The 263,151-nt window shown below is 34.7% G+C and overlaps 3 protein-coding genes across 22 annotated transcripts in view; all 3 read left to right on the top strand.

Annotated features, from left to right (window-relative positions):
* The window catches only part of LOC118268363 (uncharacterized), a 222,818-nt gene extending 214,314 nt beyond the window's left edge, over positions 1–8,504 (top strand). For 8 of the 10 annotated variants that reach the window (XM_050706211.1, XM_050706213.1, XM_035582819.2 and 5 more), the window contains 2 exons: positions 5,946–6,105; positions 7,164–8,504. In XM_050706211.1, coding sequence (XP_050562168.1) covers positions 5,946–6,105; positions 7,164–7,328 — 325 coding nt within the window. In that variant the 3' untranslated portion in view covers positions 7,329–8,504. Of the gene's footprint in view, positions 1–1,389; positions 1,772–5,945; positions 6,106–7,163 lie in introns of those variants that run through there. The other 2 variants (XM_050706216.1, XM_050706212.1) reach the window with 2 other exon arrangements.
* A 29,466-nt stretch (positions 8,505–37,970) lies between these two features.
* LOC118268505 (serine protease 27) lies at positions 37,971–42,902 on the top strand. 2 transcript variants are annotated; one of them, XM_035583029.2, is made up of 7 exons: positions 37,971–38,247; positions 38,526–38,714; positions 39,288–39,516; positions 39,938–40,053; positions 40,401–40,562; positions 40,873–41,032; positions 42,207–42,902. In XM_035583029.2, exons 1-7 carry the CDS (start codon positions 38,014–38,016, stop codon positions 42,446–42,448), a joined length of 1,332 nt encoding a protein of 443 aa, XP_035438922.2. In that variant the 5' UTR covers positions 37,971–38,013; the 3' UTR covers positions 42,449–42,902. The 2 variants fall into 2 exon arrangements, with proteins under 2 accessions (XP_035438922.2, XP_050562315.1); XM_050706358.1 differs by lacking the exon at positions 42,207–42,902 and adding an exon at positions 41,170–42,111.
* A 29,579-nt stretch (positions 42,903–72,481) lies between these two features.
* Positions 72,482–175,067, top strand: LOC118268218 (uncharacterized). 10 transcript variants are annotated; one of them, XM_035582598.2, is made up of 13 exons: positions 72,482–73,057; positions 149,838–150,089; positions 151,437–151,597; positions 158,863–158,909; positions 160,096–160,253; positions 166,652–166,810; positions 167,862–167,918; positions 169,407–169,473; positions 170,307–170,830; positions 170,962–171,154; positions 171,452–171,624; positions 171,704–172,073; positions 172,160–175,067. In XM_035582598.2, exons 1-13 carry the CDS (start codon positions 72,608–72,610, stop codon positions 172,618–172,620), a joined length of 3,072 nt encoding a protein of 1,023 aa, XP_035438491.1. In that variant the 5' UTR covers positions 72,482–72,607; the 3' UTR covers positions 172,621–175,067. The 10 variants fall into 10 exon arrangements, with proteins under 10 accessions (XP_035438491.1, XP_050562320.1, XP_050562318.1 ...); XM_050706361.1 differs by having other exon boundaries at positions 72,556–73,057; positions 149,838–150,011; XM_035582599.2 differs by having other exon boundaries at positions 72,556–73,057; positions 160,111–160,253.
* Positions 175,068–263,151: the final 88,084 nt, after the last annotated feature.

Genomic DNA, 263,151 nt, shown 5'->3' with positions numbered 1-263,151 from the left:
GAATTTGATGAGTTACAGACACTGTTTGTCTATTTTCAAACCACTATGTGGGCAGTACACATATGAACCACTAAAATATTTTTTGCATTTGAGTTTATTAAGAAACTCTTTGTCTCAATTTTATAACTGAAGTGGATATGTTTTTGTTTCTATCTTTATTGTTTTTGTATATTGTTTGTTGTTGAAATTCAGTTGCATCTAACGTGCAAATAGCTTTAGCATCTGTTGTAACCTCAACAGTTCCATTGAACAGTACTATTCTGATGTTAACCACGCCAGTCAGAACGAGGTCAGCTATTGTGGCCATCTACCATGGCTAACTTGTCAGGGCATGGCGTTCCCACGACGAGGACATGAATGCATGGATTGATCATTAGCATTTGAAATATACCTACTGCCCTACCAATGTAGTGTACTGTGACCTCACACATGAGTGCCTTAATTAACATTATTGTGTATTGGGTAATACGGCGACGGGTAAAATAAAAAACTTCGAATGATTTTTTAAAATTTATTACAACTACCAGATCATAAAAATTGTGTACGGATTTATATGATTCACTTTAGGCCCCTCATAATTTTAGGCAGTTAAGTCAATTATGTCGAAAGTTTGTTTATCTAATCGATTCGACATAACAATACTATTAGTGTAGCAATAACATTATCAACTTACTTAGCATAACAGAAAGCTGTGTAAGCTCTGACGTCAATGTTTGATCGAATACTCTCTAATGCTTCAACTCAACGGATTGTTTTGGTCTTTATTTCTTCTTATCGAATTGATTTGTTTATATCTAATCCATCTGCTAGTCAATCATCACCCTTATCGATATGCAAGTGCTTTTGACACAAATAGTTTTTTAGAAATCATCATACATGTTCCTACTTACTATGTAAACTAAAATATTCAGAGTTGTTACATTTACAATTCTTGTTCGATTGTCTTGTCTCCTACAGGCCACGCTATTTGTTATGTATGAATGCGGTACACGGGGACCGACATCCGTTGACGTCCAAGTGTTTTCAGTTAAGCCACGACGAGCGTATAACAAAGCCGTCTTCGAAGAGATAATTTGAATTTGAAAGAGTGTTCAACTGGAGAAAACAATGTGTTAATTTGTTATACTTATCGAGTTCGTATATGTCAATGTTGTGCTCAAGTGTGTGTCCAATGTTATCGGTGTCTGCAAATGACAGGATAATGGAGCGCGCACGTCTGGGACTCGGCCATCGTTCGCATTGTAAATGTGGAGTTTCCTGAATATGGAAATAGGTGGAAATGAATGCAAATTACAGTAACGCGACGGACTATTACGAAGGGCTTTCGCAGCGCGGGGTCGGTCCCCATAACATCGCAATAAGGTAACGGGAGAGGTGCGTGTTCAGTCGCCACCCACCGCTGCGCGAGGCGTGGTGGCCGGCGCCACGAACGCCGCTCAGCCAGTCAAATAGTCACCGTCGGCACGGCCGTGTGTATTGAAACCGCACTGGCGCTGGCTGCCAGTTTGCGCCAAAACGCCCGTTCACGCGGCTTACGTTGGCGATTTGCCTCAACTATCTCTTACACGTATCCTTAAAACCTGTGTCTGTAAAGTGTCTGTGCACGCGTTTCGATGCTCTTCTCTCCTATCGCCGTCGAGGCGATGAAGTGCAAAGAGGAAAACTGCGAAGTCGGCGTGGTGCTAGAACACAACTCCTTGATCGTGCTGTCTGTTGACAAGACCATCGTCTGCCTATGCGGAAGGGATCGGAACAATCCCTTCGAGCGCGGGTAATTCTCATCGTTCTGCATTCTGGTACGACGCTAACTGGTTACCACGACCTTACTCCAGTGTACTAACAACTGGTAATAGGATACAACAGTTACCCAACTTCAGTGGTAATGCCTGGTACTTAACAGACAGCTGGTTGAATTCCCTATCACAACTTTAATACAGACATAATCCCTCAAGTATGATTATAGCTTAAAATTTTGCCAGCGGTTATTTTTTGTTCTTAAATACGAAACCAGTTTGCTATCATTTCATTATGCCCGAAGGTTGTCGTCAATATGGTCAAGGCAAATTCCTTCCTTGCAGTTGGCCACACTCCAGTCTATATATTATTCGAATATATACGTTGTAAAAGTACCGATACTAAAATAACTGGACATTTTAATTTTGTGCCGTTCTGAGATTTCCGTGTTCAGCGATTGGCTATTTTATTCAACGAACACCGTTCTATTTAGAAACTAACAATTCTATTGAGTGAGTCACAATATTGTTACCGGTGAGTGACAAAAACTAGATACTGGAACTATACCTACTTAGTATGTAATGCTATGTTTGGTAAGAATAGAATGATGACCGAAAGAAACGTACAAGGTCGTGGCCAAACGTACAATGGCTTCTGTCGAACACACCTCAAACGAACTAAATAACGAAATGCTCATTAATATTCATGTAGAATAATTAATTTGTTCAGCCAAGACGCTGAAAAACAGATGCCTATTTGGAGATCATTACGTCGACTTCACTATCAATATTGAGTCCCAAGGTACAATACTACAATGATTTACGATTGTCCGGGCGAGAGGAAGTAGCTGCCGAGGTATGCGGAAACGAATGACAAGTAGATAAAACGGAACACATAAATAGTGTCCGTAGAAAACTAATTAGTAATCACGCTACGTCGTTACAAAAAAGGTTATTCAGAGCGGAGGTTGAGCTGTAGAGCATGATAGCCTTACCTGCGATCTATATCGGTAACATGTTAACCTACACTGACTAGGCAGGTGCAAGAATACAGGTGTTACGACTTTCTTCAAACACTAGAGTAAACTCTATGTGTATCAATACGTAAACCCGGACATGTACCTCGTAAACAAAACATTGCCAAGAAATATTCAAGATCAGAGAAACATTACCGATATCAAGGTTAGATTATACACGCTATGAATTGTTTTAATATTCTCAAAATACAGACTGTATAGACTGCCTCGTTAGCCTAGCGATTATTCATGACACAACCTTCTAGGTTTGTTTCAAAAGCAACTAGTTGTGTAGGTAGTCAATGTATATGGGGTTAGATAAATAACACGTGACAATTACTACCTGGCAATAAATACCATTTGTGGTATTTATTTCACCTTACGTGGTGTTTAGTCCTGGGGGAAAAGAAAGGCGGCCAATGTTTTATGAAATAAGAAAGTTGTTGAAAGTTGAAAACAATCGATTAGTGATGCTAAAAATTTTGTGGACATTGTATACGTCGTCGACCCCATTTTATTTAAGGGGAGACAATAATGGGACGAAGCTTTCGATTGAATTAATGATTCTTAACTTGATTAATACCATGCAATTTATTCTAATTAGTTCTCATAATTCGTTCTAGATAATTCCGTTGTTTGTTAGTTCACGTCTTATTAAAAATGTACCCCTGTTGACTCCCATCATAAGGTTTGACGTCAATACTAACAATCGGACGCTGCTAATAACCATTTTATCAATACAATATTGAATGGCTGTTATTGTTCGGCAATCAACTAACTTTAAATGAGCATGGGACTGAGAATAAGATGGATATCAATTCCCTCAGAAAAACAACATTTTATGTTAATATATTCCAAACTACGTAACTGATGGAAAAAACATCGTAAGGAAAATAACAATTTCATAATCATCAGGTGGAAAGGTTATGACGCCAGTCTGTAATATTGTTTAGCCTTAAAACGATGGCACGATCACTACAGATAGCCTCTGATTGACGCAACAAGAGGTCACAAAAAATATTTGGTTACTAAGTAGGTAATTGTCACTATGACTCCATAGTTAACCACTTATAAACATCGTGGTTGATATGGTTTTGATAATAAATCTGCGTAAACAGAGTCAAAAGACGTTGTCGCCAACTGAAATATAAGTCGGATCAATTGAAAAATATCAATTTATCTCGCCGTGAAGAAGTATATTATAGTCGTTGTATCAATATTGAAAACGACATATATCGGTCATTTTAATATGAAAGTATTTTAAAGGTCTGCTTACGCTCTCAATGAGATATTGACATCCGCCGGGGCCTTCTGAAGTTAAAGGAACACTTGAATAAGCAACTACAGTTCTGTTCGTACTAACCACCTGATAATGAAACAAATGACATAGCATGTTGTAGAGTAGACGAAACAGAGGTTGGCACATCGTATGTTATTATTTACGTTTCAATGTCAAACAATCATGCACCGTACGCACTACCATTTAAATCTCTAAGTTAAATACAGTCACAGTCTTTGTCAGCACGATAAACAAAAACTTCGATTCATTCATGCAAGCGATTATGTTAGGCTGACTATAATGAAATCAATGTTATGTATAATGCATAATGCCGTATTCGTTGCATATCCGTTTTGTCTAAAACAAGATTCTTCAAAGGCGGTTACCTGCCTAGCAACAGATGTTGAATTTGTAACTTGATCATTTTGGCCGTCTTCTAGATTGTATTTGTATCACAAAATAATCCGCCATCTTTTGTTCTTTGATGAAACTATCGTATTTTTTTCTGTTTTATAACAATATCCTCTAGACGTATCTCAAGGGTAACGACTTATAATGGCTCACTACCTGTGTTTTTTATCCCGCCAGGCACTATTCAAGTCAAAGGCCCGTAGCTTTACTTAAGTTAGTCGTTGCTAAGGGCATTGCACCTTCACGCTCTCCCTTGCCCTGCAGCCCTACTTTAACTTTTGGAGTCGAAAACTCTCACAGAGAACCTCCCTTACTATCGAGTGAGTGCAAGTGTTGGTTGGAAAGAGATGCAACGTCAGCGTTTACTGCGTCTACTTTATCCACAAGCCCAGCTGTGCGTAAAGTATTAGCTATACTTTACTATGCATATTTATATTGTGGACTTTGAACTCGTTTAATGGTGAAATGCAGAACTCCCTCTGATTTATTATTATCATTGGAATCGATATGAACATGTTCGATTACTTTTATATCTAAAGCAGTTTTAATGAGGGCGTGTTCAGTGTTTACTTACTCCTTGACTATTATCAGTAACTAGCTGGAAGCGAATACTTGTATTGTGTACTGTTTAGTACATACTCTTGTAATTCTTGTTGTATATACAATAAAAATAACTATGATTATTAAATTGCATTATGTAACCACTTTATTGAAAACGTTAAAATATATTTTATAAACATGAAACAGGTCCAGAAAGACGCAAGAAAAATTAATCACCACAAACTCATAATTGCCACTTTTTACTCACAGTCGTCGTAAATATTGTGCGGTTTTACCCGTATTTCTTTAGATTAAATATTGTTATGTATATTTTATTCACAATCGGATGTCGTTAATCGGGACAAACCAACGGTCGGGCCTTCTGGTGCGTCATAACCACTACGATACGATAGCGTCGGGCGCCGCCACGCCACCATTCGTAGTTTTTCGCGGAAAACGGTCATATCGTCAACCGTCCCCCACCTCACCCTTCTGCCCGCGCTGGCGCCGCGTCATGCACGCGTCTATAAAACCCATGCGCGCCCCTCCACTTCAACTCAGACGCATGGAGTACTCCGTAGAGGTCGTTTGGCACGAGCGAGCGCTTTGCTAGGCACCTGCCGGCCACACTTCACGATAATAATTCTAGTCACCAACCGCGCAGCTGAAGCTCGCGTAACGCGGTCTGCCGCGCGTTCCTACGAACAGTGATATGTGCAATAGCCTAATTACAACAAAATAATTGTGATAATTTATTTAAAATTAGTTTTAGTAATACGCGTCAATTAGACCGCGATACGGCTGTGAGTTGAGTGAAAACTGTGAAATTGAAATGTTGTGACTGCCCGACTGGAACTTGTTACCTGTGATCCAACCCAGTGTGATTAGTTATTCTTGCGTCGAAGGACCATTTGCTACAATGGTTGGAAACAACGGTACTATGATGGCGATTCGCATCGTCCACAGCAAGCTACGCAAGCGAGAGGAGCATTCGGCTTCGGTGCACCCAGCTGAAGTCCTTCAGGCTGCGCCTGCAACTCAGCCGGAGCCACTCGCCTTCCGCCAGCAACCGCTGTGGCAGTTCCCGCCGCCGCTGCCCCCGCCTTACGTCTATCCTCACGATCAGGTATGTACAACTTTACTACTTCATCACAAACAATAACACACTCATGCCAACTAACTATTTCAAGAATCGAAACCAGTTCCAGCCGTTATACTTGACCCCAATACTGATTTAACGAGCTTCAATGTCCAGCTGCAATGCATTCCAATTTATTCACAAAACTTTGTTCGCCTCGACAACAAACAAACAATATTGAAAGTTGCAAGTTGGGAAAGAAACGTTACATTATAATACGAAAGAAATCGTGACTGGTTCGACCCTCCCCGCCACTGAGAGAGAGTTGGTAGAACTCCGTAGACACGATATCTAAGTGCGAAATAAATTTAAATGTCGGGACACGCTCGTTGAATAGAAAGCTGCACAAGGCGAGCATGTCGTAACGACTCCGACCTTCTTTCTTGCTGTCTGACGAACAAAAGAGGCTAATGCAAACGTCTGTATTAAATTTTAACTTGTTAAAACACTGACCCCAATATCATGCTCTGATAACTATTTCCCGAGGCGAGCCTTACCTGCGAAACGGCCCATTGATTTGTTATATCGAATCGTACACTATGTTTGTACAACGTCTGCATGACCACATATCAACGAGACGGCACACCAGGAAGTAGATAATGCTAATGTGTCTTTGAATAGTGTATTCAAGGCTTGCCTCATTCTTGTTCGGCCTCAACATTACTTCTACTTTGAAATATTAGCTTCCTAGTCATGCAGCAGAACTTATTCTTAACTTAGCAAACTTGAACAAACCTAGATCATCGATCTACCTTTAAATAAACTAAGAAAATATCTTTAATCTTCACAAAAACGTTTCCTGCAAAACATAATAGAACAAGCTTCTTTTATTTTCGCGCCTGACAACAGTTAAAAATAGCGGCAGAGTAGTTGTATAACGTCTAAAGTTATTTCATGCGGGGCAAAATAAATGTGGTTGAATGCATTGGGGTCGGTAACGGAACAGAATACTGGTAACGACTTTAGGGTCACAAACCTTTTCGAAGTACCGAACGTGTCTCGACTTTGTTCTACTGAGACTCATGGTTATTTTCTATTGTTTACAGGACAACCTAATGCAGCCGCACGGTAATGAGCGTGCGAGTTTCCGCAGTCTTCGCAAGAACATCGGTGGTCGTTGGAAGCGACTAGTGAAAAAGAAGCCTGAACAGGAAGTTTACACGATCCCGCCAGAGCTCAAGCCACAGCTCAAACAAATATACGTGTATTAAGCACACGGACTAGTAATTATAGCTGAAGCAGGATACTTCGTGGCGTTGATCTAAAGGCGATGACATCAACCTCAACTCGACGGTTGTAAAACATCAAGTTATATCATTACTCGAATATCAAAATTGTAAACCTGCACGGCTCGACAGCCTCTATTTCTGAACATATCCTTTCGACCAATTAATTCTAATGACCAATGTTACTAAAATATTTTCTTTTCATTCACCACTTCATTGTGATTTTAAAGCCTAGAAATTGTATTATTAAGTATTAGAATTTGATGTTTGTGAGTGTTGTTCCGTTGCAGATCGTATGAGAGTGATAGTCAAATGAATTTAGTTTAATTAATTTAAAGCTATGAATGTGAATTAGGAAGATGCGGTCGCGCATACTAGTGACGAAAATCCAATAATTATGAATAAACAATTATGATGCCTTGTTAAATGTAATTTTTGACTAAGTAGGGCATTTCGTAGTTCATTAACTTATTGTAGACATGATCGTATTCGTAAGTGAACTCCGATCAAAATAGTTTATGAACTTATACATAACTACTGTATGTATATTGTGTGAGAGCTGAGGTTTAAACATCTTATTGTTTGATGCAGTATTTTTAGATCATTCATTTTGTGTTGCGAGTGAGACTGAATAATGGTACAATTTTAAGTGTAACGTGACATTGAAATTTTCGAATAAAATACAAATATTTTCTGATATTATTGACTATAAGTATCAAATATCAAACAATATCACGATGGAATATCAAATGACCTAGTTGTTGAATGTTGAGTTGCTCGAATTGCTTTTGTAGTATAATTATTCAGATTTTCGCCCGGTCCTTACTGTGATATAAGTAATTAAAATGAAGGAATAAAGAAGTTATTGACAGAATGATGTAGTTTTAACTTGATTGCCTTAATACCTTGTCAATTAAAGTCTAGCAAGGGCCGACGGTCGAGAATTTTGATAGCTCATATTGAGCCTGATATTTTGATGAAGTAAGTTGATAGTTAATAGGTAGAATTGAGCCATGAATATATTTTCTTTCATTAAATTAACAGTTGCTGTAGAAGAACCATGTTATAATTGTAATTTTAACATCGTGAGAAGTTTTTTGTTTTGAAAAAATGTAATCTTTCGTTGAAATATTGGAAAATAAATTCCATCATTATACTGAACTTTTGTTTCCTTATTTACCACCTTCCTCGTTTATTATGATTACTGCCAAAGTATGTCTCATAATCTTGCAATACCTATGCTCCTGATGAAATTGAGGTTATGTTTGTACATACAAATTGAAGTTTCTTTGGCTTTCTGAATAAAAACAAATATTATTATGTTTACAAACAGTTAAATTAGAATTGATTTCTTACAACATGATACTATAATCATCGTTTACAGTGAAATAATAACATTGCAACATGAGAATTAATATTTTGAGGTTATATTGGTTAAGAAGCTATTTACCCGCCATCTAAGAAAGATACGAAAAAGTTATTGTTACAGCGCCATCTGTTTCATAGTTGGTTACAATTTTAAAAGCGCCATCTAGTAAAAAACCGGGGAAGTATTTAGTCAGCTACATATTGAAAGTTGTATATTATTTAGTAACAGCGTGTTTAGTGTGTGAGCAAGTAGTGTATGTAAATGGCAACAGATGGCGGTTTTCTCAAATAAGTAATATTTTTTGTAAATACATTGTTGTAGTTTATGTTTTAAAATAAAAATTCTGAAATGTGATGCGGATCATTGGAATAACAACAATATGGCAACCTGTCCTTGCTGTGGTAATCAGCTGTCAAGCAAAACAAGAAATGAAAACTTAGCACATGACATCTCAGTATCATCAGGTACCTACGCTAAATCTTCATTTAAATAGTTTCTTTAAACATTAATAACACAAAGCTTGTTTAACAAAAGGTTTAAATAATAAAAACGGATGACTTAGAAAGTTAGATTAACCCGTGGTATGCTGGAGTGCAGATCTGTGTGAGACACAATGTATTTTCTATTGTGTCTCATATAGATACCCGCAGACGAAAAGTTACTCGCTGAATTAAAGTTTTGATGAGATAAAATGTACAATTGAAATGTATCTATTGAGAAAAAAAAGTAAAAATGCGTAAGTAGTTTAGGAACATTCATAATAAAATTCCGTTAATAGTAAATTGCTTTCATTTGGATCAGGATGAAAATTAAACAGATTTTTGACTGTTCTCGTCACCCTGTCAAGGAGAACCTGAGTCACTGCCAGTGACATAACGCTCGTAGTAGTCACACATGCCCTTGAGGTAGAACACGGAAGATGACATTTCACTCCACCGTACACATTACGAACATAAGTCTGAGAGTTTCATATCAGTTTCATATCTCAGGGCAAATAGGTTTTCCAAGAAAGAAGAAGGGTGAAAGCCCTGAAGACAAAAAACATAAAAAAACATAACGTTCTTTATACTCCGGAGGAATGGATCAATGTAATACGGACTTATCAAAATAAGTCCCATGTTAATCGAAAACAAGCCAGTTACATAGGTTAAATATGAAACGGAAATTAATATTATTATTTTAAAACTATCAGTTTTAAACCAAACAATGATTTATATCTGAATGCACTTTGATAATATATTGGATAGGTATATCACAATACCCTGTGAGAGTTTTTTTTTTAATGTGAAACATAGAGTTAACAACTATTTGACTGACTGCACGGTTGGTGCGGTGGCTGGGCAACTGGCAGCCGCGCAACGGGTAGCGGGTTCGATTCCCGCACGGAGCAACTCATTGTGTGATCCACAAATTGTTGTTTCGGGTCTGGGTGTCATGTGTATGTGAACTTGTATGTTTGTAAACGCACCCACGACACAGGAGAAAATCCTAATGTGGGGCAACGTTTTTTATATAAAAAAAAAGAAAAAAAAAAATTAAATGGTGATAATTAATAAAATTAATTGATACCTTTTTGCATTATACTTATTAGAATAATACGACTAAAATTACACACATGAAATACTAGATAAGCAGTGCACACAAACCTACCGCAGCTAGCTAATTACAATTTTGAAGCAGCCAAATGTAGCCTACTTAAACATAAATGAGTGAGTAGGTGCACCTTCCCTTTTCGACACTAAAAGGCTTTGTAAATAATTAACCCGTTCGGTTAAAATGGAGCCGAGACCAACGCCCGCATGATGTCGGTCTCGACCCTAAACCGCTAACCTTTGAGAGATTAGTTTGTATAGGAAATTATCTTCTTTGTGTCATTATGAGGAGATGAAGGCATTCTGTACGAATGTTACAACTATTATAGCACCAACGGTTGATAACATGGACTCTGATAATTCTGTTGTTGTTACTTTATCAGATGTTTCCTAGCTTTTATACCCATCGGACCTGTCTACAGTCGGAAGACTTAATTAAACCTGTGTTAATGTAATATGAAAATACGAAGCGAGTTCAACTGTGAAGGGAAAATATTCGAAGACAAAATAATAGTACGTCTAAAAAAAAGAAATCACAATCAATACCCACGACACGATCGTGATCTAAACCAACTAAACAACTGATCATCAAAGTTAAACGCCCTCACAAAACCAATGCTGATAACGCACCGTTGCGGACCTAATACACCGGAAAAATGCTAAGATAAAAAGAATACTTACCTATAAAACAGACCCTTCGTTCCCGAAATTAAATTCCGCATCTTCCAAACACGAAATCTTAAAACTCCATTACTAACGATCTATCGGCAGTGGATGCGATTATGGACGTCTAGCGGACCTCTCGACGCCGACGGTTGGTTGCCGGAGGGCATCACGTGACGTCGTCCTTTGTTGTTACTTAAATAAGCCTCATTGTGTGTAAGAGGGCCGCACGCCCTCATTATAACTGGAGAGAGACGTGCCAATCTATCGGACTAGATTTTGAAAGCTGGAGCGTGATTTGGACCATATCTGCGGTTAAGCGGAAGTTTGTACTTATTGGGGCCTTTTTGTTGTGGATCGTATTTTTGGATTTGTTTGTCTGAGAATCAGGATTTCTTAGGTATTTTAACAGAGTAAGATTCTTTAATCCTTCAAGTTGAGTTGTAGATAGTCCAAATATACACAATTTTAATACTCTACATGTCAAATTTAAAGGTTTGGTTCGTTAGTTGAACTCTGATCCAGCAAAAATCTTAAAAATGTTTCGGTCCCTCACAGTTCTATTTTCCTTCATCTTGCCTCGATTCCATCAAAACATAACCTTCGTTTTACAGTCAATATCTTCCATATTTTCCATTTTCCATACATTGTTGCCGCACATTTACAAAATACTTTGTAAAAATTGTATTTCAAGAAGTCTTAAAAATATTGCTGAATATATATTGCCATTTGGTTTTTACGGTCATCGTGGTAATTGATCTGCTGTGAAATGTCATCCGATACTTTCATGAAAATTATGCGTAAAATGACGTAAGGATATCAATTCCTCGATCCGATTACTCTGTTCTTTATTTGATACATTGTTTTTATACTTCTCGAGTGCGGAAGTTCAGTGAAGAGGACGCATCACTTTTAGCGTGTGCCATCTTTTGTCTCAAACATCAAACGGCTTGCAGAATTTTGATCCTTTTTGTGGTGCTAAAATTTTAAACAAAGATTTTTTCTTTACCCATGCTATCATATCCGAAAAAAGCCAGAGTAAGATCTTAATGCAAAAGTAAAATACTTTCAACGAGGCAAAGCTCATTATACAAACACTTAACCATCAACAGAGTGCGGTAACAGGAAAAAGACTTGTTTTTCTTTTCACAAAAAGTCAAATCAATAAAACCATTGACTGAAGTCCAGCATTTAATTTGGATTTGATTAGTTCCCACCCCAGGAAAAACCAACAAAAATTCATGAATAAATATGAAAGGCCGTTATCACAAGTAAACAACGGTTGGGCGGAAACCTTAACAAAAACGAATTTCTTTGAGAGCCGCTACTAAAACGAAGCGACCTAATTTCTCTTAACAAGTTTGTTTTAATCCATTTACTAGAGTACTAAATTGTGGGGACAATCAAATGTAAAAGTTGACTAATGTATAGTTTGGCAAGTCAAATTGATTTAGTGTAAGTGATGAATGTTTTATTGATTTTGTCGAATGTAACTGGTGGACTTAGTTAAGGATATAAGTTGGATAACTATGTCCTTGAACCAATATTCAAGGTTAGTTTAATTAAACAGATTAGTCTTCTAAGGATTCAAAAAGATTCAAAACATGAATGTATATGTCATTTACAGATGAATTTATAATATAATTGACATGACAATAGTAGTACCCGTACATGCACCACTTTGTGTTAAAAAATGATTTACACTTACACAGAATTTTAACTATCCACAAACGATTCACACTAACTATAATCCAAAAGCAACGTAGAATGCTATTCAGGTGTTAAAATTAAAAGCATAAATCCACGTGAGACGTTGAAGTACAGTATAATTATAGTAGCTATTTGTAATTCATGGGCAGGCTGGCCTCCTGAGCCATTACGTGAGTCCCCTCTACCGCACAATGAGTACAAGTATGCGGTAACATATTATGCTGATGTAAGTACCTACGTGATACTGGATACGGCATTCAACATGACCCGCATGTAAGACCAGAGATCAATCAGTGCAGCGATTGTTTTCCAGTTATTTACTCATCATCATGACTGCCTCAAGATGTCAACCGTTGGAGACAGACTCAAATTATGTTTTAAGTATTTGGAATTATAGTTCTGGAAGTAGTATCACTAAATCTGGATTTAGTAATAACCTACTACTATTTAGTCGTTTGCGCTTAGTGATCATAAAATTAAATTTTATTAAGGACTGAAGAAACAAGAACTCTACTTTTGTATCAATTCTAAAAGCTATTTACGTCACTGGCTAGGAGATAAATGCAACAAAATAAAAAAATAACCTAAAAATAAACATACCCATAGTTCTCAATAGATTCCCAAATCTTGCTGACCAAGACATATTCAGGATTACCTCAAACTAATTCCACGTTCAAAAGTGCGGCACGGCTAACAATCGTCGTATAAATGAACAAGGGAATTTCAGAAGCCTCTTTAGTACGAATTAAGTAGGTTTAAGTGTACAGGATAGTGCAAATTGAACGTGACTACAGGAGGACGGAAGGTATTTTCACTTATATTCTATATGTAGTTAGTGTTACTTTGTTTATGTAGTTCCAGGTAGAGCTTTGTTAGTTTGAGCTCGGTTTTATGTTTATTGTGTGGGAGATTTGAAGTAGGTTAAGGTGTGTAATAAAGTTAGTGACTGGTGCGAAGATTAATATTTCACTCGGATTTTAGTGGGTATAAAAAGGGTTTGTTATAATTATCAGGGTATTATGCTGAAATAATTTTATATGAGTTAAACCACATCACTGTTTTATTTCTGGGTATAAACTGACTACTAGAATGCGACCTACAACCTACACTAAACTAGACCCACATGATAGGTTTAAGGGGAAACGTTTAGAAAAAGTGATTATTCCTTTAACAATTAAGTATCTCTTGTTACTACATCAAACCTAGTGGTCTAAACGGATTTTTCTCTCTTTCCAAAACTTTTAAATTACAAGTCGTGCTTCTCGCATTAAAACTTTAGTTAAGCTCATTGGTAGTCGATACAGCTGCCTTTGTAACCATGTCACCTTGTAGTTCACAAACTTTGCCTGGTCTAACATTATAAACTGTTTTCATTTCCACTTTACGAAGTAGATCAATTTCCTTCACAAGATGGATTTTGTTCACCTTCTTTTTTATTAAACTGGCTAAAGTAAGACCTAACTTTATGTTTATTTTAGGAAAAGTATGTTTGCAGACAAGATCTCTGATACCAGTATCAACCCCGTCTTAAACTTTGTCGGAATATTGAAATTTTGACTATCTGCAAACATTTTTCAAGAGTAAACATTCTCAATACGCGTTTTATGGGATCTTATCGGCTTTCATACAGTATTGAAGTTGTAAAAAGTTTAGCCTCTTTTCATGTAACATTTGCTTGTATAACCAAATTATCGATACATGTCAAAAATTTCGATTCAACTTTAAGTTTAGGGAGATAAGATTTACATTCGTTTGACGTGTGTTCTTGAAGGGTAAATGTAGAAGTAAGTGGAAGTTCGTCTCATATCTCGTCATAACATTTTACTGTCACAATACGTATACATATAGGACGTCTCTAAGTATGGCAATGTACTACGGAAATTGGCTGCGTTGTAATCTGTACTAAACTTTGTATCTTCGTCGAGATATGTTACTCTTGGCATACATTTTGTTAGTTAAGTTTGTTATTAAATTCTATTTAGAAGCGCTTTGATGTTATAAGACTTCTGTGACAGATTTTATTCCTTTGAATGTAGAACTTGGTTTTAATAAGATTCCGGAGTCTTGTTAGCGGATAATATTTCTGATAACAAGCCTTAACAAACATGTTAGTATTAGTTGCAAGTTTTCGATATTCCGTACATTTGAAATATATATTTGAGTTATATGTATATTTACAAAGAGATTGTTAGGCCTGAGCCGCCCTGACCTACTTAAAATTATTTCTTCAATCCTTCTTAAAACCTACAAAAAGAGTAATTTTTAAAAGAACTCTTGTAAGTCCCCTAATGTTATGAGTAGTTTATAGGCGGCGTCAATCGCCTACTATGATCGGGCTTTCTTTTGAATCCAATTCCGATCGATCGACATTGACATTATGAAATTTCGTACTCTGTTCTTGAGATGCAACACTAGCGCCCATTGCATTCGTATTGCACGGATATTAAATGAACTAAATGCTAAAAGTGTGGCTTTATATTCTGGATTCTGAATACCATTTTAACAACTACGATTGGGGTTGTATAGATTTTGACATTGAATAATTGAAATAGAATTGAGACTAGTTTCTAGAGCAAGAGCCGTGGTGATCTAGCCGCTCATTTGCTCTCTATCCCATTAAAGTAGATAACAAGGTAACATATTCATAACTGAACTATACATATTACGTCTTTTCAATTTCTCTTAGAGTATGAGACTCCATTATAATAATGTGTAACCTAAATGCAACTTATCGAAGTGATCAATGCAAAGCCTGTCAGATAGTGCAGGTATTTAGTATGCAAATTAATTACAACATTATTAAGTCGGTGCGGTTCCTCACTAAATAGGTCACAGCATCTCATCCCGTGTGTGCCGTTGGAACCTATTAAGTGATTGTGATGGCACTTGAGGTAGGTAGAATATTGCTCGCACTAGAACAAAGTTGGGAATATCTCCGTATGTTAATGAAATGCCACGTTGTTTATCACTAAGTACATTACAATAATAATATGCTTACAGAATTATATCAAAATCTATAAGAGACGAAGAGTATTTATTAATAATTAAATCGTTTAGTCTTGGTTGTTCAACCAACTATGATAGCAATGATATTTTGTCAAAAAATAATATGAAAACAGAAAGCAATTATAAAAAAGAAATAACAATTGGCATATTATACCTGTAACTAATAGTTAAATGTTACACAACAAATTCGTTGGTTCAAACCCACCCCATTCCACTACATACCACATAACCAACCTTCTTTCATTACAATAACAATTTCCTTCCCCGATCCAACGATACACGAAGAATCCAATTAATAATGAACCACGCCTAAAACATTGTACTTGCAAAGCAGATGCCTCTCAATTTTCTTAACAAACCAAGCGAAAAAATAATATTCCGTACATGGAGTTATCTGTGTGTTACAAAAGGATAAGTTTCCGATTGACTAGAGAATATTAAAGGGCGAGGCATTAACGCAATGAGGGCTCGTATTTATACCAGTGGGGTACAACTGCATGTGGAGTAAAGTACACACACAAGTATTTTTATATGGGATTGATTCTGTGAAGGAATTTATTGAGTAGCGTTTAGATTTTTGTGTCCCCTAGTGTGTGAGGACTTTCTTTCTAATGTCAATAATTTTATTTTTGTTACTACGTATATGAGGTTGTTTTATGTAATTAACCCTTAAATTGGCACTGTACTCCACTAATACCATAAACTTTAAAAAAATCTAGTGACCCAAATATTTAAAAAAACCTAATTTTTTATATTAAATAAGTAGCAATAATTGTCAATCTTGGTAGAAATTTATTGTAAATTGTGATAAAATCGAAAAAAAATTGTCAAATTCAATTTTTTTTCGAAACGGTCTGGTGTCTCTGCGACCCGGGTAAGGTTTTTATTGTTTTCTTTACTTTTTCATTTGGGAGTTCTGGGTTTTTGGCTTTGAGGCACAAGGGGGCCTAACAAGTAACATAAAATATTCGATATTATTGCTCTAATTTACGTAATAACAATATTATAAGCTAGAATCAAAGTATGTACTCCGTGAATACCGTTGCCAGATCAGTACGAAATAGACTTTGGTATACACGAAGTACATTGCCAAATGAATAGTGTTAATCAATATGTATTTTATTTCCATATTTTATATATTATAATAACAAAAGTTGAGTTTTTTTTTTACGTTTGATGGGTTGACGTTTGGCTGCTATCTCACCTGTTCGTACGTGATGATGCGGCCTACAATGGAGCACGTCTGCCCATAAGCAACCTATTCACTCGGACTTTGAAGACACCCAGGTTATACCCATCAGGAAACACAGATTCCAGCAAAGAATTTCACTCTCTAGCAGTTCGCATAAGGAAGCTTGAAACAAAGCGCTTGGTGCGAGTGGATAGGATATCAACCATGAAGCGGTGGCGCTTCGCAGATTGTCTTGTGATTCGATGATTTAAAGGACTAGGGGGAATCAAGTTGTCTAATTCCACCTCGCACTCTCCGAAATAATCTTGCAGAGTATGAACGTGACTGATGACGTCAATTTCATACTAAATAATATTTGTTTGTTATGATTTTTTTGTAAATAAAGTAATAAATTAACAAAATGAGTATTAGTGATATATTGGCAGTGTGCTACACGTAGTACAAACGTAGTTTACACTATAATTGGCAATGTACTCTCTGAAGTACACAGGTTTTCGCGAAAACTGTAATATACAGATTTTTTCCATAATTTTTTTCACTCCTCTGGGATCATAATAAATACAAAAATTACATTAAAATTACAAATTTAAGAAATAAAAGTGCTTGCCAGTTTAAGGGTTAAATCGAAATACATAACTTTCGTACAAGTATTTTTAAACTACTCAGAAAATACTCAATAATTTCAATTTCCCTAAATGGGTAAAACAATCATAGAACGACAATAAAAGCTGGTGGAAAACCGAATGGAAGTTAATAATAATCAATTAATTTATAAGATTGTCAGAAAACCTCAGAAACGACCGAATAAATTTTGTAACCCTGATAAAATTTCAATTTCTCCCTTTGTTCGTTCATTGAAAATCTTGAAAACACTTTTAATTTCTTCCATTACTTAAAACATTCCCTATCGAAGACTTTTCATTTGTGATGTTTAACCAACGGATTGACTTTTCGATTGACTTGAGCAGTTCAAAAGGGCGGGGGCCCGAAATTAACGCAATGTAGGGTGTGCAATGAAGGAGTCATCGCTTCAAAGGGAATCTGATTTCCTATTTTCTTTGTAAAATATATGTATTTTTGCAAGTAAATTGGCGCTTGTGTGGTAGAATAATTATTTTAATACAGTATATTTCTACATACTTTTTTTGAGATGGAAAAATGTTGTGTATTATTTATTTTGTCGTAAAATTTTGTAAAGTTATACAGTCAGTCATTACATGCTAATCATAATACCTAAGTACTCATTACTTACGTTGGCTTTAAATATTATTGTAATTTATAATTTAACTAGAAAAAATAAAGATTTAGTGGACAATCTCAACTAGGTTCTTTGTCTTTATACAACTGATACTACACTGCTACCTAAACTAACATAATCTGCGTCGATCAACTTAACAAATTCAAGTACGCAGACGTCTGCAATTTTAGCAATACTTTGTATAATTCCAACTTGCAATCTGCTCATTGCTATTTACATTTCTTTTACACCGAAGCATCGAAGCAGACAAGAAAAAACTCATATTTCACGCAACACTAAACTCGATGATTCCTAGCAATTAGTCAAGTCAGGGTCCTTAATATTTAGCAGTTGCTAATTGAGCGCATCACAATGCACCCGATGAAATAGCACGGTTCCACTTGGACGCGCATCGTTCACGATCCAATGAATAAATAAATAGCTTTTGGTTCCAGACGACTGTTAAGTGTTGGAGTGATTTTTGTTAACGCTGTTTTTTTAATCCTGCGAGGCTAAAAAGCGTCTGCGATTGGTATTTAAGGCTGAGTGATTGGGTTTTTAAGGCGGGTTAGGTCTTTTTACGGGCTTATTTAATTTAAACATGTTTTTTTATATAAGTAGCCTTTTTTATTGATGAGTAATGACTATGTGGCACGCACGATTTTTAATTACATTTAAATGTATTGTAACCTTTTTCAAAGACAATAATTTCTTGTAACATTAGTCTCATCCCTTACAATAGGGAATAAATGACGTAACCATAGCTATTCTTACATCGCACTATAAAACAAACGAAAAGAAAACTGAAATACTTGTATTTCCTAAATACTTTACTATTAAAATAGACATAACGAGGACAAAATAGCTGAAATAGATGTTTATTTTTGGATCACGAAATTGGCGTGGAAATGTTAGTAGGAAAACTTCTTAGGATTAGTGAGTAGCACACAGATCTAACGGTAGACACATTAAGCCAGAACGTCTCGGAAAAAAGCGTTGAAGGCACATTCCGAAGCTAAGTCAGACTACTTAGCAACTTGCCAAATGGAATCCATTACAACAGTTTGGGTTATCGACGTGAGCTGAGAGCGTGAAGGCAGTTACTTCTTTCGTACCTTCGTCAGTAATCGGCTTTTTTCGTAATATTTTCATGTCATCTACGTTATAATAGTGATACATCATATTTTGTTCTATTATTCGCCAATTCAGTCACAACATACCCTATCCTCATAAATTGCAATGGGTTAACAACGCATATGAAAATAAAAATAACAATTTTTAAACCCATAACCAGAGGTGCCATACAATTTTCAGTCATAACCCCTTGTTATAAGTGCTAAAAGTATATCAATTATATTATTACATAATATGATAATAAAAGGAAGATTTACACGAATGTCAGTGCACTAAAACCCGTTTTATAGGTTGTTTCGTACTATAAAAATGTTATGGCAGCGTTTTGTTATAAAAAACAAGGTAGAAAATATAAAATTGACAGGCCAAGTTTTATGTTGTCGTCAATAGTAAGCCGATTCGAAACGATTCATTAGGTATTTATGTAAATGTTGGGTTTATGACACGAAGTATTTATATAGAGTTTGCTCTAATACCGAGTACCAGGCGACGGTTGTAAAACGACTAAGCGTTTTGAATTTACTGCTAACATTAAGTGATCACGATGTAGTGCTAGTACGCGAAGTCGGTTTAAATATTGTCAAAGTAAAAATATAGCGCGGTCTACAACGATCGGTGCAGATGATACAGTTTCGTTTTATGTGGCATAATGTTCAATAATTCATTTTAGTACAATATTATAACTAAAAATTAGTGGAGGTTCTCATTTTTTTTAAACCACTTGAAATACCAGCAGATGCGTTACGAGTGCTTTACCTTTTGGGGGTTAGGAATTTAAGGGTTGTTTGGGAATCGGGGATTGGGAAGCGTGGTTTCACGTCGGTTTACTGTAGACATTATTCTCGTATTTGCGATGAAAATTAATATTACATTTTTTTTTTATTTGGAACAAATTACAAGAACTTCAATCTCGACCTCTTTAGAAAGTTCATGTTTGCAAACAAAATAACTTGTGGACGGTTCAAATATAAACTTCCAAGTTTAGTTGAGTTTCAATTCGGAAAGGCTAAATGAGGTCAAATGCTTACAGGTTACCGAAAACCTTTATTATTAGATTACTTTATGAAGACTGAAACTAACCTGAAATACAGTTATGTAATGACCTTTTAAGTTCTGTTGGTTTATAAGTTTGTTAATACTTTCTAAAGTCTAAAAGTGTCCTAGGACTAACTTGTAGGCATGTTCTATGCCTTGCTTTTCTATTGCATTATATTGATCAAACAATTTCACATAAGATGATTCTTATGTGAAATTCTTCCTTCAATTTTAGATTTTTTAAGTAAATATTTGTACAATTAGAGATCATAAAACTAAGTGATACTAAAATATGACAAGCAATTAATAAAAATATATTTTTATTTATATTTTCATCTGAATACCTAGTTCATATTTTTCCATTTTCATAAACTTAAACACATATGCCATTAAATAAAATGTAAACTAGTCGTTTTCCAATACTTATAAAATAGTTTTCTCAGGTCGCGTAGTCGTAGAACCAACGCGCAACGTCGTAGAACTCGCTACGAACGTAGCAGCGTAGCACCGTAGCTGTTGCTACGTACGATCTCGGTATAAATATTTCAGTACAGGAAATTATGCTTTTACTGATACTGTAGCCGTGCAAGGTTTTGAATGGAAAAGCGAATCTTCGACTACTAAACTGGAATGGAGTTTGAATTATGTATTTCGGATCTGTTTTATTGATAATTCAGAGGAAGTTTTTCCTTTAAACGTTAAAGTGCGAAGTAATGGTTTCTTTGCAATTTTATTTTAACACGAAATAAAGTGAATATCAGTCAGTATAAAATACTATTCAAAGGAAATATAGCAATAATTGTTCCACAAATGTATTATTATGTACCGTTTCATTACCGGCCTCATTGAATATTTATACAAACGCATAACAATTTACAAGTAAGTACTAATACTATCCATGTATACGGACTGATGTATTATTTATTTACGCCTCGTTGATACGGAAATTGCAGTTTTGTAATATTCACGAGAAACAGCGTTGGATTAAATTCTAAGTCATAATTTATAAGCGCGCAGCGTTTTTCGGTGATAAGATATCTGCTTGCTTAGTAGCATTAAATTTAACATTTTTAAGAACTCGATTATAACATTACACTTTATCATTAAAGAAATAAGAATTAACTTTATATTTACGTGATGTCATCTCGGGAATGATATAGGATTATAATTATTATCATACACTGCAAACCAACTCAGACTCTATGTTATTACGAAGAATTTCACAGACCTAAAATTCTAAAATTCACAAGTTACGATAAAAAATTTAAGTATGATCTCATGGAAATACCAGTGACACCAGAAATTAATTTTTGAAGCGCATAACAGAAACAATATACTTATACTATAAGTAATATTAATAGTATTAAGGACTTCTTTATCCTACCTACTACGAATGAGTTTTTTTTGTACCATACGTCATCGGGGTGCAGCAAACCCAGGGGAGAGTGTTAGTGAGTTCGTTTGAATGATTCGACACCTCCCTGGAGTATCAACCCTTTCAACAACTCAGGGGTGCAATTTTACATAATAATAAGCTGATTTTTACTTGTGGATACAATATCTTTGGCAATTTATGGCCGATGTGCAAATTGCTTTGAAATTATAATACGAATTTTCATTCTTTTCATTCCACAAAATATGAAGTTTCAATCAATGTTCTAGATAATTAACAGGTCGATTATAATTGAAGAATTATAGTTTTAAGTCTATAACAAAATAATAGTATGTCTGTCATTAATTCACATTTTAATGTCAATTTGTTTCGTCAAAAACTAGGTCTCATCGAACTCTTCATCAACATTCCTCGGACAACTACACCGAACATTTCACACGAAACTTTTAAAGAAAGTGTCAAAAACTCAAGTGATACTTTTCATACGTTGAAAAGGTAAGTACGTGTCGTGGATTCAAAGCCACGGCCCTCGAGCAACGTCTGACACTTTCAAGCTATTCCAATCAAAGCCGGCCCTTAAATATTAAAAGCTCGTTACACTAATGAATCGTATCTGATTTTGCCGTCGTCTGCGAACCTTCAATGTCTTTTGGCCTTCTTTACACCAGTTTCTTAAGAAATCTTTTGTTGGTGCCTGGTTATTTCTTGCCTGTGCCTTAGTTGTTGTTATTATTTTTTTACAAAGAAAAATTGCTTCATTGATCTTGTGGTCATAAGTTGGGTTTATTGAACGAAGAAGTTTTAATAAGAGTTACAATAAAAAAACAACATCTCATAAAGTCAATTTTCATGGTTCATTCAATTCCATTAGTAACAATTTAAAAGAAAAAGATACTGCAGCTATTTCTTAAAATAACTTTGTACACTGAAATCTTTAAAGAAAGAAAAATCTCGACCATTAAAACAAAAACTACAAAACGTCTGTCATTTCGTCACAAATTAATGTCACAATCCAAATAAATGAACGAAACAACACACCGACAACAGAGAACAAAGAAATGCAACTAACGATCGTCATTTATCACAACAGAATCACATTTAAAGTCCGTCCAAAAGAATCAATGTTTTGTACCAAACATTTCTATCCGTATTCTGTTTTAAGGAAAATCCATTGGAACTGTAACAGTTACAATACATTTTACTTATAGTGCAGAGCTGCACACCTCGGTGTTTCACGTCGATTGATCGAGAATAGGGATGCTGATCGAGTAGGCGACACGGAGCGTAAAATGAGTTGTTCGCATCGCCGCTTCGGCCGTCTGCCAACACCGTTCGCCAGTAAACATCTATTGTCTTGCTCGTAAAACGTACAAAGATTTTGTTCGGAAATTGCAAACGTCTTAGATACCCTCCCCCGAACCATGGTAGTAAAGTCGCTTTCATTACATCAACTTATTGGATGGATTCCAATATTTTTCAGGCGACTGCATTCGATTGCATATTGCGTACGGTATGATTACCGACAATTTATTTCATGCGTTCGATTCTGCATATTTTAGTATTCGTTTCGATTTTCTCGATTGCGGAGCGGCTGATATGATTTTCAGGTAGGTATTAATAAATTCTCCGTCTTCTTGGAAATGTTATAATATTAAATATCGTCTAGCGAAATTACACAGTTTAATTAATAAGATAACTTAGCACTTACATTATGTTTACATAATTATAGTAAAAGTGTACTGGGTAATATTATTATTTTAAAAGTATTACAATATGTTAAAATTTGTCGTCGTTTCAATTCTCATTTTTAAAAAGTTTTACTAATAACTATAATCTAAAGTAACATACATTACTAATTAAATAATTTAGCAGTTGGTCAACGTAAAAATACACACGTAGACATATTTGGCATTTGATAAAAAAAAATAGCAAAAGTGTAATTATAGTTAAAGTAATGTTAATTAAAATTAAATTAATGTTAAGAAAACATCAAATACAGACTGTTTATCAGCCGTTGTTAATACTTGACTGGCTAATAGAGTTGTTTACAGAACGGCATTGATTTTCCTTGTGTAATTGCCAATCGGAATAAAGATTGTTTTTCACAATTTTTGTTTTACCTTGCTACGATTTTAGTGGAAATTCAATTTTGTTTTGATTCAAGAGAGTGGATTCAGTTGGCTTGCTTGCTTACTTACTTAACGGTATGGAATAAAGAAATATCTGTAAAAATATTTTGTTTTCGCTCGAAGTGGAAGGCAATGAAGCAAATTTATGATTAGTCAATGTGAATCTTCTGTTCAGTTTTGATAATTGTAACAGTTTTGTAAGCATCATTTGTAAGGATGACGCATTTGTGTCTGCAACTATAATGATTATTTATAGAATGTATGCAAACTTATTTGTAGAATGTAGTGCAGTCTTTTCTCCTTGCACCTGCTTATGTCACAAACTATACTTAGCCGTGTTGGTACGTATGGGACTAATGGGGAAAATTTTCTAGTTACAAACAAACACAATTACAAACTGCCTTATTAAAACAAAATATTCCGTATGTTCAAAAATTAAAGTTTCTTCTACAGCGTTTGGGCCGTGCGCAGCATAACTTGGCTGCTTTAGTTTACACTTAGTTGTGTGCGAGGCATTATCTCAGAAACACAGGCAAAGTAGTGTAAGAACGACGGGCACACGACACGTTCTTGCTTATAGCAATAACTGTTTGTCAACGTAACACGAAGTTTTATTTTTGTTGTTCTATGTTTTATCGTAATTTTTGTTACCATATAACTGTGAAAGTTCTTCACAGTTGAACAAATATATTTGCTGGTATGTTGACACAAATACCTAAGAATTTATGTATTCAGTCAGCTGGGTTACGACTTATTTTTCAGGACTAGTCTCTAACAAATAGACTGTATAAAATTCAGTTGATATCAATACCACTCAGATCGAACGAAAATCAATCTAGAATATTTATAAAAGTCTTTCAGTCAAAAGGAAAATCTCACAAAATATAGCCACAGGGGACCCAGTTTCATTCCATCTATGTCGCTATGAAATGAATTATAAGTAGCGACTTGATACACTCTCTTCGCCCGTATCGAGCCATCGTCTAGAGGATTATATCCATTACTTGTTCGGTACAGAAAAGCTCTTTGGTAGTATTTTACTAATCCAGCAATGTACGGAATTCACTCGACTTGGCCAGCCAACTTGTAGATGCAGGGATATATTTCATAACTGCAACGGACGCTATCTATGCATGCAAATTGCGTTTTACCTTGTGCAAGAATGAAAATGTTTTATAAAGAGTTTTTAAAACATTTTTCTTACTTACCTGATGCTATCATTTCTTCCAAATTAGTTTTTTGTGTAACAGTCCACACATTAACATGAAAACCGTAATATATTACAATTTTAAATAAAGTAAACCAGAAGTATGTGATATTTAGATTTTCTTCAAAAAAGCCATATCACCATTCCTGCGCTTTCAGAAAAAGTAATGGAAAAATTTCATGTTATATGTATGGTGTAATAATATAATTCAGAAAGGAACGCAGCCATTGTTAATTATTTCAAAAACTCGAACCGTATTTTAGAGAAAAAAAAGGAATGTTCCCTTTGACACGGCATTTAATTATAAAAAATACACCGCAGAAAACAATTGTCACTTTTCAAGGGAAGTTAATTTTTCTTTCAACGGAGCCTGAATAAGCAGATTAATTAGTGGCAACAAGGCGACTTTATATGCTTCCATTCTCCATTGTGGTGTTGTGAAAACTGAGGACACCTTATTGTTATACGATCATTGTTGAGCTCGGCTTATGAATAGACGCACACGTGAAGGATTTTCTTGTAGAAACCCGTAATAGTTTTCTCGGATGAATAATGAAATATCTACTTAGACTGGTCTAGAATTAGATTTTGTTTTACTCTTTTTAGCGTAGATGAAAAGGTTTGTTTAGCTTATAAACTCGTTTCATTTTTACTCTTTACTTTTAACTTTACAGTCTTATCTTCCTAGAAATTATAAACACTGTTATGAGTCTTTAAATATAACTTTAATTTTCAACGTAACTTTTGATTTGGGTCCAGAATAAAATTCATTAAAGGTTAAAATTATACTTATTCGGAACAGACAAAGTGACATTTTAATAAAGATAGACGTGGCCTTTGGTCCTTCTTAACAACTAAATAAAACGTCTAGTTCTCCTTCAAGTTAAAAACAATTATAAAGAAATAACAATGTAGTAACTAGTAGACCGATATCTTCGAGCGGCAACTTGTAACAAACTTGCTAAAGAAAATGTATTTTTAAATCGTCGCCGTCGCGTCTTCTCACTGAATTCACTCAATTAGTAACAGGCTAGGAGTCATTAATTATAGCGTCCCAGACACCGCTGTGTGTACTTCTTTTGTATGTATGAATAACTAGTTTATAGAGGGGTGCATTATTTACGTTGACAAAGAAAACAGTCTGCTGTTAACATCGATAGAAGTATAATTTCGTACCTCGGGAAATATGTTAGTAAACCTAATGTACAAAGAAAATTTTTTACTTAATATGTTTAAGCCATTGCTTATGTAACTATTTTACGAGGTAACTTGACTAGTTTCAAGATACGCTTGGGGCTCATATTCATGAACAAATTAAGTGGGACATGATGCCGTGGTTGAAGTCGCGCAGTTAAATGAAGAAAGCCGACAAAGATTATTAATTTAACACGTTAACAAATAGTAGGTAGCACTAAAATCAATACGAAACATACTTGATAAAATGTTGCCAAAACTTTATGTTAGCGTGATTAATACTCGATATTGTTGATATCCAGAAAATTTATTTCCAATTTTTCAGAAAATGTATTGGAAAAATAGGTAACAATGGATTACAATAAATCCTGATCTGTGTATGATAGGATAAAAATGTGTTATCCAATTCAAGAATCGAGCGTCATGAATATTATTTTCTACTCATTTGATTCTTGTTGAGTTTTTATTCGTCGTGTGGGATTGATACATTTTTTTTCTAAGAAGGTTTAAAAACGCTGAAAACTTACTGTTACACGAAGCATGTGTGTAGCGGAATGTTGATCAAAATTAGCATTCTCATTTGAGGCATGATTTACGAATCGATAGGTGATATTTTTTCTTAACTATTGAATAAAAAAGATTTTTGTGTCAAGCGAATATCACCCTTAAAGCTTAGCTAATTCTGAAGTTACTACTAACAGTAAACAACTAACAAACATAAAGATTATATTGGCACTTTATGTTCTTTGTAGAAAATTTAGATTAGTAGCAAAGAAAATTCTCAACTTACATCACCTTTATGTTAGCCTAACATTTAGTTGCTAAGAACTTTAACAATCTAAAATATGAAAGTATGAGTAAATATTTTTGAACCGTGTTAACCTTGATTGCTTTTAAACTTCGATCAATATTGGTTAGGGGTTTTCTAACTTTATATAATTCCTCTTGAGAGTTCAAATTCGGAAATAGAATTTTTACATAAATATATTATAGTAATAGCACTACTTCAGTTTTCATCAATGAGTGGCTTCGTTTATTTTTTGTACAATAAAATATATATACTCGTGCTTATATTTTCTCTTAATTATGTTTATATTAAAATACGCATTCATTATTAAATTAAATTGTATCTAAAAGGAATCTACTAATACAACTATACAGTCGTTTATCTACTTAACAGTATTAAGTTCCTTCGCTTATTTTATTACCTTCTTAGAATGAACTAGGTTAAGACAAAGTTGAGCACTTGAATTGCTAGAAGTAGCATTTGCGATTTGTAAGGAAACTGGTTGTAGAGGCGCTGGTAAACGCATGACTCACTTGAGAAACTTAGTCCACTAAGGTCTTAATTGTGAATCGGATTTGGTGAGTTTTTCAGTGGTAAATAAATTATAGCCAATTCTTTAATGGTTTTCTGAAGCTGTGAATGCATGTTTGCTCATTTGTGGTATCATAAATACCTATTATGTTACAGTTTATTAACATTAAATTATTATTAAAATAAAATAAAATAAAAATTAGATAAATCACTCAATTCTTTCTGAGTTATATGAATAGATATGTTGGTACAATCACTATCTTTGTCAAATATGTATCTTTGGGATGACATTGGACAATAGACTATTGGTATGGAGGCCACATTTACAAAGCGAAATAAGGCTAGTACTTGTAAAAAGTTCAAAGACACTTAAAGCTCCTATTTTTGACGGCTTTGATTAATGTTATACGTGATCTAAGTCAAAGAAGGATAGTGCAAAAAATTATAATAGGTTTTCCCTTCCAACACATATGTACGCATTTTTTTACTGCAGTCGGTCAAACTTTGAAGCTTCAAAGTACATTAACACACCTTGATTCTATCAGTACATCGACATTAAGTAGAACGCTAAGACAATAATATTCAGTCATATCACGAAACATCTCAATCAAGACAAACGGCTTGGAACTAAATACCGACATGTGATGTAAAGTACGAGAATGTTAATTAAGTCTGAAGCAAATAGAGTCAATCAAATGGTAAACAGATTTAATTAATAGCACGACTGTCTGGAGTTAACAGGCTCCTGTTGTACGCAAATAATGAAATGTACGCTGTGCCTGGTATTTAGTTCTAAGAGCCTTGCTCCAGTTAATATTTTCTCCTCCTTTTCGAGTGAATGTGGCTAACAATATTGTATTGGGTTGAGTCATCTTTGGCCTGACGTACGAAGAAAGATATTTTCATTAGCTCAGGCGAAATATTACTCGGCTTCGGATCACGTAAGCCACTTCGATTTCAAATTAGATATTTTGTTTCGAAATGTGGTAATGTATTATTAAAGTTAGCTGTATATATATTTAGGTTACTAAAGTTGTGTTTCATAACTTTTCACGAAACTATTTATGAGGTAACAAACGACTACAAAAAACAAAAGAACTCACTAACTAAAATGTTTCAATCAAGCAAAGTGGCTAAAGAGCAGTTATTTAAGAGTTTCCCCTTCAAGCACCGCCAATTTCCCCCTTCTTTCGGCAATCGTTCAAGTGTGAAATAACAAAAACTAATATCGAAGTTTTACTACTGTTAGTGTTCTCAAAGAAAATCCTTTCATTACCTCAAACGCAGTAAATTCCTCGAATTTCTTAATGCTTTTCTTCCTCATTTTGTTTTATCTCACTCCTCAATATGTGCTCACATACTGATGAGTCAAGCTAGAAAATCGATGAGTTTTTCTTAAGGAAAAATAAACTTATGCTCGGAAAAAGGATTGAGTAAAAGTTTCCTTGTTATAAGGAAAAGCTACTTACCCACGCATTGGCATCGCACCTGTATACCTTGCATAATTTATCTTATTATGTTTGCAGCAGTTCCACACACACGTACTTAAATTTTGTGTATAAAGTGTACATGCATTATGCATTAAAAAAACAAAATCTTATATACACTCAATACAGAACAAAAAGTAAGCCACTACGTCTTAACAAAACACTCTTTGAAAACAAATTCCCAATTTATTTACTAAAAAGGCAAAACATCTAGACTACTAAACTGTATACTTACGTACCCTAAAACCATAGGTCTGGCATAAAGTTTCGTTGCCAAGTATCGAGCAGACAGGTGGCAGACGCTTTCTGCCAAGCCAATAAATCACTGAGCTACTTGGTATTGCCCAGGATGCTCCGATACGCCGAGCAACTCCTGATTAATGTGCCTGATTTGACCGCTGCCCGGATTTATAGAAAAAATATATTGTTTATATGTATTTTTCGTAGCTCCAAGAGTGGTCTGGTAGATAGGTTTAGTTGTCCCATAAAGTAAATAAGTTTTGTATAAAGAAACAGATTATAGTAATAGTTGAGTGACTTAACCTTTTTAGGCTAAAAAATCTAGATCTTTGCAAAAAAATTAGTCTGAGTACTCTTACTTCTTAGGTACTTATTTTAGTGAAGAAGAATGTTTTTCCATCTTAATTAAATGCGAAAATTCTTTTGTGTTTACAAAAAAAAAACTAAAAGCATTTTGCTCTTAAAATTTTAGCGTTCTATCATTTTTATCATGAATTTTCATCATGCCTCAAAGGTATAAAAATATTTTGCGTACAAAATAAGGCGACTTAACAATTCCTATGAGCACGGCGTATATGGTGAAACTAAGAATATACGAACACCCCTTTTCGACAAAGGAAAAGTTTTCAGTTCAAGCGTCTGAAAAATATTACCCAAGTTAAGTTTAATCTCTTGAAAACGCTCAAGGAAACAATTGTAAATAGGAACTCTTCGTTTAAACAACGACGATGTTTGCCGAGTCTGTATGGAGTTGTAACGACATGAATGAAAATATTTTCAAACACTGTGACAAAGATGCGTGTAGATACTTCTGAGAATATACTGATACAATTGAAAGAATCAACTTATAGGTACTTTATTAAAGGGCAAAGTATGTACATTGTGTATCGTATCAGGATCATATAAGTTTCAATACTGTTTTTAATAGATAAAGTTTTTTAAATAGTATAAGCCGGTAAACGAGTTGATGGATCACCTGATGGTAAGCAATCGCTGCCGCCATAGACAATCAAAACACCAGAGGCGTTACAAGTGCGTTGCCGGCCTTATAAGTGATAGGAATTTACAGGTTGTTGTAGAATGGGGATTGGACCTCCGGTAACCTCATTTGTACAACGCAAGCGTTGTTTCACGTCGGTTTTCAGTGAGGCTGTGGTATCACTCTGGTTGAGCCGGCCCATTTGTGTCAAAGCATGGCTCTCTAAAATCAAGAGTTATTTGTGATATCCTCATCATTTAATATGTGTATTTGTGTACATTGATGTATTTATTGTTTTCAACGTTTAAAGTTTCCATATAAAAGTTACCGAACAAAAAAGAACTTTGACACAGTTTAGCACAATTTAGTGTTTTATTTGCTCGAACAAAACATACATAATTCAAACAGACTTGTCAGTTGTAAAAATAATGTCAAAATAAAGCCACGGAAAACTTTTTACTGTTATAACTGTAGTTACGAATAAATTGTTCCGACAGTCAGATAGCTCCGTTTATTGGACGTAGAGGTTATAATTTTCCGTGCAACTTGGGGAAAAACAAATAATTCATAAACACACAGCGGCGTAGGTGAACACAAAATGGGTGACATTTACACAGATGTGTATTTAAATAGGGTAATATTTATAAAAATATGATTCTCAACAAAATAATTGATAAGTTGTTAATTATTTATATCGAACTAAAACTTACGAATTAGCATCTTCACAGTCGATAAGGTCTAAATATTTCTAAAACAAGTTCGCTCAAGTTCAAGTGAAGTTTTGGGACACTTCTCAGAAAATACATGTAACAGCTGTTTATAAGAAATAGCTTTCATTACTTTAATAACGGCAAATAAACTCAGTCCTTTGTTCCAATCTTTTTAGCAAAGTATACAGCTGTCAGTTTCACAAATTGCTGTCAGTCTATCGCCTAAAACTTTTAAGGAGGACTACACACCGAAAACTTTATAAGTACGTCTAGTTATTATTTGTGAGATAGGCCAAAAAATACTGGACGATGATAGTGAGAAAAGACGTGTAAAATAATTGGATTCATTGAATGAAAGTGTTTGTGTTACAAACTCTTGTAGAGAGAAGAAAAATTTAAAGTTAGAGAGTGATTATTTTCCAAACTTGAAATTCGTGCAAACTATTTGATTTGTGATTGTAAAAATGTAACAATTTTTGCTACGCTTTACTTTAAGAAAAAAAGTTGAATTACGGTATAGAATATTGTAAAAAAGGAAGTGGTACTTTTTTACGTCTTTTTTTATTGTCCTTATTTTTTGTTCAGAATATAACCAACAAACAAAAATCTGATATAAATTTGAAATGTAATGAACACAGAATGTAATTATTTGATAGACCTTACACTTCGGTGTGAGTGCAAGCATTTTTAATAAGTTTATTACCGGACAGCCACTAACGAACGGTCGCAGGCCGGGGCACAAATTGACAATAAATAACAAATGGCTAGGTGAAGCCACCCTTTGTCTGTAAATTTACTCTCTATATCTTTGTGGGTGTCCATATTTTATAGAACCGGGTACCAATTAAGAATGTCAATATCAATCAAAGCTAAAATGAAATAGACTGTTAAGTGGCTTCCGAGTTACAATTGTAGGTGATCGTTTTAGTCAAACTGTTGTAATTATTTTATTTGTTGATTTATTTATTAAAACTTCCAAGTATTTTAATCGTAATTTGTCTCTTAATATTTTCTACTATGAATTTAAATTGATAGTAATTAATGTTTAAATGGACATTTTAACGTGGCTGGAGCGGTATTTCTTAACGATTTAGGAAAATAGTATAACTGGATAAGGTTTCCCTCTAAAGTAATGTTATGTAGAGAACCATGATGTTCTCCATAAACCATCTGATTAGGTAAGTAACTACTAATTTATTAAATATACCTATCTGATACTGTTACTATGATAATTTGTTTAATTTCGCAGAATGCATTATTTGGAATTTGGTAACTGCCTATCTAATATTGTAACAAAAATGTTTTGAAGTATTTGCGCAGTGCTTGAGCATATTGTCACGGGTTCGCTTTCAGCATGAAATTAGTATAGAAATGACCGATGGTAGATAAAGGCAGATGAAACCAGTATTCGAAATACCTTAAAAATCTCTAAATTCTCCTCTACAAAGCCAAATAATACGTATTTTCCACATGAATCGCCATATTTATCTCTATAACAAACGGAATAACAAAACCACAAATCCTAATTTAACATTCATGCAATATAAAACAACCACAAGCCTCAGTTATCAATTAAAATATCCATATTATGTCAACAAGTTGGTCCATTGCTATTTGCAGACATATTTAAATAGTGCTCCATTGTGTAACTATGTGACTTTTGTTTGGCAAATAAAGCTTTGTATTTTTGTTTGACTGTCTATCATTGATTGGCAATGAAAAACTTTTTTGTGGGTATAAAAAAAATTGCACACGAGATTTTATTAATAGATGGTATTCATTGCCCAAGTGGTTACAACAATAGCAGTGAAAACAAAGTTGTAATATATTCCCTCCCCCCAAAAAATTTAGACTAATTTCGTTATATTCCCCAGTTCATAGACATTTCTTTCTTAATTATTGATAATGAAATTGACTACAAGAAATTGTTACTAATTTGTTTTTTATTACATTAGACTAATTAAATAACATATTATGTAAGCAGCAAAAAGTTGGCGATAATTCTATTTTAATATAGGAACATAAAACGTAGTTTGAATCAAACCAAAAATGTTTACCAAATCAACTAAAGAAACAACAACAACCCACAAAACATACATGGGTATACTCAAACCAGAAACTGAACACGGATCCCACACGTATTAATTAAAAACCGCCATTACACGCGTACCGTGTGTCAACTGCCAATTAAGATCTATTAAACATTATATCACTTGTTTCTCCATCGTAGCAATACACATAAAGTATTTGTTAAGGACTTTCTCGACGCCTCGAGTTAATCAAGATACACGGATGTTTGTCTCTACTAGATAAAACTATTATTGCTATCTCCTTTGTAATTAGTAGGGCATTATAGTCTTCTGTGTGTGAAAGAGAATGATGTCATGAGAATCAGATTTGGATGTGAAATTATGTGTACTAAAGAGTAGAATGTGCCTAAGATATTTCCACTTTATTCAATTTGTGATTAGTGTAAAAGTGAGTTCAATGCGTTTACATCATCGCATGTTAATATTTTCTTTCAATTACTAATTCATTTCGATTTAATTACACATATTCCGGAATAACATAGCAATTCGGTGCCTAAACGTTACTCAGAATGACTGACATTAATTATATCCTTCATCTTGAAACTGTAGGTATAGCTACAAGTACAAATAGTGAGCCATAAAAAACCTTATGTAATGTAACATAAACCTGAATTTATAGTACCACTCCAAGGGCTAATGCTATCTAGATTACATTTTACTGCGAGCCCATTACACCGTTTTCTAAAATCCTATAGTCTGAACAATCAAAGCGATGTAAATGGCTCTTCCAGTACGCAATAAAAGGAGTGTAACTGTATCGTTCCCCGGCACTTATTGAGACTTATGTCTTCAAGAAAGGGTGCTCCGCTACCGATTACTGGATTATTATTTCATTAGAACGACACCCTGTTAATTGGCTTGCGTTCGTTTCGTTTTATAAATAATCTTGTTTACAAATATTTTGCCTTTGAAGTGTTATTAAGGTATTTGGTAATGGTTTAGTTTGCCATTTAGCAAATTCAATCTGCAATCTTCATTGTTGTAAAGATTGGGTGTTTCGTGACTAGACTACTAATTGGTATTTATGCAAACATATTTTTTAACAATGTAATTAGCTCAGAATAAAATAAATGTCAGATGAAAAGTCAAGATATCCATACCAACAATAAACTCATACTTACATAGCATTAATAACTCGAAATGAATCGCAATCGTGTAAAGTAATCACAGTTGAAATTAAAAGAGCATTCAGCGAGACGTCGCGACGTCTTAAGATTAAAGTTTACACAACAGAAATATTTCTGAAACGTCGACTTGGAAAAGTTTCGTCTTTGTCATGTAAGAAAATACGGAGGAGTGGGATCGTTTGTCTTCGGCGAGTGAAGCACTAAACTCAAGAGTTTTGCATCCCCAGCAATAAATATTCGTGAGAATGTAAAAGCAGATACGAAGAGGAATTAAAACGATGGATCTAGATTTGTAAAGGCTTTTTCATTTGATAGATGTTTTTGTAAATCTTTCGCGAGTATAACTTCTGAGAAATGGCTCCAGACATTTTATATGGATTCTTTGCCAGTCGAGGGATTACGTAAATACGTCGAGGGATTACGTGATTATGGATTCTTTGCCAGTCGAGGGATTACGTAAATACAATAATGCTTGTCTTTTCAAAATAAAACAAGGATTGTTAGTTATTGTTGCTATACTTTGGTAGATACTTAAAGCATTTTACTTAAATGAGAATATGTAGGTATACGTATAAAATGTGACGTTTTAAAGAAAGCGTTCACGATAAATAGTTGGTATATAATAGAATGTAAAAGTTTCTATACAATTATATGGACATTGTACACAGCCAGACAACATTCCAATAAATAAAATACGAGCAATAAGTCGCAACAATTAGTCAAATTGATTCAATCACTAATTGAGTGCTTCACAATGCAGTTGATGACATACGTTTCCACTTGAACGCGTTTCGTTCACGATTCAATGAATAAATAAATAGCTTTCGGCTCCAGACGATAGTTTTTTTTTTTTTTTAGGGTGGAAAATCATCCAATGACTTCTCCCGCCTTGGGCGAGGCGAGAGGGAGTGTCAGACTCTTACTGACTAAAAACCACCCCGTTCCTACTCCTGCCGGAGCCCCGGTAAACCCGCTAGGTTGTCCGCAGCTCCGGATTAGGCATCAGCCCTACTGGGCCCCATCTGTGGTGGTCTGATGGCTCTTTGAGGCGCGCGCAGAACGCGACGCGCCGCACGCACGGGTCTGGTTCTGGTCGGGCGGCGAGCTACCCTTGCTCGTCGTCCGCAGACCCGCACTTACGGTGGCCGGAGATCGTCGCGCGATCCCCGACGCCCGGAGTGTCTCTCGCGACGGCTGGGGCGTGAAGAGGTTCTTTCTCACGCGCCCCGCCTCCTCCTTAGCTAGCATGACTGCTTCGCAGAAGGAGGAGACGGCATCCCAGTCCCCCTCGCTCCGCACCATGGCTTGTATCAGTGCCGGACGCGAGAGGGCGCCGTCGCCGACCACATCCCTGAGGACACGGCGGTGCTCAGCCCACGCAGGGCAGACCGCAAGCGTATGTTCCACCGTGTCCTCCGGGCGGTCTTCGCAGTGATGACACCCGGGCGTTTCCTCCCGCCCAATCAGAAACAGGAACCTACCGAAGCTTCCATGTCCGGTAAGCACCTGCGTCAGGCGGTAGGTGAGGACGCCGTGGCGCCTCTCTAGCCACTCCTCAAAGAGGGGACTTACCGCTGCAATGACAGCGAGCCCAGCCCTCGGTTGCGACAGTCGCTGTTGCCATTCCGCCATGAGATCGCGCCGGAGCTCGTCCCGCCACGCACTAATCTGGCGCGGCAGTGGAGTTTCGCCCCGGCGACGCGCGTCGGCGCGCAAACTAAAGACGCGCGCGAGCACCTTCGCCTCCAAATCCCACGGCGGGCTCCAGACGATAGTTAAGTATAATTTTTATATTTGGTTCATACAAATTAAATTCTTGACTAGAAAGATTAATATTCACAGAAATTACCACGTATCTATAACGCGAGGTAAATTTTTTGCTTGTTTTTCTATAGATAAGGAACAGACAAAACACACAATAATCAGAAATATTTACCTACTGTTCAAACTGTAAAAGTTTTAGTAATTCTTTCATAATAAAAGCACAGATGTGTCTTAAAGTAATATAACACCTAGGTATTAAAGTTAAAATAACATCTCGGTTCCATTTCAAAATTTTCACGGAATAAGTATTTATCATGAGATACATGTCTACCTCCACTGACATATTCTAAGACTTACATTTTACATATTCTACTAAATAAGATATTTCTAGGAACTCATTACGATGCCAAAATTATAAAATTTATATGAATGAAGTTAAGTAATATAAATTATTTTCCTTAAATGAAGTTATAGACGTACTTAATTTTGTACAGACAAACTTAAGTATAATTTCTATACATCACAAAATTTCCATTATTTATTTGTCAAATCTTATAGGTCCATGTCGCAAATGATTTGGGTCTGATAGGGTCCAGTGCCCATATCACATTTCAATCCTTCGTGAAAAATATTACTACCCGGCTAGCTCATAAGCTTTTCATATATTTGTGCCAAATGATGGATAAAATAAAAGATTTTGAACAATACATGCTAGTTTCGTTTTTCGACAGTGTTTTTTCGATTTGATGTGAATATATATAACCGAATAAATATAATTAAATATCAAAACTATAATAAATGAAGTTTATATACAGAACTTCATATTTTTATAAAAACTATCATACAAAGTTTGAAATTCCTAGTAGGAAGTAGGATATAATAGCAATACCCAAGCAGTTGCAAGTTTGACAGCAAAATTAATAAATATTTGCAGGGTTGTCAAAACTTAGATCATTACATTCAAAAATATGTTATGACTATGCCTATGGGTTTGTCAAAAGCTTTATGAAAGCAAATTTTATGCATACTTGCAACCCTTAAAAGTGTTGTGTTCATTTCACCCTCAAAATGGAGCGGTTGGTATGCTTTGACGTGCTCCGCATAAGTTACAGACTTTCTGTACTTATAATTATATCGAATTATTGCAATTTTTGGTATAATTAAATTAAATTAATTCTACGTATCCTGTTTGACGTTCCCTATAATGAAGTTGCAAAGAGTTTTTACGCAGAAGTAACTAAAAAGTAAACATGAGTGTCAAACGCTTGGGAATATGTATTTTATGTATGAATACTAATATGTTTTGAATTAATATTGTTTTGAATTTGAGTCATTATTCCCGGAGATTTCCGGGAGTAGTTAGTATGTCATAATTTACCTTAAAGAAAATTGCTATACTAAAAATTGCTCTCAATATCAAAGAATGAGGTCATGTGAGTCAATGTTCAGATAAACCCTGTGGGTCAGTTTCATTTATAATACACAGTATGTTCCAAAATTACTACATTTCTAATTACACCAAAACAGCTACGTTCTTGCTTTTTTTTTGTACATCAAAGATGATTCATTTGAACATACAATCAACATTAATTTCACTTCAATTTATTTTTTTAAACTTATTTGTATACAGGAATGACAAAATCTTAGTTTTTAAAAACGATTCTTAGGGTTCCGTAGCCAAATGGCAAAAAAAACGGAACCCTTATAGATTCGTCATGTCTGTCTGTCTGTCCGTCTGTCCGTCCGTCCGTCCGTCCGTATGTCACAGCCATTTATTTCCGAAACTGTTAGGCCTACATAGTTGAAACTCTGTAGGTTGATGTATTTCAATAACCGCTATTCGAATATTGAATAAAAATTAATAAATTTAAAAATTAATTCCATACTTACATTCCATACTGCAAGCGCCATGATCACGGATGAACTGGAGTGATTGCGGCTGGAAGTTTAAAAAGTTATAAAATAGTAGATAATATCGAAAAACATTCCATTTTCAAACATTCTGTATGTTGTAGACTTGTGATAAGTTTATTTATTATTCTGTCTATATAAGAGACAGTGTGTTCCGAATCATTTTACGAATCACACGCAAATATGTGGGACAAAGTATTATTCTTGTGTTGTGTAACAACAATTTTAAGAGAAACGGGTTCCGTGTATCTGAAAAATGTCGTGTCTACGCAAAAATATGTTCCCTGCAATTTGGGGTTGTTGCATTTCGATAGAGTTCGTGAAAATTACTGGAAGTGTACAGTCAATTTTGGACTTTATGACATGAACGACGCTGTTATGTCGATCGTTTTTAAGAACAAAATCAATGTTGATACTGTAAGTATTTGTAGTTATTACATACCTATTTATACTTTTTTACACCATATTCAAAGGTTCAACTTCTCAAAGGTTTTGTTAATATTTAATGTCTTCTATTAGTAATTATAAATTAATTATAACTTTGGATAATGGTGATCGCTATCCAAAGTTACCAATTGTGTTTTACTAGATGTATTTTTTCATGTTTATAATTATTTTAAACCTATGATACAATTTTAAAATATTCCATAAATTAATTTTACATAGAGTTCCTAATACTAGTTAATTATTTACAGTATCCGAACAACTTGTTCACGGTACGAAAAACAAACAAATATAGTCTAGTGGTATCATCAAAACAACTTCTACTGAATAAATTCGTCTTTAATGTGACTACAGAAAATTTGAAGAAAAATGATAGTGATGTTCCTGTCGTCAATACATTGATTTTAAACAATATTCCTCTATGTAATGAGAGAATTAAGGTATGTGTGTAAATTACCATTATTACTTTTAAGACTTTTTTAAATAGGGGTAAATGAGTAGACGTTACTATGACTGTGGCTGCTCTTGGACACCCGTAATACTTTCTTGAAGGTTTAATCTTACAATTATTATACAAATATTTGTGTGTGTGTGTGTGTGTGTTACTCAATCACATCAAAACGGCTGAAGGGATTAAGATAAAATTTAGAATACAGGCAGATCATGGTCATCAGGATGGAATTCAGAACGGAATTAGATTATGGTTTGGAATAATACATAGGCTATTTGATATCCTCCAGAAACGCGGGCGAAGCCGCTGACAGAAGCTACTTGTTCATAAAAATGTTGGTCATGTTGATGTTCGATAAAAAAAGCAACATCGTGTTGCTTTTTTACTATCTTATCTTACCATCTTTATGTACATTTCTTTAATAACAACCTTTTCAAAGGTTTATAATTAGGTCATTCTTAAAAATAAAGAATACCGAAAATGAATCATTTTCAAACATCATGTTAACAGATTTGCATTTACTTTTAAATAGTTATGTCTAGGATTATACTTTTTTTTTTAGGCAGCGCTGAGAGATATACCAGTGAACGTAAATCATAGTCATTCAGGCAAACGGCATGCCCATGTGTGTGGTAGAAGGCCCATTAACCATACAGAACTGGTTTCAGTGAGAACTGACGCTCAACAAGGTGACTGGCCCTGGCACGTAGCTATTTTCCTAAAGGATAGTCGAAATAAAATGGATTATAATTGCGGTGGCAATATCATTTCTAGAACGGCGATTTTAACTGGTGAGTTTTCTCAAAAGGTTGGCACAATATGTAGTAATAATAACTGTATAGTTATTGTAAGTGGGAGAGCCATGCTTGGCTTTTTAAGGGGGGAGGGATCATCCAATGACAATTCTTGCCTTGAGTGAGGCGAGAGGGAGTGTCAGACTCTTACTGACTAAAAACCGCCCAGGTAGAGCCATGCTTGGCTACGACGGCAGTGAGACTACGTCAGATACCACTAAAGTGAAATAACGCTTGCGCTGTTTTTCCGCGTGTAAGTGAGGTTCTCTTTAGGGCAATGATCCCCAATCCTCAAATCCATGATTCCCAAAAGCTATGGATGGTGGCGATTACTTTATAGACACTTTAACACATTATTTACTTTGAAGTCATAAATAATATTTTACGTTTCACAAATTATTAAAATGTTGTTTTCCAGCTGCCCACTGTGTTTCAAATAACGGTATTTTAAGAAATCTTAGCACACTCGCCGTAGTTGCTGGAGTAGTCAGTAACTTAACAAACACCAATCAACCTGGGAGGCAAACGCCTATTGTAAGTAACATAAATATTTAAGTTTTGTTAGTCCAATAGTATAAAATGTGACAAAAATGAGAAACCACCATATGAAATAAAAGTAAAGTCGACTTTAGCTGACGCTGAGTTGAGACTGGGGTTCAACCGATTGTTGTAGTTTTTACCCAATAAGTTAAAAAGAAAATGTCGTCTGCCGCGTGTTTGTGTAGTGGTTGCAGGTTTCCTTCCTGGTTCGCGCAGTGGGATATTGATCATTTTCCGCTTTTCGAAAAGTTCTTAGTTTGGGAATCATTATGCCTATATCTTCAGATATTAAAACAAAAAGCATTGAATAAAAAAAGTAATTTAACAGGTAATATTTTCAGATACAACAAATAATCATGCACCCAGCTTACAAAATTGATGACGCCACATCAGATTTAGCAATCATCAAAGTGATAAACATCGATTTTACGAATTATGTGCAGCCTATATGCGTTTGGGGGCCCGTGTTTGATAAACATAAATTTTATTATAAAGAAGCTACGGTAAGTTTTCATTTATCACTTATTTGCACAATTTTTATAATTATGATTTTAAAAAATACCATATTCATAAAAATCACGTTACTCACGTAACTGTTTGACGAGGAACTCGACTAGTTTCCAGCCATGGTAGAGGCTCATATTCATAAGCAGCATTTCGCGATACACGAACCGGCGATTGTCGCACTGCTGCTTGATTTTTTACACGTTAAGATTATGTGTTATCTGTTAACAAAATTCTATTTTTTAGTACCTTTCACGTCACTAAAATGATTTGTTAATTTTTTTAAAAGTTGTGTTATTTTTTTTTCAGATGGTAGGCTTCGGTCGCACAGAACGCAATATGGCATCCAACATCTTAAGGTCAACACACGTTAAAGTGCAAAACGATTCAACCTGTACCGCTTTTATGGAGAAATACAGAAAATTTTTAAATGATTATACTATTTGCGCAGGAAACGGTCCTAACATAAGTAAGTATAATGTGTGTATAATGAGTAAATATGTTTATAAAAAAAACACCTAATACATAAATATAATAAATGATATAAATAATAGTGACTCCTACCCGTCCTATCTTGTGCCTCAAAGAGCCATCTGACCACCACAGATGGGGCCCAGTAGGGCTGATGCCTGATCCGGAGCTGCGGACTACCTAGCAGGTTTACCGGGGCTCCAGCTCGAAAAGCAGGAGTAGGAACGAGATGGTTTTTAGTCAGTAAGAGTCTGACACTCTCTCTCGCTTTGCCCAAGGCGGGAGAAGTAAATGGATGATTTTCCCCCCTCAAAAAAAACCCGTCCTATCTTCAATAGGGTAGATGACTAATTTTCATTTGATTGCCTGTCTTTTAGATTGTATTAAAATATTAGACACGTATTTTTTATTTTCTTAGGGAAACAAATACTTTCGCAGATAAATTGATTTCGCAATTATCCCAAAATCGATCTATAAGGAATATAGGTACATTATTATGTACATTATACATTATTGCAACAGTGAATTACTCCCTCTTCAGTCCAGTATTCACTAAGACTCAAACAGATGAACTTGACTAAATATTATCCTTTGAATAATGCAACTGAAGGTGCATGAACTGTACAATACTAACTAAGATTAAATTGATCAGTGGCTCGTAACTGATAGGGCTACCTGCTGCAGTTATGGACTATAGACCCATTAAATTGAATAGATTACTGCTTCGTATTGATCAATAACAAACATATAAAGGAAATGTGTTTTTCTTGAAAATCAATTGATTGTAATGTAATGTACCGAAGTCGATCGCAAATAGAACTTAATTATTGCCGCTTTTCTTTTATATGATAATGAAAATTTACGAGGAAAATATTTAGTCTAGGACATTGGTAGTTAACATTAGTGTTAGATTAGAATAAATCTATTTTCTTGGGTCACCAAAATTAAGTGGGATAAATCTCTTTAGTTGTAATCATTTTATTGAAAATCGATAACTTAATCAAGAAAGAGCAACGGTGTGAAGCACAAAGAAACATTGTAACATTTATTTCGATAAATATATCCGTGTCGTGCAGAAAAAATAACTCGATTAACCGATAAATGAGATGCACTTCAGGTTATTCCTATTTTTTACGTTCAAAGGTTGTAATAGTTTATATTTTTCTTTTCAGCTGCAAATCCTCTGAATGGTGATAGCGGAGGCGGACTGGTGTTTAGTACCATGCAACCTGACCATAAGATCAGTTGGTTCTTACGTGGAGTTTTGTCAAAATGCTTTGGTCCTCCTGGTGCTACTGTCTGTGATGCAAGATACTATGTAGTGTATACTGATGTAGGGCCATACTATGGGTGGATTTATTACCATGCTGATTTAGATTTCAGTGACAATGTTATGGTATCATACATTAACTAATCATCATCTATAGCTTATAAAAGTCCACTTCTGGACTATGGATCTCGTCTGCAAAAGAGGAGTGTGCCATTATCTACAAACTTGGCAGGCCGGTTGGAAATTTCAGTTTAAAAGCATCACGTTATCAGAGAGCGCTGCTGCCCGGTTTCCATAAAACTACTTATTAATTTTAGAAGAAAGGATAACTTATAATATGCTGTTCAAAAAAACTAAACATGCAAAAACTCCTTTTATCTTCTAAGATGCAACCTTTTATCTCAAAAAATCGGAAATATATTAAAATTTTCTTAAAGCAACATCACCGGGCGCCGCTCTTGCATAATTTATTAGATTCTTATTAAAAAGTGTCAGCGAAAGAAAAAGGAGAGGTCCGTATTATAAAAGTCTCCATTATGTCGTCCAAGTAAGTTGTTTTGTGAAAAAAATAAATAATTATGTTCCCTTTGTTTTCAGACTTCATTGTTAATTTTTATCTTGTAATAAACAACTTTTTAATGAGCTTTTATTGATGGGGCATCGAAGTGGGTCAGTGCTTTTTGAATTTTAAATATTGTCAGGTAACACAGGTGCTTACATCAATGAGGAATAAAACGTCACACTACGATCAATAGGAATCAAGCAGTATCAATGAATTGCCAGTATGCCAAAATTTACATTATAGTCCGGTCAAATTAGACCAAAAAATCAGTAAACCCACGACAAATTCACACCTAGCTGAAAATTAGTATAAATGTTCTAATCACAATTATGAACATTGTGTCAACCTCTAAAGGAAATAATTTTAGCGGGGTAAGAAGGTTAAAAAATGGGTTTTTCGCGATTTTCTAAAAAACGGTAAGTTTTATTGCAAAATTACCTTAGACAAAATTTGTAGATCAGGAAATTTCCTATAGAAAAGGTATCAATAATTTTTATCAATAAGTTAGAGGGGTTTTTATCAATAAGTTACACACTAATTTTTCCACTTTGGAAGCGTCTAACTTTTAAACGATTGATTTTAACGGAAAAATTGTTTTAGAAATCTTAATGTCTTTTTTAAAGTCCTATCCATAAACACCCATCACGGATATGTTAGAAGAAAAAAAAAATATTAATCAGTTCCATTCCTTTATTTTTTTAATTTTTATTCAAAATTCGATTAGCGGTAATACATTAATTTACAAAGTTTCAACTATGCCCAACGTTTCGGAAATAAATGGCTGTGACATACAGACGGATATTTTTTTTACTATTATTCTGTATAGATCTGTAGGTATTTAAATTTGTGATAATTTTAATAGGTAGACATTTTTATGTGTTATTTTATATAAAGATAATTTGAAGATTTATTAAGTTTATTTTGTTAATTTTCTTTTGGTTTTTTACTTCCATGGCAGTGTGGATGTGAATACAGTCACAATTTTTTTCGCATAGGGTGGCAAATGAGTAGCTACCGGCTATGGCGTATGGCGGTTTAGGGAGTGGGAATTTGGGGATGGTTGCTTGTTGAAGAAGTCCTTGCAACACCAACATTCAAGGTCAATCAAGAAAATCAAGGGACCGGAAAATCAATGAAGTGGAGAGCAGGCGATTTTGTATCATATTGATTGATATGCACTTAAATACTGATAAATACAGATAACAAACAAAGGTATTTACGTAAAATCCGTCGCATGTTTGTTCTTTTTTCATTTCTGTTCTCGATCAATATGAGCTTATTGTATATTAACTTGTTGCACTTGTATCTGTTTGTTTTGTACAAAATAGTTCGAAATCATTTTCCGTCAAAAGCGAACCCATAATAAAAACTAGTATTTGTGCGAAATCGTTTTTATTCATCCATAAAACAGTAACGACTTAGTCAAACGATTAATTAAGAGATAAGAGTTACATGTGCATACAGTCAACGTTCTCTCAGTACGCAGGCGTTTTTAAGTACAGATATGATACATTTAAGATATTTTGTGGTAGTTCTTTTAAGTTTTAAAGCCGTGGAAAGTTCCAAAACTAAATTGGTGGTCGAAGGTAGGAAAGCTAACATAACAAAATTTCCTCACTCTGTGTTTCTTAGAGCTAAATGTTATGTAAATGATGACATTGCGGGCTATTGGATCTGCGGCGGTTCCGTTTTAAACCAAAAAATAATATTGACGGCAGCGCACTGCATCTACGGGTGTTATCCTCATAGCACTTTTGACGTTAATATGGGACATGTCCACAGGGATAAAGGCTTTTCAAGCATGGTGAAAAATTTCATTCTACACCAGGCTTTTAGACCTCTCAGTGGTGCTAATGACATAGGTTTGGTGTTGATTAATGATATTATAAAATTTAATTTAAACATTAAACGAATTAGTATCATGAAACGTCCACCATATTTTGAAAGAGCGAGAATAGCTGGTTGGGGTCTCATTAATGTAAGTTTTTTTTTATTAACGTATACAAATGAGTTTAAAATATATATTGTATTGGGTAGAAACATGTATATTTGATTAAATTATTGCTTCATATATTAGTACAGCACCCGGGTACCCGGTACAGGACCCGGGTACGTCCTAAAACTGCGACCAGCCACCGAGGAATGGGCAGCAGCATTCTCAAAATTTATCGGTGACCTAACTGCGATCCCCAAGCCGCCTGCCAAGCGTGGGGATTATGGCAACCCCCCCTTTCACTATGAGCGACAACAAAATTACACGGCCCCCAGTCCCCGGCAGCTCCGCTATTCCTGATCTAGGTAGCGGATCAGGTAACGGCGGAGCAGGGGGTGCTAAGAATCCCCGGCAGAGAAAGCGCTACCACCCCCGACGAACTTTGGCCCTGGCAACGCACAACATCCGCACACTGCGGACTGATGAGAAGATTGTCGAGCTGGAGGAAGAATTGAGCAAAATGCGGTGGGACATCTTGGGACTATCTGAAATCCGAAGAGAGGGTCAGGATACGATAATCCTAGATTCCGGCAACTTGCTCTTCTTCCGGGAAGGAGACCGTAAATCCCAGGGTGGTGTCGGATTTCTCGTCCGCAAGTCTCTCGTCAACAGCGTGTGTGAGGTCGACAGTGTGTCGAACAGGGTAGCGTACCTTATACTCAGAATATCTAACCGGTATTCGCTGAAGGTCATACAGGTATATGCGCCGACCTCGACACATTGTGACGACGAAGTAGAGGCTCTGTATGAGGAAATTTCAAAAGCCATACACTCCTCCGAAACACACTTCACCGTTGTGATGGGGGATTTCAATGCAAAGGTGGGCACACGGAATAGCGATGAGTTGAGAATAGGGCCATTTGGATATGGGCAGCGAAACCATCGGGGCCAGCGGCTGGTCGACTTTATGGAGAGGGAGAGCCTCTATTTGATGAACTCCTTCTTCCAGAAGCGACCGGCCAAGAAGTGGACATGGATAAGCCCTGATGGTTCTACCAAAAATGAGATCGACTTCATCATGGCGACCGAAAGACGTATATTCAGTGATGTCTCTGTGATAGCGAAGGTGAAAACCGGTAGCGATCACCGTATTGTCAGGGGCACACTGAACATCAATGTAAAACTAGAGCGGTCACGCCTGGTGAAGTCCACGCTCCGCCCTGGACGTGCCCAGATCCAAAACCCCGAGCAGTTCCAACTCCAACTGCAAAATCGCTTCCAGTGTCTAGCTGATTGTGGAAACGTGGACGAGATAAATAATGGGTTGGTGGAAACTGTCCGAGCAGTGGGGTCAGACTTCTTCAAGACCCCCGCCGAAACAGGCCCCAAAAGCTCTCCGACGGAACCTTAAAACTTCTTAAGGATCGTAGCGAGATGAGGCTGCAGTCTTCAGACGATATGTCTGAATACGGCAAGCTCAATAGACGAATCTCGAAATACATGCGACGTGACCTGCGGGCCTATAACGCCGCAAGAGTCAGAGACTTAATTGAGCGAAACAAGGGCTCAAAAGTCTTCGCAAAGAATTCGTCTGTTGGGCAAAGCCAAATGACGAGGCTGAAGACCGAGGATGGCAGCGTCATCTCGTCGAAGTCCGAGATCCTCGGAGAGCTCGAGAGGTTTTACGGACAGTTATACACCTCAACACGGCAACCCATCGTCGGTACAGCTCGGGACCCAAGAGCTAAACTGACGCGGCACTACACTGAGGATATCCCAGACATCAGCCTGTACGAGATTAGGATGGCTCTCAAACAGCTTAAAAACAACAAGGCGCCGGGCGATGACGGAATCACGTCGGAACTTCTGCGAGCGGGTGGAAAACCGATACTTTTAGTCCTCCAGAAGCTATTCAATTCCGTCATACTCGAGGGAACCACGCCGGTAGCATGGCAACGGAGTGTGGTGGTTCTGTTCTTTAAAAAAGGCGACAACTGTCTGCTAAAGAACTACAGACCTATCTCACTTCTGAGCCATGTGTATAAGCTGTTTTCGAGGGTCATCACGAACCGTCTCGAACGCAGGCTTGATGACTTCCAGCCTCCCGAACAAGCCGGATTCCGAAAAGGTTTCAGTACCATAGACCACATTCATACGCTGCGGCAGATTATACAGAAGACCGAGGAGTATAACTTGCCACTATGCTTGGCGTTTGTGGACTATGAGAAAGCCTTCGATTCAATCGAAACCTGGGCGGTGCTGCAGTCTCTCCAGCGGTGCCACATCGACTATAGATACATCGAGGTTTTGAAGTGTTTGTATAACAACGCCACCATGCGCATCCGACTCCAGGAAGAGACTACGAGGCCAATCCAGTTGCGGAAGGGCGTGAGACAGGGAGACGTTATATCTACGAAACTGTTCACGAACGCACTGGAGGACGTTTTTAAGCTCTTGGACTGGAGCGGACGCGGCATCAACATTAATGGCGAATACATCACTCATCTCCGTTTCGCCGATGACATAGTCGTAATGGCAGAGTCGCTGGAAGAGCTGAACACCATGCTCAGCGACCTCAATACCGTTTCCCAACAGGTGGGCCTTAAAATGAACATGGACAAGACGAAAATCATGTCAAATGTCCATGTTGCACCTATACCGGTTGTCGTTGGGAACGATATACTCGAAGTTGTAGACCACTACACATACCTGGGTCAGATCATCCAGCTAGGTGGGTCCAACTTCGAGAAAGAGGTCGCTCGAAGAATCCAACTCGGATGGGCAGCATTTGGGAAGTTGCATGAAGTCTTCTCGTCAAAAATCCCGCAGTGTCTGAAGACCAGGATGTACAACCAGTGTGTGTTGCCAGTGATGACGTACGGTACCGAGACATGGTCCCTAACTGCTGGCCTTTTAGAAAGGCTCAGAGTCGCCCAGCGCGCGATGGAGAGAGCTATGCTCGGAGTATCTTTGCGCGACAAAATCCGAAATATGGAAATTCGCCAAAGAACAAGAGTTACAGACATAGCTCTCAAAATATGCAGGCTGAAGTGGCAATGGGCAGGCCACGTCGCTCGGAGGACTGATGGCCGCTGGGCCAGGAAGGTGACTGAGTGGCGACCGCGGACCGGAAGACGCAGCGTGGGCAGACCTCCCACTAGGTGGACCGACGACATCGTCAGAGTGGCGGGGAGCCAGTGGATGCAGGTGGCGGCTTGTCGTTCTACGTGGAGGACCAAGGGGAGGCCTTTGTTCAGCAGTGGACGTCTCTCGGCTGATGATGATGATGATGATATTAGTACAGCAACTAAACCTACTCCAATCTGTGACAAAACACCTAAAAATGTTATATTTTTTGTTAGGAAATGAAACCTAAGATTGACAATAATCTTTGGTACACAACTCAATATGTTTTGAAGAAAGAAGAATGTGCAAAATTACTCAAAGTACCTCGTGGTTGTATCTGTGCAACAAGTAAGAAAGTTAAATCATATGCTAGTAGGTAAGAAGATATTCCACTAATTTCACGTGTGAGAACCATTTATGAATAAGGTTTAGATAATCGATGCCAGCGTGATAATCCTTTTTTCTTTCTTTAATTTTTTTGAGGGAAGAAATTCATCCAATGACTTATCCCGCCTTGGGCGAGGCGAGGGGGAGTATCAGACTCTTTCTGACTAAAAACCACCCCGTTCCTACACCTGTCCTTCGAGTCGGAGCCCTGGTAAATCCGCTGGGTAGTCTTCAGCTCCGGATCAAACATCAGTCCTACTGGGCCTCGTCTTTTGTGCTCTTTGAGGCGCACGCAGAACGCGATGCGGCGCACGTACGATTCTTGCGGTGAGCTACCCTCGAGGCAAAGAGTCTCCAAAAAGATAACGACGTTTATTAAACTATCGTTCATGACATCAATATAATTAAGTAGACCAAACAACGTATAATATCATATATGCTACCAGTGTGAAGCCGGGGCGGGTCAATGGTATTTAATAATATTGAAAAATCTAAATAATATATTTTTTTATGTGAGCGAAATACTCAATTATAAAATTGTCATAACGTTTGGCGTGACTATCGTTTATCAAGAAAAAAATGGATTGACAGATCTCAAAATAAAAGCCACAGATAAGTTATTAGTTTAAATCTGTATGCTGTTGCTATTGCAGTTGCATTAAATGTTAGATATTATTGCGTTGATCGCATTAGATTTATTGTTTTGTAATAATTGTTCTTATTTAAGTGTAGTACGTTAGCAATAATTTTGACATAATTATTGCCAACGTTACCAAGCTAATAAAATACGCTTCACCTGATTTAATACCGCAAGGCTGTAATTGATTTTCAGATCATAGTTCGTTCATAAAATTGTCATAAAAATGTTATTTAAGAGAAATTTAATCGAGTAATACTTACTTAATGCACTATATAGATACGCGGTAGTGAGATAACAGTTTGCAGTCAGCATGAAAAATCTATCCGTAAAGTAACCACATCACAAAAATCTTTTCAAACTAACAAAATCTAAATCTTGAAGGACATAATTGTGAATAGAGAACCAGAGGCTGATTAAAACTAGAGCTGCGGACTACCTTGCGGGTTTACCGGGGCTCCGGCTCGAAAAGCAGGAGCGAGGTGGTTTTTAGTCAGTAAGAGTCTGACAATCTCTATCGCCTTGCCCAAGGTGGAAGAAGTCATTGGATGATTATCCCCCCTCAAAAGGCAAGAATATAATGTGGAATAGATGCCTAAATTTTTGTTGGCGTCGCCGTCACTCCGTGGGCTCTCTCCACTCCCCCTGTAACCTGACGCCCAAAGCACTTGCCTAGTTTGCCTAAAGGATAATACGAGTCATTACAAAAAAAAATACATACATATCGTCACGCCTATAATCCCCGAAGAGGTGGGCAGAGGTGCACATTATGACACGTAATGCCATATCCCGGGCACTATTCTAGACTCCGTGCTACTACTGAGACATTTTCGAAAAACCGAAAAATGCCCAGTAATACTTCGCCCGACCCGGGAATCGAACCCGAAACCCCTTGCCCGGCAGTCGCACTTGCTAGTACTAGGCCAACGAGGCAGTCATTACAAAAAAAAGTGTGTATTAATTCGTTATTTTTGTTCCAGGGGTGACTCTGGTAGCGCCCTGGTAGTAAAAGATTACATACAGATCGGAATCGTATCGTGGAAGGAGCCATCAATATCAAGGAGTGTCGTGGTCTACACAGACACCGGCTACTTCTACCAATGGATCAAAGAACATGCAATGATACTTTATTGTCGTGAAATGATGAAAAATAATCTTACATATGTGTGTGCGTAACACCAGAGGCCACCGATGATCGTTGCCGGCCCTTTTAAAAGAAATACATTCTATCCTTGAAGATTTGATTGTCGATGATGATGTTAGGTGAAAAAACAAGAGGATGTCTTGCCATCTTTACCTATAAAATAAAATTATATTAGTGACAAATTTTCAGAGTTTTGAAAACTAAATGTACCGTAATTTTGAAGAATATACAACCTCGGTTATTTCTGTGGCCCTAGTGAAAAGGGGTATAAGTCCGATTTTGGCGAAAATGAGTTAAGTACACCAAAGTGTTCAGAAAAAAATGCTCTATCGATTGGTGAAAACGGATCTAACCTATCTCTAAAAATAAAGAAGTTACTGTGTGCAAAAGGGTTTAACTCAAACAAAAAAAAATGGAAAGTTCGGGTATAAGTATATTCAAATTTCTTTATACAGAACTATGACATCTTTACTTTGTGAGTAGGAATTTAACTAATTATAGATTTCCAGCGTTACGTTTTATTTGGCGTAAAACGGCTTAAGTGTACTTGTTCTTTAAAAAATGTTTAGTGAATAATGGTTTTACTAGACATAAATCTCTTTTCACCTACATAAAACAGAAAAATCAAAAACAAGTCTGTTGACATCTGTTTTCACGTTTTTAATATTGAAATTAATCAATTTAAATCGATTTAACTGTATTTATATCCTACGAGTATGTTTCATTTTACGTAAAAAAAGTTACGAATGGACGATTCGGGGTACAGTGCGGGTGGGTGGGGAGCGCGCTGCAACTCGATTTACTCGATGCTTTTTTTGCTAAACCAAAGCTGTTATTGTTTTTCCGTTTATTGATTAATATTTTTGAAAATCGATAATTACGCGAGTGAGTTGTATCCTTTTCCACTTATTTTAGTCGATTATTTCAATGTTATCATAAAATTGTATGGATTTTAGTCAACATGTACCCTTTTACACTGAGTTTCTAGTCTCTGTTCTAATAATATTTCCTACAATAATAAAATTAAATACGAATGATAAGTGTTTATTCCTGTAAAGAGTCGTAACTTGTTGACATAGGTTATTTTACTTATTAAGGTCTCAGCACACATATGGGATCGGAAAGGGATCGTAACCGTAACGCCTTTCGCCTTGCTGTCAACCAGGCGTCAACCTACCGTATGCACGTAACGAAAGCGTATCAGCAGCGCCTGTACGTCAACTCGGCTACGGCTAGGCGACACCGACTAGACTAAAGGTCTCAGCACACATATGGGATCGGAAAGGGATCGTAACCGTAACGCCTTTTGCCTCGCTGTCAACCAGGCGTCAACCTACCGTATGCACGTAACGAAAGCGTATCAGCAGCGCCTGAACGTCAACTCGGCTACGGCTAGGCGACACCGACTAGACTAACACGATAGTTAGTCGGTACGGAGAGACGTAAGCGCGGGGACGGAGAAACGTAAGCGTGGGGACGATGAGCCGTAAGCGCGGGAATTCAAGTTCGGAGCCTGTTCCGAGGCGAGGCGATTACGTTATTATTCCGATTAGTGTGCGTTGCAATAGGGAGTTTAATACAAACCATTCTGAACGGCTCGAGGCGATACGGTGACGATCCCTTTCCGATCCCATATGTGTGCTGAGACCCATACTCGGTGCTTTTTTTGTTATTCCGTTTATTAATTGTTACTATTTTATTTTTGTTCTTTTCCTATTTCGGGACCACAGGGTCCCGGACCTTTAGAAGGCATACGAGGAGCCGAAGCCAACTCGCGGAAGTCGTAAATTTTAATCTAAATGTAATGGGACATCAACCGGCGATTATCCCTGTATGCACTATGGAAATACACCAAAGGACAATCCCCGGTTGATGCAGGACTATTGTGAGATATGGTAAAAAGAAATGATAGGGATATGGGTGTGGGTGGCTGTGGAATAGTTAACCGGTTAACTATGGGATACTAAGGCCCCTGCCCCTGACCAATATTGATACATACGGATAAACAGGCAGGGGGTGACTCTCAAACTCAATTATTGGGTCCCCGAAAACGGCTAGCATGTAGCGACAAGGGGGCAACATACGTTGAGCTACTTGAGGAAGGAGAGGCATCCCACGGCTATTAGAGCAATCCCGGAAGTATGGTCAAGACCCCTACCAGCATCTTACTGGGATACATCCTTCCCCGAGTTGGAGTTGAAGGCAACTCCACTCTTGCGAATCTCCACTCAAACCAGCCGGTTAAGGCAAGAATGAGGTAGGAGAGGCCTCTCCGGTTAGTCGCAGGTACTAACCGGAGTCTAAGGCCAGCCGTACACGGACGGCTTCAAGCAGTTATAACCGACTGCTTGAAGCCGCGACTGCGCGATGAACTATAGCTATTCATTCGCTGCCGTACACACGACTGCTCGAGCAGTCGCGACCGCTTCAAGCCGTCAACTGCACGATGAAATTCCATCGTGCCGTCGACGGCTCGCGAGCAGTTGCGAGGCATACACGGACGGCTCGAGCCGTTGACTGCTCTAGAGCAGTCGACAGCTCTCCGACTTCCCTCCCCCCGCCCTTTGCGGCCTCGCGGCGTCTGCTGAAAAAAACAAAAGAAAATCAACTGCTCGAGCAGTTGGGTAGCGTGTACCCAACTGCTCGAGCAGTCAACAACCGACGGCTCGAGCAGTCGACGCCGACCGCTCGAGCCGTCCGTGTATGTCGCTCAGCCGCTAACTGCTCGAGCAGTCCGTGTACGGCCGCCCTAAAAATAGGGCCTCTCCCGGGAGTCAGGTCCGTGGGGTCGCCACTGCCCAACAGCTCGCCACAAGCTGCCTTGCGGACCTATTTTATGTTATTATTGTTATCACTAAGTATTAGGCGTCTTTCCCGCTCGTCCGCACTGCGGACGACTGGGAATGTTGCGTTCTGTTCATCTACTCTGTGGACGTATAGAACGCATTGTTCCTAGTCGTCCGCACCCCGTCATCTCACGTGTAGTCTAAGAGTTAATCAAGAAAATATGACAAATTACTTTACAGACAGGGTGTTGACGAGCGGGAATGACTCAGTATTAGTTGTATAAGTAGACCAATTTTCCGATCCACTTTATACGCCAAAGGTTTTTGCAGCGTTTCCCAGGGGTATTTTTTTAAAGTAAATAATATTTCGTTTTTGAATGGCTGGTTTATTAGTTTTACTTGTGTTAAAAAAACACTATAAAGTATTTTTTTAGTTTTACTTGTGTTCAAAATTAGATATAAGTTACACAAAATGATTCGTATAAGTCTTTATGTCCCCTTTAACTTGTCTGTTATCAATGTGAAAAAGGGAATAAGTAACTATTTTTCATATTTTTATAAATTTTAATCATGTTGATGGTAAGTTTATAACAAATACACGTGTTTCTGATAGTTAATCACTTATTATTCCATTGAATTACTTAGTTATCATAAAAAATATTCCAAATGCGTATCCTTTTTCACTTGTGTAAATAAACTTTTGATTTAAATGTAAAGGGGTATAACTTATTTTATACCCTTAAGGCATTCATTTTGTGGTTGGTATAAGTCACTATTTCGGAAACTATTAAGTTTATGTAAAAAATGACTCCATAATAGCAAAGAGCATAAAAAGTTTACCTATAAAACACATCACATGTATTTAATTCGGCAGCAGTTTGACCGCTACAAATTTTGAAACATCGCGCGAAGCGTTTTTTGCGTCTCCTGTAAAGTTGCATTTTTAGACTTACATCCCTTTTCACTAGAGCCACAGAGTTATTGTTTTCTAATTCATTGTGTGTTCAGATTAGCATTTCCTTTTAAACATAATTATAGCTATACCTGTGATTTTATTGTAACTTTCGTGAGACATACTAAATTAATTATTATGTTATCGGCTTACTCACGTACTGTTTTGACGATTAACTCGACTAGTTTCAAGCCATGTTTATACAAATGTTCCAGTAGATGAGGCAATAAATATTATCACCACAACATTGAACGGGACAGATTTACCTACTGGATACATTGACAGTGTAAGCCATTGCCTGACAACAGGTTATTTCTTGTGGAGAGGGGATTATTACCAGCAAGTGAACGGGGTTGCTATGGGTTCGCCACTAGCGCCAGTGGTTGCTAATATGTACATGGAGTGGTTTGAGGGTCAAGCCTTAACATCCGCCCCGGTGCGACCGCGATACTGGTGGAGATATGTTGATGACGTATTTGCTGTCATCAACCGGGAACATGTGGCGGAATTCGTGGGACACCTAAACTCGGTGCACGGTAGCATTCAGTTCACGACTGAGGAGGAGAAAGAAGGAATGCTGCCGTTCTTAGACGTGCTCGTGAGGCGTGAAACAGACGGCCGCCTGACACACACGGTTTACCGTAAACCAACACACACGGACCGGTACCTACGAGCCGACTCACACCATCATCCCTCCCACCTTGCCTCTGTTCCCCGTACTTTAATCAACCGGGCACTGAACCTGTGTGATCCCCAGTACATTGACGCGGAACTTGATCACCTTCGACGGGTACTGGAAACTAATGGGTACAACTGGCGTCAATGTACTCGACTGGCGAGCTCATCGTGTAAAAGACGACCGGCAGTTGCGGAGCGGACTCCAGCATTTTTACCCTATGTGAAAGGAGTAACCGACACCATCGGACACCTGTTACGCCGAAGATACAGCATCAGGACGATCTTCCGCCCACCCGGTCAATTACGAAACTTATTACGCTCGCCTAAGGACAAGGATCCACTGGCAGTTCCCGGGGTATACATGATACCGTGCGACTGTGGCTCGAGTTACATCGGGGAAACTCGCCGCAACATCACAACCAGACTAAAGGAACACATACGCAGTGTGAAGAACATGGACACCCATACATCTGCAGTAGCCGAGCATGCTTGTAGCGCGGGCACGACTCACTTCCTCCGTTTCGACAAGGTCTCCGTACTAGCGAGGGAGAAATACTTCGTACCGCGGAAAGTACGTGAGGCCATCGAAATAAGTCGTCGTCCCAACTTCAACAGAGACGGTGGCTGGGCATTACCTCCTGCCTGGAAGCCAAGTCTACAATCTGCGTCAGCCTACAATGTTGCGGGTCTGGAGTGTGACACAGTGAGCGCGGTATGCAGCACCGTCTTTGCGTCGACCCGAGAATCGAACCCAACACCTACGCAGCCGCCGGCGAACGAGTCTAACGAGCCAACAACGTCGCACGCGCCGTATAGTACGCGCGATTCCAGGCAGAGGGCGCGATGGGCGCGAAACTCGAGTCGTCAGTAGCATCGTGACAATCGCCGCGTCGTGTGTCGCGAAATGCTCCTCATGAATATGAGCCTCTTGCATGGCTTGAAACTAGTCGAGTTAATCGTCAAAACAGTACGTGAGTAAGCCGATAACATAATAATTAGTATAGCTATACCTACTGCAATAATCTCATTATGTAATTACACTTAAAATTCACATACACAAAACCATTACAATGAGCAAAAGAATTAAAGATGCAAGTGCATTGTGGCTGTGAACTAACGAAGCTTTGCGACTAGACCACCCGTGCATGCCTGTGCATTAAATTAGTCGGTAAACATGCTCAAACCACGGCTTATGTTATGATAATAATACCTACTCTATTGTATTTGTTAGTCCAATGAACTGTGATGTAGTGTTAAGCAGCACTAGTTGATGCCCAATCAACGATGACATCAATCATGTTCTTCACAATTTTGTTACAATAATATTATCTTGCATCCCACTTACAGTGTAATTCGTGAAGTTTTAACTTTTAACTTCTTCGAAAATCACTCTATTCAGGGTTTTTAGTTAGTTAAAAATTCTTTGTAATATGAAAAGGAATCGAGTTCTACAATTGTGTCTGGTGACAGTATTCCCATTCCTAATTATTAACATGGAATTTATAACATGACTGCTATAATGTGTGTTACGTTACGTAACAGTATAACTTCTGTCTACCTACCCCTTCAGTGATCAAAAATCGTTATTTAGGAAATCAATAGATGAAACATAAATATTCTATCAATTTCCTTTGAATAAATAACTAAATGAGTCTGAATGAAAAATCTGAGTACCTAAAAGATATTTATAAAATTATATTTTTATGAATTAGACCGTAAGAATAGGCCAAGGTCGAATGAACTCGAAAAAAATTTGACGCTTGAATAAATAATAGGCTTTACCTCAATAGATTTTAATCTAAGAAACTAAGGCTTTACATTTCTTTGAAATGCTGGCCTGAATAATTGATCACATCGATCTGGATATAGTTTGCTTTGAAGTGAATAGGTACATGATTTTGGTTAAACTGGTAACTAAACTAGTTAAGTTGGGTACCAGTCAGCGTCGTACATATCAGATGGAAAATGAACTTAGGTACCTTTATACTATGGTTTTAAGTTAAGTATAGTAAGTCATTAATCAAGTTAATACACGCAGGTTACTAAACAACTTTTTAACTAGAAGGAATTTGAGCAATTAGTCAAAACATAAAAAGATACCGGCCACCAAATTCTACTCCATACCTTCAACATAACCCAAAGGCCGGGAAGGGTAAGTAAGGAAGTAATTTAATTAAGTAATTAACTACAGAAACGTGGTAATCGCATGTAACACAGCCGTTTCACTGACTGCCTTTATAAAAATAGAGGTAACTACTAAAAAGACGACAACTTTTACATAAATTCTTCTACACCCTTATTACAATAACAGTAAGAATGAAAATTCTATGAATTCCTTCCAAAAAGGCGCAAAATGGTTATGGCTATTTGGTAATGTTTCCTTTTTTGTAGGTACTAAAGTTAGCGTCAAGTAATCCTCTGCTTTCCATGTAAAAGCATTCCACACCTGGGATCCTTACGTGACACTACGCAATAAAGGCGTTTGTGTTGCAAAGTTGTAACTGCAAGTAAAGTTAACGTTTGTGTTAACGGCTATAAGGTTGATTTTGCAAAGTCTTTATAAAATTAGAGGAACAAAAACGAGGTCAATGGAGCAAGAAGCTGAATGCGTTTGATAACTTCGAGTAAAAGACTAGAATACTAGAAGAGTTCAACTACAATGCAGATACACAATTTAAAAGAATCAGACTTGTGAATTTAAATATTTGCAGCTGCTACTTTTAATTAATTTTTAACGTACATTGATTCTTCGTGCTTATAAAAAAAATTAAGTTGACCGAATGCTGATGTGTTTAATTTTAAAAACATGGGATTTAAAAGAAACGTTTTTTTAATAGAAAATATTTATTTTCGGATTACGGATCACCTGATGGTAAGCAATCGCCGCCATCCATGAACACTTGAAATACCAGAGGAGTTACAAATGCGTTACCGGCTTTTTGGGGATTAGGAATTTAAGGGTTGTTGCGGAATCTGGGATTGGGAAGAAAATATTAATTGATTCCAACTTAAAATTACCAAATTCGATAATAATTTGAAATTATCATTTGAGAAAAATATTTACATAATATACAACTAAGTAATTAAAGATAAAATATTTTTAATGTCGTCTATTCCATACTTTCATATAATCAAAGGTATGCATGCTATTATCACAAAAACTTGGCAACACGCATTGCGTGTCTAAAAGGTGTTGCTATTGCGACTGTCGTGGGAACTATGTGTTACATTTGTTATTTTTTATAACAAACTTATTTTAATTTTTAGGAAAAAATCTACATCTAACGAAATATAGACACGATTTAGTTTTCTTCAAATATTATTAAGTTTTAAGTATGTACTCCATGATATCACAATCTGCTCACAATTTAAAATTAAATTAATAATCACAATTCACGATCTAAGAAATCTTTACAAAAATTTATACTAAAACCAAAAAAGAACTAGGCAGAGAAAGTGAACCTCTAAATTCTCTGATAACTTAATGATATAAAATTTATCTAACGTTCCCCCCCTATCTCTTAAGAAAGTGGCATAATGATACTGACAAAGGGGGAATTTATTCTGTAGCGATAACAAGAACACTTTTTTATATCAAAATCAAAGCGTTGTTCGAGTTTCTTTGATGTGCCACAATTCCTTTTCAACTGGGAATCGAATTCGAAGCACGTAAAGTTATAATCATGTCGGAGTCCTCCAATGTTTGATAAAGTCTCGTGTGTTAGAGAAATGGCGTGCAATTTGTGAGCTTAAAATATACCTACTAAGTGTTTGATACTTAAACATTTTTCAAAATCTCAGACGATTTTTTACTTAACGTAAAATGTACGGTTGATTTTTTAAGTAAAATATACGTAGTTAGGTAACTGCGAATATTAATCTCTGTAGCTTCATCATTTACTAAGCTTTAAATTGCGTAATATTCTGCTGTATTTCATAGAACGATAATACTTTGAAATTAAAGATAAATAAACAGCGTCGCATTTTAATTTCGCGTTTCGGCTCACTAACATTGACATTCTCGTAATTAAAACCTAAGTTTCGAGTATTTCAAAGGCTTGTATTTATTCTGGCAACTGGAACAGTTGGGCCGGCCGGGCCTTGTGTCCGATTGGCCGGGATTTAGTCGAAAATTGCCCAAATGAAAGCTCAATGAACGTGTCACGGCGAGTCGCCGGGCACATTTGTCCACGTCCCGAATTGTCCGCATTGCCGTACACTAGAGGTGGCGGGTGTCGATAAATGCGACATGTCCGAAAATAGAATTTATTTTAATGGTATAAATATAAAATTGGATGAATTTTATAGTATTCGCAACAATTGGCTAATTCTTTTTTTATACAGTATATACCTATTGACGTTTTAAATTTGATACGATACTAATAGACAAAAATAATATTTCAATTTTCAAAGTAAAGTGGATACTAATTGATAAAATATAAACATGGCTTCGATTTTGTAATTTAAATGAAACTTGATTTTGTAATATTTTTGTAACTTTTTGGTATCTACTGAATTTAAAGCATATCAATAACACTGTTTAAAGTAATAGGACTTTGAAATTATGCCTTTGGCTTTGGTAAGTAAAATTAAGTTCACCTTGCATTACCTAATTATGGGAATCAAATACAACATTTTCTGGACTTGAAAGCCGTGCATGAATGCAAACTAAAGCGCTACAAAAATCTTTATTTATTTTTTTACCACTAAATACAATCACTACTACGACAAAGACGTTGCAACATCGACACATTGTAAGTGACAGGTTACATCACTAGGCGACACTAGCTGCCCTAGGGGTCGGACGTCGGGTCATCACAGGGAGTGATCCGCCTACCGTGTCTATGACACAACGCGCTGTCATTTATCCGCTTGCAAAAATAGCTTGCATAGTAATGAATGACAAAATACTGCGATCGCTTCATTAGACTGCGCCTGTGAGTGAAGGGTTTTTGTGGTTTGATTTCAAGGGTAACTTTGTGTTATTTTTTTGTTTTTTGGTTACGTTTTATTTTGTTTTTTTCTGTAGCTAAAGATTGGATAGACATAACGAATTGATAGCAGTAGATATGCACATAGTTATTATTTTTACGTTATTAAATTAATCGCAAAGGTTTTTTGATATCTGCGGAAATTAAGGCTAGGATATACTAGGTTTTTCGAATTCGTCGTCAAATCTTCTATGTGGGTCGCCACAATGTGTTTATAAACACATGTAAGTTCTTTCATATGCACATAAGACTCAAGCTAGAATTTTTTTTAATGATTAGTCTGTATGGTTAGTGCAAGTTATTAGTATAACATAGTTAGGAAGAAAAAACGTTATAATAATGATTTCGAATCGCAATAATGCAGTAATGAAAAGATATTAGAGATGGGTTGTAACAGGTTAAACACTATATCTGTTATAACTGTTACTGTTACATAAAAATAACAGATCCAAATATCTGTTACTAAATAACAGCCTGTTATTATTGTACGGACGATAAAACGTCCTCTTTATCTAGTACTCTTTAAAACCGAAAATCGTATAGAAAATAGATATAAAAGAGCATTTTTATTAAAAAACAAAATTTTCAAATAAAAAAAAAAAAAAATTATAAATTGTAATTATTTTGAAACAACAAAATTTTCTCTATGGCAGTTTTAACTGAAATTGCCATAGAGAAAATAAAATAAATTATACGTATTTTTTAAAATGGTCACTGGTCAGGCCTTATAACACTTGACAGGTAATGCAACTAAATATAGAAGTCACTTTTTCCTTACTATTTGTTCTTGCAAGACCACCGACTATATTTTAGGACTAATAAATACTAGGTGCTTCTCTTTTTAGCGTCGTTTAATCGCTTTAGTAAGAGTGAGAAGTAAACATGTTCCGAAATAAATAATAGGTGTGTCTCTTTTCGCAAAGGTCATTCATTAATGAGGAAAAGAGAGAGATTGAATACGCATGTACAACAAAGTAACAGCCGTACGTAGTAACCTATGGTATTGGTAACAACTAACAGTCGGTTTGTGTAAGGACTGTTACAATGAATAATAGTAATAGCCGTGGTAACAGGATTTGAGGGTCTGTTATTAAATTAACAGATAAAATATGTTGGCAGTAACAGTTGTTGTTACTTATTTGTAGATATCTGTTACTTTTATCGGTTACGATAAATATGCCTCACTCCTAAAAGATATGATTGTGTGGTTTTAAAGCCTCTATTATAAAGTTTGAAACAATTAAAGAGTTATTTCAGATCTACAAAGTAGCAATAATTTGAGTTAGCCGAAGTTAACTGACGCGGAGCATTCTAATTTTGTACTGTAACAGTAATTTTGTAACGAATAACTTTTCAAAGAAACTCCAAATGGCGCTAAGAACTTAGTCGACAACGATTTCCGTCGAAGAGAGTCCATGTTACCTTTATAATATTTTATTTTTATGAAGAAGTTTGTTCAGTTGCCGCCGGAGAAGATATAATTGCCCTACATAAACATTGCAAAACAAAATAATAAATAGAACATCTAAAGAAAAGCAATTTCTGGGAACCCTTTGCATTGTGCAAGTTCTAACTAGTCCTTAAAGTTGCAGTTGTGAATGACAAGTGATATCAAAGACGCACTCAATACTAAGAAACGAACACTTTGTAGGAGAAATAGTATATATAAGGTTATTTTCTCTACGTAATTATATTATGTATTTTTAACGTAAAACTGTGAATAAACGTATTAATAATATCAATGAAATCTAATTGTATGAAACGCATAACAACATAATTAGAGAGGAGACTGCGCCTAGCAATTAGCGGAGCATGGATCAATGATCCATTAATTGGCCAGTGTAGTCTCTGATTATAATACAAGTCCACAGAGGATTCAGTTTGTTAGTTGCTATTTCGAAGTTCATAGACGTAGATAAGTATGAAATTAAATTAAAAACCCACGTTGTAACTTCTACGAGTACATTCACACTTCTATTATGTTATGTTGAAGGATAAAAGGTTTATGTGCGGTGTAAATCGTATTCAGGATAAATCACATCATAACTATGAAACAAAAATTTACTGTAAGATCGAAACTCGCCGTACAGCCAGTATTATACCCATTCTACTACAAAAGGATCAGGCTATAGCAAAAAAAAAGTATAAGAAAACAGAGCCTTCGCTATCCTACTAAACATTGAGTAAAGTAATATTTTTTTACGAATACCCTCATCAGCTCGCGCTCGTATGAGTGTCGAGACTACGGGAGGCCCTTTAGGCCCTCCCGAAAACATCGAAACTAGTGAAATGGACACGAATAGTGCAATTGTGAATAACAAAAAGTACAGTGACTATAAATTAACTTGTGTAAGTGAACTTTCGCCGAATAATGAAGGACAATACGCAGTCATTTGTTGGTATTGCGAAGGAACTAACGTAATAAAAAAAATTCTATGAGTGGCAGGGACTGCAAACTAAGATCAAACAATTAACTTGTAAATTATGTAACAAGAGAAGTGCCGTGAAGTATTTTATAAAAACTTCTGCAAATATTTCAAACGGACACCTGTTGAACAGTGTAAACGAAATTAATATATACTCGTGTAATATAAATTTCTGCAAAATAAATAAAAGAAACTGCCACAAGTGTAACGGACAGTTAAATGTTAAGTATATGCCAATTATAGGACTCGAATGCGAAGAAAACGTGACCTGTGAATGTGGAACAGTGAACAAGATAGTGTCAAAATTTAAAGAGGTACCCAAGACCCAAAGTTTAAGGTCTGACCTATCGCAGTGGGAATCGGGCCGCTCCGCTCGCCGGACTCCGCGTCACGTCTTTGGAAACGCGACTACTGCGAAGGTGCCTGGGGGCGTGACTGCTAGCGCCGCGCGAACAAAAACAAATGAAACCTTCGCTCTTGCGCCGGCTCGCAATGGCGCAGCCGATACTTGCGCGTGCGAAGACATGACCTCGACGCTTCTGCGCGCGGATTCCGCGACTCAGCACGGCGACGCGACAATGCAAGTGCGCACCACAGCACGCCCACCGATCACCAATCCAGACGTCGCTTTACCACGACATCACAATATAACAACAAGTAACCGCTTCTCCTTGCTCTCTACAGAAGAGGAGCACAAAAACCAAGTAGAAAGGGAAAAAGACTACGCAAACGCGCCTTTTACCTCACCCAAACCTAAGAAGAGAAAGAGAGTGGCTGTCACTCCTAACTCGGCGGCGACTCAACGACAACCAAGACTGATCACATCTTCCACTCACATTCCTGACATAATCATAACAGACGTCAAGAAAATCAACGATCCTGAATACCTCAACAAAATCAGAAAAATTATTGAAGAGCATGAAGCAAGATACGCCATGGCAAATAACAAAAGAACCGTCACGATCCGCGTATACACCGCGGACATGAGGAAAATAATTATAGAAGAGTTGAGGAAACTTGACGACAAGCTCTGCTTTGTGGCACGCGTTCCCAAAGCCCAGCAGACTCATCAAACGAAGGTTGTGCTCGTCACAAACATCTATGACGAGACGAATGACGCATGCCTTGAGGAAATGGAGAGGTGCATCGGGGTGAGACCGATCAAAATGAGAACGATTAAAGGTAACCTACAATTATTTATCTTCGATGGTGCCCACTCATACGATGAAATTGCGACGCTTATGAAGACAACAAAGCATGCGTACTTCGGGGCATTCAGCATGAAAACACAAGAATACAAAGTTGACCCCAGGAGAGTAGTGCAATGTAAAAAATGTTTTCTCTTCACGCATGCGACATCAGCGTGTCACGGTAAAGAGAAAAAACCCACCTTTATAAGTCAAAATGACGAAGGCATAGATATCGAAATATGCACAGCATGCAAAAAACCCGGCCATGGGGCCAACCAAGCCAAATGTGAAAAGTTTCAGAAGGCAGTGGACCGTCAACTGGCACAAAACGAAGAAAAAGAAAGGAAAAAGAGAGAAACAGCTGAACGCAGACACGCAGCCCTAAAATACCGACGGGAAAACACCTCGTACGCGAACATAACCTCCACTTCACAATTTCCACCGTTGCTCAAAGAAGCACCACAATCACAATCACAGCACCAGCCACCATTGCAACTAAATGAACCTACAACAAACAAACAATACAGAGTGGAACCCCTAGGACAGGAGCTACAAATAACCATGAAACAAATATTATACCAACTACAGTTACAACACGAAATTCTCATTAAAATTCTCAACAAATAATCCAAGGAATCAATTTCATAAGTTACGCATACTACACCTCAATGCGCAAAGATTAAAAGGTAAATTCCTTGAGCTAAAATCTTTAGCCGACCGTTACAAACCGCAAATAATCGTAGTCAACGAGTGCAGGGTTGACTTTTCCAAAATCCGCATGAATCTCCTGAACTACGACAAAATTACGCACTCGATCGCGTCGCATTTAACTACAGCTATGTATGTAATGCGAGGAATACGCTGGAGTCAGACCGACGTATCCCCAGGTATTGAAGAAAGAGACCGCCTCATTGAAGGCGTCGCTATCAACCTTACTTATGATCATCTGACCGGAGATTCCCTAAAAATTAAGGGGATATACATACCGCACAGATCAGGGAATTTTGACACCGCAGCGCTTAACGATGAACTAGAAGACATTTTAATCGAAGCACCAAACATCACCATTGGGGACCTTAACCTTAAAATGACCGCGCTCAACCAAACGAGAGATGAAGGGGCTGGAATACTTGTACGCGACCTCTGTAACTCGGACGTTTGCACCATACACCACACGGGTCTACCTTCGCGACCTAATAGTGCAGGTTATGGAATCCTCGACGCAGCCATTTTTTCGCATGATGCGCAAACTTTTGACACCATAACATATCGACAAATAACATCCGTTGGCTCAGATCCTTGGCTGCTAGACCTAAGCATATTGGTGGACAGAGAGAAAACATTAGTGAGGAATACCCGCGCTATTGCAAACAACGATGAAGTCAAACAACAATACCAACAAACCTTATGGGATAAAACCATGCACCTACCAAAGAAAATCACAACCGACGTAGAATGCGAAGAATATATATTTCAACTGGAAAAAGCCTGCAAAGAAACCTTGGATAAGTATGCCCCACTACATGAAAACAACAGAAGAGATGAACTCCCTGAAGAGATTAATAAATTGATTGACAAAAGAAATCAAGCAAAAGCTACAGCGTGGCGACTACGTTTCAACCAGGACAGAATAGCGGAACAAAGAAGAGTTTACAATCATCTGAAACGCCAAGTCCAACAAGCACTCGTGCAATATAGCAACGAAAAGTGGACCCGAATAATAAATGATCCACAGAACAATAGAGCCCAAATGTGGAGAATTCAACGCAACCTAAAAGCTCCAATACAGAGGCTCCCCCAAACTGAGGGTTGTAATACCGAAAAAGAAACCATTGATGCCCTGGTCGATGCAGCGATAGTTACAGAAGCCGAGATAAACGACGAAGACAAAAGCACAGAGAAGACTACACCGTTCCAGCCTCTTGACCCCACCTCTTTAGAGGAAATCAAATTCTCCCTAAGACGCTTTAAAAATAAGAAGGCGCCAGGCCCAGACAAAATTAAAGCAGATGCCCTCAAACTTGGAGGCGTCCCCTTTCTTATCAGATACAAAGTGATAGCTGACTATTTGTTACTAACAGGTTATTATCCCAAGAGATGGAAAATCGGAGAGTGCATTTTCCTGCATAAAGCAGGCAAGAATTACAGGGACGTTAAATCTTATAGACCCATCACGCTCCTGAACATCATGGGAAAACTATACGAACGCCTGCTCTTATCACGCTTGCAAGAAACGGCCGATAGACTCCAACCGCCATTCCAACATGGTTTTACTAAGAACAGAGGAACAGGCACACAGATCCTCCGGACCGGCAAGTTTATCACGGATGCACTGGAAGCAAAGGAAAGTGTCGGTATGGTCCTGACTGATTTGTCGAAGGCGTTCGATTCAATAAACCATGAAGGTCTGACGAAGAAGCTTCAAACAGCTAACGTCCCAAATAACATCATCCAAGTGATAGAGAACTACCTGAGCGGTCGTAAGATCTATGGACGCTTCAGAACCACCAATGGTGACGAAAAACCGGTGCCACACGGAGTGCCTCAAGGCTCCATCTTGGGTCCGATTATATTCAATCTGTACGTACATGACGTTTGGGACCAACGAGATTACATCCGTGGACTCAAGCTCTCCCAGTATGCCGATGACCTGTGCATCCTTAACAGATCCCCCGATCCAGACAGTGCGACACAACGCGTGGCCTGGGCTGCTGACACCGTCATCGACTACTATCATCGTTGGGGGCTAAAATGCAATGTAGACAAAACGGAGTGTGCCATGTTTACTCATAAGAGAAACTACCGCAGAACTATTCACATCAAAGACGAGGTAATCAAATATAAAGATAGCATAAAATATCTGGGCGTACATTTAGACAAGACCATGACAATGGGTAAACAAACGGATTACGTCGTGCAGAAGGCACGACTAGCACGAGGTGCGCTTGCCCCTATTATAGGTTGGCACGCCAAGACTGATATAAAAGTGAAACTTGCTGTCATTCAGGCCTGCCTACTGCCTATATTGGATTATGGCGTGGTTCAACTACTCTCGCGTTTCAGCAAGAGCAACCTGCTAAAAATTGAACGCCAATATCGAATGGGTCTCAAGATCAGCGGACAATTCCCAAGACGCTTAGAAACATCCGTACTGTGGGAGATGCTAGACTGGGATCCATGGCACCTTCGTGCCCAAGACTTAAACGAGGACATGCTGCGCCGACTCCGTGAAATGCACATCGAAGACTTAGAGACACCTGGTGACGCTTACCATGAATACGGACAGCACAATCCTTTATTAACTAACATTAGACTAGGTGACATTGACTATGTACCAAGAAAAGACAGGAGTCGGCTGCTCAGTAAGCGAACAACCGTTCCACGTCCCCATAGATTGTAATTAGCCATAAGTAGGATAGGGCAATATAGAAAAACATTATAAATTTATATAAATTTATAACTGTACACACTAACAAGCACACAGCACACACTACACGACACTTATACAGATCTCTCAAGAGACAAACATAGACTGTAAGTAGCTGACACACCCACAGGCCGAACACACCACGGGCCTGTGGACATATATGTAACATATGAACTAGGGAAATAAACATAATTCTATTCTATTCTATTCCTACTAAACATAGGATATGTTTCAAGATTCCTCATAATATCCGGTGTAAAACTAAACCCCTCGGACTACGCTGCCTGGCCCATTAAATTAAATGTGCAGGCTTTAAGGTAACGGCTACTTATGCTCCCACGTAGCTTGGATATTATTTTGATCCAACCTCTTTTACCTGGAGATTTTAGTCCCGGAAGACATTGCGTTTTTTGCTGGCTTTTGTGTTGATATTTCAGCTTTTTTTGAGAGGAATGGAGACGAGATGGAAATTGCAGTAAGCACGTACGACAGTTGTTTAAAATCCCATGAAGGTGATGTTATTGTAAGCTTCAGAGTGATGAACTATGAACTACTTACGTAGGGACTGTAAGAGATTTTAAGTGTGGGAGGGAGATACTTCGGCACGAATGGACCGGCTCGACCGGAGTGATATGGCTTTACAGAAAACTGACGTGAAACAACGCTTGCGTTATATTTCGCCCAATTACTCCTCTTCCCAATCTTCCTAATCCCCGATTCGCCAACAACCCTTAAATTCCTTATCCCCAAAAGGCCGGCAACACACTTGTAACGCCTCTACTGTTTCGGGTGTCCATGGGCAGCAGCGATTGCTTACCATCAGGTGATCCGTCTGCTCGTTTATCACAAAAAAAGATTTATACCACTTTTTATGCTTTTTTTGCAATAAACTATACTAACAGGGACATCTTTGACACGGCCGTACTCTCTTTAATCGACCACAATATAATGAAAATTCAATGTTTCTGTTGCACACGTAAGTTATGTTAATAACAAATAATCGTATATTGGCTCAACTGTGGTCTGATTGGTCAACATTGCTCCGTTGGTGTTTGATCAATAACATTAATCAGTAATGTTTATTTGGCAACATGAATTTTGTTTGTTATTTTAACGATGTTAAAATAATTTATAATATGGTATGGACAGGTGATGCTTAAACTATAAGATTGTCTCTCCCTTGCTGAAAATGCTTGATTTAAAGCTCAAAAAAGTAAAGGCTATTCACTAACTTCATTTACAGAATGTTCAATCAGTAAAAAGTTTTTGCGTTCTTGATTCCAATTTTATTTAAGCACAGCTCGTTCACATGCACCAACAAAACGCTTCCATTCACTATAAAACAAAAATCATGGAAAATCGACGATTGCGGGTACGTTAAACAAGCCATTCACACACTGCAAACCTCAATAAAATGACGTAATATTCCTGACTCAAAGCAAAAAAGCTTTCTAACGTATGCTGGGACCGAGAAATATGCACAAAGCCGTCGAAGCCCAATTGACCTAAATGGACACAAAAATAGTAAAGGGAAGGCCCATACGAGGTCATTATTCGCTCCGCAGTCCAGCAAAAGTGTCAGGCCGAAGGAAGACGGACATTTATCTACATCCTAAGGGCACCAGTGATTTTAGGAAGGATGTATTAGTCCGTAATAGGGTTTTTCGTGAAATCAACGCGGCTTTGAATTATTTAGCTGTTATATTGGTTGAAGTTCTCCGAAAGGAATGGAGTGGACTTCGTAAGTTTGTTGTGTACCGTGGCATTCGGATTCCTAGGAACAATGTTGTATTGTAATCGTATTTTATGACCTGGAAGTTTCTCATTATTGCTTTAATTGTCACAAAGTGTTTGTTAGTTTAGGTACGCACGTTTGTATATTTATGTTCTATGATTCCCTTCAAAGTAAAAATAAAATAAAGTGTTTTGTACTCAACACACCTAAGCTAGAATGAAAATAAACACATTTTTACCATGGTATTCAACACTGAAAAAAATTATAGATACGTAATCAAACAAGGGACTGAGAAAATAGCACGCGTCCAACATTGATAGCTACTGGAAAAAGTATAATTACTTTGTAAAAAGTAAAGAAGATTCAGTATGATCCACTCACAGAAAAAATGTCCCATCAAAAGATACGGGATGCTCCAAAGGAAACTAGTTATACTTTAAAAAACCTTTTCGTAGGCCGGGCAGGAGCAATCTTTTGGTCCATTAAATTGTTCACGCTCACCGAATATGGAAATTGGACGTAAAACGAAATAATGTATAGTAAGGAAATAGTTCACTGAGATTTGTAGCGTCGTTACCAACTAGTTGGGACATCTGCGTTTAGCTAATGTTGTTTGTGTTTGGTATTACTGTGACTGCTTTATTTGTTTTTGTTTTTTTTTTTTTGTAACAAAAATGCAATGACGGCACATTTTATTTTATGTTCGCGTATTACGTTTTTATTTTGATTTGTAGGATTTTCCTTTTCTGAGAACATAATATGCAAATATGTACATGAACATTTTTGTAACACAACTAATTATTATGTATGTTACGAGGAAGTTATACTGTTATGGGAATAAGTGTACATTAATAAAATAATCCTTATTTTGTTATACTTAGCATTAAATAAAAATCTTAACTTTTTTGATGTCGTGGGTGCGTTTACAAAACATACAAGTTCACATACTTAAACACCCAGAACCGAAACAACGATTTATGGAACACACAAAAAATTGCTCCGCGCGGGAGTCGAACCCGGTACACGTTGCACGGCAGCCAGTTGCCCAGCCACCGCGGCAACCGTGCAGTCAGTCAGTCAACATTAATCCAATAATAAAATATTATTACAATCACAATGCTTTCCAAACTATAAAATACTACAATTATAAGTTATAAAACAAACAATAACACAATAAAATTAAACGTTCCTTGATTGTAGATATTTGTAATAACACTACTAACTCTATTCGCATGAATAGCAACGTAATAGGCAAACCTTATTATTGCTACGTTATGAACGCAAAATACAATTGGAAGTTATATTAAGCAATTATAACGGATTTTATGAACGAACCTACAATGCAATATCGAAGTGCAGATTCTAACATAATTTCATGGACCACTTCATTCCTGTTAAATCATAACAGTTGTTATAATACTGGAAGGGGTAATTTAGCTACGAACGACATATAAAAAATCCTAAAAAATGTACTACTCTTGACTTTTACTTGTGTCTACTGAACTTATCTTCTACATGATAAAAATAAATCTCCTAAATATATTACTTCTTCTTGCTATGTGAAGAAAGTTTGTGTGAAGTGAAAAATTAACTTCGTCACTAAAAATATCAGTCTTCAGCACTAGAACAACAAATCAAAATAAAAATAAAAACCAGATTAAAAGGAATTTCAATATTGCTTTTTCCACCATGTCCATTTAGCCCTCCGCATCCGCACACTCACAGGCTAAGTAATTCCAATTTTATAAACTAGATGGCGTTACTGTCACGACCAATGTTGGTAAACAAACAACTTATACGCAAGACATCAACACAATTTTATAGCTTTTCAATACGGTTTATTCTAAATAATACTTTAAATAAGTACACATAAATATGCAAATATCTTTTTTGTTTCATGCTGTTATGGTAATCAACATTGAACTTAAAATCGGTCAAAATTGTAAACATACAGATTGTGGAAATTATAGTACATAACCTACCTTACAAAACGTCGAGAGATCTTAAAAAACAAAGAGAACTATAATTAAAAACTTTATATTAAACAAACAAGAAACTATCGAATTAAAAAAAAATGAAACTGTGCATTATAACATAATACATAACAAAGAATTTAAACACAAGTTTTAAAAGGCTCTTCTATTATTTCGGTATCCGTAAGCTTGCTCGCGGAAAACTAGGTTGGAATAATCTAGTTTATCTGCCGAGTTAGCGAATATCATGATAAGCCAGCTATGTTATTAATTTTCATTTTAAATCTGAATAAAAATTTCATTCGTTTTCATGTTGTATTCAGTAAGTATACATAGTCGAGATTTGTATGCTACATTTTATTTAAGGCACTTTTAGGTGTATGATCATATTAATTTTGTCCTCAGTGCAGCCCAAAATCAACTTTATGTCCTTCATATGCTCGTACATAGATATGCACATATTTGTTTGAAACTAACTAAGTAGTACAATATTACTTCGGTCATGTCTCGTCACTCGCGGTGGATTCTGACGTTCTGTGTAACCGCATTAAGTTAGTTCGAACTATAACTCGAATACTACAACAGTATTGCTTTCCCCGAAACTACAAATAAACCTTTAATTTATTATTAAATTCAAGTCACATTGAGGATTGTTTAGAATTTTGATTAAATATCCTAGGTCCGCAAACCTTTGTGCTAAGACTGCTTGATAAATTCCTTTATTAATTAAGAAAACCGTAGTTTCTGTGCTGTTCCGTAGGCTAGGTTCATTTAAATAAAGTAAATGTAATTAGGCCGGCTGTCTCTTTAGTTTGATTGTGGTTGTTGAATACAAGATATACGAGATTTGGTGTATTGAGTTAGTGGAATAAGTTAAATAAATTTTCAGTTTATCAATACTACTAATTTTGAGCCAATTAATTCGTACCAGATGTGTCGTTGTTGGTCTCTTTTAAGGGGCATTGTTTATTCATTTTAAACTATCTTACAAGCAAAGGGAAAAGAGGAGGGATTCATTTATGTTTTATTAGCAACTTATAACTAAAGTTACATAACATCACACGATAAGAAAAAAATAAATGTCATTTACTCTTGTGTCTATTCTTTTTCTATGCTTCTTCTATCTTCTCTAAAAAAATAATAAATAAAAATAATTTAGGGTATCTGTTCGTAACATTCATATATTATGAATATACATGATACATACACCAAATTTATATTGTTTATTACATTTTTTTGTCTGTCTTAGGCTACTTTTATTACACAACATAGGTAATCCACACGAACGAAGCTGTGAACATCAGCTAGTCAAGTTTATAAAACTTTCATGAGTATAATTGTTTCCGTTAATTAACAATCTCAAAACATTAGTAATAATTAAAATAGACAAATAATATTAATTCAAAATGGTTGATTTGAATCTAAAATCCTCATTATTTAACTCTAAACTTAACATAAACACTGATGAAATATTTAAACAGTGAAGACAATAAACAAAATAGGGAACTATCTTCAGCCCGCATCGTTGACTTTATGCAAACTTATATAAAGCAAGTTCGTTCATTTAGTTGCAGCTTCCGAAATGAGATAAAACAGGTCAAGTAGTTTAATGAATAACAGCTTTGGTAAAAGTAAACTTCGACCCACTTCACAGTTTGTGGTTAATTAGCTTTATAAAGTAAACAGAAGGGACGATCCCAAGAGATTTATATTTTGTTACCTAATTACATACATTCGCGATGTATATGGAAATTGATAAATAAATCACTTTTCAACAAACATTAAAAGACACAGTGGACAATAAAATTAAAATAACACGTAAAGGCAATATCGTAAAAGTCTATTAATAGAAATACCTACTCCTATTTGAATACAAAATGAGGGCACAATCAAATTAAATGTAGTTCAATATACAAAATAGAGGCGCTTCAGAGATTAATAAATAAAACTACACATATATCATTCCACACAGCGACCACCCGCTGTTTCATATTATATTGACTTTGTGACCCTATTTTTTCCCATTAATCCAAAGTTTAGTTACGTAAACAAATATTAGATATCTTTAAAAAATGCTACAAGTTTATAAGACAGCAACTAACGACAAATGTCGTATCGGATATCATAATGGCATTTGAAAGATTAATTCGGAATATCACGTGGTGCGACGCGCACCTCTCCATGAAACGAAACGATTAAGCTACAAAATGTCAAAAAGCAAAAGCACCAAGTACTAGGGGCGGCGACCGCGGCTTATAGAGGGGAGAGGGGGGCAAAGGGGAGCGTGGCCGCCAGTTTCTCGCCGACCACCGCGCCGCGAGCACGCCTTGTAATGCTCACAGTATTTTGACGCGACATGGCCTCGTCTGCGAGCGGCAACATCGTCGTCGAGTGGTTGCGATCGCTCCACTTGGGCCAATACGCGGAAAGTTTTATTGATAACGGATATGATGACTTAGAAATATGCAAACAAGTAGGGGAACCAGATCTGGATGCTATTGGCGTCCTGAACCCTGCTCATCGTCAGCGATTGCTTCATTCAGTCAGATCTTTGAGAGAGGAAGGAGCGGCGGCTGTTTATTTTACTTTGGAGGAGGCAGCCGCCGCTCGGGACTCTTGTAGATGTGAAGAAGAAGCAAGGAAAGAGCAGGCGACAGCAGCAGTGGAACCAGCAAAATATGTTGACGAATATGAGGAAGGGAAAGCAGAGTTAGTGAAGATACCTCGGATGCAACTGAAGCGTTTACTTCGAGAACGCCTTGCTCAGGATGGGATCCGTCTGAGTCTGCAGCCATATTCCACCACGGTCAGTGATTATTAGCCCTAAATAGTGGGCAGTGCTTCTAGCGGTTATGACCCGTGATCTGTGAAAGTGAGAGGCTATCTCTGAATGTATGTTATTTGTGTCTGGAGTGAGTCGTGAATATAGTTGGCCGTATGTTTACATGAGCCGACCGCGTAGAGACACTGCCTGCATCTTGTTATTTCTTTTGAATTAGTCTGTGTGTGGTGCGGCCCGTCTTCGACCGCCCCGAGCGAATCGCTCCTCGGGACGTGTTGCCATAAAGTTTGTTGCGTGCGTGATTTCCCTCGAGATGAGGAGTTTGCGCGCCTTCCTGTCGTGAGAAGATTGTAATCGCGTGCCTGCTGGCTCTAAATTGGGTTTTACGATAAATCGCGAAACCTGTTTTAGCTCCCTAAGGCGTTAATTAGTAATACGGCTTGTTCTGACATGATACAAAGATCTCATTCCCATATAAATATCTGATGGAACTTTAATTTGGTGTAATGCATTTCGTGACTCGATAAAGATATTCGTAAATGTCGTGATACCTTTTCTGAGTATGTGGAAAGAATCAACGAAATCACTTAAAAAAAAAGAAAAGAAAAACAATTTACAGTAAATCACGAATCATTAACCAGAGTACAATTTTGATTAGATGCTCTAACGACAAACTAATAAACAATCTTCTAAAAATAAAAGACATTCAGATACTAATAAACAAGAGAGCCCAACAGCCTATAATAAAACAACGACAAACAAGAGAGAATCATAAAAAATAAACGATTAAAATAAAGTAACAGTTAATGGGTCATTATAAGAAAATAATAACATGTTATTGTACAGAAGTAGGTGCATATATAAGTTTCACGAATTATTATCTTTATCATATGGGCGGAAGCGCTTAGTTGATATTTTAATTGAGGTGTTATTAATTATTCCAGTGGGTAGTGATTAAGAGGGTGGAATATTGCTTGGAGGGCCCGCCTTTCTGTGTAGTGTAAATTATACCCAACATTTGTCAGCGACTTGACATGCACGTCATGTTCTTATCGTTCATTGATATTTCAGTATCAACGTAAATATGCTCCGATTTGATAACGCTGATTACTTTGGGCTCATTTCCATATGACTGCTAATGCGGATACAAATATTTAATTTGACTACCTTTTGTGTGCGTTTGGACATTAATAAACATAATATTAATCAACCAGCCACAAAATGTGCACAAAGTCCGATAGTAAAACCAATTTTCAATATTACTTCTTCGGCTTATAACCCAACACAAAGTTCGTAAATAGCTTTCTACGTATTCCTTACTTTTTACTACCTACTTGCAGAATTTCTTTGTTTCCAACTTGGCTTACAATGCATTGTTTCTAATAATTTCGCTAACAAGTGGTTGGAAAATGGCACGCTACAATGGACAGTTGCTGCCTAACTATAGTAAAACCTTGTGCAATTCAAACAAATTAGGTACCTGCAAAATAACAGTCTCTGTAAAAAAATCATTTCTTCTAATTAGTACTTACCTAGCAAGAAAAAAACAGTAAAATGGTTACTTTTTATGATTACGTTTTGGATTTTGATATAGTTTCTACATTGAATTGTGAAGCGATGAGCCTACCGTAATTACCTGTGATGATTTTTTTACCGGTTTTCGGTCTCCATGTTGAAACCTGTTCGGTCTCAAGTGCGCCAAGAACCCACGTCGAACGGGCGCGCATTGGATCGCCAGCAAAAAAATAATCTAAGAATGCCACTGGCATTTTAATCTCCAAACCAAAACTATGTGTATCTCACAAGTAATAAAAGTAGAATAAATATTTACTTTGAATAATGATACACACAAAATGTTTAATGTAAAACAATTAGTAGCCTCAACAAATTAAACAATTTTCTACCAATAGGAAGTTCCAAAAGCGGTGACGCTGATGCCATTAATGGCGTAATTTGTATCAGTGTCGCTATTAACGGAATGTGCTGTCACAGTAACACGCTTCGGATTTAATTATCACACTGGTGCATTGTCATCGATCCACCCCCATGTCTACCTGGGAGCATTCTTTTCAACTTTGTCGAACAACAATAGAATTGGCTAAAATTTTTTGTCTACGGCGCTTTGTAAAGCGATTACCGCCGGAACTCTGCACAAAAGCTCTGACAAAATTTGGTGGCTATCAATATCGTAGTTCCGATTAATGGCTAATATTTGTGTGCTGTTGTCGTGCATTGTGTCTGCTACATCCGCTCTGAGATCACCGTTATTGTTAAAGTTAGGGTTGCTCCATGTAACAGCTTGCAGTGAATTGTGTACAGTAATTGATAGGCTTATTTGCAATGTTATGAGACAGCATAAAAGTTAGTTAGGAAATAAGAAGTAAATAAGGTAAATCAGTGTTCAAGCAAAATGTATGCCTTTGGAGAAATCCTAATCTAAGTTGAATCGATAATCTCGGAAACGTTAAGACAGTCTGAGGAATCTAATAAACCAGCAATTTGTACTAATCGTTAACGATCTCTACCAGTTAATCCTCTCCTAACCGTATCTATTACAAATACCGATCTTTTGTAGTATCTTCGTTGGCCTATTATGATCCACATCCTCCTTTAGGTTGCTAATTTTAATCGAGGGGTGCCGTGGTGCGGATGTTACGGATTATATCGACATTAACGCCTCTTAATGGATTCGATTCCATTCTCAATGATACATGGCGGTATTTTATTAGTCTGGAATTCAAACGTATAGCGATAATTACCGTTAAAACATTAACAGGTTTACCGCAATAGTGCTCATATTTTTCTATTCGATAATACAATTTATGATTACAATATTTGAACAGCTTTACATGATACCGTCATTAAAAATATTTGATATCAGGCGACGTTCCCAGCAGAGTAATTAAAGGTGTAATATATTAATCAACGATTGAAATGTCTAAATTGACAGCTTTATTTCTGATAGCTTGAACATTAAAATCGGCCGCTTTTATGTTTGTCCACTTCTGAGTCACTGATACAAAACGATTTAAAATACCACACGTACTTTAATGGTCGTAAAAAATAATGTCTCACGATTAGACTCACTTTAATACGAAGGGAAAGAGCTACTATCTATTGAGTACGCTAAAATGGTTCAGTAAACAGGTAGAGATGATAGAAAAAAGTAAATTAATGAACGCTTGGATGGTTCTCATAAGAATTAGTTTATGTATGTTAATGGAAAGAAGACCATAAAGGTCAATGGATGTTTATAAACGAATTGAATCGGACACACCGTTGGTCACATTTTCTATCTGCCCATTTAAAGTGCGTGGGCAAGTCCGTAATGTTTACACGAGGCAGTAAATGAATGCATTCGTTTCCATTCTTCAAACATTTATTTGTAAAGCTTTTTTTGATAGTCCAAGATTTGTTAGGCGTTTGTTTGTCAAAATAATTATAATGTCTTTGGGTTACCACATCTGTGATTTCCGTTATTTATCGTGTTGGGTAATTTGTATTCGTTTGTACGCGTTACGTTTTTTTTCTGTCTAAGTAATATTTGTTTTAATTAAAATTGTGCTCCTGTACAAAGAACTGTTTGCTTTTGAGACGAGGTTTAAAATTAGCTGGAGCGGGTTTTTCTACCTGTGTCGCCGCTTTGTTACAATGAATGTGTGCGGAGTCACGCGGTGTCCCGGCTCCTTGATATTCCTCCGCCGCATTGGGCTTATGTATGCCTTAGTAATTTTAATCTCATGGAGTAAAGTAACTTTGTAGCTGTATAATGTACCTTATGTTATTTATGGCTGTTATTATTAATTAAACCCTTGTAGTACTTCACTAATGTTTGGAATGATTAATGTCGTTATAGAAACACTAACTTTGAACATGTAACTTAAATACAAACACATTGTACGTACAATGATATTGTAGGTTTTTTTCCAAAAGTAAATCCAAAATTAAACCTTTTATTAATTGAGTATCAAACAAGGTTATCCTGTTATGTTGTAAAAATATTATGAGTATCATGAATATTGTTTTGATTATAACTTTTTAATATTTTGTTAAATCACTTGAATACAAATTTGAAGGGTCGGAAACATCAACAATTGAAGTTCGGCAGGTGTAAGGCGATCTGGGAGAGTTTGCCTGGCGCTTTCAGATGTTTGCTATGCCCACAGACTGCAAGCCCAAAGTCGGCAAACTTAGAGATTTGCTCTTCAGCTCACCAGAGAGATTAGCATCGGTAATTGTAAGGCCAAGGAAGTTTGTAGATCCATAGTTGTCGGAATTAGATTTGTATTTTGTCAAGTCTGGCTTTGTTAGCTGTTCATTATGCTCAGTTTGATAACCAAGAGTTGTTCTGTCTTGATTAAGTTTATTTGCGGCATTGTCTTTGTTCGTTTATGTTGGTAGAATTTATTTAAGGTCTACAACTAGACTGTCGCCTTTCGTGTCCTCGTTATCAGAGTAAATACGTCGCATATTTAGTCTATTTACGAGCGGTAAGAAGTATGAAAATGTTTAGTATGTTTATATCCCTTTTGCTTTAGATTTTCTTAATAGAATTATTTGCTTGAAACTTAGAGAATTTTCTTAACATTCCTTATGAATACTCTATAATTTTGTTTGGTATAAAAGTTTTGCTTTTATAAGAAGAGATATACTTTGAGTTCCATTATCAGATGTTATTTTTCTTTGATATCTAACTACATATCTTCGCTTTCTAACTTTCGTGTACTTGATAACTCTTACAAGGTTTGTATTTCTCTTCAAACGTACGGTCAAGGACTGAAGATTTATTGTTATTAAACGATCGCGTAGGCAGTAGCTGTTACTGTCAACTTGACATCAAAACGTTTAGTAGTGTTATTTACACTAATTTCACAAGTTACTTGATATCTCTTATGCATATTTTTATTAACTTTTTGTTATTTCAGTATTTCCTTTTACAGACAAAGATTTATTTACTTAGCACACGCAATTTCTGACTCTTTACCGCGTATTTATTTTACTAATTAGTAATTATCAGTGATCAAACATTCTTAGGTATAATATTGTTTTAACAGCATACGTTTTTCAAACACCTAATCGTAGTCTGACTAACTTTTTGTGATTTTACTAGAACTTAGTTGAAATCATAAATCAAACAAGTTTTGTTGAATTCGAACGAGTCATCAGTTAACGTGGAACTAATCTTATCTTTTGGACGTACGTAGTTTGTCAGAGAAGCAAAGCATTATTACCTACTTTTGGTACTGTCATCGGCAAATAGCTATAATATTAATATTTGTGAGTACGTTTCTTTTATGATTGATTGTCCACAATTATGTGTGCCAGGTGAAAACTTGTAGCCATTTGTATTGTCGATTCATCTAAATATAGAATAGGTAATAGTTTCTGATCCACTGTTCTGATAGTAGTTCGACAGCCCTGAGTACTATGAATACATCATAGGTAATAAAAGTCAGCCGATTTTCGTCTGTCAACGTCTCACATGAAAAGGTTGGCAATACGATATAATTTTATAGGTAATCCATTTAGAGGAATATACTGTATCGATATTGTTGTGTATGTTTATTAATATTGCGAATTATTACCTATGAATTTGTAATTGACTATGAAGTTATCTCGAATATAATATGGTGATAATTTTATCGTAGATATGTAGGTAATTTAAAATCTCATGTAAACGGCAGATAACATCCCTACAACTACCACATATCTGTTATGAAAACTTAAGGTTATTTTCGTACACTTAACCGTAAATACAACAGCTAGTTTTTCAGAGAAAATTACATAAAATTAAGCCCAAAAACATTCGAAACCGATTCTATAGATGTTCAGCTATAACCTGTCTACCAAAAGATTTATTTATAAGAGTTCTTAATCAAACATACAAGGGCCTTCCAAGAAGGTGAGCCTTAAAATAAACTACAAGACTCTTTGTTTTGGCTTCTTAGGTGGCTTTCTCGTAGAGAGTTTGTTAGTTTGTACAATATAAATATACGTTCAGTCCATTGGTATTGGTTAATTACCAATTATGTTTGTTGGTTTGTGGGCCCACTCAAGTAACACCGAGAAAGATTTATCTAATAATCATCATAACACGTTTTCCTTTTATAAATATACCTAGACAAAGATGTTAAAACTTTTTTTTAATAATGAACCCGTATTGAGCAATGCACAAAAGGGTTTTTAGTTCACAATCCTTTTTCCAGTTTCCGAATCAGTTTTTGTCAAATCACATGGTTTGATGAGCTGCTATATAAAATTTGAAAAAAAAAAGTATGGAGAACTGCAGATATTTTCTGGAAAAAAGAACTCAAATGACGCGCTTGGGGAGGCGTCACAAATTGGTTACAATAGCGAAATAAACGTTGCGGAATTTTTCATTTGCACACCGTTTCACACTTTGGTGTTAGCTTTAAATTTTAACTGTTGGTGCGGGACCGATCAAACATTGGCTTGTCGCAAACAAGAATATTCATAGTTATATTATACTTATTGGTCAGTTTTAAAAAGGGGCGAATTTGACACCTAGTTACCGAAGATTGAAGTTTTTGAGTCAAAGTAGAATTATGATTTTGTTTTGCTTTAAGGGACTAATTATAAAAAATGGTGTAAGAAAACTAGACTGCCCAAGTAAAAACTCACATAATGTTGTGTTCACAACATTTAACCAGAAATGGTGAGGAATTTCCAAATTGTATATTACAGTATTTTAGTATATACGATCAGTCAGTCAAACATCAAATCAAGTAAACATATCCGACGTACAGTCACTCCTCAGAGTCTCTAATGGATTCCCTGCCATATATCTACTGTTATTGTTCATAGAACAGTACATAATAAGATTACCTATATACTCGGGGGCGCTGAAAATAACTTACTTGGAATATATTCGAATCTATTTCGTCTATTCTCGTTTTTAGCCAACTTGGATAAAATAAACTGGCTTGTTGGTTTTGAGGCTTAATTGTTTTTACTTGGCAAGCATAATATTGTAAGTTTGAACTTGTTTTTTTTTTAGTTTAATGATCATACTAGGAACCCTATGAATGGTTAAGTCGGTGAGAATAGGTAAACATTAAGTCTTTAAAACGAATCGAAAAATTGATGCCCTCCTTCTAAATCAGTTCAATAACTTATCATTATATCGTTTTAAGAGAGCATTTTTACATATAAAAGTGTCCTTAATACTTTCAAGGTCAAATACTAAGTGCATTCCTTTCAAGGTAAAAATATAGAGCAGGTATACATTATCATCGATGACTTTCAAAGTTGCCCAATGATAAACAATATGTTTTAAAATAACCGACAGTTATCAGCTAATAGTTTTACTGGAAAAGAAACAATATTATCAGTAGATAGTGCTATTGTAAGGTTCACGTTAAACAGTAAACTAATAAAGGTACGCTTTCCAAGAACTTGCTTTTATTACAAATCCAAGGATTGCCGCAAGTAGGTCTTAGTTGCGTAATAATGCTTAGGTACTTAAAGGTTTTATGTACGTTCTTTTGTACAGTACATAAACATCATGATCTTTGCTCTGATGTCTACGTGTCGTAAAGTTTTTTAAGCCAAGCTAAGCAACTGTTCTGTTATCTCATGTTTAAGTGAAACCTTAGTAGTACAAATCTGATTAACCAGTGTGATGAAACACCAAGTGTATTTCTCACTAGCACCTGCCAGTTCTGTGCGATAAAAAGTACCATATCCTACCTTATCGTATCAGCAAGTCATAATCTGTCTATACCACATTTCATTAAAATCCGTTCAGTAGTTTCAGCATGATTTACGGACATACATCCAAACAGACAAACTTTCACATATAATATTAGTGTGATATATAATCTACAAACAAGAGATATAATCAACATTAATTTGTGGTAATTTAATAAATCAATTACTGGAAAGCAAACACAAACATTTTCACGTCTTTGTTCAATTTTATTTGTCCCTAATTAGCTTTGAAATAGTAGCAGAGTGAGGAAGATTAGGCTAGTGATTATACGTTTGATTTCGTGTCTACAACCTGAATCCAATTACTGAGGTAGGTTAATGTTCTTTCAATGAGTACTTTCACAAATAAATAATAATACAATTGACACATACATTTGTCAACTTGATGAAGTCTAGTCATAAGTATTATTTGAACAACTTTCACATCTTCACTTCAATTATTTTAGTATTAGTACGTAAACCTAGATTCTTTTGGTGTATAATAAATACCTTACATAATTGTCTTACGAAACTCGATATTCGGTATATGGAAATTGCTTGTATCCTTACCATATGACACATACCGTTTGACAATACTCCATTCTCATGCATGCCAGTAACAGGATTCGCAGTAGCCATTAAGATACAGGTTCTAGTCAAAGATATTTCAAGATTTCACGAACACGATCTCGTTGATTAACAACACCAAACAATGTTCACATATACAAACCAAATTTGTAGTTATGAACGAAGTTTCTAGAATATCAATATTCCTTTAGAGTTTCTGGGACAAATATTCCCATGTCGTACATCCCTTGTCATGTTCCACAGCTTGTGTTTAATACCAGTAGCTTTAGTATGTTAGTCCCTGTTCTGCGAAACATTGCTTTACATACTGCAAACTGTATGTTAGGCTGTGGAGGTGTAACTACAAACATTGGAGCAAACAAACCTTTCGTTCTGTTCCAGTGGCTCGTTTTACTTTTTGGATTAATGTCCAACTGTTTTTTACTGTTGTACCCTAGTTTGGGTGAATCCTTTTCGTTATTTAGAAAACTGTACCTTTTATTCACTCTTATTGTATTGTACTTTCAATTTGGTACCTAATACATTTCACAAAAGCGTTTGTGTGTTTGTAGAATGATATATTACAAAAACGTAAAAATACTGCTTCTGTGTTCGTTTAAATGGCAATTTTTGAAATGTTTGTTAGTCTCTTTCGTGTTTTGAGTTATTTACCTATTTCTTCAATATTCATGTATTTGTTTTAATAATGCATGGTCAATTAAGATAAAATCATGCGTTAAAAATAAACTGCGTTTATTCCTCCTGAGATATAACCTGCCTGCTACCTGCCCCAATTTTGTAAAATATAGAATAAGGATAGCAATTACGTTTTCGTCTATAATGAGCAGCATTCGAATGCTATTATTTTCGTATTAACTCGTGATCGGTTCAGACCACTGGACACAAATTTGGTGCCCAAATGAAATTGGTTAATAATGATAGGGTGTTCAAAACAATGCAGCCGCATAAAACAAGGGAATTTCGTAATTAAATTAAAAGTTTAAGGTATTAAAACTATTATCGTTTAACAAAAAACTATTAGATATTCCCCTAGTAACATGCTCGCTTAAATCAAATTATTTGGTGTATTACACATGTAAATAAGCTTTTACTTGATTCAGTCCTTACCCTGATCAATAAAATCCATCAAACGTGAATAAAATTCTTGACGTCACAGAACTTTACGACGCTCCTCCAATCTGGCGCTATATCTAATTACACAGAACCTCCATCCAGGCAATATGTGAGCATCAAATCTAATTTCGCTCGTAACCTAATATACCTAATAGTGTACCATGGAGTTTTACTTCAAAAGGTTAAAGTGATCAGATTTCACGTTTGTGCCTTGAATGGGACGATAAAGCGTCTTATTTAATAGCTCGGCGTGGGTTGACCATGCATGTGCGTATACGCAACGTTTTTTTTCTTTTATGTCCATCAAGTAAGGCGCCTCAGTGCGACCTGCACAGCGGGACTTGCCATAGGTGTTCGTGGTTCATTTAATTTATTACACAACAGTAAAACGTCCTTTTTTGCTGGACACCTCTTTTGTTAGGAGTATTTTATTAACGGGAGATAAAGATTTTATTAATGATCACGGGTTAAGGTCATGATTTAGATTTTGTAAATAAAACGTTTGGTTTTTTTTTCTATTCTGATATTAATCTTAGGATGTTGAAGCGAGATTGATTGAGATTAGAATATTAAGTTACATATTTAATTTGTACAACTATGCGAGAAACTTAATATTATCGTTTCCTGGAACTCATTCGTTAGGTTTCATAATATCTAATATGTGTGGAATTTGGAGAGAAAATTAAATATTAATCTTGTTAGTCTCTTCGTGTAGAACGCAAAGCTGAAGGGACTCACGAAAGAAGTAAAATAATTTATATTATTCTAATAAAAAGCCTTACGGCTGATCCGTACGTGCTCTCAAGCGAGACTCTTGTTTCGTTTTTTACGACCCTTGAGCGATAATCCCGTGGTAATGCCTACTAGGCTCTCAAAAATCAGTCGACCAAAGGTCTAGACGATCGTCAAAAGCCCTTATATCCTCTAATAATGAGTTAAGCGAACATAGGCACTCTAACTACATACTTCTACTATACACCGGGGTACTTCAAACTGTGAAACGTTGGTACTTAGTTGCCATACCAAGTAAAGTATATGTATAAAGTTGTGTATCGTAAAAGACATTTAAGGTCTTAGGTGTTAGCTAAACAGGTAAGACCTGGTGAGGCATCTTGTGTCAATGGGAACATAGGTGTTCAAGCTTGTTATAGCTACATCGTTAATTTTCACTCTTTAGCCATCGTTTCTCTAATGTTTTGTTCAATTGTAAATTATTGGGCTTTTAGCAGGCCTATAAAATAATACAAGACTTGGGTATCACTCTAAGCAATTATATTCACGACAACATTAAATCGTTCTATGTCCATAATTAGCATCTAGGTTTCCTAAGCCAAATGCCACCAGGAAGTAGACCCAATATACCTTTTGATTTATGAGTCCATTCCGGAACTTTGCAGAATAGGACTGGCTGTCAAGTGTGGTCCCTTTAAAAATCTTATGAGCAGGAACTGTGGTCCAGTTAAGCAAGCTATAATACAAATAGTAAGTACACTAGTAATTGGTAGTGCGTAGTTGCTGCATGTTAGAAACTCCTTGTATTCAATTAGCATAAGTTTCTACTAAGGATGTCTAAGTAGCACTTGTATAAGTTACGTGGGCGACTGCTTCTTGTACTTGAATCTACAATAATGATATATTGAGTTAAATATAGCCATTTGGCTCGGTCTGTTGTCAACTTAACGCTAAAGCCCACGGGCAATAACTTCAATTGACTGTAAATGGGTGTTTACAGGACGCTGTATAAGTATTCATTCACGTTTTAGTCATGATTTATAGTGTGTTCAATTTTGTTAATGTAGGTATCATTGTTGTTAATTTTAGAACTCTTCGAAAAAGGAATATAGGCATATAATAAATTGTAACTTCATGTATATTCTTACCAACAATACAATTACTCTGCAAAGATAAATTAAACTTAATCTAAAATAAAGCAATCGTTTTACCAGAAGCTATCAACAACCAATTCTAAGGGAAGGGCCCTTAATGGTATCCGAATTGAAACTTTCACTTAATTTGCTTGAAATTGATTAAAACCAAAACGGTTGGTATTTTCAATGTTTTTGTAAGGAGTTTGGGCATTGTCACTGTATTAACATGGGTTTTATCGAGTAAAGATAAATTGTTAAGGGTATATAAATATCTATATACAAAAGATATCTGATCATACCTTTCGTGTTCATCACTAAATTCCACAGGAAAATAGAAAATATTTAACAAAGGTTAGGTAGAAAGGGTAGGTAGGTAGAAGACATAGTATCTAAGAAAATGCCAGAACTGAAGGAAAGTCCCTAAAATATTAAAAGCAAAGATGAATCACTGGCCCAAATTCTTTCACTATTTCCCTAAAGTGACGCATCCACCAATAAACTGAGTCGGGTAGGATATATCTTTTTTTACAACTAGCTCGCCCGGACAGTGTAAAGGGAACAATGCATTCCTGTTGTTACGTTCGGTCAACAAAAAGGCAACAAGAGCAAATGTTTTTTGTCGCCAACCCCGCTAAATTAAACAGGGAAGCTGATTTTGTTTTATTTTTTTTTCCGAGCAATTTTGCTTTACGGGGACGTGAAAGCCGAAGCAGTAAATGACCTTTATTTATTATTCTTGTAATGCTAAAAAATCTTTCGCGAGGGGTTTTCGCATGTTGACTTTTGGGCTCTATTACACAAAGTATTTGTTTTGATGCTATCCTTTCGAGGCTTAAACAATGAAACGGTTAACAAAAACAATCGTTTTTTTTCAATACCATTTACGTCTCTTTGATGCTATGAACGTCTACAAACTTCGACATGCGGTTTCTCGTTTACCACAAGAACTCCCATAAAAATCACACGAGTAAAATTACTGCTGTAATTAAATCCAAAAATATCCTTCACCGAATAAGGAAATAAAAACAAATGTACAGTTTCGATTTTGATGATTACACCCGTTAAGTTTTTATTTACAGAGTATAAGCTATACATTGTAAATAACTAAGAAATGCGGCTTAACGTTGTTTTGCATGGCCACAATCGGCTGTAACTTGACTAAATATTATGTCGCGTGCAGTATAAATTCGGTAGGCAGACGCAATTAAACATTTACGATTAATTTTACGACCTCAGCCCTCAAAGAGTATACAGTGTTGTATTCAAACCGATGCATTATTTAAAGGATAAATTCGGTGACGTGTTATGAGACAATAGTAGGAAACATAAAAAATATTATAATTAGGTAAACTAATTCAATAGTGTAATTTATACAATCCAACTAGGAATCGATTTAATCAATTCATATTATGATGAGTAGTTTCCTATGAACGTATGGTTTTAATAACCTATACCGTTAATGTCAGACGGAACCAGAATTAATCAGCGATTCCTTCACACTTCCACGAACGATGCTTAACAAAATTACTGCCATGTCTTTTCCAAGAGATACGTTCATGTTAATTCAATTTGTTGTAGTCTTTATGTTTTATGCATTAAGGAACTCTGTTTGTGTATAACATTGCCTAAACGTGTTGTATTTCCAGTGTTGACCCGAGGAAGGGGTTCGATTAACATTCCTCGCTCCGTATGATCGCTTCGGGATCCAATCAGGCCGGTGTTCACATAATTGTTTGCGGACATGATTTTATCGGAAAACTACAACGGATAGAGGTTTTGGTAGAACGGTTGTCCGTTTCATGTCATCCATCTAGAAGTTATTTGTACGTCAAATGTTTTGCAATCAAAATTGGAAAGGGTAAAACAGAAATTTTACACTGATATATCTCGGCTCAACACACACACACAAAAAACCTACTAAAGACTGTTTTCCTGTCACTAGTTGCCTATAAACATCGTTTAACACATCACATCCGCGCAAAACCTAGTATCATTATCGGTTCTGCGTTAACTGCGACCGTTCTTAACCCATTAAGGACGTTGGGCTCCATCTCATATACATGCAAGATGTAAGTATGTTCAGCGTTCACGAATGCCATCATTTACCATCAGTGCTGCTACTTTCCGAGGTCGTATATCGTTACCAGTGTCCCTTAATCTAGCGGTAACTGTGGAACAACAAAACTCATTACTCGGTGCTATTCGTGGCCGTACCTGCGAGTACTGGCAAGCTCGTGTTCTATGCTTGGCGTAAGGCAGATGCGCTAGCGATTCTTTTGGAGGTTGTGTTTATGTATATCTTTCTGTGTATATTCACATCAATAATTATCAATAATGTATTATATATTGGTATAAAGCTTTTGCAATAAATTATCTTCACACGAAGACTAATATTATGCGGTAATAAAATCGACTTCCTTATCGCCATGTTCTCATGCCAAACAACGTCCTAATACGCACTAAGTTAGTTCGTTCATAACAAAAGTTCTGTACCACCATAACTCAGTACAACTTAAATGAATATTATGCCTGTAACTTACAACATAACCCGTATTAAATCTCTTCACAACAGGGTATGGACAAAGGTGACATCTAAAATACGAGCGTTCGCGTCGCAAGCGGCTTACTTTTACTATGAAAGTTTATCACTTGTGCCGCGTCGTTATTTGGCTTAGGAGATTAGCAAATGGGGGCAACTTGTTCGGTTTACGAAGCCTAAGCCAGACCACTAAACCCGGAGAACTTACCGCTACCTTGGCATGGGGATTTTTAATTATATCATTAACTGGACCAACGCACGCGCGTGCCGATTAGCAGTTTTATAGCTATGAAGCCGCGCTTGGCCCTTATTTATGGGCTACAGTGTGGAAAGTTGGCTTACATGAAGTAATTTTGTTCCGTTAATATGTTTTGTTGGGTATACGAGGTTGTCACGCTTTTACAGTGAATTTTATTTAAAATTTCAACACCATTGTGATATGGTTTGGTGACACGACTAACTACAATAATTGCACCTAATAAGTCTTGGTCTGTGACGGCCTTAACTTAAATGGCCACGCCTCATGCCTCTTCATATATACCTACAGGAAATATAGCGATATTATTAAGAAACGTGAGAAATAAACTGAAAAATTGCTTAACTATCATCCGTTATTTTGTATACAAAGTCTTGTCTTATCCCATTTATTTCATCGTAAACGATATCTGTTATGAAACGGTTTACAAAATATTAAGCACCGTCTTACTTATCCGTCGATCAGATTATATTATAAATCTCAGTTCATCATAATCGCCTTAAGTACTAATCTCTTCTTTTCTATTAAGGAACTCCTTGGACTTGAATAATTAATTCGGAATTTTCAGTACAAAACAAATAAAATGTTGAGTTTCCACATTTTTTATTTTTTATAAAAGAAATGCTGTAACTTGCTAGTTTTATGTCAGCACAAAGCTTCATACTATTTAATTAAAAGAATAAACCGTATATCTACGACCTACGTGTTAGAAACTTGGTAATCGCAAGGTCTTATTAAAACTTTAATCAAGTTTGTACTTTTTTAATCTGGCCACATCAGTGTTATTTAGCTGTGGAGCGCGCTTACTACGCTAATTTAAATTTTAGCAATTTATAAATACACTTAATTAACTTAACGTGTTCAAAACACATGCTGGCCAGGTGAATTAAGAACACCTGCTGTATTATTCCTACGCGAAACTTAATATGGAAAGCAATTTCTTTCTTTTTCATATTCCTTTTAATTTGCAACCCGATAACTCATGTGACCAAGGAGGACAGATGAGCCACTTAGCTCACGCTCTATTGAATTTCTTGCCGGATCAAACTCAATGTAATCAAAGGACATAAAGAGAAGGACGTCTTTATTTTTATACGCAAGTTGTGTATTAATCAATCATACGTTTGTACTGAATAAAACAATTCTGGAACAAAAACAATAATGTATTTCGAAATCCAAAAACATTTGCACTGCCAAGGGAATATGGAGGAATACTTATGAATCTAATGTTTAAAAATGTTCACGGATTGATATGATGTTAACAGCCATCGAGCATATTAAAGTCATTAATAAATCATAAGTAAATTTTTTTTTATTTAATTTTCTTGTACTTTTAATAAGAGTACCGCACCTTTTTATAGCGTAGTCATAAAAACAAAACACTTCTCAAAATATAAACAAAGAGAATAGTATACTTATAAGTTGAGTTCGTTATAAGTGTACTTTCACAAAATTTCTAACGATATAAACTTTGATTTACTTGTCACTTCGTCCAAATGGCAGTCATTTATTTTGAACAAGTTCAAAACTAACTAAGGGAAAAACTGCTACAGTAGTTACATCACGGTTCGACTCGGAATCGTACGAGGGACACACAGGGTTATAAAATAGGGCGCTAACATGTTCTATTATGTTATTCAACAATGGTAAATTTGGACTCAAATGACCATTTCTTTGAAATTCAAAATTAGGGATGCGCAGACTATTTACATAACTTAGACTTATATTGCTTTTCAATAATGCAAAATAATAATATTTTAATAAAGGTACTCACAGTAATTTATTACATAATTTAGGTATCTTATCATATCACACAAGTAAATACTATAAATATTTTGGTGTAAGTTTTATATACATATTTTTAACGCACTTGTTGGATTTTTAATTTTTAATCGATAGTCGATGGATTGAAACCTGCACCGATCGTCAACTTGACCGCCCGTATGACACACGTGTTTGGAAAAGAAAAGAGAGAAACTTTCATTTTTACGCCGTCTAACGGATTCAATATCGACGCGGCTTGAATGAGTTTTGGGGGTGGAAAAATCGTTAATCATCCCTTTGTTGGAATTTTGTTACGGCCTAACTCGTTGCTCGCCTGTTTGGGCTTCCATTTTTCCTTTTGAATGCTGAAAGTGGGGCCGTTCTTGACGAATTGTTTTCATGGGAAAACAAAAACGGATTCGTTGAGATTCGGGAACGTAATATGTAAGGAAATCTGGCTGGTATTTCATTTTGGACGTACAAGTAATGTTGGCATTTGTATGATATTGTTTTGTTACGAAAACTAATATTAAAAAGAAAAAGGCAATTGCAGAAACGAGATACGTTTCGTACTAAGACTAGAAATAAAACGTTCGGTGTCTTTTTACTTAGAGAGAACGATTAAGCTGTCGACTTCTCCACATAAATTCACACGTATAGAATGTAATCCGGTTTCGTATCATCCTATGTAACGTGAAACTTTACTATTGCGTTGAAAAACTAGCGAAGTGATAAACCTCAGGTCACACTCTCAATTACAATTGTGGTTATCTCATATCTCCGGTCTAAAAAAAGTAATAAAAACTTAATTAGAAGAAAAAATAATACCACACTGGTTGAGTCATATATTTATTCAAACCGGTGTGACTTGACCTTTACTTTTATAGATACTCGGACTTTTTTACTAAATGAAGTATCATTAATAACTATCAATTAGATGTTTACTGTTTCCCCTCCTATGAACCATTAATCAGAATTTGTCAAAACAAGCATCGCCGTTTAGCTATTCTTTGCAAAAATAGAAAGAAACTTACATTTTCCTCCTTTTTGTTGCATTACGTAATGTTGTGTTACTAAATAGGTCAGATCGATCGAAGCATTTGATATTAAACTTTGATTTAAACAGCATTTAATAACTTGAATAGTCGACTAATCTACCCATAAGACGTTTACGATAGTTAAGTTGAAAAAACATGTCCTATTTGATTTAAAACAAAATACTAAGTACGTCATAATAAGGTATAGCCTCAATAAAATTCCTAAAAGGAGAAAGGTCACCTACACTATTTTAATGTGCTCGTTAATAGCAACACACAAAATTATATCAATTCCACAACATTCTAGAAATTAACAACACAATTTAAAATAACGCATTTATACTCCGTAATGGTATTAGGAAAGTTTTAATTAGAGTTCAAACTGTCCCTAAAACTACGTTTACGCATATATAACATAGTTTGTAGAAACTGTTAAAAGTTGATTAAATTGCACAACAAACACATTGCCAGGCGATAGTTTATTTTCAAGAACAGTAACCCTTCCTCTTAAGGGATTTTTACGACTTGTGTATGATGATAAGCAGTTCTCTTGCTATTTTGAGAAGGTATGTGTTCTATGTGTGTAGTCTACGCCTTAGTTACTGTAGCTAAAGCTGAGTATGGAAATTACGCTTTACACTTATAAAGATAAGGTTTAGTTTATTGTATTTAACATGTGACAATATAAACGGTTATGATAATTTCATGGCAACTAATGGTTTAATCACTAGATGTATTACCATAGAAGAAAATTCTATGAATGACCTTGATATGTTTTAACATTTTTGTGTGAATGTTAGGATCGTTCCATCACAATCATCAACAACATGTCTTCAAGAAGCAATGTCCTTACATTGATTCTTCTCCTCACTTGATAAAGTTACAGTCATGTCAATTGGTTTTATAGCTTAATAGCACACTTTTGCGCATCCTTACGTTCTAAGGTTAGAACGTACCGTAAGAAAGGTTCCTAAATCATATGTTACATTACTCTTGAGACAAAACATAATTAGAATATTGACCTATAATAATGAGTCATTAAATAATAATCTTCGACATTTCAAAATCATTAAAGTAGTTGAGTTTATCTAGTAATGACACTGATGTTTATTCAAGAGCACTAAGTACTCCTTATAACTTTGACATATTCTCGTGTCATTAGCAAAACTTATTGTTAAGTAGCATCTAACGAGAAACTCGGTGGATTAATGGAAACTTCTCGGCATCGCGTGCGTCTTAATATAAACAAGTTATAATAGTTAAACTATGTTACGTATGAAATGTTTTCAGGTGTTGCATGCTCAAGGGACTCATTATGGAGATTTATATACAAGATTACGCATTTTCAACCTTAATGCGATTAGCTTTAGTACATTTTATTATGCATATTTTATAAAAGGTAGGCAACGTAGCAACTGCCAAACGTAGGAAATTAAATCTTTAATAATTTATTATGATCGAATGATTGTTATGACGATTGTAATTTTAATTTTCAATGGGCGTATTTTTGTCGTTTAAATCACTCTCTTTAATGAAATGGGAGAAATATTATAATGTGGGGAACAATTTAAATTGATTGATGTTTATAAAGTATTAAATTTAACCGTACCGTATATGCTGAATAAAAAATATGTTCGCAACTAATTCATTAAAACTTATCATGCATATTATTTCGCAATAAAATTAACGAACTTAGATTAAAATTAAATACTAAACACAAAGGTCAATAACATTAAATAAAATAAACAAAAATAATGCAAACAATACATGTCGGGCAATAATAATTAGTTAACAAATAACAAATAGGTGGCGACACGGTCGTAGGTTATCTGTCCCTCAGTTTACTCAGCATTGTCGGGTCCAAATCAGTGCTATATAAATACTACAGTTCAGATATGCTGGCTTACTGGTTCCATTTTGATTGTTAGACGCAAGATACACGCTGACAGCGGAATGAATAAATTAGGGGTGTTTTTATTTATCATGGATGTGTCAGCCGTTTTTAAATCTTTTCTGATAGGTATTTTTCAAAAAGCGAATCAGACGATTCATTTGTTTTAAATGAACTGGCTATTAAGTGACTCCTGTAAATGAGTGATCCTTCCTTTTCCTTATATTACAATTCCTGTATGATTTTATGATTAAAATTTGATGATTGATGTCTTCAAATGTCATGAATAACTTGGAATTGTTTCGTTTCTATATGACTGTATGACATATCTCTTCTATATGACAGACTGTACCACGACTGCAACTTACCCGCTAGCTCTTGCCTCTTCCACCATCAATTCGGAACACAACTGTGTCAACACTGTTGAGATAATTCGAATACTCGATGAGGAATGTGTTTTCTTATCTCAAGGTTTGCGAGCAACCGACGGGTTCTTTGATGAACTTGTAACGAGCAGCGCTGCCCGAATAAGATAATAACCATTTCAAGTTTTGTTACTTTTACTAATGGAGTAGCGATTTTAAGTAAATAAGTCGTTTGGAAGTCTTAAATTTACGATCATTTTTAAATGCACTTTATTGTCAAGAGCACAGCTAACAATTTGCAATGGCTCTACCATTAGCTATAAACAATTTTGTCCTTTAAAGATAGAAGAAAGAGTGTAAACGAAGTCATTTAAAAAAATAATTCGTCCAAAGAATCACTTACAAACTCAAGTAAATCTTTATTGTCCAAGAGTATTCTATTTTCAAAATCCCATTTAAAAAGCAATCCAGTTGGATGTTATTACGAAGTTTCATAGACAAAATTTATTTCTGTCTGCCGTCTCAGTTCGTACAATGTCGGAAACAAATCTCACTTCAACTCAAAGAGGCTTACCATTCAATCTTATTTCAATTTTAAGCCTACATGAGGTGGATCAGATGAAGGAAATTAGATTAGATTTATCTATCTACAGTATAGTAGTAGTTCCTAGAGAAAATACCTTTATGAGAGGGCAAAATAAGAATGGTACAAGAAAGAGAATTAAAAATCAAATATCTCACTAATTAAAAAAAATTAGAACTACTTTAAGAACTCTCCTATTCATTTGTTTTTGTTATAATCTATAGTCTCTAGTACGACTTACAAGCAAGTTCAAAGAACTCAAAAGTATCAAAGTCGTGCACAGGAGTTTAACCAGTCAAAGATAGTAGGTGAAATCAAATTCATTGAAGAATCACGACTTCTGTTTCTTACTAAACTACACACTGTACGCACTAGAACGAGAATTTACAGTTAGAGGCGTGCCTTAGCAAAAATAAATAGTGAAGACGCTATTTACCTATTTGGTCAATAGGTGCATATTAAATTATTTGCTTTAAAATTGTTCAAAAACTTAACTGAACTACTTGTTTCCAAAATAACTGTTTAAACGTTTACTTACTTCAGTAGTATTTACTGTAAGTGGCGACGAATTTTCTCAAAAAAGAAACTCACTACTTCCTTGAAAAGATAAGAAAACCAATAATGATATCATGTGTTCACACTTAATATGTAAATAAAAGCGTTAGCGCGGCAGCTATGATGTTGATAACAACTTAAATGGATGCCGCTGCTCGAAAATAAATATTGAATATTGAACATGATTCAATCAAACCTAAATATAGCTAATATTAGTCAACAGAGCTTTACCATTAGTAAAGCTTTCGTGAGAACGATTAATATATTATTAATGGAAGTGGTTATAAATACGTAAAATTCGTGAGTTAAATGAAATCAGGTACTTACTTCACACACGAAGTAACGCTACGTGACGCAGTGTAGCATTGCCGACCAATGCGGTGGACGGATATGTTTCCATTGCGAATAACGGATACTGTACATAAATATAATAATTTGTAGATCCTCATATCATTATAACTTTCACATTTTAAACAAAGTATCGAAATTACGTAATGTGTGATGTACCTATCAATATTGCTATACAGATAAGCGGTAAAGTTGCGATTCGCAGTTTCGCGCGGTACAGCGATACAACGTGCTAAAGAAAACCTCGTACCTACAATATTTACAATCTTTCTAACTACAAGCGCATGGCGTCTGGTGGGCGGTGGCGTTCATTATCAACCGTCTAAATACCACAAATTCTTCGAAATTTAAATAATTAATTGAGATAGGTAAATAACATTATTCTTTGTATAATGACACCTTCGTGATTTTATCACATATCTTAAAGAAATCGTATACATTTCTAAGTCGAAGTATAATGAAACTTTAATATAATTTGGATGGATGTTAGATTCAAATCACTACGCAATAGCGACCCGAATTCGGATTAATTTGGTTCTGATAATTGATTTGGTAGAGATGTAAATTGGATACTGATTTTGTAAACAGGGATCGTTCTTGTGTAGAAAACTATTGAGGGAATGGAGGTCACGAACCACGCATAGTAAACTAAGTTGAATGATGGTCGAAACTTTACAATTTAAACTTATCATTCACATTAAACACCTACTAGAAAAAATACAGTTAGTTAAATTATACTCGATTCACAGATCTCTACTATCTATCAATCAAGTACGCACACGTGGAAACTATTACATTCAGAGACTAGAGCTGCACCGTTGCCGGCGTTCTTTGAACGGTCGAGGGCAACGATCCCATATCACTTAGTACACAGGTGTAATGAGGATCGCCGGTGTAAGTATAGCAGTCTGTGCTGCATATATCGATTCTATAAATGGATTTCCCACTTCGAGACACTTTAATTATTTTTGAACACGGAAATGTTGCTGAGTAGTGTTTGAACGAATGTTTGTGTAAGTTTATGTAAGAGTTATCGCAACTATGTTTACTTGTGAATTTATTTTTAGGAATCAGTCTCTAGTTATGACTGTTTCGAGTCCTATCTCTTTTGTCATTCTTACAAACAAAGGTACTTAGAACTCTTATACTGGAAAATCAATCTATCACAACGAATCGATGACACAAAAACGATTTTTTAAAATGAAAACTTTATGGAACTATCAATCAATCGTATCCGATTTTTGTCGGACGTCAGAAATACACGAGCCGATTTAACTATCGCGGAATTATAGGTTGCGGTCAACTGAAAAAAATAGAAAAACGTGGAAGGGTTGTTTCGTTCACATTTTTCGTATTGTACCGCTTGCTTTTGATGTATTCAAATGAATTTGTACAAAAAGTTTTTCTATATTGGTAAAGGTAAATTGTGAATTGGCGATTTTTTTCGGTTCATCTACTTTATGGAGCTGTTGTATACTATAACGATTTGGACTTAAAAATAATAATACCTACGTACGTGTCCTTTGGTATAATAATAATGCTTTTTCCATTTTTCGCCATCAGACTTTTTTCCGTCACCACCAACATTTTTCTCTTTAGTTTAGTTGTTTGAACGAGCTAATCTTCGAAATTACTGGTCGTAATTGAAAGATACTTTTTGTGTTGGCGTTATTTTTTGAAAAAAAGAACGCCATATGAGACATTTTACAAGGAAAACGTATAACACGATAATTCCGATTGTGCAAAGAACACAGTCAATGTATTTATCACAACAATATAACATTATCTTCATAATCTAAAAAGCTTTTGTAACAAAGAAACTTCAATTACCTCACACTAAAAACATTACGTGACCAAAACATTATTTATTATATTCTTTTAAGATTAATTAAGTCTATTCAATTGTATTTTTTTGTCCTTGTTTGAATTTTGCAAACAATTATTTGATTGAAGTATGACTTAGCAAATTCATTGTCACAAGTGTTTGGCAAAGTCTATTGAATGATTTGTATGCCTAAATAGCCTATTTATCCAGGTATATTTCTACAACGACTTATTCAACCAATCTTTATTATGACTACATACATCATGTACGCAACTTGTTATGCAGACTCGAAAGCATAAATCTAATTATTCATCAAATTCGTGGCACTTTCAAATAAATTTAAAAAGGTATGGTATTTAAATAATTGTTTTGTTTTCATTCACTGAGTGCAAATCTCGATGTGAAATCTTCCTTAACTTGAAAGTTGTAAGTGTGTGCTATCTTCATCGAGTGTTGTAACAGCTCCAATCCACTAAAGTGAAATCTGCAGTAGCTCAGTGGATGAGTAAACACATTGGAATTTTGAAAACGTGTAGAAATAAAAAAGATAAATATAAGGTCATTATAAGCTGCGAATGGCATAGTGAGACACCTATTACAGTTACTTTTCCACGCCCACATCAATCGTATCGATTACATGCGATAGTTAACTAATGCTTACTTGATTACCTATTTAAACATACACAAAAAAGTATGAAAAAGCAATACCAGTATTTCAAATATATGACAGGTATAACGGTTACCGGAACTTCGCGGCCCTGTCAAACGATGAATGTTGAAAACTGACATCTGTTTACATTTCATTAGGGTTTGCTTTTGTTTGTAGTTGTATTGTTGTGTTAAGGCTTGGGAGCATCATACTCACGCGATACGAATATAAACATGCCACTGAAGGTCTCACGGCCCGTGGTATATTTTCTAATAGATGAACGCATATTTCCTTGTAATCGCCGAACTTTGGCTATGGGCGTCAGCAAAGTTTTCGACCATTTGTTGTGTTGAAATGGTGGCTGTATTGTAACATCATTATGTCAGCATTTATGGCTTCAGGTGTTTGGAGTTACTTGTTACTTTTAAACGCAAAAAGAGGGGTGTTATAAGTTTGACGTTCTGTCTGTCTGTCTGTCTGTGGCAATAACTCCCGAACAGATGCTGATTTCAATTTAGTTTTTTTCGTATGAAAGGGGACTTATGTGCGAGTGTTTTTAGACATGTTTGATGAAAATCGGTTAAGCCGTTTTAAAGTTATGGTCGGTGAAAGTGGGGAAGTTAGCCAAAGGTCTGCAAATATACTGGGATGGGGTCTCAAATTAAACCGCACTGAAAGAATATATTGAAAAATATTATTTTTTCGTATTAACAAAAATAAAAAAAATAATAAGTTTTATTAATATAAACAAAAATCTGCCCAATGTAATCTTTAGCCTACTTATAGAAACAAAAACTAGAAATTAATAAGTAAAAAAAAAAAATTAAAGCGAAACAAGCTTGTTAGATGTAATCTTTATAACAAGAATGGTAAGTATATGTAATATACTAAGCCTAACTTAACCGGTTAGGTTAAGTTAGGTACCTATAAAAAGTATTAAATAAAAAATTAAATTAAAAATTTAAAAAACCCCCGACAAAAAAAACTTAATTTCCCTTTAAAAAGTAAAAAATAATAAAAGAAACTTAATCTTAAAGTACCTAAGAATGTACTAATAATTCTAAAAAAAATACGTCACGTTGGGGGACCGCATGAATATACGACTGCACACCGCCGCCCGCGGCTCTATATTTCTATTTTCTGCGTTATAGTTAAGTACTTAAACATCAATTTACTTTAATAAACACCAAGCATGTGATACTTATGAACAAATCGTAGATAAGTAAGAAATAATTAGGAGCGGTAACGCGACGTATTTTTTTTTTAGAATTATTAGTACATTCTTAGGTACTTTAAGATTACATTATTTTTTACTTTTTAAAGGGAAATTAAGTTATTTTTTGTCGGGGGTTTTTTTAAATATTAAAGCTTCTTTGCCCAACTCTTTGGAAAGAACAAATTTGTTCTTTCTTTATATTGGTATAAATTGCTTTAAGTTCGCCATAAAGTTTTGGTAACTGTAATAAATAACAATGGGGTTAGTCATATAAGAACTTCAGACAGGAGAAAAAAATGTTTCTATGAGCATAAATCAAGCGAATTTTTGACGCGTACAATACATATAAGACAAACATAAAATAATAGTAGATTTTTTGTTCATCCAGCGCTGTAACGCGAATGTATCTCTAAATTATTCACTTTTCGTGTCCCATATTTGACTGTTAAATATTCCTTTGAGACGCCATCGAAATTCGAACAAAAACTATGCATTAAACAAGACAACCACTCATCCGTATTCCGACAAACTGTAGCAAAGCTTATTCGAACTCGCCTAGGGCCCTTTGAATTGCAAAATGGTACGACCATTACAAGAAATTGTATAAAAAGCAAAACTACTGTATAATATGTTCAATGGAAACGACATCTTTTGTAGAATGTAATATTTTAATATCATGCTCCAAGACGGCACAGCAGAGTTGATTAATAGGACTAGTCAATTTATTACTATAAGAACTAAATAAGAAATACGCAATAAATACATATAATTTTATTGTTCGAAGTATCCATCACCTGTCCAGGATTAATGAGCATACCAGTGAACTTGTAATGAAACAATACAACTCGTTTACAAGAAGAACTATAAAATGAAGTCGTAAATGTAATTAAATTTGGACCCTTCGGTACTAGTATGAATTACGTCCTGAGGCGGTTCTGTTATTCAATGGTCAGGATGGCTGTTTATTTACGGGCAACGTGTACTGGATGCCTCCATAATTTAAAGGTAAATTAACCCCGACCCGGTTGATAGTGGTTATGCCACCCTTTTCTATGACACGAGTTAATTGCATCCTACATTTTGTAGCCGAAATTTCGGACATAATATTTTACGGTAACTTAAAGTGTCGTTACTAGGACATCACACGACGTGGCCTGAGTTAATTTTGCAGTATCATTTTTTGACACCAAACGAGTTAATGAATCTGCTTTGAAACTGAGGACGTCGTTCTACTTACTTTTTATTTAGAGTAAAGAACAAAATAAAAACAAATAGGAAAGTAGAATCGAGGGTACACCTATTTACCTATACACAGGGCTCACAATTCCACATCTAGTATAATATTGTTATTTAGTTCCACGGTCGACCTTATTCCCCGATCGGTTGGAAAGATGAAGTTAATACTGCCATTAGGATATCTCACACATTTGAATAGTTCTCCGGTACTAAGATCTTGTCGCATACTTGTGAACAAGCTGACTCTTTTATTTCAGTTTTATTTTGAGACTATTTTGTCGAACATTTTATTCCTTTGTCACCCATTATGGCTTTATTTATATTTTGAACGACTTTATGTATGAAAATGTTTTCTTACAAAAGAAAGTTCCATTATGGCTTTATTTATATTTTGAACGACTTTACGCATGAAAATGTTTTCTTATGAAATATTTTATTTGTTGCAGGTAAGAAACCAGAGTCCATGCACATAAAATATGAAATTAGAAGAATGTGTAAGTTAAAATTTAATACTGCAGAATTTTCTACGCGCTAAGCTTCCCAAGAGCCAGACTAATAGGACTAAAAAAATATGAGACATATACATGTAACTAACGGGCTTTTTTGGTAACCAAATCAAGTCCAGTCAATCAGACAGCGTAAAGTAACGAATAATACTTACTAGCTTTACGCGAGTGCAGAGGGATTCGTTAAAAGGGTGAAGCAGGCTCGTCACATTGTTTATTTAGTCCGCTCGTCGGTCGGGCAAGCCTAATCCGGATCGATCGTCTACCGGAATGTTCGAGCCGGCCTTTGAGTAGAGCTGCCCGTCACGTCTGCAGTATTTACAAGTTTTTAGGGTGCTTGCAAGGTTTCCGTGTGTTATTGTACACGAATGTAATACAAATATTTTTCTGGAGCTATTTCTTTCTGTTGGTTGTTTTACATCTTTTCTATATGTTTATTGAGTCAGTTTTACTGGTAGAGAAAGCTACTACTGTTTTCTATATAAGAGATTTTCTAGCTTATTAGAATAAAAAAATATCTAGATGTTTAAAACGGAACTTTTCCTTATAGTAAACCAATTCGCTAATGCAATATTTATTTAACAGATTTAACTATACTAACGGTATCAATTTAGCAATGAGTGGCCTCAAATTGTCTATGTAGGTTGCTACACCAATTAATAAATACATTGTCCAATCACTTTTGTTATCACTCACTAAATCATATGACAGCAAATAATTTTAGACCTCTCAAAATATTAACTCTAGTAGTTAAAAAACAGGATGATCAGCTCTTTATACACTGGTCGTATTCACATCGTCAGTCATTGAGTGACTCTTATTGCTGTCCTTTTTTGTTTCTTATATTTGATTGTAATCTGTCTCTGTCCCTCATATGGTGTGAATCCCCAATCTCATGTTTATAATCACTATGCAAATTGGAACATTTCAATATTGCGCATGAACGGGACCAATACGGCTTATTGTAATTGAGTTCTTTATGTTTTTGTTTACGAAAATGGTTTGACGCTTTGATTGTTGGATTTCAGGGATATATTTTGATTTAATAGGAATATTTTTTAATCGAACATTGTGCTTTCGACAAATTTGAAGTATGACCCACCATGAGTTTATTTTATTTCAGATATAAATATGCAATTAGGTGGAATATCACATGGGTACTTTTGAATATTTTAAACTATTCTTTGTCAAAGTGGTTTATGATTCAAAATTGTCTATCACACATTGTAAGGGTGAATAGATCCCTACTTGAATGGGTGAGAATAAAAGGTACTTGAATTTGAAATGAATTAAGTTTAGATAATCATTGCGTAAAATTGTTTGCCTAAAAACCCTTTTCTCATAAAGCCAGCGTAAAATGAGATACTATCTACAAAATAATGTAGTATGAAGTACCTGAAGTATAAGGTATTGTACTAAATAAGTAGGGCTTAGCCAGTAACCTCTATTATTCAGTATGTTAGCTTCTCTCATCATATTATATTTTCTATGAATTATCCTTGCGTAGGCACTTTGTAATTTTCAATTCATATAGTGGGTTTGCATATTGTAAGTAGGTATACATTGTTATAAAACAGGTGTTAAAAGTTAAAAATCTACAGTTCATAAAATTATGATTTACAATGTTACGTTATTTTCATGTATGTTCTATTATTTTCGTTTATGTTATTTCATGGTATATTTTTTATGTTTGTAAATAGTTATCCCAGAGAGTGATATAGGCTCCTTTTCCCTTTTAAACCACAAAAAATCACAGGAAAAATCTAATTTAGTTAATAATTATTATGTTTCATATTTCGTCGACATCGACATAATTTAAGTGCAATACAAAGCATTGTTCAGAAACTGTTATAAACAACTTTAAGACAATTCAATGACATTCTAATTGCAAACATTCAAAATGGAATTACCAAGTAATTATTGGGAGCAACTAAGTAGCATTTCAAAGAGTTTATAATGTTACCAACAATAGTTAATTGCAATGCAGTCAGGCATCTGGTTTGTAAAGCACTAAACGAAACCTATTTGATTTCCGTCAAGTAATAGTTGAAATGTGTCAACATTGTTCAATGAAACATGACATCGTGTTTAGTTGACTGGACACTTATTCTACAGTTGATTTACGATTTGTTTAGTAGACTAATAAGCGGACTTAGTTCAACCAATTTGTAATTGGACAGTAGCGGTTTGCATAAGAACGAAATCATGTTTAATGGAATGTCCCGCGAATATTTAAATAGAAGCTTTTGCTACTGTGAAAGTAACTGAAGCCGTTTGCCGAACAACTCATTCCCTGGAGTGTTGTGCAACATTTTATCTTTTGGACTTTCCACCAAGTCACTGTTTTAAGAGTTGTTTAGTTGCTTGGGAATATTTTATAAATATTATAGAGGCTTGAAATCTTCGAAATGATTTGTGAACATCATAGAAGAATAATTTTTACTTTACAGATTTCCTTGTAAACACTAATTATTAAACAAACTATCAAAAATAGCTCAACAAATCCGCATTACCATTCAGAAAACGTGTCCGAAAATAAACGATCCCCAATTTTACGAGCTGATAAATACTAATAACATTACCTACTCTAACAATTCAAGACGATAACGGAACCCCGTGTAATTTAAAAGAACGATTACATTAGCATCTTGTTACCGCATGCCGAGATCACCCCTTATAAAGTTGCCAAAACATCCTTTTGATCTCCACATTGTTTGGTCCGGCTCACGGAAATTTATTTCGAACACAGTACCCCTGGGTAACGTATTTTATTCAAAGTTGGTATAACATCTACAGGATATCAACCCTTGCGCGTAAATGTTATTTCGAGAATTGTCTTAAGTTTTGTTGGTAAGCACGTAATGCGCTAACTTCTCTAAAAGAATTTACTGTATTAGATAATGTTGAGAGAGTAAATTTATGAGGAACTAGGTTCCTCGGAATGTGGGTTCTTTTTTGGCGAAAGTTTATTTATAGTCCGAAGTCGACCTTTACCCTAAGTTTAGTTACCTGAAAGGAGCAAGTATTAATATCATGGTTTATTGTCAGCACTGGGCTAGAACAATAGCCAATTTAACTCCGAGGAAAGACAAAGACAGAAGAAAACAAATTGCTCCTAAGAAACGCGGTAGATAAACCGTGTGCAATCTGTCATTGCTTATCATATGTTTGCTATCTTGGCGTTTAGCTTAGAGTGTGCAAAAAAGGCGACTTGTGTGGCGTACTTGAAAATGTTTGATACTCTAACTGACGAAAACCGGACAAAATGTCAAGGATTGCTGAAAATACCTTACCGTTGATACTAAGAATAAATAAAAAAAACTGTGCTACTGCCTATCTTGAACTCCTTTAAGATTAAGACTTCTAATCGTACCCGTCCCTTCGCAAGAAGCGAGGCTGTGGGAAGATAAAGGACTTACCTCTTCAAAACTCGAACCCTTTACTATTGTGAAGTGCATATTAAATGGGGCGCGGCTTTCTTGTGAATTGGGCTCCTTGATTTGAAGTTTACAGTCGTCGAAAGCCAATTCACAGGGTTAAATAATTTCGAGTAATTCTTGGCTTTGTTATTACGAAAGGGTTTATTTATTTAAAATTAGTGTTGAATTGTTTAAATCAGACCGATTCGTGGTGAAGTCACTGCCACCGGTTGTTTTAATTATCTAGGAATACTTCTAATTTTATAGATGTTCTACCTAGACACATGATTAAACATTAAATTTTATATCTTTATCTGCGTGTTTTACGATAATCGCTGTAAATAAAAATATATATAGTATCTCACAATAATAGTGTAACAAGCTATATAAAAACTAGACTAGCCTTATGCGATAAATCAACTCGGCTGCTGAATAGGCAATCGAATATTCATGCGTAAAACATGGAGCCGTTAATATAACGAACATCCAAAGCCACTTCTACACAGACCTTAATTATGTAAATGTCTATGATATAAAGCTCAATTTTATTATACGCGTAATTGTTTTTGCATATTCAGAATAAATTATTGCTAAAAATGTTAACAACGCCGCTCATTATAGCTATTGGAATATAAAATACATTAAATTTGTCATTGTGTGTTTTTGAATGCGCGACTAAGATTGACTGTATGGGCAGTTTTAATGTGATTCTTTAGATAAGTCCGATAACGTGTACCACTAAAATTTTATAGCTACACAATAACAGAATATAAAGCTAAACTGAACCAGTGATTATATTTAATGTGACTAATAAATATTGACAGCGTGAAATGTTGCACGGAATAAGAATAACTATTATGTGGACAGTCTTTTAGAAGCTTTTATGTAGTATATTAAAATAGCATATCCATATTTGAACTGTAAGCCGAGTTTTATAGGTTTTTTATTAACTATTATAATACAAACATATTTGAAATAAAATATGTCGGCGAATTTAATTAAGACATAAAAAGAAGATTTTAGCTTTCCTTGAACTTGTAGCAATAAATCAGTACTTTTAAAAAGGCTGCTTTATTTGTTAAAGATGTCAACAGAGAAATATTCTCACTTATTATGGTACAGAAGCGGAGCAAAGTACGTAACTGCTAAATAAAATAATACGAAGTATTCTGTACTGTGTTGAGTAGACACGGAGAATAAACGTTTTGTTCGTCTCTTGAGATTTAACCGCGAGACAGAAATTGCTCAGGCCCCGCTACTTATGTTCGACTGATGGGGAAATAAGATTTTTGTAATTTCAAAGCTTTGAGTGCGAGGCTTTGAGTATTGTGCGGGCGTCAATCCTATTCTCATGAAACAAAAGTATTTTAGCTTTACATTGTTTAGCAATCAGGGTCTTACGATGAAGTATCCCACAGAAATACATCTTTTTATGTTTTGGTAGGTGTAAGCTTATCAATTAAGGCATGCTAAAATTAGAAAGTTTGAGAAGATTCTAATTAGACTTAATTGCTTATGTTTAGTTCATTTTGATTTATTATCATTGAAATCTGTGAGTCAAACTCTTTCAAAAGAAACGAATTGTCGTAGTTAACTAGATTTGAAAAACTTCACTTCCATCATGGAATGCAAAAGTTCAGAAACTGTATCAAACCTATGAAAGTATAAATTCTAGTAGAATTTTTGACTCTCCATATAGCGTACATAAAAGAATCATTTTTCAATTTGCCAATACCGATTCTTCTGAATGTTTCACGCAAAAACGTACACGACACACGATAGCCACCTACGTTGCGGAGTGGAGCGGATTGTTGCTACTTTTTTATTCGCCCGAGTTCCGACAAAAAAGCAATCTATGAATCGGCCGCTTGCCCACAACAGCTTTGCACGCGCAAAACTTCATAACATGACTTACTACATCGGAATTCGGTCGTTTATCGCATAATTTTTAAAAATGGGAATTATTAAACAGCTCGGTCGTGTAATACGAGATTTGCGGCCATGAAAGCCAGTGTCGCTGAGCTTCGTGTATTAGATTACCTACTTTGCGGTTTGTGTAGACGCCATGAGCATTGTGGTTACAAAGCTTCTCACGGTGCGCACTGCTCCCAACTCGTACGTGTCTAATCCGAATTCCTACTATTGTTTCAAGCGGAAGGTGTTATTAACAAGTTTTTTCGACACCTCTAACTAACACACTAGCGGTCTAATGTTACTTCAGTTACTTTCTTCTAGTAGGTACGTCTTTTATTTAATTCAAAAATATTTTATATTCACGGTAGCTCCGAGACATTTGTCCGCTCGTAAGAATATTATTCTACCGGGTATTCTAAAGATACTGTGAAACTGTATGCGGTGTAAGTCTTGTGAACGGTCCGGGTAATTTATTCGTTCCCTAAAGCAGTGCATCACCGAAGACTGCGCTGCTGCTGCCCGTAGCGTGGGCGGCACCCACCATTGTGACAAAATAATGTCTCCTCACTATAACCTTCTTCCAGCCACCGTTGCACCCAAAAAAATGCCTTATTCTTACAACTACAAAACTGTTATTCGCGCGCATCGTCACACCAGATGGTACGCTGCGATAGCGCTGAATAATCAACGCTTAAAACGTCTGGAAAAGGAAGATACGGTAATGTAATATGAATAACAAAACGACAGAGATATATTCCTATTTAATTCTTATTACTTACGACCAACAATGATCACATAAATGATTTGAGTTAATTCTATTGGTGTGAGTCATAAACTGGTGGCACCACAGAGTCAATAAACATTAATATGAAGACTTGGTACGTGGTGCCGAAGAGTTGCTTTGATCTATTTTTGATTCGGACACGATAGGATAGGACGATTGTGTTTCTCGCTCGAGCCGGCGTCGTGGCTCCAATTTTCCAGCAGAGTGAGTTTCCAGCAATTGATGCGTTGTGACGCGGCGACAGCTCGCGAGCTTGCGATTAATTACTTTCGCCAAGTCGACTTCACCGTAGCCGGGTAGGGCTTCGCTTCAACTGTCGTGTAAGTTTTTGTTACACCGTTTTTGCATGCAAAAGTTGCAGTCGGAATAAATTGAATTGATACGTTGCAACACCCGACGGCACCAGACGTATTGGCTATGTAAGCCTCTTCTTTACATGTTGTGTGTTATATTTTGATGTGTCATGAAATAAAATTGAAGACAAAAATGATTGAGTTTTTTCACTTGATTCTTGATTTAAGGCTAACCGCTTAACTTCTTTGCATTAAACCTGCAATCACATCCGCATTAAAGTAGAGTTAAATAAACAAACTTGTTTACTCGTGAAACATAATTTACCATTACAATCTTGACTACCATTGCTTTGGTCCGCCTGCATTTGTGGCATACTTTAAATCCACATGTATTAAGGGTGGTTCATACGAACGGTATTCTGCAATATAAATTATTAATTTAATAATGTAATATCGTTGGTACTAGAAAACACTTTGTTTTATGACCTATTGAGAGTAATCTGCATTTGGTTAAGTAAAAGAAGTATATTTTTGATTTATAACAAAGGTTGTAACAATGAAGCCATTTTCATACGAAATACAGGGAGAGAACTTCAAGTGGCAGTAATTTGGATGTCATACACGAGAAACGTTTTACCTACCTGCCTTAGGCGTTTAACCTCGTGGAAAATGTGAAGAGTAACTTATACCCGTCAGTGGCAGGGTCGGCCCGCGATGTGTGAATCGACCTTACATCGTGCGTGGCTTGGTGCCAACATCGAGGTGCCTCTGAATCCGACTGCATGCATGTTAGTACGTGTATACTGATTTATGAGACCAACTTTACCATTGCTAAGCAGTTTGTGTATGCTTATAATAAGGGTAGAAGGAACGAAAAGTTGTCAAGGGTACTAATTTTAATACGAATTCCAGTAGTTTTAATTTTGTTTTGTATTTTAAGTTTGTTGGTCTAATGTGAGTTTAGATGTTAATGCAACCGCTAAGCTGTTTAATTTGTTTTTGTTTAATTTGAAATTATAAAATATTTTGCTTTAAAATGACTTCTTAGTAATAATTTTTGCTATGTTTACGGCACGTCCGCATAATCAAAGGTAAAGCCATTGATATGTTCTGCAATACCTAGTACAAGTGCTGTTTGGTCGTGTTATGGGAAATTCAATTGTTGACGTATAACAATACACTGACGTTACGATACATTCGTATGATGTGAATCAACAGCCTAGTTTTACAACAACATTTGCCTACGGATACTTTTTGAAATGACATTTGAGAACAAAATATGTTAGGGTAATAAATACCATAGATTTGTCATAATTGCATTATGTATAAAGATTATAGTTGGTTTTATTCATATCCAAACACAAATCTATCGCATTGGGAATAACAAGAACTAAGAATAGAATAATGATTATGAAAATGAGAGTAGTGTGAGAAAAGGTGATTCCTAACAAATGAGAATGTAAGAAGACGATCCCAAGTAAACATCAAAATATACGCAGTTAGGAGACAAAATTAACAGTGATTAATCACATTTAATTAGCAGTTCTCCTATACTAGTACTAACACCAGTTTAGGTAAGACGCATTCATCCTTTCAGTCGAAAGACCAGACTGTTCTAATTACATGGACAATTAACGCTCTGAGTACTAACAAAACACTATTAGGTACAAACTATGCAGGTTATTTCAGGTACCAAAACTAACAGGGACCAACACTACATAATGAAATAACTACTCCAACTGTACCTAGCCTAGAGTTGGGTTGTAAGTTGTAATACCTAGTAACAGGTCAAAAACGATAACTGTTCTTCCTGTTATTGTTCCGTAAAAATCACAGTTCTGTAATACTTGTTACTAATATAACTGTTATTTAGACGTCACATTTCGCTTTGCATACCCATCTGCTAATTTTGATATCAGGTAATAACAAAACGGAGTGTCATTTGATCTGTGGCTTTTATTTCTGTGGTCGTGAGAGTGTGATTTTACCCACGAGAGATAGTTGGTTTTAGTATCTGGTTCTGTAGTATCTGTTTAATACCTGGGTGTAATACCTGTTACAATATTTATATCCCCAAAAACAACTGTTATCTAATATCTATGTGATACCTGTTATTAGTAACTTTGACGATAAATTCGCCTCATGCTTAAGCTAGACTGTAATTGAGACTTAGTCTAAGCTTTGACATGTTAATGAGGCGAATAAGCAACATGTGGCCAACTACACGCGACACCATGTCGACCGAGAAATTGACTTGGTTGGTAACTTACAACATTTTTATGTTAACTTAACTTATGCAAATAACCTCTCGCCTTTTTTCCTTGTGTACTTCAAAGTAGGCTTGTAATATAAGGTAAGAAGAGGTATACTTGGCTGCTATTTCAAAAATCATGTTGATGCTGAAGATTTTGATACAAAGATACTTTTTCTCGATGTAGAAACCAAAAGCTACGTCTTATTACTTATTACTAAGGTCTTATTGTGGTTTTTTGTTATAATCATTTCTATTTTGTGATACTATTATCCTTAAATAATGGCTAGCGATACTAAACGAATCCAGCTTTGACAGTCATGTCATTAATTTTATTCGGCTCTTACAGATCGAGAAAAAATTACTCCTTTCTAAACTTTTTAAGAAATTACGTCTAATTTTCACCCTAATCAAAAATATTTCAACACGCAATTGTCACATTATAAACATAATCAATCAAATAAAATCTCTACACCTACTTTAATGGGGATAATAAAATTACACACTGTAAAAACAACCTTGACTCTAAGTCTTAAAGTGTAAAGTTGTAAAATACAAAATCAACCCTTGAAACGGTTGTCACTCGAAATTGACATCTGGCATTTGCTTTGATATTATTGACGGGCTAATTCATTAGTCTTTACTCTGGGGGCAAACGTTAGGGGATGCACGTTGTTGTTCCGTAAAGAACCTTAATCATCTTTGAATAGAGTTCAAAATATTTAGTTTTTTAGGTTGAGCTGCAACATGAGGAAGTTTCTGAATATTCTGAATCTAATTTTGGCTGCTATTTATTTAACATATTAGTCACGAAATGTTATTATTTCTGACAAATCATGTAAGCTCTGACTTGACATAAAAATACTAAAATGACACATTAGTTTTCCATTATAACACAACATTAAGTAGCTAAAAATAGGTAACTATTCCTAAAACAAAATTCAAACCGCAAACTTAGACTTGTTCAGTATTGCGTGACATTGAATTGTAAGAAAAATGGAACCTATTATGGTATTCAGAATAACTATTTTTACTTGACTACAAGAATAAGAGGTCTGCCAAACATTTTTCTTTATTTGACTGTCTTGGAATGGAGAATAATGTAGCGTGCCAGTCAATTATTTACTCGTGCGCGATGTAAGGGTTGGTTTGAAAGTAGCTGAAGGGAAAATCTATTACAACACTGCTGCTTAGTGATGTTTTGTGAGCAAACTGGCTTAGTGTTTCTGATACAATTAATTCGATCGTAAGAAATGCATTAATAAGAATAATGGATTGTGTAAAATGATTGAACTTGATTTTTGGAATTAGCTACAAATTAAACACCTACATAACTGTTCTTGCTACGGTTCTAACAATATCTTTAACATATACATAGTATTCATAGTAACATATACATAGTTACATTCATTAAAGTAAATCAATTTTGCTATTTCGGTTCAATGAATTTGGAACTATCAGTTCGCATGTTCCCACATGTAAGTTCGCTTCCTTTAAGCTCGCTGAGGTTGAACACCTGGTCCAAATCTGTAGGAGTGTAACAGGCACCTTTCGCCTACATGAGTCAGAAAACTTCTCGTGCAAAATCTCCACATCTAATAAGAGTGCCTTTGAAATGTACAAACTTGCATATGGTATGAGTATCATGGAGATAAAGACAATTTTCATCGAGCTAACTTCACAGTGGAAAACAAACCTTTGCCTTTGACATAACAAAACGGAATATTCAAGCGAAATTAATAATGTTCGTGTATCATTCTCGTCAGTACAGTAGCAAAATAGTTCCCAGAATGGCTTTGGAACTAAAGCAAAGAGAATGCTTCGCTTTATCCTAATCGTATGAATAAAGAGACAACACAGCGTTTCCGTCGCCTTTATTGGTTTCACGATGGTCCACGGTTGAAGCGTTTAATTGGTCCAATGCTTTTCGCTTCTCTACCCGTTTTCTAACAAACTTTCCACTCTAACCTATTAACTTGGTTATAGCAAACGTAAATTTAATTTTGCACCTTATACATCCGACTTTATGAGAGGTAGTTTAATTCCCTTTAAAGTAAAAATACGCTTGACTGCATGTTTCAAACTGATAAGGGGATTTGTAGAAAAAGCTGGCTTGCAATGTTGTTTCTTTGCAATTCGCGAAGTCATGTTTCCTTTAGAAGTGACAAGACTTCCTTCTTAGTATGATGCCATTCTATAAGTTGCTATGGCTAAGACTCATTAGATCTAGTTACATTGCAATGGCGGTTGATAAATTAAAAATACCCCTTTCTAAATATTTATGAGAGAGTTCACCTCAGTCTCGCTTTTCCTACCTGTCGACGGCTCGCGCCCTTAGCCTTGTAGTCGAAGGGTACGTATTTCCGATTAAAGCACCTTCCGTCCCCCTCACCTTTCCTCACTTATTGTGTCACCCTCGTCACGATTTTTCATAGACGTGGTTCTCCCATCCTCTTCAACACACTTGATTTGCGAAGCACGTATACCTCAACAACATTAAATAACATTCAATCCTTCATTTTGAACTTTGGGCCTTTGTAATAAGGATTGTCTTAACTGTAAAGTAATCTTAGTAATGCGCCCAGACTATCTCATCGTATTGTCTGAGTTGTAGGGGCGGTGTTTCGTTCTGCGGCGACATCGTTCAGTGCACCTTATTGGAAAAATAAATGGAAAAGTCAAAGCTTTCGTGCTTAGCCGTCGTTATCAATAATCCAAGTAGGTTCTCGACTTCTTACCGTCCAATTGATTTAAACACCCACTTAGTAAGGCGTAAAATTATCTTGAATTCAACTGGCAAATTGCGTTAGTTGATTTAACTAATAAATTGTGATAGCTAATTATACACGCCTATAAATAAATAGTGAGCCTTACAAATGATTTGTTATTCATTGTTGAATTTATCATACGGTTGAAATATTAAACACGTTGCCAATATTATCTTAATAGCAGAAGTAACATATTGCTAACTAACCGATAAGACTGCGCCATACTGTTTATTGGTGTAATTAAAAACCTCAATTCATCCACTTAGGAAGGGCAATTACCGCTTTTGCGACCTAATTATAATAACGCAATTGTAAAAGAATAAAACCGATATTATTACCATTTATTACGGTTCAATTACTGTATGACCGACAATTCCTTGTTAATAATGTTTGCGGTCAGCCATTTTTATTTATGCGTCGTCATGGTAACGGGTATAGTTTTTGCGGGAACCCCTTTGTTGGAAAAACTTTGCTTCAGTTAATTACGTGTGTGAAGTTTTGGCAGGTTTGTGAGTTTTTACGTTGGTAGTTAGTTAAGCGTGGGTTTAAGTAAAAGGAAAACGAGTTCTCTCTTTGTTTTACTTAGTTATGTTGGCTTATTATAATTGTTTTATCGAAAACTGAAATCGAAAGTAAATACTTTTTCATATTTATTTTAACAATATTATGTTATTATGTTGTTAATATAAAGAATATAACAATATAGTTAATATGAACATAAACAAATATTTTCGTTTGTTGTTATGAATTGAAGTAATCAGATATATTAAGATTCTTTAGATTACGTTTCTTATAACTCAATTCATCTACCTAACATACTGTAGACTATCACTAGAAATACTACGAAAAATCAACAGTCTCGTTTGCGGGCCAAAAATTATCCACAATCTATTTAATAGAATCCCGTACAAAAGTCTTCAACCGAATAATAAGAAAACTTTCTCATTAACACAACAAACGAATAACGTAACAGTTGCAACCCTGAAAATCATTAGCAAACTAGTGTAATAACAAAAGCAACGGTCCGGAGCAGAGACCTTTAACTTGGTAAAGTAAATAAATCAGAACTTGGCTCACCACTGCCGTCAGAACTATAGTGCACTGAGATAAGCCGAGGTGTTCATTATTGTAGATAAATAACTTTCCTACTGACAAATTACCGACATAGCTTGACTCAGAAAAAAGTCGCGCCATTTCTCTATCTGCTATCTGGCAGCTTTTGTGCAAAAACTGTTTGTTAGTTTTATGAATTCGAAATTTAAAATGTGCGCGGGAATATGATGTTCTTTTTTTTAGTTTTTCGTAGTAAAACTAAACGTGTTCCTTGTTTTTGGTCCTTTTGTGAAAATGATTTTGTCAGGGTTTAGTATTTTAAATCAGTACTTTTACATATTTGTAGAATATTGTACACATATTGCATACTGTTTTACAAAGTATATTTGCACGTCACACACAATAGGTACAATATAACAAACGACCATACTTTGTTATAACGATTTTCTGAAAAATATCATTCAAATTTCTACTTAAAGCGAGCAAATACCAAAACAATTCATGTTGTCCTTCCTTCCATTCTTTGCCAAGTCGTCGCCAAGCCGAACATTGTATTCACACCGAAAATTAATCAACAAAAATCGATACTGAGTCCGATATTGATAATATTACGACCGATCATATTTCATGATCACTTGATTGATTTACAACGGTCGAGATGCTTGCTTTCCAATTCGATTTATTGTTTGCGGTCGCAGGTAAATAATGTTCGGATGTAAAGTTGCAAGAAGTGGCTTCGTAAACTGATATTGCGATTAATTTTCGTTTTAAGGATTTGTCTCATAAAGTCATACAGGATACTTTTTAAGGAAGGAAAGTTTGTAACTGTTTTGTTTATCTTTTGCATAATTATCAATGTTTACTAACGGTTAAAGAGTCAACTTATATCAATAATGACTATCGCGATAAAATTATAATGAAGAGGTGTTAGTGCAAACATAGGACCTAAGTTGTCTAATGGAAAATTATGCAAGTGAAGAAAATAAAGAAAGAAGGATTTATTTGACAAAAAGAATTCGAATAAGGGTCAAACAAAGAATTTGCAAATCTTCTCTATATTAAAATTTTAATTGGATAAAACAGGACCTCATTTTAAATTAGCGTATTTAGTGAGACAAAAACGATAACCTTAATTAAAAGTATATTAAATGATTCCTCTTAATAATTTTTGTTTGAGTATTTAATTAACTTGATACAAAAATTTATAAAAAATGAACACTTTATCTTTTGATTCCGTGAGACGGCTACCAATACATTTAAGTCGAGACAGGTATAAAAACATTCGGTTTCCCACTTCAAGCAGGTTTCTTTTTTGTCTACACAATTAATCAGTTTTATACTTGGCCGCATATTTGTACATCCAAACGTTCACATTAATCTTATGAAGAAAACCGAAATTTTTGATTGATTTGTTTGAATAAATTAATTTCTGATCTCCAGATAACCGTGACATTTATTAAATTAATAAGTTTCTTTGACATTTATTTTTTTAACAACAATTAATTATCAATATGTCCTAAGAATAGGAATAAATACATACAGATTCATACATTGATACTAGGAATTCTAATAGCTTAAAATTTAAAGAAAAAAAGTCATGCTTAAAAATATTTCGTAACGCTTCCAGTAAAGTATGCAATTGCATCCAAGTTATATTATTAAATGATTTCAATCGGTCGTAACGTACGAGAAGGCCTACCGATGTTGGCTACCCAGGTCATCAGGTCAAGCTTGAATAAAAGATGGTGTGTAATGTAGCCATTTTTCAACGTTCACTTATTTTATTCAAGAGTTGAATACATAATTTTGGTTACATGATTGTTTTTCTGTATTATAATTACGGATGGAAATTAATGTGATGCTAACTATGAAGAAATTCTACACATTCTCCAGCCTACTCAAACATACAAGATACTTTTTAAATACATTAGTTTTTGTGTTGATAATTTGTAGCAACAAACTTAAGTAGGTATACCAATTAAAAATTCTCAAAACAAAATAAAAGTACCTATACATATACAATTTCTATAAACCTCTCTTGTAACCGACAAAGGATTAAATCCAGCATCCCGTCCAAATAAGCAATAACCAGTACAAATAAATACAAACAATAACGTTACTTGGACATGAATTTAAATGACTTTTTCCTGTCATTTAATGCGCAGTAATAAAGCCGTCGTCAAATATTCATTCATCAGAGCAAATCATCTGTGCAACGTTGACGCTCGTCCATTATTTATTTGGCAACGATCATCATCATTACGCCCAGAAACCTTGGAAGACGTGAAGGTACAGGCGACAAGCGACTTCCACGAAATTAATGACACGACTCATTAATTTTCTTAATTAAACCAACTTTTGTATATCAATCATATTATTCAACTCCATTGATTATTTTCATTTACGTAACTGAATGAATATTTATAATAGGATGGTAAAAAATCTGATAGGGTTCAGATGTAGGACATAAAAACAAAGATAGAACAGCTGTGTATAGAAAGGGCGTCTTCCCACCTAAATCCTTCGTCGACGACAGAAGAAAAAACATGGTTCAAAATACCAATATAGCGGAACAGTATAATAACAGCGCCCAAACATTTCCAATTCTAATTTGTCCACATCCGCTCCTCGCGGTTACCTCTCCCTTGCACCGAAACAGAAGTGACTGCGCCCAATTACAACGAAACGCGTTGTTCCCGACCATAATTTGCCCAAGATCACAGTAATTTTGTATTTTGTAATATTCCATTATAAGTAGCATCCGCATGACGTTTAAATTGTAGATGACTATAAATTGATGGCGAACAAAAACAGCACTCTCGGTATTCGGATAATTTAGAGACATGGGAATCGATTTTTTTACTGAACAGTAAACGGCAATTAAAATGTGCACATCGAACAGGTCGACACCAGCAATTTATACTACGCTAACTTAAAAAAGCGTACTTTACAGTAGAGGCGTTTAAAGGGAAAAACGTGATAACTTTTATATTAATTAAGATACTTTTTTAAAATTTGGTATGCTTAATATTTAATTTATTCATTGTAATATCTCATATTTATATTTCCTTAATTATTTCTATTTTTTGATTTAGCGCAAGTTAGCCGTATATAAACGTAATTCATCAAAAAAATGTTACATCTTATACACGTCTAACTTATGTTAGCGTAGTGTATGATCAATCATCTGATGCATATTTCAATATTTTTATAAAGAACATGTACTTACTTACAAAAAGAATAGTTAACGTACCATTAATAAACTAATTAATACGTTAATACATAAGTATTTACTATGTAAAAGTCGCTAAGTCGTTCATTTTACAAACGAACAAGTATACACACGAACGCACTAAACTACGCTAACTATGAGTTAGTGCAGTGTTGCACGGACTTTGACCAAAATGATCCGCGCGCACACTCCGCTAATAATAGTTGGCGTAATATAAATCGAGTGATTTCAAAAAGTACCTTTACTTAGCGTTTTATAAGATTTGTAACTTTCTTATTTTTGCATATTTCTTCTCAATTTTTTTATGACGTATGTAAACACACATTTTAAGCAACTTGGCATAAAAAAACGTTTTTTCCAAATTTCGAGTTAGCGTAGTATAAATTGCTGGTGTCGAGGTGATTGATTTCAATGAATAAATTTGTGATAAGATTCAGTAAAAATACTGTATAGGTAAGTAAAAAGTTTTCTAAACTATTAATAAGGTAAAGAACTAACATGTTAAGTTTGAACATAATAGCAAAGTCTGGAAAGCTCAATACATGCAAAATGTGTCTTTATTGAATTAAAAACAGGATCTAAAATGAAAACACGTGTATGTTTGTAGTGATAACTATTCTGAAGCACAACCCTACGAAGGACATGAATGATTAAAGTGTGCCCATGTAGGTACGTACCTTCATTTCTATGTACACACATACATCAGTGTATGTCAGAGGGCACGTCATAATCCACCCAAGCACAAAGATTAACATTTAAACAAGTTTTATGTAAATCATACTGGATAAAACCAGTTTCATTTTTGTGATCGCTCGCTTGGAAATTCTTGCTTTCTTTGAAACTGCATCGTTCCTTACATTACTTTAAATTGAAGCTGTCTTAATTTACTGTAATACTTGACTGATGTTGCATTTACTATGTAAATTAAATCTAGAAATTGAAATGGTCAGCCATCAGTACAATTATTTTTTTATGCTAGACTTCATACACGTCTGATCTTCGAAGACGGTACAATAACAATGAATCATAACAAAGAGGCGTCCATTTACTGGACAAAAAAGACGTGACACGAATTGATTTAAAAACTAACCAATCGCAGCGTATTACAATGACAATCAATCTACCAATGAGATGAAATCGTGACAATTCCAAAAGGCTCGATATTGGAATACCTACATCCAATTTGAATACCATTATGTGACCTTGAAATGTCCGGAAAGTGCCTTGTCGGCTGATAAATTAGTGGCTAGCCACAGAACGGGTGACGTATAGATTTTCATTGAAGGGTTAAGCTTAAGTTGAGTGAAATACGATAGTTTTAGTGGTAGGAACATTTCATAGTTTTATAAATTATGGTAATTGTGAACTAGTTTTAATGATAGATTAGCTTTTATTGAACATGTCAATTTTGATTTTGTTTTAGTAATAAAATTATGTTTACGTATATTAATATGGATCCATTCACTTAATATTATACAGTTATCACATTTGTAACTAGCTAATTACTCGAAAAGTAAAATCAATATTTCACATTCACTTAAATATAGGTACAAGTAAAGTACCGCATACTAACATCTTAATTAATATACCTAATAAACATTTCGTAATAACGTAACCCGAAAGCCGATCATAGCTGCGGTCATCGCCAGTTATAAACAAATTACTTTCTTTGGAATGTTCTAATGAAATAACCTAGTCTTATAGCGCCCCATAAGTTTTACAGCAGCAATATTAAAGGTATTTCAACCAATTAGCGAGCTATGCAGTCACCACCCCCTTCTGTATGACTCCGCCTTATTCTTTGTTCGTATCGAGAACCAAATAATGGAGAACAACTATTGTTTTTACCCTTTAGTACTGTACCCATTGATCAGAAAATCATGGCGGTATAAAATGCATAAGTGTCTACCACAAATACTATTATTCACACATAATATTGGTAAATAAATGTCATGCTGTTGTATTTACTTTTTCTCATAAGCGCTAGACATTTTGTTGAACAATATTCCTTTTTCCAAATGGAATAAAACGTAGAAAATATAATATTTTTCTTGGAAGCCGACAAATATAACTAGACTGCCAAAATAGAATTATTTTGATGTTCTAACTTTATGTTTAACCTTGAGTTGTTATTATTAAAATGTGAGATATAAAACAGACGAAATAAATTAGGACACGTAGAGAGTCTGCTGAAAACTGTTGAATAACTTTCTTGACGAAAAAATAAACTTGTAGGTAATATTAACACAGAAAAGAGTTTTGCTTCCATTTCCATCAATCCACAAACACACATGTGAAAATATCATCCCATCCTTTTACCGTAGTGTAAAAACCTCACGGCACATGGAATAGAAAACGCCATTTCCAGTGCATCCGTAATCTACTATCGGCGCTATCGTATCCGTCGACTGACTGATTCGATTCCGCCGCGCGCTCTTCTTCGTGTGAAAATAACACGTCACTCAAATACAAACGATAATAAATTCAATTTTCTCTCACCCTAGCCGTCAAAATGACGGCCGGACAGGATTAAGCCGCGTCCTATCCGCCTTTTGTTCCACACATTTTCTTCCGTACGTTTATTTTTTCGGACTATTGTCTCCTTTATCGTACCTACGTTTTGCAAGCAGACGAAACTTTGGTTGCTTGTGAAAAACTTATTGCTAATGAAAGAATAATGATATGTCTTTGTTCTTAGAATCGCGGTTCTTGATGGTTTCGCTTCTTGAATTGTACTTTTTTGTTTTCGTGTTTGAATCTGTTGAGTGTGTAAATTACATTTTATGTAATCTGTACCCAGTCACCTTGTACGTACTTACAGAGTTTTAATGTAAAAATAAGACGAAAAATAATTATTGCAAAACTATAATTACAAGAATGTGCAAGAAATTATGAGTTTGTTCTTATACGTATAGATTCCGTCAGTCTTTTGTATTTCCTAGTAAAAATGCAAATAAAAGTGTACTTGTAGTAAAAAACGTTTTAAATAATTGCTCCTATTAAGGTTCTAATGTCGCATTTGATTAGCACCCGATCAGTTTCCCCAGCATTAAACTAACATTGTAGCTGGACTAAAGTATTCACAATAAGAGGCAAAAGCGTCGTTTCTCAGAATTCATGATCGTGTTACCTCGCACTGCCGCCAATTAAACTGCGTTCTACCCTCGTTTTGCTTTTATTCCACACACGATACGCGGATTGAGTCGGCACTAACTTACGCCGTCTGATAGGTATTTTAAAAGAATTCCTTTAGTACAAGATTAACATTTAATGCTACTTTAGAGCCGCGGGATGATATCAGTGTTAACAATAAAATGGCGATCTCAGCTTTGGTATGTGAAAGGAAAGAAGGCTTAATTATATGAGTTTGTATTGGCATTTTGTTTTAAACCAAATGAGAGGAGGTTAATGAACTCCTTAAATGAGCACACATGACTAATATAATAATGATTTCGGCTCTCGTTTGTAGCTAAGGGAAAGATCAAGGAAAATGTATAATAATGTTAAGAAAGTAAGCTTGGGAGTTTACCGTAATCTCACGATTATTAATAAAAGGTTTATATACCAAGTTTCCCCTATTATTATGTCATTCTTGTGCATTTAGTGATGTAACGTGATTCTTGCTATAGACTACCAAACTAACACTCGGAAGTCCATAAAATCTGATTCACGAACACGAAAGTCGATGACGCAGAATTTATCATCTTCAGAAAAGAATTTTGTTAGAAATACGTATTTGGTTCGACCCATATACCGCCGGAGATTACAAAGCACGTTTTAAATCTTTTACGAAACATTCAATTCCCGAACCCACGTCTATGAAGATTTAATTTCAAAAATCGAATAATCCAAAACGACTTCGTGTACGTTCGGTACCCACACGAATATCGGGTTCCATTATGGCGTTCCGCAGAGAAAATGTTTTATTGGCCTTGTCGCCTCTCCAGCCAGCAATAAAGGGCAAGACTATCGTGGTGTATAAAACGCACCTTTATTATTTCTTTGTTTTGCATTGGATTGTTCGACTTCGCGTTTGCCGTATCGACAATCGGATTATGAACGCAACCACAGTCGCAACGTCGACTCGCTGCTATTTTCATATCGATTGATGCAAAACTGACGATTTGAAGTTTTGAAACGCTTAACGGTAAATTGGACCGTTGTATATACCTAGAATGTAATTTATGGATTTTCAGTGTATTTAATGTCACATGTGCAGAGTTTGTGTACGAAAATCTAAAGTTACATCCAATAAATCGATAAACCGTTTTTGACAAAAGGTAACGGTACCTGATGTGCTCCCAATAACAGAATTAAGGTTGCAAAAAATGCGTGCCCCATTCACTGAATCGGTAATTTGCATGCGTAACATCAAACCGTAACTACCTCGCTTCGGCTCCGGCCCGAATTATCCAGAATAAGGTGCAATAAAGTTTATACTTTTTTATTTAGGACATAAATTGTTGAGTCACGGAATTCACTAACCAGATTGATGCACGTTGATACTTTTTGTATAAGATTAAAATGTCTTAGTATTTTGAATTGGAAACTTACATTTTTTTAACCGTTTTCTTCATTCCTGTCAATGTAGCCAGTGCTAAAATCCAATATATGTTAATATTCACTTAATGGTCTTTCATTGAATGAAAATATTTAGAAACTACAAAAATATGACAAATATATTTGTATCATAAGTAAATATTTTTTTCCGAGAATACAAACTAATTTACAAAAATAAATTTCCTATTTATAGAAATTGTATATAAATATAACTAGTAAATGTTAATAGAATTTTAATAGCGTCGACTTTTAGTCGCAAGCGGCTTCGTTTAATGTCTAATCGCTGGTAGCGTATACCGGTCACCGGTAACCATTCGCTGGAGCGGTCAGCTGCGGTCATTCCAACCCAACTTGATACGTTGACAATTCAATACCTTGCATCAGAGATAAAGCCTATTACAAAATATCACATGACATTTTGAACGGCACTGCCCATAAAAATCTTTGTGGGGGTCCTAGAGAAATGATTGTTTATGAAATAGAGTTCGGTTGTGTTTATATTATTTAGCGTGCTACTGCTGTTCATCATAACAATAATGGTCTGATAACATTCCAATTCTTTTAAAACGCGATAGGATACATGTAAACACAAACTTTTTAATTTTTCTACTAGATAATCGGCCACTACAAGAGATTCTTCGTCTCCTAAAAAGTGTGTATTCAAGTTTGATACTCAAGCAGAATATAGTCAAACCAGAGAAAACGAATCTATAAATTCGTTATGGAACATGCAAAGAACTTGCTTCGCGTATCCGACCAAATATTTGCTGAGCAATCACATCCGACGTACAAATTGAATTGAATGAAATTGAAAAGCTTAGTCTGATTTATTTCAAGTATTACGAACAATGTTATAAGTTCTTAGAAACTTACAAAAAGTAGAAAAATATATTTTATTCTATTCAAATGTTTAATTTCTCACCAATTAACGTTAATGTCCAATTTATTTGACAACTTACCTTAAAATAGATGTATAATATTCTCAAAGATAATAAATATTCAATTACTAATTAATTACAGAGAATTATTAAAACACAACGAACATTTTCACTGCCCATTACACTAGTTTGTGTTATAAATTTACTAACCAAAATGAGTCTCGTTTAAAATAATGGGAATGAATAATTTCGATGTACGAAACAGCCGTTTTGTACCTATTCGAATAAATGAAAATAGAAATAAAATGTAAACTTTAATAATCGAGAGAATCGGTATCAAACAAGCAAACAAGTTAATAAAAGCACGTTAGAATTTATTGGTGACTCGTCAGAATATTCTTAGAGTGCCCATTGATAAGATAATGTGTGGCCTATGATTCTCGATTACTTGACTGCACCGACTGCATACCATTGCACCTCACTAAAGGCGCTGAAGGTATAAGATAACATAGTGGTGCGACTCACTGGTATGCCGCATACCTGTCTATACTCTATAGCAAAATCTTCTACTTCGGTATGCATGGCCCTTTCGTACAGATTGGAAAGGTGAAAACCTGTTACGTATCACGCAATGGATCACGTTCGTTCGTATGTTGTGCGTGTCTTTATTTTGTAAAAACAATTTTACCGGGAAATTTGGTTTTATCGTAGATGTCTGTGCTGAGTTGTCTTGTAATTTATTACTTGTACTAATATTTTGATTTTCTGCTAAATCTGAGGGCTTGGAATCCTTAAAATATCATCTATTCAAAAATTTTAAAACTCACGTGCCATTTCTTACACATTAGGTATCATTTGATTTTCTGTTACGTATCTTAAGAGCTATTTTCACATCTTTATGTGAATATTCCTTTATTTTTCATATTGCCTCTGCAGTAAAAATTAACCTTTCATATTTTGTTACAGGTAAGCATTCCAAACGGCAAAAGTCTCAATGGCGGGTATGGCATTCGAGTTCAAACTGAGCTTACCCTTTGAAGCTTCATTCTAACATGCGTGTAAGTGTACAATGATGCGTGCTCCCTAGATATGACAGTAAAAATAATCGCTGCGCTCATTTAGTTAAGTGATATGCACTTAAAGGAGTAAAAGGAAATAAATGCTGTTAGAAAATTGCATTGTCAGGTAAATTGTTACATAACATGCATTTATGGCAAGGGTTTGCAATTAAATTGGATCTCAAGAATTATGTTTTTGTTTTAATATTCCTGAAGAAATTACAGATAATGTAATCGTATTGTATACTGCTAATAAATAAACTACCTACGTTAAAGTAAATCATGAATCAATGAAGAAAACAAAAATGAACAAAATCTATATATGTACGTACAGTACTTAAACCATATTCAAATTATGAATAATACTCCAAAATATTTGTGTCACCAAAACCAATAAGACGCGACAGCTCATAAATGGAACTGTTAATCGTTTCCAGTGTTTGTAGATCCACGGCCTTTGATTATACACCGAAGGGAATGTCTTTTGAAGTCCACCGCGAGGCCGGTGGTCCACATTTACAGTTTCTTTTTGTTCTCACATCACAGCTTCCGTCCATTCGCATTGTCCATTAAAGGATCATAGGCCATTATGCTAAGCAGTTTGTCGAACTCTATATTACTTTATTACACCCATTATTTTGTTTGTGACCGTATTTTTATTAGAAGGCATAAAACGGATGAAGTTGATTTTGGGGAGTGATGTTTGATGTCAACATAGATTATGTTTGATTACGGTTGATGTTAGCATATCAAATATTATGAAAATTAAGTAATGCGGCCTACTTTTAGTTGCGTAAACAGTTAGTAAATTCATTAATATAGAAATCAATAAAGATATTCAAACACAGATATAACTGTGATTCAATTATAAAGATTTGTTTCCAATCATTTGTTATCGTCCAAAAAAATTATACTTTTATTTATCCTTTGGACTAGTCACCATCTGACGTGAACCAGTACAACATCAATTTCAATTGCTAATCCAAACGTTGACGCTAAATGAAAAACGTATACATTTTTAAATTTCAAATCAAATCCTTTCTGTATTCTCTTTGCATTTCCGCCCACATGCGAGTTGCTGCTGTAAAATATTAATAATACAATTCCAGTACTATTTTCGTAGTCATTCCCTGCTTTAAGAGGATTTTGCGGCAGTGAGACGTTTACAAGGGCCGTAACAATGTTATTCTTTGCCTTGACAAGCTCAGGCGGGAAGCCGACCGATCAATCATCGAATAGTGCGGTACGGTCGGGCGACGTGCCAACTGTCGATTTGTCGATCCGGATGCCGATATCGATAGGAATCGGAACTCGTGTTTCGTGTTGTTGGTTTCTGTTCGTAATTATTTAAAGGAGTATGCATTTGTTGTTATTAAAATGATGTTCGTGTTCGTGTCGATTCCATGTAAAGGAAATGATAATACTAATGACTATACTAGCAAGATGATCAAAATGTTTTAATCAATTTGAAGAGGAAACAACATGATGTTATGAACGTGTGATGCACCGCCTTCACCCTTCAGAGGATGTCACCTACAGACATCACTATGTTTAAGCCCCTTTCCGGGGGGATTTAATCGGGATAATACATGTGTCGCATCTTATTACCAAACTGAGATTGTGGCAGGAGCAAACAAGCTGTAGGCCCTCTCTATTGCGAGTCAACATGATATCACTTACGGGACCTTTCCTCGCAAAGTGTATTTGTATTGATGAATTCTTTTTCATCTTTTAGTGTATCCACTTACAAAGAGCGGATTACAATGTTCACAATACATCGATACTTTTATTTTTTCCATCAACGTTTTATCGATCATCGGTTGACCGAAACATCACCTAAAATTGTGACAGTTTGTTTATGACACTTCATTCAAATTACACTGTCGACGATCATCGAGTTCAGAGTGAAATCTTCAAAGTAATCGTAAACTTGTAGAGTTCCCTATCGCTGTTTAATAAAATAAAACATGTTTGATTTTACTGCTCTCTAGTGACAAACGTAATAAATTTCATACTGGGAACTCGTAAAAAGTGTATCGTATATAGACGTCAGCACCCTGTCGACTTAATGTGACGTTGAATTAGTTGCTCTTAACTTTCTAATAAACCAACTGAAATGACATAATAGCGATGAGACGATACTGCACGTGATCACTATTAAAATGGCGCTGTGAGACTCTAAGATAAAATTTTAACAACTTATTTAATAAAGTTAAATGTTTATGTTATGTCATTTTATAGGATTTTTATTCCATTTTCGGTTTTCATAGGTTCATTTGCTTTTATATCGTTAAGGAAATAGTGTCATAAAATATTAGGTAGCAGTTGTTTAAGGTCAATGGTACAATTAAGTGTTGGTTTAAAGTGCAATTATACTAATTGATCTACAAATCTATATAGTACATTGGTTCATCAAAGTATCAGCTATACGTATATGAGGCTTACGTATAAATGCTATAAATAGAATATTATGACAGTGTCAAGTAAAGGTAGAACAAAGTAGATAAGAACACTTAAGAACTACTCCTTGGCTTTGAACTTCTAATGTAATTCAAGAACTTCAAACTGTAATTTTCTTTTATTCATGGCTTATGCAATTTATATCGCCAATTAACCGTAGAACTTTTATGAATACTAAATTAAAGAAATACTTTTTCTTAAGGAATCGACTCAGCACATAAATTAAAGCCATTATTGGTCCTTTATAATGGCCTATGCTAGCAGAAATCTGTCATAATTTATGAATTTTATCATATTACACAATTAATATTGAGTTATTTATAACCCTGTTGTATTAATAATATTTAATAGCTTACGAAGATAATGGATGGCAGAAAAGGACACCTTATCTGGAAAGTGATTGGTTTAATCACCAACGTAGCTTGTTATTTGATACTAATTTTATTGGAGCTTAAAATATAAGGTGACATAATCAGTGAAGTTAGTTAGGCCTGCTCGCAAAGTTTCGCTTGTGGTTTGGCATAGTCCAATGAAGCGGAGTATTTTGGGCTTTGCGTAAATTGGATGGAATAAAAAAACAGTATGCTGCCTTCTGAGGTGTAAAAATACTACTATGGTTGGTGTAAAATTAGATATAAGACATTGTTATAAACTTTTGAAAAATCAGTGATTCAGTTCGTCTTAATATCCACTACAATACTACTACAATCACAAGTTATGAAATCGAAACCTAATCGCGTCACATTTATGTTATGAACAAAATATGGTCCTTTTCTCCGAAAATACAAAGTAATCTATAAAGTTTATGATGAACATTTTATTTGTCTTATAACAATCAAGAGTCAAAATTGTCTCAGTTTCAGAGGAGATAAAACTCGTTTTACTGTTAATAAAAATGTCTGCCAAGTGGTATCCGCCTGTCTGTGGGCGTGATGTGAACCAATCAAAAGATTATAACATGTATCATTTGTGTATTAAAATATCTATGTCTATTTTTGTATCTTCATTAGAAGCAGTAAACATTTTTATTGTGAGAAAGACCGGCGAAGAACTTGCTTATTCTTGTTATCAAGAAATGTATTTGCTTACCATGTTAAAAGTTATATTATGTGTTTTTGGATTAACGTAAACGTTTTTCTAAAAATTCTACACTTAATAAGTCCATCTTTTCATCTACAAATGTACAGACAAAATGACTTAAGAGATACAGAAAAAGCTATAAACGAAAGGTTCAAAATTTCAAACATAAACCAGTATATTATATAAATTGGATAAAGTAAAGAAGCTTCTAAAAGAGTGCGCTGTAAGAAATTTTCGGTAAACCCTACCACAATGTATACAAATGAAATTGAAATGATATTTTAATTAAACATCCAATATAGTAAAACGTACGACACTTCTGTGGTTCTCAATGAATCACATCCTCCACATCCTCAGAGGATCCTTACAAGCTAATGGGTTTTAAATTACCGATAATACGCAGGATCCAAAAGGAACGTCCAGATTATTCGTTCGTATAATTGTAATAGCGCGTGTGAAGAATTTCTTAATTGATATAATAAATTAAATGGCTCAGTAAAGTCTTTCGGCTCTTTTGTGATAACGTGTTAAGATTATGAGATTTATTATAACACGGAAACTGTGTACTAATTGGCGTTTTATGGGGGCATGGGTGTGTTTGTCTTTTGTTTACATTTCGATATAGTTATTAAAAGATTTATTGTTTTATTGGTATTGTAACGTTGTGATGGATGAACATGGTCGTATAAATCTGAAGTTCAATCCTTTAAAAATCAATCGTAAGCTATCTTGTTGATTTCTTTTTTCGAATTTCTGATGGCAAAACATCATCTATGGACATGAGTATAAGCACACAATCTTAACAATGTTTCAACGCCATAATCTTGACAATGCATACATAACCCTTGATGTATACTTGTTCAAATCATTTGTCCCCAAACATTGTATGACAAACAATTTTAACACCTACTGCTATAATGTTTGAACTATAAACAAAAATATCCCTTCAACTTTGACACGTACATTAGTCACCAAACGTTCCCGTGGGACCTCACCTCCGCTTTTCAAAATACTTCTAACCTCTGAAGTGGCCTTTGTTTAAAGTTTAGTAATTTTATGAAAGTATCAGTAAGTGCTGCCTTTAAATTAAGTCGAGTATGACAGGTTTCCCTAGCGATTAGATAAACTAGAGGTCCTCGACTCCGTTGAATAGGATTATGTAAACTAAACATTTGTCTTTATAAGTGTTGTGAAATAATTAGGAATGTTATAGTGATTGTTTGACAAGCCATTCTGACATGATTTCTTTACATATCAAGGTTGCATTTTAGTTGAGCATATTATTGTGTGTTAGTAATAAGCATGAAACGATTCTTGACACAAGTGTCTTAATAATCGAGATAAGTACAATACGAGGTAGTTATTTAAAGTATGCAATCGTTTATTCTTACGAAATGATATCTTAGAACAGTTGTATCAATGTTACAATTCATTCTGAATTAATGTTCCAGTATAGGTATGCACTGCAGTAACGACACAAAGATATATAATAGTCATTATTGCTATTCTAAAGACAAGCACAACTGCTCCAGTACATGAATAAGTCGGTAACCAAATTAGAATAGTCTACTGAGCATTCCAACAGCAAAACTAAGCTGCATTACAATTTTCATCGGTTGAACAATCACACACGGCTTTGATTTACGTAGGTACCATCTTATCTCAGATGAAAAGCCGACTTCTCTAAGATAAAACGAATAAATCACATGTCAGCCGACCGACTTACGCTGCACGAATCCTGAATCTCGTCGGAAAATACCTTCTCCCTTGAAGATTATCTACAACTTTATTTTGTTCTCTGTATTACTATCAATTTATTGTTCCTTATTGAACCACTATTTTGGTAGCTTGTTTGATGTTCTATTTTCGTTGGTTGATATAACGTTAAGATAATTGCGTCTGTGCTATTATTAAGTTGATATTGTATTGTGTATGCCTGATCAACAAGACCCATTGCAGTCAATTCTAATTTGAGATCGAGATTGACATGACATCAGATCATTTACAAACCGATTTATGGCGATATCAATCGGCACTTGATGGAAAGCCATTACGTTGACAATGCACAACTAAGATTATCGAGTTACGTTGTAAGTTAGAGAGATAGTAAGCGCTAGTATATTATAGACAGCAGAAGAAAAATAAAGAAAAACTGTAATAAAAAACAATTCAGGTACAAAATCCATATTAACGGTAGGTCAGTTCCAAGTTGTTCAACAAAATAACCAGTTTTCACCTTCAATAATGAAGTTGTCATTGCGTTCGGAAGTATAAGTAGGGGGCGGCAGGGCAGCCGGTCATTAGCGACCCAACACTCAGAGCCGATAAGATAAGCCAAGTTCGGCCCCTTTAGTCCTTATCGTCACGTCAAAATATTTTATGTGCCGCGATTAGTGGCTGGACAAAAAACTGTAGGAGCAATTATTATGATTGTTTAGTAGTGTGGGAAGTTCGTCCCGTGGATTGTGACTCCGGCTTTATATGAGCACGTCATTCCTTATAGAGCTGAGGGCAGTTGTCCTTGAGAGTGATCCCTTATTTAGCGCAGTTTTTTGTGTGATATAATGCTGTTATGATGGCCGGTTTATTGAATGTAGCCTCAACTTTTTATGAAGATCTTGAAGAATATTATTCTCGTTCTTAAGTTGCTCAACTACATGCTTGACAAATATTTTAGTGAGCTGTTGTTTCAGTGTAACATAATGTTCGACCTTGTCACAGAATTCCTTACACAACTCATCACATCGCCGATATTGTACAGGATGTTGTAAATAAGTACTACGATACCGCTGTCGTAAAAAGGTTTTTGGTGTGCCTAAAACCTATGAATAAAGCATAAGAATTTCAGTCATAACCGTTGCTTTCTTTCGCAAAGTAACCTCGCCTATTCACTTGGACGTAAAAATGTTGAGCAGCATTTTAAGCTTCTCAACACGCAAAGAAAGTAATATTCGTAATGTAGGTATAATGTATTTTCTATTTTCAAGCTAAGCCTGTTAGAAATTCATTTGAGAATATAAGTACTCCTTTTTCCTTGTACTTTATATATTTCGTGATGGAGTAAGTAGCCGGAGATATGATAGGGTTTCTTTTACTAACCATCGAATGCTACTACCGGACGTATTAATGGTGCTTCACTCGTAACTCATTAAGATACTGCTGAATAGAGTTTGTATCATTACTTTTGACTTAACGTACGTTGAATATTGAACAGACCAAACATCTTATTATTAATGGATATGTTAATTTTTTCTATGTAGACTTTCTAAGTACTTTCTTTAGTTCAAGTTTAGTTGGTAAAAAATGAACCTTTTCTCTAAACTGTTTGGGTTTGTTTTTACTCGGTTTAGCCGAAATGTTAAAACATCTGGTTAATATGACCTAGTTCCATAAATATACAATTATTCATTCACACCTAGTAATACCTAATAATAAATTACTAGCCATTAATATTTAAGAAACCAAATATTATACACATCACAGTTAAAACTAAAAGAATGAGAAAAGTTTGACAATCTGTGGTTGGAGAAAAAAAAAACACATTTGATGACCAACACCAACACCGAGGGTGACAGCTGCCATTGTTTCGTCCAAAAATTTACTCAAATTGGATGTCATTTTGTTGCTTTTTACGTAATGAGATTTTAATTCTGGAACACCTTTTGTAAAGTGACTGTGGAATTAAAGAGTCACCTTTTATTTTTACTTTAATTGTGCTTCCTAGAAAATATGGAAATTACTTTTTAATTTTATATTTAAAATAGAGTTTCGACAACTTTGTATGAATTAAGTTGAAAAATATTTAGACTAGAACAGTAAAGAGATTGGTTCAAAATTAAATCTTTTGAAGGCGTTGATCTGTGGGTGGTTGTCTGTTTAGGGGCTTCCTCAGTTTATTTAGTATAATTAATCGGATTACTAGGTTTCAGATTAAGGTCGTTTCATAGATTAAAGCTTTACTATATTTCATTTATGAAAACCAATCTGTGATAAGTATTTAATATTCGATTTCGGTAGTATCCAATTTAGTAAATTATAAAATTTTATGAATTCTCCTTTCCACGTGATTGATCTCTTCTATATAGGTGGATATAATCTCTAAATAGTGAATATTGTAGTAAATAGTAGAGATAATTTGCTACTATTTATCGAAACACTAACAAAGTTACTATCAAAAGCAATCAACATTATAATTTTAAAAGTTAATAACTGAAGCACTAGCACGCAATGTCGAATAACAAGTTTACGTATTCGTAGTACGACACGTACCACTAAGTACGCCATTACGTAGCATTTCCGACAGTAAATTGCGTATCGATGTTCCCGCACTATGTGATTTCACGGTGGAGCGTGTTAATTTTGCCAATATTATCGTCGTTATATGCGTACATTCGACTACATAGGGTTGTTTCCTGTGTACCGTATGCCTTGATTGAGCTGTGTTCTGAATTCGTTTAAGTTAATATGTTGATAAGCTAATTTTCAGATTATGAAGATTATTTCTTAATGGATGTGTTTTTGTGATTTAAACGCATCAAAATCTTTAGTTTCAAATACCTATTTCGTATGTTAGACTTCTAGACTAATTTATTTATTTAACAGTATGTCCAGCAGATGACATATTATTTGGCACCAAATATATTATTGTTGTGTAAACGTAGATAGTACCTTCTTTTATACAGGTAATCAAATGACAAAATGGTATGTGACACTCCTATAAATCAAAGCAATGACAAATCATCACATTTTGTCCAAAAAGGTCAAAAAAGCTCCACAAACCCGCGATGACACACATCCACCAATTACCATTATTACATCCATCCATCTTCGACTGTCCAATGGAAATGCAAACCCATAATTTCCTAAAGTGCGCATTTAGGAGCACATGAGCAACATAAATTTGATCAAACAAATAGCTCGTTACTGTGTAGACTACGTCACAGCGTGCCACCAGCTGCCCATTCATTGTCATTTACTTTGATGCCCTATTGATCCTAGTAGGCGCAACCTTGTTATTAATATACTACAAGCACATAAACTCTTGGTGCGAATATTCTCTATATTTCCTTGGGAAAATGCATAGTGATAATATGATCGTAAAACTTCGTTTACAACCGGTTGACGTAAACTGTGGGTTAACCAAATTATATTGAATTAAATGCACTAAATATGGTGTAGTGAACAGCTGACTGGAAACTGTTATGGACGGTTCTTCAAATTTGCGTTCAAGCTACATGCTAGTGACACTTGATTGAGTTTCATATGCACAGCCATTATGTATTATACGTAAAAGTGCGTTGACAGTCTGACACAGTAATCAATAGCATTGACAATTTCTGTATCGTTACAGTGATATTTCTGTAATGTAAATTTTTCTACTTTAATCCAATTTAAACCTTTTGTTAAACTGAACACACTATCGTCATGTACCTAGTAGGTACACACTACTACATGATCTTCCTTAGCTTCCGAGGATTAGCAATCATGTAAGTCGTGATTACGTTGCATTTTGACAGTGGACCCTCGTGCCCAAAATGGCGGATAATCGTCTTGTTCCCCAATCTTGGACCATAACACGCGTAGACTCCAAAATATATGGAACTATCCCTTTTGTTATGTAAGATCAAAGAGACACTCGGTACGTAGGGAACAAGCGTAATTGATGGTGTCTTTTGTGCATTATTAAGCAACCGTACCTTATTTAATAGTAGTATTACGTGTGATAACTCATTAGTCAATGTACTGCGTTCAGCTACTTTATTCTCGTTTTATGAATAAAATATATTGTTGTTTGTTATTTTTGTATTCAGTTGTTTTGTATAAGTTCTTCTATTTTTGTTTGTAGTGTGTTTTTCTCTTTGATACAATCTCTTTTTGAAGTTATCACGATTTTAATAAAGTGGAATGAATGTGGTCGATTAAGTTTTTTACGGTTCTGAATTTATAAAACACGTAATGTTAAATGCGAAGGGTTAGAAAATGATTTGATACAGTCCAACCCTAAACATTCTCACGCGCGACATCTAATTATCAAATTAAAGTTTTTACGCTCAATACACTAAGCGGCGTAAACGGCACCTGCTGGTTACATAATTGTTCGTCAAACACGCACAAAAAAGTGTAACGTGAGAGGTCACGTGATGATAGTTAAAATAATCACTAATAACACAGCCGGTACTCTAGCGTGCCGTGAGCCTGGACTCATGCTATTAATCAGATCCTTCATTAAGCAAAGACTAATTACTATGCTTAATGGGGAATCTGATAAAATATTACAACATTATGAAAAAGTATAGGGAAAATGTCGGTTGGAATTTTAATATTCTATTAACTGAAGAATGTGAAGTTGTCTAACAAAATATTATTTTCTTACAGAAGCATTTTAATATTCTATTAAAGGAAAGATTGGCAAATATAAAAGACATCATACATGCCTAGCTTTCATATCGGTTAATGATTATAAGTAAACTTAAATGAGAATCAAAATCCGGCAAACAAAAAAAGGGAGAAGTTTCATCACACCTCATATGAGCTAATCTTACTATAACACAGCTCACGTATAAAACACGATTATATACAGACCTGCTCTAACAAGACAAGTATACACAGTCACGCACACTTTGCGTATAGGAGCTCTGTGCTCGTATTCCATTCGCCACCGGCACGCGTGGCTCGACTCGAATGCATTTCACATGCAAACCATGCCTTAGCCCACGCCTGCGTCAGTTGTTCAGAATCTCTAAGTTTAATGAAGGCTTTCGTTCCTACCGTGGGTTTCAGTGAATGATTGAGCTTATGTGCGTTATACAGTTAACTTTGAGGTGTTTGTGTGGGATCTTCACGGTTTAGCTCTGAATTTGAATTTAGTTACTGGGTTAATTGCTATTCGTAGTCTTAGTTGACTGACGAGTGCAAGTGTATGTGGTAAATGAAGATTTCGGGCTCAATACAATGATCGATTATTGTTAATTTCCTTATTTATCTACGACATAAATGCTAAATAGTGCGTGCGAAGAAAAATCATATACTCTATATTATACATTGTATATTATACAAAGTTAAACAATAAGCCCTAAAACCACAAACATATACCCTTTAACCCTAAGTTCGTGACAAAACATACACTAACCGCTAACAGCTATAAAACATTTTTTCCAAGCCACGTCCTCATCGACCCTCCAGGTCGCTGTCAATTCAGCAATCGTTAGTATCACAACAACTTCCTTTGTATCTTTTGTTCACGCAATTTGCGTCACACGAGAGCTAATGAAGCTGTCTGGGGCGATGCGGGGGACCTCGATTTGGACAGTGGGCGAATAACAAGGGCACGGGCGAATAATACGAGAATTAACTAAAACAGGATAATGAAGTGTTCATAAAATGTGGTTTGTTTGTTTATTTGTTAGGAGATTTTGTGTATAACGGGTTGTTAAGGTGATGTTTAAGTTGTAGACAGTGAGTAAGGTTTGTTATATGAAATGTTTTGTTTCTATAAAGTAGGAAGAAATCACGTGTAACAGAAAAAAAATGCTGGAAAGAAATAGAACGCGTTTTGCTCACAAAGTAAATACCTTTAAAAGTAATTTATGGTGAAATAAATTGCTCAACTGTATATTAAAATATGTAACAGAAAAATATTAACTAGAAAATTACCCGCAAAGTGACATAAAATTCCTAAGCAATTTCAGCAAACACATACATTATTCCTTCGTAAACCGTCAAAAAGTAAAAAAAAAAAGTTAAACAAAGAAAAAGTGAACTAAAAATTATGCATGAAAAACACACAGTGCCGACAAAGACGTATTAATTTGCTACACTATGCAATTTTGCTAGAAAAAAGGACTGGAAGCCATTATAAAAAACACGGTCCTCGCGTACCGAGCTATGAATAGGTAACTAGGGTTCACAGTTGATACGTCAAACGGACGGAAACACGACCTTTAATTAAACGCCTGACATTAGGAAATTTAACTGCCGATATCCGTATTGATTCGTTTCACTTTACATCGAATCGTTTACGGCATTAAAAATTTAATTAGCCGTCCACCTGACAAGTAATCCTTCTCTTTTTGACACTTGAGTAATGAGAGAGAGGTGAGAGGTCTGATAAATTCTTGGTAGCGGTAGGAAGCGGCGTCGAGGCGCATATCCGGCCCATTGTTAGGAGTACGGTCCTTGAACGTCTTTACTAATTAGTCAAAAGCGTAAGCGGTTGTGTGACGGTAATTACGTCATATTGTAGAGCTGTGAATGCTTTGTCAACCGGCATTGTTGTTAAACGCAATAATTATGCCAAAGCTATGGTATTCATAGCATATTGTTATGAGCCTAGAATTACTGCATAAGGAAAGCTGCAATTCTCACAAGTCGACAAAATTACTGCAGTATAACTGTCAAGTACATACATACGGTTTCCAAACCCTGACACGATTATAAATGCACCTATTCGCAAACGTGACAATCACGACCGCTTGCGAGCAATGTTCATACGCTCCTAAACGCTTAATCTTATCGCTTAGTCTCCTTCACCCAGGGTTGAAGCGGAGCGGCGGCTAAATGACGCGTGTAAGGCAACGCGAAGCAATTTGGCAGCAATTCCCAGGCCGGCTTAGTGCAATAAGACTTCACTATTTTCACGGAAAATAATATTTGAGCAGGAACATTGATCCTCAAATAGATCTCTTGTAATGGTCTAGATATTTTCTGTCGTTTGCCAATGTATGTATCAAGTAGGCATTTTATGAGGACACTTATGAGGTAGTAGACATACGAGAAGCTATATTTATTGTAAAGACATTGAATAAATTGCGGTTGGATAACCAAACCTATATGTATTATTTAAACGTATAACAATATATAACTGACTGTTACATACGTTCATGACGTGACAGAAATCAGTCATCATTACTTCGCTCTTTCATCTCAATATTTTCTACTTGCACGGAAGACTACAATTTATGCTCATACACAGTATCGGTAAAGATCATACAAAGAAAATAGGTTAATGTAATGTCAGACATTATTGATATTTACATCCTCCTTTTGCCTCAAAATTAAGATATATTTGAAGCCTGTAGATACAGATACCTACATTACAATAATAATATAAATCCGTAGCAGTACTAAATGGAAATTGATCACTGTATTCCGTAGTATACTGTAAGTGACAGATCACTAGACCGTAGCTAGTATATTAAGTAAGTATTTCCCTCGGTCGAGTCCGTACACTCCCTTGGGACAATCGGTTACACAATGCCTGTATACTATTTTTATTGTAGTCCCAAAGCCCATTAGCATAGTAAATTACCTAATGCGATTGTAGGTAGGTACTCTATAATATGTTTACCGGCTATCACTTATTACGTGCCAGTGAAAATATTATGGCTACTCGACATTATGTAGAAAATAAACTACAATCATAAAATTAGATGGTTAATATTGATAGCCAATGAATTAGGAATATTGATTACACTTTTTTGCTGACGGAATATAAGTAAAGGAATTTAAATAAAATTATAATTATCCTAAGTAGAAATAGATTTCAGAATAAGTGTTTCCGAATACTAAATCTTTTTCAAATTATTCACTGAAACATTTCTTTAGATAGAGCAAACAAATCTTAATCCGCCAACTAAATTCCAATCCAAAGTTCCTTATCCATAAATTTTATTTCCAAAATTTTCATTGTCAAACTTTACGAGGAGAACTTCTAAAACAAATCTTACTATTGTTTTCTTATAATATCGTTGCTTCAGTGACTATTATTGCGCAGTTACTCTTACAAAACAACTTAAAGATATTTGGCAAAGGATTTGCGGAGTTTGGTTAAGTTGAGCTCCTGAGGAGCGGAATATTGAACCGTGCCAAATATTTTGTGATCAGTATAAGTATACCAGAATAGGAGAATGAAGTATCAATGTATTGTAAATGGGAATTGAGAAAAATAAATAACGCAATCATACTTACTAGAGATATTTCCTCGAGTATCGAATGATATCGTTAAGTCCCACGCAAGAGATAGTATAACCTGAATAGCACACAGTTTTACTAATATTTGTATCGATATATGTTTTCCGTGTATTGGCCTCTACTTTTATAATTCCCCATTGATATACGATAGATAAATGTTCCTAGCTTTTTCTCTTGCTACGATTTCGAAAATGAATTTATTTATTTTACTTAACCCGCCACTGGTGACGTGTATTTGTCTTACATAGTCAGTGACCCTGGTCTCCTGCACCGTGATTTTGTGGTTTATGTATTATTTTTTTATTATTATTAGATTTTTTAGATAGATATTTTGAATTAGAAACGATATAAAATAGGACATTGACATTGGAAGGACACAAAATGACATAAATATACAAATAGAAAATAAAAGAGATAAAATTTCATAGAAAGGACATAAAAATAAAACGCCCGTATTGCTGTTGCGGGGTGGTCTAATGGTAGAGGGCGTGTAGTAAAGCAGCTACTCGAAATCGCAACCTAATTCGATAAACAGTTTAAAAATTATTCTTAGTTTTTAAATTACCCGGTCTCATAGACATATAGGTCACCAATGGCGGGTTAAAGTACAAGTAATATTTGCTCTCTGTCTAACTTATTAGTAGTTAACTAATAAGTTTTGTATAAAAATAACTTATTCCATATTTTATAAAATTTTATAGGCGCTTGTGAAGGCGATCACAATTATCCAGACCCATAATTCAGAACACATAGCATTTACTTCTATTCCTTTAGCCAGACGTACCTCGACGCAGTCACGAAACTATTTCAGTGGAACCTCAGCTTAAATAAAGTACAGAACAAACTTAGGTGTCTGCCAAGACTTGCTAAGGTCCTGAATATTGCAAGCAGGTAGTGCTATCTCCCTCGCCCGGCCAATGGATATATTTCAATATTTTATGTGTCTAGCCACTACGAGGTTCATTTCCTTTAGAAGCCTCCTATAACACGCTAAATGTGTTATCCAACACTTTATGTATTTGCAAAAACAAGTCATTATGTTTAGCTCTTAAAATTATATTGCAAACGGAAACAACTAATGATGATGAACAATTTAATGAAAGTTGCTTCATTTTGAAAGTAAATTAGGGATTTACTTAACACATCACATTCATTACAAAGATTAAAGTTTATGTGAGTAGTTTACAAATAATAATTGATGTTGTAATCGACAAAACATAGGAATTTCGAACATTTGAATGATAAAGTGAGACTGTTGCCTTGAGAAACAGTTGTATGATAGCTAAATTATTTAAATGAATACACATAGATTTACAAGTTTATTGATATCACATTGTTGTTGTGGGAGATTCAAGTCGATAGGTGTCGTTTATAGATTGAAATCGATATTCGATGTCATTATGTATACCATTGAATGCAGTTACAATATTACATTCATATCTTTTCACATTGACTATATTATGTCATGTTGAAATCATTTAAGAAACTTAATACAGAAGAAGTATTTGAGCCGAATAATTGTTAGATAAAGGGTAAAGTTAACGTTATCTGCGCTATTAATTGAATCTTTTCCTCAATTAATTATTGAATAAAGTTTCCTTATTTCACTTTATTACAGTGTCTTCCTAATGATATTTTTTCATCGAATTAAGCCAATAACTTTTCTATTGACATCTAATGACTCCTTCACTTAATTTTCTGCCACATAAATTACGTCTATCAACACGACATTTGAAGGCATCCATCATAGAAAGTGGTACATAAAACAATTTTACCTTGCTCCTATCTAGATTATTACCGTTGATAGCAAACTGTAATTATTGGTTGTATTCAACGAACTGTAATTTGCGGACCATACTGTAATTGGTGGAATATGTGTCGGTCTCTTTTTATGTTTGTTTTATAATATGTTTCCTTTTTTGCTTGCGTTATTATAACACCTTGCAACATAATTTACATTTGACTAATAATAATTTAGGTCTTAATCAAACCAGAGCTGTGTCTACAAATACTTAGCTTCCATATTGTTCGCTCAGAACATTTCTCATGCAACATTCAAGCCAATAAATTAAATTATGAATAGAATGAAGGTACCTACTCGGGGACTACACCTCGAATGTTTGACAAATTGGATTAAGCGTCTACAATGTGTTCATAGAGATAATTCCAGGATAACATAATAGGATATGGTAACGAAGTTACTTAGACTGAAATAAACAGTCGTGCATCCCCATTCATGAGACCACACTCGTCTTCCTTATCCTAATAGCTTTTTATTTTGACTTAATGCGTTCTTAGATAACCAAAGCGCTCAAAATAGCAGCAATAATTCATTATTTTCAAGTACTCCACCTAAATAAACTACACAAACATCAAAGACAATCGTAATAAATATTTTAATTGCAAAAGACTTGAGCCATTCTGACATCTGTAATTCAGATTCGCTCAATGAATCATAATAACAACATTTATCAGAATAATTAAACATTACATGAGAACTAGTAGTTAGCAACAATGAAGTCTGGGATTCAGGTACTCATTTACGGCTTTGATTGTTAAGTTGTTCGTAGAAACTGAACAATGCTTTAGAGAAATATATAGGTATCCTGTTTGCGGTTTTGTACTATCGTATTTTGAGGTTGTATTGCGGGGTCACGGACAGGGTTTCGTAATATGCGTGAGCGTAATCGTAAACATGAAAAGCGGTGCGCGTAAATAGCGCAAGCGGTGAGCGTAAATCTTTTGAGCGATCGTTAAGCACAACCGCGCTGTGAACGTCAGTTTATCGATTGCATTACATCGCCCTACACAGCGACCGCAATGCTGTGGCCCTCGAATTTTAATTATTCACTTGCCATCTACATTTTTAATCACACCCCATGTTCGGGAATTTCACGCGTACTCAAAACATGGCCGACCTGTCATGGAATAAAAAACCAAAGATAGAATTATCAACGGAAATTTCAACCACAAAAATAAGTTATGTTTGACGTTTCTGTCCCAGCAGTTAAAACAGTAATTACGAAAGAACCCGTCTAACGTTTCCCCAGGGTATTCTACTAAAACGTAATTTACGCTGGCTGAAATTCGAGGGGTATCTACAAAAAAACGAGTCGCATCTACATGTCGCTTGCATTCGACGACGCGACTCATTTCTGAGAAGACAAATTACGGAATCCGTGGCAGTCGGCCGCGTAAAAAATGCAGCAATTAACTACCAGACGACGGTACCGGAATAACTATCGCTATTTCGGGTGAACGATCATTTCGCTCGTTATTTTAGACTGTTTACGGTTTTTTTGTCAACAAATAGTTTTAGGGTGGGAATAAACAAATTATAACTATCTCGCTTCTATCAAACTTCAAAGGCAAACAGTTTGTAGACAATGTTAGATCGGTACATTATTCGAAACGACTTCATTCAAAGCTTGTTTCATTCTAGTTTCTTATTAATGTCGGAGTGAGCGAACGTCTGTTAGAAATTACAAATGAACCTGGCCAATATTAATGTGGTAGCATCTCTAGCTCGAGGCGTATGCTCGTTTAAACCGCACAGATTTATGATCCATAAGCCAGTCGAAAAGTAAATCGTAAAAACGAGAGGCAGTTTGCACTTGCTATGCCAATAAAATAATAAAGCAATAAAAATATACATTCAACTCAACGGGGCGCATGTTTCAACTGTGGAGAGGTTAAATTGCTTCCATTCGTGGCGATAATTGTCAGTTATTTTGTAAGGGACGGGTAAATTATGAAATGTGGTTGTTAGCGGTCCGATTAATATTATCAAAGCGGTTTGGAGTCCTAATAACGCTTAGATAGCTGTTGTCAATTAATTATAAAGGCAAAATGCAGTGTAACATAATCAGTTATTTATCACCGGTGTGTCAGAGCAAGTCGTTTGTCAATGGTTTCACCCACGGCGCTACATCTTGGGCATTCGTCAACACAGACACTTTTCAAATACATTATGAACCTTAAACAACAGTGAATAAGGAGTTTTATTATAAAACCTCTGCTTATTAGTTGCTGTGATGACAACCTGAGATTACTAGCTTATCTGATTTCATCGTCTCCAAAGACTTATTTTTAACTTAAACAAGCGTTGGTTATTTTAAAGACGCCGACAGAATGTTTTATGATCAAACCATTAATATACCATGAACGTTCCGCAATTGCATCGCAGTGTCTATCTCATATAAAACATAGGAATGTAATGAGCGCATTAAATTTACAACGCAAATACATGGCTCCCAGCGCGCGTACAGTTGGTTAAATCAAAAAGCCGCCGTCAATGCGCCTGTCTTCTTGTGCGACGAACAGAATGCAATCCATGCAGCGTCGGCTCCCACAATCAGGCCGGCAACCGCCCGACTAAAGAGAAGAATTCAAACAACGGCTTTTTGAGCGGCCCTTCACCATTCAAATTAGCTTAATGCGTTGAGCACAAAGCTTTGCGATAAGCGTGGAAACCGGGAAGCTGCTCGTTCCGAAAGATCGCTTAGATATTTTTAATCAAAACATTCGGGGACGTGTCGAACTTTTCTGAATTGATGGTTTATCGAAGTGAAGTTTGAGAAGTGTCAATGACGTGATTCTCTTTCATCATTAGAGGTTTTTGTTTGTAGAAAGAGTTGTCTTGAGTTCCGGCGCAGACAGTTGTCTCGGTAGTGACGTATCTGAAAATAGATAACAGATGTAGGTATCGTTTGCAACCATTCGTCGTCGCACAACACACGCGCTCGACCGTTGACAGATTGGACGTTTTAAATTTAGAATACCCGTCTTTTATTTTGAACCGTTAATGAAATATAGTCTGCCGATTTTAATGTTTATTTATGTTTGTTCAGCTGTGCTACCTACCATGACTTGTGTCACAAGATTTAGCAACGTTTTGAGTCCGGTTTTTTTATTATTTATGATAGGAAGCAAAACGGATATGGAGATGCAAATATAGCAGAAAATCTCTCGATGATATCAATCTCATAAAAGGTGATGTCGAGAAACAAGATTCAACTTCCGATGTCAATACTATCAATTTCAATATGTGTTTTCCATTGACAGTGTTTCGATGTTTGCGGTAAAATATACGAATGGAGAATATTTACGATCAAACGATTGAGGTTCTGTTGAATGTGTAGCATGCTTCCATTCGGCTGTCACTTGCTACCCACGTGTTATTCAAATGCTTTTGTTTATGCATTATTGTGGTTTATGGACAACAGAATACGCCCGCGATTCTACAATAACCTATCTTTTGTAAAATATTTCATAATGTCTATTGAATCCGTTGGCTTCGACCATATAATATTTTATGACCCAACATTGTAGTAGTGCAACTCGTAATATCGAAGCACTATGGGTATCGGTCGCCAGAAAATTTCAAAATATAAGAAGAATATCGGTATTTGTAGTTTCAGTACAATGTGAAAATGTGGCAAAATACCTATATAAAATTTTAAATCTGAAAAGATTTTTCTCTACACGCAATTTTATGCTTAGTAAAGCTCACGTTTTCTGTTATAATGGCACAAGACTATCCTCAATAGTTAGGTACAATGGCTCTTTTAAGTTAAAAACCATTGGCATAGGCACTCACCTGAGAGTTGGAGACATAAAAAAGAAAAATAATTTTACCCAACTACATTCTCTAGTAGATACAAAACGAAAATTATTTTTTTAATCCATATCATAAGCCATAAACAGAATATAATATTATGTTCACTTTCGATCTATCATCAAAATAAATAAATACGAGTATTAACACACAAACGATGTGATAAACAACAGCTTATAATCACGTTAACAAACGTATTTACATTAAACAACAAATTGTGAATTTTACATAAATCGTCAATACATCAATACATATTTCGAATTGAGTCGTATCTGAACCTAAAATCTAACGTAATAATGTAAATAATGATTTGTATCTGACAGAAGCAGTTTACATAAGGATAATGTACGGTTCATTTATAATAATAACATTCTATCTATTTATTCTATGTATATCTATATCATATTATTATAATTTGTTAGTTGTATGTAGTTAGGTATTGGTACATTAATATTTGTCAATGACGCGGTAATGATGTAAATTGACTGACATAAATGGTAACACACACAAGTGCAATTATTAACTAGGTATTATATTATGTTGACTGTATTATTAGTTTCTAGAATCAACATTAATTCTTTGAATAAATCCAGGTTGTCAATATATTCTACAGACTAACTGCACCTAAAACCCAAATTATTTGATAGTCAAATTAAGACCAGTCACGTTTCCAACGACTAGATCGAAAAGGCGGTCGAAAATCTAACTAAAACATACAATAAATCTAAACCAAAATAACTGTATAACATAGTGGGTGATATTTCCGCTATCTCTACGTAATTCTAAGCATTTCTATAGGATTTAACAGCTGTGTATCAGAGTATAAGCCCCATGACTCATGGCACGTAATCCCTTGTTATTTCACAACCGTGTTATTACCCGATACTATCACTCGCGTGGGCCATGTTTATCAATGTTTCTGTGCAAGTTCAACTTGAGGAAACAATACGTCATTGTCAATCTTCACTCGTCCAATTAAATAAATAACCTCCGGTTCGTCAGTAATTTCTTTAGCTGTCACATCGAATTAATGCTCTCTTACTTCAAATTCATCACGTTCTTTTGGTCCAATAAATTTTCTCGTATCCATGTTTGTTTCATAATTAATTTCGTGTTCATTCGACTTATTATTGTGGGTTTTAGGCACGCAATTAATAAGTTTATTTGTTGGGTTTGCCTGGTTTTCTGGTTAAATTATTTAACGTAGGTTTAGTTTGATATCGATTATTAGTAGTTACTGTAGTTAGTTTTTTTAATAAAATTGTAAGTCTAATTTATTAATTAATTAGATAGATTAGATTTAAATTATTTAGTTTAAGCTTGGTTATTATAGCATAGAGGATAGGTTGTAATATAATTTGTTTTTTAATTGTTATAAATTCGTAATTCGACTTATTATTGTGGGTTTTATTTCTTTAGTTTAAGTCCGTTTTTAAACTATTTTTTCAATGCCCTAAGTGAGTATACATCTATTAAATTCAAACGCAGAGCTCATTATGTTGATTTTTGAAGAGTTCCCTGGAATATGTTTTACTTTTTAGGACGTTTTGTATTTATGAGAAAGGGATTTTCATTTAAATTCGTTATGTAATTAATGCTACGCCAACTGTAATTATTTACTGAGTTCATACGGAAAATTGTTCATGAATCGTCAATTGGGTAATAAATTAAACATCTTTTACATTTTGAATTTTCTTTCCTCTTAAGTCAATAGAAGGTTTCTATGATTATAATCCATTTAAACCACATTAAACTTCTGATCAAACTTGAAGTCTATTATAAAAGTATCGTCGCGTCGTCGTTTTTCTTTCTTACAATATCAATATCTCGCGGAGTATCGTGCTCGACGTAATATAATACGAGATGGGACTAGCGTAGTATTTTATTATCTCGAGAATACTCCAGACACGCATCATCTATGACATCAAAACTCAATATCCGTTCGGTACATTTGTTATAGATTTTACATTTCCGTCTTGGCTAAAGTGCTTCGCTGTGCCATTTGCCACGATAAATATTTTGAAATACAACTCCTAAGTCGACTTTCCAATACTAGTGGGCATTAACTTTTACGATACTAGTCTTATTTCACGGGTTATTGTTTGGGTAATCTTCTGGTAATAGGATAACGCGTATTGTGCATATGCTCTGGTTGCTCTTTAGCTATTGGAATATTTCTAGTTAGCAGTTTCATTTTAGCTTGTATAATATCTATGCACACAGTAAAAGCAATTATTTTCCTAATAGCTGTTTAACGTACTTCCAATATTTACAGCAACATAAAATTAAATGCTTCTAATTGTTCCAGTAAAATTCTGTACACCTATCACACACGTGTGTTTTGGTATCAATAGGTATACACCAACGTGCAGTTATTTAGGCTTAATTGTATACTGTTCGAATAATAGCAAGCCAAATGAGTTAGCGTCAGTAATCAATGAGTTTTATTGCACCAAATTGTCTTGATTTGGTGGAAAATTGAATTAATGATGAAATCCAATTATGCAGATTTACCGCGAGTTGTGTTATCTTGGCTGAATAGCGATTTGAATACAGTTTTAGATATTGTATTAAGTGTTTAAGTGGCGAAAAGTGCTGCTATAAGTAATAATAATAGTGAAAAGTCATCGTTCGTTAATTTTCTTGCGAAGAGTAAAGGCTGAAATTTGCATTAAATTCTAAGAATACCTATATTGGCGAACATTCTTCAAAATCATTCAGGTACACCAACCTGTGATTCACAAGTTACATGTAGGCGCTTCTACATGAAATGTATGAATGAGTTCAGCCTATTCTGGCTACAAAGAGGGGGGCAGGTGAATCTGTATATAAATCGTGTCAGCGTCGCATCGGCTCCATGGCACGCGGAACCTCGTCTTATTGTGCTACCATTTGTTTTGTTTAGCCGCAGACGGGCGCGTTATTTTAGATTCGCCATCTTCAATTCGAGTTCGTTGTTTGTGAATTGTAAGGTTAGTTTGCGTTGTATTTAGAATGTTTCAAATTGAACATTTTGGCTTTTTAAATAATGAGTAAAAGTTGAGTAGTGGATTATCATAGCGGTGGTCATCGTTAAGGAAAAATTCCTTGTCTTTGTTATATATTAACTTTGCCTTTTTATAATTCATTAATCCAATGTCAGGTTATCTTTAAAGATGGTATTAGATTAGAAGAATCTCCACGTGATTATTCAAAGCATCGAAGACACACCAATACTTTGGGAGTTTTTGGAACTGTTTTGGTGAAGTCATCGCTCCCAAACTCTTGCCAGTGCGAGACGAAAAGTTTTAATCCCAAGAGTTTGCGAGGAAAGCTCTCGCCCACACGTACCTAACCATGTATTTGCAAGTAATTGAAAACTCACATGACAGCTATCACCCGAGTTACTTTTTGTTGTAGAAAATATGCGAGGGTAAAGGGTGTGAAAATATTATGTTTACTTAGTGTATTTTAAGTAAATACCAAATTGGTTATTCCAATGTACATACCAGAAATAAACACTTCTTATTGATTTATTTCTCATTAGAAAGCTCAGATAGTTGTTATTGTACAAACCAATTGACCGATCCTAAATAATTGCACTCAGCCACGTAAAGCCGAAGAAAATTGTCGTACTTTTAACCTTATTTTCGTTCTCTCTATTCTGGAAATTCTCATTCCTAATGCAAGTTAAGTAGCACCACGTTGTCCATTGTCTCGCATTCAATGTTTTGTTCTCATCTTGCTCGGCGTGTAATGCTATTTTAGATTCGTGAGCTCTTAATAGTATTTACTATTCCAATACCAGCAATGGAATACAGTAGCTTAGGAAATGTTTGTGCAAAAATAAAATTGTTTATCAAGTTTGTTTGCGAATACGATTGCTGATAGATTGGTTTTTTGATGCTGTGAAAAGATATTGAATGGTTTTTTTTATTAGTAATTATGTTTGTGTAGTTTTGCTTTCAATATTTTTTTATGTTAATTAGATGTGATAAAGTTTTATTTTATTGTATAAGCCGGTAAACGAGCAGACAGATCACCTGATGGTATTAGGAATTTAAGGGTATCACTCCGGTCGAGCCGGCCTATTCGTGCCGAAGCTTGCTTCTTCCACACCAATCTCTCCCAATCTCGAGTGATATTCTTATCACTCGAATTTTATAAACTACATATCTCGAAATAATGTGCTACAAAGAATGAGAACAGAAAATTCTCAGACTTCAAGCGAAGTCTTTCAAGAAAATGTAATACGAATCTTCGTCTCTAGTAGATAAATGTATTAAAGCATCAGGTTCGTTCAGACCGAACATAAAGGTATAATACAAATCGATAGAGCGACGCATAAAGTTTTCACGATCACTAAAATAAAGGTATCTGCTAGATACCTGGTCTTATGAGCCTGCTTTAGCTATGGCGTCTTTGGGATAAATTAATCCTGTTACACTGTTAATACCTGCACTGGGACAAAAAGACCACCCCTCGACGACTTTCGGATTACATAGGGAGGTACGTTCTTCCTCTATTTGCACTTACATCTATTGTATACTAGCTATTGTTCTACAGACACGTTTCCTCCAACTTTTAAATTAGACGTCGGATCTAGATTTTTTAATTAGAAAAATGCAGCTAGGTATATAGAGCTTGCATTTATCTTTAGACAAATGTTTTATCGTAGACGTGAATTTGATTTTGTTACAAGACAAAAACTGCGTGTTCAAGAACTTTTTTGCTTACCTCTACACAAAAAATTGGCTGTAACTTTATTTAATTAATTAGCTTCTAATATATTCATGAACAAACAGAACACAAACGTACATTAGTCTAGAAGAACATAAGTCAACTTCTTGGTCGGATAATTAATACTGCATCAAATACCTTGGGGTCCGTTGAACTCAGCATACAATGGATGTAATGGCACAACATGAGCCGACAGGCGTCTGCTCACAAAGGCTTGGACTGTCACAGACCGCCGCGGCTAACTAGGGAGGCGACGCTGTAACTTACTGGCAATTGGGAATTATTATTATAATTTTTATGGGCTTTTCTCTGTCATGGTGGTATTTTCCTGTTACGATTTAAGTAAAAAATGCGAGAGGTTGGTTACATGCTTTAACATCAGTAATTAGAGTTATGAGCTTTAAAAATCTAAAGTTTTCTACAATCCCTTTGAAATGAAATATAAATATTAAAATCACTTTATATCGTTTTATCAAATTAACAGAACACAATTGTCACATGGAAGCAAACAGTCTATAAGAATATCGAACCTTAACAAATTACAAATACATCAATCACCGTCTAAAAGGTTGTATGAATAAATTCGTTGCGTACACACTACACACGTAGTGAAGCCATTTACTTACATCACCGCGTCCGGGACCAGTTTTATGACAGAGCCTTAATGGTGACTCCTAGCTTGTCCGCATCTGTTCCTTGATGAGCATAAATTACCGATTAAACCAGTATTTTACTGACTATTATATTCATTTTGTATTTTTATCATGTGGGAGTGCATGGCTTATAGATTTTTTATACACTCATTATGCGCTAAAATTGGACTCATGCGATCTTGAGTTATTACTGCGGCCTATATTTAAGTTAAGGACTAGTATTACAGTGGATATAATATGTATTCATAGTTCCGAAGTATACTATGTTTCTTAATGAATTTACTGTATTTACTGTACTCACGAGACTCCACATTTTTATTAGGCTTTAAACAAAATACACTTTTTACTAAAACATAAAATATAAAGTCTACGTTAAACTTTTTGAATATTTAATTTACATTCTGGAACAACGTTCCCGTGCGGCGAGCGGACACGTGTAAACTGTCCTAGGAACAAGAATGTCCGCGCGCAGCACACCTATGCAACACAAGTTGCTAAAAGGCTACAACCGCGTTCAACCACAAACGCTCCAACCTACACCTATTTTATTAACGAGCCGACAATTTAAAGCGAACTAGAAACTCATTTAGTGGCCATTACCTCCAACTAACTACCGGTAAGCAGATTAAAATGCATGCCAAAAGTTTAAATTTATGTACCGGACGCTCTCTTCAATTAAACTTGTTATAATGAAACTCTGGAAAAACTGAGTAAATTTCTACGAAGAGGCGACGCAAATAATTCCCAAGTTTTGCAATTTATACTCATTTTAAAGTTGAGTTCGATGGCGCAGACGTTCCACCAGTAACCCACGACCTGAATTGATTATTTTAACGCTTTCGGATCTTTTCAACTTGATAATTTTGTCTTCCTAGTTACTTGTTTTGTTCGAATTTAATTTAAGTCAAGAAGTTGGTAATATTAAATTATATTGTGACGACTTTTTCAATATTTCATTGAGGAAAACATGAATGTATATAAGAGCGATTGGTATAGTTTCAATAATATCGTAATGTGTACTACACATATTTTCGTAAAATATCCAGTTTTGATAAGTAAACAAAACTCACGCAACTTTTTCTGTAAACACAACAATAATTTATTATTCTGTATTCATTATGTTAACAACAAAAGTATGCACCGTTGCCGTTATTATAATGAAAACACGGAAAAGACCCACTGACACAATAAATTTGAAAATTAACAAAAAGCAATTAACATTTACATGGAGCACATTAATTTATTTAGTTGAAACTGCTGCAGATACTTGTGGTGGTATAGACAACTAATGCTATTCCACGAATAATCTCAAACAAAACGATAAAAGAATTCCCCGAATGCCATGTTCTGTTTCTATTACCTAACTTTTCGTTTGGTTGTTTTTCGTAAACATTCCAGCTGCCGTTGGCAAACCATTCAATGAACCCGTTTCTATGCTCTAAACGACTGGTCGTGGTCTAAATATACCATTTAAATTCAAGAGCAGTTACTATGCCTTCTACTGAAGCATCATGAGCTATTTATTATTGTCCTTTATGGCCATTCTTTGACTTACTTCGCCCACTCTGCTATATTTTTAAGAGTTCAGTCAGCAAAAGCTTCAGCTATTGACTATTCCATTTCGTCGGAAGCAGAGACGGCGTGCAAAGCATCGATAATCAACAGCACTCCATTCGGATAGTGTTAATGAATTTCTTTAGTTGAGTATTCACAAAGCAGTCGACGTCCGCAAAGAGTTCATTTCAAGAGCTTCCAGGCTTCGAGGGGAAAATAAATAAAAATCGGTGGCATCAAATTGTGCGGAGTGACTACGAGGCAAGGTCCCGCGAGCACTTTCTCATGCAAAAGTCGAACGGTTACTTTAATTCTTAGCTGGAGCACTTGTCGGTTTTACGAGCGTGGAGCGATTTAATCCACTTAAAACGCAGAGCACAAACTCCAAGCCGACAAAGCTCTCAGCCGCTCTCATTTAAAAATGGAAATAAACCTTCGGCCATCTTTGACTCAATGCGACCGCTAGTGGAATTCTAAGTGCGGTCTTCAATGATATAGAAACAATTTTTTACTCATTTGATGGATTGCTCCTGATTTATTGCAAGGTTTAAATGGATCATAAAAGAAAATAAATGATGAAGTCCATGTGATATAATTATGAACACGGGAAGTTATAGATATCAGTCTGACCACATGCAAGGCATTGAAACTTTCAACACGTTGACGTTATGAAAGTTGGACCACCGCAGTAGGCGAGTATGGGAAGTGTTAACACATTTTATGTTTGTCTTGGCAAATTCTTATGAATCGCAAAGATAAAATGTTCAATCTGATATGTTAATGTTTATATACGAAAACGGTAGGTAAACATTCTTTCCTTATTATGTAGAGGTGTCTTATTATATTTTCATGAGAGCTTTCAACACTATTACGTAAACGAAAAAGTAAATAAAAGTGCTTTGGTTCTATTTCGAAAGAAAAAAATCTTTCTCTTTCCGTTGTTAATGTACTTAACCTTCGATTTGACCTTCATTGAACCTTGAATCTCTCTCGCATCCATCATTTCAAATCCCCAGATTCAACATTAAAATAATCGAGAACTTTATAATATCAAAACTTATTTAAGCCAAAAAATAGATTACCGGATAATTTATTTCCTATCTTCGAAGGAATTTCAGAAATTATCCGCCCTTAGTCCCCGTCTTTGGCTTCCCCATCTTAATGAAAGAGTTTTGCGGCGAGATTATTTTGACTTGTTTATTTTATTTCCGCACCATTCACCGTCTGTAGTCATTATATTCATTCATACATACAAATATCTATATAGTAACCGCTGAGGTTTATTTTACATTCACGTTAACTACAGAATCCTCATAAAAATTTCCTCGGTAACTGCTTCAGAATAATTGCAATGGTTTGCACCTTGCAAATTGAAGTAATTACGGCTTTCTTCTTCAAAGGGTAAAAATTTAATTACACCATGTGCAAAAATGAGTTTCGTCTATTAATCATGTCCTAAATTATTTAGGTTACGATTTTTAGTGACTAACTAATTATGACAAAGAAAATCAACTACTGTATACGAATTCCTTACGAGTATCACAATAAAACCCTGCGATCAAAAGGAAAATTACAGTTCATCTATTTGACACATTTCAAGGTCCTCCACAAACCAATTATGCATCTAACAACACTTTAAATTTTAAGAACCGGCCCTTTGATTCTCTCTACTTCTTAATTACCTTACTTTACGTCGAATCTCCCCTTTTTTGTGACTCAACGGAAATTACTCGGAAAAGTCACTTAAAGCAAATAGGTCTAGGTAGGATAATTACGACTTTTTTTTCTCTCGATTTCGTTAATTTTGCCGTGTCAGTTGTAATTACTGTGTAATTGAACGCCATGTTTATCTTGACTTAACATCAGTATTGGTTCATCGGTATTTAACCTAACCTAATAAATCGTATTCTTGTTTTGGATTCGGGACAGTTGTTAATGTTACGTGAAAGTGTGAGAATAAATTCGTGCTTCAGATCCTACGATTGATAGACACATCATATTATTGAGTGGTTTAAACCGTTAGCACATAATTTATTCAATTAATGTTTCGTTCTTTATTGTCTTAGCAGTTTTACAACCGCATATAAAATGTAAGTGTCAGGAATGTACAAAATGTGTTGTTTTTATTCCATCAGATAGAGTTATCAAGTTACAATCTTGAATGTCAAGTGCTTCGCAGCTTTTGTACGTTTGTTTAAAATGCAGTAGGTAGTAATTATTTTAGCAGTGAACTTTATTTTAGCACTAAAGATCTAATCATGATACGTGTGTTGATAGAATGATAAAAATAATTTAAAATACCTTTTCCGCATGAGAAACAGATCATTGACTTGTTGCTACTGACTGAGTTAACCATTATTTTCTAGAATTAAAATACAATACAATAAACTTCAATTTAATAATTAATTGAATAACGTGCAGTCTAGAGGTAAACTAGAGATTAACATTGATTTATTTTCTGATTTTCCTAACCTATTTTTATTTTTTTCGCAGGATGGCGACCGAGGCTACCTGGAAGGTTTGGCTTCACGGTACGCGGACCTTTTCTCAACACACTATGGCGACGTTCTAGACCACCTTGAAGAATTGAGGAGACACGAATGGGACGAGATGTCACCCAGAATGAGGGTGCTCGGAGGCCCCGGAACACCTCAAACTCCACCTTCGGCAAGTCCTGGTTCCCTAGCTTTGAATAACTTGACCACGTCGCATTCGCAGCCCATTTATGTGCCTGGAAAATATTCGGTGAGTTGAATGAGATTCTCATTCGTATTTGGGAATGGTCATCAATTTCACGGAGTAGTTATTTTCGAATAAATTGCTAGCTTACGTAGTTTGTTGTTGCATGAATGAGTGTGAGTTTGAACTACTTATAGAGCAATAAATAATAAAAGTTTTTACGTAAAAACAATTTGCAGTGTAGCATGCATTTGGCACTATGTCAGCATAGTTTTTTGGCTCGACGCAAGATTTGCTATCTGTGCAAATTTCACGTGACGTGTTTTCAATCTTTCTTATGTCTTGTGGTCTTTCAGTGTATTTTTCCTTGTTAAAAAATATATAAGGCTTCAAAATAATTTATTCATAGGACTGTTGATTATCAAAGATATATTAGAACATATTCATAACCGTGATTAGATAAAATGATTTTTTAAATAATATTTTGTTTGAAATAAACAATATAATTCTGTACAGAAGCAGGCGTGATTCCATAATAATGTTAATAATTTTACCTCAAGCAGACTCACTTGAAAAAGGATCTCGCTAAACTGCGAGAAAAGCACGTGATGAACTTGAATCTAAATCCTCTGTCGACCATCAGACAAAAGTCCAAGGTCATAATAATGAGGCCGCGGAGGCCTACAGATAAAACGGTCTGAATAAATAATAGGATCATGTCATGTAATCAGACTAAGCGGGACCAAATCGTCGCTTTGTGTAAAATTAGCCGGGAATATTAGGTTTTCAACATTGCCAGTGATATTTGAACCGTTTTTGTGAATATGATTTCATTTTTGTGAATACACTTCTAAGTACGCAAAGCGGATTACCTACCTTCAGAAAACTTTTCGCATTTATATCAAGTCTGATATAATACAGATTTTTTTGTTAAGACACCTATTATAGCTTTTGTCGAAAGGTATTTTCTCTTTTTGTGTCATAGAAATCTAATTTTCTTTGTCATTGAATATGAATATACATTTTTATATTTTCAACTCAATATGGTTTGATTTTGATAAGATTTGTTTTAGAAAAGTCACTATGACTAGTTGAGAGATTTAAGCTATTTAGACATAGGTTTACATGACAATTCACTAATTAGTTTAATTTTCTTAGATGGATTATTTCAAAAGGGAATTGAACAGGAGAGGGGAGATGTCTTTTTTGAAACAGTCCCACTTACTACCATTTGAACAATAAAGTAATCTGTTAGTAAACATCATTATTTTTAGCACACTATTTTTCTAACGTTTAGTTAACAGAGAAACAACAGAGATATCGAATAATGTTTATCTGAAAAAACAAAACATCGACACTTATAATATTTTTTATCGTAAATAGTTTTTAACAATAAATTTCTTTTTTTAACAGCCCTCAAGCTGCCTCACAGAGAAAGAAGAGGACGAAATATACGGGTTCGGATACGGCGTGTTTGGCAAACAAATGCTGCAACGGCAACAGCAACAAAAACAACTGTTGTTGGCGCAACCGACACAACCACTCATGCACAATACGCAACACAACTATCAAAGGTGAGTGTTTATCTATACGTATATCAGATATTTTATTTTTAGACAACTTATAAATGATTAGAACGTACTACCTACTATTACGCATTCCATTAAACCTCAGGCAAGTTTTAAATATATTTAAATTATGTTGAAAACAAACAAACGCAGAAAATACTACACGAAATACATATTTTGAGTAGTTTAAAATAATAGTATCGCAGAAAGTTAATATAAGCACTTTTTTTCGCGTAATTAATTCAAGACCGAATCTCCAATGGCTACATTTTTATGCAAACATTAAAAGCCGATACAAGTTAATCATTTGAGATTGACAATTGCATTAAGCTGCCAATACATGTCAGCATTATCAGGCTTAATGCAATGCAGGTCAGTGTTGGATGCAACATTGAAGTACTTTGTGAACAAGTCGTGACAAGGAGTTATTTATATTGAACAGGTTATGTTTTTGTTGTTATGATATAACATAACATCTATTATTTGTGAAATTTATTAATAGATATACAAATTACTCCACTCCCCAATCTTCCCAATTCCCGAAACCCCAACAACCCCTAAATTTCAAACACTCACAACGCCGGCAACGCACTTTTAACTCTTCTGGTGTTTCGGGTGTCCATGGGCGGCGGACATTGCTTATCATCTGGTAATGCGTCTGCCAGTTTACCGACTTAGGTACCATAAAAAAATAAGAAATATAATAACATACAACCTTTTTGCCATAAAATAATTCAGGACGACTTTGGTATATTCATATAAAAACATATCTATCTGTTATGTTCTTCTAACAATCTCAACTCACAATCCAATTAAATATTTACTACCGATAATAAAATATAATAGGAGTATTGCGAAGAATCGAACTGTGATCATTATAACAATAACTCGCAATCATATTCCGCGAATACCGACGTAAGCTAAAATGCCATTATCCTTATTGGTCTAAAGAAATTCGTGGTCGGCTTACACGAAACGGTAACGATAAACGAGAATAGCGCGGGACGTAGTCATAAATTATTTGGACTTTAACAGGTGTACTCGTTAGATAAGCTTTTGCGCTGCATGTATAAATGCTAATCTAAATTGAAATCAGACATTCGATTGGCGACAGAAGCGGCCCCCGAGTTGAGAATAGTCGAGCTGATGCACGGTTAGGAGAAGCAACTGCATTCTTCTTGGAGACATAAAATGGAATGGAGTTTGGACGAAAACGTTGCTGCTTTAAGCTAATTGATTTCATGCTAATTTCTGTGCCACTTCCATGTTAATGTTAATTAAAAAAGAAGAGATATTCTACTGAATTCTAATACTAAGTCCATAAAACAAAGCAAAACCTACTACGTACATAAATATTCGTCAATAGTCCCAACACTGAGTCCCAGCGAATGCGAAGTAAGTTCTCATTACATCGGAGCGTGCTGTAAAATAAATTCAAATTAACTACTGATGGATATGTCCGGGCCGGGTGCCCGTTCGAAGTTTGCGTTAAGACCGTATTTAAATAAGGTACTATCTTTATTGGATACTAAACTACAACTAATAAGGTAACTGTTGTAAACGATTTATGAATGAATGATGTTATTGCTTTCTGTTGAGATAGACATTTAAGTTCACTATTGAGTTAAATGCTGAAATCGTATTTTTGGTGTCTTTTGACTTGCGTGTTTTAATTTAGCTATAGATATTATTAAATGTTTTTGACCATCGAAAATCACATCATTCTTCTAAATGATCATTATAAACAAGAAAATATTACTTTTTTAGCTTTCATTGTTCTTCGAATATATTATTAACATTTCCCATACATCTGTTCCTATCATATAAACCCTATCTCATTCAGAGGGGTTAAACAGAAAAATGAATAATGTGCAGCACACATTGCTTGAAACAATTTTGAGAGAAATAAAACTCCGATGACGGATTAAAAATGGTACAAGTATGACGCGCAGAATACAAATGTTACTCGTAATAGTTCTGGTGTAAACTTGTGATGAATACATTATATTTGAGCATATTGTTACGCTCGAAAACAGTTTGTTGAAAATGTCCAGTAAATGAATAACATATTGTAGTTCTATTTATATATTAAGTATATGCTTTTCGTGTAAATTTTCTATTACTTCCATATTTAAGGTACATACAAAACAAGTAGAAAATCCTTTACTATTTATCACAAAGGAATTTGATATCATACCTACGTTAATACCCAGAAATAGAAACAAAATTCTGGAAATAGCCACCACTGACCTATTTTTAGCTCTCAAATTGGTTCTCAAAATGTTAAGAGGTAGCCCTTAGCGAAAAATAGGCCACCCACACCGTTCGTGGGTGTTACTATAAAGGGATAATAACAGGTGAATGATATAATTTACATGTTAGTTACCGCTTTTGTTGAAAGTTCAATGCCATTAATAGGAGGCCTTGTGATAAAAATACCGATTGAATAAGCTATAATAAGCTAAAGCGGTATTTATAAAGATTTTATGCTATGGAATACCACAGTTTATTGGCAAATATAAAGTGGATTCTATAGTTTTACAGCTTCATATAAATAGTAAAATATATTCTGTCAGTACCGTCCTCATATATTCTTTAAACAATTATCTTATAAACAAAACCTACACAAGGACCACTTATCCACAACTCCAATCGCGTCTACAAATTTACGATTATCGAATGTCTATAAACTTTCCTATATCCTTAATTAGATCTCAATAACATAAAACTAAACACCTTTCTAGCCGCAGCAAGGAATATTAAAACCTGTGGCTACCGAGCGGGGGTGTTCTCATAAATTGGTACCAGGGAAACCGCGTCACAGCGCCCACTCGACCAATCTAACATGTCTTACAATGCTAATTAGATCTCTGCTCCACTAGTTTTGCCTAATGAATTACTCGTAAAAGTGTTATTCGATTGCAAATAGAGATTATTTATGTTAATATTGTATTAGTGGGCGTACGTTTATCGTTCGTGAATTGTAGATTTGTTTTAACTTTACTGGGATTGAATTTACATAGTAGGTACATATTAAGTTTATAAAAGAAATAATTTTGTATACCTACCTCTAAGTAATGTGATATTTCTGTATTTTTGTGGCTTTTGCCTATTAATTTAATTGTATCAAGCATCAAGCATGATAGTATTGTGGTAACTTTAAAAAAATATGGTCTCATGTCCGATTAAATCCCTTCGGTCAATAGAAGGCAAGATTAAATGTTATGTTATGTTACATGTTATGACTATCCCGCATATAATGGATACCGCAAGTCGCATTAACATCGTTTAATCAATTTGTAGCTGTAATGAAAGCGACTAGTTTATAAACTTGGCGTTTACGAGCACCGCGGCTTACTAACTGATTTCTAGGGAAATTGATTCCGACTACCAATTTAGCTCTGGGGCCAATGAAGTTTGTTTAGAGGTTATTTAGGACGAGAGAACACGAAAATTGTGGGCTTATTTACATACCTTCAGAAAACGACCGTTTAAAAAATTAACTTTAAATAAAGTGTGTTATCAAACAATTAAAATGGCTCCCTTTCTAAATTTCAACACAAAAAATAAGTGCAAATAAAAATCGTAAATCAAACGAAATCTGTTTTCCCTATAAAAAAAATCCTGCTACCAACTGATTAATGTTCGAAAAGTTTTAGGGGTAACTGCAAATTTTCTCCCATTTCCTGAAATATAAATGAAGGAATTCCTAAATAACGACATCCCTTCAAAGAACCTTGAACTCGTATCCGACCAGGCATCAAAGCTTGCGACTTCTTAAAGTATTAAAATAAAGATACCCTCTGCGCTTGTGTGAACAAAGTTTGCTTGAGAATTCCCAACTCGATATAAAATTATTATGTCGAATTACGGTACTGTTTGTTTGAAGTGAATTAATAACGTTTTACGCGTACAGAATTGTTTTAGGAGTCGTCCGTATATCCGTAGCCTTTTAATACGAGTTTGTTTTACATTTAACGAAATCGAAACGAGAGCGCGTTCGGCACTTTGATTGGTTGGTTCATTCGAACCGGCCAATTAGAGCGCCGAACGCGCTCTCGTTTAGATTTCGTTAAACGTAAAACAAACTCGTACTAAGCCCTCAGATTACAACCATGACTATTTAACCAAACTATATGTCGATCAATTACCACGTCTCTTGTTTACCCCAAAAGAATGATACAATATGAGTTACATCCGCGTATATGAACGAAGTATTGAAATATTTCGCATAAAAAATAATTTTAATGAAAATTGAAAGCATGCAACGTATTCGACAAAGAGAAAATAATTAGGTCCGCGAATCGTTGTTAACTTTGATGTTGAACATACAGAGGCACTGGAATGTAGATAAAATTAATAATTCTGTACCCACACAATTTCAAAATATATTATTATCTTCTCTGAATATAAATCAAATGTTCACCTTTTGTGCTCTTCAATAAAACACAGCACTTAATCAGTCCAATACGATGACGATTCATAATTTCAATGCGCACATAAAATAAACACGCCTACATGGGTCACGTAGAACAGACAAACTAACGAACCTCTAAAATATATTATGTAAATTCAATACATATCATTCATTCATAATAAATTTGTGTCAATTGATGGGAATAAATGCTCAGACTAACAATCTTGACACTATAGTATTAGCATACGTAAAGGGATAAAGTGATGTAAAATTTGAATATTACAATATTATCTTTGTGTGATACTGTCAGCATAATGTAATTCAGAACAACTTTACTTAAAGTTAATACTAAAGTGAAAACTCGTGTCATGACTTGCAGAAAAGAGATAACATATTATTCTTTTCGTTGTATTAAAGTTTTGATTAATATTGTTTGATATGATTGCGCGTAGAAACCCCGATTCCCTGGAGAAGCTCCACCAGCTTCTTCTCTTGGTCAGGTTAATGGGAAAGAACCTCGCGATTGTTCACCAACCCGTTGGCTAGATGCTGTAAAAAAACCTCACCGGCCTGACAATTCTGAAAAATCGCAAAGGGCACTTGGAGAAGGGTCTTACATCAAGTGACGCGTGAACCAGACTAGACAAGACCTTCAGTAATGAAGAGAAAGACTGAGAAGAAGTTATATATGAGATGAATATTGTTTCCGTACATAATTAGCTACATACCTATATAAATCGTTTAATAACATATTCAATTATTATGTAAATACACTTTGACAGACACGACAGGCTGTCATCAAAGCAATTCCTGGGAACTGCAATCATGGATAGGTAGGTGCTCATACAACCTGTTCTGTGAACATGTGCAAAGGTACTTATAATATTTACCCGACTGTACAAACATTACGAACAAGTAATCAAAAGCTGTGTTTAACAACTTAAATCAATAAAATACCAAGCAAGCTCTGTATAGTGTGTACTGGCATTTAGGGCGATATATGTACTCGTTACTCAATTAACGCTACGCACAGACGAGAATTCTACTAACAAGGTACGCGATTACGGACGGCGAGATACGGGAAACGCGAGAAACGCCATGATACGCGGCTTAACTAGACAAAATTTATCTAAGTGCTGTAGAACGCGGTGTGTCATTATTTCTGATTCGCTATCTGCTTTGTTGCTTGGACTCGACCAACCAATCAGAGGACTAAACGCGGTTATGTTTCGATCGTGTTAGATGGAAAACAAACTCGTATTAGACCCTCTGCTTTGTTGCCTGGATTCGATTACGTTTCAACATAGGTCCGGTTTCGTATAGCTTTTATGAGTCGCCTGACAATTATTGGCTTTGTCATGACACAGTAAGAGTTATACTATGCCTCTTTAAATTGAACTTTATGGGTTCCAAATGAAAAACGCTTTGGAAATCTTAGCGTTGACTATTAAATAGTAATAGCTCTTCGAATGAAATGTTTATTATGTCGCTTTAGAAAGTCGTTGTTTAAGACTTAGATAATAATTTTATGGCGTGATTGCTATTGTTAGGACTTCAATTATGTTCGTTGTAGTGTCACAACTTGGTATAAATATTGGCATTAATTTCAAACAATTAAGTTTGTATTCGTATATTTTGTGATAGGTTTTTATTTGTGATTGGTTTAGATTATCTGCTAAGTTAATAATACACGGGTGAGCTAGTCCTCACAAAAGTCTATTACGAAATATTATGGTGATTAGAAATAAAAGTGTGCTTTTAGAACCGAGTTTTGATAAATTAACACGTAAACATAACAACAGAGCCGAAATTAATATAAATTTATTACCATCGTAGGACTAAATTGTTGAGAATCAATATTCATTGCATCCGCGGCATTGCATGGTGCCGATATGATACTCATTCTGATTTATTGCTCGATCCCAACTTTATATTGGGTTTGCGAACTGAAACATGTGCGATATTGAACTATTGTTTGGTGAAACGCGTCTTGAAATTCAATGAATTATCGTTTAGTCTCGTTTTGAATAATGTTGACTCAATTTTAAGTTGGTTTTCGATGTCCAAAATGTACGTTAGCCAAGCGATCATACATAGAGTAATTAGTAAAGTTTTGATGTGATAAATTGATTTACAAAATATGTCTGTACAGGTATCCTCCAACATCACAAAACATAGATCAAGTTATCTACAAATACTTATTTATGAACAGTCTATAAAAACACATTATTTTAAGACCATAATCTACACAAGGCAAACGAATAAAAACTTCAATTACAGTCAAAACCAATCAGTTTTCAATTATCTGATGACAGCAACATTTTCAGTTCCAATAAAACGAAATTGAAATAACATTTAAAATACCAGACGTATTAATTTTATACTCTCAAAATTAACTTCAGTTTAAACGCTCAATTATCGGGGCTGATTAAGGGCTGCGGACACATCAAAACGAACTCTTTACAAAATTTACGATTTCATTAACCGCCACTCATTTTACGGACAATCATCATTAACGGAGTATTGTTAATGCTGAAGTCGATTAATTTCCCATTTCCCGGATTCCCAATGCTTAGTCCGTTATTTTTCCGTTTTCCGCAATATCCGACTGGTGCATTTTTGTTTACGGTTTTTGTTTTTAGATGTTAGGAGATTATAGATTGAGTGTCAATGATGATTAGTATGATAAAGATTAGGGTTCACGTGTTCTAAAATTACAATTACACAGAAAAGAATATATTAATCCAGAAAAAGAAAAAACAATGAAATCAAAATGTAATCTGATTAAGTAGTATAATATTACTTAACAAAAATCTTTTTATCATTTAGCTAACGTTGTGAATTTTTGTTTCAGCTGCCTAAGTCCACGGTCTGCGTATTTCTACGAATTCCCGCCAAGCGGTAAGTACTACTAAATTATATAAAAGACAAGTTAATCTTGTTACAATGCCGTACCTATAAAAGTCGACTATTATTAGCGTTTGTTTGGAATGTTACGTTTTATACTAGACATTTTGTTGGCAAAATTGCAATGCAACGATGCATTCCTAGGTCACCTTTCTGTATATCTTACAGTTACCTCTTGGCCTATTTCCAGGTAGGTTGGATTTTCTGCTAAGTTTGTTAGGTAGGAGCCTAAACTTAGCCAAGTTATAGTGACTTGCCGGACTAAGGCTGTAGTGAAAACAGTATTGTTGGTCAGACATAGTTACACCATTTAGGCTTAGTTTAGGGATTTACAAGTCTCAAAATTCCTTTGTAACTGACTCCAATTCACTTGTTCTATCACAATTTGCGTATCCTTGTCGTCTATACTACTAACTAACTGGTCTTAAATCCCCTATAGTGTCATTAGATGTAAAAAATACTAAACATCAGTCTCCGAGGAAATTATAGACGCAGTTACATTTCATATGAATTTAAAAAGCATAATGCAGTTAACAGTTTTTCATACATATTTCTATACGTTTCAACGACAATTAATGTTAATAAAGCATTAAAATAAATCCTCAGAAATGCTGTAAGTGTAAAGAAAAAAGTGAAATATGTGCTCGCTACTTGAGTACTTGATTTATGAACATTAAACCATGGCTAGACGTGTTTACTCGTGACTAGACTTTTTATAACTAATTCACTAAAAGCAATTTTGTCAGGGAAAAATTATTACATTTTTACGTTGAAAAGTTTATTAACGAAGTTTTCTTTAAGTGTCTAGCCAATTTGGGAAAATGTCAATGTGATAACCACAAATAATTTTATAACTTATTTACTGTTCAGAAATATAACAATGTATTAGAGCAACTCTTGATTAGCTAATAGGTTTTTGGAAGTTGAATTTCGCGAGTCCATTTAAATAGTATATGGAGCCCAGTAGGGCTGATGTCTGTTCTGGAGCTAGCGGACTTACCAGGGCTCCGGCTCGAAAAGCAGGAGTAGAAACGGGGTGGTTTTTAGTCAATAAGAGTCTGACACTCTCTCTCGCTTCGCCCAAGGCGAAAGAAGTCATTGGATGATTTTCCCCCTAAAAAAATAGTCTAGATATATCTCCAGCAAATGTTAAAGTAAATGACAAATTAATTTTAAGCAGGCATTGTTGTTGTAGATAACTGCCTGGGCACGGCCAAGAAGAAAGTGACCACATTCTCAAGACTACTGCGAGGTCTGAAGTCCCATAGGAAAGAGAAGCATGGTTCATGTTCGCCGAAACATGCCCATAGTCCACGACAAGTACTGCCTCCACAACGGGTGAGTATACTGTGTTGATGATGTATTGACCTTGATTTTTGTCAAATTATGGTTATTCACCAATCATGTTATAAGAAAAAAGTTCCATTGTAGTGTAAGTAAAGTGTTGTAAGGTAAATGTAATACAAAAACAATGCATTTTTAATGATGAAAATAAATTGAAGAGGTTCTTGTTTCAACGCTCTACAAAATTAAAATTTAACTTAAAAAAGTTGTATTAGAGCTATACACTCAGGATTAAAGTTGTATTAATGTAACCTACATAATAAAATTTTGTAACAATAATGATTGGCTACTTACTGTAATTTGAAAAATACCGGGTCGAATAATGTCCGTAGAAATAATTTGCCAAATTGTTTGTTGTGTTTCATTAACAGGAATGCTGTGTGGAGAATTTTTGTACTAAATATCTAATAATAGTTTTAATTGTTCTATAAAATTATCTGTTTTGTAACTTGAACGTTAAGGGTGTACTAAGTGTATAATATAGTAACTTTCATATACTTTCTAGCGGATTCTATATAGGTATATGGAAACCTTAGCATTAATTCATGAACAAAGCTTACTCAAGAATAAACCGAGGTATAAAGTCGCATAGGTATATTTATAAGCCGAATCCTTAATGGATTACTCCCACATCTTAACATAAAGTTTTCATATTACTTCCAAAATTTCCTAAAAATACTCTTGAACCTGTTAGAAAGTTAGATTGAATTCTTCATTCACATATTCTCTATTTATTACAGTGTCGTCGTTTTCTCAAGATAATTTTATGCCCGTGGGGTTAGAATAAGTCAGTTGTACCTTTGTGGAAATAATAAAAATAGCATAAAGCAATATGTTAATATAATAGTGCAAGCGACTAATAATAGGTGTATAATTGCAATGTTTACAGCTTTCGCGTGGGCGGTCAATTATGCTGTGAAACGTAGAGCCTATAACTTAACACCTCACACTAAATAACTAGACATGGCACACAGTTTAATTAAGAGAACTGCTGCATTAATAGATATACGATTAAACAATTTAAATTGGACACGCGATACTATATTATTTAATTATTCGTAAAATATCATTTTACATAGGTACTTCAGTTTCATTAATCTGCAAATAGAACTGTGTTTTGTTTGTTATTGTATTTGTTTAACTAGATTTGTTTATTTTAATTAAATAATAGTTAATAATTTATTCATAATTATTATGCATTAATTTGTTCGAGGTTACCGCAACGCGTATTTGATTAATTGATTATATTAGAGTTTATTTGAGATTGGCTGGATTAGTTAATGGAAATGTTTTGTTTCCAATATAAAAGTTACCATCTTCATCAATCTTTTCGTCAACTGCAACACAAACTACTCTAAAACCACTTCAAATTTTAGGTCAAACACAATTAGATGGCAAACAAGCGGAGCCCCAATAAAGTTCGCCGCACAAGTATATCGCTATTGTCGTCGCAATTTCTCGTTAGCAACAACAACTGTTTGTAACCGAATCTTAGTTTGAGTACACGCTTACGGCGTCTGTCTCTCGCGTTTTTTCATACATTCCTTTTTGCTACCCCCCATGCACCATTATGTGGATCCGGCGCGACGCCGGTACGCCTTTGACATGCACTCTGAGCAATTAGTATGACGCGTCGTGTGTACCAACGTACGTACAATACGTACTTGCGACGCTTAATTTTTTTGGAATGTTTGCGCTTAAGTCTGGGCTTTTTCGAGATTTTGGTGGGAAGCTAGATAGTAATGAGGGCGAATGCAGTTGGAGATAGGCACAGTTCAGTTATTATGTCTGTTAATTAATGTACGTGGTCTGATGAGAAATTTCCTCCTAAAATTGGGGCAACGTACAATACGCTATAGGTATGTCATCAAACGTCGTACAATGAGATGACAAGAAATATGAATTCCCCGACATACCAATAACCCCACACAAGAAATACACGCTTCGAATACGCAACTCATCTCACCCAAATTAAGTGCTACATTTTTCCACGTCCACCTATATATTTATTAATCTCCAGACAAGGGGGGTAAAGAAGGGGGTGGTACGTCACCGCATGCCTTTTGAGAAATGACGCCTGCCAAAGTTAAGTCGGTTGAGCCAAGCCAAGGCGGTGAGTTATGAACGTTTGTTGAGCCAACGGATAAAGGCCATTAGAGCCCCAGTATAATCCTTATCGGCCAAGTTGCACTTAGGATTAGTCTTGTCAAAAGTCGCCTTTTTCGGTTTATTGACCAAGCCGTGTCCAGCTGTGATTAGGGGATCAGAAGTGGATGAGCAATATTTGGAATGCTTGTAGAGGCCTACTACTTAAAAAGTTTTGTCCGATGCAATCTCTCGTCAAGATTACAAATTGAACAACGAATAAAGGAGAGGTGGCATGTTTACTATGAACGTTCAAATTAAATACAGTTGTATATAGTAACTTGTACATAATTGAATTTTGGACACAGTCTTCTGACAGTTGGAAAACTCCCTGCAATATTTTACTACTTATAAATCGCTAAATGATTTCATCTAAGATCTTATAATAATTATTCAATACTAATTAATTTCATCTGTCAAACTCCGAAGTTTGTTCAAAATTATTTGAAATTTTAATCATTAAAAATGAGCATGTCTTGCAAACATAAATCACTTTTGCAGTGTCAACCGGCGTTTCTTAAAGCAAGTCCGGCCAATTTTCACTGGGGTAAATTAAATTTTGCTTAGTTCCATATTCTGTCGCCTGATATTACGCCAGCGAATCCGCGAATAAACTTCTTTAACCTTTGCTGCTATTTTGCAGAATTAGCAGTTTAGAAGAAACTTAAAAATCGACGTATCCAAATTTCCTTAATCTTTGACCTACTTACTTGTTTTATTTATGTAAAGATCTAAGTTTTCTTCGTCTCTTGGTATGAAATAAATATCGTTCCTATGTTTGTATGCATGAAGATAAAAATAATACCCATTAAAGAGAAATAACTAGCAATGTTACTACTTCGCAATTTACATAATTTCGCTATAACAATGTGGTAAAAGGACTCGATAAAAATTATTACATGCATTTTTCTTCGGAAACTACAATTTTAGAGTAAACCACAAGTCATTTTAAGTAGGAACAAAGTAATCGTGCTATTCGGCTCACACGATATTGGCACGGTGCCTTCGATACTTCTTGTGGGAGGTATTATTGGTCCATGTTTATGTGTATGGTTTGTGCTCTATAGAGAGTAATAAAACGTTATAGTTGCTCAACGGGCGCTTTTAGCATTTCGAAGACCGTAAATACGAACATCTTGTACCAATAAACGAGTATTGCACGTTGCATTGTTAGACAATTTAGTGGTAGATTATATTGCGTGTTTAGGCACCCATTTCACCTTCACCGGCCGTAAAGGAGATGATAAAACAGGATTTTGATGATGGGTACTTAGGATGAAAATAGTGGCCACGGCTAACATTGCTATTATATTGAACTGATATGCAGTTTTTGCTCTCCCTATAACGTAATGGTATTTTATATTTTTAGTGCAACCTACCTCTTGTACGATTACACCAACACGCACACTATTAACAACGTTAACTAGATTCGATTTCGTGCACCTGCAAACAGCCGTATTCAAAGATTTCGTCAAATTGTATACAATTGAATAAAATTTAATTCCAACTACGAAACACGAAGTATGCAAATGAATCGTAAAAAGATTTTCATGTAGAATAGATTAAAACGTAGCCGATATTAAAGTTTCACAAGTAAAGGAAAATTATTCGCTCTGCCTTAGGGTTGTCGAACTATTTTTAATTTTCTTTAAGTGTCGAATGAAAACGAATAACTTTACGTAGTTAAACTTCTGAAATTTACCAATTTTAACAATAATTATAAATATTTTAAAATGCAATGCAAATACAACTCAACAATAAATATCAATTTTCACTTTTCTTTAAATTTTATTTTTATTGTAAAATGCTTAATAGTCATCAATTTTCAATATAAGGTGGACTTAATTTACCAAAACACTTTCTGCATAGCCAACATTAATCAGATTTCGTGAATTAATTATAATTTTTTAACTCGCATCACACGAAAAACTAGATTAGTAAACATTCGTACGCGAAGCAACCCTAAGCAAAGCACATTTATCAAGTTTACTGCTTTTATGTATTCAGAACCATTGTTTTTGACACAGATTACTTTCCTAGCACGTTTAGCTATGAAACTTGTATGCAACTTTGTTTTGAATATTTTTGCATTACTAAATGACTTGAATGTTGCGCCTAGTTTGTGGTTTTTCATTCAAAGAAACTTTTTATTGTTCTGTTTCTGGAATATTCATTTACAGGGAAACTTTGACCGGTTTGCCCGTAGTCAGGATAACGATTTTAGTTTTATGCTTTGTTTTAGCTGGTTATGGGAATTGAAATTCATGTTTGTTACACGCAATTTGTTGTCAAAGTAACTGTTTGTGCATTACTGATGAACGAACACAAGCTTTTATTATAACTTTCGCGAGACATACTAAATTAATTATTATGTTTTTCGGTTTACTCAATTATTTGACGAGGAACTAGACTAGTTTCAAGCCATGCTAGAGGCTCATATTTACAAACAGCATTCCGCGACATACGATGCGGGACTGTCGCGCTGCTACTGGTCAAAATTAGTAACACAAGTTTTATCTGGTCCTGGTACATTTTGCACAAATCAAAAACAAGATTGTTTATGTGAGACACTCAAAATCATTAACCACCTGTTCACTTTAATCCGCAACTGCCAATCATTTTCCATCATAAAGCGTAGACAATGGATAAAATGAATTTATAATCCAATATCTCTCAAAGCCTGTGCCAATTATTGTGTCAATTGCATTCCTGAAATACTGTTAGACCTGCCAATCAAAATTAAATTTTATTGCAATGCCGATAGATTACTTATTTGCAGTCAACAATAGATAGATTAATCTCTAAGCGGAAAGCATGTTAGTGTCAAGCAAAATGTTAATTGTGGAATTGATTTGTTCCAGTGCTGATTTATTATGACGTCTCAGTTTTAGAATGTCACTTCAAATAGGTATCATTAATCAAAGGGGATTTTAAAGTTATAACGTTGAAATATAATGTACGTAAAACCTTTAAATTTATTAAAATCCAACCCAAGGGATGATCGAAAAACACCCTTAACACGAAAACCATTAAGCCGTCAATAGCTCAAACACAATTTTAGAACGATATTTCCGCATAAAGAAAACGTGTGTGACTTTGATAAGGGCCCAATAAATCGTGCGAGGTTCGAGTTTGGGGCATCCGCGTTGTCGCATTATAGAAGCTTCTATTGTAGGCTATTCGCATTATTCCCTTATCAAGTGGGAGTTAATGGGCGAGCATTGTTGGTCCTATGATTAATTGATTCGTACGTACATGCTTTCATTGTGATGCAGATATCCTTAGCTTTTTCCTTGCTTAAGTGAAAATGATAAATGGAAAGCCATTGTTGTTCTAGTTGTAGTGACGTTATGAGCGTATGCTAATTAGTGCGGTGTGATTTTGATTGTTTGTTTATTTTGTTTGTTTTGTCGCTGTTGCCACAGACAATAGTGAATTATGAATGAAGTTGAGGTTTTGGTAAATATTGAATGTTAGTTTCGTAGTTCGTCTTTAGCGGGATGTTGTTTTTGGTACCGTTCTGTCGACTTACTGTTTGTAATACGAGTGAATACAAATAGAAAGTATTGTTCTATGAAGTTAGTTAGCTTATGAAGATTTAGATCAGATCTTAAGTTATTTAAGCGAATTAGCTAAACGTATTATATATACATGCTAAAAATATTTTAGAGAAATCATTAATCAACCAAAATCTTGCACTAATTTTACATGAAAACATTTCGCTTATACAACTTTATTGCCACTAAAATTATGTCGGTTGAGAACTTCTGCGAACTTAAGACGATAATTTATCATATCGCCGCTACGGTGATTCGGGAAAAAGTTAGACTTCCCAAAGTAACTTCCTAGTGTATTTGCAAGAAATCTCTATAAGAAAAATGACTAGCTGATCATATGATAAATGATGTAAATTCTGCTCTGAATATGTACTTAATTTGTGTTCCATTTAAGTTGTGTAGAACTTAGATTTAGTGTCCGTCCAACCTTACATGCAACGTTTGATAAGACGGATAGTGTGTGTATGAATAATCAATTTAGAAAACGCTTCATAAAGAAAGTAATTACCGTATACCTAATGTTATTATCCTATATATTTATAAGATGTATAATTATAATAGTATTTATAATATCTGTGTAATACCTACCTATAAAGAAACAACACGACAGCGTAAACTGCAAAGGTTTTTGGGAGTAAACCTTCAAAATTATGACATCGGCGTCGCATTACAAGCGGTAATTTTTAACAGGTGGATACACCGGACAGCGTGCTACAAAGTGGCCTTGGTCTTGGGCCTGGGCCCGACACGGCTCTTAGGTCAATGGTTGACCCGAGAGACTATGACCGCCTCCGCTTCTTTCAAATGAGTGCCGCCCAACCAAACACCTTCGAAGAGACTATCCATAGGGTGAGCATTCAGCCCATTTTCCTTCACCATCTTTGAGGTCAAAGCGGTTTTAAATTGCCATGTTTCAATAATCTTTTAAAAAATCCATTATAACAATTTTAGAACTTAAAGAGTTTAATTCTTCTAAGTTCATAGAGCATGGCATTTTAAAGAAGATTGTGTGACAAATACCTATTGTATCGTTAACTGTCATATCGTTAACTCTGCAATAAAACGCTCTGCTCTCAAAGGTGATGCAGGAGAATAAAGCAATCTGTTATGCTCTGGATGGCAAAATATTTAGACTGTGTTTATGTATGTATATGTATAGATACTCGTACATTAAATATTTTAAGTATCACTATCATATAGCAACTTTTGGCTTTTTAAATGTCTCTATCAAATAAATGTAGATCGATTTTCTCGCTTATTTATTTATTTATTTATTTTATAGTTACCATTCTATGTTAATCACGACATTTTGTAAGATATTGGTGTATTTACTGATATAAATTAAATGAGACAAAGTATTTTCATCATTGTTATTAAATTTAATTTAGTATTCGTATTTATTTGCCAAACAGAGTTTTAACAGATATCAAAATTCAAAATCTCATCAAACACTTTTTGGCTTCTTTTAATCGGCATGCTCAAAGAATTGGAGGTGGCTCGACGGATCGTATAATATCGCATAAAATTATGTTTTATTACTCTCATGTTTATACCATTTTTTATTTATAATTTTCTTTTCCGTAACATAAAACTTATTTTTGCACAGCTCCGTAGTTTGGTTTTATTTGCACGAAAATAAAATTTTATGCATGGTTAATTAACTACACGAAAATGCATGTTGTGCACGATGGTTACATTAAACGTTAAAAAACAACCTGTCTCATTAAAATATTCATTCCTTTTTTATAATGATGCACAAAAATCTTTCGTTAAAGTACATTAAATTTTTTTCTCTTATTTTTTCCAGTATATCGACGTCTTAACAAAATAAGGGTATATCATAAAAATACATTTTTATAATTATTACATGAAACCATATGTTATTTATTTTTTGTTACAGTTAAAAGTTCAAGAAGCAATGAAGAAAAAAGACAAACTTGCCAGAGAACAGGAAGAGGTAATAATTTTTAACATTCATGAATTGTGTACACATGAATGTTGTATTTATCTTTTCCTATATTAACAAAATACAGATTACATAAAATATTACGTACATCCAGGAAACAATATAGGTACGAAAATTCTGAAACTAAAAAAGTTTTATTTGCGCAAAATTTAAATATTTCGAAACAAAGCTGTAACTTGTGCAAAAAACGCATTCCAAAAGTGGTTCCATCGGATATTTTTATTCATAGCTATGCCCAAAAACAATACATTAATGCAATCGGAAAGTTCCCTCCGTTCACAAAGCCTACATCCGAAAATAATCTGATTCCAGCCTCGCACCAACGTGTAATCTCCTGACTGGCTCAACCATTCGACGCACCTACCGAGGCAAGCTAATCGTGCCCTAATCTCGGACTAAGCCTATTAGAGGCAGTTGTATCGCTTCCCTACGAAACTTCCGAAGCCCCTTGCTCAGCACATTTCGCTCGTAAAACTATGGGTCGAACTTCGGAATATTGAACATTGAAATTTTACTGTTTCAATAAACTGTTTGCCGCAATTTCGGTAATACCGAAATCGGTGACACAAAATGTTCGGTATTGAAAATATTGGGCATGAATTTGATAAAATGTGTTATTATAGTAGAAATCAAAGTTAATTGGATATGAATATCGTGTTACATATTCTTATGGCACGTTGCCGCAAAATTTTGCTAAAATCTCATTTTGTAGAGCAGTACGACACGTAAATCCCTTTCGTGTATAAACTGCGCCGTCTTGGTAACTAAGTGTGCATAAATTAAGTTAATGTTCAATACTTTTCTACTTACGAGAAAGTGGTCTTTTTATTGCCCCCTTTGAATATTTATTATCGTGTTCACGCATTCAGGAAAATATTTCGTAGGGAAACATTTTAAAAGATTTCTCGACCCGTTTCTCGCACGATTTATGTTTTAAAATAAGCGCATATGTACGTCGTCTAGGTCGAAGTATCGTACCTAATAACATTCTTAAGCAAAACTTAGTATAAAAAGAATCGATAAACATTAACTATGTCGGTAAAGTTCAAAAGGTTAAATACAGATTCTATCTAATGATGTTCGCATGTTATTTCGACATACACACGATACGTTGTGTGGATTACCTACTTGCACACAGGCGCAAATAAAAGCTTCCCCTCATTTCCTTATAAACACTATAAAGATTTTATGTCTCACTTAAAGGCATTGCTATTTTGCACGAAGAAACAGAGATGAACTCGACGGGTGGGAAAAATGCAAAATCCAAAAATGTTTAGGCACAATGTTACGGACTCGCGAAAATTGCTCATTATTTTTAAAATTAAAATTTTCCTATTTTGTTCTCTTCTCCCCTACAAAATAGCTAGCTCAGTTTTCTTTGAAAATTAAATAATGTTATCTACTTTGAGGGAAGAAAATTCACGGAATATTCAAGTTTGATGTCTTGAATGTTTTTGCAAATATTTATTGTTGTTACAGATCCTAAGAGATATAAGACATGGTCTTATGAACATGGGAAGAGACGGTGTGCGTGGACCCTTCGGAGGTATGTTGTAATTAATTCCGAGCATAACCTTGTCCAACAAAATGTTTGATTAATGTTTGGATAAAGTTCGAAACAATTTTAATGTGCTTTTGACATGAATTTTTACATGTGAATCTGAATGACTATTAATATTTTAGAAATTTCTAACACACACATAATTGTGCAAGAGTTATCAAAATTATACTTACTTTTAATACTTACTTTAATAATATAATAACAATTTCTAAAGTATTAAATCCTTCAGATTTTGCTACTAATTGTTGAGCTATCGTGATTACGCATGATGCTTGCACGACTTTTTGATACCATATTTAACAAATTGTGCGGAATGCTTATTTTGATGATGTTATTTTCACGTCCGATATCATTTTCATTCGGTATGCTTTCGATGTGCAACAGTCATTCATCATTTTACTTATGATTTTATGGAAGAAATATTCTCATTTAAAAGTTCAATATATTATTGTAATGTCGACATTATTTCATATCGCTCGACTTTTCCGTATGCAGCAGCTTGAAACAATATAAGACGCGATAGTCTTTAAATGAAAAGTCAATCAACAATATCAAATCCATTCAATATCATTCATCAAGTCAATGTTTTCTTTGCGAGAGATGCTGAGTGCATGTTTTGGATAAAAAATATTTTGCAACCACGCACGGCTTAACGATGTTCGTAAGTACACAGCTTTAACTGCAGTGTTGTCAGTGAATCGCCATTATATGGAAGGCATTTGTACGGTAAAATTTTTTTGGCAATTTTTGTAGCACGTATTTTTATTTGCATTACTGGGAACTGAGCTGCATTGATCTAATAGAGGGCTCGTTTACAGACGACACGTACATGTATGACGACGAAGCAAGAGGCCTCTCGGGAAGAGGACATTGGTACGACGAACCACCATACGAGAGTGACCCCGAGGATTTTTTAATGGGAGGAGGAGCACCAGCAGCATCATTTCAAAATGGTCGAGTTTGCTTTACGCTCAATCTTAGAAATGAACCGAGAGGTGAAGGCGTAATATCTCTAAGAAGCGCCGGCGATATAAGTTTAGCGAGAACCCCTCGGAGGGGATTAATTATTCCGCAGAGTGGCCCCTACCCGACCACCGTTATCCCCTTGCGAACGGCAAGAGATCGGGAGAGTGGGGATTACGCCGCATCTGATATCCAATCTATAGGATCAAGACTATCTGGCATCTCTTTAGAATCAAACCGATCAGAACGAGACTCCAGAAGGGGCTACCGACAAATGTCCGGCTATCGGATAGGTGCTGATCCTTTGTCACCAGCTTCTTCTGACTATGAAGACCAAGAAAGTGAAACTGATTCGCAGCATATAGCAACTGTACATAAGGTAATTCAAATAATTGTACTTCATTCACTGTATTCATTGAAATCTCATTAAACAAATTACCAAGGCTGATATAAATGTTGCTTTTGATTTTGATTCCATTACCCGTTTAACAAATTCTATCGACATTTCAGTCCGCTGAAGAATGTGAAGGAGTGTCAAACTTGGCCGGAAAAGTGAGAGGTCTTAGACAAGATGTCCAAAGAAAAATTTCAAGGTTAAGACAAGAGAGGGGTCCTGAAGGCAGTGACAGGCGGACGAGTGGTGACCAAGCGTTCCCATGTTCTAATAGTTCTTTCGAAAGTCTTCCCAGCGGATCAGGCAGTAGTGAGTGGATTTATTAAGTTATTTGTTTGTGTTAATATAAATGGTTTTGTAAATAAGTTGGTCTTTCCTTTCTTTGTGCCATAACACCCCAAGTGTTACTTACAGATACCCTTGTAATATATGTAATTCTCAAATTTGTACACATCATAAACTAATCTTACTAATTGCATCGCATTGATTACTAAAACTACTACCCATTCACAGTCAAACAAAGATGTACACAGGTATTCTACTTTCAATGTGTTGGTCGTAGACATTGGAATTTATGTTATCTGAGCCTAGAATATTTATGTACAGGCACACAGGCATTGGTTCGCGCCGGTAGTAATCACTCATCTCTCTCGGCAGAAGAAAACATAGAATTAAGTCCAGCCGGGCGGAGTTTACTCGTGCCGCAAATGCTGTGTCGAGCTCGGGCCCTCGTCGATTACGTACCCAATATTTATGAGAAAGATGCCCTGAGATACAAGGTAAGACGACTTAATACCAAAGCGTACCCACTGCTCGCATCTAGAAAGGAATTTCTAATAACGTGTTATTTGTCAACAGAAAGGAGACATCATAGAAGTGATAAATATGAACGCGTCCGGCATATGGCGAGGCGTATTGAACAATAAAGTTGGAAACTTCAAGTTCGCCCACGTCGAAGTTTTATCTGAACGGGATACGGTCCGTTCAAGATCGTCCAAATGGTGCAAAAGTCGCGAAAGGCTTTGGGAAACTCGACCACGCACAGTAGAAGAATTGCTGAGACGAATAGATTTGTTAGAGTATGCTGTAGCCTTTGCAAGAAACGGTTATGAGGACATAGAATTATTTAAAGAGATTGAGCCATCTGACTTAGACTATTTGGGAATAATGACTCCCGAACATCGTACACGTATTCTTGCTGCTGTACAACTTCTTCACCAGCTTGAATGTGAGTTGGAACAATAATTTTGAATGCTTATTCTACATAAAGTAATCCATTAATGAAGCTACTAAGAAAATTATCAACTCTCGTAGGTGGCGAAGGCGAAGCAGAAGCTGACGGAGGCGGCTCAAGCTCCGAAGGTGGTGACTCTCCCTTTGGCCGACGACAATTTCCCCGTGACTCGGGGTGTTATGAAGCCAGCGTAGGAGTTGGAGGTGTACGAGTTCGAACTTCTCCGTTAGTTCATAGGGCTGATGAACCTTCACATCGGCCCCCAGAACCAGCACCGCAAGCTAAGAGGTCCATTCGTCGGCGACAACCAGATGATGCTGAATGTGATAGAATTGAACGCTATCCAGGCACAGGTACAGAGCGTACCACTGTACGTAGTGGTGGTCTTCCTGGTGGTGCAAGAGATGACACGTGTGAATCTGATCATCGACTAAATGTAGTCAAGTTTGTAGCTGGCGGAGAGCCTTGTGCTTCTGAGAAAAGTAGCGATTCGGGTGTGAGTAGTTCGTCACTAAGTTCCGCTCACCCCCATCGTCCCTGAGCGAGGCCTGCCGCGCCCGCGCTTGCCTAGGCGCTGGCGCGGGCGCGTGCGGAAGCCGCGCAGTCGCCCGCTCCCCCCGCCGACACTGAACCATCAGCGCCGCCCGAACCTGAACCCGAGCATGAATAACCTGAACCAAACCTACTAACCTATCCAATATATTCAACGTTTTTGTGAAATTACTCAACATACAAATACTACATACTATTACGTCTTTTAATTTAACTTGCTTACAGATATGTCACAAATTTCAGATGCATTTTAGTATTTAAATCAACACAAAACAAGACTGAAACTTTATTTCTGCTTATGAATGAATGGTGAATGCTATGGGCGGTGCAAACAGAGATTAGTGTGGGTAAACTTATATTTGACTTCTACAGAAACAATTAAGTGTCTGTATTAGACGATTGTCTTTAAAATAATATCATGATTTAATGTGTCGTACCCACAAACATTCTTTGTGTAAGAACTTATTACTTAAAGACTGACTTGAGTTTCAAAGCACTTGTGCGTGCTGTAATTTTATGAAACGATTAACAGTTAAAATGCAATAATGTAAAGATTATGATAATTCTTCTTCTTTGATAATTATATTCAAGTAATAATGTGGACAAAGATAAATTAATCGATGTTAATAGATTCAATCGTAAAATAGAGTTTGAGTACAGATTATAATTATGAATTGTAGATATTTATATAGTTTGCTTGTTACGATTTCACATGCGGATTTTGAAATCGCTTTTTATCATTCCGTTATAAATTGAAAAGCATATCATGGATGGCAGCAATTTATTCTAACTTTAGTTTGCTTTTATTTCGTTACTCTGTTCAAAATACAGACTTAAGTTATGGATTTTATTAAAACTTATATTATTGCAATTATTCCATTTACGAGACTTGTGTATTTTATGTACATTTCATTTCGATATTTTCAATATTTTCGTCTCGTACAGCACATAAAATGTCCGGGTGATGACCACATCGCCCAGTGCGAGAGTGATATTCTTAAGTAAATATTATTTAAAGTATTTTCTTTTATTTTGAACAGAGTATTTAAGAAAGCATTTTTGACTGTATTTAGGCATTAGTAGAGGAGGCAATATGCCAGTTTGTGTAAGAACTTGGGCGTTGGAAGCGCAACATTCAATAGCAATAATTGTAAATACAATAATAGATAGGTTAATTATTATTATATGTTGATAAAAAGTTTTTTGTAATTTTTTAAGAGAGCTTTATGCGGTATGCCGTATGTACAGTTTATGTAGTAAATAGTGAAATTTTGAATTTCACCCCGCGATCTTCCGTGTCATGGTAAAGCAATTTGACATACTTTACGATCTTCACACTTGTGACTGGGCTCTCGTAAAATTGTAACTACTGTCAAACTAAAGACGAGAACAGAACAATATTAGGTTTCGCAGGCAACGTAACGGTGGAAACTGTCTCGCGGCTCTCCCTTGAACTAATATTACGTTTTTTCTATTCATATGTGTCGAACGTACTATGATTTCCTTTTTTAATATTGTTGGATAAAGTGAAACTGTCGTCGATGTTAGCTAAACATATTGATGTTTGTTGGAAGCAGAATATTATTTGTTTCTCATCTTGTAGTTTCGAATCCGAGTTTCATTTCAATGTATGTGCAAGAAGAGATCAAAGAGGTTTATACGGGTTTTTGACGTTTATTTTATCGTTATCGTATTTCTATTGAAACCATGGTGATGTCCACCACTACCATATTTTTGAAGTATTAATAATATCTATAGATAGTGAAATGATAACTTAAACGTCAAAAACGATCATAGACTTCCAGATATTTATTAAAATTTGATATGCAACATTGTTTCTGATTTCCATGTATTTATGTTAATGTGTGAAATGTTTAGTAAAGTTAGCAATTAACACGATTTCAAGCCATTACGCCCATCTTTTGTAAAAGCTCAGCCATTCGTGTCAAAATTGGACACTCCAGACTGTCCGTGGTGTTCCTCTTGTAAATTTTGTAAAAAAATTCTTACACACTTTTCGAATACAATCGTGAACTAGTCCGAACTATTGAATGTACATAGTTAAATGTTTGTTACTTGTATATTGTAGATAGAATATATTTCTTTTGACAATTGTATATTCAATAAAATTAATTCTTTATTAAAAATTCAATGTTAAAAAGATAATTTATTTATAATCAAAATTATGTTAACAATGCTCAGGTAGATTTGAACTTATCCATAGGTTTTGTGGTTATAGCGTTGTTTTAAGACTTGTGATTATAATAATTAAGCTGTATAATTCACTTTTTCCTTTTCATTTCTGTTAGCCATACATCATTAACTGTGCGTACTTTTCGTAGCAATATTTATACTTTTTTTTAAACAGACCTTATGTGTAAGTTAACAAATCTGTTTACAAACATGGATTCTAAATAAATAAATCCAAAAACTTTATTTGGTTTTTCAATCTACTTATCTAGCATAATTTCAGACCTCTCAAAAAGAATTTCAGATCGAAAAACCCGAACTAATATTACCATTACTTAAAATAAAATTCAACATAAAAAATCATTGGATCTTCTCGGTTGAAATTAAGTAAAATTATGCTATAAGACACACAATACTATACCTACTGCGAAGAATCAAAGACAAAAATGTCATAACTCAAAATCGATTTACTCAATAAATCAAATGAAACAGGACGCTGTCATAAACAAGTTACCATGTAATATCTTACTACTACTTACTACATAAATCACACTCAACCAACAAGCCTTAAGCTACCGTAGAACTACCCATTTGTTTATCTTTTATCTACTCTCCTATTTACAAATATCATAGAACCAAAACTTGTTTATTGCAGTAAACATTCATAATTATTATCTTATCTAAGTTATAAATGAAGAATACTTAATCTAAGTCTATGTATTACTTCTATTGATTGCAGAACATTATTCCTGCTTAGCCAATGCATTATCGATTTGTCGAGTTCGTGAATTGATTTCGTTTGTATTTTGTGTAGAGGAGTATAGACTGTGATGTTAAAGCGATAGGGACTAATTTCATGTTAGCAAGAATTGACATAGATGAAAAGAAGGCTACTGCTTTTGTATCCTGTTAAACAAGTACAGCACTCAATACAATGCGTAATTAAATTAAAGCTTTTGAGAAAATTAGGATGGAAAGTACTGCAAATATTTCTAACAGTTAAAATCAACGAGAAAAGAAAATGACAATGCCAGAATCTCTATAGAGCTTTGCCCCACCAAAAAACTATATTGTACAGGCATGCCAAATGTAGCATTCTATTGATGCTTTATTAGTGATAACTAAAAACATGTTTAAAAGCCTTTAGACGTTGCGGTTTTTATGTAAATCTAAGAAAAAAATACCACTTTTAGGTTAAGTACCAGTTTAGGTAAGTTGCAGTTATAATGGTAGAAATAATTAAATGAAGTGCTTTATATTATTACAATGCTATCACAGGGTTTTTAGCTATGAAAGGCAGGAATGTTATCACCAATATCACCTTTAGTAATCCTACTTTTAATTCATAGTCATAACGAAACAACAATGTAAACAGAACAGACAGAGCGAATGTCAAATAATGACTTTTTGGACATAACTGACACACGCACGCCAATGACGTTCCGTTACATTTAATCACTAACGTTCAAACACGAAATAATAATTAGAATATGCATTCATTATAATGTATATTATAAAAAAATTAAATTAACTAACAAACGGTTTTAATACATTCGTATTAAAACCAAATTCATATTAAAATCCGTACACGTTACATTAATAAATCTTTTTTATTGAATAACTTGTTTTCTTCCTCGTGTTGCGTACTAAGAAACGCAGATGGGCGCCATAGGAACAGAAAATAAGCCTTGGGTTTTTTAAATTCTTTTTATTTCCTACTTTTTATCCGCAACGTTATCAGAATAATTATTAAGTAACCAAGGGTCCTATTTTCATTGCATAAATTTTGATTAATTTACTTTTCTTGTACATTTCGACACCAGCAATTTATACTACGCTAACTCCAAAAAGCGTACTTTACAGTAGAGGCGTTTAAAGGGAAAAACGTGATAACTTTTACATTAATTAAGATACTTTTTTGAAATTTGGTATGCTTAATATTTAATTTATTCATTGTAATATCTCATATTTATATTTCCTTAATTATTTCTATTTTTTGATTTAGCGCAAGTTAGCCGTATATAAACGTAATTCATCAAAAAAATGTTACATCTTATACACGTCTAACTTATGTTAGCGTAGTGTAGTACGGGAGGTCGTAGTGCATGATCAATCATCTGATGCATATTTCAATATTTTTATAAAGAACATGTACTTACTTACAAAAATAATAGTCAACGTACGTTTAATAAACTAATTAATACGTTAACACATAAGTATTTACTATTTAAAAGTCGCTAAGTCGTTCATTTTACAAACGAACAAGTATACACACGAACGCACTAAACTACGCTAACTATGAGTTAGTGCAGTGTTGTACGGAGTTTGACCAAAGTGATCCACGCGCACACTCCGCTAATAATAGTTGGCGTAATATAAATCGAGTGATTTCAAAAAGTACCTTTACTTAGCGTTTTATAAGATTTGTAACTTTCTTATTTTTGCATATTTCTTCTCAATTTTTTTATGACGTATGTAAACACACATTTTAAGCAACTTGGCATAAAAAAACGTTTTTTCCAAATTTCGAGTTAGCGTAGTATAAATTGCTGGTGTCGATTTATGAAATTGAGTGGGGCAGGATCTGGCATTGTCATTTACGAGTAGGAGCATAATTATACTACCTAATAGTACAAAACAAAATAAGCTAAACTAACTCATTTAGGGTGTAACAAAAATAAATTGCTCATCTCAAGAAGCTACCGCAAACTCAATTATATTTTTAACTAGCTTTTGCCCGCGACTTCGTTCGCGTGGAATAGTGACTTCCGGCAAATTTTTGGTTTTAACCACATAGTTCCCGATCTCGCGGGATCTCTTCAAAAATGAGATGTGGAAGATATTCCAGGGAACTCTTCAAAAATCAACATAATGAGCTCTGCGTTTGAATTTAATAGATGTATACTCACTTAGGGCATTGAAAAAATAGTTTAAAAACGGACTTAAACTAACTTAAAACTAAAGAAAGCTACGAATTACGAATTTATAACAATTAAAAAAGAAACTACATATATTACAACCTATCCTCTATGCTATAATAACCAAGCTTAAACTAAATAATTTAAAAGAAACGACTTAAATCTAATCTAATTAAAAAAAAATTAGACTTACAATTTTATTAAAAAAACTAACTACAGTAACTACTAATAATCGATATCAAACTAAACCTACGTTAAATAGTTTAACCAAAAAACCAGGAAAACCCAACAAATAAACTTATTAATTGACAAATACAACGAAACCAATTTAGAATATACGAAACAGCAGGACCAATACAGACAAATAATCATACGACTGATAATACACTTTTTCTACGATAGTACCGAAGCGCTCGGCCGATACCCAACCAAATGAATGTAACGAAACCATAGCGCGATCTATTTCGATCCCAACGCCATCTATCGAGGATAAAGACAACTTGGATTATTTATTTATACTCCGTTCGGGCATTTTCTTTGTACTAAAAGTTTAATTATATTGATATTATTTTTTTCATACCTTTTTACTATTTATTTACTTTTTTTCGATGAATTAAAACAATAACATGAACCGAAGTCGTGTAACGATCGACATAGAATTATCTATACTCCGTTAGAGCATTTTCTTTGTACTAAATGTTTTATTATATTGATATTATTTTTTTCATACCTTTTTACTATTTATTTACTTTTTTCGATGAATTAAAACAATAACATGAACCGAAGTCGTGTAACGATCGACATAGAATTATTTATAAATAATTTATTTCTTATTTTTATTTTTTGATTTTTGAAATAAAAATATCTATGTCCTTTCTAAGGTTCTAAATTATATCTGTACCAAATTTCAACCAAATCCGTCAAATAGTTGCGGAGATTAATGGTATAAGCATAGAATGTTCGACGTGATTCTTTAATTTGACATAACTTTTTTATTTATGAACCGATTGACATGAAACAAACACTAAATGTAAATTTAAGCATCCCACAATATATTCGTGAAAACCGCATCCAACTCGGATCAGCCGTTTCTGAGATTAGCGCGCACAGACGAACAGACAAACAGACAAACAGACAAACAGACAAAAAAAAAGTTAATTACATTTTTGGGTTCGACATCGACATAACAATAACCCCTGCTATTTTTTTTATTTTTATTTTCAATGTACAGACAGCACTTTTCTACGATTTTATTATATGTATAGATATACGAAACAGCAGGACCACTACAGACAAATAATCATACGACTGATAATACACTTTTTCTACGATAGTACCGAAGCGCTCGGCCGATACCCAACCAAATGAATGTAACGAAACCATAGCGCGATCTATTTCGATCCCAACGCCATCTATCGAGGATAAAGACAACTTGGATTATTTATTTATACTCCGTTCGGGCATTTTCTTTGTACTAAGTTTAATTATATTGATATTATTTTTTTCATACCTTTTTACTATTTATTTACTTTTTTTCGATGAATTAAAACAATAACATGAACCGAAGTCGTGTAACGATCGACATAGAATTATCTATACTCCGTTAGAGCATTTTCTTTGTACTAAATGTTTTATTATATTGATATTATTTTTTTCATTCCTTTTTACTATTTATTTACTTTTTTTCGATGAATTAAAACAATAACATGAACCGAAGTCGTGTAACGATCGACATAGAATTATCTATACTCCGTTAGAGCGTTTTCTTTGTACTAAAAGTTGTATTATATTATATTTTTCATTGCTTTTTACTATTATGTAAAAACAAATTTCCAATGAATTAAAACAATAACATGAACTGAACAATTGTAATGACACCATTGCGCGATCAACGCCATCTATCTACGGAGTATAGGAACAGCCCGACATTGTTCAATTCCGTACTATAAGTACGAATTGAACAATAGATGGCGCTGTATGTCCGGAATAAATTTATTTTTTATTTTATCCTATGCCCTTTCTAAGGTTCTAAACTATATCTGTACCAAATTTCAACCAAATCCGTCAAATAGTTGCGGAGATTAATGGTATAAGCATAGAATAGTGTTCGACGTGATTCTTTAATTTGACATAACTTTTTTATTTATGAACCGATTGACATGAAACAAACACTAAATGTTAATTGAAGCATACCACAATATATTAGTGAAAACCGCATCCAACTCGGATCAGCCGTTTCTGAGATTAGCGCGCACAGACAAACAGACAAACAGACAAAAAAAAAGTTAATTACATTTTTGTGTTCGACATCGACATAACAATAACCCCTGCTATTTTTTTTATTTTTATTTTCAATGTACAGACAGCACTTTTCTACGATTTTATTATATGTATAGATTACTTTAACTACTCACGCAAACTTCATCTGACAGATACAAGTAGCCATTTTTGCAATCACAAACGTAGATAGATAGTGGTGATTCCCAGTGAGTGTGCTATCTCAATGCGCCTATAATTATACAAGCCATGAGTTATGATGGTACACCGAGAACGTTTTATCATACTCCTACGTCCATTTTTTAGTTTGCACGCAAATTAATCTTATGACAGGACATAGGGATAGCGTGTGTACCCAGGAAGACTTTTTTACTATTTTGACTATAATAAATAAATAAATTACACAGTGGGAGTGGAATTGGTAAGTATGTGCTGTTTTGTACAAAAGCTTCAATGTCAGAAACTATCTACAATTTTCTCGATCATATTAATACTTAATTCGATTTAGATAATTAATTCATAATCTTCCTAGAGATCAACTATTGGCAAATTATTATATTTTTTTTAAACTTCAATGAGCTTTCTGGTCTTATTTGTTGAAGACAAACCAACAGCCGTCCCATCTTTGCCTAAGACACGATATCGTACACACATTAAGTCACCCAACTGTACGGGACACAACACATACATTTATAATACTGGAGGCCCAGGAACCAAGTTACGACTAGCGCAAAATTTACGGTGTCCATAAACGTCCGAATGCAAACTGTATGACGGGAACTTGCTACGAAAACAGTAAAATTTAAAATTAAAGGCGTTCACTTTGTCGTAAATTTTGGATAGTCGTGCTATAGGTATGTTTTATTTATTTGTTTTTTAGAATATCGATAAATATTTTAAAGAGAAGTCAAATGAAGGAAAATGCTTTATACAGTCGTATTATTGAGAGCTACATTAATGTCGGAATGTCGTGGGACTGCATATCATTTATTGCTTCAGATCATTGTTTGCAAAATTTATAAGATCTAGTATACGATAACTGCTCTATATTCATGATACAATAATAAAATTTAGTTTTAGATGCTAAATAGAACTATAGTAAAATTAAAAACATTATCTGAAACGAATCCTACAATTCTGTGGCAATTTTGTTTCCTAAAATTTTCAAGGGCCAGAAAAGAAATCAGAAAAATAAAAAATATAAGGAACTGACTACGGTTCCTAAAAATTACCATAGGTTATTAAATTTCTAAAGAAGATATACTTAATTACATTGTTAGAGAAAATTTAATTTAGTTAAAGAAAATTAATAGGCGTTAGGTACCTATTACTCTCTTCGTTCCAACAGTTTTGTCATAAACGTTTGATAACTGTTATTTGAATTATTCAGTTACCTACATTGAGTACCAAAAAAATGCCACGATATATCTGTGGTGTCAAGGCAAAAGGGGATAAGTCATAAATTTTGAAAAATGAGTTAATGACGCAGTTGGATAAAATAAATGAATTAGATTTACGGTAAAAAGGAGATAAGTCAATTTAATTTGAGAAAAAGGGGATAAGTCCATTTAAATTGACTTATCTCCTTTTTACCGTAAAACTAATTCATTTATTTCATCCAACTGTGTCATTAACTCAATTTTCAAAATTTATGACTTATCACGACACCACATATATTTGCGTCGTTCAATTTTTAGTTGGAAGAGGATGCCCTCGAATTGGTCTCGTTAAAAATTCATGAAAATTCGTTGTGAAAAAAATGTAAAACGAAATTGGTACATGCCTACGTCTATATATTATAATGGATTCTTTGGTAGTAAAACTGCTACAATAAAATATTCTTTACTGCGTAGATTCAAGAGTCATTTTCGTTGTGCCCTTGGTTTTTTATTCAAAGTAGTTCAAATTAGTGTTTTGATTCTTTGTGAAAATTCAACAGTTATTTTTTCACAAAGCCAATTTTCCATTATGTTTTTTAGCCACACATACGGGTCTTTTATCTTAATATTTGACACGGTCGGACGATTTAACCAGGCACTAAGTCTAGTCATCGTGGTAGTGTATATTAAGCCATATAGGTCTGATTTATCGTGTCTGAAATAAAAAGAATCTACGTTGTAGCCAGTTTATTTAGACCATTATGGCTTTCCTTTGTGTTTCTTACAACCTGTCTATGCTTGTTGTAGTCGATAATAATAAAGCCCGACAGATTGTAAAGAATAATGGAGACGTTTCAAGAAAAATATATTTTTTATTTAGTAGTAGCTTGAATATGGGATAGTCGTTTGTTTAAAGAAATATACCGTTTCATTAATCTTAAAATAACATTATAAAACCGATACTACAATACTGACTAAATTCATACACATTTTCCAAGTGTTGTTACATCAACGTCAAGTAACGTCTACAGTATACACCTGGGTGGCCACTGTTGATCATAGGCCTCTTCTCACACGGAGAAGGTTTGCGTATTAATCACCACGCAAACGTGGTGAATGCGAGTAGGCGATTTCAAACTTATAATTAGAAATTTATAAGTCCAGGTTTCCTTACAATGTTTTCCTTCACTGTTTATTAGTGGTGACTAAATAATCTTCGAAGGTACATGTAACTCGGAAAAAGTCATATTGGTATTTGCCGTTGGTAGGTTTCGAACCCTACGCTACCACGGCATTTTGGTGTTGTTAAATACAGTGATATTATTTTAAGCCTAAAATTTTGCAAATTAATTTCACACACAAGTGTTAATAATATTCATCAATATAAATTATTGAACAAACGACGCTCACCGATAATCGTCCATCAATCTATATATTAGCACATTATTAATTTATTACTGATCACACCAATAGCTGGACATTAATTTTGCAATGTATCTGACATCACATTACCTAAATAATTCACTGGTATTGATAGTAATCCAACCCCGGCTGGTTGTCCTCACTGCGAGGAACGCTTAGAGAACACGGTGAAGCATACGATGGCGGTGTCTCACACGGTACCCTGCATGGGTTGAGTATCCCATGCAGGGCATTCCGACCAGAACCAGACTGGTGAGTACAACGCGTAGCGTTCTGCGCGCGTCTCAAAGAGCCATAAGACCACTGATGCCTGATCCGGGGCTGTGGACTACCTAGTGGGTTTACCGGGACTCCGGTTCGAAAAGAAGGAGCAGAACATTGTGGTTTTAATTTAGTAAAAGTCTGAAAATTCCTCTCGTCCGCTCAAGGCGGAAAAAGTCATTGGATGATTTTCCCCCTCAAAAAAAAAAATTGATAGTGATGTTCCATATAAGACTGACAAAAGTAAAAAAGCAAAAGTCTAGGAAAAGAAGTATTATTTTAAAGTAGTCTTTATAACGTACTTGTTAAGGGCAGTTTTAGCATTACATCGTCAAAGGTAACGCGTAGTTATACAGGACGGAGAAAAATACGTATACCCGTGTTTAAAACGATCCTTCCCTCGACTTCGTCCAATATCACTCAGATCAAAGAGATTTGCAAACAAATTCTTTGACTTCATAGCTTGTCTTCACAAAAGGTGAGGAGAGATTTTTAGGTTAGTAAAACGACCCTCTGACCAAGTTAAGACGTCACGATGTCCGATTTCTGGTACTAAAAATGTTTAGAATTTATGTGGGTCAAGTTATTCAAGAAATATTTTCTAGCTCACCCGAAGAAATAACCCGGGACTTGGACTACAATGGAAACTGCTCGTTGTTCTAATGGACGCAAAATCAACTACTGGTCTCGATTCTAGTTAGATTTTATATCGAACTATTTTTTTTCGTTATTTTTTAGTACTTACTAATACTGAAAGTCATTTGAAAAAATCGGTATAAACAGAATGAAAACAGTTATAAATTATGATTTAGCTATAGAAAGTTTCTCAGCACGCAGAAGCAAAACTAAAACAACTCCATTTAGTTATTGTAACAATGTTTAGACTCACTGCAAAACAAAACATTTACAAACATCAATCCAATTTCATAAACACACTAAAACAGCTAACGAGTAGAACATTTTCAAAGACACACAGTGTATAAAAGTAATCGCAAGTTCAGTACAACGAGCATTAGCTAACTGCATATCAGTTTACAGTATCGTGCCATTCTGGGGCGCAACATGGGTGTTCAGACATGTTTACCTGAGTGAGGTATGTGCACTGTAATTAACTTTTTATTTTCACACCGACAGACCACCGGCACGGGTTCGTTTGAATAGCCAGACGGGAATTGCGAATAGGCAATTGGTAGCTGCTATAAATATTAGTGTGATACGGTGTCATTTTTCTGGTATGCTTTTGAAACAATTGTTTTTGCGTTGAGTGTATTTCCGTAATTTTTACTAAGCAATTTCTTAGTCATGAACGTGAAATGATAAGGATTAGTGCTCTCTAATGTAAACAAAATAAAATGCTTATAAGATTGAATTTAGCTGTACACATCCGTACATTAATGAATAGATTAAACAGAGTATTAATTCTAATGAAAGAGATTATTGCATTTAAATTCTTCATAGTTATTAAGACTAACACTATAATTTAGAAAATAAACTGCTATTTAAGATCATAAAATGTAATCGATTTAGCAAAATGTGTGTGCATCTTAAAGCTTACGTTAAGAAAACATTCAACTGATCGGAGATTGCCACTTAACATGGTCCTTAAGTTAGTTTACGATGCCAATGACTATAATACTAAAGAAACTGTGTAATGCTGGTTTTCCAACCACTCGAAAAGGTGCTCTGTTTAACACGGTGTCGGCATTCGATTTACTAGACTAAGCACAATGGCTGTTGTTTTAAATGTTCCCTAGACTCGACAAATAAGCTAGGTGTACACTTAGGATTGACATCGACATCGACAGAATAAAATTATAGATATTTTGTAATCTTTTAATCACAAGGAAGCCTATTTAATGAATATATGATAATAAATAATTATATACGTACAATATGAGATGTTTTCTTATATGCAAAAATAACCACTAGCACTTTGCAAGCCTAGGACCTTTTGCTCGTCACTTTCGTCTAATAATTGCTATTGCTACTGAGCAATAACAATTATTTGACCAAGTGGACAGATTATCAGCTAAGTTTGTTTATTATAATCACTTCCAGTTTAAACATTACATATAAACTGGTCAAGCAGTTTGTAGTGCCTAGTAAGATATGTAGAAACAATGCACGGAACATGCGACTTAGCAACATTCATAGGTTTTCTAGGAATAGCCTATCTACATTGTAAGGAGTGTAGGAAAAGCTGGGTCACACAAACTACAACTACAACACAAACGGTCTCTACAATGACTTCTGTTAGTGACAAGAAATGTTTGAATGTGTGAGTCACGTCTAATAGTTCCTTTGTTTTAGTGTGGCAAATACAAGTAACGTTGGTATTTTAAGATGCAGCTTCTAGAAAAGGCTGTTGTTAATACCACAAACCGCACAAAGCAATATTAATAAAGTGTAGGTATATAAAGAGTGTGTTACTTAGGTAAATAATACTTTTTCTATACAATTTTGTAATATTATACTACTAATGTTATCAATCCGAAAGTTTACAAATGATGGTTTTGTTTATTACTCCTTCACCTCGAAACGGTTGAAGATGAGATGAAATTTAGAACATGGGCACTTTTTTGATATTCACATAGCTACTAATATTAGAACTTAAGACGGGATATTTACCATGTTTTTTTATGTCTATGAGTTTCCGATATTTCAGCACTGTTGCAAGCGCCATGGTCACGGATGAACTGACAGTGCCGAAACATGGTAAATATCCCGTTTTAAGTTCTAATATTAGTGTTGGTGACCATATAGTTAAGTTTAAAAACTTACATTCTCATAGTAAAATAACAAAATTCCTTAATTTTTCATCATCATTAATCCAAACATGAAATAACAAGAACGTTTTCCCACCAAACCAGACCCATGCTTTCCATCTTTGCATAGCATTCAAAATTCAGGCCCTCGGCGTCCAAATACCCAAGTGTACACACAACCTTACTCTCTAATGTTGGACTATCGACGTAGTGGGTACATTAACAGTGTTTTACGACATCTACTTCCACTAATACATATACCTAGTTATATAGATTCGAATTAGCTTAATGTAAATTAACTAGAGATTCTGAATTTGTTTAGTTTAATTTATGTTGTTGTAGGTACAAGCTTTTGAAGATAAAAAACTCAGGTACCGTAAAATATAGTTTCTTTTATACAGATTACAAATAATAAAATAGTCTTATTAAATTATAACTGTCCCAAATTCTTTATATTTTATTTTGTTGGTTACTTAGTTTAATTTATTTTATATTTCTTATTTATATTATATTTCTAACTCGCTAGTTTTATTTTTATAAAAGCCTGATTTTAGATTTTTAATGATTACAAAGCATTAAAGTTAAAGTAACCATTCAAGATTCAATTTGTTTAAAGTTATTAAATAAGGTAGAAACCTATAACCGTAATCTAAAAATCTATACTAGTCGATAAAGAGGTAAAACTGCAACATTGTTGTCGGGGAACTGGTTCAGTTATCTAATAGGTTTACATAAAGGCTACTTTATACATTTGTTAGACCCTGTTTAGAGCAGTTGTTAGTTAAGAACTAACGTACCGCTCTGTGTAAGTATAAACGTAGAAGACTTAAGAATTTTTAAGGAGGTAAAATTATCATGCTATGTCTTCTCCCTACTTGGGCAAGGCAAGAGGACTGACACTCTTCAAGGAATGTTAGACTCTTACTGACTAATGACCACCCCGTTCCTACTTCTGCTTTAGAACCGAAGCCCCGGTAACCCGCTGGGCAGTCCGCAGCTCCGGGTCAGACTTAGGAACTAAGAAATATTTTAAAAACAATGTGAAAAAAAATAAAACCAGCTTTTGAATTTGAAATTCGAGAAAAGATAAAATTAAAACATACACATCTTATTTTCTAAAGATAGCTGTAAATGTTATGTTTACCATTATCTTTCTCCTACTTGTCTAAACAAGCTTACAGTCCAGGTTGAACGACTGTATTTTGCAAGGATCGTTCATACATCAATTATACCAAGTAATATGAAGAACCAGTTAATGACTCAATCTTAGTAATAATATGTTTGTGTGTGTGTTCGTTACTCAATTACGTCAAAATGACTGAAGGGATTGGGATAAAATTTGGAACCCAATCCATCATCATGGTCTGAAATAACATATAAGACACTTTTTACCTCTCGGGATCGCGGGCGAAGCCGCTGGTAGAAGCTAGTTTACCATAAAATACTTCCCACAGTAATCACTAACGTATAACATATACTTTAAAGACGTTTGCTACTCCTCAAACTAAGAATCTGCAAGGCAGCACGACTGTGTACCAGTAAAGCGTTGAGTCTAACTTAGGATTGCATTAGATGGTTAAAAGAAACATGAAGAAACCTGTCCGTCTTGAAACTGCGAGACACACCGCTTGTAAAGTTGGTAAGTTAATGAAATTTCTATGTTGGTCTTAGTATAAAGAGGATATTTTTTGTAGTATACCTACTTACATCAGTTTTAATAAAATCTCATCTTACTAATATTATAAATGCAAATGTTTATGTGTGTCTTATCCCACGGGAGATACACGATCCCACGGGAGGACGAAGCCGCTTGCAGAAGTTAGTAAAAACATAAATCACGTCTTCAATATTCTGAAGCAATAGACCAAGAATCAAAACCGAAATTAAAAGTTTTAAGAAATTGAAATCCCAGTTATTCTACAATCAGATTTGGCACTCAAACCTAAAAACCCTTACTTGTGCTTTACGGCCGTCCGCCAAGCTGAAAAAACAGTTTAGTTGTAACAAACTTAAGACATCTATTTACTTCTCGTTTTCATATCTCGGATTTTTTTAAACTTTATCAGAGAGGCAAACAGAATCAATACATACATAAATCAAATTCACCGACATCTAGACAAATGTTTGTCTCAGTGCAGAACGATGGGGACTAAACGTGACTCGATAGCGCGCCGTACCACCAAAGTTTACAAATGCTGCAGAATTCGGTTACAGAAAATTCTAGAAAATCTTGGTATAAAAGTAGGTACTGCAGTGCTATTCAGCTAAACCTTCGAGAGTTGATATTCTTGTAGTTATACAGCATAAAAAATAAAAAGGTAGGTATAGTCTGAAGGTTATGTAAATACAACTTAAAACGGTATAACTCACTTTGGAGACCAAATAGTAATTGATTAATATATCACGTAATATTCAGCTGAACCTAGTATTTACAAAATCTAAACTTATTGAGAAAAGACAATTAGAAACATCATTTTAATGAGAAAAGCTAAAGAGATAGTGAGGTATAAAATATGAGTCATCACTAACGTATTTTTTGTTACTCAGTTCAAAACTATTTTCGAAAATAACAAAGTTGGCGAAAAAATTGTGTCGTGTGTCCGAACTAAGTCACTGACAAGGTCTCGTAATTGCGGATCTCAGACCGCACTCACAGGTGGTCTAAACGGAATGTTAATGCGTTCAAAGTGCCATAATTTCTGCACAAACTTACGCTTTCAACAACAAATATTCGACTTAACACTGCAAACATCGATAATCAGCTTCAGAGCATTAAGTCGGTATGATTTGCTGACTTACTGCTTAAGAAATAAATATCTTGGTTATGCTATTTAAACTTGAACTTTATCTAATTGATTTTAGAATTGAAGAAGTTAAAAATTATTAGTTGTTCTTCAATAAACACTAAATTCACATACACAAATATGTTTTCATTATTATTATAACTGGGCAAGTGATAATTCAATAAATTGTACTAACGATCAATTTATTAAAATCAAATCCAAAATTCGCTGCAAATATGTGGTTTAGTTAAGCTAACAAAATATTTTAATTAAATATAATGAGTGCATTACTATCACAGGTAAAATTGATTTGGTTATAAATTAATACAAAAACAACATTAGTGTAAAGTTATTTTATCACCGACATACGACATAGTAGTATTTTTTTTAAATGTGTTCAGACAAAGCCGTCTTTACCATATTTATACTTAGACAAACTAACTACGTCATAATAAAAACAATGTTTCAGAATGATCAGCAAGACATTCCTTATCAAAAAAATTAGTAGCACAATCTGATTATTAGCCTTTCCGTTATCCTGATTTCGTTAAGTATACATAAAGAGGGTAAATCAAATACAAGACAGGGGGAAGTGAAGCGCACGCACTGTATGTTTGCCAAGAGAATCAAGTCCAGACATATGATTACACGCGTTTATTACCGACATCCTTGCAGGTGGTCCCTTAACGTGTAATTTACTTAGCCGGCCTGCTATCTCGCTAATCGATGTTTACTTCGATAAGTCACGGAACAACCGATAATTTTGGCCACCCGTCTCTGTACTTTCGAAAGGAAAATGGCTTTAAAATGATTGGGAATCGGTCGTTGGATCGTATTAAAATTCGCTTTAATAATTTCATTCGTACCCAATAGTAAACTTTGATAGTGGTGAGTAAGTTCGCAATTAGTTTGATATCATTTGATGTTAAATTAATTTTCATGTTTAGTAATGTTGGAATGAGCGTTTTAGTTAGATGGTTTTCTGCCACATTTGCATATAATTTGTCTTATTTACTTAGTTATCACTTGTAAAATTGATTTTATCAGAGTCAGTTAATATCGAGTAAAGTTTTATTATACTTATTTGCAGAAGAATTCTCAAAAAACAGAGTGTATATCTGAACGTGATATCTGACAATAAGCTTTCCCCTCTGAAAACAACCGAATAACATAACTTCTGTCTACCCCTTCGGAGTAAAATAGAAGTTACGTTATGTGTTCTGGTGTCATTGTGACAATGAAAGAAAAATGCAAAATATCTTGAGTTGGTTCACATTCACACATGCTCGTATGTAAGAGAGAATCGTGCCAAACCACAACAGTCGACAACGTCACTTAAGTCCTTACTCGGGCAAACCTTCGAAACGCGAGTCAACCCTCGGAGGAGTTTTAACCCGACGCGTTTTTCCGAACTCACGACCGAAGTCGCGTTCGCGAACCGTTCCACAAAAAGCCCTCTACCCATTTAATTTTATGGCAAGGGCGGCGAAAACTCGTCTCTCGTATCCTCCGCTGGTCTTTTATTGTTTGTATTTTTTCGCAACTCGACGGCATTCACCGGGCGAGTAGAAAAAGAGGACTATTCATTGTTCACGTAACGCTTCGTACATGCCAGCATATGTTTAACTGTGGAGTTTTAACTTTTTAGGATTCAACGTTGTGTTTGGTAATGAGGTTTAGCGATGGTTGAAGCCGGAAAATGTGCTGAAAATATAGGTTAATTACACTCTCCAGTTGCATCGTGGCTTCTTGAGAAGTTATTGTTCTGTTTATTGATTTTTTCAGTAACCTGCTCAGTACCATTCTGATTTTTGTTCACAAATGGACGTTGGTTTAGTACATTTTTTTTTCCGTAAAATGAAGACGTTAAACACTATTATACCTGCTTAAGGTTTACGGTCCTTTTCCGTTTTATTATAATCAAAAAATCTTGCACCAATGTAATCTTTAGCCTAATTATTATAGAAACAAAAACTAATAATTAATAAGTCAAAAAAAAAAATGCGAACGAGCTTGACCTTAGATGTAATCTTTACCTTAACAAGTATAAAATAAAAAATTAAATTAAAAATTTAAAAAATTAAATTAAAAATTTAAAAAACCCCGACATGTAAAAAATAATAAAAGAAACTTAATCTTAAAGTACCTAAGAATGTATAATAATTCTAAAAAAAAAATACGTCCCGTTGGGGGACCGCATGCATACGTACTGTACACCGCCGCCCGCGCCGCTATATTTCTATTTATAACAAATCGTAGATAAGTAAGAAATGTCCCCCAACGCGACGTATACATATATTTAAAAAAAAAATTGTTAAAGCATGATTATAATATCAGCGCGCACCTGCTGAATTTTAGCCTAAAAGATTACTATTTAAACAAAAGTAATTAAACATTGAAACAAAAAGCTTTACGGATAAAAACGAAGCAAACCAAAAACCGGGTAAAAGGGAAAAGTCGTTGAATGGCTGAAAAAATAGAACGTCAGCAAGCCAATAAAATAAAGAGGTTCTACAAAAAAGTGGATTCCTGAAAAAAGGGGTTTTTTTTACAAATGTCTGTTACGTGAGACTTTTCAGTGGGTCACTGTAGACCAGTGGCTTGGAGTTATGAAAAATTGCTCAAGTTAAAACTTTTAGATAAGTCCTTATTACATTTTTGTTAACGTTGAATAAGTCTTTATTCTCGCAGAAATAATGTTTTAAGATTCTCAGCGGAAAATTTTAACTTTTGACCTGGATAAAAATAGTCAAGTTAGCGGTCCTTCTCGTATTCTTACTTAAGAATAGATTCTTACTGAGATAAAGTGGAGTAAGTTGGGAGAAATTTTAATTATGAGGAAGCCTATGCGGGCGTTGAATTTATTTAGTGCATAGAAGTTACTTCTACCATGATTAAGGGTCGAGTGAGGGTCAGCAAAAAATACGCATTAAATCCCAGAAAAAAATATTAAGTACCCTCTTCACCCTTCTAAAAATCAAGTGACAGTCCAAAATCTGTTGTCACTTACATCTCAAACGGGGAATCGATTTACACTCGACATTGTTGAGAGTCCATTGCCAAGGGACCCAATCGTGTAGTGACAGCGCCACGGATATTAACCACTCGATGGCTAATTGTTCCCAGTTCAATTATCGAACAACTGTCAACGGAGTATTCAACGGACAAGCCCAGAAACAAGTTTAGCGAACGATTCGATTTACAACTTGATGATTGGTGTCATCGGATCGGGGTTATTAAAAATGTCTGGCTAGTAAGCTGTGTGGATGAATATTCCTCCACATATCTGCTTGATCAGAAGTTTCAATAAACTCAAAGGCACCCTGGATTCAACTAGTATATTACAATAGATTTCAATTTACATAACCGCAATAGGTTACATATAAGGTACCTATTTTAGAAGATATTCTAGAATCAATACATTCTTTACATAGGTATTTTGTACTACAAGTGAGACAATGCACAGCATCGTTATATGCCTAAATCCGCATGACAAAGCAGTAAATAAGTAACGACACCATTATGTCCTCCTTGTCACATTAATGCAGAAGAACATCTTAGACGTATAAGTATTATTTAATATTCCTCATTCAATTTCTAATTACAAGGCACTAATTGCAGAATACCTTATGATTCAATGGATACGAGCGAGGCAAGCTCAAAAGGAGCATCTCAGAATGAATCGTCGTTGAATAATTGATGTCTTCGTACCTTACGACACGATTGTCTACTAAATGCAATGATTAGAGACGCAGATCCGTGGTTAGGTATAATATTCGAATGTTATCGGTTTTTTTATATCAGCATTTATTTATCATCTGCACCCTTAGTACGAGTTTGAATTACGTTTAAAGAAATCGAAACGAAAGCGCGTTCGGCGATCTGATTGGTTGGTTCATTCGCGTCGGCCAGTCAGAGCGCCGAACGCGCTTCCTTTCGTTTCCGTTCAACGTAAAAACAATCACCTTCTTTTGCTATGGAAATTAAAAGATAACTGGCAAAAAGTTCATAATAGATTGTACTCTACAATAATTACTTACATCTGTTTACCCCTTCAGCAAATGACTAGAGTACAGACATAATTTCTTTACAAATCGTGCCACTAAAATACAAACCAACAATTTCCTTTCAAAGTGCATCTGCATCCAGTTCTATTGAGCATACGTGCAGCATTTGTTACCAGGAACTCGGTCAAGAAACCGATGACACAATTGGCTTTCTGACCTTTGCAATTTCTTACTAACTATGCAAACCACGTGTCCTAGTTCTAGTGTTTGCGGTACGAATATTTACATCTATTTTCTCTTTAGATGAAGCAGGTATATAAAGCCACGAAACAACACTACAAGTCAAGTTTATTTCGATCTCTGTAGGTATATTGCTTTGCTTAGATTAAACGGTTTCTTTGTGTTATTTACATATTTATTGCAATGTTATTCTACAATAAGTATAAGTTATTTTCCAACTCTGAAATCATCATGCTTCTGAATCTGCAAGGTCGCTCAATTGTAGGTAATTTATGAGTTGTTAATGATAATGAGCAGTTAAACCTAAAGAAGGTACATATTTTTTTCCGATACGTTAATCCGGAATATTAGTAATGATATTGGAATAATATCAATTTATGATTTAGTATCATATCATATCATAATTTAGTATCGTTCATAATACAATCAAATCAAATCTACAAAACGAATAGAATCTAGAATAAAAATATGATTTTAAAATAATATGCAAATTGGTATGACAAATGAATCGGCTAGACAGCTAACTAATCTTTGTCCACAGTTGCCGCTTCGTGTTTTGTCTCCAACTTCTAATTGGATCAAGATCTCTTCTTAAAGAAAAACCTACTGTTTGCGTCGTAAAGTTTACTTTTCGTTTCTCATTAATTAAATTGTGTTAATTCAGGAGTCTCGGAATGAGGGTGTCTGTCAATAGAATCATTGTCTTTATGCAAATACGGTTATATGATTTGCTAATTATTTCTACTGTTTGTTTGTTTATGTTTCGTAACAAAGAATTTATGGTTATGGTATGAGTAGAATGCATTAATGTCTTTTTTGAAAAGTATATTTTTCAGTTAGTTGACAACAAACTTACAGAAAACTAAAAAAAAATGGTTTACACACGTAAATATAGGTACTATATATATAGGTAGATATAGGCACCCGCGGCCCGCTGCTCATGAAGATGAGTCCCTCTGTGACTCGAAACAAGTAGAGCTTTTCTCAGTATATTTTGTATATCTCAGGATAGTTATTATAAAAATAAACCTTGTAGTTCTATGTTTTTTATAGTAACATAGTTTTGTAGGTTTATAAGTGACATTGAAATACGACAAGCCTATGACCAAATCTTAAAAATTGTTCCAGTTTTCATTTCGTAATTAAATTCAGAGTTTAAAAATATCAATCATATCTCGTATAGAGTCGGTAAAACGTAGTTAATCCTATTCTATATATAGAAGGTTTAATTGCATTGCAATGTGTAGTACTAGTCCATAAAGTCGACCCAATTAATGCCTTTGGAAATGGATTGAAAAATTGCAATTGAAATTTCATTTAGCATAAACGATTGATCGCTCCAATATGATCGCAATGCATCTATGCTAATCCTTTTTTAAATGTGGATTCCAGTTTTATTGAGGTTCAATTAATGATAATGTGTCCATGTGATTACTGGCAATGTCCATTACATATTTAATTATTGCTTTTAATAACATTTTGAGAATAGAAATATACAATACAGAATTATGGATTATTTACGTGAAGTAATCGGGAAAATCTCTACCAGTTTCAAGTCTTACTGGGACTCTTACTCATGGACAGCGTATGCGACGCGTTCTGTAGTTATTTTAATTAATTTATTAAGTCTCACGTTATTACACAAAAGTCAATAAAATCAATAAATTAAATTAATTAATTAAAATATTCTCGTATGAAATATCAATATGGTCAATTTTATTTAAAATAGCCATATTATATTTAGGTAATTAAACCATAATGTTATTCCGCTCAATAAGCTAATAAATGTACCGTTAATTTAAACACGAGACATTAAAATTAATTTAGTACTAAAATAAACTATTTGAGTGCCTCATTAGCAGACTAGTCGACGTTTACTGGGTAAAGGGTTTCAGGATAGTAACCCAAATCCTTGTTTCTTTTTTATAGCTTCTACCAGTGACTTCGCCCGCGTTCCCGTGGGCTAAAATGCCTAGCCTATGTGTTATTTCTTATTCCAGACCATAATCTACCCCTGTTCCGAATTTCATCCCAATCCTTTAAGCCGTTTTCATGTAATTGAGTAACAAACCGTACAAACTCACAAACTTTCACATTTAGAATATAAGTACATGCGATTCTTAACATAATCTTCTTATATCGTCACGCCTTTTATCCCCGATTTCTTTTTTTAAAATAATGTTGCCCCACATTAGGATTTTTTTCTGTGTCGTGGGTGCGTTTACAAACATACAAGTTCACATGCACATGACACCCAAACCCGAAACAACAATTTATGGATCACACAAAGAGTTGCTCCGTGCGGGAATCGAACCCGCTACACGTTCCGCTGCAGCCAATTGCCCAGCCACCACGCCAACCGTGTAGTCATTATTCAGATTCTTAACATAACTCGCGAAAAATGTATGTTACATATCTTTACACCTTATGACCACCTCTGCCTACCCCTTCTCTGATTATTAGGCGTGACGTCATATTATATTATAAAATGTACGAATGCATGTGAATGGCCTTATTAGAGGGTACCTTTTATAACGCATGCTATTGATTTCTATTATGACAACTGGAGTCCGTTGAACTATAATTCCTTTGTTTTCAATGGAAATATGAAGTCATCATGTATTATTATGTGTGAGTGTAACAATGACATAATACGAGTATTACAGGAAAACGTTTATGTAGCTTTCTTTAGTGGAAAGTTTTGGTTTTAAAGGAATTGTTCAGCCTATATTGCAGTTTGGTAAGTTGTCCAAACGAAACGAACGTTCGAAACCTACCAACGGCAAGAACTAATATGTGTTTTTTTTTCCGAGTTATTAGTTCTAAGAGTATTCACCACCAGTTTAGTCACCACTGACATAGTTGTGGTGAAGGAAGGTACTGTGAGGTAACCTGAGCTTATACTTTCTAATTTTAAGTTTCAAATCGCCACCCTGCTTTGATCAAACCTGGCGATTAATGTTCAAACCTTCTCTACCTTGATCAGCGGTAGCCACTTATAGGCTGACTATGGTGAAGTCTTCCAAAAACTACCTGTGTCAATAGATATTATCAAATTGTTAATAATCATAAAACATGTAACGTATTGATAAAGTTAAGGTACTCGTATGATATGACATATGAAACTTAATACACTTGTAATCATTATAAATTAAAAGTCTCACCAAAATAATGAGCTATTTTAATTGCTACCTTATCACAACAGACTTAATTGACATTTTGAGAACTTGACGCTAATTTGCACATAAACTGGACAACTGTACGGTAATGTACCGAAACAACTTTATATTTTTTAACTTAAAAGGAATGTGAATACTCAACTTTAAAAAAAACGGATAACGATACGAGACCTGTCACAATACAAAAGGAATTTTTGTTAAGCTCACGATGTTTAAAAAATAATCCCGTTCTCAGATGTAATTTGAAAGCGAATGACATAAATTCTTAACGGACAAACGGACAGGACGACTTATACAAATATCAGATTACATACAAACAAAAATAAAACATGTGTGGGCGAAATTTCTTCCGACGACCCCATTCTTGAATTGGTCAAGCCTCCTTGATGAACATTATTTTTATGCAAATGTTTAAACGCATGTCAAGACGATACAAAAGAAATTAAACTATAAAATGTAAATCGTAAGGTTGAAAATGATACACCAGTCACCTTTTTGATGGATGTTTATAGTTTAAATATATTTAAGAGGCGTTTTATCCACGCCTAATTATTCGAGTCAAAATTGTAACGATTTATTTTCATTCCAAAGAGATTGTGTATCTATCAAAATATTTAATCGAGTACAAAAATAATGAGGTTGTTAGACGTTTATTTTGTTTTATAAAACGTTTCTTTGTTTTAACATTTTTCCATTGACCTACTTGCACTTTCTTTCAGAAGTATTTTGGTATCTTTTACACATTTAGGATTTTTTATTAGTATCTCTTTGGATAAAAATTTCAGTTTCAAATTGTCTAGATCCATATTATTAGTTCGATAAACAATTAATTAACCTATTCTAAAATGTTTTTCAAAAATACTTAAAAACGAAATCGATTACCTACGTTATGGTACTTACTTATAAAGAACCAGAATTAAAAGTCACCAAACTAGAGGAAAGTGCGTGTTATGATTGACGAGGCCTCATTGAAAAGTTTCGACACGACCTACTTGAAAGTAGTGCTAAACTTTTGAACTTTAATTTTATAATCGATTTACCTACTTTTTAGTTTAATCATTTTAAGGACATGTGCTTATGGAAAATATTCCTCAATTTTGGATGACGTCACCAAATTCATCAAAGTAGAACGGTGTGCTATCACATGTGCACATAAAAAACAAAAGAAGCTGCCATATTTACAAACAGATGTGACACGCACAATTTACACCCTCTTTTGTTATTGAAAACACAAACTTGACGTCTTTACACAAGACATAAATTCGTTAAACAAACAAGGTAACAAATCAATACAGAGAAAATGACAATACAATACAAATATGGTACAATTTCACTCCTCCGAGTTTCAAGTCATTATTTTACCATAAAGTGATATTTTGAAGCAACAGCTTCCACTTTCGAAAGTGTCTCGTGACAAAAAGGGCAGAAGTATGGTCACGCGAACGTTGTTTACGGCGTTTTCAATATATATGTCACACGGATATTGTGTTTGAATACTCCATAGTCCCTTTGTGTTACTCAAAACTTCATTCATAGATTCTTTTTTATGAGAGCCCCACTTTTATTTACTCTTCCCTCAAAATATCGTATTAAACTCCGGTAACAGAAAAGTAAATTTTTATTTTATAACAAATTTCATATTAATTAGTCGCCCAACTACCCCAATTCGATATTTTAACCAACTTTACACTGAACAGATTCTGAGAATTGAAACTATTTACAACAGAATTTCCAACAGCAAATTTTGAGCTACGTGGTAGATAAGAGACGGTTTAAATTACAACATTTTACAGGGAACGAACGAGTTCTCCGAAACCGCTTTTGTTTGAAAATCATCTGGTTTTTTATTTTCATTAACACAATCAAAAAGTCTTACGCACACAGTTGAAAAGTTCTCCAGAATACTTTAATTTAAAACTTTAATTAAACCGCGAAACGTAATTACATTTTTAGCCGAACTCGAACAATCATCCGCTTTTAATGCATCCAACAAGTCTTCGTACGTCTGTGTATCATGGAATTTAAAATATTGTTCCGTGTCACGCACTACACGAGCGACGAACACGAGTATGGAATAATAAATAATTATACTGGCACTCATTATGAAGTAATTACCATTAAATGCGTTGGATGCATTATTTATGCCCAATTTAATACGAGTTTGGGAAATTAAAAGTTACTATTATGGTGAAAAGTTTTGTTTGGTGCTATTGAATCAATTAACTACTAGTGTAGGGATCGCGTTTAAGTTTAGCGTCGAGCTGTTACCAACTTCATATCGATGTGGAACACGATATGCTTGATGAAAATAACTATTTACCACTTTAAAAGCTTTCTTGTCCATATTGTATCAATGCAATAGGTGTTCATAAACAGTTTAAAAATACTCCAACATCACTTGCGGACACCAATTTTCAACTCAAAAATAATACCTGCATAACATAGGATGCTACTCAAATAACTTCAGTAAAGCTTATTAAAATGTATCGTCTTGTGTGGAGAATGTATGAAAAAGGAACAAAATGAAGAAAAATAAAGACAAATGCACACTACACAACTTTTGTAGCATATTTCTTTCACCCCACAAAGTTAGGGAAACTTAATAATATGTAGCGATATGCTTTCAAAGCGTAATGAGTTCGAGAGTGCTCTTTCCTGTACGTTTATTTTGTGGACCATAACATATGACAGGACAATGAACTTTCTCCATATTTTTATCTCATCTCTGAGAGGAGAATACATTTTTATTAGATACATTATGATACAAAAACAAACAAAAAACATAACATTTAGAAGAAATATGTATAATGCAATCATTGTTTTAGGGAATGACACGCAAGGACTCGTTTGTTAATAAATATGTATATCTAAGTTTAAAGACTACATTTTAGAAAATAAGGTTCAATATTAATTTAAGTGTTACACTATCGAATCATACATACAACCAGGTTTATACGTCATCGATGTAAATCCAGATACATTTTTGACGTCGTTTTCTGAAAACATGCGTCATAATTCGTCAGGAGAAATGGGCCGATTTGTCATCTTTTAAACTGACATATTTGGACAGTTCATAAATTTTTTCTGGACGAAAGTCCAGAAAAACATTGGTTATCTTAAAACTAGTAGAGAATATTATAAAGTTATTTATTAGTAGATTATATGTGCCTAAGCATATATTGTGTAGGTGTGTGATTGAGCATCCTAATGCACCTGATATTGATCACGCTATATCCTACGTTGCGTACTAGAATCGGACGAGGTTTTATTAGAAAACAAAAAAGGCTAAATGTGTTACCGCGCGGTTTACTTAAGCTCCTGGCAAACTGCTTATCTTAAGGAATTCAAATCGCTACCAACTTTAGAGAAACGCACCTAAGGTTATCACGACACGCGTTAGGTATTTGTGTTTCTCGAGAAAGTGACTCACATTCAGGCTACTGTCTTGAGTCACCTCTTGCTGCTTTCTTGGTAATAGTTGGGTGAATTGTCTGGGTTTAATTGCCAAGATATAATTCTAGTTTATTGGACGAGATAGAATTGTATTGTAAGGGGCGTGTACTATGTAAGTTTTATAGTTATAAATCAAAGTTTCGATTGTTGGATAGTATACGGCAACAAATGTTTTGGTAATGACCAAAACAAAAATAATTTTCCCAATTATGGCATTGAAACTTTGTCTACAATTTCAGCAATTACAATTTTAATAAGTGGACTAACAAGCACAGTTCGAATAAAACATTTCAAATAACAAGACGCGAGGTTATATTACACAACGTGTAAACTGAAACTCAACCCTAACAATCTAAAACAAAAACCTATAACTCACAACCCGCAAAATCACCTTTCGAACATTTTTATTCCCACATCCCGTCACATCACGTTTGATATAGTTATTTTTACAAAGGTAGTGCAGTGGGGGACAGCGGTCGCTGAACGTAACGTATTGGCGGGCTTACACACGATCCCTTGACTGATTTATTGCGTGCGTAAATCTCCAATTTACACGACAATGTGTCTATGTATAGGTAGGCAAGCGATCTAATCGACGATAAGAATCAGGTTTATCCTCGTTTTCGGATTTGGTCGTAATTTGCTCTGCTTGGTTTCAGCGGTCAAAAGGATGAATTGTTGAATTTTAAATTTCATTGCATTTGTGTTTTCGTAGAAAATTTGAATATCAAGTTTTCATTCCCTTTTAATACATAAGTATGTACAACTTCTAACATACCTTGACCTCGGTCATTAATTTCGTTAATACTCTTACACGATCAAATACTCTCAAATGGCATCTAGCCCTAAATGGTACCCAATATCCATATTGTCATCAGTATCTTCTTTTCTATATCGTGAAACTGACAATAATGCTGGTGAAACAATTTTTATTTGTGTCCTTACATTATTTACCCTTAGAATTTGATCTAGTATGCGCTTGTTCGTCCCATGTTCGTGAAACTAGCCACTTAATTGTGCTAAAAACTGACCCAAGTCTCGTCATTAAACATCAATTGCTTAAGTTGCCTTACATTTTTTTTTGTTTTGTTTTTATTTACAAGTAGGCAGTGAACGAATTCGTACAGATCAGACGATTTGATTTGATTTCATCAGAATAAATATGTATGTATTTTATTCGTGTTTTTGTGAGCCTCGCACGATCTGATAAGTTGAATTATTATTCTGTTCGTTTGTAAAGAACACATGACAAAAGACATTGTGGTCTGTTTTGTATACAGTACGAGTTATAATTTGGTAACTACCGATTCACCCAGGTTTTGTCTTCACAAAAAATAGTGTGATATAATTTGTGACTTACGTAGTATACATTATTGTTAAGTTACTTCCAATTACTTAATTGATTCATAACTTTTTTAAGACGAAACATTTTTAAATGTATACTTTTGAAAATGTATCTAAACTAATGAAACTCTTAGATACAAGCTAAGTAAGCTATAAAACTAAGTAATTAAATATTCATTTTTCATTACCATAAATTAAATGGAAGATGAATACTACCGACCAAGTCAATCCAGTTTATTCACATTCAATACTAGTGATGCATTTGATTATGAAGTACAAAGACTGACACACCCTCCGATTACTCTGTATTCCCTGCCTTTGGCATAAGCCGCAACCACTGCAAATGGTCCCTCGCACCCCTCTCACCGCTTTAGATTACAAAGGATAAAGGGGTGATTGAAAGTTTCAACGCGGCTCTACGTAAATTGGTCGTGTTTACCTGAAGTACTGGTAAAGCACCCTTTATGTTTAGAATATAGTGGCGATGGATGTGTCATTATTGGAATATTTTTTTTCTTCTTTAAAAAATTAAAAATGATTGACGGTTTAATTTTTCTTAAGAAAATACGCGAATATTGAGTTTTAATACCAATTACAACGAAAATTATATTTTGTCAATGGGGTAACGGTTGATAGTGTTTCATTGGAATATTTTATTTTGTTTTAGTATCATTAGAGATGATATATACTTATGTACCGAGCAAACTGACGTTTCTAACTATAGCATTATTGTCTTCGATTTTAAACATAAGATTTTATTATATTTGTTTACAAAAAAAAAACAGTTTCTTTCTGCCAACTGGGGTAAGTATACAGAGGGTGTGATAAAAGTATGCCATTCTCAACCCCTATAAAATTACACGCGTAACGCCATAAAAATAATGCCATGTAGGTACTTGGGTGGAATCAACAAAAAATATGCTACTGGTACCATAGTGCCATTGAGGTAACGATTTTTGGCGAACATTTTCAAATAGAATAGAATTTACTTTATCGTATACCATTGCTGTAAATATTCATTATATTAAGGGTGCAACAATAGCGATCTTTTTCTTCTTATTATTATTATTGCACAGCAATCCTCACGGGATACAATCTGGTTGAAAAGTAAAGCAAAAAAGAAAACATCCTAATGGGGCAAAATACAGTATCTTTCTTTTTATGTTAAAATACCTATCAACAATTTGACGTTCACACATTGTTAATTAATATTCGACATACAACTAGAATACATTACTGAACGCTTTGAACATGTCACAGCACCGCATAAACCACTCCAATTGTCATATCCATCAACCCTAATTCGTGTACATTATTTGCATTCGAGAGGCGGTAGCTGTCATCGAGCACAGTTTATGCAGGAGTGACCCATGTTTATAATAACTATGCAAATTATTCCGATATCGTCCCCAATCGGCCTCCGACGGGCTAAATTGAATTTGTAACTCTGATTAAACCCCCTTTGAAATGCCGATATGTACGGTCAAAGATTTTTAATGAATATTTTTTTAATTTAAATTTTTCGCGTGGTGTAAAAGCTTACGTATTGTTAGACATTGTTTTTTAATTAACTTTGTGCCGTGACGGCTAAAATGTAATCGAAATAGGCACGTTGATTCTGTGTTGTTGTATCTATTGATACTTTTTGAGAGGATAAATTATCCAATGACTACTCTCGCCTGGGGTGAAGCGAGAGAATGTCAAACTCCTACTGACTAAAAACCACCTCATTCCTTCTCCTGCTTTGAGCCGGAGCTTCGTTAACTTGTTACGTTGTCCGTAGCTCCGAATTGGGCATCAGCACAACTGGGCTTCCATCAGTTCTACTTGGCCCCCATTTACCATATCGGGCGCCATCTGTTGATACTTTAAAATAACATAACATGACTGCACGGTTGGCGCGGTGGCTGGACAACAGGCTACCGTACAACGTGTAGTGAGATCGATTCCCGCACGGAGCAACTCTTTGTGTAATTCACAAATCGGTTCTGGGTGTGATGTGCATGTAAAATTGTATGTTTGTACACGCACCCACGACACAGGAGAAAGTAAAAAAACATGAAGAGTCTAAAACTAAATAATATTTTTGATTAAATTAATTACAAATTCAAATAAGATTTTAATTATGAAAGTAATCTTAATTGAAAAATGCAAAAAGCAATGTAGCACTTAAAATTAATTTAGAAGACTGACCCAGCTTGTTTTCTTAATATTCGTAATTAAAAACTAAAATACTAACTAGATATTGTTTAATATTCTGCAGAATCGCTACAAACATATAAATATAATGATATTAAATTTTGTTAAAATCCAGGGATTTGACCTCCCTTCGTAGTAGTGTGGGCGCGATCAGCCACGTGGCACCCTTTACTAATATTTGATACACACGGACTGAACTACCAAAGAACTTTAAAAAAATATTTTAATAGATATTTTATTGAGAATAGATACAGTTTGTAGCCAACGTATTCATATTTTATGTTATTTTATTAAGTATAAAAATATTTTTAAACATGATATGGACGTCCATATCATGTTTTATATAATATTATGTACCAAGGCAATTCACATATTTTAAACTAAAAATAACGTTTTAGTCACGTAAATATACTGAGAAAAGCTCTACTATTTTCAAGTCACGGAGGGACTCTTACTCATGAGTAGCGTGTGCGTGGCGCCGCCGCGACTTCGCGCAGAGTAGAGTAGGCGTTATTTTAGTATTTCTCATGAATGTTTTTATTAATATAAAACATACTTTTCTATTGTTTAATATAAAGTTACCTACTTCAAGAAGTACCTAAGAGGTCGTCTCATTTAAATATAGTGTCGGTATTTTATTCCAACAAAATACCGAAAATCTTTTTGAACACAATAGGTACAATATTTTAAACGTAGAATGGATTCGATTGGCCAATCGCTACATCTGTGTGTGCAATGAATCGTTACGCACATTCCTATAAGATTATACTAATGCCATTTTGATTAAAATGCAGTACCTTTTTCAATATTGAATTTTACGCTTTGCGTGTTTTAAAGTCTTGTTATATGGGGGAACAAATGGATTTTCTTATTCCGAATGATTCAATAGTAATAACGGTTTCATATGGATTTAGTTACAGATTGTCATGTAGGGAGAAGTAACTATTTTCAACTACTGATGCTAATGATTATAGGTCCCTAGTGTGGCTTGAAACTAGTCGAGTAATTTTGTCAAATAAATTCGTGGGCAGGCCGTACAAATTATTACGATTGATAAAATGAAAAAGAGTACCTATTTGTTTCAAATGATTGTGTATCTTAAACTAAATGAGAAACTATCTTTCATGGAAAGATAAGTAGGAACCGAGATGAAAATGATAATAACAATTTCAAAAAATGAGAAATGGAAAAGCATAAAAGCCAAATAACATCCCAATTTTTATTGATTTTGCTGCATATCTAATTAGTAGACGTCATTATTTTTAATATCGCCAATCGATCTTTCGATTTAACCCGATTCACAATTCCATACCCATTCACAAAAAACTCAATCAATAAAAATAAAACCACGTCCTTCGAGACAAACTAAATCAATTCATATAAAACGAAAGTCGTTTCTGGTCGAGCACACTTACGTAGATAGCCTGCGCAAACAATCCCCAAACATTACGATATCGCTCCGTCAATCACAGTATTTCAAACAGTCCCTTATCATTGATTTTTCCTAACATTGATTGTTTACTGACAGGCCCGGTGTGCGATAGTGTCACACTCAACCGGAACGATATAATGAGAGATACAATACGCCACGCCTTGCCACACACTTCCTATTATAACCAGACCTCTGAAACCAAACAAATGTTAATGAAATTAGAGTTCGATTTAAACTGGATTGTATTAAAATTTAGATCCGTGAGTTAGTGAAGCGGTAGATTGTTTAACGATGTAATTGTTTCTATTATTAGGTAAGTGATATGTCGTATAGATTTATGTCATGTTGTGTGCATGTGTGGTTTGGAAACTGGTTTCGAATGAGATTTGAGGGTGGAACGTGTTAAGCTGAGGCTATGGTTATGTATCTGAGAAAGTGTGATTTAATCGTAGTTAATTTATTAGCAGTCCTAATATGTTTCTTATTTTAGTTACAACTGGCGGCATATTATGCATGTATTATACATATAAACCTTCCTCTTACATCACTCTATCTATTAAAAAAAACCGTAACAAAACCCGTTGCGTAGTTTTAAAAATTTAAACAAATAAAGGGACATGGGGTAAGAGAAAGCGGCTTTCTTTTATACTATGTAGTGATGTTACATGTAGCATATTTTTGTAACAACATTTTCACCTCATGTGAATCATCTTCAATTTTAATCTTAGCTTTTTTCGTTTATAATGTTGTGAAAAGATATTGGTTAAATTCGGCTTAATTCTCGCTCTTGGGTGGCTACCTTTGTGACTGAACCGTCGTCTTCCAAAAACTCACTAATTTATTTAATAGCATCCGACTTTGTGCCTTAATACACAAATGTAAAGGTTCTTAGTCGTACAACTGAGCAGAGATGATACAATAAGATAGCGCTGCGTAATCAACTCTCGAGTTTGGTGAAGGAAACGGGTAAAGATATGAAATTTTAATGGATATGCCACAAAATGTAAATAAAATACGCAGTAATCGTATGAAACGTCTAATCTAAATATATATTGTAGGGGTACTTTATAGGTTAAGTAGAATTTGGGGTAGGTATCAATAAATGTTGGCACCGAGTGATGTCGTGAATCACTATGATTTGCATTTCAATATTGCGTTTTGGGACGAATTGGGATAATAGCTTAGAAGTACTAAGTTTAATACGATAACTTCTAAGTAAATGGTTAAGCATAGGTAGGCAATCAAATGAATTCAGTCAACCTTTGCGGTGCCTAAGTGGATGACATTATAAGATATACCAAGAACATAACTTTCACATTTCTTGTGGACAAATCTTTGTCCACTAGCATTGCCTACATTCCTAATCAAAAAGATTAAGCCAACAATATTATCAATTGGAAACGAAAACATTATTGGTCTTAAAAGCGACTACTAGCTATAGTAAAAGCTTTTACAGTAGGTACTGTAAAAGCCTACCTGTGAAATAGTAGTTGTAACTGAGTAGCTAAGTGAAGTTTCATCTCTAGATCTCTAACGTAACAGTATTATTAACGTGTCACTGATTCAGCATTCCTGGTACAAATACAGTTTCCCAGGTATTCGTACACATGTGGGCGATACTATAACAGTTTCATAAACATTTCTAGCTATTAGCTATTAAATAATTGAATAATTCCATACGATTTTATCCGTTTTACCGATGCTCACAGATCCATTTTAGTTTGTCACCATATGCAAAACATTCGCTTTCAACTTCCGTAGTTTAACATTCATGTAAATATTTGACAATTCCATTTCACAGTTTCAAATCATTTCCCGGTTTGTATTTTCGTCACTTTGTGCTACAAATTTCGTTTCTCTACAAATACAGATATCAATTTCCGCACTCGAAATTATTAATTCAAAACAACTTCATTGCGTAAGCTCAATATCCTAAAGAGACTACGTTCAACCCCTTTTTACATCTATAATGTAATGTGCATGAGAAATATGAATAACGAAACGCGTAAAGACATCTGTTCGTGTATGAAAACGGGAAAAGGAACAAAATTTAATATTGAATTAAGGCGTTACGTAGAAATCGAGAAAGGAGCAAAAGGTGAAAATAAATCCTTGTGATATATGGGGGCCAACCTTAGGGCGTTGACAACTTTTGAGGTAACATTTTTATGTTTTCCTCTTCTCTGTGCACTTTGTTTTGTAATTTTCTTTATGATGTTGTAACACCGGGAGTTTTAACGCGGTGATGCAGTTTATACTGCGGTGCTAAATGTGTAATTAAGCCCCTATTATTTTCACACTCACTTTGCATTTTTAAGTTTATGAAAACTTCTTGGTTTTTTGGTATTCACCTTTTATACGAAATGCTACTATGATATACAGGAGGTTTTATTTGTAATGGTGCTAATTTTCTTGATGCATTCTATAGTAAATCCCAATGACAACTAAACAATAACAAATATAGTACCTCTAACTGATACGATTCGATCACCCATCACTTGACCTACCACGTCAACAACAGCTTAACCTAAATAGTAATCGATTTTCCCTACTTAACCATAAACTGTTAATGTAAAGGAAATGTAATGTTATTTATTAAAGTAACGTCAGATACCTACTGTTTGCCGTCAAAACTATAATTTACGGGCACCGCCGAACGAGGAAGTACAAGCAATATGATTGATGACTCAAATGTTATTCAATTATGGTTTCCAAACATAATTTCGTAATGTAAGTTTATGTAACTTCGTGGTAATAATGTCTTTGTTGAGGTGTGTTCAGCTGAACTACCTTAAGTTCTTAAAGATTATGTCTATTTTTAGCACAAGAGGTAGTTAAAAACGTAATGTTGTGACAGATAGATACTTTTTATATGATACAGGTTGAACGAGACTACCTCGTTGGTCAAAAGGTCGCAAGTATGACTACTGGACAAAGGGTTACGGGTTCGATTCTCGGGTGAAACTTGAATTTATGTTACTTGTGCTTAAAACTAAGAAAACATTAAAACATTTTGCTTCACTAGAAATTCGTACTTTCTCAAAGAATTGTTACTAAACATTAATATTCTTACAATACAGAAGCAATCTTTATCAAAACCTAATATTAAATGCAAAACGCTAACTTCTAATTGTCATGTGCATCTTCAGTAACAAACAATACTAGTTACAAACACTAGGGAAGGGTGTCTCATTATCGTGACTATTCAGCCTCACGTTTCAATATCGAACTGTCAAGTAAATTCCACATCAAAATTCCAATTTGTACTGCAAAATGTACCGAAATACAATTGCAGAACGCAACGGTTACATGACGATGTCATGAATAAAGCATATCGTACGAGGTCCAATTTTCCAACGGTTTACACTGCACGACTAATATCTTCCGACTTCTCGTTCGGAGTTTCACACCATTTTGGATTCATAAATATAGTGTGTAATATGGTATTAAAATTATGATCTACCTAATTTCATGAATCAATCTCATTGCTCTCTCATTGCAAAAATAGGAACTGAAAGCAGCAAATTATTCAAAACAATATATGAAAAACAACAAACAAGGTATCGTTAAAAATATGTTTACCATTATAAATTATAATAAATTGTATAGTGGACATGTTAACAGCAATAGAACAATTGATAGCTACTCTCTTTAATTAAACATAGTATAAACCGCCGTACTCAGAGTCATTTAATGGTTATTTACTTAACCTTGTGCGTTTAGCAATTGCTTTTGAAACAAAATCGTTACTAAATAATCATTTAAATATCTCTGAGTACGACAGTTATCTAAATAGATTGTAAAATGATCAAATGGTCACTCACACACGTAATATGATAATGTTAATCTTAATGCAAAAGAAAGAATTTATTAGTGTGCTTAGAACAGCAGCGTGTTCAAACTATTGCAATGTAACAAGTAGCAGGTGCTTTTCGCCCCGTATTGGTCGTAAAAGGGGGTGATGGGATTATTGTATCGAAGCTCAAAGAAAGTAGCCGTGTTATAGAATCAGGTGTGTATAGGTATATTGTGATCCACATGGGACATCCAGTGGGTATAATCCAAAATATGACTGGACTTTTCTTTGATTATAAGTTTTGATTCACCCATTTTAAAGACAACTACTTTCAATCGATGAAAAAAGGATACGTGAAAAGTCCAACCACTTTTTTAATATACTTACTTTTCTATTATATTTGGTTTTTGCCTATACACATTAGAATATTCTCTATTAAGTCCATCTTTTACTCTCACATTTTTTCTCCTTTTACCAAAAAATCAAAAAGATGTCACTCTCTACTTTTAACCAGACAGAGAAAGGTAAACTTGAAATTGTTTTCACAAGCGTATCATGATACTCGTATTTATTTTCCATTTGAGCTAGAGTAAATACAGCTATTTTTATTTCGGATCAAAAATACACGTGACTTCGTGTGTGGTTTGGACGAAAATAAAACTATGTGTTGACAGTACCTTTACCTGGCTTACAAATTAATTTATTCCGTAGAATATATTTTATTTGACCCGCAGTTTTGTGACCGACCGGATTTAGAAACAAATTGTGTTTATTTTGTATAAAATTGGGATAAGGTTTTTGATATTTATTAAAAATCAGGTTATATTTTAATCAAATTTTAATGTATCTATATTTAAAAGTATTTATGAATACTGTTTAATAAATATAACGCGACAGCAAGTCAATAAGTTAAAAAATATCTCAAAAATAGGCTCTCAAATTAATAATTAATCAGAATACCATTACTTTTTAATTTCACCCCTGTTCATCATCATCATCTGCAACTCAATTTAATTTCTTTCATTCATAACTTCTATCTTAATGAAAACAAAACCTTCCTAATATGTTTTCTATTGAAAACAAAGTTATATTTGACTCATGCACCCATTCCCTAAGGCGGCAACTTGTCATCAGCGTTCGTCGCCAGATGTTGCATGCCGATTCCCCTTAACAATACTAATTGAGTTTTGATCCCCTAAATGTGACTTAAAATATTCGTCAGATTATAGTCTTAAGGATAGGAAATATATTTTATGTGGTGATATTAAAGTTGGTAATGGAATGTTATTAGTTGGTTAGCCTTCTTTGCCAGTAGCTTTAGATATTTAATCTTATAGATAGATAGAGAGATACATTCTTAAAGTAGAAAATGCTTTGAGTTTGCACTGTATAAAATGCAGTAAGCTACATTTAAGAATATAATATTATTGTCATTTAATTGCTGTCAATACATTTTTACTTATTATTCGACAAAGAAATTTCTTGTTGTCATTCGTAAATTGAAATATTTAACTCATAAAAATCCTAAAAGAGCAATATAACCAATATCTATGCAAACTGGTAAATTATGGCCTTAATATTCCTGCGAAAAAAATGTTTTCAGTCGACACGGCACTTTTTCATTAAATCACATCGATGAGACGAAGATGAATATTTTCTTAGCTTTTGTGCATAATTTACGACGAAATAAAGTGTCCCTATTTTATTCTAACGTTTACGAGAGTGTCTCGTTCTTCGTTTCTACACAATTAAATTTAATTAATACGAATAGTTCGCGAGTCGCACGCGCTAATGGCTTGAATACGTCTGTTTTCACAAAGGGATATAAATATAGTGTCGGTGTTCATGTCTAACGCAATTCTCTTGCTATCCAGCTGCTAAAGCGCTGTCTAACATTGCAATACGATACCCAATGTTCCTGTTCATTTACTTTAAATAATGTAGTTCTCTATAAATATAAAATACAGCGGCTGAAAATTCATTTTGTCTAAGAATGTTTGCTTCAAATCTATAGGGATTCGAAATCAAAGTTAGTAATTTTGTAGTTTTAAAACAAGTCTGGAAGCTATACGGGGCATTATACACTTGTTTTAACTTATTTTAATAATGTACCGGATAAACAATTCTTCAACACTATTTGCGGCACACTCGTGACTTTGCCAGCATATTCAATGAAAAACATAGCATAATAATATTATTATTTGGCTTTCTAACTATATCTCTCACACTTTATTTAAGAGATTGACGGGTAAAAGTGTTATTTTATAACCTATTTGCAAAATAAATATAATTTATCTTTCTCATTAAATTGAAAAGGTAAGGATTATACAAACTTATTTTAATTTACTAAAAACTTCTGGTTTTAAAGTATGAGACAGAGATATGTTAAAGTTGCCTATGTGTACAATAAAGGTGACATCTGATGAGGGTTGGCCTTTGGGGTTTTGAGGGTACGTATAAACCATTGCACCTTATTTGTAATGCGTATGTATACCTCCAAGTATTTACCTCGTATGTTTGTTCTGTTTGTCCTGTAGGCCGGGTCTACCACAGACATATCTCAATGGGATATTTCATTATGTGTGCTAAAGGAGTTATTCATGAATATTGTACTAGTGAACTTGGAATTTTTAATAAGTAAGCACGTTTTTATCATAGTTTTAGAGCTTTACTTACATATTAAGCTGTTTTCAAATGTAATACTGAAGAACAAGATCTAATTTCCTTAACATGATTTGTTTATTTATCCACAAATAAAATTCTAAAATTATATTTTGATATCAAGTGAACACAATCCCTAACCACAGCGTCTCCCATGTGGAGTGAATAGTAAAGTTTAGTTAATATTTCCAAGCAATAATGAACGCCGACTACGTTGTACTACAGTTCGGAAAATTTCCGCTAAGAACAAAGAAACTTACAATTTATAGAACATCTGGCCTTCCGTTCAGAAACAGTGTTCAGATTTTTTTTTTTCAACAAAGTCGTACGTTCTCAACCATATTCATATTTCAGTGATATTGTGTTATTTTTAAGGCTCGCAGCGTTGAGATAATCACGGAAGTTAAATGTCCGAGGGAGATAGTTCAGCTTTGCTAGTAGGTCACATTTGATGAGACGAACTCGTAAAACTCGTACCTATTTTGTGATACGGAATATCAAAGTTTCTTCGACATTTCACACTGTTTGTTTTTGTATTCACTGAGAACGAAACGTATTTTCAAAACTAGTAGATGCAACTGGCCTTATAATGATAAAAAATATTCGAATAAATGTGTGTGACAGAGGCAGATTAGTCTTTATCATGACTATGGACAGTTTTTAGGTACTTTTTTATGACGGGGTGAAACCTTCAAAAGGTGCCAAGCTTATTGGGGATAAAAAAATAGGGAGTGTGGGGTTATTACCTCACTAAAACCACCACCATCAACACCAGTAAATGGCACCGAGTCCTCCTAGTAGATCAGCTCCGGAGCCTCCACGGTGCAACATATGTTACCGCACATCCCTAACAGTTTTTAGGTCCTAGTCGTACGTCGGATTAACATTTTGTCAAAAATACACAACCCGTCTAAAACTCACAGCAAAATCTTTACACCTACAAGCAGGTTACACCCACACTATTTACCTAAACATTTTCCACTAAACTTATTTCACACGAAATTACCTAAATAGAAGGTTAGGTTTATTTTTGACAGAATCTCTAACAGAACATTTGGTGAAGGGTCTATTGATAAGCACGTTAAATCCTTTCAACCCGATGAGTTTAATCCTGTAGTAATTCCGTCTGTCGATATGTTTGATACCTGAAAGCTTTTTAGATAGGAGGTAGGTTGTGCGGTTATGTGTTTACGGTGTTAGCGCCTTGTATTTGGAGTAGTGGGTTGGTTTGATCATTTAAGGTATCGGTAGGTATATTGATTTCAATTTGGATGATCTTTGAGAATATTAGTCTCATGATCTTTCTAGTTTATGAAGCTGATGAAGTTTTAATTTTCAACTGTTCCTAAATAAATAGTAGTCGTTTTCAGTTTCGACAATGTTAACCATATTTTTATGGTATAAGCCGGTGTATACAAGCTGTCGAATCACCTGATGATAAGCAACTGCCTAGCAAGAGATAATCAGGAACTTTGAAGACATAATAGAAAGTTGAGTAACAAAATATTAAAACAACTACTAGTAGATATTCAACAAACAAAAAGACGACAACCACAATCAGATACCAAACTGCCAAAAACCAAATTACACACAAAATTCTATTTCATTGCCAAAAATGTTGCGACATTCAATTATGGAGTCGCATGATGAATGGGTGTATTAATGCTCGTGCTTGCTATTCGAGGGCGTCTCAACATCGCACGGACCGTTGCCTACCACTACAATGCACCGCACAATTCTAGTTTATGCCAGACAATGGTTTAAGGGACATTTCACGAGAAACTAAAAAGATTACTCAAGAAAAGTAAAATAGGTATGCCTTACTGAGTGCCAACATAGCTAATTTACTGTTTGCAGATACTTAAAGAAAGGGTTATATTGATTTGACTGGTGTTAAACAAATCAAAACTAACGAATCATTGGTCCAATCTAAATTATCAAAAAAACTTAGACATTAATCCTGAATCAAACACCAACCGTACCAAAACTCATTATTTTTACTAAATAAAAAAATAAAAGAAGAATTTTTATATAACGACCGAAATATTTTTTTAAGAAGGAACTATAAAAAGTCAGTCTCCGTAATTTTTGCCGTTCCCTGATTTCGCAGTCATTTATAAGCAACGAGACCAGCCCCTTAAAAGTCCGTACATACATAGGTACCTACGTATATAGACACGGAAAAAACGGAGGGAGACTAAGCTGATTCGCACCACAATCGGCTTGTGTTTTTACTTTTTATCTCTAAGTTGTTGCGATAATCTTTTACTTTTCTAAACTGAGTGGTTTTTGTACCTGCATGTTGGAACTTTTAATTCCAAAACAGAGAAGGGGTGCTTAAAATTGTGGTTTGCTGACACAAATCTGACTTGGGCAAGTAAACCCAATGGGACTGCAAAGGGGATATTTTTGTTGATGCAAGTGTAACGGCAAAGCAAAATGGAATTGGTTTCCATCGGATTTCGGTTTGGGGTTTTGTTTTAATTAACATTTCCATCGATTTTCCTGTCTCATGTCAGTTCTTTGGTTTAACAAAGTAACAGTTTTCTTCTAAAATGAAATATGGCATCTAACCACATTCAAAACTCTATTCGGAATTTCCAATCGTTTCTCATTTCCTCAAAAGTTGGATGTATCGGAAAAATTTTAACATTGCCAAGAAATCTCGGCAGGGCTGTCAATAACAATAGCTACACTTTGTCTTGCTACGTGTGCAATCTGAAATCGCCTCTGTTCCTATAACACGCCAATTCTGTTGGCCAAACGAGCTGTGAAAGCATGCTATTCACGTACACACGTCCAATCCGCCCTGCGGTCTAGACAGTACTGGCACTGTAATTTGGAAGGGTGGTCCTGATGTGATATCAATAATTTTGAAACATGGCGGTTGGAATCAACGAGCTATAGAATACAAAAAGTTTAGGTCGGATTGTAGTTTTATTCATGGTTGTCGATCTTAATTGTTCATGTAGCTACGTAACAGGAAAACAAATAATTATTTCCAAATTATAACAGTTCCGTTTGTAAAGTAACATCGACTCAATGACATTGTTATAGCTACTTTTTGCAAAAAAACAACGTTTTCCGCGTTCATGGAGACGTCTCCAGTAAAATATTCGAACGAATTAATATTCCAATCAAAAACCAATGCATATTTCTTTTTACGATTCGCAAAATCTGCATTAATATTCTGTACTCGAGTTACAAAATTAATGTCTACCATAATCAATACGGAATAATTATTCTATTTCGGGCCCCACAGTGAAAGGGCGCGTGCTATGTCATCGTGGACTTATCGCGTTGGTCGCGCGCCTGTCACTGGCCGTCACAGCCCCACCGACGACCATTTAAACGCAATGAATTTTATTTAAACATGGAAACTCGAAATGTTGTTCAATTTCTTAATTATTTATTTAGTTTTCGTTCAACATGATTAAAAATTTTGTTAAACACCTATTATTTTAACGAGCAGACAGATTACCTGATTATAAGTAACCAGCATAGCTCATGGATATCCACAACAACAGAATAATTATAGGTTTTTTGCAAGGAAAGAACCCCATGATTCTCAATTATAATGGAATCTTCTATTGAATTTTCTCATTACTTGCTCATATCATTACAATCAAATAAAGTTTACCTTTATTAGACTTTGATGGAACTACGTAACCCAAACAAATAAGACATTATAACCCTACGCTACGCTTATTGTCCGGTATAATTACAAAGGGGACGTGTGACGGTGATTTTTCAAGTGATTATGTTCACAACTCCCTTGAGAATTATTTTGATTGACCTCTGAACAACACGGAACTGACTACACTAACACAATTACCATATAACGTGAAATGTTTAAACATTTTAATAGGACGACTAAGCTAAAAGCGCTGAACAAAGTCCTGTTAAGCTAAATCTCAAAACTGAAAATAATCGAATCATTAAGAGCGCATTTAAATTGGATTTATTACAAAAGTAATTCCCTTGTATCAAAATTCAATGTAAAAGTTCATCTTAATAACTAGGCGATACTTTGTATAACTCACGGGATGAGCTCCGCAGTAATTTTTTGAAACGAAAATCTCCAAGGAACAAAGTTACCAATAATAAACAAAGTGGTTATATTTTAACTCTACGAATCTTATGTAAGTTTGTAACAAACTTCTAACTTGTATGCAAGTCGGAAGCTTATTTTCTTTGTAATTTAAAATTTTCCAACTGCATGTGCTAGGTGTTGTAAGTTGTTCCTGTTTTGCCGGTGCATTTAATAACTTATATTTTGTACGAATATAAAGAAATATTTGTAGCACACGACTTTGTTTGTGTTGATTGTGAAATAAAAATAAAGTTAGTGGTTTATGTTTCTTCGGAGTTATGATGTGAATTTGCAATGTATGTGCAATGTGCAATTTGCTTTGTGAGTGTAGTGAAGATTGAAAATTTTACAATTCAAAGGAAATGTAAAACACCTAAACTTTGCGCCGTATGGGCACTAATTGCGTAATATTATTTTACGTCACAAAAAATCTTAAACGAAAATAGATTGACTATTATGTCTAACTGATGTAACTTCACCATTACTACGAAAATCAACCTCAATGGGATCAGAAAAGTCTATTTAAAAAAGGATTTAAAAATTTAAGAGCGCGGATTTTAAACGGGGATCAGAGTAAATCCTCTCCATAAATAACCGTTAGTGAAGTCATCAAAAGGGTAGCTCCGCTCAGGGCGAACCATGTCATGTGAACCTACCATCAATCTTAGGCCGGTCGCTTGCTGCACGCATAGCGTAACAAAGGCTCAGATCGCAGTGGTTATAAAACAGCGAATAAAATGCTACCACTAAAATGTGCCCAAAATAATTGTTCACACACGACGCATATAAAACTTAACGAGCATTTCACGTTGATATTCGACACGGAAAGCCGGAATTTTGAAGACCTATGTGACTTTTGTTTAGTGTTAAATTTTAATTTTATGATATAAGTGCTAAGCTTAGCTGTGGCTGGTAATACGATTATGGGTCATAACTTTCAAATCCGACGCTTGTTTCTACGTTAGTGGCAATTTTAGCGAGTAAAATAATATTAGTCTCATAACAATAACTTCTCTAACAAATACTTCTGTGTTTTTATTTGCAGTTTATGATTTCGATTGTTAAAACTGCACCTATAAAGTCGAGTGGCTTGTACAAAGCCACAATAGGTAACAATTGTACCAACACAGCTTGTAATATGAACATGGCAATTAATATTTTCCTTCTTTAAAAACTTATATATTCGCTTTCCGCTTATGCTCTCACTATGCAAGAAGTCGCCTTTAAGGGCTCGAAACGGCTTTGTCTCGCGTCTAGACTCGTAATCCATTATTACAGACGCCTTCAAGCCAGGAAGTAGGGACGAAACGATACTTCTATACGCGACACTTAGCATGTTTAGAGTTCTGATAAATCGTTGCATATTTATCCTTCGTTATCGTCTTTTAGACGTAAATGGAACTGTTGCATTTTTCTTTCACCGAAAAGAAAAGAAATTGAAGTCGTGACAGTCCTGGTGCTGTGTTAAGAATGGACTGAGCTTTAATTTTTTTTTTTGTTTTTTTTTTGCAGCCGTTTAGTGGTAATATGGTGTAGCCTAAGTTAATTAAGGCTTAAGTTTTGATTATGAATAAAAGTATTCTTGGTTTTACATTGTCTGACCACCTAATACACCTAAAAATAATCATATACCTATATGTTGCAAGAAACTTTTGAATTCGTCTTATAAATATCGAGAAAAAATATCCAAGTACCAACTGCACCAAATTCTGGTAAAAACGTCACATATAACGCGTATTCATTTCAAATAAAATTCAAAGAAACAGAGTGGTTATAAGATCGATGTAACATTATACCTCGATAATAATACTATGCTCATGCGTAGATACTTACATATGCTACAAATACAAGATTGCTTATCTCGAAAAATTACTTACAAGAAATAAGAAATCTTTTAGTTAGGGAACATACAATACCTATATCTAGTATTCATTTATCAAATTCGATGTACGTAGGCGCAAAGGATATTTCGGTCAATTATGTCATATATATAAGGGGACACTTCAAAGACGATGTTAACTAAATCATGTTAACTATATCAACAATAAAAGGGTTAAATTGAAGGGTACAGCTCACTATTCAATGACAGCTTGTTCAGTAACAAATTCTTAACAAGTTGCATAATAGTGTAGATGACTAGGTAATTAAAATATTGGACACGTATGTATTATTTTCTTACGAAAACAAATACTTTCGAAGATATATCGATTTGAAATATCGCGTGACGTCACTGCTAGGTACATTTCGTACGTAGAAATGACGTATTTGTATGTGTATAACAAAAACATATTGTTTATCCATATACTATTTGTACGAATATAGATTAATTTTAATTTGTTGATTTACATATGTTTACGAGTAAGTCATCGACACTGCACAAATTAATTAAAAAGGAATGAAAATTCAATTCATCAATTTGAAACGGTACGACAGACAACCAAAATTCAGCAATTATGATGGAAATAATTAAAAAATCAGGCACATAGGTATTATAATCGCGGCATTCATTTCCAATTTCATACGGGAATGTGACTCCACATTGTTCTTACTTACATTGAAATGTGTTCAACAATGGAAAATTTAAAATAATCGAAGGGGTGCGTACCCATTTCAATAGACCTTTTTATGGTGCAATATCGGTGAGTTGTTTTGCTTAAGCCGCCATTAGTTCGCCTAATAACTGCGAGGGCGTTAGGAGGGTCCCCTTTGACTACCACCTGATCAAATTATCATACACAACTCGAGTTATTGTCGACTGAATTGGTCATTATAAAGTAATGTAGTTTGTTTAAATACAACTTTCCGGTGGCGTTTCGTTTCTGTTTTTTATAAGAGGGGTTCTCATAATTTATTGCTCTTAAAGATAAAATTTCCCTAATGGATATTGTTCACGAGACAGAGTGGTCTATTTTATGCGCATTGTGTGTACACGTAACTAGCCTCGACGATTTTTGAGGGAAGAATGATTTCTTTTTTTTTTTCAATTTCACTATAAATGGGATGGAATTGCGTTTTGTGATCAAAGGAGAGATAAAAAAGTTGATGAGAAATTATATAGATGAAAATTGGATTGGTAATTTGTATCGTAGTTGGGTTAGTAATATTTTTATTTTTAATCTTTTGTGTATTATAGCAGATACCTAGATTTAATATGTCTAACAACTATTCCATAACAAATTTATTGCTTTACCTTTGAATTTTAATTCTCTGGAATAAATATTTACTTTTATTTATTTGAATTTCACTGGTACGATTAACTATTACATTTTATTGCTTCATCGAATTATCAATTTTGGGAACCAGTTATTACAAAGTACTTGGTAAAACATAACATATTTTGTTTCTCAGAAAATATGAAAATAAATAAGTGTAATTTATCCAAGTGTACTTATATGAGGGATGGCGAAATAAACTATTTATTTTCATTTGTGATTACGTCTGCTGCTCACGTACTATGTCTAATGTAAGCTGTATAGATGAACCTCACGTAGACAACTAATTTAACACATTGTCAAGACGCCCTACACTCCATCGAAGTGCATACTCTTCTTAGAAATTGAAACGTATTGTATGAACTTAAGCGAGTAACGAACATTCTAGAATTTCTCGGAGCCCAAAGTTGTGGGAAAACTTAGAAGTGAATAATTAATCGGTTAAAGGTAGTATGTGTGTTTAAAATTAATGAGTTTGTGATGTTATTTAGTATGTACATGTCGATCTGTACATTTGAGGTTATGTGTTTTACTCACTTTCCAGTTACTATGAATAAAGGAATGCGTAAACTATATAATAAAGTGGACTCATTTGCCTATTGCCAATCAGGCATTAAATTTCCTTCCTAAAAAGATTAATTCAGTCTTTTGGAATTAGCTAATTACGAATTGAAATTATCCGGCGTGTATTAAAATTGTATAACATGGCATACCATGATTGCATTGCATTGCATTGCATTAAAAGTGAACATTGTTTATGAGTGTCTGAGGCAGTTACACCCACTAATACCAAGTCAAATTGTCTTCTGTAAACTGTCGAAATCTGTGCAGAATATCTGCTATTGACGTTTCGGTTTCCTACAACCACGGACCCCAATATAGGATACCACAATAATTGGTATTAATGGACTTCTCTACATCTTGCCAATTTATGAAATTGCTTCAATTTTCGTACACAAGCCTATTTGTATAACAGAGCTTGCACGTGTGTATGATGTATAAGATCCTATATCTATAAATGCTGTATGATAATTGGGTAGTTTCTCAATCAATAATAAACTCTTTCGAATTTTCAATACAATAAATTATTCAAAAATAAAATCAAACTTTCATTCATAGATTGGATGATCTACTTAGTTTTCAAAATTTTCTAGAAATAAGTCTACTATTTGACGTAAAAATCTGATGACGTCATAACGCACTATTTGACAATAAAATTCGTATAAAATATCATTTTTAACGTTTCGAAAAAAGTATTGAATTTGGCTAGTAGGAAACTAGCCTATTTTCTTCTTCTATTTCTTAGCTTAAACAAACAATAAGTCTGACTCATCAAAACAACCAAATAGATTGTCGTAAACCCTTCCCAAACAAACAGCTAGACTCATGGAGACATTTGAAGTTATATTGTTGACACCACCCAATATAGGGAGCATTATTATTTCCATGGCATTTCAGCGACACATGAAAACGATAACACAATTGATAAACATCAAGTTCTTTGGTTCGTTCGTAGTATTTGTAATGAACTGAGCGCATCTCACCTCAGAGAGTCATTCTCTAGTCCGAACACGTCTTAAAGGGAAGCACAGTCACCCTTCATAGGATGAGCTCTAAAATTGCGCTTGAGACGCCCTTGTCCGTTTTGATTCAGAGTCCGTGTGTGTTATTATTATTTATTTTCTTTTTTATTCAGTTTTAATGTTTTGTAGTTGGTTTCTCTTATGAAAGGAAGCTCATAGTGTGACAGTGGACTGTCGTAGGCTAGTGATAAATATGAGGTTATTTAATACAAAAGTGGTTTTATTTATTGAAATCGGTTTTTAACTCTCAAAATATTAAATGTTTTCCAAAATCCATTAAGGATTTTTGAATTGTTGCCATATTCTGGATTGAAACTACCTAATTAAGATAAGTGCGCATTTGTAACCAAATTATTGTTCTAAGCATAATAATGTTTACATAGATGTATTTTTTAGAATGTATAAAATATGGTTTAGTTACTACTACTAGTATTTTTCCTGTCATTATAAATAAAATAAAATAATAAAGAATATCGTAATAAAACTTATTAGAGTGGTCTCCAATAACTTTTATTATTCTTACAATAACTTTACCAAAGCATCATCTTACACCCGCGTATCCCCGGTACAATTAACCATAAGTATTAATACTGTTTCCCCCAACGTTTCCGCGCTATTTCGCCTTTGCTTATTGCGTGGGGCTTCGCTGTTTTATTGGCACCGATTGTATGTACTACGACACTATCCCTTTATGAATGTTATGGTTTATTTCGCCCACCCCTAGGATGTTGGTGTTCCTGAGAGTAATTGGCACCGTGGCTACTTGCACCCCTTACTGGCATATGACTCGACACTTTAATACAACAGAGGAACAGATCAGGAATTTTTCTATGAATAGAAAAATGTTGATGGTGTTTTCCTGTGTCTTGGGGTTACTGTAAATGTAGCAGTTAATGTTCTTTTGTGCATTCTTTATAAGAAAAGTAATAAAGACGTTAAGATACGCGTTTGTGTTCTTATCTAAAGCAATCATCGGAAGTTAAAATTTACTTTAAACTAAAGCTACTTTAAACTAAACTAACTAACATACAAAGTACATTTACTTTTTCGGGAATTTTCTATAGCCAAGAGGCTAATAGTGTTATATTAGTAGAACTAGTAGTAGTAGAGCAGTAGTGTTCTATCAGTCTCTACTAGCGATAATGGATATATGTACTGAAAGAAACTTAACCTAACCACTTTGGGAAATAAAAGACGTGACTGGGTAGTAAAGTATAACAAATTATAACCAGCAGATCTATTTGCTTAAACAAAAACTATAGAACTAACTACGTCTAGCTACCGAAACAATTAAAGTTCCGTTCGAAGTACCTTGCCAGGAATTTGGGGTTCTTGCGGTCGCACCCACAACGCGTAGGTACCGTAGGTATAGTAAAGTGGGGTACTCAATCGGCTATCAACTTAATTGATCACAATGTTGGTGTACCTTTTGCAGCAATTTGGACTGGTTAAACGCTTACTTGGGCGTTTCCTGATTAATCTTTAGGGCTGTAATTGCGACTTGTTGGTTTTCGACGAATGGGCCCGTCTTTTGCTCTTTTGTAACGATATTTATTGGGGGTGTGTTTTACAAAACACAGGTGTGTAACGTAAATAATTATAGCTTAGAAGCATTTAATAGAAGAATGATTACGACAAGAATGGTATAATTAACAACTCATTTACGTTTCTAGTAGTAAGTAAAATTGTGAAACAATGTTATTGCATTTATTCATTACGTGCAGGTATGAAAATAAAAAAGTCGCACAGTTTCAGGTAAAACTGTTGACATAAAAATTATTGAAGTTGCCCAAAAAATAATATTTATATTAAATCAGATTACGATATTTCGTTTAAACGTTACAAAGGTGATACGTATAAAAATGTGACACAATTTTGAATACGTCAATTTAAAACTTCACCCTGGATGACCATTTTTGCGCAGTATAGCGTAAACATGTACTGAAATTGATAGTTTATTTTATTCAGTAATACCATTGAGCTGTACATGTTGATCATGAAGTTTATTTATTACTGTAGTTCTATTGAAATATTGATAGGATTTCTTATTTAGCTATTAAAATAAGAAATGAGTACGTAATCATTTTTCCAAACAAAACATTCTCACATTTAAAGAACAACTTTATTATTAACTAGTTTCTGCCACCGGCTTTGCCCGCATTGCTGTGAAATAAAATCGTATCCTATCACCGAAGGTAGATCATACCCTGTCTGTATACCTAATATCGTCAAAATCAGTTCAATAGTTTCAGCCTATACAAACAAATTTTTACATTTATAATATTACTGTGATTGCGAACAAGGAATCTCTTTTGAAGAGCAATGAGCGCTTAGATAAAGCAATTATTTTATCACAGCTGATTAAAATCTAAAACAACACATACTTGTAAGTATTCAAAGAAACAAAACCAATAGTATCAAACAACAAACTACACGAAAGATAAAATCGTTACCAAATAATAATCACCCAATAGGCAAGATAAAGACTAATAGTGTTGAACAAAACATATTCCATATTCCACACAGTTATTATCACAAATAATATATGCGACCCGAATCTAAATAGAGTAACGACCATAATATGAGTTGTGATCAATTACCCGAGTCTGTGTAATTATCAGAGGCACCCATCTCACTCATAAACGATATCAGTGTATTGTATCTCAGTACTTATGTGGGAATTAGGAACGTACTAGTATTGGATGTTATTTGTAGTATTTGGGATATTTTCTATTGTTGTGTTGGACGTGAGTGTTATAATATTAGCAAGGAAATTAGTGTGAATTGGTTTGGTCTAAGGTTAAGTTGCTGTTGATGTTGTCAGTATGCTACGAAGTGATCTTTCTAAGTAATCAGTTTTACATAATACTCGTATGTGATAATGCCAATTATTGTACAGTTTCTTTTCAATCTTTGAGAGTTTCTGGTACATTACCAGAAACTCTCAAAGTTTAAATATACTTCATTGACATACAATGAAGTTTAAAAAAAAACAAATACTTGTATGATTTGTTATATAAATATAAAATATGTATCCTAGACACAGGCATGTCATACTACCTACCCTGTACAATTGTACATTCTTCATTCTTTAACCAGATTTGCTCCCTTTAACAGCTTTACTATTACTGGTATAATTATTCGATATTGGAATTCATACGAAAACTTTTAGTAGAAAGAGACATGGTGTATTGCTGGCTTTGTCATTTTGGGACTTAGCAAAGAAAAAAATAAATACATTAGTACATATTGAACATCAGTCAATTTAGAATAATACAATTGACAGAAAGCAATACATTTTATAGTGACCACAGACTCTGATAGTCTGGACACAATAAGATTGCGTGCACACAATCGAAAATGACACATCGTCCATTATGAAACCTTCCCAATTCCATTGGCCCAGTCCGGCACGCCTCAACTGTATAGTCGATACCCTATCCTACTATCTTAGTGTAGTGGATTACTTCAGAGGAGAGATTAATGCACTAGGCACGTGTTAATGGCCATTACCAACTATCGGTGTTATGTGTTCTGCGAAGTGTATTAGTTTAGTGATAAGGAGTTTGAACGAGATAAATCTTATTGGTACAATGTTGTGGTTGTTGGTAGATTATGTGATTGCGTCATAGTGTGAGCTACTAAATATAGTATGTTGCTTATTAATGTCGTGTGGTGAAGATAGAGCAGTATATATTTGTAAACAATTCTGTTCTTCCCGTGGGTGTAGGAATGTAAGAACTGATTAAAGGACTACATAAATTAGTCGTTATTTGAGCATCAAATTTTGATCAAATTGAACTTTTTAAAAACTGTTTTCTTTAACCCACAATTCTTTCATATAGTAGACGTAGCCAGAATCAAGCAGCGGACACTCACGAGCTATTGATGACTCGCTTTACCTATATAGGTCAATAGATATAGGTAGGCAAGTATGATATAAGACCAAGCCATAGATTGGTTGATAAAGATATAGGGCAATTTTGGCAGTTTTGATTGCCATTGACGGCCTCATGTCAAGAGCCACTTGACCTAAGACGACAGATAGAAGCCTCAAGATTACCTCAAACGTCATCTATTTTATTATCTACTTTGTATACTGAAGGAATTAGATTAAACTGATTAATTGTATACCAGTTAAATTGAAAATGTATTATAATTACCTACAAGCTTTTAAATTGTTGTATCTTTAACTATCGTGAGACGTTAAATTAATATGGTCTTGTACGGCTTACTCTTACACCCACAACTAGTACCTATTAAGTCACACCATGGAGCTGTGCACTGCCTAGTGGCTTACAGGGACTCTGGCTCGAAAGGAGGAACGGGAGCAGGAGTAGGAACGGGGTGGTTTTTAGTCAGTAAGAGTCTGAATAGTCATGGGATGATTTTCCCCACTCAAAAAAGAAGGGTTTATATTTAATGGTAGTATGCGTGGCAATGTCAATTGATGCGACGAGTACTGGCGGTGCAGCATCGTTATTACAAATTTCTTAACCTAAAAACCTAAATGTGAGATAACCTAAAGACCTCTTAACATTGGTACAAAAACATCTATCGAGTGCAAACGTCCTGAACATATTCCATACATTGCCCATCGATTGGGCAACGTATCTACCCTATAAATAGCAATGGCTGACAAATGGCAGGCCCGATCTGATATATTGACGTGTTGATATGCGCTGCCGAGGGGACGATTTTCAACTTCATTGACATAAATCCCGTTTTCAAGGAATATATTGGGTTTTATAGGAAAACGGACTGCTAGTGTTTGTATGGATTTTATTGTTTTTCTAGAGGGATAAATGGGGAGTCGCTGACAGTGTAATAAAATATATTAAATGTTATTTTGTTTGATAAGCTCTTTAGTTATTGCTGGGGGTTGGGGGTTGGTTTTAAGAATATAATTTGTATTGTATTTGTTTGCCCTAGTGATATTGTGTTCAATATTTTATGATTAGTCCTGCTAATCAATAAATATTTGACTTATGTTTGAACATTCTACTAAATAAAAGTTGATACACTGACCATTACAGCTTCACACACGAGCGTCGAAAATTCACACCAAAATAAACAACAAATATTTTTGATACAAAAATAAATAACGAGATATTCATTTAATAAAAGAATTGGTGTTGTAATAATTGTATTACAAGTTAGCAACCCAATAACGGTACTCTTAACAGGTACGCAAAAAATCTATTCATTCGATAAACGAAAAAAAAAATTGTAGTACGGACAACGTGCGTGCCGCGGCCATTGGAAAACGCAAAATAAAACTGTCCTTTTTAAACTGAAAGTTAAAAATTTTATTTACATATTTGCATACAATATTTACTCGGGGATATCGTGTCAGCATTCCAATTACCATTTTAAGTTAACCTTTATTTGCTTTACTGGCGACGTTTTTATTTTTTCAGTTTAGGCGAAAAAATGTTAAAACGAAACGAAACGAAATTTTACTTTATTCGCTTGTTTTTTGGCAAATTATTATTTATGTGGCAAACAGTCGTTGTATGGCTGTTTTCGAGTTTCATATAAACAGCCGATAATGGTCGGGGTAGCGTGTGAATAAATATCAAGAATTATAAATATTGCCTACTGTATTGTGGCGTTTACGTTACTGTTTTTATTTTATTCATATCTTGAATATAAAATTGTCATAAAAGGTGTTATTTTTCATTACTTTGTTGGGTGGTTACAAATGAGACTGTCGAGTAGATAGGGTTCAGATAACAGAAAAATCTAGAATTTAAAAATAGCTAGGTTAGGCTAGACCCGGGCGTTGGGTCCAGCAGGGCTGATGCCTAGTCCGGTGCTGCGGCGTGCCCCTACCTAGCGGGTTTACCGGCGCTCCGGTTCAAAAAGGAGGAGTAGGAACGGGGTGGTTTTTAGTCAGTAAAAGAGTCTGACACTCCCTCTCGCTTTGCCTAAGGTGGAAAAAGTCATTGATTGGTTAAAGACTTAAATTACCTTAATTACCTAAGTAAGTGTCAAAAATATTAGTAAATTCAAGAACATACAAATATTTATAATAAATACGATACCTATTTCCAATATTAGGTATTATGTTACTTCTGTAACCCTTAAACAAATGACGACCCCTGCTCTCATAAACATTTATTTCTAGCTATAAAGTTATCTTATAAAGGCATAACTATTTGGTTTCGAAGTGTCAATAAAGTCTGAGTATCTGGTTGCCTTATCCAAGAAACATCTACATATAGAACATAACTTTACGATACAAATTATATTAGCGGATATTTTTTATACTATTCTTTATTTTTCTTAATGAAAACTTATTTGAAAATTAGAAATTAGCTTCTTTAATAAAATATCTAATAATATATCAAAATATAAACCTACAAAGCGGCCAACCTTTTATTAAAACTATCCACGTGCATGAATACATCAAACACACACACACACACACACACATATGCGGGTGACGATATCAAACACATTTGGTGGACACGCACGCCCACTTTAAGGACCCTATGCCCGGCGCGTGCGCAGCCGTCGTGCTCTATTTGCATTCGTGGAACGACTGACAAATTAACAATTCCCGTTAATAATCGCATTTCTGGGGTGATTTATGGATTTCTGATATGTTATTCATTTTGATTGATTTTGTGATTTCTTTTTCATGTAATAATGTAATTAAGTTGTGATTAATATTTTTGTAATAAAACATAGTGGGTAATGTGGGAATGAACTCATTAATTCTTAAATACCAATTTTCAAGTCATTTGTTATTATTATTATTAGATACAAATGGTAGCCAGGAATTGCATTTAACATGCCAGAGTAAATAAATCGCAGTGCAAACATCAAATCAGAACGGAAATATAATTAAATTTAATTAACAACGCCACAAGGGGTTCGGTGTGCAGCTCACGTATTTTTTTATTTTTTACGACACATCAAAAGAAAGTGATATCACGTAATTTTATGGTAATGGAGGGGTGGCCCACGAACCCACGTATAAAGCCTTTTAAATTTACGGTGTAAGCCTTGTGATGAGCCGAGTGTTTTATGGTTTGCAACATTTAAACTCATATGTGGTACAAGATCAAGTCATTTGACAACTCTAAGTGACCTTAAAACCTTCGAACTTATCGCGAAGACTTACATTATGTAATCTAGAATGGAACTTTGAACAAATCTCTGTAATGTTTTGTCCTCGAGCGAATCCCAGCTTCCTCCATGTTCAACAAATTTTGTGTTCACTTCAATCTTATCTAAGGCGATAAAAATGTACGTACTCCCAAAGTAACTGTCTCGAGATTATCAAATTCTCAAAGATAAAACCAGTAAAGGCTCCGTATGAAATCCGAAAACTGTTCTGAATGAGGAAGGAAGGAATATCATTTTAACATATTTTGTGACGTTGTTTAGATGGTATCTGTGTGAATGTAACGTTTGAAATAAAGTCATGAAATTGTCAATTTTAATCATCATTTATTTTCCAAATAATAGCTTTACTTCCCTATCAAAAATTATTTTACTTAAAAATGAAATTAATAACTTTAAACAACGAAATTTTCACGCAAGACTAAAATTATTTAGTAAAACAATACGTCACTAAATTTAAAACCGACACTGAATAATTTATTCCTTATATCACAGACCAGGGATTTTATAACCTTATTTTTTAATAAGTTTCATGCAAATCAGGCACTAGAGACTTAATATAGGTCTGATCGGGGTCCCGGATCAAATTGAAAAGATTCTGTGCAACGTCAAGAGTACCCTACTTGACGAAGGTACTGCTTTCAGGGTCTCTCGCGATATTTAATATGGGCAGCCGACAAACCACATTCAATATTGAATAATGGGATAGGTCCAAAATGCGTTGTGATTGCAGAGTCCAGTTTTTATTGTTAGAAGATATTATTTCCAAGAAAAAGCACTGTTAACAGTTTATTACAGTCATTTAGATGTAAAACTAATTAATTAAAGAAATAAGTTTTGAATGAATCTCTCCTTAACGTTTTCATTTCTCCCATGTACATTACGACATTCAATTCTATTCAATTCGTCAATTCTCCATATACACCACAATTAATTCTGGTTTTATTACCCTCACTTGTGCAGCTATCGGTCAATAACAAACAGAGAAGTAAATAGTGTACCATTACTACTGTAATGACATTTTAAACTGAAAAATCCAAATAATATTTCATCTCAAAATCTGGAATCAACGAATCCACTGTTTTATTAAACTCACTCCTTCAAAATCAAATCACCCCATGATATCGAAACTTTCCAAGGTCAAAACAGTATTTTGCTATCCAAACGATATATAAAACGATTACAAAGATTATCATTGCATAACTTAATCTTCAAACGGTTATGTTATGTGTTCTTACGATAACATTTCTTGAGAATTAGGAAATTTAATAGCAATGTGTGCAGATTAAAATGTTATTATTATACAATTTTACTAAGATTTTTTTCAACTCCTACTCCACACATGAATGCATAAAATGAAACAACAATTAGATGAGAACAAGCTTGTAATGTCACATCACACTGATAAAATCTGTCGTATCCAATTAACATTTGTACACACAGCATTCAATGCTAATGTAAATAAATATAAGAACTCCTGTTCTACAATTTCAAAGCAAAATTTTTCTACAATAATAAAATTCTAACACGTTTATAACAGCACCTTTGGCGTTCGCGTTACCTTAATAACACCTCTAGGGAAAAAGAAAACTTTTTTAAAAAGAAGAAAAAAACGCCCTTATTCCGATTGCTATCGTTAAAGTCAGTAACGAGGCAGACGATTGATCTCGTCGTGACAGCGATACTTGTGATAAGCTTTATCCATTCTACGATAGTATCGTCAATTCAATTAACCTAATGATGTCTGGCCCCTCGTTCAATAGGACTGCGATCTAACTCCAATACTTCCTTAATAGGTATCGGTTGATACATATCCAATGGAATGATCAATCACCAGCGTTGATTTAAGTAAATTTGTTATTACGTATATCCGATTGGTTAGTTAGGAGAGCTAGTTGCTTATTATTTGTTACGTGTTCGTGACTATTTTTACTAAATATTTGTGTGTCTATGCTTTGATTTATTTATTTGTCTTGATTGTTAATCATAGAAATATTCATCAGTAATGAGTTACTTAAGGAATGTTAATGACAATCAGAGTTACTCGTATGCTGTAAAAACCAAGATTTGTTTTATGCATAATATTTGAGCGCTTTGACCATTACGACCTACAAGATTGTTAATTACACAAATGAAACAATCCCATAACATTTATGTATAATAAACCTATTTCCTACTTAACCCAACATCATTACATATGGACATGTTGTCATAGTATTCTAACAGATATTTTGATAGAAATGGTCATTTAAAATCAATACTGTCCTCATACTGTTTGAAGATAAGTATGTATGTATATAGAAAGGAAGATGACGGAAGTATACCCTTTGAATAATTCAAGTGGTTTGATGGGGCTCTCATATTTTATGGTTGACAGCGTGTTATTTAAGCGTTGAAGGCGGCGAGGCTTCGACAACAAACCGTGAGATTTTCAACTACGTATTATCTTCGGACAAACATTGACTTAGATCGAATCTCTTCAATGGAAGCACAGTTATGATCGTGATACTTACGGGTATTAAGGAAGGAAAATAGGAAACTTGTCATCTATAAGTTAAAGGCGAGACAAGTTAACAGGAAAGTGTAAATACATTTCAATCTTTTTCGTAAAGAAATCCTCCATTAAGGATAAAACTGTTACATTTCAATGTTACAGAATATACAACCAAAACAGCTAGAAAATAGTATGTTTAGAATCTTAACTTTCCAAAAATCATATTAAATAATCAAAATCTTGTAATTATAAATACCATTTAGGTGGAACGAGTAAATTAAGAAATTCGTGGCAGCTCGTGTTAAAGATTACTTTCGCAGATAGACAAAGTATGTCAGTCTTGAGATCAGTATGTCAGCGCCCGGTAGTTCGGCCCCGAGGCTCTCGTGCAAACCTTGCAATTTTCTCAAAATTTTATAATTTCACTTTGTTTTATAGACTATAATGAACAGTAGGTCGCCCCGAAGGCAACTTAACTGTTCAGTAACCTTAAAATTTTACGTCAAACTTAATGCTTTAGTATTTTATTTTCTTGATAGCTGTAACATCTTAATTGCACTCTCTTAATATTCGACTTTATCGCTCGCTTTTAATTAACAAGTTCATTAGTTATTCCGAATTTAGAATAATTGAATTTTCTCTTTTATTATAAATCTGCACCCTTTAGCGTAACTCTTTTGTGTAAGTATAATATTACAACGTGACAATACGTATCGTTAACTGACAATATTTATCTACATTATTATTCGTCAATCATTGTTTTTCACGCGTATCTTGTATGAATGTATATATATGTATGTGTATGAGTGTAATATTATTTTTGTTTATCATAATTGACTTCATCTTTCACTTCAAAGAAAAGCTTTTGTTGTGACTTATCATAGCAACATTGCACGCAGGCAACATAACAAAAAATGTGTGCAAGCTAGCATCATTAGTTGAACCTGTCTACCCTCACAACCGGCCCTCCTGCCCGCTGGGACACGGGACGTGATAACGTCCCTCTGCGTGAATACGACGTTTGTTCCCTCTTTTGGCCTCAAAACCAACGATTTTTCTTATAAATATTAAACATTTTTGTGTTGTTCTTCTATTATTCTTTACTTTTATTCATTCAATATTTTATAGTATTTCCGTATATTTGTCTATTGTAAAGAAATATAAAAGAGATGGATTAATTTTTTGAATCATTCCAAAACTACTCAAACGAAAGAATTTTTCATAACAGTGCCTGAACTATTTAATACTAGGTTTTTCAAATAAAGGTGTAAAAAATTGAAGTTAGGAACTCTTTTTTGAGATATGTCACTTTGTTATAGGGCGTGGGGTATTTTTGTATGGAGTGTGAACTGTCTTCTTTTTCAAACAGCTGAAAATATTACTTACCTGCTATTAATAAACACAGGTAAGTATTATAGAAACAAACTTATATGAGGCCCAATGGCGACCAATTGGGCCTCATATGAGTTTGTCTTGAAAACATAAATAGTGGTATTGATTAACGTATTACCAATTGATAACACATGCTCGTAAATATCACATAATTTTAATTCTCTAGTAATATCTTTAGTTTCTAATGTTAATTTTGTATTAATGGTTTTATTTTTATATTTGTTTTACTTATTTCGCGTTTAAAATACGCTGACGTAAAGGCCTAATATAACACAATCGATTAACTATCGGTCCCAATGTTGGATAGTGCAATTGGACGTTATATTATTGAACGGCAGCTGAGATAAAATGGGTTTGATGACAGGTAAGTAACTAATTGATGTTCGCCATTGTTTGGCTAATTTATCGCTAAATATATTCTAATTCATATTACGTTGATTTCTGATATTTGCACTATTTTATTTGCACGTTAATTGCTGACTGAAGTCGTGGAAAAGGAAATCATTAGTCTTCACGCATAATAAATACTTCAGCATCATCTTTATAATCAGCCTCAAGACCGACACTAAACATCTGAGGATAGATCTCCTTCAATGACCACTATATCGACCTTCATTCCTTATTAAATCATCTTATTCCCGTACGGAGCAACTCTTTATCAAATTGATGATCTACAAATTGTTGTTTCAGGTCTGGGTGTCATATGTATGCGAAATTCTATGTTTGTAAACGTACATAGAAATAGGAGAAAATCCTATTTGAAAAAAGGAAATCCTACATTATGATAACAAAAGGAAATCTTACTTTAAACAGCAACAAAGATTTCTTGTAAATAATAAATCGAATTAAAACAATTATCTGATTAAAACAATGCATGTAGGTACAAGGGTAAATAAAAATCACTTAGTAAAGTACACAGTGTAATCACAATTTTAATCAAACCATTAGGGGTGTCATGCATCGTATATGTTTAATGATATGCGTGATTGTTATCGGTACCAATGCACTTGTTAGCACCGTATGGGGTCGTGGAGATTCCTTGTAAAGGGTGGAAATGTTTGAACAAGCTTATTTAATTTTGTTACTTAATTTGAGAATGGTGCTTGTATGTTTGTTAAAAAAAACTTTGTTCCACACTAAGTTTTCTTCTGTATAGTGGGTGTATCCCAGTCCCAAAACAACAATTTGTGGATCACACAAAGAGTTGTTTCGTGCGGGAATCCAACTCGCTACCACCTTTCCTTCTCCTGCTTTGAGCGGCAGGTCCGGTGAAATTCTTATCCTAGATTTCGAATCGAATTCGGTGTGTGGTAATAAATTATTATTTGGTTTCGTTCTATTTGGTTTATTACTCAAAGTGTCTGTGTTTTTTGTTGATTAATAATACTAGTAAAATTAGTTAACAAAATTGGTGAAAATGAAATAATACCGAATCAATTCACATGAAAAATTCATAAGCTATCGGTTCATGTTATTAAAGAACGCGAATGCATCGATTCATAACGGCCTTAAAATAAATCAGAGCATTGGGGGCGTAAAAATTCATTCTGTCTTTTAATATTTACTGATTGTTTTCATCTCGAAGTGAAATACTGCTATCCCATCGAAAGTCACCAGCATAAAATGAACTCCGCCTTCCTTCACTTGTGTAAAACTTTTTTTACAAAAATCTTAAAAGAAAGAGCAGGTCTTCTTAAATTGGTTGTTTAGCATATTAGTAGCTGTTAACATTCCTTAGCGATGCTTCATTAGAGAACGCTCGAAGGTTTTTAAGAGTAATTAATATACGGTTAAACGATCGGCGATAAATTGCTAATCAATTTCGGACTTTATTTATTCTTTGTAGAGTTTAAATTTAGGCTCCATATTAAATTCGGACACTGTATAAATTGTGTGTTTTAATCAAAGATACTGGTATTAATTGTTACGATTTTACTTCTCAGTATAGATTTAAAGGAGCAATGGTAAAAATAAATGTAATTATCAAGTCCAATGGTTGAATGGTTGAATTTAGAACTTGTTGGAGTTTCATCAGTTCCTCTGAGAGTAAAGTGGTCGGTCCCGGTTGTTATACGAAGATCTATGACATTTGTTACGGGTGATCAGATCCCAAAAGTTTGGGAGCGGGTCTAACCAAGGATGTCGATTCAACTATTGGATGTAAGGGACATAGTTCCTCCTTTAAATGACGTTCAGACTTTACTAAATACTCAGTAGTGTTATGAACCGTTTGCGAAAATTCAGAAGATAATTTTTGTACTTTGTTTTTTTGATTGATGAAAGTTTTCAACAAACAATAAAGTATAATAGTTTCAAAATTATCAAATCACAATTTGAATTCACAAAATGTAAGAGAATTTTTCGACAAATGTCGAGCGCACCTGTGCAATATAATATTTCACGAAAATCTAATTTAAAACATATTTAAAACTAAATTGCAATCTCGACGACTATATTATTTCTATTCCAAAGATTTAAAAATTCAATCAAAGAAATGAAATATTAAAATTTCATCTCATGCAATTTCATCTGCGATTTGTGAACTCGAACCCACTGGGATCACCGTTTTATTCAGCTGAGTTACATTAGAAGGTAAACAGACTACCTTAAGTTAGATAAACACTTTGAACTAAGTTCTATGAAACTTATAGAAGTTCCTCGTTTAAAGTGCAATTTAATTGGAGTACCCGCATAAGTTGTTGGAGCAACTGTGGGAAATGTTCTACTTGACCCTTTAAATTATTGTATGAACAAGACAATAGCTCGCTAATTACGCTCTTGTTAAACAATTACCCGTATATGAAGAGGCAACAGACCTGTCACTAGGTGTTTTCAAGCGATAATTGAGCAAGGGATCAGTTTGGGTGCCCCGGTCGAATTTCAATCTAAAACGTTACTGTTAGCCGGGGAAGAATTTTAGTGGATATTTATAGCACGTTTTGTTTGTACCAATAATATAGATATTTACGTATAAAAACTACTAAAAATACAAATATAGGTACTTCCGATAAGATTATATTAATAGTAATCTTTATAGATGCACGCATATCGAAAGATATCGAACCTTTTAAATTTTTTGGAAACCTAATCAAAACCTACCAAATATTTAGACCCGATACTTTTCTCTTAGTCCCAGTGACCTGGGACATAAAACGACAGCAATAAAATAGCGTGCTTGAAACCATTACCCAATGAAAACCCAACAATACTGCCGACTCTGTCGAGTACTAGTTCTTTGTACACATGGCTACACATCGACCTATACAAAACCACTCTATCATGGTCTTGCTTTGCAAAATCTTTCCGCATATTTGAGGGTCAGTTTTAACTGGTGGTGGTGGCTTTATTTGTAGCTGTGTGTACAACGTACACAGGACTCACGTTTCTCTTTATACTTTTAAACCGCTAAAATATTGTTTCTGGCGGGCGCGATACTGTCGACTCAGCGTTGTTCGAGTCATACATGTACAAAGATTTTGAAGTAATTGGAAATGACACGGTATATAGCAAAACGCTTGTTATTTTACCAGTTGTCGTATTTTCAACGAGTGTTGAACGATTGTATTTTATTATTTTGGAAAAGTAATTTATTTTGTATGGGCCATTTTTCCATAAATCAATTACGTAATATTTTAAGTAAATAACTGTTGTATCTGTTACTGTTACTACTACTGTATATCTTTATATATATAATTCTTCTGTACGTGTGTATGTCACTGAACTCCTCTTAAACGACTAGACCGATTTTGATGAAACTTTTTGTGTGTGTTCAAGAGGATCTGAGAATGGTTTAGATTCACAATTTTGTCCGCTGGACAATGTTTTTTTAATTAATTTTTAATTTATTAGTAGTTGTTGATTTTGGAATGTTTTACATCGGATCCGACGGACGGCGCTACCATCGCAGTGTCAAATATTAATGACGTTAGATATTGTCATAACATTTGAATAATAATTTTCATCAAAAAGGTCCAGAATGTTTTAGCTTATTAAAAAAGTTTAAAATTTTCAAATTAACGTGTAGACAGGACAACGTCTGTCGGGTCCGCTAGTACATTAATAAATAATATTCAATAAAAGCCAATAAAAGCCAATAAAAGCCATCAGATTGAAAGTATAAATCTGAATTACTATTTATGAATTACTATTTACAAAGAAAAAACATTTTAGTTTTAGATTAATGCTTTCGCTGTATGTAAATAATTATTATATGTGTCACCGTCCATTGTTTGTAAAAAGCTCATTTTAATGGGATTAAAAATATACTAATAGAACCTGGTTAATAATAGTAGCCAAATAATTAGTTCTAACAAAACTTCAATTGGATTTACGAGTGCTTCTTTTTCGATTTTATTGTTGCGAATTTATTTTCTCGACGTTCCATTTTACAGCACCCGTGTTGCAAAGTACGAGTACACCGCAGAACATACGAGTATTGTAAACGTGTAGACGGCTAGACATAGTCTACAGGGGCTACCAATTAAATTTTGTTTGCACTTGTGATGTTCGACCTCAGAGGTCAAGGAGTGTTGGTTTTATGTTAGTGCACTTAATTTCATGGAAATCACTTGTAGATTTTCTCAACAAAGAGCTAAGAAAACAAAGTAAATTTATTAGCATAAAAGATGATTGTACGAGCAAACATTCTACGCCCTTTCGAGCTAAGACATTGCAAACAACGTTTGCATGATTTGAGCATAATTTAATACAAAGATATTAAGATACAGTAGTTGAAAAGGTCTTACTTTATATTCATAATTTAGATAAAATTACTAAGTATTAACATAAATTATTTAGAATTAATCATAGTTCATTACAACGGTGCGCTATGCACAAGCATTCTTGATAAATGAGTGTATATTAAAGCTTAAAATAATTCACACAATGGCACTTGGAAGCCTCAGGCATGACATTAATGTGAAGCTAGTCAGCGAATGGAATTAGGTCGCAAATCATTATAATATACAATGCAATTATTACTTGTAATAACGTCGTGCTTTTAATACTAAACATTAGTGACTATTTGTTACTACGGTTTCAATCTAAACCTTTGTTCAATATTAATTATTATCTATTGAGATATTATACAAGACAACGTAAACAAAATTTCTAAAGATAATAGTAGTTTTAAAGTTAAAGGTTAAACTTGTTGCGTACTTAATGGTGAAGGTTTTCTTGTTAATCTTTTAGTTTCGTCTGTATAACTAAACTAATAAAACGACAATAATATCTAAACTAAATAAAGAACTAGAATAAAAACAAATCCACGTAATCCTCTGTAGTCACATCCAGTAAACTAGATCCATGTTTGTGTGTTCCCGCATTGTATAATCCTGTGCCGTGTATATTGGAATAGCCAATATCAAGTTAGTGTTGTTAACCAGAGTTTGCTCCCAATCCCTGTTATAGTCGGCACCGGTTCACCGCTTAAGATTAATCCATATTTTTTCAACAAAATATCACATACAAGCTTTGCTTCCGAATTAACTTATAAAATTGTACAGATCATTGTAGAAATTGAAGTCTCTACCTACAGATATTTTCAATACTATCAAACCCAGTGTTATTGAAGCTTAGGATACCCTTTTGTTTTCATAGGAAATTTACCGAAATATGATTAGAACATTCTGCGAACAGCTGTTACGTCATTCGGGTCTTTATTGCGAAATACCATTGTTTCTAGGAAATAAACAAAACAATTTTACTTTTTATTGTTTTTCCGGCGTTGCTGCAGTGGGCATTGTTGCAAAGCCAACATTTAATCCCTGGCGTTTTGTTTTCGGAAAAGCTCCCGATATAGACTGGTCTCAAATGGTTGAAGCTAAAATCCATAATAAAATTGGCTATGTGTTTGTGAACACGGAATTTATTTAATCAACTTTAACCATCGTCCAACTACAGTGCTAATGCCAGCCTATCCTCCTTCCACTCCTCTCTGTGTAAAGTTTTTTTTTAAAGGTCGTCCCAGCATCTCCTTTTGGGCTGCTGCAACGCCTGTGGACATTGAGTGGGCTTCTCTCAGATGACAAAAATAAATCCTAAAAACATTTAAATAGTTATACTTTGAAATGCATGAAAACCTCAATCTCATTTACAATAACGCAAAAACAACACTATTTGTATAATAAAATGAATACCGTATATAAAATAAACACAATTTCATTTGCTCCCACTTCCATTTACTTTCCAAATTCAAAACCAAATAGTACGAGTATAACAGCGACGCACTACCACATCCATAATTTTATACACAACACTAATTAATCACATCGGACCAGCACTACTGCAGTGACACGGACCAAGTTCATAATTGTATTCCAAGTTGGGACAGCACTTGATTGATTACCACACCGGGCTTGTTCACTCCCACGGTATCGGCAATAGAACAACACACCTGTAAATTGTTGTGTAGCGACAATTAAATGTTTCCGATGTCCCAAGTGTTTGAAGGCTTTTTATTATTTATGACCCTTCGACCTGTGGTAGGAAAGGGTAGTGAAAGTTTGTTCTGTTTTATGCGATTAGACTAATTGATTTTGGTTGTTAATCGTTTTGAGTATCGGGACTTGTTAATATTTTATGTTTTTCTTTCATTCTTCTACGTTGCTACGTACGTGATTTTATAGTGTGTCGTTTGCACCTTGATTTAAAGTTTGGTTTCAAAGTGATTCTTCAAACGAACTTGTTAAGTAAAAATAAAAATATGTAGTAAGGTAAAAATTTTCCTTTGCAATTTGGCAAACAATTTCCTGAATAAGACAGCAATGTCTTGTTCAGAAACCAAGTACATTGCAACCTAAACCGCATTTCAGTTGAAGATGTTTTGCGGACTATGTAACAGAATCTCTGCTTGCAAAGCAGGAAATTGAGGAGCGTAAAGACCGTGTCTTACCTAGAAACCTGCTCTCCAAATTGGAGAATGCACTTTGATAAATACAATTTTATTCTAATCTTAGCACAATATTATGTAAAAGTATATTTTCTTGCTAGTGCGTTTTTGGTAAATTAAATATTGGTTATTTACTTTTATTTAGTCGTTATTGAGTATCGACAAACTCTACCTGGCACCCAGACCCAATTACCAGACCAAATACAACAATTTGTGGATCACACAGCGAATTGCTCTGTGCAGGAATAGAACCCAATACATGTTGCACGGCGGCCAGTTGCCCAGCCACTGCGCCCACCGTGCAGTCAAAACTTTAAACTCATGGTAAAGGTACAGACATCAACGGAAAACACTAGCAGTACGAGTTAAACTTAGCATGTTTAATTCTGTGATTCGTGTATTTCTCACACATTTCACTGAACTTGTATTCAGTAACTAGCTAAGTTTGAGTTAGGTAACTGTTTATTTGAAGACTTTCGCCAAGTGTTTGAAAAGCTGGTTTACAGTTGTTGAAACTTGCTTGTGAACGTGAGTTTTGACGTTTGCGTTTACGTTTTGTTTTTGGGAATACGTTCACCATGAGATTTACAACTTTTAACATTGTATGGCAATTACAAAATGTAAATTGCTTGATAACGAACTATTTCCTCCTTATTTTATTTAAAAAAAAAGGGGTAATTGGGCTCTACACTTACCGACCATTAGTTGCTCCACATTAGAATTTTCCCATAATTTTTTTTAATTACATATGGCATGTATGGACCACCTTCACAGATTACACATAAACATTTTAGTTAAGACAAAAACAAAACAGATATCTTTACACTAAAACCTAAACACGAAACAGCGAATAAAGCACAATTAGCAAATCTATCAACTAAACAGGTTTCTCAAACTATTCATCATAATTTAGATTAAAGCACTAATGTTTGTGTCACGCTGGATATAGAAGCTTTCACTATAATGAACAAACAACGTACAACGAACAATTAAATGTCGGCGAGAAACTACAACGTTGGGGACAGAAACAAATTAAACGAATTTACGTAATAATTTATCAAAGGATTTAATAGTGAAACAAGCAATTTCATATTAATTAATGAGCTTTTGTAAATAAATAACAATACAAGTGAATTGTTTTTCAGAAATATTGCTTGGGTTGTTTCGTTAGTCTGCTTAATCTCGGTTTCGATTTCCCGATTGCGATAAAGTTATCATTTATAGCCACAGATATATTAAGAACATAATTATATTATCCTGATTTTAATATTTCTATGTTCATAGCTTTAGGCTTAACTTTAGAACTATGAAATCTAAGTGCTATTCATTATATTCTTAAAGTAATAAACTGCATTCCTTATCTTAATCCAACGAGCCTTTCTAGATAAACTATTATATTAATACATGCTTAGGTATTAATAATTATATAACCTTTATATTTATTTTCCTAATATGTAAAGCTGAAGAGTTTGTTGGTTTATTTGTTTGAACCCGCTAATCTTTGGAACTATTGAGTCCAATCCAATGATTCTTTTTTTATTGGATAATCCATGTATCGCGGAAATATAAAACATCACACTATGATCAATACGAGCCGAGCAGCAGATAAAATCGCGCGGGAGTAGTTGGTACATAGTAAACCGCACACAAACACAGGAACAACATGTAATAGATAAGCCTACCTTTGAAAACTAATACTGGGATTGCTAGCATTCTCACAGCAAACATGTTTTAATAATGCTTCATTCAACAGATGATACCTACTAGAATAAATGAACTATCAAGGGATCTGTCTCTCTGTTTGTAAAACGTTAAGCAGCTTTCAGTTGAGTAATTGTGTACTTGTTCGAAACTGTTCGGAGCTGATTAAAATACTTTTGTTGTTGAACAAATTGTTGATGCTTTTGCTTGTGTTGTGTTGTGTTATGAGTCACACATATTATTTTGTTATGTGTAGTGTGTATGTAGAGAGTGTGGTGGTGTTTGAGGTTTTATTAAGTTATTTAATTACTGTACTACGTCGTGTCGCATTTTAAGAGTTTGTCCTTTAATTTGGAAAAAAATCGATAATATTATATTTAATCTTCGGGTTCAATCTTTTCTTCTTGTCAGTATCCATTGTTCTAGAACTTAATTTTCGAGGTCCTAATAACTTAAAGAAAAAAATATAACGCATTCATTATTTAAACGTGTCTGTGGTCAGGTTTTTTACAAAGCCGCGCTTGAGAGAAAGTCGCACATTGTCTATAAGTTATAATAAAGTACCTAACAATCTAGATTTCGGCTGTCCAACCATAAAAATGGCGGCCTTAGTCTTAGGTCTCACATCATAAATGTTATAAAGCCTCCTATAAAAACTCCGACACATCCCACAAATCAAGTTAGGAACAAATCCTTGCGAGGCAAGCACTGCTAATCGCATATTCTTTACAAAACTGCCAAGCTAACGACTCTGGCTATCGAGACAAACTTTTTTACTGCTACACGTTGAACACACGGGAACATATCGAGCTATACAAAACCAGTTTATCATGATCTTGCTTCGTATGACCTTTCCGTACATTCAACGGCCAATTTATGCTGGTTTTTCTTAGGTTGATGAGAAGCCGAATGTACTAGGGTGACCATCATTATGTTAATTTATTTAATACGACCGTTTTCATTCATGGTTACATTTATTAGCAGTAAAGGACACTGCAGCCAAAATAGGTACCTATTATGACAAGAATAATGATCATAATGGCACTTGTGTTATGTTTACCTGCTATTACGTCTTGTTAACTTGATGGAAGTGTATTGGGGTAAATTGAAAGAGGCGTAAAAGAAAATAATAAGTTTATAACAAAATATTTTATAAAGAAATAAATGATTTGTTATTATTCTAGTTTTGTATCGCGGAATGCTGCTCATGAATATGAGCCTCTAGTATGGCTTGAAACTAGTTAAGTTCCTTGTCAAACAGTTACGTGAATAAGCCGACAACATAATAATTAGTTTTATAACTGTTTCATATTTATGTTTTAAAAGCAATTCTACGGGCATTGAATTGCCACTTTTTCTTTACTAACTACAGAATAAACAATGCAATATTGTATAAGCTAAATACAATTCTAAGTTAATAATAAACAAAGGCTTAGTGATATGGGATCCAATATTAGTAGGTTAGGGTAAGAATATTAAAGTACATTAACGAAGTCCCCGAGGGAGGAACCATTACCGTTGCGGATACCCTAAGATTGAGATTACGGAATTACGGTATAAGCCCCAGAGTACAGGTACGAGGATAATAATGATTTAATATTCAGAAAATTAGTTTTAACCATGAAGGTTACTTATATCATCATCATCATCATCATCATCAAAAGCATGTGAGAGTCTGTCTTGCTGAACTATGAAAAGGAGACCTTTTTTAGTACATAATAAATAAATGATATTATTATATTTCTGCAAATGGGTTACAAAGTAACACTTTTATATACCAATTTTTTAATTACTAGATGAGGCCGGCATTTCCTAACGTTCTACTCTGAGAAAAAATGCCGAAACAAACTTAGAAGTTACAGTTTCTTTTAAAGTCCAGACAATTACAGAAGGTCGATCAAAATGAATTGGTCTCAGTCAAATGTGAAGTCCAATGCGTCGATTCTTACGACACCCGCTTGAAGGGTAAAATAGGAGTGGTGAAAAATGTATTTTACTCAGCGACCTTCACACAATTTCTACAATATTTATAATAAAAAACACATATAGATAGAAATTACCTTTTAATTTTTAATGGCATGTTCAATCTCATTGCAGTGAATGGTAACCCTAGTTATAAGGCATTCTACACACGTGCGACCGCGGCGTCCGCGGCCCCACTTTGACCACTTAATTCAATGAGGCTGGATTCAGCAACCCAGGGTTGGGTTTACAAACACGACTGAACTCGTACGCTTTGTTACTGCTTGTGTTAATACGTTCTTTTGTTGAGTTACAGTAGGCTAATTAATGCATAGTTTGTAACAGGCCTTCGCTTTTGGAATCACGTAACAAGGAACTGGTTTTTTGGCTAAATGCTTTGCAGTTAAAAGGAAAACTGCATAATTGTGCGAGACTAGTAATTGTGCTTCGTGGTTTAGAAAATTTTCAAAGTGAGTTTTACTTAAACATGGTTAAACCTGAGTGTGTAATTGCCTTAATTTGTTACTTAATTAAATCAGTTACTGTTTAAACTAGATTTTGAAATTCCGTTATTTTCTGTGGAATGATTATTATCTTAGTGATAATTATATTTTCATAATCTACACCTATGATATCTTAATTAAAATGGTAAAACATAAAACTTTATAGCTAAATTGATTTATAGTCCAGTTGTAAAACTTGATTAAGACATTAAAATGACATTGTCCAAAACATGATCTAATCTCCCAACTTTCAAAATTGAATATGAATCACCTTATCTATAAATTAAATTTAATGTTAGCCTCCACGAATTTTACGACATTATAAAAGTTATAGTTGACTTATAATTACAATATTATTGAAATTATTTCGAAATTGAGGTGGCATAAGTATAGCAATATTTTTAATATTCTTTAAAACATCATGGGCTGTTTATTGGCAAATAAGAAACCGGATCAATTTTTTATTTGAATTTAATTAAACATCTAACATCAAATTGTCTAGATTAATAAATCCTATAGAAATAATAAAGAAATACTTAAATCACTGTTACGAGAACTTACATATTTATTCTTAGTGTGATTACAATAATAACCATCGCAAATTAAGAACTATATTTCGCAATTCCATTAAAAGATTAAATAAAAACTTAAAAAAAAATGTTTGCCAAATACACAAATAAAACGTTGAATTTAACCTACCTAGTAATAAATAAGAGAGCTCGTTAAAAACTGTCGTCTCACAAACATGCATGTAAATTTTTGCAATAAAACTTTTAGTTTTGACAATAAATTGAATTGGGCCGTCAATAAATTTCCAAAGTATACATCCTGCAAAGGTCTATAGTGTGACGTCGTAAAAACGTTTTTATTACCGCTTACTCGGAACAATAAAGGAATCCGTCTATGTAGAATATCAAATTGCAATTAATAAATATATAATTGAGCAAATTATAAATATTTTGCAGTCAATTTACTTAGTGACTGACAGATGGACAATTCTATTTTCTGAAACATCGGTGTATAGTAAAGTTAAGAATAAATATTTTTAACAGCACGAGTAACTACCTATGCATCAATTCAATTTGGGCAATGTAGTTTGTGAGGGGAAAATCATCCAATGACTTCACCCGCTTTGGGTGAGATGAGAGGGAGTGTCAGACTCTTACTGACTAAAAACCACCCCGTTCCTTCTTCTGCTTTGAACCACAGCTCCGGTATCCTGTTACGTTGTTCAAAGCTACAACTACTTAGGTTTGCAAAAATATATTCTAAAACAAACTATTTTTAAATATAAAGCACCTAAGTAGTAGTCGTTATAAAGACTATTTTCATTTTTCATTATAACCACAATAATCCTTTGTTTTAGAAAAACTTGCTCACTGAATTTAACTCCCACAATACCTTTGTTTCTTTGTGATAGGTACGTACACGCTAAAATATGGACAGCCTTTTAAATATTTACCTCCTTTGTGTTTTATGTTTTTCTTTACTAGATTTTTTTATCAAAGACACATGTTTTATGAAATTTTAAAGATAAACATACGTTATATTATATGCCTATTACACGCACACATAACAATTAAAAAGAATAAATAATATAGTCGATTATAAATTTAATATTTGTACAATAAATTATGATTTCTTGCTGTCAAATTAAGTACGGTATGTGATCACAATTTGTCATAAATAACTTGAAAGGCGACAATTAGGTATCCGCCGATATGAATAATTAGGATATCGTGTTTCTCTAATAAGCTGAGTCACAGCTTAAGGAAAACCCTTACACAAATACTACACTCCAATTTTACTTGAGTGGGATATTTCTACACTGTGGCTAAACTTCGAGCTTTTGTTTTTGTGAGACATTCCAAGTGTCACAAAACGTGAAGAATGATCGTAGAACGTGACGAAAACGCGGGTGTTCCAGCAATATTTCGTATGTCTTTGGAAAATATGACAGTTCCTTTTATACTTTGATTTGAAGGCGTATCGGATCTCTTGGAAGAATTTCAACTTGCGTTAAGACGACCGCATGAATGAATTCTTTGGAGTGGCGACTAATTAGCTGTGACTTAGGCCAAAGAGTAATTATCGCTGTGTTAATTAATAGTAGCATGACCATTTTCGGTGTAAGTATAATTTGTTGCTCCACATAATCTCAATATCGAGTGACACTTAATTTTTACGTTGGTGATTAATTAGCTTTCGAAAACATGTTTAAATACTTGTTTTTGTGCCGTAAATCCTTGTCAGTTTAAATTAATACTGACGTTGATACAAAATTAAAGCTGCGAAATTGCAGAAAATACAATTAGTACTTAATATCACGTTGTCTGTTCAACCTAATTACATTAACAAAATACGAAGAAATACTCAAATTGATAGTCCAATATTAAAAGGCAATTGGCATACACAATATTGGTTATTGTAAAGAATTGAGTTCTTCGAGTTACCAATTAATTTAACTTAAAGACGACTAGAAAATCCATACAACTACATGTTTTTCTAATAGTCCAAATTGCACTGTCAGTCTGGATTCGAATATAAATCGCCAGAAATAGCAACATTTGAAATTTGGTAGCAGGATTGAAAAGTGAACGATACAGCGTTTCGCTGTGCTCTGAGAAACACGATCCGTCTCCTTTAGCAGTCGTCGAGGCGATAAATTTCGTGGAATCTAATATAGCTGTGATTTGTGCACTGTAGTTTCGGATTCAATCTGACAGTTTGAATAAAGTTACACATGAATTAGATGTTCGTAAAGTAGCTCTCTGAATTTATAGTTGCCATATTGTTGATAACTTAATTATGTTCAGTTTGGACTTCATAACTGGATTAGGTATTCATTTTCGTTGTGTACTGTTCTAGATTTGTTTGTTTAAAAATTGTGGTTTGTGCATTTTGATTACACTGGTAAACAGTATTTTTGTTAAACAAAATCGAGTCGGTTTTTTAAACACTACTACCTACCCGCATATAAACCTCATACTTAGTTTTGTTCGATCACCCTCAGTTTCCGTTAAATATAAACTAAATTGATTACGCGAATTTTGCTTACCGACGTATGTTCCCGATAAATTAATATTGAATTATTGAAATTAAAACGGTTTTTTTTGTGATTGCCGTTTCTGTACATCGTAATAAGATGCCTAGAGTGTGTGTAAACCATCCTGATAACTTTTGTTACATTTGCGGTCAACTTACTATTAAAAGTCAACGTCGTAATTTGACACCATTAGTCAAAAACTGTTATTTTAATTATTTTGGCTTTCCTGTGCGAAATTTGGACAAAACCTGGACTCCTAGTGTTTGTGGTGCACAATGTGTTAGTTTATTAACATCATGGGCTAAAGGATCTCGTCATATGCCATTTGCAGTTCCAATGATATGGTCTGAACAGAAAGACCATGTATCAGATTGTTATTTCTGCCAAACTTCTATCAAAGGTATTAATCACAAATCTAGACACATCGTGAACTATCCGAATTTACAATCTGCTCAAAGACCTATCCCACACAGTGATGATCTGCCTGTTCCTCAGCCTTCAGTAAACATCCGTGTTTGACGTGGATGACGTGATTGATGAAGAAAATGTATCTGAGAATTATGATTCCTTCAACCTCTTATCAGCTTACAAAAATATGGGATGCAATATGTCGCTCAAGATACACTTCTTACACTCTCATTTGGATTTTTTTCCTCGAAATTTGGGAGCCATTAGTGATGAACACGGCGAGCGATTCCATCAGGATATATCCAACATGAAAAAACGGTACCAAGGCAAGTGGAGTCCAAACATGTTGGCTGATTACTGTTGGATACTCAAAAGAGATGTACTTGACGCTAAATATTCCCGAAAATCCTGAATAAAAGTCAAATGTTAGTTGTTTTGCTTGATTAAATTCAATTTTCAACCATATTTACTTAAAAAAAGTGTATTGCAGTTGCAAGAAAACTGAGGGTGACTGAAACTTTTCAAAAATGCAGATTATTAACAGGCTAATTGTAGATACAAAATATCCCATTCAAATTAATTTAACTTTTATTGAGGTCATTTTTGTCACACAGTGTTATCAGAGGTTATTTTTTGAAAAGAAACTAAACACAGTCTTTGCTAATAACGATGTTTTCTAAGATACGCTATGAAGTTTAATATAAATTGGTCTAAAGTACACCCAGCTTATTATTCAGAAATTCAATCATACCTTTTATTGTACAGCCGTAATAAATGTCGTGATAATCTTTTAGCTAGAATTTCAATAGAATTCAATTAGAATTTCTTATTCATCAACATAAATCACTACAATTTAATATCAAGATTTTATGTCTGAGCATGTCATAACATTGGTAAGGTAGGTCTAATTGCCAAATCGAAATTACGCACAATCCTTCAATGTCGTCACATCATTTTATAGCCGCACTTAAAACTTTGAAATTATCATTAAATAGAACTTTGGAAACATATTAAACCTCCGCAAATCAAGTTCACTTTACGATCAAGGGACCCAAAGAATTTATTAAACCAAACCGTAGTATTTACGATTCGCACAGCAATCTATAACTCACGAACAGGAAAATGCTATCCTTACGATTTCATTACAATAAATCTCATGGCCCGAGTTATAAAGTTTTGTGTCGATCGAAACTAAACTAAGTAGATAATGTACTCTGGTCAGGCCATTCTTTACCTTGCAACAAGTTCTCCAAGAGAAATTAAACTTGAATATTATTAAGATAAGGTTGATTATAGATTCTTGTGATATTGTGGCCTATAACTTTAAGCATTTGATAAGTGTAGTCTGATAAGTTGCAAGCGATAATTGACCCATTATTTAAAGGGAAATGATAAGTTTAAATCTCGCACTAGTATCTAGGATTGTGATTGGAATTCCATCAACATGGGGAAACAAGAATAGAATCAAGATTGTGTGCTTTGAATCTTTGTGTATCTTATCGGTATTTAAATATTTACGATCGCGATGTAAACGTTTTAGGTAAAATTGATTGTTTTGTAATGTCGTTATCGAGTTTGGTTCCTTGTTCGATTAGAATGCAAGCAATAAATCCAATGTTCGTAAATTTACTATTAGCTTTGAATTAATTAGAATATTTTAGTGGTTTTGAACTGTAGAGTCATCAATGAACTGTCTGATAAGAAATAGCCGAAGCTTACCTCTGTTATTTACGTAAACATGTACTCCCAAAACATTTTTTAATGTTATTTTATTATATGATAATATATTAAACTAAATTAATTAATATGCAATCGGCTTACCAGCGTAACTGTTTGGCGAGCAACTCTACTAGTTTCAAGCCATGCTAAAGGCTCATATTCATGAACAGCATTCCGCGACACACATCGCGGCAATTGTCGCGGGGCAGTCGAGTTCTCCGTCAAGCATTTACGTGACTAAGCCGATAACATAATAGTATTTTTTTTATGTTACTTAAAAGTTTGCAAAGCTTGAGATACTGTCCAAAATAATCTTTTCATTCTATTTCCTATCATTTCCTTTATATAGGTAACTTCAAAGCTAAGAAAGGACTTGATACTTGAGCATATTATTTTATGAACCGTAAAACGAATTTACGAGACTAAAGTATAATACAAACATAAAATTATAAACATTATGTATTTGAACAAGAGAAAATCATAAATCGATGCTTTCCAAACATAAATATGTGCGTTTTCTATTGAAGGGTGGGCACAGTATGTCTTAAAATAGCTGCCCAAGAGTGGTCCGAAGTAGACTCGCTACTTTTAGGACAACAAAACTATTATTTGTTTGATCGGACAAAATAAAATGGCTTACAATCGTACTACTACCAAATTATGGCAAAGTTGGTCAAAAGTGATTGCTATATCATTAGTGAACTAAACTTTGTGTAGGATAAATTAGGAAGAGGATGAGTAATACAATTCGTAACCATTAATCGTAAAGTGGTTGTTTGTAATCTAATCACAAGTAAGCGGTGGCAACACAACGTTTGCACTTTTTAATATTCGGACGCATCATTGAAGTTTAGAAGGCAACTAAGTTGCCCAGTAAACGTGCAAAAGTCGCACGTTTGCTTAGTAACTTACTAAGAGTTAAATATAATGCCATTGTGCCTTTAATGTCCGTAAGGTGAATATAAACTTGTTCGGTGGTTCCATTACATTTGATTATTGATGGCTGTCCACGGAGAATACTTTTGTTTTATTCATTTGTGTGTACAATTGTTGTGATTTTGTATGGAGTTAGTGTGGCCTAACTAGAAGCAAATTTTAACCAATGTAGGTAATATAGTACAAATGTGGCTTGTTTTTAACTCTATTTATATTAGTTCTCCATGGACTCTTGGTCCATGTCATTGACATACAACTTTTTTTACAATAAGTCTTCTGAAAATTTACTAGTACAATTTACCGACGGAAATATCAAGTTAGTCCACCTACGGGTTAAAGCCGACCCTCTTAATTTAAATTTACGTTTACGGGTATCACGTCAGCACAGCAATTGGTGGAACCAACAAAGGTAAACAAAAGAAATGCTTAGAGTGGCTTACTATTAATTTTACGAAATCTGAATCTGTTATATCACATCTGGATGTAATGACCACCATACTGTTCCCTAATTTATCACCCAATTCCATCATCCAGCATCCATTAAATAACACAAGAAAAAATACATTAGCCAATACCATTCCATTCTAAAACGGTACCATCTTATTTTAATTCCAATATTATTTGCAGAACGTGATTCACTTGTAGTGTAGAGCATTAAGAACTAATACTTATTACTAGCGGTTGGGTCTCTGACAATGGTTTCTGTTTCTATTGTGTACATCACGCTTCTCATATACGTCATTTTGACTCTGATCGTGCTAATATTGTCACGGTGAAATGCATCTGCCCTTGACAATGGATTTGTACGGTATGGTGCAATTATTGAATCGATTATAGGGATCATTTGTTACTTAGAACTTATTACGCTTCATTGTGTTTGAAAGTGTCACAATAATTTTGAATTTAACAGTAAATTTAAGTATTTTTGGACTGCCTGGGTGTATTTATGTAAGTGTGCGAGGGCATTGCTTTGTCACGAATGGGCTGGCTCACAGAAAACCGACGTGAAACAACGTTTGGGTTGTGTTTCGTTGTGTGAGTGAAGTTACTGGAGGCCCAACAACCCTTAAATTCTTAACCCCAAAAGGCCGGCAACGCAATTGTAATGCTTCTGGTGTTTTGGGTGTCCATGAGCGGCGGCGATTGCTTACCATCAGGTGGTTTACCGGCTTACACCATAAAACAATATAATAGAAGAAAATCCAAATAATTCTTTACTCATCTCAAGAACTGACCTTCAGACTCTTTTTAGCAGTCACATTTACATTAAACCAATGAGACATTTGAATCTCTTTCATAAATCTTTCTATGACGATTAAAATGTTCACAAATATAAAATATGATAATTTCTTGGATTCAAGGGGATTCAAAGAAACAATTTATTTGATCCAGTAATAAATTATGACGCTAATAACCGTATAACTGAGGAATACAAAATGACGATGAGAGGCCAATGCTGAAGTGTTTACGAGAGAAAGACTTCAGTTTTGACGAGTACTGTAAAGTATAAAATGAGATGATATTATTATTATGAACAAGAATTGTTCAGTAAATAGAATATATTATTTCAGATATATTTATTGTTTAAATAATATAAAGTTCATTAGAGTGACGGCCATGATAAATTGTTCTAAAGTATAATGTGGTAAGTTCTTCGTTACAAAATTTTGTCGTGCGATGATATTGGTTCAGATTTTTGTATTTTTTTTCATGGTAATAAAAAATGCAGTTCAAATCAGATTTATTTTGATTTTTTTTTCATACAGAACTATGCTATACTATGCCTCTAAAAAAGTATTTTTCAAAATCTTAGACTTTTTTAAGATTCAAACATTGGTACTACAGGCACGTTCTAAAAACAAAATTGCAGCCAATGACAATAATACTCATACAATAACTACACCATACAAAAATCATATTTATGAATAAAAACAAAACGAAAAAATTGCAACAGTCGTATACCAGCGATAAAATCGTCTGTAAATTAATGATGTGTAAAAATGGGCCAGCGAGAGCCACTGTGTACAGACGTGGCTTAATATCGAAAACTTCTCAGTAAGTCGGATCGTCAAAGTTGCTATAAATAAACGAGAGAGAGGGAAGGTTCAAATGAATTCGCCATTCAATATCACGCTACATTTTCTTTTAATCTGTTTAAATGACGACAAATTTACTGTTACAGATTTCCATTTAACGTTCTGAATATTTTCGCCTGTTTTTAGTGTCCCGGGTTGGAATTGGGAAAACGATTCCTGGAAAAATTGTTCCGTTTTTTTTCAGTCTGTTTGTGAGTTGACTTCTATGGTGTTTCTTTGAATAAGCTCTTCATCCGTAAGATTTATGATTTAATGTATCTTTGTACTACTAAGCTTTTTATTATTATTGAAAAAATATCTGAGACAATACTTCAGGGATCATACAAACGTATTGTACAAATGAAAAGATAATTAGTAACAATTTAGTCAGTCAGTCATACTAGTCAGCCAACAGCCGAACATCACTTCGGTTTTAATTGAGCAAAACCCTGAGTATTTTTGTCTTCTGTCTTTTATTTTACAAGTCTCTGATCGGCAAACTAGAGCAAAATGCTTAAAAATATCAAATACCAATATGTACACGAATTAAGTCTATTAAACTATAACACAATCTTACTATCTATTAAAGAATAAAGCCCAGCTTTTGTTTCATCACTGAAACCCGTTTTTATATCTGTCAATAAAGAGGATAGCAATCGTTTCTCAGAAAAGAATTTCGTATACGATTTTCATTGCTCGTTTGGTGAGACGAGCTCGGTAATGGAGTGTTATTTAGCCGACAACGTAATGAGTTTGCGATTGTATATCAGCTATTAATATCATGTTTCGTGTTAATTTGTTTGTTAGCGAGATTGTGGATGCTATTTGAGAACATTTGAGATTGACTTCGGACAAGTTTATCTTTAGAATTGACAATTTGCATCGAGTTTCAGGCAATATCAGATTATGCATACAACATGTCTATATGTATAGGTCTGATGCAGAATATAACATACTGGTTTTTACTGCGGTTTATTCAAGGAAGAGATAGTGCAAATCTTAGTTTGGGAGCACTCATCACAAGCAAGTATGTAGTTATAGCACAACAGAAACTTTGTTACAGTCGTCAAGATGAATGAAGCAGTCAAGCCATTCAAGTTGAAACACAGTTTATAGTTCAAAGTTTGGTGTCAAGAACAATCTGCATTCAAACATGTTTGATAACAACACTCACCTTGCATGTGACGTCACAATCCAGTATTTACTTTCCCACGTCCCGTCCGTGTCCAGTCGAGTATATACGCGGTATAATACACAGCTAACGAACTAGTCATTAGCTCTGAATTAAGGTTAACGTTCTCTGTTTACAACTGTTTATTTCTGTGGTGTAATCAATTTGGGTATTGTTAAAATGAAAGTGAAGAATCAGGTTAAATAGTTTGTGAATGGGCCCTATTTCTTCTGAACTTATTTTAGAAGCCATCAACATTGATTTTATGTAACTATTTTGCGTAAGTCATCGATAGCTGACTCGTAAACATTCTTCTTTGAAATTTTAGTATCCTCGTTCTATTAAAGAATATTTGTTTTTTAAAGGTCATAACCGAAAACAATAAGGTCAGAATGTTCTTTTCCTGTAACATGAACTGAACGTCGATTTCGTGGAATTAATTTTTTTATGTATCGTTCATTTAGTCGGTTCTATTTAAACATGGCTTTTTCAATCCTTTATTATTGAATGAAAAAGAATTAGGATTAGGAAACAATATGAAATTGAAAATCTGATATACGGTACTAAATACATTTCATAGAAAAAAATTTTGTCGTTAACAACGTTAGGAGCCAAATAAAAATTGGAAAAAAGATCTGTATGGTAAATTGTTAAATGGTGCATTTTCGTATATTGTACAAATCAATTAATAATCCATTCTTTTAGTTCTCGTATCGTCTTTTTGTTGCTCCTGTTCTCATTTATAATTAGAAAAATATTATGTTTCTTTCTATATTTGCTGTCAGTCAATGTGCCGTTTTTTTCCTTCTTATACTTTTTTTCACAATCCACATCTAGGTACATCTTTTTTGTAACATTTGAAAGTTTATCAGCTTTATTCGTGCGTACCTTAAATTTTGATTCATTCAACCAAAACAGTTTCATTTCGATTTGTACAGCAATCAACATTCAGTTTGTTAGGCTTGATTGTGACAGTATTCTAGTGCAGTACATCACTGTCTATTAGGTCATATTCAGTGGTGATATCTGGTGTGTAATCACGTGCCTTAGTTAAAGCCAATTTACAACTGCGACAAGTGAATGATTAGTATGTGAACTTTGCAGCATCTAAATTATAACTATCTGTTGAAGTTTATATTGAAATGTAATATGTGTCAGTAACATTATCTTCTTTGTAATAATTATTAATATAATATCACTTATTTTCTTCAATGACGAAACAGCTAAGGTCTTGACTTAAACAGCAAAATTCCAGGTTATTTTTATTGCTGAAAATGAAATGAAATCATGCAAACGTAAAAATCCATTAACTAAACTAACTACTTGAAATAAATCATCATTACGCAAAACTATCAAACCTTTCACACAAATCAATATTTTCGACTAAAGATGTTACGAGAAAAGCAAACGGAACGTAGGTACTGTCGAACACAGCTACCACATTATTCAGCCAAGCTGCGAAGACATCCATCACCAGAGACGTTCGTTTGGCATCTCTGATTGGCTACTGTACCCGACCGTACGTTATCTACCTTCGAATAAGCTTCTAGAAATTTCCAACCAACCAGTAGCCTTGTTCGTAACAGTTGCAGTATTTGTATGGTAATACTACGTCAACTTGATATATCTTGTAATGGGATTTGCTCATTAGGTTTTGCTTTTGATAACAAGACCCGATTAAGTTAACTGTAAATAGGATTTATTGTTTCTACCTTCTAACGGTCGTCATCTCAAAGCATGGGTGAGGATTGCTATTAAAAAATCCAACTTGGAATCGAGAGGTAAAAGATAGAAATAGATCTTATGAACAAGGAAAGATTTATATCCAGTAGTAGGATGAAATAGATTGTGAAATATTTTGCACTCAGAATATTAAAAGCAAGAGAAAATAAAATAGCAAAGGCATAGTTCACTATTCCCGTTACGCAAGCCGTATTATTAGTCGCATATGTGAGTCCATAGGCGCCCACATCATAAACTACAAACAAGCCAGTTAATAAAAACAAACAAAATTTTCTACCATCTACTACTTCCCGATACACAACTCTTTAACATTTATTCGTGCTGTCCCAGCCACTGTAATGGTGACAAACATAACAAAGTATAATGAGACATAAGACGGGCAAGCCCGTATAGCCCCCCGTCATGTCAACATCAGGTTCTGGCATTCAATACTATCAATTATTGGCTGTATAATAGTTGTATGAGTGACAAGCCCGCATCTATTCGAATGAACACAATGTTATATACCTATAATGTCTCTCATAATAATGTACATGATGTTCTCGGGTTCGGGAAATTGTTGGTGATTAGTTTTCTCCGTATTCGGTTTAGATTTCCAGGTAAAATTATATTTGGAGATCAAAAGCAGTAATATATATGTAGTAGTGAAGGTAAATTTCATGTCAATAAGGAAAAGTTACTTTTTGCTTCAAGCAATGGGAACAGCGCATATCATAGTGATTAAAAAGCAGTAAGTTTATAATATATAAGGTATGTTACAAGCCATAAAACTGACACCTTTAAATGTATTCAAATACAAAGTAATTTAATTCTAATACATGATTAAATACCTAATAAAATATCGACAAAGCTAGCAAACATTAGGCAATGAATATTTCTAACTTTAGTGTACACTCAAAAACAATGGGTGATATGTAACTTTATAGGTATGTTACAAGCCTTAACACTGAAACCTTTAAATGTATTCAAATAAAAAGTTATTTAATTCTAATACATGATTAAATACCTAGTGAAATATCGACAAAGCTAGCAAACATTAGGCAATGAATATTTCTAACTTTAGTGTACACTCAAAAACAATGGGTGTGTACTTTCACAATTTATTAGTCGTTTTGTTGGTTTGCCGAACGAACAAAGTTGTTTGAATTTGTAAGGTTTCTACAGTCGTATGTATTTATTATTATTTATAGTGAAGCCATACAAACCTGTCCGTTGTGTCTGCTTCGACTGCGATTGAATTGTGTTTGTGATATATAGCTTAGCTATACGATTGGATATCATTTAATCAAAATTCTCTCGGCCTCTTCACAAGATGACCCAACAATCCTTTTCAAGATAAAATCAATGACTTCATAATTGATACCATTTTGATATGGATTCTTGTGACCATGTGGCTCATAGATCACATTAACTAACATTAAAACAAAACTATTTTTTTCGAGAATTAGACAAATGCCAACGTTAATCTTCTTCATGAAGAGCTATTCACTCTTCATAACTCACAATCATGATTAATTTGATACGACATAGGTAATACACATGCAAACAACCACCGAAACACACTCAAAATCACACCTCATAAAAAAACAAACGAACCTTACTTCATTACACCACTAAACAATATCACATAAATCAGTTGACAACAATACATGCAAACAGAACATAGTCCACTGAGTTAGATTCGCGAATATAACAAAAGTATGAAAATGAATGAGGTGGCCATCAATCATTGGGGTACAAAATTAAACGTCACACGCGTGTTGGACGGAGTGGACGGCGTGCGGCGCAGGTTAATGATGGAACAGAGGTTACATCACAGAATCTTGGTGTTACGTGAAATATTATACGAGAGAAGTGAATATTAAACAAAGACAACGGAAAACAGGAATTGATTGCACTTGTATGCATTGAATCAGAATGAGTTGTGATAGAGAAAAGGAATAACGATTCAAAATAAAACTTTTTGTCTTTTTTACTCATGAATTTTTTATTTATACAAACTCTATTAAATTCTCAAATTGTATCTGTCTTGATATACATGACATGAATTGAAAATTATTTTCAAATATAACTTCAAGTTTAGATCCTCCGTCTAATCCTATGCATCTAAGAAACATAATGACTATAATTACAAAAGTATTCAATATGTCTGCCAATGTAAATACGTTTTCAATGTACTCTCTATCATATCAGAGTACCCTACAATCATCTACCAAAGACTCATTAATACTACATTTGTCTCGTCAAAAGACAGAATTCCTTCACTCACCGTTATTAATATTGTATCAGCATAATTATTTTCATCCTTTTCAAGATCAAATGTGACAGGATCATAATTAGATTTATTAGCACCAAGTGAAGGTTCTAAAACGATTTTGTATATAATTTTATTAATATGCCATGACAAATTATCTTGTAAATTGCATTATACTGTGTTCAATGAACGTCGTTTGTCAATATGTTATGTTTTAGAAGTTTCGTTCTAGCTTCGGATTAGTATAATTTTACTTAATATACTTGCGTTTACTAACACATAATGTTACATAGGTAAGTACACAATACACCCAGACTTAGAACAACTATTCATGAATAACACAAAACCTTAGTCAAATCATCAATATCATCGTCAGTCATTATGTTACCAAAAAGCATTTTCCAAATAAATATTGGGTTACTTTGTATTCTATACATACTGTAAAACTACATGTAATATAAATGGCTGTTATATTCCGTAGTTGTTATCCTACTAAATAATATATTCGTGTTAGCATATCAAGTATATCCACCTACGTTTACTGACGTGAACTTTCTTTGCCAACTAGATTTTAGCCCCTTGGGCAATCTCATGCTTAAGTACATATAGTAGAATTATTTTCTATCCAGCGTTGACAAATGGGAAGTTGGTTTTCTTGCAATATATCTTAAGGTGGAGCAAATTTTCAAATTCAGCTTTCAAATATTTTAGCATACCTACCTAGCTTTCCTGGGTTATTTTCAATCGAGAATTTGAAATTGGAGAGTCTATCTCAGTCAAGTTTGTAGAATTTATTTTTAGAGTTGCAATCCGAATATTTACTTTTCACAAGTTTCACACGATGGATAAAATTGTAAAAAATGAAAAATCAAAAAGTACCTATAGAAACTGCTGCACATGAGTTTTTAAACTCCCATATTTTCAATAACAATGTATACATGTAGTCTGCAATTACATACACACTAAAGCCCATTTATATCCGCCTCGCCCCAACCCTTTTATCTCCAGAACAATACAGTAATAACACATCATCCAATCGAATTTAAAAGGCTAATTCTCACCTTAAACCACAGAACAGATAAACACGTGTTACCAGCATGCGGGATACATAAATAATACTCTATATTCAACATAATCCATGATAATGGTCCAACATATAAAATAATACAGGTTAAAATTATAACAGTGAACCCATAAAGGGGGATTAAAGGGACGAGCGTTGACGCAGTGTAACACCCGGCTGAATTACAACTGTTACCATCGTTATGTATGTTACAGTCGGCTGCATTATTGGGAACAGTTTTGGAAGCAATAATAAAGGGTTATCACTTAAGTTCTGGTTTTATGTTGTGGTTTTTTAATAGTATTTGATGTTATTTTGAATGACTTTAAATTGGAGGGGCGTTTCAAGGATATAATTAAGTTAAATTAGATTACTTATGATTTCATTTTACTTAGTCTCTTTGCTCTATTAGACAGCTTTTTGGAAACTTAATAAGGAATTTTGTAAAAGCGTCGGTACATTTTTTATTTAAAAGGAATTTTGATTCACTATATTATTTTTTTAAATCTATTATATTATGTTCTAGGTCCTTTCAAGAGACGTTTTGCTTAGCAGTGGGCACTGATAAGCTGTTGATGATGACCTACCTATTTTAAAATGTTGTTTTCTTAAGAGTTTGCAATTTATTTTTCGCAAACAAGAATGAAAATATTTTAAAGGCGTATTTTTAGCAATATACGAGTAATTGTGATAAATATAATGCAAGTATGTAATACGCCAGCACTAGATTTGCTTTTCTCATAAATATCACCACATTATGATAATGGGCCGAAGCAAATAATCAAGTATAACGAAAAATGACAAACAGCTTGAAGCAAAATATTTTACGCCCGTAAATTATACCCAATTTCGTTTGAAATAAAAATAATAATCACCAAGCCGAGAAATTATTAAACAAATACAAAAGTGAATATATCAAGCGGCGCATCAAAGCGTCGACGATGATATATTTGTTTCGTGCGCACGCGCAAGTAAATGGGACCAAATAAATCAATCGTTACGGCAAAGAGTATAAATGTGTGCAACACATTGCTTTGAATGTTCTTTTATTCCTATCTTTTTCATATCAGTTACAAAGTTTGTAATGGTACCAGATTATTTTTATATTTTGGTTTAAACATAAATTTAAGATTAAAATAAAATACAAAAAAGAATATGACTAATGACAGTAAAAATACATATTAAAATAATAATAACACAAAGTAAAGAACTCTCACAAACTTATTATAACTTACCATAAAGAATTAGACATACCCATGACAACTGTATGATAGAAAAAACCCTCAATATTTATTATCCCTTAAAAGTTCTCTTACTTTTAGGATATATGTCTTTTCTCTTTTCTGCCCCACATACTCTTTGGCATCCCAAATGCACGCCGTCCGTGCGACGAGGGGGCGGGATGCGCACGCTCATAACTTACAAATCGTACAGACGCACAAATTAATTGCTTCGAATTCGACGATCCAAGATCACAAATCAACATTCGATACTCGCTGTAAACAGTAAACTTGCCAACCATCTAAAGAGAAACCAGCAATGTATTCCAAAATCGGAACGTATTTATAAGTGTCGTATCAACAATAATAGAAAAGTAAATAAATCTTCTAAGGTGTCGATATTAAGGCCAAATGGGGTGATATTAACTTTTATTAGTTGGTTCTGTAGAACTAGTCGGCGATAAATGTTAATTAGTGTGAGGCGCTAACACTCTAATTTAAGAGTGTTGACAGCTTGCCAAAGACTAATTAATTAAATGAGAGTAGTCGTTAAAATTATGTATAAGCTAGAATAAAATACGTAAAAGAATACTAAAATAATCATCCTCCCAAAACTAACGTTAAGTTTAGTAGTTTTGGAAAAAGGAAGGCAATAAAATGATACTGTATATAAAAAGACACAAGTACGACAAACATTAGAGCTATAGTGTTTTGAAGGCATCAATTACTCAATCAATACTTAGATTAATATCGAATATGAAACACGTGTGTAAGAGTTGTCAAATAAATACCATTCCTGATAAATATCTGCCTTGCTCAGCAACAGAAATAAAAAAAAATGTCGGAAAAGATCAACCTTTAGGTAAACGAATAATATTGGCATTTGCTGACATTTGAACGAAGAATATTGAATTTACAGACATGATTCAACTTTCCGTGTTTATCGAATAAATAATACCGATATACTTCAGAGGATAAAACATTCTAAGAGGTATTAAATAAAGTAAATTTTGCAACGAGAAATCTGGTCGTTTTCCTGAAACTTTGATTTGTAGAAACAACAACGTAGAAGTGATTTTAAATAGTATTGAAATATATTGTTTGAAACATACAAATTTTTACTGTTTTTTTAAGAAAACATGAAATGAAGGAAAACACAGTGCCAGTGTCCCAAAGAAACATGGAATTAAAAAAGAACCTACACTAATATACACTATAACATGTTTCAACTCCATTATTAGCTAATAGACACCTTTTCAGTTCAAGTCTGTATCTAGAACCTAAACATCTCAGTAACAATCAGCTGTCTAGCACGAAGCACTAACTCATGTAAATATTTATTTTACACGAGAGCTACCCCTATTTATCCAAGATAGCGCAGCAGATCACATTTCACGTAGGTTTGCTGAAGAAATCCAATCTTAGCCCGCACAATGTGGGAACTACCGGAGACCTCACAATAGTCCGCACACATCCCTCGGCTGCCTTCAGCATGTTCTATATTAAGTTTATTTTTATTTTCTTAGCTGCGAACTGCACTTTATTTTACTGTTTACACTTTAAAACTGTGACTGCAAGCGTATTTGCAGGACCATTTAATGGAGTTAAGGTGCAATATTTATCAAGTGCAATGTCAGCAAATACATGGGTATCCACTCTTGTCGAAATAGTAGGGAATTAAGGTGTATGTATTTACATAATGTACGTAGTTATCCACACGTGCACCTTGCTGTGTAAATGCAAAGAGCATAAAGCGGAACGCGTTATTGCGAAATGCTGTTTGTTTTAATGCGAACTCTGTCGCGATGTTATCGTTCTATATAATTGAATTCTGCCCGCCTGTCCCGCCAGATGTCTTCGCTCCTGTCGCGCAGAGGTACGTTGCTATGAAATATTTGATAGGCGTCCGCTCCTGTATATGAAACTGGTCCACTGAATGTTCTTGTTTTGCTTAAGTTTGATTTCTGTGGTTAACAAATGTTAGTTTTTTTTAGAAATCGACTTAATCCTGATATGTTTTTCTCTGAAATACCTCCATAATATCAGAAAAGTTAATGAAAATTTGTCTGTGAACAATTTAATAAGAACAAAATCGTATTTTCTATATATATAGTTATACACTTACCAAGATTATCACGTACCAGAAAGTATTTTTAAAATTTAAATATTTTCCTTTTCTGCTTTTCAGCTTTGTTATTAGCATTTCTACTTATGTAAATCGTGACATTTTAAACCGAGCTCTCGATTCCTAACATAACCTCAATATCTAAACATCGAGACATCGTAGTCAAAGATTTTTATTTCTCACATCACGTAGGTATTGTATGTGCAGAATAATATGATTTCCAATACTGCAGGGCAAAGTAAAGTCAGTCATGCATGAGCAAAATATGGATGTTGCTCATCTTTTACGTTACTTCAAATATGACCTTAAAAGGTATCAGATTTCTTTTGAAAGTGCACCAAAGTAAGATGAGTAACAACACAGCAGTTTTTGAAACGCTAGGTAAACTAATTTTCTACTCGAACTCGACTTGGTTGGGGTGAGTCGAGTCTGAACTGAACTAAGTCTTTTACAGATTTGAAAGTCAATGTTGGTAGTATGAAAGCAATTGCCGTTTGAAATTGTAGTGAAAAAACTGCTAGAAAGATAAAAAATATCATTAAAAAAAAACGTAACAAAAATTAACGTATAATACTGTAAACAATATTAATCCACATAAAAATAACAAAATATAGTTGTACCTGACATGAATGCTCAATAGAACAAAGATACATTTATATTAGGTAGAATATTAGTACGTGCACATTATCTTTCCAAAAACTTTTTGACAAATGATAACTCTTTCAGCAGTATACCTATACTCACAAAACGCGACAAACGGAGTCCTTCAAAGCAAAATTCCTGTGTAGCAATTTAAACTTACCGCGAGTTGCGAGTCACTACGGAGAACTTAAATCGATTCGTTTATCGATGGCTCACAGCCGATTACCCTTATATTGCTGTTTTATTAGCCCATCTTCGATGATTCGCTTCTACCAAGTAATACAACCATGTAAGTTTCACTTGACTGTGTTAGTAAGTTTGGATTAGAAGACTATTAAAGACTACTTAAACAGAATAAAATTAAGGTTAAGTATGTAGATTTTTGAAGTAAAGTTGTGCAAAGGTTGACTTCGGTTTATTTCTGGGAAGATTCGTATTTGAATGGTTGATTTGTAAGATTTTTCTTTAAGTAAATATTTATTATATTTTTTTAAGCGGGGAAAATCATCCAATGTCTTACTCTTACTGACTAAAACCTCCCCATTCCTACTCCTACTTTTCGAGCCGGAGCCCCGGTAACCCGTGAAGCGGTCTGCAGAAACGAGGCTGACTATGATCCTGAATTGGCCACGAATTTAAACTTTCCAGAGTACATGAATGTAATGATTTATTGATTCGTTTTTTTTTTGCATTTCTGAAAAAGTGTATAACAAATTTATGGATAAAGATTGATTTTTCTTCTGAATTACGTGACGCTTAATGAAATTTACACCGAGTAAAAATAAGGTTCAATAAAACACTTTGTTTTAAGAAATTTTCATACATTTACTGTAACTACTTGCTTCTCTATGATACATGTATGTACTACATCTGCTTCAACTAGCTATCATCAAACTTGACGCTTATTTTATCCTTTTTTCGTCTGGTCCTGAGACAGACACGTCTGATTGACGTCGAGTTGATTTACTCTCGATTGTACTTGTATAGCATCTCCAAAGTGTTCTTTACGTGTTCAGACTTGAAACGACAAGACGAATAATTCTCTTATATTTTCTAACATAGCTTATTTTTTAAAATAAAGACACATTTATTACGAGTCGCATTTTTTTTGTAGATTGGTTTGGATCCAATTTTGTTACGTGTCTCTTATGAACCAATCATTCACATATAGTATCTACGAGTACTTGGGTTGAATGAAAGTCGCTGTGTAGAAACGACAGACTAGAATACATCACCTATTTTGCCCATAGGTGTAGGGAAAACTCTGCTTACTGATGATGGATGATAAACCTGGACCTTTCAAATTGCGAACTCCAATCCGCCTGCTAAGCGTGGAAACTTAGTAATGTAGAGAGATTGGGTTATGTAGAGGACCCCATAACCTATATCAGTGGACTGTCACAGGGTACTAATGTAATATTTATGATTAAAATAAATACTTATTTACCATTTGTGGCTCGTGATCATAAACGCGACTGTTGCATAAAACCATTCTGAATAATATTTAGGGCAGCAGTTCCTATCACTGAGCTTTTCAAATTCAAATCAGTTAATCATATTCGGTGCGATTTGAATCATGTTCTAAATTCCTGTTATTACAATCTGTTCATATTGTTACTTTGGTCTTTTTGAAAGGGGATATTTGGCTTGATGCGATAAATAGTCTACTGATTACTTACCTATATTTTTGCAGTAGTAGCTACGGACAGTGTAGCTACTAGGGCTACCGGCGCTCCGGCTCGAAAAGTACGAGTAGGAACGGGGTGGTTTTAGTCAGTAAAGTCTGACACTCCTTCTCGCCTCACCCAGTCATTAGATGATTGTAGGTAGGTACATAGGTATAACTAATGAAAAACTTAGTAAATTTTGCTCGCGTTAAATTTCACGTACGATTTCACATTATTTTAGGCGTTGACCGGAACAAACGGCGATTTGAATAAAAGCGCCTGCCGTATGGTAATGGTAACCGGACGGGGGACGGCCAGCCTGCCAGGGTTGTCAAGTGGAAATGTAATATACCAAGTTATTTGAATACTGAAAGTAAATGGTTGAATTAAGTAGTGATCGTCTTGAAAATTGGACAGAGATGAAGCTAAAAGACTCATTCATATTTATTTGTTGGATATTTCCTGCTGGATTTTGGTGTCCGCTCTTTGATATAAAATAGTCGTTTTCATTTAAGAGGGTCTATATTGTAGGATTTGTTGGCGTTTGTATTATGAATGAAATCATAAATCGAAAAAATGTGAGCTCATGTTTTCGACATCTCTTCATAGTAGGTAAGTACTCATTTATAAGTACTTCTTTAAGTATTAAATACATTGCCTTTTATTGCTCTTTCCCTTTAATACCATTACCAATCGATGTGTATCCTATAGAGCTATTATAAAGCGAATGTCAACAACATTTGTGTAATAAGTGTACAATGGTCAGTTGATATTACACCTATCATCAACAATAATCACGAACTATTTACAAACTGTCGGTCACTTCGCCCTTATGCCAATAATTGAGCAACCCTATACAACCGGAACGGTCAAACATAAACAGAACAGCGTTCGTGTCCGGTTTGCACTGTCCGATCCGGTCTATTATACCGTGTTAACTGCCTTTAACGATGTTTTTTGAGAGGTAAAAACAATATTGGACCATTGTCACGTTCTTCGCACGTTGAGAGGCGCGTTATCAAAAAGAATTGCGGTTTACGGTTATTTAAAACGGCTGAATGTTTTCAGTCATCACCGTGTTCAAAGGCGATTATTGTTGTAGTAAAATCAACGGCGCGATAAAATTTCTTTTGGAGACAAAAATACCAAAATTCCTGAATATTTACTCGAGTCCAAATAAAG

Source organism: Spodoptera frugiperda, chromosome 29, assembly GCF_023101765.2.
Source record: "Spodoptera frugiperda isolate SF20-4 chromosome 29, AGI-APGP_CSIRO_Sfru_2.0, whole genome shotgun sequence".
Lineage (NCBI taxonomy): Eukaryota > Metazoa > Arthropoda > Insecta > Lepidoptera > Noctuidae > Spodoptera > Spodoptera frugiperda.
Note: the sequence above shows the minus strand (reverse complement) of the source record. Positions and strands in the feature narration are given on the sequence as shown.

What these genes read in the sequence shown, in the direction of transcription:
- LOC118268218 (XM_035582598.2), top strand. Translation starts at nt 72,608, where the DNA reads ATGGCCTCGTCTGCGAGCGGCAACATCGTCGTCGAGTGGTTGCGATCG. An exon ending in TCGAAGAGACTATCCATAGG is followed by an intron (nt 166,811 to 167,861) that starts GTGAGCATTCAG and finishes TTTTTGTTACAG; the next exon opens with TTAAAAGTTCAAGAAGCAAT. An exon ending in TTGCCAGAGAACAGGAAGAG is followed by an intron (nt 167,919 to 169,406) that starts GTAATAATTTTT and finishes TTGTTGTTACAG; the next exon opens with ATCCTAAGAGATATAAGACA.
- LOC118268505 (XM_035583029.2), top strand. Translation starts at nt 38,014, where the DNA reads ATGTGGGACAAAGTATTATTCTTGTGTTGTGTAACAACAATTTTAAGA. An exon ending in TATGTAATGAGAGAATTAAG is followed by an intron (nt 38,715 to 39,287) that starts GTATGTGTGTAA and finishes TTTTTTTTTTAG; the next exon opens with GCAGCGCTGAGAGATATACC. An exon ending in TTTATTATAAAGAAGCTACG is followed by an intron (nt 40,563 to 40,872) that starts GTAAGTTTTCAT and finishes TTTTTTTTTCAG; the next exon opens with ATGGTAGGCTTCGGTCGCAC.